Here is a 288358-nt window from a genome sequence, read left to right as displayed (position 1 = left end):
AGAACACACGAATTTGCGAGAACTGCTGTTAGTGCTACGAACATAACACTGTAGCCCCTTAGAACATCCCCGCTGCCAATTCTCACTTTGCTAAAGAGCTGTAACTGGACGCAGCTAAGAATGGTTCTGCAAGTGCACGTATAGTAGCAATCATTTAGGAGAATATTGCATAAAGTTATGAAAACTGTTTCACGTGTAAAGAACGTAGGCGACATACCAAATAAGCCCATTCAAATGAGTGCACCGTCCGGTTGTTAGACGCCTAAAAAGCTGTAACTAGGCTCACATAACAAAAGTAGCAGTTGCAAACATCGAGACACCATGTTAGGGGAAGAACACACGAATTTGCGAAAACTGCTGTTAGTGCTACGAACATAACACTGTAGCCCCTTAGAACATCCCCGCTGCCAATTCTCACTTTGCTAAAGAGCTGTAACTGCACGCAGCTAAGAATAGTTCTGCAAATGCACGTATAGTAGCAATCATTTAGGAGAATATTGCATAAAGTTATGAAAACTGTTTCACGCGTAAATAACGTAGGCCACATACCAAATAAGCCCATTCAAATGAGTGCACCGTCCGGTTGTTAGACGCCTAAAAAGCTGTAACTAGGCTCACATAACAAAAGTAGCAGTTGCAAACATCGAGACACCATGTTAGGGGAAGAACACACGAACTTGCGAGAACTGCTGTTAGTGCTACGAACATAACACTGTAGCCCCTTAGAACATCCCCGCTGCCAATTCTCACTTTGCTAAAGAGCTGTAACTGCACGCAGCTAAGAATAGTTCTGCAAATGCACGTATAGTAGCAATCATTTAGGAGAATATTGCATAAAGTTATGAAAACTGTTTCACGTGTAAAGAACGTAGGCGACATACCAAATAAGCCCATTCAAATGAGTGCACCGTCCGGTTGTTAGACGCCTAAAAAGCTGTAACTAGGCTCACATAACAAAAGTAGCAGTTGCAAACATCGAGACACCATGTTAGGGGAAGAACACACGAATTTGCGAGAACTGCTGTTAGTGCTACGAACATAACACTGTAGCCCCTTAGAACATCCCCGCTGCCAATTCTCACTTTGCTAAAGAGCTGTAACTGCACGCAGCTAAGAATAGTTCTGCAAATGCACGTATAGTAGCAATCATTTAGGAGAATATTGCATAAAGTTATGAAAACTGTTTCACGCGTAAATAACGTAGGCCACATACCAAATAAGCCCATTCAAATGAGTGCACCGTCCGGTTGTTAGACGCCTAAAAAGCTGTAACTAGGCTCACATAACAAAAGTAGCAGTTGCAAACATCGAGACACCATGTTAGGGGAAGAACACACGAACTTGCGAGAACTGCTGTTAGTGCTACGAACATAACACTGTAGCCCCTTAGAACATCCCCGCTGCCAATTCTCACTTTGCTAAAGAGCTGTAACTGCACGCAGCTAAGAATAGTTCTGCAAATGCACGTATAGTAGCAATCATTTAGGAGAATATTGCATAAAGTTATGAAATCTGTTTCACGCGTAAAGAACGTAGGCCACATACCAAATAAGCCCATTCAAATGAGTGCACCGCCCGGTTGTTAGACGCCTAAAAAGCTGTAACTAGGCTCACATACCAAATAGCAGCAGATGCAAACATCGAGACACCATGTTAGGGGAAGAACAGATGAATTTGCGATAACTGCTGTTAGTGCAAAAAACATAACCCTATAGCCCCTTAGAACATCCCCACTAACAATTCTAACTTCGATAAAGAGCTGTAACTTAAACCTAACAGCTTAAAACCTAACAAATAATTCTAGGCTAATTGAGCTTTTCCTAAAACAACATACGATTGTATTTCTTTTTGTACGAATGTAAATGTGCGGACCAAAGTAGTTGGAACACGGGAGCTGCGGCCGACCGCATTTGAATGTCCAATGCCCTCTCGCAGCCTAAAAAGCTGCTAGAGGGCATTGGGATTGAAACACATGAGCAGTCACCATTCTTTTATTCACTAATGTGGCGCTCCGAAATGGCCTGTGGCCTGCGAGCATAGAGTTTCTCACCATATTACCTAGAGTGGAATCTGGCCCTGCTGCGCTGTGGTATGCATGGGAATGCTGGTATATTGTGACTTAGGATTGGCATCGTTCTCGGAGAGACAGGCAAGCACCGCTCCGTCTGTCACAGGGATTCATTTTCTACTAAAACTGCACGTAAAAGCTGTTTTGGCTTTATCATCAGACAAAAACATGTTTTGTTTAATTATGAGAAATTGTTATTGCATGTACATTTATATAATACGTAAAATGTATCAGCGGTCCGCTAAAGTTGGAGGACAGACGACAAGATTCGCGCTCGCTTTGAAACAGTTTGTCGTCTGTTCTTGCTTTCCTTCGCTTGGTCATGCATTGTAGGTGAGTAAAGATGTAATATGCGTGAATGGAAACATTTTATGAAGATTTTACTTTAAGAACGCGTTATTTGTGTAGCCATATCCACGTTTTAGACGAAGCTTCTTACAACGCCAGCCAACACGAGCCTCGCAGACACATATACCGTCATTCCCATGACGGCACGGAGCCCCTTAAGAAACTTAAGATTTCCCTGTAGGTGTTATAGTGAGAAACTCTATGCCTGCGAGTATGCGTAATCCAATTTATTGTTTTTCCTTTAGGCTGCTAGAGGGCATCGTGATGCAGTTCAACCGCGGGTGCCAGCTCCCGTGTTCCAGTTACTTTTGTTCGCACCTGTACTCCATGGCCAGGAGTGAACGTAAACAATTTGTTTTATTTTCTTTGATGTGAAAGTATGTTCCGGAATTACATAGTTAAGTGGCGAGACTTTGCTTGTATATAATATGTTTTAGGAAGCAAATCTGGCCAGATGGGGAGAGGCGAGGTGCACGATATTTCTTACAGTTCCTGCGCAAGAGTTGAAATACATAAACAATGTGGTGAAACGACGACTCGCTAAGAGCGACATACCTTTAACTAACAAATTAACCAGCAAATTTGTACGACATCTAAGACAGTTTACGACAGTCGTACGACCATTATACAACATATCATACGACCAGTGAGCGAAGTACGTAGACAAGATTGATTTCACTGCGGGGCTTCTGGAGTGATAATTGCAGCCATCACTCGCCGTGGTTGCTTAATGGCTACGGTGTTGGGTCGCGGGATCGAATTCCTGCCACGGTGGCCGCATTTCGATGGGGGCGAAATGCGAAAACACCAGCGTACTTAGATTTAGCTGCACGTTAGAGAACCTCAGGTGGTCCAAATTTCGGCAGTCCCTGCTACGGCGTCCCTTATGATCAGACAGTGGTTTATGCACGTAAAACCCCATAATTTTTTTTTTAATTGTAGCCATTCAGCCGGCGCATCTGGCACAGCAAGACAAGACGATCGTGTGCTCGTAACTGAAAGTGAATCGGAGAGCAGCACCGCATACATGATGCGAACGAAGGATATTCACGCTATATTGCAATTAACTTTCACTTGTCAGGCAGCGCACATCTGCTATTTTCTTCGTACCGTGTTCTTCACGCGCTAATTAAGTTCTGGTTAAGTTCTAATTAACTGGTTAAGTTCCAGCTCACCCAGTTTGCCATTTCGCCAGTTTGCAATTTTTTCATAGTGATAGCATCAGTCATGTCAGATAACTGTGGCATCGCTAGTTATAAATTTTTATTTGATTATATTTTCATAAACATAACGAAAATGTTTTACAGCCTCTTGCTCGCACTTCATTGCTAAGAATAACGAGAAGCATTGGTGTATTCGAGTTAGGTGTAGGTGAAATCGTTTTATATGTCATTACTTTGGCAGAGAGAGAAACACAAACGGAAAGATTACGACACTACACGTCACGTCTTCGATGCGCTCACCTTGCTTGTTTGACTCGTGCAGTCGGCCCCCGTGCTGCTTCCCCCGCTTGACACGGTGATGACGCACGAAAGGCCTGCATCGTCTTCGTCCCACAGATGCGTGCAGGACACGAACACGTCGATCTCGCGCCGCTCGTTGCCGGCACCAATGAAACAGAAGACAGCGCACACGTATGTGAGAAGCACGGGGAAAGAGGTGAGGACAAGAAACCTTAAGCAAATATGTGCACCATAAGAAAGCGAGCTTAGCACAGAGCCAGAAACGCTTTCGGCCGTATACGCGCACAGATCAGATCAGGTGTGATCATCTCCGAAAGTGATCCCCCTAGAAGTGATCACCCCAGATGTTGCTTCCGAACCCCTGGCCGTCCGCGCCTCGATGATAGTGATTCACCTATGTAGTCCAATATACAGCAACGCCAACGGAAACGCAAAAGTACCGGCCGTGGTGTTTTGCGGCAAGACATTAATAGACTAATGGGGAGTAAATGAGGGACAGCTATAAAAAGAAACAGGCAAACGTAAGCGAAGCACACGGACACAGCGCTAACTCCCAAAAAAATGAATCATTATGGAAAAGGAGAGGTTAAATAGCATGTCTCATCAGAGGGGGAAAGGAAAACGAAAGCGTCACAACTGTAGGTTATGCAGAAGGGTCTAAACCATCGACTCCATGATACTGTGATTCCCTAAGTGACAGCACAGGCAGTGACATGCGCTACTAGCGCATGACAAACCCAACAGCCGTATGTTTCTTACTTCATCTCTCTCGTCTGAATTCATTCCTAGGAATACGCAACATTTGCCTTTCTTTTGTCTTTCGGCGATTGCTGTAAGTCTGATAACATTTTGCTCACACCCATTCTACCTTTACTTAACGCAGCGCGCAGTTTTCCCTACGTTATCTCTGACGATTCATTGTCAAATGTCATAGATTATACCTATGCCCATGCAACGTAAGCAGTGCGGTGCTTGAGATGAGCTTCTTCATAAGGATGAAATCTTCGTTGTAGCCTTACCATGGCTTTGGTACCCAAGTCACCACACGTATATCAATGCGCAGCGCAATCTTTTTTTTTCTCTTACGAGCTTTGGTGTTACAAGTAAGATATGGTCTCTATGGTAAGACCCAGTAGACAAAATAGAATAGTAAGCTTGAATATTAATAGTCAGAAGACTAAGGTAATGTTAAGTTGCAGAGCAATAGAATCCGAATTCGCGATTGGGAGTCAGCCTCAAGAATCGGTTAACGAAAACGTACGTCAAGGGCAATCTGTCAAAGGCAGTCGTGATCATGGGAAGAAAATTTACCGGAAAATAAAATCGGCTGGAAGGCATACGACACGCATTACGAAATCATGACCGGCAGCTTACCGGTATATTTGAAACGTGTACAATAATGGTTTTCTGTGGGTGCTAACATATTGAGCAGAAACTTTATGACCAACAAAGAACCTTGAGATGAAAATGTTCGACCTCTCGTTCAGAGACAGGAAGACAGCGAAGTGTATTGTTGTGGCTAGCCGTTATTCTAGTTGACATTAGGAGGAAAAGCTGGAGCTGGGCGGGCCATGCAATGCGTAGGGCTGATGACCGGTGGTTTGGAAGTGATATTTGTTATATAGTGATATTAGTTATATTTGTTATATCAACTGCCCCCATATGCACAGTTATTAAAAGCATATTTCCCCCTTACCACCAGAAGTATGCTTTAGCGTAAAGTCCACTTCATCTTTGTATGCATTCTGACAGGATGCTGTACATTCATGCAGGCATGTTCATGCAGACTTAGACAAAGAACATATTTTTCAAATGAGAACGATTTATTTACAAAACAAAAAAAGTGTGCAGCATAGTTTCACTGTAGGTGCTTTACACAGAATGAGGAGTTATTTACCAAGCTCTGACAGTAAATAGTAAAAGACAAGCTGCAGCAGAAAATACAAACGCAGATAGGCAGTGTTCGCGCTAACAGCTTTTAAAATGTAAAACAAGCATAACTCATGAACTTGCATGAACTTTATATGGTTGTGATCAACAAAAGTTGGGCCTCTCAGTTCGTCGCTTTATCGTTCAATAAAAATGTTTCCTTTATAAACCAAATTATATCAAATAATAGATAAGTATAATATCAGAAACAGAACACGCATACGTCACAAGCTTACTTTAACGTCCCATATTCTATATATAGGTTATCTAACGAAGAGCTTAGGCAGCAAAGTGCTTGCAGCTAATGAAAAGATAGCTATCCATGACTAGCGTCAAAAAAGAAAGAATGAAAGTGCTGCAAGAAAATGTACGTATTTGAACTGCGAGCCAAGCAACATAAAAAATCTTGTCCTGCGGAGTAGCATTTGGGTGAACGCAGAGGGATGCGAGGGAAGTTTATGTGTACGCACTGCCAATAAGAAAGAAGAAAAGAGCCTTTTCAAATATGGATTTCATTTTGACATAATTGCTTCGTCATCACCAGCACAGGAGATATCCTTCGCATATCTTCAGAGTTATTTGTCCTGATGACTCTTGAACCTCTAGGCCATCGTCGCACCTGGAAGGAAAAAGAAATTCCACTCAGTGTTAGACAATTTCCGAAACTCGTTCACTTAGGACTATGTTTTGTTGGATTAGCTTGTCTTTTACTATTTACCGTCAGAGCTTGGTATACAATTCCTTATTCCGTGTAAGGAGTAGGGATTTTGCACGAAACAGGTCTGAGTGTTAACCGTAAACTTCTGAGGCCGCGAGGTAATGATACGAGGTCTTTTATGCGACTGCACTCATTGTGGTGGGGCTAGAAAGCCAAACTTGACTGCACTTAATTGCAGCTTGCTGGGGGAGAGAATCATTGTCCAGGCTGTGCTAAACACCCTTGCGTTGCCCTGCTACTTGACATGCGGGCTTCTGCTAGAGTGTGCTGAATCGCATTGACGTGCTCACATTTATTCCTTTTATTTTAAATATCGTCTTCCCTGTTTACTTTCATTCCCTTTGCACCCTTTCGCCAGCATAGAGTAGGCCGTTTGTATTTACACTGGTTAACCTGCCTGTCTTACTATCTTTCTTCCTCCTTCCCCTAAGAGCATGCGTCAGCATTATAAAACTGATCAACCAACACGCCCAGCTATCCATCCTAACATAAAACTAGGTGTCAATGATTTACCGCATAAAGCATAGCATTCTATTCCAGACACTTCACATGTACATAACTCAGAAGAAGTTGTGAACAACATGCGAATGTGACCGAGCTTTGGAGTTACAGCACTTTACTTGAAGTTTACTGGCACTCTTAGCACCAAAGTCCATCCCAACCTAAAACCTTTATACAGTGAGCGCATACGTAGTGTAAACAAGGTGTTCAAGCCATGAGAATAGGTGAATACACGTAGTGCTCTGAGCAAGCAAATAAAGCAAGCAAACTAATTCATCCACATTGACAGCTGGCCCTCAGGGGTACTAATTTATATCTCTTACACTTACTGGCATTCAGCTGCACTTGTATACCTTTACACTCGCCTAAACTAAATCGGTGACTTCCTACTCTTGTGAAATCAGCAGAATTTCGTAAGAGGGCGTTTGAGTATGTGTCTACCTGTAGTGATAATACCGCGCGTGCAAGTGCTTCAATGTCACCCGCATGCGAGCAATATTGTAAACGCTTGTCTCTTTCTGTGCCCCACCCCACTTTTCTGCTAACAAAATATCGGCGTTTTTTTTGCGTGTGCTTCATCTTAAGCATATGATCTTTGCGCACTGCAATGAAGAGCCATTCTGGTCCCAATTTTCGCTTACCGGTGCTTTGGTCCGCTCTATAGTAGCATTGGAGAGCCGGGGGTTCTACTTTCTTCGGTGGCATTGTTATTTGTGTTGACCTCTCCCACTTTAATCCTGTAAAGAAAATAAATCAGGTGAGAACAAAAAGAAATTGCAGAAATTTGATAATTCAAGAAATAAAAGCACATAAGAAAGGTCTTATTAAGGCCTATATTGGAGGTAGTTCGTGCTCCATAGCCGGAAATCAGCACTACATAGCAATCACTAGAAAAAAAGCAAACTGTCCAACTTGTTAATCTTTTTTTCTTTCATGGTCTTTTAGAAATGCGGCGCTGTTTTCTGACTTTATGAAACGACGCAAGTACTGAAATCCACAGATTTCTCAGTCGGCAATAAAACTTTAAACTGCTAGCTCGAAGTGAGACAAGGCGTCTTTGAAATTTTGCCAGTGCCATAGAATTCCGCCAATTCTACAAGTAACGTGTGTACTGCTCCTCTCCTATACTGTGGCAAATGCTGCATCTAGCGCGAACGGATATTTCGGTGTTGCTGCATCGTCGGAGTTACAAGGTTATTTTCGCGCCAAGCAAGCATCGAGCTAAATTGGGCTTTGAATTCGAGTGAACAAGATGCGTTTAACAGGAAAGCCGGAAACCTAGCCAAATCCACACACTGAGCAGAGGAAAGTTCGTAACACCAAAATATTGTACAATACAAAACCGTCGCTCGACAAACTTAAACTACGCACTGCAATGAATTTATTTCTATTAGTAAATCAATGAAGGGGGCTAGTTGGTGAACGTTCATGGTTATATTGCGCTCAGTTTTGCACTGGCGATGTTAAGTGAAGGACGTGAACGCATTGCGCTGCGTACATTCACGTCCTGTCCTTCACTTAATATCGTCGTTGTAAAACTAAGCGCAATATAACCATGAATTTATTTCACAATGTTCACGAGGTGCATAAAGAACATTAGATTTTATGGTTAGAACGCTACGCGCGATTTCTAACGGCGCTACAAAACACGAGCTCTTATGAACATCCGCGCAAGGACACCTGGCTATGAAAGACAAAAAAAAAAAAAAACACCAGCAATAATGCAACTGTAGGAAACCAAAACGGAACTACGCCTGCACTTATAGCTAGTTCACACGCCAAAACGTCAACGCACGTTGCCGCATTAGTACTACACGTTCAGGTGTTTATATCACAGAAATTCGTTATCTGTTGGCTCATAATTATGCACTGGCAGAAATTAAGCATTTAGTAAGCTTAGCGTATGGGAAGTAAAAATCAACCTACCGACTCGACACTGGTTCGCAGCTGGTACAGCACGCACTGCTGGGGCCCGACAACACGGAGCACATGGCAGCCCGCCGCCGCTGCCGCACTGGCTTCTCGCAATTACGGGTAACATCGGGGAAGTTGAACATCACTGAGGTCATCGAGAGCGTTCATCGACGCGGCCAGATGACTTCACAGCGGGAACATAATCGCATAACGTCACCGGTACAAAGACGTGGCGATAATATCAGCCGACAAGAATCGCCTCGTCCGACGGCTTACGCGATGATTTAAAACGATAACGCCAAGGTCCCCGTGTCGCAGAAAATCCGGCGGTTCGACAAAAAGAATTTCGAACCACACATACCCAGGCCCTCCACGCGACGCAAGAAAGTTACTGAACTAATCGAAATTCTCAAGCTAAGATACGTAGAAAAATCGTAAAGTACGACTTGCACACAACCAATAGACGTGATAAGCGTCAGGTTGTAGTTTCAATATACGAGAAAACATAATTATGTTACGCGAAGACTGAAACAAACGCCCTTTTCAGCTTTCGGCCACGGCGTCGACCATTCGCACACGCCGGCGCGCACAAATCTTGGAGGCCACGAAGTGGCGCGCCCGGTTCCTCGCAATACCTCCAGATGGCGCTCGCCACCGCTGGTGGTGGACGGACGTGTTTTACCAGGTCTCCACGGCGGCGACAAAAACATAAGTATTTTCTGCATGCTTTGAGCTTGCTTCTGGTTTTGATTTGCTGATTTATTAGCCTATAAATAGTAATTGGCTAGTCTTGTCTTTTTCTGTTACATGTGCGTGGGCGGGTTTCATGTATATTTGGTTTCGCAGGATAGTGAGAAAGTCCTTTCGCGCCACGCGTTTCAGCATGTGTAGCCGTGTGGGACGTTTAGTCTTTATAGCCTCTAAATAGTAGTTTGGAAGTCGCGAGACTGTTAGCTGTTAGTGGTTGTAGACTGCGTGTATTGGTATCGGGAATATTCCTTTGGTAAGACAGTGAGAGCGTGGGCGCGTGTTTGAACACGCGTGAACATTATTGCTTCTAAAATATTTTTGACAATTACTTTCCAGCATGTGAGATTTAGATTCTGTGCGTATCTCCCTTTACAAGAAGGCACGTGCTCTGAAAGCTTCTGTGTTTGTATTAGAAAAAGCCAAGTGCAACACATGGCAAGAAAGACGGTAAAGCGTGCAGTGTGTGGGAGGTCCATCAAGGTAGACGAGGGGATGAATGAAAATGGAGAGCAAATCGAGTTAATCGGCAGACATTGTGATGTCGATGCTGGGCTGAAGAAAATCGAGGCTTTCCAGGAGGAGCTTGTCAAAAAAGGTCGAAGAGCTCAAAAATGAGCTAAATATGAAAAATATGAAGCGTGATGCACTGAAGGCGGCGGAAAAAAGACCTCAAGCAACCGAGGAAAAGCTGAACAGGGCGGCCATCGGGAATGAGAATGGTCGTGACAATGGAACGCTGTCTCCCGACGTGACAGGAGGAGGAGTGTTAACAAAGCATGTGGAATGTGCGCAACGTAGGGAGGGGGTGAAGGGAATCTACATTGATGCGGCCACTAAGGAAAAGCAAGGAACGCAGGGGTCCATGCCCCTTGTCAAGTCCAAATCCCACTGAAAAGGATGACAAAGGAAAGCAGGGAAATGCCTCGGCAGGAGAAGAGAGTGAAAGGGTGATTATCGCCGGCGATTCAAACCTGGCTGGGGGCTCAGAGGCAATTGTGGAGAGAATGAAAGGTGACAAAAGAATGGTGGTAGGGACATTTCCAGGAGGGACATTGGGCGCTGTTATCGAGCGATCAAAAGCAAAGCTCGCGAAAAATGCCCACGGATGCAACGATATCGTGTAGCAGGTGGGCTAAATGACCTTCTAAACAGAAAAGGGACCGTGCTAGCCCAACGATTCGCGAGGAGGGTATACGACTTGCGCGAGCTGTCCCCTCAGGTGCAGATCGTAGCCTGCACGGTACTGAGGTGCCAGTACGTGACAGTAACGTACAAAAAGCCGCAGAGGTTGGTAATGAGGCCATATCGACAATGAGCCGAGAGAGTGGTTTCGAGGTTGTAGTAACAAACAGGGAAGTAAGTAGGTGTGGTGGTTTCCAACGAGATGGGGGCCGCTTCAATCCCAGGATTGGACAAGTGGGATGCCGGCTTGCTGGTGGCGTGGTTCCATTGTAGGTAGTAATAAAGAAGACCCCCCAGGGGAATCTCGGAATAGCATTGCCGTCAATAACACAAAAAGGAGGAAAACAATAAAGAGAGCTCGGCATGCAGGGCGGTAGAAGAGAGGAAAAGTGGGTAGAGATTGAGGAGCAGTTAAACAGAGAACAAATAGGGGTGTAGGCGGTTACAGAAACGCACCTTAGAGACTCGGAAGAGCCGCCAGTGATTGAGAATTATGTTTGGGAAGGGTGCAACAGAACTAAATCGAAAGAAAGGGAGGGGGAGTCGGAATGCTCATCCATCAGGGAGCCAAATGGGAAAGAGCAAATTCAAAGTGTCAAGAGCATCTTTAGTTATCATGTACAATGAGGGGAAAGAAAACTTGCCTGGGTGTAACGTATTCGCGCACCAGAAATAATTCCAGAGAGAAAATCAAGAGTTAGTGGAATGTTTAAGTGCCCATGTTAAGAGTTTCAGGAGTGGTGTCAAAATTATCCCATTAGGTGACCGGAATGCCCATATACAGGATCTAGATGGCTATACCGACAACAATGGGAAGTCAATGCTAGATCTCTGCGAGCAACATAATCTAATTATCGTGAACAAATGGCCTAAGTGTGACGGGCAGACGATGTTGGAAGTGGGAAATCAGCAATCGACCATTGATTACACCCTGATGACAGAAGGAATTCATGATAAGTTGCGAGAAATCGTCATTGACGAGGAAGGGTATAGCAGCATAGGGAGAGACCATAAACGCATAATTTTGAAAGCGGGATATGCAGTTGGGAAAGAGAGCAAGCACGTAATTGTCAGTACAAATTTGAACGTTGAACAAATAAGAAATGTAGTCACAAGAGTAGAGAAAGAACTTGGCAAATGGCCAAGCAAAGAGTGGCAATATAGTGAACTTCGAAGTGTAATAACGACAGAAATACCTTTCCTTTGCAACGTGTTCGTTGCAAAGGGAAAACAAAAACAGAAAAGCTGGTGGAATAGGGAGATACGAGAAGCGATCGCCGAACGACATGAAGCATCCCGAGGACACAGGCAGGCAAAAAAAGCGTAGTTGCCACAGGAGAAAGTAGCAAAAAATGGAAAAAATAGCGGGAGCAAAGAATCTATGGTTGAAATGCGGGTTCAAGCAAACATAAAAGGTTGAAGTGAACGTTGGTTGTTACAAATACTTGAGAAAAAGACAGCCGCACCTAGAATATTTTGGAACCACATAAACTTATTAGACAGGAAGTCTACAACAATACAACATATCGTAGACGAAGATGGAAACAAACTGGAAGGGGACGCGACGTTAAATTACAGTCGAATCTTTCCAACGCAATGACGAGGTTGTACTTGGAAAGAAAAGAGCATGAAAGAGAATGAAATGAAAAAGGAGCTCATGCTGACAAATTTCACCTGGAAGAAAGCCGAAGAGGAAATTTCGAAGCGCACAGCCATAGGGCTAGAAGATTCCCGGTAGGCTTATTAACGAACTAGATCGAAAAAGTTAGGCAGCTCTGTTGAAAGCAGTAGAAAAAAAGTGAAAAATAGACGAATACCAGATAGTTGGCGGCAAAGTAGAATGAATAATTTATAAAGGTAAGCGTGGGAAAGATAATTCACTCATATAGACAGTTGACCATTACATCGGTAATATACAGGTTAGTAATGCAGGCGATTAAATTAAAGCTGCAGGCATGGGCAGAGAATAATGGCATGTAGGAAGAACTTCAGAATGGCTTCAGAATCGGTAGGATGATATCCTGGACGATAACGTATTTGTCCTTACTTAGTGTATTGAAATATCCAGAGTAGAAAGAAGACCGCTATATGTAGCCATTTTAGACATTACAGGAGCGTATGACAAAGTAGACCGCAACATTTTGTGGGATATTCTGGAAAAGGAAGGCTTAGGCGACGATTGTATACAGCTTTTGAGATAGATTTACCTAGAAAATTCCGTTTGTTTTGAATGGGGAAAGGAGCGAGGGGAAAGTTGATATCAACAATGGACTGAGGCAGAGGTGCTCTTTATCCCCACTGCTGTTTATTATGTACACGGTGAGCATAAAAAGGGCGCTAGAGGAAGGTAATATCGGGTTTAATTTCTCATACAAACAGGCAGCTACAATAGTAGAGCAGCAGCTTCCAGGTTTATCTTATGCAGTTGACATTGTGTTGCTAGCTAACAAGCAAATTGATATGCAACATCTGTGACAGGAAGGCGACAATTAAAGTCTGAAATTCAGCGTTAAAAATTAGGTGTTATGGCATTCAATGAAAACAGTGAATAGAAAGTGTCAATACAGGGCCAGGAAATACCTAGCGTGAAAGAATATAAATATTTTGGTATACGGATAAACTAAGGCAATAGATATACGGAAACACAAGAAAAGACACTAACAGTAAAGCGGAAGAGAAATGCGGTCATAATGAAACACAAAGCGCTACGGGGATGCAACAGTTACGAGTTGCTCCGTGGTATAGAGAAAGGTTTAATGGGTCCAGGCCTTAAATTTGGGATTGCGTTTGTCTGCTACAATCAGGACTCAATGGCAACCAAAGGTAAGTGGGACGCCTCGCATTGGGCGCTCACGGGAAGACTACAAATGAAGGTGTGCAGGGTGATATTGGCTGGACAAGCTTTGAAGTGAGAGAAGCACACAGTAAAATTCATTATGAAGAGCGACTGGGGAATATGGAAGAAAGTAAACTGGGAGAGTTTTCAGGTATTTGTAAAATAAAAACATTGATTCACAGTGGAGCAAAAGAACTAGGAAGCTTACCAGCAAGTATGCGACCTGTATGGTGAGTAACATTGCAACAAAGAACGTCAAGCGGAAAGTCACAGGGGCTGAGGTGATCTCATGAGTGACGGCTATGGAAAAGAAACCTCTATGAGTAACTACTTCAGAGGAAAAAAACAAAAACGAAATCACGAAAGAAACAATGTATGATAACTCAAAGGGAAGCTCTTTACTTTTCTAGGCGAGATGAGGATGCTTTAGAACACGCACTTATAAAGTGAGATATAAGAAAGAAGCAGAAGCATGCGCTTGCTGCGGTAAAGCTAGAGAAACGATGGAGCATGTTTCGTTAGAATGTGAAGATATCAGCCCAGCGGTCAATTTAAGCATTCTTGGCCTCCTAGAAACCCTTGGGTTAAGCGAGAGCAGGGGGAAAGTAAACATGTCCGCAATAGAGAGAAACTCAAGAGACGATTGGAATATTGGTGAAGTAGGCAAATGACAAAAACAGAGGGGTACAAACACAAAGTTCCCAATAGGGGTTCAGAAAGTTTGGGGATGAGAATTCTTCGTGCTTTTATTTCCTTTTCTTTTTTTTCTATTTTAGCATAGGTAGGACATTAGGCAATATGATAGCAAGAGCTTGGTGGCGCAACCCACCACCGCGTTCCAAAGGGGACGCTCATAGCTTCCATCCATCGATCCATCCATCGCGGCCCACGCAAGAGGTTTACCAGAAATCTCTCCATCGTGCATAGTGTTTGCCGCCAGCGTTTCCTTGTAAACATTACGGTTACATATGCTGCAGTTGCCGGAAAGCTTCAGAAGCAGTCAGGGATCCTTGAATGCTATTGCGTTCCACTTATAAAGGCGAAGCTTAAACGTCCTCCAAATTTCTTTGCTCTTTCCCGGCCGGTGCAGTCTTTCCTCCTCCTCCGCCATCAAAGCTACGCACAGAGGCGGCGACTTCTTTATTAGTCTATTTGTTCTTTCCCTTTACCTTTCGCTTTTCCTTCTCCCTCACAGCATCTCATTCACCGCTTCTTGCAGCTTTTGGTTTGTAACACCCTCTTAATGCTTCGGCGCGCTTTGTGGGCGCCAAATTTGAAGGGCTGCATATAAACGTTGGGTTTGCTCATTGGCCGCATACAGCCATGAACCGAGGGTCGGCAGCGTTTTGTCACGCATGTTCTGGCTCGGAAGTACGCCTATGTGCGGTGGTCTGGGGTGAACCGAGAACATACAGCTTATACGGGGGACGTCATGCAGGACTTCACTAAGAGTGATGGTTAGAGGACAAAAAATATTTGCTGCGTCACTCCACCAACAGTGGAGGATGTATCGTAAGGATGGCAAGTAGATGCTGAGCATACGACACGGCGTACATGAATACATGTTTATTTATTTATTTAAAGATACCTTACAGGCCCCTAGAGGCATTGTGTAAGGGGGCAGAGTACACTCAAAGATTATAATATACAATAATTAGAATACACATGTGAATACATATGCAAAAAATTGTGTAATAAATGCGGTAACATTCAGTAACGTGGTGCTAAAATTGTACACTGCTTAAACCGAATTCTATTGAACGCGAGAGTTCACTGAACAAAAAACTTTCACAAAGTAAAATATAATCAACAGTATTACAGAGCGAGCGGGACATATTTGGCCATAGCAAAACAGTATTTAAGGGACAGTAGCACATTAATAACAGGAAAGGTAACAAAAGATAACGCGTTAGGTTATGTAGATGTTGAAAAATACGTTGTTAGAAGATGCCAGAAATTTTCTTGGTCACTCTCATAAGCAATGGCGTTAGGAAGATCGTTCCAAAGGCGAATGGCGCTTGGAAGAGCGGAGCAGGTAAATGAATTAGTCTTTCCGTAGATGCGCATGAAATTGAAATTATTGTACAACCATTGTGACCTGTAATGAGGAGTTTCAAGAGGCAGAACTGATGGCGCGGTTTTGTGGACGTATTTATGAAATAATGATAGCAGGGCCATATCACGACGATCATGCAAGGACTGTAGTGAGAGGTCAAGTTTAATTTGTGTTATGCTTTTGTTATAGTCATAACAACCTGAAATAAAACGCGCTGCCCTTTACTGAATAGATTTGGGTTTTTCGATCAAGTATTTCTGATGGGGAGATCAGACGGATGCGGCGTATTCAAGCTGAGGTCGAACTAGCTGTTAGATAAGCTAGTTTACGAATGTCTTTAGTAGAATTATGTAACGTGCGTCTTATGTACCCTAATTATCTGGAAGGATTGGGGCATATGTATGGAATGTACCTTGACCACGAAAGAGTCGAACGCGAGAGTTCGCTGAACAAGAAACGTTCACAGTAAAATATCATCAATAGAATTACAGAGCGAGCGCGAAATATTTGGCCATACCAAAACAGTATTGAAGGGACAGTAGCACATTAATAACGGGAAAGGTAAGAAAAAAATAAGATGAATATATCGTATTTCCACATGCTGTTGCCTTCATTTCACACTTGGTCGGTGGAGGAGAATTGGATACTCTTCAGGAATAAGATATCTGCTTTGGTTAAACAGTACGTCCATCTCATTAACCAAGATATTTCTATTGAGTATCATGCAAAATAGTGATGAGAAACGCATAGTTAGTGTGCTTGCGGCTAAAAGCGATAATATTAAATTTAAACACGTTAAGCTTCAACAGCCAAGTGTTACACCAAAGAGCAATAAGTTCTAGATCTTTTTGGAGGATTGTATGATCATCAGCACAATTAATGGAATGATAAAGAATGCAGTCGTCTGTGAAAATGCGCACGTGTGAGGAAATGTTATTCGGTAAGTCATTAATGTAAATTAGAAATAGTAATGGCCCAAGAACGCTGCCTTGTGGTACACCTGAAGTGCGAAAGATGAGAGGAAAAATTATTAAATGCTGCGAGTTGTTGACGATAAGAAAGGAAATTGCGGATCCATGTTAGTGTAAGAGCATCTAATTTAAGAGAAGATAATTTCAAAATAAAACAGCAAGGTGCTACGAAGTCAAACGCTTTTGAAAAGTCTAGAAAAGCACAGTTAGTTTGCAGATTCTAGCTCTTCCATGTTAGTATGCAAATCAGTTGTTAATTCTAATATTTGCGTTTCACAAGAGAAGTTTCTCCAAAATCTGTGTTGGTGAAAAAAGAAAAATTTGTTGGCTTCCAGGTGACTATAGACATTTGATGCAATTACATGTTCTAGCATCTTGCAGCATATAGAGGTTAGTGATATTGGTTAAAACACGTTGGCGGGCTAGTTGGTTAGAATCCATGATAGAGTGTATAAGCGTGTGACAGGAAAAAGCAACAACAAAAAACAAAAAACAAGCGCTGACTCTGTGTATCTGTTTCTTTCTATGTCCTCGTTCAGTCGCGCTTATACACTCTATCATTAGTGATATTGGACGGTAGTTTACTGGTGCGTGTTAATTACGTGACTTAAATATGGGTATGACCTTTGCGATCTTCCAGTCTGAGGGCAGCACGCCAGTCTCTAAAGATTGCACGAAGATGCGAGACAGAATTTTACTAGATGCTATGGCGGTGTTTTTCAGAATTTTAGAATTAATGTCGTCAACGCCATATGATGCGGTTAGCTTGAGATTATTTATCAGGCATGTGACACCTTTAACTGTTCTTTCAATTGGTGACAAGTATTGGTAGTTTAGCTCCAATACATCCGGCAGATCAGGCTGTTCTTCTGTGGTGAATATAGGAGAAAAGTAAGCATTGAAGGTAGAAGCACAGTTAGTATCTGGAAGGGGGATGTTATTACTGTTGTGTAAAGAAATGTTAGTGTGGTTCTGATTTGGGCTTATAATGTGCCAGAACCTTCTGCGATTAGATTTTAGAAAAGATGGTAGATCATGAGTGAAGTATTTATCTTTAGCTGAAGATCGCGTAGGGATCTGGTGAACCATGGGTTAGATTTATCATTGGTTATCTTAATGAGAAGGACGTACTGGTTAACCAAGGCAGACATATTCCTGAAGAGTATCCAATTCTCCTCCATCGACCGTCTATGAAACGAAAGCAACATCATGTGGGAAAATAATATATATTATTCCGAATTCATAACGTTGTAATTGGCTTTATTATAATCGCGTATTTTTTAATAGCTAAACTTGTAAATGATGAGGGTGCGTTGATAGTTACTTGCAGTAAGGAATGATCTATGAAACCATTAATAGACACAATTTGATCAACTGTCTCAGGAGCTGTTGTGATGATTAAATCTAAGATATTATTATCCCGTGTAGGCTGTGTAACAACCTGGGACAGGTTAAAATCTAAGGGTAAATTGATAGACTCTGTCAAAGTATTACAGGATGAACATAACCCAGTCGATCAGAGAAAAATTGAAGTGTCGCAGATGGCCTCAGGCAGTTGAAGCTTCGTCACTGATTCTACGTTGCTGCGCAAGTCATTAATAAATGGATTAGTGGAATTTGGAGGTCGGTAACATGAACCTACAAGTATTCGCGAGGATGAAAACATGCATGCAGCACATGTAATTTATAGGTTAGAGCACGAGGTAATTACATAAGACGAAAATATTGTTCTTATTCGTAGAAGGACGCCGCCGCCTCTTTTGTCTTTTCGGTTATATCTGTGAATGTTGTAGTCGTGAACACATTGAAATATTTCTTTATCAGAGATATCTAGGTACAACGAAGTTTCAGTTAATGCTAGTGTATCAGATTTTCTGTCTTCAAGGAAGGAAGGAAGCGGGCCGCGTTTTCGCACACGGCTTTGAATGTCAGTGAACCATTATGATACCGCAGGAAAGGCATGATAGGACACACTGATTATGGCTTTTTGGACACGTGCTGCCCTTGAGCTATCTCCTGAAAGGAATAACAGAGTTAGTAGCGATATCAAATAAGTATGTCTTGTCTATGCACAGTCTGTCAACTGCTAGTTTGAATTGTTTTTTTTTGTGTCTTCGCGAATACAATGAGCTGTTTTCTCGCCTGCCGTGTAGCTGGTGAGAAATTTTCACTGATAGCGAACGGCGATTCTTTGAGTTTGTGAGCTGACATCAGAATGTATCCTTTGACTTTAAAAAGGGTTAACTTTGCTATTATTGGCCTGCGTTTATTGTCCCTGTACCTGCCTAGTGTATGAACGCGTTCAAATTGATTATTTGTCACAGTAATTTGAAGCTTATCTGAGCAGAACTTTATTATTCTTTGTTCGGATGCAACCAAACCTTTGTTAGGGGTGTCTTCAATTCCCAAAAATAGAAGGTTAAAACGTCGCATCCGATTTTCAGCGCTAGCACATCTAGATAAAATGTTAGACAACTGGGCACTAACACTGCGCAAGTTAGTTGTTGTGAAAGCATCAGATCTCTGCTGTTGGGATATGTTGCATGTTTCCAAAACCGCAATTCTGGCATTTAGGAGCATAATTTAATTCTTGGCGGCTGCACACCTCTCCTTGCTTTGTATCAATTCGGCAAGTAAATTAGCCTGCCCCTCCTCAAGTTTGGAAAATTTTTCCATGGCTGAGGAGAAGGCGTGTGCCTCCACCTTGCTCATTGGACTGTACACTGTGCAAGGACGTGATGTTGATGGGAATTCAGCCTTCCTATTGGCTAAGGTGGCCGGCACATTTTCCAGTGCAGCAAGGAACTACTGAGATGGAGTATAGCCCCACACCCTGTTACCAGATACATCATCCTTTTTATTAGGTAAACAAGTGTGTGTGTTTGTGCGCATGTTTGCGTGTGAGTAAAAGAGAAGGGCAATTATAAGGCAATGGTGCGATGAAAACTACACAACGTTGAACCACGACAAAAATGACGAGGACGTCATGGCGCCATCGACAACACAAACACTACCATGACGTCACGAAGATGACCGCGGCAAAACTTCGACGAAGCCTGAATATGGCGCCAACCTAACAGCTACGTAACCACTACAGAGGTATGGTAAAGACGGCATAATAACGAGGACGGTCATATAGGAAACAACAAAAATGGCGTCGTGGATACATCATCATCATCATCATCATCATCATCATCATCATCATCATCATCATCATCAGCCTAGTTACGCCCACTGCAGGGCAAAGGCCTCTCCCATACTTCTCCAGCTACCCCGGTCATGTACTAATTGCGGCCATGTTGTCCCTGCAAACGTCTTAATGTCATCCGCCCACCTAACTTTCTGCCGCCCCCTGCTACGCTTCCCTTCCCTTGGAATCCAGTCCGTAACCCTTAATGACCATCGGTTATCTTCCCTCCTCATTTCATGCCCGGCCCATGCCCATTTCTTTTTCTTCATTTCAACCAAGAAGTCATTTACCCGCGTTTGTTGCCTCACCCAATCTGCTCTTTTCTTATCCCTTAACGTTACACCCATCATTCTTTCCATAGCTCGTTGCGTCGTCCTCAATTTCAGCAGAACCCTTTTCGTAAGCCTCCAGGTTTCTGCCCCATATGTGAGTACTGGTAACACACAACTGTTATACACTTTCCTTTTGAGGGATAGTGGCAACCTGCTGTTCATGATTTGAGAATGCCTGCCAAACACACCCCAGCCCATTCTTATTCTTCTGGTTATTTCAGTCTCATGATCCGGATCCGTGGTCACTACCTGCCCTAAGTAGATGTACTCCCTTACCACTTCCAGTGCCTCGCTACCTATCGTAAACTGCTGTTCTCTTCCGAGACTGTTAAACATTACTTTAGTTTTCTGCAGATTAATTTTCAGACCCACCCTTCTGCTTTGCCTCTCCAGGTCAGTGAGCATGCATTGCAATTGGTTTCCTGAGTTACTAAGTAAGGCAATATCATCACCGAATCGCAAGTTGCTAAGGTATTCTCCATCAACTTTTATCCCCAATTCTTCCCACTCCAGGTCTCTGAATACCTCCTGTAAACATGCTGTGAATAGCATTGGAGAGATCGTATCTCCCTCTCTGACGCCTTTCTTTATTGGGATTTTGTTGCTTTCTTTGTGGAGGACTACCGAGGCTGTGGAGCCGCTATAAATATCTTCCAGTATTTGTAGATATGGCTCATCTACACCCTGATTCCGTAATGCCTCCATGACTGCTGAGGTTTCGACTGAATCAAACGCTTTCTCGTAATCAATGAAAGCTATATATAAGGGTTGGTTATATTCTGCACATTTCTCTATCACTTGATTGATAGTGTGAATATGGTCTATTGTTGAGTAGCCTTTACGGAATCCTGCCTGGTCTTTTGGTTGACAGAAGTCTAAGGTGTTCCTGATTCTATTTGCGATTACCTTAGTAAATACTTTGTAGGCAACGGACAGTAAGCTGATCGGTCTGTAGTTTTCCAAGTCTTTGGCGTCCCCTTTCTTATGGATTAGGATTATGTTAGCGTTCTTCCAAGATTCCGGTACGCTCGAGGTTATGAGGCATTGCGTATACAGGGTGGCCAGTTTCTCTAGAACAATCTGACCACCATCCTTCAACAAATCTGCTGTTACCTGATCCTCCCCAGCTGCCTTCCCCCTTTGCATAGCTCCTAAGGCTTTCTTTACTTCTTCTGGCGTTACCTGTGAGATTTCGAATTCCTCTAGGCTATTCTCTCTTCCACTATCGTCGTGGGTGCCACTGGTACTGTATAAATCTCTATAGAACTCCTCAGCCACTTGAACTATCTCATCCATATTAGTAACGATATACAGTAACATGTAAATAATGACAACAGCGACATGCTGAGCCCGACAACCACGAGATTACAAAACGACAGTGATATGATGACTACTTAAGTGACGTAGCAAAAAAAAGTATATGATTGCCTACGTGAGACAATAGTCCAATGAATGAACTAACGCACGCCTGAACGAGAGAACTAACCAACGAATGCACAATTTAACCAATAACTAAGTAATGAAGGAACGAACAAAGGAAGGATTCCTTGCAGAGTCCGGCCACCGAACAACCACGAAAACAGATGGAAGAAGCAAAAACAAATATTCGCCGAGAAGTTTGCGACCGTGAACATTGTAGATGGCACGCTGCTGCTTAAGCATCATCATCAACGACGACGCACGTGCTGTACATGCTCAGAGTTCCAACCTTATTTTTGCCACAGGAGTGAAGCAGGCATGCCAGCAATGACATAGTCATCATCACGTCGTCATATCAACGTCGTTGTGTCGTAATCTTGTCCTTAGATTGTCGCTATTATTATTATTATTATTATTATTATTATTATTATTACTATTATTACTATTATTATTATTTAATTCTAGGAGTTCCAGAAAGCTACAAACAGAACTAAACGAAATGCAGACGGTACGTATTGCACAAAAAAAAAAGAAACGAAAACAGGCACAGGTACTGACCAACTTAGATGATATACTGTTCTTACTACTAATGCAACGTGGGCAAGGCAAACGCGATTGTTTCTTATTTTAACCAGATTCCTTGACCAACACCAAAGAGATCCTACGTTCCTACATGATACGATCGCCTTTGGGATACTCAGGGACTTAATCACGTAACCGCCACAGCAGCAAGTACATGGCCCTCGGTGACATTCTACGCAAAGCTGCTGAACCACGCTTTCTGAAAATTGCAATTTACCTTAATATGTCCCGAATACACGTGATTACAAATATGTTCTACTTTTCTGTGCACACGCTTGTCGTCAACATCTTTCCCCCGACAAGCATCACACATCGCCTTCGTCCTCGTCACATTGCTACACAGACGTCCCACAATGTGCACCCGCCTGATTTTATGTTTGCATCTCATGATGACTCTGAACGGTGTAGTGCAAAATTCTTAAAATTGCACAGGGAGAAGGTTGTGCATAGACATTGCATGAGTTTAGCGTTGCATATCATAGCATAAAGGAATTGTGCGCATCGCCGTTAGTTGTACAGCATTTATTATATGCTTCACTTCAACTAGATTATAACATCTGCGTTAGATCAACTTTATGCTCCAATGAGGATGCCACGAGAAGAATTTAAAAACAATGCGAACCATCAGCAAATGTAAACCTGCCTGCACTATTCTTTTAATACTCATTCAACTTGTTCGGAGCTTGTTGCCCTCAGAGGTGCCGCTGATTATATTAGCAACCAACCGGCTAATGGATGGGCGATACTCTGCGACTCGAAATCGGCCCTACAATTACTTTAGTCAACTCTTCGTCGCGGGTCCTGTGAACGGCTCGTGTCGGAGATACGAGAGACGGACCATCATATGATCGTGAAAGCACGTGACGTCGTGTTTCAGTGGCTCATCGTTGGGGTATCTCCGGTAACGACCTCTTCAAAGAAGCTGCTAGGAAAGCACACGAAGAAGCAAAACCTTGCTTCTTCACCTTTATCGTGGACTGGCGCAGCCCAACATTTAAGCATCCTAGCGCACCGTATGACATTGGAGAAGACGCACACACCTGAATTCATCCAACATCGACGGCATTCCCTCGACCTATCCATGAAACTGCAGCTTGTTACCTAGGCTTCCGTGAAATAAGGAAAACGCTGTGGCGCTTACGCTTGGACGTCTCATTCAACAATGCATATACGTGTTTGATTGGAATGGCTGATAGCGCCGAATGCAATGCCTGCGGTGTCGAAGAGACTATAGAACATCTACTGTGCTTCTGCCCATCTTTTGAAAATAAAAGACATGACCTCTGTAAGGCTTTAAACCAGTTAGATAGAAAACTGGTCAACTTGAACAAGCTCTTGGGACCATGGCCTCGCATATCGCAGCTACAAAAGGCCACAAAAGCGCTGCTGCGATATTTGAAATCTGCCGGATTGAGTAACCGTCTGTCATCTGGACTGAGTGACCGTCAGTGGATATAGAGCAGAAAATTGTTACCACATTGGTGATAGCCACAGTGGACTTTCTCTTCTTCTTTTAATATTTCCCTCCCCTTCCCCCTTCCCCAGCGTAGGGTAGCCAACCGGGCTCAGACCTGGGTCCCTACCTTCCATTTATCATTTTCTCCCTCTATCAGTTTTAATTGCGTTTCGGAATAAGGACCGAACAGGTGATTTTTCAACTACACGACATCAAAATCAGGGACTTGCTGCACAGAATAAACAGATATAGTGTATTTGTCTAACCACAGATACGCCAACTGCACGAGCGCGAAGGAGAAAGCGCTTACAGCAACAAGTAGCGGATGGCACTTCGCGTGCATCTCACACCAAAAGTTGACTGAGCCTAAATAATTCAAAACAATCGTAAGGAGCGTGCTCACCTCATCTCTTACAGGAAGCGAAACTTGACTCGGCTGTACGTCCCCGCGTTCTTTGAACCAAGAGCCACGAGGATGTCCTACATTGTAGAGCAGCGAGCATTGATCGATCCAATAAGTGGTGTCTTCAAAAAAGTGGTGTAAGTCACGTTCACGCGTTAAAGACTAAAGCTTTTCACAAAAGCATGTGAGCACTCTTACACGCAATCACACCCACTGTCAATGGTAAAACGGCATCCAAAACGAAAGTAACCCTCGATAACGAGTCAGGCTACATCTCTCGTTATTGTAGTGAATATAATCTTGAAATACAAAATAATGGCAGAAATCAATCAGAACGAAAAGAACAAAGTTAACAAAGACGCTGAATTTGCGTCTGCTAAACCATTCGCCCAACTTGTTTTTTTCGATAAAGAAATTATAATAGAAGAAACGTTGGCACCTGGGATTCCTTAACGCACTCGTGATCTTCTGATCAGCAGCAGAGGAGGCCACAAGAACAGCTGGTACCAGGTCAGAAGGCTGGGAATCGCGATTCCAGATCGCTAGATCAACTGGTCACTAGATCTACATGATGGGCATCAAGACACCAGGCTGCTCAAGCAGCTGGGCACCAGGTCAGCAGGGCGGGCTGCCAGATGCCATCGTACTAGAAGGCCTGGCCACCAGGTCCACAGGGCAGGCAGCAAGGCACCTGGCCGCTGTAGAACAGCCCAACGATCCAAGATGCGGTGAAAGAGGTTCATTGAAATGCGACGAATACCCAGTGGCACACAACCAATTACGCAAGTTAAATTCAAGGATATCGACTGAAGGTCAGCCCGTACGCAACGGCACATAAAACAAATTAAGTCCTAGGCTTTTACGTGCCAAAACAACGATATGATTGTGAGGCACACAGTTGTGGGGGACTCCGGATTAATTCTCACCACCTGCGGTTCTTTACCGTGCAGCCAATCTACGGTACACGCGAGTTTTTGCATTTCGGCCCCATCGAAATGTGGCCGCCGCTGCCAGGATTTCTCGCCGCATCTTCGGGCTTAGCAGTGCAACGCCAAAACCACTACACCATCACGGCGGGTGATTTCGCATGTCCAGTGACCCAGGATGACGTGGAATAAGTTCATTGAACCCTCGCGTAGCCAGTGACCCAAGTTGGTCCCTCAGCATAACAGCCCGACGTCCTACCCATTAGATCATGGACCACACTGTCACCCTAGTTGGTTTAGAACAGACGACATACGGATAAACAAACCAACAGAAACTGGTTGAAGTTAAAGAATGGTAGCCGCAATGACTATAATGTACGATTATAACAAACAAGAGTGCGAATGTAATATTGTCGTGTTAAGGCTTCGCGTTGTGCCGTGATCTTTTAGAATACTATCAATAATGAGTCGGTGGGCTCAACGACTTCCAAGTCGTGAACTGAAAACGACTCTGGGCCACAATTTACCGCAGTAATATACTCTAAGCTCGTTTCTGGAATGAAAATATGCTGCTTCATTGAGTATAGCTCCCAATGGCAAGAATGGGTGGCCGATCTACGCGGTATGGGTCTGCGTTAGCGGCGACCAGGAACAAGCCTGGGAAACCGTAACGTGTTTCGTTTTGCGTAAAGCAACTGGGGGATTGCGATGGACACCATAGTGGATAGATACGGACTCATTTTTTGCCAGATATACGATACAAAAGCGAAATATATAGACGAGACTTATTTCACTGCTGGTATTCCGGAGTGATAAACATAGCCATTCAAACCGCACTCACACTAACGTGAGAAAGAAACAATAATGGGCGCATAACTGTTTATTATTATTGTTACTGTTACTGTCTAGTGTTTATTGTATAACTTTATCGAACAACTGCGCCACATGCTATGAACGACACAGATGATTTCACGCTATTTCAATTAAATTTCACTTGTCAGGAAGCCCACGTCGAGGAATTTCTTTCCTTCCCTGTTCTTGATGCGCTGCTGCACTAGAGAAGTGCCAGTTCACCAAGTTTGCAATTTTTCGTAGAGATAATTTTGTTCAGGTAGAATTGTGGACTGCACTAGATAATTTTTCTCATGTTACTTCACGCTGAAATAAACATTTATAGCACCCTGTTCACACTTCGTTGATGAGAATTACAGAAACATTGGCGTACTCGACTTTAGTTAGCGCGAAATTATGCTATAGGCAACTGGCTCAGCGGAAGGCAATGGAGGGATTTCGACACGGGACATCTTTTCGATGCGCTCACCTTTCTGACCAGATCGTATAGCGCTGCCTCCCACACTTGAGCTGGTGATGTCGCAGGAAAATCCAGCGCCGTATGCTCGTCAGATGCGTCCACGACACGACCACGTCGACTTCACGCTGTTCGTTCTCGGAACCGATGAAAAAGAAAAAAAAAAAAGAAAAGACATTGCACACGTATGTGAGGAGCACGGTGAAAGACGTGAGGGAACGAAACCTTAACTACGGCCATGTCAGCTGGTGTACCCCCCCGGTAAACGAGAATTGTATCATGAGCGCCATTTTGTCCCCTGGTGCTTAGCAGGCAAAACTCTGGGCGAAAAAAAAAAAAGAACTAAGGAGAAACAAGCGTGCTGCCTTGTCAACGGTATCGTTGATGTGCGAGGGAGAAACGCCATCCCGCTTGCCGTCTGCCATGTGCCGTCTGCGATGCCGTCTGCTCGACGAGAACACGACTTTCTCTGCAGGCGCCATCGCAAACCAACATAGCTTGCATTTGTTTTTTTCTGATTGTTTTCCTCTTTCAGATGTTATTCTCAACCTCTTTCTGCTTCTATAATTTCTTGTGCTTACAACATGTGTGCAACGCGTCTGTGTAAAAATGCATCTTTTTCTGTTCAACATTCGCGAGCCACCACGCCTTGACGCGCGGCTATTTAGTTTCGGCAAAACATAAGTAGGCAGGAAACAGATTTATTCACTGTTTTTATTAGCTACCTATCGTACAGCAAGGCACTCTATACACAACACAATAATATACAGTTGCGTGTCGCATAATTCAGTACAAATGGACGCGTTCTGTACTACAATCATACATAACAGAGCTTCCCACAATATCTCAGGCTGTAAATTACTACAGATGCCATGTTAGTTTGCTGTGCACAACACAACTCTACCAAAGCAGTATTTGTCAAAACAGTTATTTGTGAATAATGAAAAGATTACCAAGACCTGCAGGTCCACACCTTTCGCATACCAGTATAAAAAACTTTTTTTTTTATTCTAAAGAGTTGGTGTACTTACTAGTCCGAAAACATTCTATACCTAGTAAATTTTCTGCAGCTGTCCTTGCGCTGATGTGCGGATTGTTATTTAGCAAATTACATTGAAAAACTTTACAAATTTTTCATGTTTGATATTGTTTCACGATACAACATGTAAGACCACCAGAGCTTCATCGAAATCGAACATTGCGAACAAGGTATCAAGAAATTACTCACAAGCATATTACAGATGTTTCTTAAAATGTTTAATGCACTTCGTCTGTTCTATCATCGTTTAGGTATAAATAGTCATTTCCAAAGCAGTAACAACAAATAGCACCGAGCTTTCTTGCCGAGAAACAGTAAATGCAGGAGAAGCATCTGCCAATCGGCGTGTGATCGTCAGATCGTCAGGACGGTGCGATGCACAAAGGTATTATCGAACGCGTAGCTTCGGCACATGGGAAAACATCTTTAAATGCAACTCAAATCGGTTGCATTAAATGCATCAAGGCATCCTGCTCAGAACAATTTTTCTTTTCCTGGCTTTCCTGACCTGGCTGAACGCTGAACGTACACTGTGTACTTTCTTTCTCAGAGCCCACAAGCTCAGTTTCGTGCGACCTGCTTGAAGCTTGAGACAGGTTTCACAGCTACGTTACGAGTTTGATTATTGGCTGGAGGTCACCCGTCATGAGAATTTCAGTGCCCATACAATAAGGAGGTGAAAGCATTTCAACTTGGCTAAACACCCGTTTATGGCACAGCATGCTTTCTTTGCCTAATAAGATTATTCGTGGCTTTGCTGAAAGGAGCACCCCCCCCCCCCCCCCGTTTTTTTTACCATAATAATAAAGCCACTGAAGTCAAAAGCGTCCAGCAACATTAGTACTTGCTCAACTTTGTTGAAACAAGTTCAGGAAGATTATAGTATACTAAGATCCCTGTAAGGCAGCTATCTAATAAGTTCTAAAGAGGAGAGCGCAAGTGAAGGAGCAACAATTGTCTGCACAAAGAATGCGCTGCCCGATGTTTATGGAAATATTTAAATATGCCTAAATATTTTCTAAAGATAAGGTGATCAGGGGACCGCACTAAAATCTATCGGAATTACAAAAATAATTAGATATCCGCAAATGTTTCCTAATTTTCAAGCTTGTGGAGTTTTTTTTTTTTTTTTTGCAGTGGACTTTCTGTGACCATGTTTTTTTGGGATCTAGATTAACGTCGTTTATGTGGAGCAAAAGCCAGACATAGCAGAACTGCTGCAGCACTTCTTTGTGACCCTTATTAGAGCAAAATATTTCGTATAGTAGATAGTATAGTAAATGTATAGTATAGTATAGTAAATGCAGTACAGTGGTCACACCGCACAAGTGCGCGACCAAGCCAAATTGCTCCAGAAAGCATTTCTCCGTGTTCTTCTCTTCCTCTTGCGATAATGGAGGGCCACCTGGCTCCGGAAGCATTGGTAGAACTTTGGGCTCACATGATGCATCAACTTCTCTAGTGCTTCCCCCGTGGCTTTCAGAAGCTCTAACTTAGCGCATTTGCGATATTTTTGTCTATCATTCTTCAGTCGATTGATGACACCAGCGATCTCTGGTGAATATATTTTCCGCTTGTTGCCTTGCTGCGGTGATGCAGAACCTGCAAGGACAGATACCTCGCTAGAACATCTCGTTGGACCAGTTGGCAAATTTTCGCCAAAATTGCACGCTTTGTAAAAGAACATTGCCCACAGGCACACACAGGAGAAACGCAGCGTGCAGTGTATTCTTGAGTGCCATCTTGTATTGTAAAACAATTTTCTTTGGCGACAAATGCGTACCATGTGATATCACTTTGCAATTATTGAAACACATGAAAAGCACGTTCATTAACAAATTGCTGGTGCACGTGACAAAACACAGAACTGTTTTCGTAACATAGTATCCTCAATCCATGCTTGTCACTTGTGATTATACTTGGTTGCAGGGTTTCAAGTATGAATGCTACCAAAATTTAATGGGGAATGTTTTAGTGCAGCTATGTAGTCTTGTAGCATATTAAGCATTGCTGGTTTCTCAAGAGGTGGCTGGGAAGGCTATAGGCATCAGTTTTTTTTAGTTAGTTTTCTTGATCAATTAAAGCTTTTGATTCATCTTGTTAAATATTAGGTAACTGGACGTTTTATTTACTATGGCTTGATTCTCCTGGAAAATATCCATAAGAGAAAAAAATAACTCCGCCCATGCACCCCGTATAGATGGTAAACCAGTGAAGCTGAAATGTGCGGCCCCGGTGTTAATGTTGACGTCGACGTTGTCGCTGCTTTGCCTCGCGTGTCCGAACTACCGGATCCTCGGCTGCAGCATCAAGCAAGGCGCGACTTTTTGCGAGTGGGAATTCGCTCATTGTCTGTTAAAACTGTTCGGCTTTTTAGTTTAGCCTATAATCGGGAACATCGCGCCCCGCAGAGGAGCAAACGAGAAACAGACAAGCACGTGGTTTCTTGGCGCACGCGGAGTAAACTTTCCTGCGTGACGTCACATGGCACCAGACCCCGTAGTAAATGACGTCCACAAGACAGCGCTCGCCGTGCTAATGACACTTGCGCCGTACCCTGTCAAGTGGTTTCTGTACGAAAATAAGCAATTACAAAAGCAGAGATTCTCAACCACTAATAACTTGTTTTCCTTACCTTCATCGATCAGGGACTGTTCTTGCACTCCAACAGTCGGCACAGCCGACCACAAGTCTTGTCTTGGTAGGGCCGGCGTAGTTTCTGTGATGTCTTCCGAGCAGGGGTAGTAGCGGTTGTACATCTCCACGCATGTCAACACCGCCAGGACAGCCTGTTTAGGATAATGTCGCCAAATGTGACATGTGAAAAATGGATAAAATACCACGTGGTCATCATTAAAGAACACCTAAATATGAAAGAAAAGTTGTGAGCCCGAAGAAGTGATGAAAACATTGTCCTTCTAGGCACAGTTTCAAAACAGAAGCGCAACTCGGTCGTCGCGCACGTAAGTCGAACTTATTGTAATTCAAAACGCAAACGGTGACTGCTACGTAATTGACTTTTTTTCTTCTGCCTTGTTCATGAAAAGTAGTAATGTTACTACAAAAAGCTGGTCACCGGAATGATCTGCAGCGTAACCAGTTTTTGCAAAGAGCATTCAAATATTTCGGGCAAATATAAATCGCAGATTTTCTACTCGTGGCAAAAGAATGAAGGACCGCCGTTAACATATACCGAAGTGAGATTTCCGTATGCGTGTCAGCTAGCATCGATCGGTCCACGCGCAACTGTCAACAAGTAGCTTCACTTTCTTACAACACGACAGGAAAATGCGCCGTGCCAAACCAAAAAAGACACATTCAAAGCAACGCTTCAGATCTTTCGTTTCGTTCTATAGTTGTTTTGATAAGGATAGCGCTTTATCATTTATGACTTCAGAAAAAGTGTTGCTTACCTCTCGTCCGCAGGGAAACGGAAAAAATTTCATCCTGCTGTTCGTCCCCGGTCGTCCCCGAGTTGCAACACCACATAGCCGTACATCACGCCTTGTAGGTTTTCCTCAGTACTTCCGAATTTGTCGGTACGTTCAAGCGCATAGAAAGAAAAAAATTATCTACAGAGCCCGTATACGGCAATGCCAGCTAAAACGCAAAGACGCCGGACTTGGTGTTCTCTGGCAAAACAATACGTTGATGGACAGTAAATGAGAAACACTAAAAGGGAAAACATGCAAACCCAATCGAAGCACACGAACATAGCGCCAACTCTCACGAAGTGAATCACTCTGTGAAATGCGACGATAAGAACTATGTTGTTCACAGAGAAAAATCAAGACGGTGCACTAAAGCGCAGAATTATAGGTTGTGCAGAATGGCCTAAGCCACCAACTCCGTGATACCGCAATTCCTGGCGTAAGACAAAAATTGTTTTCATGCGACAATATATAACGTATCAAAAAGCCCGACCGCCATTTATTTTCTTGTACCTTGAGTATCTCTCTCGCCATTGTTAATTTTTAAGAATATGCAATATTATATTTTCTTTGAATTTTCGGCGCTAACCTTGTGCCTGGAAGTTAGGCGCCACCAAAATATCCCGACCATAGACATATGCTCATTCGACCTTTGCTTAACACAGCATGCAGCTTTCCCTACGTAATGTGTGCCGACTGATTGCCGAATTTCATAGATTTCATTTTTTCCCCCATGCCACGTAAAGACCATGTTGTATATGAATAGCTTTGCTACAAGGATCAATTCTTGGATATAACCTCTCAGCTTCTTGCTGCCGATATTTTCACGTGCATATAATCTTTTTTTCCCTATTATGGGAATTGGTGTTAAAGGTAAAGTATGACTGCCACGGTAAGACTGAGCCGAACGGAATGAAAGAGCAAGGGCGATGTGAATTATAAAAAATTCAGGGGTAGCCAATATTTTAGTTCACATTAAGAGGAAAAGATGGAGCTGGGTGGGTGGGCAGGAAACTAGGTGGTGTGATAATATTAGTAAATTGGGGCAAGCATTAGACGGAATCAGCTGGTGCAAGAGAAGGGTTTTAAATTCCCATTAATAGGCTCATATTGATTGTGATGCCTGCTTTACGTTTTTCGTTGTGGTTCTCTTCATTTTCATTGCCTAACTTTTTTACGGTCACCTTCGCTGCTAGATGCAATAAGGTGCAACGCTTAACCAGACGGACAAACGCGGTCAGTTTGGACAATAACTGACAAAATTAAGCGACAAATACTCGAGAAGAAAGGAAATATCTGTTTTCCCTTAAGGATCTCAATCGGGAATTATATCGCAGATCTGTGGGTTGGTTCTTGTATTGTGTGAGCATGGCATTCGTTGCGCTATCGCAAGACGTGGTGGTGCCCCGAAATGGATGACATAGAGCATTATGTTTCCCCTATTCTTGATTCATTTTGTTAGAACGCGCTATGCTTGCGGTATTCGCTTCAATTAGTCCATTTATGCACTGCGAAGATATCTGTGGTATATTACCAATGAGCCCAAGTCGTAAATGTTTTCATCAGGAGCTTTACGTTCTCGAGAAAGCAAGTGAAACTACAATGTAAGTACATGGAGTGAAGAATTCCGTAGGAAAATGTGGTTTCTGGAGTGGCAAGGCGAAGAGCTGAGTCTAAATATTAGCCCTGCCTATCGCCTGATGATGTTGTTCAAGCCTCTGAAGGAAATATATATCGTTGACTTATAAAGAGCTAACACGGCATGTGAAACGTAACGAAGTACAAAATGTCAATAGATCGTCTAGAGTAGAATTTTCTTTTCCGCATTGTCCCACTGTTGTATGTAGACCCTGCAATGTCCCACTTGGTCCAAATTATCCTTGGAGATGTCTGATGCATGCCACCCGGAAACAATATTGTACAGATCCTCGGAATAGGTTGCAAATTATGCGAAATGTAGCTCAAGTGAAGAGTGCAGTCAAAGACTGTACAACTAGAGACGATGCGCACAAATTTGTTTTGCTTCATCCTGTCGAGCGCGAAAACAAATACAATGCTTATTCAGCACAAAGGTCACAATTTTATTCTCATGAAATCGTCAATATTGGCTGACTGCACCGTTAACAATCTATGCCGAAATTCAAACACTAAACAAGGCGGGTACGCAGTTTCAGACATCAACGCGGCGATGTCATGAGGACAAAGACAACTTATGCTTGTCGATGCAAGAATCGCGATGACAGGTGTACGCACAGAGAAGGGTGAGAAATGTTTATATACATTTAGGAGTTCTGTACCTCTGGTGTCACCGTGACATACACCGAGTGGAACACATCGACAGGATTATTAAAATAAGGTCCGATACTATAAATAATCAAATTATCATAATGTGAATTCTTTAGGATGTTTGTATGCTTCAGATGTAGTTATGTGCAGACATGATGCGTTAATATTTTAGGTAGGAATGTACGTAACATTTATTACGCAGAACTTAGGTGCGCGCTGGCACTAGTTTGGCGGACGACATACAAGGGTCCCGTCAACTGGTACTTTAACTAGAAGCATGTGTAACATTACCGCGCGCGCGCGCACACACACACACACACGCACGCACGCACGCACACGCGCGCACGCACACACACACACACACACACACACACGCACACGCACACACAGATAGAGAGAGAGAGAGAGAGAACACGCTACCGATAAAAAGAACGTTATACAATACAACGGCCTTACTAATAATGTAGCATGGGTAAGGGCAACGCGATTTTTTTTTATTTTAGCAAGGTTCAGAAGTTGTCCAATAATGATAAGCTCAGTGTTCTAAGACACTCACGGACTTGAGCATGTATCCGTCACAGCAGAGGATACATGGCCCTCAATGACTGCCTACGCATAACTGCCAAACAGCGCATTGTAACGACTACAAATTCACCGGATATTGCCCGAAAAATGTGATTAGAAGTGCGTCCTACTTCTGTGTGCGCACGCCTGTCATGAGCATACTTCTTTAGACAAGTATCACACATTCCCTTCGTCCTTGTCACATTGCTACACAGACGTCTCAAATTGTGCATTCGTCTGATTTGGTGTTTGCTGTTCGGAATGATTCTGAACGGTCTAGCGCAAAATTCTGAAGAAAAAAGAAAGGTACAATGCGAAGACTGTGCATAGACATTGCACGTATTTATGGTTGCATAGGATGAAATCAACAACTGCGCGCATCGCTATTAGCTGTGTAGAATTTATTTTAAAAAAAGCCTCACTTCAAATATATTGTAGCGCGTATGTCGGACGAGCATTATTCTCCACTGATGCTGCCACGACAGAAACGACCAAATTTCAGCTGACACGTCAGTAAATGTAAACCATGCACTATGCATCCAACACGATATCAGCAATTTTTAATTGCATTTTGGAATAAGGAACTAAAAGGTTATTTCTTTCAGCTACACATCAAATTTATTTTAATTTAGTTCACCATAATTTAAAACAGTGAACAAGGATTGTGCTTACCTCGTCCCCTAGGAAGCGGAACTTGGCCTTGCTGTCCGTACCTGCGTTGTTTGAACCGAAAACCACGGAGGTGTCCTGCATAAATCAGTAGCGAGTATTGATCAATTCAAGGTGTTTTCCAAAAAAAAAAAACGGCATGAGCTACGTTCGCGCGTAGAAGGCAGAATTCACGAAAGCATGTGAGCACTCTTTCACACAACCACATGCACGGATAATGGTAAAATGGCAGTCGACCCGAAATCAACCCTCGATATTGATTCCTGCTATATCGCGCGTTATTTCAGCGAGGACAATCTTGAAATACATAGTAATGGGAGAAATCAAACCGCCCAAAATGAACGAAGACAGACGTTGAAGCTGCCTATGTTAAACAGCTCGCCCTATTTGTCTTTTTGATGGAGAAATTGTGATCGAAAAAAAATATTTTGTCACCTCTGATTCCTTAACTCGCGCGTGATCTTCTGCAGCCTAGGTGACAAGAAACAGCTGGCCACGAGATCTACAGAGTGTGCCGCAAGACATCACGCAGCTAGAATAGCTATCCAACAGGTCACCCGGGTGGGCAGCCAGATATCAGGTAGCTAGATGAGCTGGCCACTAGATCCACAGGGACACCAGACCTCTAGTACAGCTGGGCACCACATCCGCAATGTGGCCATAATAACACCACGATGCTAGAACACCTGGCCACCGGATGAGCAAAGAAAGCATAGAGATACCACGTCGGTAGATCAGCTCGCCACCAAATTCTCAGGGCAGGTATCAATACATCAGGCTGCTGGAACAGTTGACCACCAGGTCCGCTGTGCGGGCACCGAGTTACCTCGTCTTTAGAGCAGCTGGCCACCAGATAAGCAGGAAGGGCTTAGAAATATCACGTCGATAGATCAGATGGCCACCAGATCCACATAGATCCATCCACCAGGTCCACCAAGGCACCAGGCTGCTAGGACAGTTCACCATCAGGTCCGCAGGGCGGGTACCGAGTTTCCAGGTAGCTAGATCAGCTGGGGGGGGGGGGGGGCGTAGAAATACCACGTCGATAGATCAGATGGCCACCAGATTCACAGAACTGGTGTCATGACAACAGGGGCCAGATTAGGTGATAAATAAATGAACCGCTTACCTCCAGATCAGCATGGCGGGCATACTGATACCACGTCGGTAGATAAGTTGCCCACCTGATGCACAGGATATGTATTCATACACCAGGCTGTTAGAACAGTTGACCACCGGGTCAACGGGGCGGGCATTGAGTTACCAGGTTGCTGCATCAGCTGTCCTCCATCCAGTTCGACAGGGCGGGGATAAAGGCACCAGGATTTTAGATCAGCTGGCCACTAGGTTCGCATGACGGGCTGTAAGAAGCCATTGTGCTAGGAGGCCTGGCCATCATGTCCACAGGGCAGGCAGCAAGAAATTGTGCTACTGAAACAGCCCTGTCAAAGAGGTTCATATAAATGCGGGGCCTACCTAATGGCACATACCCCTGCAGTTACCCAAGTTGGTATCAAGAATATTTACTGAAGCTCTGTAACTACCTATAACATAACTAAATTCTGGCGTTTTTCATGCCAAAACCACGATAGGATTGTGAGGCAGGCCGTAGTGGAGGTCTCCGGAATTATTCTGACCACCTGCGATTCTTAAACGACGCCCAGTGCATGGTACACTGCTGTTTTCGCATTTTGATTCCATGGAAATGCGGCCACCGCGGCCGGGATTTGATCCAGCGCCTTCCGGCTTAGGACCACAACGCCAAAACCAATAATGCACCAGTGCGCTTAATGGCACCGAACCGGTGACCAAAGTTAGTGCAAAAGATGTTCTATAAAGAATGACATGTACGCAGTGACACAGAATGACATCAATGAAGTTCATTGAGGTGCGGCACATACCATCACATACCAGTTACTCAAGTTTGACCTAAGGTTGGTTTATAACTCTGTTCCCTCAGGACCGCAGACCGATGCTTGACTAATTAAGTCACGAACTACCCCAAAACCGAAGTTCGCATGCAACAGGTTTGATAAGGACAAGCAAACCCATGGAAAGACAAGAAACATCGCAAACTGGATGAATTTCCCAAGGAGTGCTAAAGGCAATGATTAGAAGAGACAATGGTGACACACTAGAGTGCACAGAACTGCAATATTGTCGTGTTAAGGCTTTGCGTCGTGCCGTTACTTTTTAACATACTCAGTACCGAGTCTGTTAGCTCAAGGAGTCGTTAATAGAAAATGAATCTGGGCCCCCATTAAACACAGTCATTTACTCTTAATTCTTTTCTCGTTTGCAAAAGTTCAGCTTCGTTTTATGATAAGGCCAATGACAGTCACGAGTGGCACCGTTACGCCGAATGAGCCTGCGTTACCGTCATTGAGGCGGAAACCAGGAAAACTTATGTCTTTCGTTTGCTGCAGCTTTAAATTACGGTACAATATTTCACTGAACTTGAGGATTAAGAGAGATGTCGTAGTGTGCAGCTCTGGACTGATTGTCACCAGTCATTTTTGACCCTTTTCCCGTCGATTTCATGGGCGCTGCTGTGGTAACGTGGTGACGCGCCTATTGCTGCCTCAGTTGCCTCCGTGTTTACAATGCATCCGAATGATGGCGGTGCGGCGCAGCAAACCTCCGTTTCCACGGATATCGTGGATGGTGACTGTGTGGGTAAAATGAAGCTTTGGGCGCGCATTTAGGGGTCATGCAAGTGCTTTCAGAACTCATTACGCCTCGTCCAAACGGTGCGATCAGCGTATCCGGTGCTTGTATTAAAAACGGGGCTGGAAATGCATTCAAATCTGTTCGAACTTTCTGCTTATGAATAACCTCAGTGCAGTCACTATGCGATTGTTTATTTTCAGCCTAAATGCTTTCGGGTGTGCTCAGTTGGAAAAGATTTGTTCTCGCTGCGCACAAGGCTTGGAACGGAAATGTTTTCTTCTTTTTGATAGCTTTTTGTAGAAAAGACGTATTATTGCTAGTAACTTGCTTACTCTGTCGACCGTCACAAAACGTTCAGCTTCGAACATTCGTGTGTTGTCGGTGTAGTCGCCGCCAATCATACTTCGGCCATTCCCTCATTCTTTATACCTTGTCGGTAGAATGGGCGTAAGTTTGCGTGCGAGCAGGGGTACAAGTGCGTAAATAACGTGTGAGAAACTTAGAATGCCACTAAGTGCTCTACCTTTATAACAAACGGCACTCATTTTTAAGTGCCGATGTCTTGGGGTTAAAGTCCTTTCTTTGGAGGTTAGCGATACAGCGCTGCCGGATGATTTTTTTCTTTCTTCTTTTAGGGGAAAGCCGTGCGTCGTTAAGGGCTGGTAGCATAGGCAGTTTTTATGATAATAATATTTGGGGTTTTACGTGCCAAAACCACTTTCTGATTATGAGGCACGCCGTAGTGGAGGACTCCGGAAATTTTGACCACCTGGGGTTCTTTAACGTGCACCTAAATCTAAGCACACGGGTGTTTTCGCATTTCGCCCCCATCGAAATGCGGCCGCCGTGGCCGGGATTCGATCCCGCGACCTCGTGCTCAGCAGCCCAACACCATAGCCACTGAGCAACCACGGCGGGTAGGCAGTTTTTATGTAGCAGCGGCCACACATACTGAGCCCATTCTGTAATAGGCGAGTAAATATTTTTGCAACCAACTTCCGCATACGTCTTCCCTCTATCGTTCCACATTTTGCATCATGCCATTTCTGGCAGCTGATCGCACAGTAGGAGGGCAGAATCAGTGACGGTTTTGAATTCGTGCGCTTTCGCTGAGGGAACGCGCTACGTGCGACCGAAAGCGCCATCTCGTTCGTCTAGAGCAAACTGCTTCGCGAAAAGGGTCGATACGTCACGGAAGCGAAGCACGTAGAGAATACAGATTTCGCTGCAGGGATTCTGGAGTGGGAAATGTAGCCATTTAAGCAGCGCGCACGAAACAGCAACACAAGGCGATCGTTTGTTTATTGACACTTTTGTGACAGCAGCGGCCACGTACTTGATGTGAACGACGCGGATGCTTTCACTCTATTTTCCGATTAACTTTCACTTGTCAGACGGCCAACATTTTCTACTTTCTTCGTACAGTGTTGTTCATGAGCTACGTCATTGGATAAGTTACAAATCACCCAGTTTGTAATTTTTGGTAGTGATATCATTAGTCATGCAAAATAATTGCGGCGTCGCTAGTTATAAACTTCTATGCGAATCATTTTTAAAATAAAAGAATAGGAAATCAACATTTATAGCGTCTCCTTAACACTTCATTGCTAAAAATTACAAGAAGCATTGGCGTACTGAATTTTAGTGCGCGTGAAATTGTTGTATAGGCAATTGGCAGTGCGAAAAGCAGTTGAAAGGTTACAACGAAATACGTCGCATCTTCGAGGCGCTCACCTTGTCGGCCTGACTCGTACAGTCGGTTATCGTGTTGACTTGATGCTTGGCCCGGTGATGACGCACGAAACGTCAGCATCGTCTTTGCCCGACAGATGCGTGCAGGACACGGCCACGTCGATCTCGTTCGGTTCGTTTTCGGCACCGACGAAAAGAAAAAGAAAAGGAAGGACATCGCATGCCTATGTGAGAATCACGGTAAAAGAGAGGAGGATACGGAAGCTTGACTTTCTTCTATACTCCATCAGATAGCGAGACAGATTCAGAAACGCTTTCAGCTGTACACTCGTACTGAAAATGATCGCCCAAAATGTGATCACGCAAGATGCTCCTCCCAAGCCTCTGGCTGTCCGCGCTTCGATGATAGCGATTCACCTACGTAGTCCCACATTAAGCAACGGCAGCTTAAATGCAAGGGTACTGGCCGGGCTGCTTTCTCGCAAGACATTGTTATTGTGATGGACAGTAAAAGAAACGCAGGAAAACGCGAGTGAGGCACACGAACATAGCGCTGATCCCGAAGAAATCAATCATTCTGGAACGGGCGAGGATAAGTACTACGTCTCATGAGAGGGAAAAATCAAAACGGAGAAACGAAGCGCGAAATTGTAGGTTCTGCTGAATGGCCAAGGCCATTCGCTCCATGATACCGCAGTTCCTGACGTGACAGCATAACCGAACCCATGCGACACTAACGCATGACAAGACCAACCACCATATGTCTGTTACGACAGGGTATTAGTGGTAAAAGGAGGTTCGCAAACTTCGTTAAAGCCGGAGAAACTTCTCGTTGACTACCGCCGAGTGCTTCTAATGTAAGTATTTTTATGTCAATGCAACAAGTATTGTTAACAAGCGCGTGCCTTTTTTTTATTGCTCTTGTTAGATCAAACTCTCCTCATGTAGTGGACATAACAGAGACCTGGCTGCATAATGGCGTGTTTGGCTATGAATTTCGCCCACACGACTATGTAGCAATACGGAATGACCGATCAAGTGGCAAAGATGGTGGTGTTACGCTGCTTATTCACTCCGAATTAAAATTTTTTGTGCTCCCTGACACACCTAATTTTGAAGTTGCTTGGTGTTAGCTCTATTTAAACAGACTGTCTATAACTCTTGGTGTATGCCATCGCGCGTAAGGCTCCTCATTATAAGTTTTACAGAGCCTAAGCGTGTTCATCAGGAACACGACTTTGGCACCTCAGACTTAAAATTATCTTAAAGCACCGGGTAATGAAGGGCGAACCAAGAGTTGCACAGGTCGTGACCCTTCTATTTGCAGGGAACGTCCTCGTTCATTATTCCTTGGTTTTACTCAAAACGTACAAGTTTCAACGCGCCATCAGTCTCTCCTAGACCTGGTTTTTCTCAGTTCTCAGCTCGTCCAAACTGGTTTTCAGTGAGATATAATCAAGAGTTTTTCTGACCATAAACCTCTGCATGTTTCACTTCCCTATTCATTGATTAAACTGCAGTCTACTATTACACAGGTTTTCGAGTTCATTCGAGCTGATGACAAATCTATAACAGACACTTTAGCCTCTCATTCTTTCCAAGCACTTAGTCTACATGATAACGTTAACATATTGGTCGATGCATTTGAGCGCATCGTAAAACTATGCACTGATAATTTTGTTCCCATTAAGACTAAAAAGTGAAAATCCTAAGATTCCATGAATGAATGCTAGCATACTGTAAACATCACGTCGTGTTCGTCGTCTGCACCGGCTGAAAAAGGCATGTAATCCTGACAGCATCGTTCGCCTTAACACTGCTAAGGAAGAACTGCAAACAAAATGCAAACAGCTAAAAAATTTTATTTTCATGTTGAGCTACCAGGATTATTACATGTGTATACTTTCAACAACACAATAGTTTCCCGGGCAGAGATGTACAAATACCTTGTAAATATGTTCAAACACAACATGCAGTGGTTACAGCATATTGATCACATTACATATGTAGCATCAAAAAATTAGGTTACCGCAGATGAACATTATCTAAATCGCCAAACACTAAATTACCAACGTATAAAGCACTCATTCACCCTGTATTAGACGCTTCATGTACGTTTCATGCACCTGGAACCCACATAAAGTGTGCGACGTTAACGAAATTGAATAAGTACAAAGGAGGGCTGGTTCGTTGCAGTTATTATCGCTAGGATAGCGATCTGTCGCCGTTGTCCGCAATGAATTTGTTCAATTCATCTATTCTATGCACAACGCAGCATATCGATTATTATTATTATTATTATTATTATTAATATTTTGTACGTTAGTTTGTGCATTAGCAAGTACGAGCTTGCAATCTTCTTCTGTTCTGGTTGTCATGGTTCTGATGACTAGAAAAAGAACAAGTTGGGACTCAAAGTGTTACTTCTCCGTTTGTCATAAACGGCCTCAAAAGCAAGTAAGCTTTATGCCACAGTTTAGCATTCCCACTCTGTACTAAACAAAACTGTAAACTGCTGCTTTCCTAACAGGGCTCACACGCCTTTGTGTGGCAAAACTGCAAACATTCCATGGTGAGGCGCAAAGTTCAAGAGCAGCTGTTGTTATTATGGTGACCCTTGAGCATCTTACGATTTGGCATGGGCAGCTTGCGCACCAATCATTTCTCTTTTGTCAGTATTCCTGAAAAGAGAAATGGTGAAACCATGACAAGCATACAAGCAAAAAATGGCGAAACAAAAGTTTGCTCAATAAGTAAAACAAATCACGTTTCTAGGCGAACTGTTCAGAAACATACCTTGCGAGTATTGTGGCCCTTATTGTTACTTCCAGTGGCGGCACATTCGCTGTTAACATGCGCGTCCATAGATAATTAAATCCAGAGAGGATTCAAAGCGTCTTGAAGGCTGAAGTCGGAAGAAAAAGCTTCAATTACTGTGGGGGAAGCACGGGTGAGTTTGTGATTTATGTCCGACAAAGAACAGTGCACAAAACGCGCCGTGTCCGAAAAGCACGTATGCACACACACAACACTATTTCGCGTGTGCGTTTCTCTTAAAGGTGTCCTTTTGGAGGCTGTGTTTAGTCAAGCCTCAATTAGACTACATTTGTTTCTGCCAGATACTAGTAATATATTATGTCTCAAATTCAATGAATTTAACACTCTCACCGGAAGTGCATTTGCTACTAATGTGCAGTGAATTTATCGTGGTGTTAGATTTATGCACAAACAGCAGAAACTATTGTTTATGCTGTACTCCATCCTAGTAATTTTAGCTATGCGGCAAAATAACAAAAGAATCGCTTGAATTGCCTTTGAAGAGCAATCATTATACAATTGTAGTATTTTCCGCTTTTAAGAAATGACTAAAGAATCGGTTTTATCCACCTCGCACGCAAATAAATTCAAAGTTAAGAACGTTGCACTGCGTTTTACTCACCGGTGCACACGGCCGAAGGCTGCAAGGTTAATCCGCTTTCGGGGGTAGTCTCCAAAGAGATTGTGCTTGGTTCCAGCGATGAATTTTCGTTCCAGCTAGCGCATTTTTTTTTCGAGCAACATGTCTTTATGTTGCCAGACGCGGCAGATCAATAACGATCAAAGCCGTGCATCTGTTTTCCCAGTGAAACGCCGCAGCTGATAAAATTCGCCGTCATTAAACACTATTGCGTAGTGGCGGCTATCGCATTTTGGACGCATGAACTGACTGATATATTATTCTAATCAAAATAAAACTGCTTTAAAACGAACCTACATAATGCTGCTAAAAGGAAACGACCACTCCATTCGCGAACATTACCACCGTACAATTTGAATCGATAAACGGCCTGGAATGCAATCGATACCAATGGGCTGCTGCTTATCGCACGTCAGTAATGTTTCAAAACCTTTATTCAAGTAATAAAGCACATACTTTAATAGCAGAACTCCAATAAAATCAATGGCCTACTTATTTTGTAAAAAGTGGCATGTTAACTATGGTTGTCGGTTTTTATATGGTGATTTATAGATCAAGTATTCGGGCACGTTGAGGGCCACCAGCAGAAAAAGTACGAATTAACGTATACGAGTAAATTACAGCAGCTCCACTTACGCGCTTCATGCTAGAACACGCCGCGGTTGATTTTTTTGCTTTCTGTGGCAATCGCTGGAACTTGAGAGTGTAAGGGGCGTGATATAATGACGATGTGATGACTATGACGTCAGTGCATGACTACTCAAGTGCAGGGCCGAAGCCACCGCAGAGTAATTTTAGTGTAAGGGAAAAGCACGAATGAGCGAGTGCACCAGTGGGCCAACTACTGAATAACTGAAAGAGAGAACTAAGGAACGAACTAGCAAACGAACGAACTAATGAACGACTTAACGAAGTAATGAACGACTGAACGAGTTAATGAACGACTGAACAAAGTAATGAGCGACTGAACGAACTAATGAACGACTTAACGAATCAATGAATGACTGGATGATAAAAAAAGCGAAAGAATAAACAAAAGAACGAGCTTTTTCATTGTCGAGTCCGCATTCCGACCACTGAGCATCCACGAAAACGGGTGCAAGAGAAAAAAAAAAAGCTACCTGCTTAAAGTTGCAACCACAAACATTCTACAGCGCGCGCTCTTGCACCGTTGCTTAAGCATCATCGTCAATGTCGACGCATGCGCGGTACTAATTTAGAGTTACAGTTAAGTAGTCATGCCATCAATGACAAAGTCATCATCGTGTCGTCATGTCAACATCGTTGTGTCGTAATCTTGTTGTGCAAAGCATGTCGCTATCGCTGATTATTATTATTATTATTATTATTATTATTATTATTATTATTATTATTATTTCAGGTTTATAAATAAATGTAGCACAAATAACAGCCGACAGTAAACGCCCACAGTAAAATAAAAAAAAGAAAACATGACGAGACATGTGCACGCAGGGTTTACAGAAGAAAAATTAACCCAAAGCACATATCGCACGGATGCTGCACGAAGAGTTCGTTTAGCGTAACTACTTGTCTTTGAATGCAGCAGCTAGAATTGTGCTCACCTTGTCTGCTGGGAAGCAGCAAATTGGCCCGGCTGTTCATCCCTCCATTGTTTGTATCATGAGCCACGGGAAAGGCAGACATGCACGCGTAACCGAAATTATTTCAGTCACGCAAGTAGGTGAGCACTCTTGCACGCGACAACATGCACCGACATATGGCAAAAAGGCAGCCAAGGCGAAAGCAAGCCACGACATTAATGCTGGCTACATCACCGTTCAAGTACCAGGAAACTGCCGAAATCAAATGGCGTGACAAGAACGAAGACAAGTACGCATGTGTGCATGATGTTAGCTTACCAATCCACTCAGTGAGCCGTTTCGATAAAGAAATTGCGCTGGAAGAAGAGAGAGAAACAATCTCTTGCCACCTGTGATTCTGCAGTGTGCACGTGACCTTGTGATAACAAGCAGAACTAAAGACAGGTCTTATTTCTACTTTGAAATACATACTCGCCGCATCTTGTTGAATATAGACCAACGTGCTTGTTTAAGGTAATCGAAGCAGAATGGAGTCAAGAAACTTCTGACGCAATTTTTGCACGCGTCTTGGCATTTCCAAGGGAGTAGTGTACTACAAGCCGGGAAAACGATTACGTTCGAGTCTTGAGACAATTGACGGTCTGGCGTAAAAGCTTTTAATATCGCACTACTTTTGTTGCAAGAACGAACTTAATTACGTGCTATTGCTAACGCCTTATATTGTCGTGGATGTTGCCATAAAGCACAAAGCGGAACACAGAATGGAAGCGAGACAACATGGCAGCGCTGATGTAGGCGTCGACATTACGCTTCTGCTCTATATTCTCACTTCCCCCGTGGGTCATCTGTAAGCGGCTTTGTCAAATACTGCACTCCGAGTAGATGTGGCTGGTTCGAGTTTACAAGGTCTGTCGACACAATCAGGCGAATGATGACGTGCGATGAAGACATACGTTAGTAACCGAAAATGCATCAAATCACTTATGGGGCTTTACGTGCCGAAACCACGGTCTGATTTTGATGCACGCCCAACCGAAAACTAAGAGCGCTGTCAGTAGTTTTCCTCCTGATCAAGATTGTGTTCAGTTCTGCGTCGTAATTATAACAAAGATCAACTCCATGCAGAGCGCATGAGCAGGCAGCTCTGTATGCAGGATGTTCGCAGATGATGTTTGCCGGTGCTTACTGGTTTTGATATTGTTACGTGGGAATACGTAGACAATAAGCTATGTACACTTATATCTACGAAATGAAGTGGATCAATGTTTTGATATTTGCTATGTGTACCCATGTTCATGTGTGGCCAGGCAGATGTGTAAATTTACCCAAATGCGAGCTGTTCGTGCTATCTACACATCGGTGAATGGGTCTGCATACTTATTCGCGACTAGTAACTAACCGAATACACGAACCTTACTAATCATTCGGTTGGCCAAAGGAAAGCATTTGTTTTTTACTTAAAATTAAGAACAGCCTGCAGTTAAGAGCAGCCCTTATACGAGTCAATTTCACTTATCGCTATCTCTCTTCCACGTTGTTAGAGGCATGCTCAAACAATAAAGATGCGCCTCGCAGATCTCGGGTATTTGACGACGTCACCGTCGACGCACTTGCCGGCTAGTTGCTCTTGAGGAAAATCGTTCTCTACAATGTTTCGGCGGTGCCGTTTCTTCCCCGACCTACTATTTACAACGGTACGCTAAGCGTTCGCGAGGAGAAAATTTCTCTGCCGACACAACAAGAAGTCGCTCAAGATTTTCACTGCCACCCACGTGCTTAGGGCGCGGTTATTGTATAGCTCTCGAACTTTCTCGAAGACAGCGAGGTTACGCGACACTTTCCGTCAGCGTCCTCTGACGAGCGTGCTTGAACCTACCGCGCTTTTTTTTATGGCTTAAATTTATAATCTATAATTTTATATAATTTAAAAAAAAACGAGCAAACATAAAACATCCTCTCGAGCACCGCTTGGGTGTCAGCTGGCCACAGTCAATTTTACACCCGCCTGACATGATTCGCGTGGTTACCCCGTCTTATCAACCGTTACAATGTGCCCAGACAAGTGTGTGCTCGTGCGCGTCGATTCTCGTGAGGCTAGCCTGTATTTCTTATCTGGAGAAGACGAGCCTATGCGCTGCAATATAAAACGCATCCTTCATACTTCGCCAAGTTTCAGAGCTCGAAATTTTAATTTAGGCAATGGAAACTTAAGTCATAGCTTATAGTGGCGTATTTAATACTTTGATAGGTTTTTACTACGCTGGAGCGAGATTGCCACTGCAAGAAGTTCAGAAACAAATTTATCACAAATAATTCTATACGACTTGGGATTATCCTAGAACAACATTTTTTTTTTGCAAATGTACATGTGCAAACAAACCTAATGATGATGATGATTAATGTAGTTTTATGGCGCGAAGGCCAGGGAAGGCTAAAGAGCGCCAGCAGACAAACCTAACTGAAACACGGTGGCTGCGGCCAACTGCATTGCAATGCCCAACGCCCTCCGGCAGCCTCAAAGCGGATAGAGAGCATTTTTTGTCCGCCCTTGTATTCTCCATAACCAGAAACAAATAACAACAATTGTTTGATTTTCCTTTATGTTAAAATACACTGGGGCGTTACATGATTTTAAAGGCATATAAGGTATATAATACGTTTTTATGAAGGAACTCTGTACAGGTAGAGAGAGGGGAAGGTACGCAAACTGCATTGTGTGAGAGCGATTTGCAATATCTTTTAGTTCCATCTCAAGAGTTGAAATATACGACGTGTGCTACGTTCTGGTTACGCAATCCTCCACTGTGCTGTAGCCGCCTGCCTGTCTATGTATGTCACACTTTAAGCCCTGACCAGGCTATAAAATTCTTCATCCTCTTCTCTGTGAAGGCGAACAGTTGTGTGAGTGCGTGCGAGTTTGTGGGAGATGAAGAAAATGAGAAGGTAATGGTACGACTAGCAGTACACAACGTGAAGGATGAAAACGGCGTTGAAGCACACAAAAAATTTTTAACTTATGGGTTATTACGTGCCAAAACCACGATCTGATTATGAGGCTCGTCGCAGTGGGGAACACCGGATATTTGTACCACGCCGGATTCTCAAACGTGCACCTAAGTCTAAGTACACGGGTGTTATCGTATTTCGCCACCATCGAAATGCGGACGCCGTGGCCGCGATTCGATCCCGTGACCTCCGTGCTCAGCAGCCCAACACCATAGGCCTGAAGCAACCGCGCCGGGTGAAACTATGTTAAGGTGATAGCGATAGCATGAACACTGCGATGATGTCACGAAAACGACTGTGGCGTAAGGACGACAAGGCCGCCAAGGCGGTGACCACTGCGACGAAGCTTGACATTGACGCCGATTTGACGGAGGTGCCATCATCGCTACAGGAGCGTGACGAACACAGCAAAATAACGATGACATTGAGATACGGAAACGACGATGGCATAGCGACAATGACACGTAGATGGCGACACCGACAAGCTGAGCTCCGACATTGACGAGATTACAAAACGACGGAGATTTGCTGATTGTGATGGTGGCTATGACGTCGGTGGCATCACTACTTGAGCGCTGGGGAAGCAGTTGTACAGAAACGATAATCGATTACCGCCAATATGAGCGAATAGGCTGAATGAACCAACGAACGGATGAGTGGACGAAGGTACTAATGAACTGAAGGAGCGAACTAACAAACTAATGGACGAACTAACGAGCTTTTTTCTTGGGGCCTGCAGAAGGCCGACCATCCACGAAAACAGGCGAAAAAGGCAAAAAAAAAAAAATTCACTTGAATGCTATAATCATAAACATTCTACACCCCACACGAACGTTTTTCTGCCACAGCAATTAAGTAGTCGTGCGACAGACATTAACATCTCGTCATGTCAACGTCGTTGTGTCGTAACCTTGTTGACGTGCTCAGTACATCTCTGATGAGAGACACGCTGACATATTTACAGGTTCCTAATAGAACGTAACATAAATCCCGAGTTTCCACAAATAACTTTTAAACAATGACGTGACAAGAGCAGTGAAAGCAAAGGTGCCGAAAGCTACTAACAGAAACCCCATACTTCACCCAAAGCAAAGTTTCAATGATTGTCCACAAGGAAAACAGGCACGGGCAAAAACAAATTGCTATGCTTAATTCAATCTTAATGTAGCATGGGCAACGTAAACTCGTTTGTTCCAATTATAACCTAACACGTTGACGAACACCGACGAACACCGAAGAAACTCTTTCCCATAATGATAAGATCGCTTTTCGAAGATGCTCAGGGACATAAGCACGTAGCCGCAACAGCAGAGAGTGAATGGCAGTCTGTGACCGCCTACGCAGAGCTGCCAAACCACGCTTTTTTCTAAGACTACAGTTTCCTCGAAAACGTGTGACTACAAGTGCGTTATAGTTCTCTGTGCACAGACCTGTCATCAGTATTCTTCCCTCGACAAACATCACGCATCGCCTCCGTCCTCGCGACATCTCGCACTGTGCATCTACTGATTAGGTGCTTGCATTTCGGGATAGGTTATGAACGACGTAGTGCGCAATTATAAAGATTGTCCGAGGTGAAGGTTGTGAATAAAGATTGCATACGTTTACTCGGTGCATAGGATGCATTTAAACAGTTGTACGCCTCATCGTTCGTTGCATGGCATTCACATATAAAGCACCGCTTCGATTAGATTCCAGCATGTTTCTTGGACCAGCATAACATGTTTTATTTCGACGTAATTTTATCGTTCTTTGAGTGCACCTGATTCTGCATGTTTTCTGCCGATGGTGCCACGGCAGAAACCAGCAAAGTCATCACAAAATGTCGGTGAACGTAAGGCTGCCTGCAATGCGCCTTTAGCAATTTTCGAATTACGTTTCGGAATATGGAACGCGTAGATCATGTTTTCAACTCGCCGGCATCACATTCGGCGACGAGCTGCACTAAACTGGCAGCTCTAGTGCACTTATCTAACGGTTGACACGCATATACATCGCGAGCAGAAAAAAGAACGTGTTTTACAGCAAAAAGGTACATATCGCATGACCGCTACAGAAAAAGTTAATTCAGCGTAATTGCTTCACTTCAAGTCAATGGAAAAAATTGCGCTCACCTTGTCACCGGGGAAGCGGAACTTGGCCCGGCTATTCGTCTCCCCGTTGTTCGGACCATGAGCCACGGGGAAGTCCTGCATGCACGAGCAGCCAGCATTCTTTCTAATTGTGGCGTCGTCGAAAAGGTTGCGACCTGTCGGAAAAAAGTTATTATTCACGAAAACAGGTAAACCCTCTTGCGCTGAACCACATGCACCGACGAATAGGAAAATGGCAGCCAACGAGAAAGGAAGCCGCGATATTAGTGCAGGCTACATCGTCTGTTACTGTGACAAAGGCAACGTTGAAGCAGAAGGAAATGGCCACGATCAGAAAATGCGGTAGAAACGAATTTGTATTTTGAACACGTCGACATCGAATTCATTTGAATGCTGCACTGGACTGGAAGCTGTATGGATTTCGTCTAATGGCTGATAAGCCTACTTCACGAGCAGGAAAAATAAAGCGTTTTACAGCAAAATGAGTCTAAGGCACTTCGCATAGCTGCTATCGAAAATGTTGACTGTGCGGAAGTGTTTCAAAACAGTTCCAAGAATTTGTCTCACCTCGTCCGCTGGGAAACGTAGCTTCAGCCGGCTGTACGTCCCCGCGTCCTTCGAACCACGAGCCATAGGAATGTCATACAAAAATGAGCAGCCAGCATTATTTCAGTCACTCTGTGGTGTGTTCGAAAAAGCGGCGTGAATGCCGGCTTGACGCCACAAGCTAAAGGCATTCACGAAATCAGGTGAGCACTCTTGCACGCAACCACATGCACCGAGATATAGCAAAATGACAGCCAAGGCCAAAGCAAGCCGCGATATCAGTGCTGGTTACATCGTACGCTACTGCGGCGAAGGCAACGTCTCAGTGCAAAAAAAGAAAATGCCGAAATCAAACAGCCATCGGGATTATGAGCCACTCAAGGCTCTCTCCTTAAAATAAAAAGACGCTCACGGGCCTCACTTCTGTGTCCACCGCAGTCAACTTTATATCTGTCTGTCGCAATTATCGCGGTCGACTCTTCTTATCAATCGCGTCGATGTGCCCAACAGATGTGCGTTCGTGCGTGTCGTAGCTAATGAGACTTGACTGTGCGATTATCTCGTAAAGATGACCCTTAATTAACCCTGGAATGCCCCAAGTATGCTTTTTGTGCTAGACGCTGAGTTTCAGAGCTCAAAATTTAAATTTAAGCAAATGAACTTAACTCATAGCCTATACTATCGCCTTTAATACGCTGCAGCGACCTTTCAGACGTGGATCGTGTAAAACATTAATTACTAAATAAACCTTTACTCTACTAATTCTTTTACTAAAACAACATTCTAATCAGTCTTTTTTTGTACAAGTGTACTTGCCATGGCCAGAAAAAAGAAAGGCAAACAAGTTGCTTTTATTTTCCTTGATATGTATCTCGGAATAATGGGGTTAATTAAAAGGCAAGACATTGCTTGTATATAATACGTTTTTAGGGAGTAACAACTAAGTTACAAAATTTAATTTATTCAAAATATAATTTCTGTTTAAATGACTGTAAGGGGAAGCTGTCATTTCACAATAAATGTAAGCCAGTGCTTAAAGTGTAACACTCTATTAGAAGCATTGTTACACTGGCAGCGGGAACGCATGCGCTAACAACAGCAAAGCATTTCCCTGCACATACCTAGTCTTGAAGCTGGTGCGAGCCACACAATTTGTGGCAGAGGATTGCGCTTTCAGTCGTAGCTGACATCAACTCTGAAATTACACCACAAATTTTCAAATAAATCTTTATTAGTGAAATTTAGTTTCTCTAGTTGTGTTCCCTGAGCGAAATGAACAAGTTATTCTGCACATGGAATATGTTTTCATTGTTTTGCATCAAACTAGTTTTCGTATCAACAATTATTGCGTAATTTAGAATTTCCACCACAATGTGGAGTGCGGCCAGTAATTATTATTTTCTCAGCAATACCCGTTATTTATTTATTTTTTTAATCATTATTACGACTCTGAGGTACATTTCGCCGAATAACACGTAAATAGGACAGCCAACACTTTTTTGTTGACAAATACACTAAGCAGTTTCTTTTTTTTTTTTACTAACGTACTCTCACTTCTGCCGAGCATTTAACTCCAAGCTCGTTTGAGTAGTCCTCGAAATTTAACTGAGTAGACATACCCGGTACATTCATCAAAGTTACGAATGTTTGCAACGACAGAACACCCCAAAACTGGGAGGCGCCGAATGCATCCGGTTCATTATCCTGCGTCGAGTACATTAACAACTGGAAAAGCTTAGCAACTTCATCATAAGAAGTGAGACACCGCAACAATAAAGAAAAAAAAAAGATTGGAATGGTACTCGCCGTCGACGTCTTGTTCCGCCCATGGCCGGTAGTGCTCAGGCCTTTACAGAAACACCGGCTCGAATCCGCAGCTTTGCTAAAGCTCGTTTCGTCTTGCGCTGATGTTGCCGATTTGTCTTCTTGTAAAACACTGTTAAAACACACAAATACCCGCAAAAAAAAAGAGAGTGCTTACGTCCCTAAAGGCAATGTTTGCGGACCAACGCCCTCCGCTGTTCGAGCGCCATTTGCAAACTGAGGGGACGGACGTTGTCAAGCAAACCCAACTTCCGGCAAGCTTACTGAAAAAAAAACAATAATTGCGTGTAATTCACGCTTCAAAAGCCCATCTCGTTACGACGTACCGTAGCGAAAGTCGCCAGATTAATTTTTACCACCATCGACATGCATGCAATGCTCGGAATACACGAACATTCTTACATTCCGCCCACATCGAAAGGCAGCCTCCGCAGTCAGGATCGAACCCGCGACCTTGTGCACAGCAGCGTAGCACCTTAACCACTGTGCTACCGCGGCTGGCGCGGCTGTTGTCTTGTTTGCTAGGCATAGCATTCCTGGAGACCTTTCATTTGGGGTGATCATGTTAACCGTACTAATTACTGTCATTATGGCGTAGAAGCAAACAAAGCTCACACGAAGGCTCACAAACGAGCCGTAATGCTAACGCCATATCCCGCACAAACAATTTGAGGTTTGTTGGTAAATTACCCTTCTGCAATAAAAAAAAAGAAGAGAAAGAAAAGCTATTTGTGCAAGAGGTAGCGTGCTAAGCCGGAGAAGACCCGAAGACGTTCACGCGCCAACTCGTCATGACGTCACGTCTTTTTAATGGCACGTGCCCCGGATTAGTTAACTTTCCATCGGTAATTATGGATTACAATGCATTCTAAAAGAACGAAAGGGTGAACTCAGCATGCTTTAACAGCCTTTAGTGAGCCGAGACGGCCCAAATAGCGAAACGATATATTGAAATTTGTGACGTCACTTTGAAGAGCGACCCTGGGGCACGAAATTTGAAAAAAAAATTAATAAATGAAATTTGAACTTCAATTTCTCTTCTAGAGATCGACCTAACACCGCGGAAGTAAATAAAATATCGTTTTTATGAATGCCTTCTTCGTTTAGACTTGTATGCGCTGGCCTTTAGCACCCTTTAAACATTTATGGTACGTCAGAGAGGCAGTATCAGTAAATCTTTGGGGGGCGTGTCTCTAATTACTGAAAATGAGCTTTCATTAAAAATAACATTTCTAATGATATGCACCCTGTGTAATTACACGAAAAAATTAGAAGGTCGTAGGTTTCGCTAGGGTTTGAACCACGTTCCTACGAGATACCAGCGATAAACGTTCCCACGGCGCCATGGAAGCGAGCGCCGATAAGGCCTTTAGCATCGCTGGTATATACGGGCGCTTTCTTCTTGTTTACAAACGGTATTGCCAGGCACAGCCGTAATCTGGCTTTCAGAGGCTTAATAGTGGATGGATTTTCGCAAGAAGTTCACCATTCTCGCAATGCCAAGTACACTTTTAAGTTTTCAAACCAGTGCAATGCTGTCCAATATTGAACCCGTGGCCTTCAGGTCCGCAAGAGTACGGTGTTACCACTGCACTACCAAAGCGGATGAAAGAAGCCGTGCTTACTTAGGCTTTTTGGTGAAGCTTAACGGTTCGCTAAGACGCTGCTACGCTGAAAGGAAAAATTAAGAGGGAGACTTTCAATTTTTTAAAAGTTTTTTTTTTATTGGCGTGATATAAGGAGAAGTTGGCGCCCAAGTACGGCGCAGGCGACTTCATCGCTCTAGAATACAACACACAGTTGCAACATAGCGCACATAAGAATTAACATGCACTTACAACGAGCTTTCGGGATCACATATAAGTCAAAATAGCACCACGACATTACAAAGACACCCTTAAAGCAATAATGCGAACAACGGTATCACATAAGCAAATCGCAAGCGATGATGTCAGTTAATTTAGACAACCTGAGGCCGAACGAAAACACAGATCCGTGTGCTTTCGCTTTGGCCCCAAACGAAAGGCGGCCCGCATAGTTGGCAATCGAATGTGCGACCTCGTGCTCAGCAGAAGCCGCATGATTGAAGAAAATCTTTACTAGTAAAGGCTATCCTGAGCTGGAGGGGTTATTTGTCGGCATGGAACCTCGCCAAGTGCCGTCTTCAATTAGCTGTCCGCAACGTCGTAACCGGGCCTTTTAATAAACACTCACTTTTATTTCCTGCTTTCATGTGTGCCGTGTACGACTTTGCTGCTATCCACTGACCGGCAACATTCGGGAGTTACTTCCGGGATAATAACGAAAGAAATTTTGTAAATACTTGGAAGGAAACGGCCTCTTGCGCTATTTCAACATTGCGCACATATATGCCCATGAACGGAGGGCAAGCGATTATATTTAAAAGGATGTGGTACACGTGCGCATTAATCTGAGCAGCCTATCGCACGTGGCGGAACACGTGTGTGTGCTTGAAAGCAATCCTTAATATATCTGGCAGACACCACTGACTTTTCGATTCCATTAACTCAAGTAATGCGCACAACAGTGGTGCGAAGGCAAACGCCTGCTGTTCTCCATCGCTGGAATATGGCTGTGATAGCGCGGGCTGGCTCGAATCTTCTCTCTTTTCACGCGTGAGCGTGTAAGACCCCACTTTGTAGGTTCTCTATGTGGGTGTATGAATCTCGACGATAAAAGTTGGCACAGCGTCAAGAATGAGGTCGGCGGTGCAGCTTTCTTGGTGGATGATGCATAACCTAGATAAGTACAGGCGAGTGGCACTGCGGATGACGTCATCGGCACAGTTGCCGCAGTGCCAACCCGCACAGATAGCGCAGCGCCGAGCGATATCTTCAGGGCCCGACATAACTCGGCGCTCGGAGAGGCACCCAATCAGGTCTGTATCGGTGCTTGGAAACAAATGAGAGAAAGTGCGGTCACGCGAGATACGGGTTCACTCTGTGGAACGAGGGTCGTTTTTTTTTTTTCATGCTCCTCTCCAGCCTCGCAGTCACCATGATTAGGTCATTTCTTTCGTACTGCGCATCGTTCAGCGCAGCCCCGTGAATCCACCCAACCGAGAATGACATCTTCAGTGTGTCTCGCCTCTAGCAACGGCCGATTGGTGGTCATGTAGTAGTGGTTATAGTGGATGGCTTCGTGTCCCGTAGGCGCTGGTTTGATTCGTCATGCCAACGCGCATTCTTCTATCTTCTTGTTTAATGAATATCATTTAAAATGTGGGCGAATGAACTAACCGCATTCAATAGCTGATAAGGAGGTTGCTCTCAGTAACAGTGGTAGGTTTTTACTGCGAACGACAGTAATGAGCTAGGAAATGGGTCGATCATGTTTACCCGTTTCCCATAGTCATGATCTGATCCTAGCGCGGCAAGCCGTTGCCTGAAGTAAAGAAATGCGCCTGAAAATATTGAATGTATACGTATAACAACGATAAATGCGCAACACGCTGGAATCGAACCAGTAACCTCGATGTCACCTTATCAGGCAGTATTGATCAATGGTAGCCGAAACCACTCGGCTACAGCTGGAACAATTATTTCGGATCCCCGCCAGGCAAAACGAGTTTGATATGGAGACCAGGTTACGAAAACGGCAATTTTTGAACAACAGTGCGACCAGTGCAAAGGCGAGAAATACGCATTCTAACTTTTTCTCGCCACGTTACGAACCAACTAAGCCCCTGATTTCCAAATTAAACTGTATCTTTAATTTCTTTGCGGAAGTTTAGGCGAGCCACTTCCTTTAATAGCGTTGTAACACACAGTGAGTAATATCGTGTTTCATTACTCTACATTCCGCAACGTATCACTAGGAAACAGATTTCTGATAAATTAAATTTCCCGCCAATAAAGTGTGTAAATAGCAAAAGGCTGCTCGTGTTTATTCGAACTAAAATATCGAATAGCATATCACATAAACTTAGGATCTCACAGAACTAATTAGGATGACTAAAAATATTATTTTTAACTAATATTTTCTGCTTCCTGAAGTGATGGGTTTTTCTATTTTGAAGCTTTCAATTCTTGTGTATTTTTTACCTTGTAGACTTGTCCATATTGTAAAGTGTTGCAAACTGCTATTCTATTTATCAGCTGAAGAGCCTCACCGCGACTTCTGTGCTGAGCCGTGCTCCTCCAAAGGACTGCAGAAGACAGTGCCAACCTTTCCCTTCTTCATAAAGAACTACTTCGACCTCCCTGCAACATATATTTTGCTGCTTCTTTCTTTTTTCATTTGCTCCTCTGTTGTGAAACATGTTTTTCTATCTCCTCTCCTCGTAATTACCTCCTATTTCTGTATTCGCTGTATTTTTGCACCGGTATTAGCCTTTGGCTTGGAGGCTACACATATGTTGTACACTTCCTCAAATAAAGTGATGCGCAATAAAGAAATCAGAACTTTATCGCTGTTTCTTGACTAGATGCTGCAGTGTGGTGAAAGCGGATTCACCGAAGTTCGCAAACTCCCTGCAGCATTCCTATCGACAAAGGGTTTGTTCAAAGGTATGCTTGCTTACATTCATTTATTGAATAATGCAGACAGGAATATGTGCGCGAAATGAATCTATATAGTGCCTCAACGACGTAAGATCACCTGGAGTCGACACTCACCCAGCCCGTGAACTGCTGGAATCAAAGGCGTTGTTGCCACGAATTATTACATGCGGTGATCGTGGGCAGCTTCTCTCCGCGCTTGATAGGCGGGTCTGGGTGTTGTAGTTAGAGTTGGCGTCGGATGGTGAGCAGCATCACTGTTCCCAAGAATGTCGGTGGGAAGCAGCTGGCGGGCGCTCGCCGCAAGCACGTCGTCTTTTTTGTTGCCGAGCTTGCTTAACACGCACACGGGTAAGTATATTGCCGTAAAGTTGAAATGCAAGCACCACACAAGAGTGCAATTAATGGATGTTAGCGTCGCGCGCGCGCGAAAATGGCTGCCTTCAAGAGATATTGTCGTGTCGGTGCCACGCGTAGTCAGCTGACAAAAAAGGCCTCGGAATTGTACGTATCATACTTGCGGAGGCTCTGCCCCGTGACAGCTGTCTTGGGCTCACAGATGAAGTGAGCAATGATGTAATGGAGGTTCAATAAACTGTGAGTGTGTGTGCGTGTGTGTGTGTGTCAGGAAATCCAGTTACGTTATGGAAAGCGATAGAAAAGCAGTGCTCAGAGAATTCTGCCAAATTTTCAATATTAGCCACTATCGTTACCTGCCTTGGTATCGATCTGCGTGTGTGGACAACTGCCGGGAAGAACAGGATAGCGTGCAGCTTAAGTGGACGCGATATGACGAGAATCGCCAACGGGATGCGCACGGTAGTGCTCCTGAGTGGGAGTACGCATCAGCTGCACTGCAAGACAAGACATTCTGCAAATAGTGGCCTTCACCACAGCACATACCATGGGAAAAAGAGTTACGGTCATTTGGTCAAATGCTGAGCCTCGTAATAAATAAGTATGCCCTTTCTGCTATCCCCTATATCGCAGTCCTTTTACTCTCCTTATCACCCCCTCTAGTGATAGTCTTTCTGGTGTCTAGATGATTACAGCGTGGTCTGCAGTGGTTTCCCGCTCTCCCTCTCTTTTATGATTATAGTTTAATAAACAATACAAGTACGGCAAATCAGTTCTGCGGAACCCCGCGAGGTGGAATAAATTACATAAGGGGTAGATAGTGACGTCCACCAAATTGCAGCACAAAGATATAGAAGAAATACCTACGGGTTTCTTAGAAAGGAAGCCTCGTACAATACGTACATATTATACTATTCATTGGCTTCACTGCAAGAAACCAGCCTGCAAGTGGTCGGCTTGGCTACAACACAGGCCGTTGGAAAAGAAATAGGTCAGTTTTGTCGAAAGGTAAGCCTTCTATTGAATACGTAGATCCCTTCTGCTAGCCTCTGTATCCCACTTATTTCACACCTCTATCACCCACTCTGGTGACAGTCATTCAGGTATTGGCAGCCCTACAGTCGATGATTACCATGGTCTGCGGTAATTTCGCGCTCTCCTTCCGGTTCATTTTATTTTTATATATAAAAAACAGTGCAAGTGCGTACATTTATTATTACGCATTGGCTTCACTGCAAGACAAGATACTGCAAGTAGTCGACTTCACTACAGCACAGACCTAGGGAAAAAAATTTTGGCTTGATTTTGCGAAAGATAAGGTTCGCACTGTGTAAGTAACGCCACCGTTCAAAGTTTCGCGCCCATGAACTTTTCCCCGTCTTTCTCCTTTCCTCGAGCTTCACCCTCCCCCTCGCCTTCTTCCTACTCGACTATACGTCACGCGAAGCCCTTCCTTTCTTTTTTTTTATCGCCTCTCCGGTAGAAGACTCTGCCTAACTTTGCTAAGCGTTGGCTTCACTGCAAGACAAGACACCGCAAGTAGTCGGCTTCACCACAGCACAGACCGTGGGAAAAAATTTTTGGCTTGATTTTGCAAAAAGATAAGCTTCGCACTGCGTAAGTGGCACCATCGTTTAAGGTTTCGCGCCACTAAGCTCTTTCGCCGTCTTTCTCATTTCCTCGAGTTTCACACTCGCGCTCGCCTTCTTCCCACTCGACTTTACGTCACGTGATGCCACTCCTTTCTTTTTTATCGCATCTCTGGTAGAGGGCGCTACTTAACCTTACTAAGTCATGGACATGATTAATCGTATTTCCGTGCAACAGGCTTTACCGATCACAAGCGCGTAAAAAGGGGGGAGGGGTGATACTTCACGTGATGGTTGTAGTCCAATAGGAAGAGGCCAAATAGGAACACGTGCGGCGGGAACATGAGAAAGAAAGACAGAAAGTACTTTGGCGCCAAATTTAAAAGAATAGAACTGCGTACGCACTGAGGGCCTTTAGATTGGCCAAAAACGGCGTAAAAATTTTCCCACGGTCTGTACTGTGGTGAAGCCCACTTCTTGCATGCTTTGTATTGCGGTGCAGCCGATGTACTGAAGCGTTTTTTTCTTTTTTTTTTGCTCAAATGACAAAAATTTTTTCCGCAGCCTTTATGATCCGTATTCCGGCGATACCGACACATTCTATAACGTGTCATTGGCATCTTTGTGACGTCAGTCGGAATAGTATGATCCCCAATGATATTGACGTGTGTACAGGTTTTTAAGCTTGAGGCCTTGATATTTTAAGCGATGACCCGAGCCACCACTTGCTTATGTATTAGTCAGCTAGGGGACATAATTAATGATAATTATTCCACGCTGCTACTGTTCGTTCAAGGGAAGGCCAATCGTGTGCGTTACTTTCGTTAGCAATCGAGTGGTTGTATGAAATGGCGAAGCGTTACATGGAGCTTCTTCAGCATGGAGTTGCATGGAGCTTCTTTACGCAATCGTTGACCCTGAAGGGATTGTACAGCTATTGTCTTATGTAGCCATTAAAAAAATGAGCAGAACTACATAAAAAGTAACAATAAATAACTAAAACGCCGGAATCGAACCATTGAACTCACCTTCATCCTACTTACCTCAGTGTATGATCGGCGTTCGTCCAAACCACTCGTCCACGACTTAGACTCAGCAGCTGGCTCATATCGAAAAGTTTTCGTTTGATTTAGTGACCAACTTGCCAAAACAACAATTTTAGCATATTTTTAGCTGTTGCAGCGAGCTGAAAGCGGACCCATTTGAAGTGCGTGACGACTATACAAATTTACGATCAGCGCAGTAGTTCGCTCGAAAGTATTTTTTTTTATTTGCTCAGCATGCTCCTAAATACCGACGCCACCTTTTCCTAGATCCTCCCTATTTCAAACTTCGCTAGCCATTTTGGAACAAATTGTTATTCGTAAAGAATAGTGCTGCTCATTCGGGATGCGGGGATAGACACGGGGGTATCAATAACCTCTGACGCTTCCGCTTTACGAAAAAATAAGAAAAAATAAACAAGAGAGGGGAGAAAGAAGGAATACGGCGTCAGACAGCAAATCTCCGCAAAACAACCTTCGATGACAATACACGAGCGACACTAGTTTTAGATTCCCCAAAAGTAAGTTTTGAAGGAAACTTTATGGCTCGTGGTAGCTCTTACAACGACGCCCGCGTCAAGCTCTACGCTCTTTATGGAACGCTCGAAGTGGCTAGAAGCTACCGCTAGCCTATCACGTGGCACTTTCTTTTTTTTTCCAAAGCCATTCCTTTACGTTTTTCACAACTGGCCTTCGAAATTGTTTGGTGACGCTGTATGGCAAAGTGACATACTGAGACTGTTGTGGTAAGGACACTGCTGCCCAACTTGCATGTATGCGCCAACCAATTATGTTCGCTCACTTAAGTGACGTCATGGCGGACGCGCCATTTCGTTGTCCATTATAAACAGTTAAAATCGACCCGAACATCCGTCCTAGCCTCCTTCAGTATGTTGTCCATGATATTCCGAGTACCAGGGCACAGCCATAAAATGTCATGAATGTTTGCCGTATACAGACACAGTAGTTTTTTTTTCTTACCTTTCTCCGTGATTCCGCAGTTTCTGGAAGATCATGGAGCCTCGCCTAATTTGTCTTACCGTTCTACGGAGGTTGCAGTCTGCGTCGCGCTTGCTCGGGTGTCCGTAGCTATTTTTGGGTGATCTTATACTTACCGTGTGTTTAGTTTTGCTTTCAAATGGCGGCTTTCGTTCCCGTGATACTTCTTTGTTGATAAAGACGTGTGTTCGTAAGTCCTTGTGGCTATTTTAATGTACAATCTGAACCACATTTGTCTAGAGTGGTCAACTCTAGAGTGGTCAACTCTATTTGGCTGTCGTTTACCACAGACAAAATGAAGGCACAGGCCATTGCCGCAGTGAGGCCACGCATGGTCAGTTCGCATGCTAGTTCCATACGCTAAAGGACGAACATAATCTTCCCTTTTTAGAGATAGTAGATGCGGACGCTGGCAGCTACTCGATCACTCTATACAAGTGCGAGTCAGACTGTAGTGCTATAGTGACTACCTATAGTCACTTCCCCTTTTCTTTTGAAATTATGTACGAGTGCTGGCAAGCGGCAAAGTGAATATTTTCTCACTATTGTTATTTTTAAAATGCCTTAAAGTTGAGTCTTAAAGTGAGGGGAGGTTCTTAAGCAAGGAAAGATGCAAGAATAAACACTCTTAGAAATGCTTCCTTGGAAATACCGCAGTAGCTCAAGGTTGCTTCATGGTTTTCAGAGTGCCTGCTGGCTGGCTGGAAGAAGACTCTACCAGTACAGTTTGACCCCATGTTTCTCTTTACTTGCCCTTTTAAGTGAAACCACAAAACTTGAAGAACACTCTATACCAGTACAATTTGAGTGAGTGTTTTCTCTTTATTTGTTTCTATAAATTCAAAATTGTGTCACTACGTGTCAGTGAGACGACTGGATTGTTGTACGTCGTCTGCCTTCTGCGTCTTCCCTGAGCGCTGTCCGCCGATTTCCCGACGTTCCTCGGTCGTGGTGTCTTGGTACAGGACCTCTGCTGTAGGCCTCGGCGCGGATCTGGCCCTCGGTGGGCAATGCTGCTTCGGGGTCTTCGTGAACTGGTCGCTGACCAACGTCTAGATGAGCTGCAAGCATACGTACGCAAACTAACGAAATCCAGCAATCTCTAGAGAGTCTCGATAATAAACTGAGGTATTTCGTTGCATTCATTCATTCATTCATTCATTCATTCATTCATTCATTCATTCATTCATTCATTCATTCATTCATTCATTCATTCATTCATTCATTCATTCATTCATTCGGCGTACTGCTAAAGGCCGTTCTCTATTTGAAAACTAAACAGGGGATGGATGGATGGATGGAAACAACTTTATTCTGAATCCGGCAAATCCGGGAAGGAGAGGGGGGGATGAGTCGCGATTAACTATCGTGCAATCCGATGTACAGGTGCTACGCGTTACGATAATAAATGATATGATATTAAAAAAGCAGTAGCGGTACATGTAGTATAAGCATGCATGCAGAAGCGACACTTAGATGTGGTCCGACGTCAGGAAGATCTCGAGCGCGTATGCGGCATGTGGCAATGCCGTTATTACTTTTGAGACATACTCGGCGATTTCTACTCCGGCTCACTTGCCAGCCCCATTCGTTTTCTTATACAGCAAGCTGCTGTTAAGACGATCCCGGTTGAGGCGAATTTTCGGGTATGAGGAACACTGTACGTTTAGTTGGTTTCAGATAGGCCCGATGCGAAAGAAATCAGCTTAAAACAAAACGCTCATTCCGTCGACTCGATTTTCCGCAGTTGTCCCTGACACCTGCTGCTCGGCTTAGCAAGACGCCCTTATCAGCAGACTTGGAGTAAGTGATGCTAGCTACCTAAGAAGCAAATGGTGATTCTGTGGACGCAAACAGCTACGCAAATGTCGACGAGGAGGTGGAAACCTACGGGGCTGACACCTAACAGGGTGATTAAAGAGGTCCTCGATGCGCCCCTGCGGTCAAACAATTATGGTGAGGACACCGCCCAGCAATACGCCCCCCCCCCCCCCCCATCATGTTGCTGATAATGGATTGGATCCCTTCTTGGTGTATTTTTTCAGCAACGTGAGGAGAATGAAGAAACTTTTTGCAAGCTAAGTAAAATTTCAGCTTTTGTGATAGCGCACAGATTTGTCAAATGCCGGCAAGCACTAGTTAGTGAATAGACTAAGAGTTGTTAAAGCAATGTCTTGCATCATAAAAAAATTAACAAATGACTTTTTTTTTTACATCTGCCTTGTGCTTTCGGCACAGTTTCATTTGTTGGTTTGCGCGGTTTGCCAGGAATAATGCGTTCTGTTATTCAGATCCCTTCTGTTAAGACGAACTTTTCATGCGGCGAGCAGATATTCACGGTTCCTTCGAGTTAGTTTTAACGGGAACCTGCTGTCTTTAGTAATTAGTATACCCAGGCGCGGCACTGACTTGATGAATCTGAGGGCGGAAGTGGCCTAATTAAAACAGACCTGCCATCAATTGTTTTCCCGCGAAGGATCTAGGAATTCGACAGCCTACTGCGTACTGGGGCGACTACGTGCCGCTGGAAGCAGACACCAATAATGTCTTCAGCGGCATTTCGAGGCAGGAAGAAGGCAATCCCGCGACAGGCAATTTTTTCTCGATGTGTTCGCGACATAATTAAGTACAGATGTACGAGGTTTTACTCACGTGACTGGTGAACGCTATGGACGTGTTGACATCACCACTTGTAGTGTTGCTTGAAAGAGGCGTGACTGAGATCGGCAGGTGGAACGCTGAGCCTCCTCGGACCTGTGTTGAGGGAGAGAGGCAGTGTCGAACGAAACCTCAAAAACACGCGCACACAACACCGGTATTCAGCAGCACTAGGCTCCATGCACATGTGTGAGCACTTGGACAAATCTTGAGAATATGTTTCCACTGCATGCGCTGTCGTGAGTAAGAAGCATACATTGTCGCGTGAACTCGTAAAGGCTGCACATATTTCTAGGTTAGGCTTAGATTGTGTGAGCAAGTCCCTTAGGTTTCCGAAAGTGACGGACGTATGCACGTCATGGGTTGTTGCTGAAGTGCAGAAATGGCTGTACTCGAGAATACGGTAGTGCCGTCTCGGCCGTGAGAGGCGCAGGCTAACACTCCCGGGGCCCAACCTTGTACACAAACACCCATGAAGGTGGACGAGAGATGACCGCCGCGGTGTCTCAATCGATAAAGTACCGCATGCGTAATGCGAAAAACGTGAGCTTTACTCCAACCTGCGGCGAGTGAGTGAGTGAAGAAACTGTATTGTGAATGCCTGCAGAACGGTTAGCCTTACCCTGTTAGGGAGGCGTTACCGTGACGCGGCCATGACGTCTTCACGGCGTGTGGCACCTCTACTTCGGCCGCGGCCGCACTATTCCCTTTGGTCGACCGCGCCTGCCCCAACTTTTTCGTCCACTTATACTTCCCTTTATCTTATTACTTCCACATTTCAATTAGACGAAGTAATTAGCTTCCCCTGTGCGTCTACGCTTTATCTGTCTTCATTGTCTATTACATCGTACGGTTATGACTAACAGAACACCGAGCCCCTCCGGTACTCTAATCATTCTCGCTCAAATGGACATTAGTTCTCTGTCTCGTATATTGCTTCTTTTCCTCTGTACTTGCGCTAAAATTGTCTTCAACATGGATTCCATCAGCGCGCCTTGGAAAGAGACCTCCTGGTAACTGGTGTCCCCTTTTACGGTTTGTGTACGCCTTCACTAATAGTTCAGGTTTACAAAAAAATTTTAAATTCCGGAGTTTTACGCGCCACAACACAATCTGATTATTGGGCTCGCCGTGGTGGAAGGACTCGGGAATAATTTTGGTCATCTGGGTTTATTTGACGGGCACCGAAATCTAAGTGCACGAGCATTCTTGCATTTCGCCCCCAGTGAAGTGCGGCAGCCGCTTCCGGGATCCAACCCCCGACCTCTGAAGAGCACTACCATAGCCGCTAAGCTACCGCAGTGGATAGTTAAGGTTTTGATAGAAGACGATTCAGTCCAGCCTTATCAATTTTTCTTGCAAACGTTTCGCTTACGAATGCCAAATATCTGCTAGAAACCACTAGACGTACGTAAGCATTGGCTAAGCATGCGTTCAGAGAAATATGAACGAGAAATAGGGTAGAATATAGTGAACATATCTTTCTTTACGTAGATGTACATGTAGCACCAATTGCAGTGACAATCGAGCTACGAGTGCTAGAAAGACCCCTCGAACACTTCCGAACTTTGATGGTGTCGTATTCACACCTTCCAAAAAATAGTTAAGAAATGCTTTCATAAAGAAACAAAATTCACGTTTTAGGAAGTGAACTGGGTCCGATTATATGTATGAACCAATAATTTGTTGTCTTCAGCATGCTCGAAGGCGTCCTCATGGAAAGATTTAGGCATGCGCGGCTGGTTAAGGAAGCCTTCGCAGTTTAGAAAGAAAGAACTGATGTACTCATCCTTCTGACGCGGTTGGTAAGAGGCTCGTGCTCATGTGGTAGTCCTTGAAGTCGACGGCTTGTCCGCACGTGAACAGGTGTCGGCTCGACCGCACTTCGTACTGTGCGGGTATACGGGGTTCGATCTGGGAGCGGTAGCACGTACCCCGCACTTCCACCAGAAAAATGTAACATAGGTTGAACACGGAGGATGCATTTTCTTGTTATTTGAAAACAGATGCCCCCTCTTTCATGGTGTACCAAAAGAAGAGCATGCAGCTAAGGCGCTTCATCGTCTTTCATGGCACCGACCTCTGAACGCGCATTGCCGCAATATCGAAGCCCCACAGCGTTGTCAATATGACAATATAGCAATCATGCATCAGTGCACCATCCAAAAAAGCAAAAAAAGAACGAGAGAATGAAGAACCAGTCACAAATTGTATCGAACAATGGCTTTAGCATGCTTCGGGAGGAGGGTATTTGTGGCACCATGCGTTACAGTGTGTGTGTGGAAGGGGTGGGGGGGGGGGGCATGAAAGTGTTCCGCTCCAGACCAACCGCACGCGGGAGCGAATTGGAACTTCGGGCTCCTATTTCCACACGAATAATTTCAAAACAACGTACAAGCTACAAGCTTCTGCGACCACCCTCTGATGGCACAACGTCTCAAACCGGTCGTGAACCTTGTCACGTTTTACTTTCTCTTACGGCGAAGCTTTCGCTCCATCTTCCTGCGAACATCTTTCCTGCGCGGAGTTGTTGAAACGGACTATAGCCAGGCTGGTAGGTATGTTTGCACGATGTTGCTAAAGCGTAGCATATCTCTCTCCCAGTGTCCCCTACGTCACTCTCTCACGAGTGAGGTACTTATCCCACTTATAAGAGGCGCCACGTGAGTAACTCCGTGGCGTGACTTCACGGAGTTATTCACGTCGCGCCACGGTCACGGTGCCACGGTAACTCCCGGTTGTAGCGCGCCACATATATTAACTCGGCCACCGGTATGTGGCGGACAAGGGGATGTATTGCGCGTTTGTACACATTGCTTCCCTTCGCTGTCCCCAGGGTGTCCGAAGAGGGTGGATGCCTGTCGCTCGCCTTTTGGTGTCCGCCGAGCAAGATCTGCATGGTGGTTGCGCCAACGGAGTACTGCCGTATACTAGGCGTCGCATTAGTTTTTGTAGGTAGTAGTCGCACCCCAGCTCTGCCTCCAGTGCACAGCTGGGGTCCCAAGACCAGGAATGAATCGGTCCCAGGAATGAATCCCAGGTCCCAGGAATGAATCATAACGTCGCTACAGATCCACAACCACCTAACGCTCCATTTGAAGTAGAAATCGTAAAACACCCTCTGTAGAGGTGTAAAAGGCACACCGACCACGTCGCCAGCGAAGCCCCCCTCCTCCTGTTAGGGTCGTGGTCAGTGTGATTTTGCACCTGCAGAGAGGGTGTTTTGTGATTTCTGCTTAAATGGGGCGTGGTGGTGATTAACGACGTTGTGGTGGTCTACACGTAAAAAGGAGGATATACTAACGACATGGTCGATGCGATTTTTACACCTCCAAAGAGAAGGTGAATAATAGCGGAGGTCAAATAGCGATGTGCTTTGTGTCGCTTCTACATAGAATTGTAGGTAGCGACGTGGTTTTGCATCGGAGGTACAGCTGTGGCACTACTACTGCCTACGAGGATCACTCTTCGTCGTCAAATAAACATTGCGGCTGCTGTAGTATATACACAAAAGGAATCGCGTTTCTTATGAAATGGAGTCGATTACTGCGTTGACCTGCGAAGAAACATGTTCGCGTAGTCTTATCAATCAATCAATCAATCAATCAATCAATCAATCAATCAATCAATCAATCAATCAATCAATCAATCAATCAATCAATCAATCAATCAATCAATCAATCAATCAATCAATCAATCAATCAATCAATCAATCAATCAATCAATCAATCAATCAATCAATCAATCAATCAATCAATGAAGCAATAAATAAATAAATAAATAAATAAATAAATAAATAAATAAATAAATAAATAAATGAAGCAATACATAAATAAATAAATAAATAAATAAATAAATAATTGAAGCAATATATCAACGTAAAATGACTGAACTATAAAAACAAAAGGGTATTTTCTTTCTCTGACGGCAGACATTTTCCTTGTATGTTGGGATGTACTGATGCCACGACAGGTATTTCTGTTGTAATGACGCAGTAATATGTTCGGTGAGATTGCTCCTCCTCTTACCAAAATAATATCGATGCTCTGGCCGCGGCAACTTATTCGTATGTTTGACGTCTTGTTATGACGAGACAAGTGCTGTACTGGCGACAGAAACATTTGTCTAAGCGACAAGGCGAGAGGCTTACGACATATTCATATCGCTCTTGCGGATGTTCTGTGTCGTTTCCCTTCTTTTTATATTCAGCTTGATACAGTTGAGTATTTCCCAAATGCGTTCTGAATGCCTGGCAAGCTACATGGAATTCTCCAAATGTGTTCAAAAGTTGATGACAAGTTTCGCACATACGTAAATAAAGAAAATAGTAAGGCGTGGATGGCATGAATATATAGTTTCCCACAGGAGTTACTAGACGAAGCTCTAGGGTAGCGATTCTTCAGATACCATGGGAATGAATGTGTACTACACAGATTCATCTAGTCTTTTGCTTGTGGCTTCAGAGGTTCTTGTGGCGTAAGTTTTTACGTTTTATCTTTATAGATTTCTGAAAAACCATACTTTTCCAAACACGGCAAAGCAATAAGCTCCTGCGCACACGCGTGTTCATCGTAAATGCTTTCGATTATGACGGAACATATTAGTGAATATGATCAACTTACGAAATCGAGAAGCCGTTCGAAGTCATGGAAGGAGTAATTTCAGGTAAGTCCATTCCATGTACTAATCATCATTCTTATGGTCGCTGAACCGCCACACTTGCAGCTAGGGCAACGCACGCTGTTTAACAGCGCGGGCATCCCAATCTCGGAGACCATGGTATATACACATATGAAAGCGGGCTTTTGCTGCGGGCAGTTGTAGAACATACCGCTGTTTCTTGCTAGGCTAGTTGATCCAAACATCTCGCGTAATGGGACGCGGTGTAATGGGACCTGTCCTGTTCCCACTTCACATTGCTTCTTGTCCTGACACACCGCTTTAATGTCACCAGTTTAATAGGACCTGTCCTGTTCTGATTTCCCATCGTTTCTCGTCATGTTACATTGCACAACTAGCGCAGCAGCAACTAACAGCACCTAGCACAGCAGCAACTAATGATAAGTTGAAATTCTTCCACAGTGGGTCCCATTTTCTCTGCTCGAAAAGACGCTCTCCCGTCTTGTTCTTACTCCATATTGCTTCTCGTCTTATCACGTACACCACTACGACACACTCGAGAACAGCCAACCCAGCCTGGGCACCGCAGGGGTTATTGATTTTGGTTAACCTTCCTCTCTTTACTATCACTGACTCTCTCTCTCCCATGCGACGCAGTAATCGTGGCCACAGCCTTGAACTAGGCTTCACGTTTTTTATTAGGCGCCTCATTTAATCGTTTTTAGCGAGCCCCACTCCCATAGGAATCGTGGTTAGCAGGGAGTCTTGCAACGCGTCGCTTGGTCGCTTTTCTGGGCGGAAATTTCGTTCCTTCGTCGGACCCTCTCCTTCAAGTCCCTCAGTCTCGACAGCAGCGTCTTGTAGCCGTACCGACCCCTTGCGATGCCGAACGGATCGTTCATTGGCCTACCGGTCATCTCCAGGCGCAACTTCACCGCGGCTTCGTACCTGCGACGCCATATATTGGTTCTGCGCTATTCAAAGTGTAACAACGCCACTTTTTAACGAAGACACAAACCGAAGAGCAGACAATGACAGGCATCGACTTTGCACTGGGAACCTTGTTCGTGAGCGAGAGGTATGAACATGTTGAGGGATGATTAAAAAAAAGTTACAAAGAAATAAGCGGTATAGGCGATAGAAAGTCATGTTTTTCTTTGGTATTTTATAACAGCGCCAGTAAAAGACAAGCACAACGAAATTCGGAAAAAGTTTGAAGTCAGCGCTCGTCCTGTCGGATTCCTTGTTCATGTCATTTACCACGCTGTTAATATGTTACCAAGAGGTAATGTGGCCCAAACCAGCACTGTGCTACTGTTCTTGCTTATTCCTTTTAAGCTGAGGTATTTTGATTCAGCAACGTATATATAAAGTATATATATCTCGTTTTCAATAAGCATTCCTAGTTGAAAGTCAATGTTTGTCTTTGCAGAGTCAGAAACGTTGCGTTCAATTGCGTTTTTTAATGAGACCCATTCGGTTCCGATAGGACACCGGTGGAGATACCTGCAAGTCCAGTCAGTATTACGACAGTTCCAAGTGGACCTCATTAGACGAGTAATCTCGCGAAGCAACGAAATAATAATAGCATAATTACAATGTTATTTTCCAGGTAAAATATATTTGCATTTGATCTCCGCGATATAAAGAAGCACTTAGCGTTTCTGAGATGTTAAAAACTTGTGGCGAAATTTCTTTTTAAATAATGCACCACTTCTTCAACCAAATGTTGTTTGCACATAGAAAAACCTAACAGCGATCTTTCATAGTGAAGTAATGATTGGTGAATTCTTGAACGCCTTTCTACCCTGAACAGAATTCTCAATGAAGATGTTACGAACCGAAGAGCCGTCGATATCTGCCGGAGCTGATCCACTGTTTCATGATTTTGATGGTGCTCAGGAAATTTTAATTAGTGTTAGCCACAGAAAGGCTAATGGCCCTTAAAGAGGTGCAATTGTTTTTCCAGTTAAAAAATTCAACGAAGAAAAAAAAAAGTAGTAAATGGTGGGCAAGTCATTGAAAAGAATTAGCCATAGTGTGTTCATGCATGTGTAAGCTGCTAGAATACAGTCGCAAGCATATCCGTGGCATATCAAGGTTACGACCCTTGAGGAGACTCCCCCTTCCCCCTTTCTTTTGTTCACTTTGGTCCTAGCGAGTTCAATTGGGTCCAATGGTGCTTAAGAAGAAATAAAAAGAACAATTCGTCCATTTAGAAACGCCCGCCCGTGTACCGGTAATAACGTTAAACATCATCATCATCATCATCATCATCATCCTGTTTTATGTCCACTGCAGGACGAAGGCCTCTCCCCGCGATCTCCAATTACCCCTGCCCTGCGCCAACCGATTCCAACTAGCGCTCCCGATTTTCCTAATTTCGTCGCTCTACTTAGTCTTCTGTCGTCCTCAACTGCGTTTTATTTCTCTTGGTACCCATTCTGTAACCCTAATGGCCCAACGATTACCTAACCGGCGCATTACATGACCTGCCCAGCTCTATTTTTTTCTCTTGATGTCAATTAGAATATCGTCTATACCCGTTTGCTTTCTTATCCAAGTCACTCTTTTTTGTTTCTTAACCTTGTGCCTAGCAATCTTCGTTCAATCGCTCTTTGTGCGGTGGTCTTTAACTTGTTCTCAAGCTTCTTTGTCAGTCTCCAAGTCTCTGCCCCACATGTCAGCACTGGTAAAATGCACTGATTATACACCTTCCTTTTCAATGATAATCGTAAGCTTCCAGTCAGGAGTTGACAATGTCTGCCGTATGCGATCCAACCCATTTTTATTCTTCTATGAATTTCCTTCTCGTGATCGGGGTTCCCTGTGATTAATTGACCTAGGTAAACGTACTCCTTCACAGACTCTAGAGGCCGACTGGCGATCCTGAGCTCTTGTTCCTTTGCCCGGCTATTTATCATTAACCTTGTCTTCTGCATATTAATCTGCAACCTCACTCTTACACTCTCTATGTTAAGGTCCTCAATCATTTGTTGTAACTCGTCTGCATTGTTGCCGAATAGAACAATGTCATTGGCAAACGGAAGGTTGCTGAGATATTCTCCGTCGTTCTTTACTCCTAAGCCTCCCGAGTTTAATAGTTTGAATACTTCTAAGCACGCAGTGAATCGCATTGGAGAGATTGCGTCTCCCTGTCTGGCCCTTTTCTTTATAGGTATCTTCCTGCTCTTGTGTAGAATTAAGGTAGCTGTAGAACCTCTGCAGATATTTTCCAAGGTATTTATGTAAGCGTTCTGTACTCCTTCATACCGTAATGCCTCTATCACTGTTGGTATCTCTATTGAATCAAGTGCCTTTCGTAATCTATGTAAGCCACATAGAGAGACTTATTGTACTCTTCGGATTTCTCGATAACCTGATTGATGACGTGGATGTGATCCATTGCAGAGTACCCCTTCCCGAAGCCAGCCTGTTCCGTTCGTTGACTAAAGTCCAGTGTTGCCCTTATTCTATTGGAGATTATTTTGGTAAATATTTTATATAATACTGGGAGTGAGCTAGTGGGTCTATAATTTTTCAGTTCTTTAACGTGTCCCTTATTGTGGATTAGTATAATGTTTGCATTCTTCCAGTTTTCTGGGACCCTTGCAGTCAATAGACGCTTCGTATAAAGAGCCGCCAGTTTTTCAAGCCTCATGTCTACTCCATCTTTGATTAAATAGACTGTTAGTTCATGTTCTCCTGTCGCTCTTCCTCGTTTCATGTCTTGCAAGGCCCTTCTGACCTCATCGCTAGTTATAGGAGGAGTTCCTGTATCCTGTTCATTACTGTTTCGAATTGAGGTATCCTGACTCTTCTGGGTACTGTACAGGTCAGTATAGAACTCTTCCGCTGCTTTCACTATATCTTCGAGATTGCTGATGATGTTACCCTGCTTATCTTTCAGTGCATACACCTTGGTTTGTCCTATGCCAAGTTTCTTTCTCACCGATTTTAGGCTGCGTCCATTTTTGCGGTTTTTTCAGTCTTTCTCACGTTATGGTTTCGAATAGCCCTTATTTTCGCCCTGTTGATCAGTTTTGACAGTTCCGCGAATTCTATCCTATCTCTTGAGTTGGACACTTTCATTTTTTGTCATTTCTTTATTAGGTCCTTTTTTACTTGGGAGAGCTTGCCTACTGGTTGCCTTGGTGCCTTGCCTTCTACTTCAATTGCTGCCTCTGAAGCCAAGCTAGTTACGGTTTCATTCATCAGCTTTATGTCATCATCATCTCTCTGTTCTAAGGCTGCATATTTGTTTGCAAGTACCAGCCTGAATTTGTCTGCTTTTACCCTTACTGCCTCTAGGTTGACCTGTTTCTTCTTGACCTATTTAGCTCTTTCTCTATTCAAATTGAGGTGACTCCTAGCCCTCACTAACCTATGATCACTGCACTTTACCCCACCTATCATTTCTACATCCTGCACTATGCTGGGATCAGCAGAAAGTATTATTAGGGCTTTTCCAGTTCCACTTTCTGTTGCTACGCTTCCTGAAAAAAGGTGTTCATTATTTGAAGCTTATTGCTTTCTGCGAATTCTACCAGCATCTGTCCTCTAGCGTTCCTAGAATCGACGCCGTGGTTGCCAATTGCTTGTTCAGCAGCCTGCTTTTACCCCACTTTTGCATTCAAGGCGCTCATTCCAATATATTGAGTTTGCACTTTTCTCATCGCTAATTCAATATCTTCACAAAACTGATCTACTTTCTCATCATCGTGACTGGATGTTGGAGCGCAGGCTTGTACTACCTTTAATCTATACCGCTTATTAAGTTTGATTACGACTACAGCTACCCTCTCATTAATGCTGTAGAATTCGTTAATGTTGCCCGCTATGTCCTTATGGATTAGGAATCCTACACCGTATTGCTTCTTATCTAGGAGACCTCTATAGCAGAGGTCATGTCCGTTATTCAGCAATGTATAAGCCTCACCAGTTTTAATCTCAGCAAGGCCGATGATATCCCAAACAATGTCTGATAGTTCCTCAAAGAGTCCTGCTAAGCTAGGCTCACTCGAGAGGGTTCGGGTGTTAAACGTCGCAAGGGTCAGTTTCCATTGGCGCCCTGTCCGGACTCAGAGATTCTTGGCACCCTCTGCTGCCTTACAGGTCTGACCGCCGCCTTGCTCAGGTGCTCCGCAGCTGCTGGGGACTGTGGGCCATTGGGTAATTGAGTGAGCCATCTGGGAGGGCGTGGCCGAATACTGCACCAGGGAGGGAAATTCCTTATCTGGTGAGGGAGTGTCTTGTTGAAGCTTTGTGGGCCTTCCTAATTTAGTTGTACCTGGATTAGTATAGCCCCACTCGCTCTCGGCATATTTTGCCGGTGACAGGCGTCACTCTAAGCCCGCAGAATAACCCCAGCTGGTCGAAATTATTCGTGAGTCCTCCCCTAAGGAGTGCCTCATAATAAGATCGTTCGTTTGGCACGTAGAACTCCAGAATTTTTATTTTTCATTGGAGGTTCTAATGTTTTTTGTTTTTTTTTTACGAGGCGTTTTATCTTCGGCTTATGTCCTCGTCACACAGTCGCGCTGTTACACTTCTATTCGTACCTGTCGTACGACTCAGCGAACGTCTTGAACACCACCTCCCTCAGAGCGGGAGGCGGTGGCGGGCACGGTGGACAGATGCCGTCGTCGTCGTCGAGGCACGCCTGCACGGCGTCGCACACCGCGACCCGGATGGTCTCGTGCTGAATGATGGCGCCGTAGCGGCTCACGTCGCCCGGCGTCCGCTCCACGCAGAACTGCGGGTGGTTGTAGTACGGGTTCTCGGACATGATCGACTGGATGGACACCAGGACGCTCTTGATGGAGAGCGCGGGCGTCCAGGCCGGTCCGGGCCAGGTTCCCAGGATGCTGAGGCAGACCTTGCCGTCTGGGTGAAAGTTGGGGTTCAGGCTGACCTGCAGGCGGCGCCGGAAATTGCGGATATCGTAAAGCTAACAAAAAAAAATTAAAGATACATTAAAAATGCCGTGGTGGTTTAACGGTAAATGCGAGAGAAAAACGCGGCCTTCTAACCACGGCCACTTATGTCCCGCCGGAATTGTAGAATTTAGGGCTCAGCATATCTGACTTCGAATGAACTACAGCGTGATTGCATAGGCGTCTATCTAAAGCGTAACACTTTTGTTCGTTGTCAGTTTGAAGAGCGGGCGTTCGCATTTTTATCAGTCGGACATGCACCTGAGGAGTGTGGTCGTAGCATTGAAGAGCTCCGTGAAAAAAGTCGAGAGCGAGGGATCATAGAGATAAAGAGGCGGTCTTTTCTGCAGCTTTTTAAGGAACCGTGTCAGCGCCAGGTTATGCACCGACAGACCGAAAGGCGGCTAAAATATACAAAGAATGCTAATCACTTTACAGAAGCATCTTTAAGCTCCGGTGCTGGCGTAGTCTTGAGAATGCCCATGTACTACCGAAGAAACCAATCTTTTCGTCTGAACTGTAATCAAACCCCACAGTTCCTTCGATGAAAAGATAACAAAAGTAAAGATTTGTTATTTTTGTCAAGACATACGGGATTCCGGTTTTATGAAACATCCTTTCATAACGTTACCCCTCTATGCAACATGTCCACCCCAAGGGAACGCAAATTAAATCTTGCTACGTGAGTCGTAGCAAACGTCAATTAATGTTCGTTAAAATTGAAAGCAATTGAAAACTGGGTCGCCGGTGTCCGAAATGGGCAAATGGCATTCTTAGGGCCACAGATAACCATCTCCGTAAGCTTAAAACTAGACTTAAGGAAATTTAATTGTCGCCCATATATGCATGGTGTCCGCAGGAGTCGAAAACGATTTGACGGTACGTAACAACAAATATCGAACAAAAATCACAACACTCATAGGATTAGAGGCAGCACATCTCCTATAACGTTGCACGTATATGCCCAGAGGCTCTAGACAACTTTTTTTTCATCTGGCACTGAAATTTTTGGTTACCTCACGTAATGTGCTTGTTCCAGCGCTCTCTGAACAGCTTCGATATAGGTTGTTTGCTGTCAAGACTGCCAAAATTTTGCAAAGGTCAAAAATAACTCAAGAGAGGCAGGCATTATTTGCATGAGAAACCAAAAGGAATAATTGATTAATGACTAAAATTCGCTAATTAAGTTTAAAATAATTACCTTGCGGCACATATTGCAATTTACAAATTGTAGCTGGTGAGATTGCATGGCATATACACTAAGAAAAAAATTCCCTTGATGACACCATTTTCGAGACATGCGTCATCAAATTTGCGGTAAAAATGCGCAGACCTTCAATCTTTTATGCATTTGAGGGCAAACACGTGAAAGGCGGGAGATGGAAATTCAAGACTATGAGCAAAACGAGAACAAGTTGAAAGCAGGAGCCAAAAATTGGCTCCTGCTTTCACCTTGTTCTCGTCTTGCTCGCAGTCGTTTTATGCAATGAAGCACAAAATAGACCGCCAATGCATTTCTTCGCACAAGCTGCGGAACAGGCACTTCGAAACTAATGCCATGGTCAGAATTCGTTCCAAGTGTATCCACTTTAAGAAGTCCCTGGCTACCAAACGTAAGTTGCAATATGTGCCGTAGTAATTAGCTGAAAGCTTGCTAATTTTGCATTTCGGTTTCTCGTGCTAATAACCTCCGCTTCACTGGGTACTCAAGCTTAGGGACTACAATGGTGTTATCTGCCGCAGATGATCTTTAAAATTTTTTGAGAGCCTTCGGCAGACACCCTCACAGTAATGACACCAATGCGGTCACCGTTTCAGTGCAGGCGGATGAGCTGAACCAACGAAAGCAGACGTGATCAACAGGGAAGTGCGCTCCTACTTGCAAGTCACGCCTTCCGTAAGAATTGCTTTGTTTCCCAGATCAATGAAGAGAGAATTCGAGAGACACCTAGTGCCTTCAGACCCAAGGCTAAGCATAAGTTACGTGAATAGCAGGCGAGAGTTCTACTTCGCAGCTACATTCGACGATTCTTCCACGAATGCGCCTCTATTTAAAATGCATTGCTCTGTTCCTTTAGGTAAATTACAGTGCTTTCCGTCAACACGTATAGTCGCTGCACTTGAATAACGCGTCTTGTCATCAGGGACTGACATCGGTAACTGCCCTGACAAAGTCCTCTTGTCGAAACGTTAGCTTCAGTGGCATTGCTTCTACCGTTGTTAATCACCTAAAGCCTCCATATTTTTGTGAACCTCTCTGTTAATCTGTGATCGTCAGTTGCGCTGCCCTTTCATTACATTGCTAGTAGTATAGAGATCTATGAGAAGCTGCGGGGGGCCAAGCGGCTTACGCTTCGCTCGGGTCCCAGCATGTCAATCAGAGCTTGGATTCTTGCCTACGCAAACCGCTGGCGTCCTCCAATCTGATAGACCGTTGCTCAGCCCTTTCATCAAGTCGCCAAGAGTGTCCTATGCTTGTCGAATGAGTACCGTCGTCTCCACTACCTTTCGCAGCGGCCACGAAAGCGTCACGGCCTCGGTCGAGCTCACCTGCGCGCCGCCAGCGGTCATGAGGCGTACTCTCGGTGGCTCGTTCGGGTACTCGGGCGGGCACTTGACGAGGAAGTGGAAGAAGCCGCCCTCGTACGGGGTCTCCGGGGGCCCCACGATCAGGGCCTCGATGCGGGTGATGTCGTTCTCCTCCGGCGCGATGAACACGCCGGCGGGGGGCGCGGCGAAGATGTCCATGATGTCGCGCCGGGCCCTCAGCAGGCACTGCGGCGTGGGCTCCTCGTGCGAGGAGCACAGGGGGTCCCACGTGCTCGACGACGACGGCAGGTGGCTCGTCGAGAGGCCGCCGCTGGCGGCGCCCCGTTGGGCGACGGCCATGCCCGGCCCTGGCGGCGGCTGCGTGGTCGCCGTTGTTGTTGTTGTTGTCCTGAGTGGCCATGGCACGTACCCACAGTGGGGGATTGGCCATGCATCGGGTGGGTAAATTAGGTGCACAAAGAAATAATAATAATAACAAGAGAGTTCACAATTTGAGCATTGAATTTTAAAAGTAAACGTTCTGTGTTTGGAGAAAAAAGACGTAATCGGAAGTCTCGGGCCTGCGCAGCACCGGGACCATGTCAGGAGGCTTTTCCTCGTCGTTGGCGCCATTGTTGTTTGGCTTGATGATGACGGTCTTGGGCTATGGCACGTACCCGCAATCGGGGGCCGGCTGCAGAAAAACGGGAGGCAAGGAAGTACTTCAGCGATGAAATGAAATATATAAAAGAGGATGCCATAATGCAGTAAGAGACCTCGCTCGAGCAGTTCCATGTTCTCAAATTGAATCAGTCATGAGGTTAAAAAAACGAGCAATAGATAACCGATTCAAAAACGAATTCGGAGAGTGAATTATTTTAAGTGAAATGAAGAGTGGACGGAGATGAAGAAAGAAAAATAACAGGAAAATAATTACGCGATAATTATCTTCTCTGACGTAAAAAAAATAAAAATCTATAGCGAAACAAAAATTTAAATAGCTATTTTACTATAGGAATTGCGCTACCCTCTGTGGGCCATTGACCAAGCATAGGAGGAAATAACAAAACAGTCTGTCTAGAAAACAAAGAAAACATTTGCCAAAAATGGAAAAATAAAACAATGCACAATGAATTCGGCAAAGAAATCACCTTGAAATAAATACCCTCGTGGTGATGTACAATAGACGGGGCTCCTACAGAAAGAGTACCAGAAACAAAAAGGAAAACAACAGTTCAATAGGGCGAAACGCTGCCTCTTTTCTTTCTTTCTTTTTCTTTTGTTTTGCTTAATGCTTAAAGACGAGAAAAGCAACAGAATACGAAATGGTCAGTTGCTTCAGCATTACCACAAGATGGTACCAGCAACAGAAACGACGCGCGATACGACTTGTGATAACATCTCAGCGGTACTAAAAAAACGACGAGGCTGAGATCACGCTAAACCAAATGGTATCGCAAAGTGTCACTGTTGTTGTCACCGAACTCTTTAAGCTTCTCGATTCACGTTTTAAGGCGTACGTTCCTGTTGCACCTGAATAGTGGTACATGTTGACGGTGGGTTTGTTATCGTTGTTCCTTCACAAATATGATGAGTACTTAGATTTGCTAGGCCGAGGACCATGTCAAGCGACGTTGCGACTGTCGAAAAAGAGGGAGAAGGGCACGAGGAGGTATGCCCAATGGTATATTTACCAATGATATCCGCGAAGGTCACTGTGACCGTAACAGATATTTTCTGCAAGCCACTCGTAAAAAAAAGTGTCAGACTATTGACCTAAACGCTGCTAAATACCCTGAAGAAAAAAAAAACAAGAAAGAATATTTGTTAAGAAATATATAGAAAAGCAAAAGGTTCTTAGTTCCATGGACAACCACCGAGCTTTACTGAAGCACATAGTAGGGGCGAGCGAATTTTGATTTTTGAGATCAACTCAAATCTACCTGCGAGTGCAATATTGCCACAATCGAATCGAATCGATTGTCGAATAGTTTTTGATTAATGAATAGCCGTTATCGCAATTAACATAGAACGACGTTCACATCCTAGTTACCCACCGCGTTGGCTTAGCGGCTATGGTGCTTCGCTGCTAAGCGCGAGGTCACGGGATCGAATCCCGGCTGAGGTGGCCGCATTGCGAAAGGGGCGAAATGGAAAAGAAAAAGAAAAAAAAAGCCCGTGTCCAGTGCATTGGGGGCACGTTGTCAAAATGAATTCGGAGTCTCCCACAACGGCGTGTCTCACAATCAAACCGTGGCTTTGGCATGTAAAACCTAAGAATTCAATTCACATCCTAGTATTCTTAAGGTTAGCAAATTTCTGTCTTTACGTAGCACGTTACGAAGCGTCCTTTAATAAAAGAATATATGGAGCATTAGGAGCAAACAATTAGTTTCTTCGCACGCGCAGGACTCTTGGCATAGCGCGAACGATCGCTGTAATGCCCGTAAAATATGGCTGCCGCACAATGTTCTCATGTATTATGTATATAGTTTGCCCGCGAGGGTGAAAATTTACCGTATATTTGCTCCATCTTCATGTTCAATTGGGTGCAGTAGCCGTTTCGAAATATGCGAAAGGTATTTCAAAAATATTTGAATTTACGATTAGCGACTATACTATTCGCAATTCGAAAGTCGAATTTTCGCACACCCCTAGTATGTAGCCGTAAATGGCCTGCGTTTGTATAAGTAATCTTTTAAGCCGTCACAAAAACTTTCAAATGAAATAGGAGAGAGAAGTAGTCATGTAAAATACAAGAAAGATAAAATATACCGTCGAAAAAAAAATTGGGCTAATTGTGGTCACATTTCTTTCCACTGCCATCTAGGATAGTTAAATGGATCGACACCACTCACAACGTATCATGAGAGTATGGTGCAAATGAATATATAATGATATATAACGATAAAATCAAACATGCTATTTGCGGTTTAAGTGGGAATTATAATTTTAAATTGATACAGAGAGTCGCAAAAAAAAGATAATAACGTGTTGTGTCGCGACGTTTCGCGGTGAAATTGTGGTACTAGGCGTGGAGTATTACCACGCGACCAAAGATATGTAAGTCAGATTTTATTAAGTGCACTATGCGTATTGCTCAAAATTGTATTCTTCATATTTTGTAGGCGTTTGCGCTTTATTCTACGCGTATTACCATCTATAAGGAACGTTCACGCTTATAAACGACCTTGTCTATACTCGGCAACGAGGGGAACGCCTAACTGCGCAGTCCCTCAAAGCATGGCGGCGCACATTAAGCTGTGTCGCAAGCGAGTTGATATGGATGTATGCTTCGAACGCGCGTTCAAGCTAAAATTCTTCGATCCAGTTCACTCAGGTTTTCAAGAGGCCACATGCGTCCGAACGGCAACCCGCTGAACAGAACATCACGTGTGAAATTATAGTTCACTGTAACGAAAGAAAAAGGGACTATATACTAATTAACTTGTTAGTTAATCACGTAAATGCCGTATCGCAATTCACGAACTGAAGCCAGTAATACCGAAGTTCTCAAGGCACATCCACTTGGAACGGATTTTGAAACAAGCAGTAGTATTAAGATTGGCGTAGTCAAGCTTGCTGTGAAAATGCAATCTTGTCCACTTACGTGAAAAATAATAAGCGGAATGGTTGTGTATTTTGTCAAACATTTTGGGGAACGCATACACCGAAATTGTTGTCGCCCTAAGAAGGATTTGTTCCAAGTGAATGCTCCTCGCGAACTTCCCGGCTACAATTGGTAAATTGCACTATTTAAGTTATTGCAAATACTTTAAAGTTAATCGGCGACATTTCAGCAATTAGGCGTTTACGTCTTTCGATTTCTCGTGCGAAGAATTTCGACCTCTTAGAGTAATCTAGAGGGAGTAGAATTCTGCTAGATACCACATACGGTATTCAAAGGCGATATCGGAATTTTTTATTAATACGTAAGAAAAGAAAACAGTATAATTGTCTTTGCGAAAGTAACGCCGATAATGAGCGCTGCACTGAAAGCATCAGCCACAAGCAAATCCGATTTGATGTTTTGGATGGCGCGAGCTGTTTTGCCCCAGTGTATTGCTTGCTGTTCCTCTCGAAACACACGCCAGACTCCGCCACAGTCCGTGCCTGCGTAGCGCAAGCTATAAAACCCAGAACAAGGTTCCAAGCACTAAACATGGACGACAGCTCAGTACGCGCTGAGTTTGGAACAACTTGGCAATTGCAGGAAATACTACAGCCTCGCTTAGCAAGAACGTCGCACGGGCAAATACTGAGAGGTCGCGCCCGCCTCCTTGTTTGAGCCCAAATTTTACAGATTTTTTTTCAGGACTCCACATTCGTAACAGCCGAGTTGTACACGAATAGAGCAGATCCCAGGTGTTGCGGCAAGAGCGCAATGAAATAGTGCTCTTTTATTTGAATTTAGGCTAAAATATTATTGAGATGAATGAATGACTCAATCAATCAATCAATCAATCAATCAATCAATCAATCAATCAATCAATCAATCAATCAATCAATCAATCAATCAATCAATCAATCAATCAATCAATCAATCAATCAATAGTTAAATGCGATCATTTGCTGTATAACAGCAAACGTTACGCTGACCTCATGCACTGTAACAATCAAAGTTATGCGAAGCCCTTCTGCAGGCAGCTGGCAATCCAGAAACGCAGGGCGTTCGCAGGTGAGCCAACCTGCTTGTATGAGGGAAGCGTGTAGTGACAGCAGCGAGATGACGGCGACGACGATGGTAAGACGGCGATAGAACGACTACTGATTTTACGTAGTCCTGCGAAGGAAACTTTACAACCATTTACGTGACAATCAGGGCCGATCGCGAAAACGGTACACTGTCACACGGTGTTTAGGGGTCGCTGGGGACTACAAGGACAGTACTGGCGAATGTGGGCAGATCGCGATGGTAGGTGTACGCACATGTACCAGGCGACGAGACGTGCACGTGTACAGTTAGAGAATCGAGCTGTTGTACAGAGAGACCGAGTTTAACACCCACCGTCGATCACGTATGTTTATTATTATTATTATTGAAGAGATATAAGACCGGTAACCTGCCTGCCTACCGCAATGTGCCTGAATGAATGAATAAAACTTTACTTGGCTACCGTACTCTCGCTCGCTGGCTTCAGTACACTTCACATTAAAAAAGCGAGCCAGCGTGTACAAAATTCCGTTATACAAACCAACGCAAGTATTCGAGTCCTGTATGTCGTCTTTACAAAACTCGTGCGTAACGTGCAGAATCCTTCGAATATTATTTCGGTCAGATGAGAAAACATCCGACACCAGCGTATGATAAGCGCGTTTGACGCGCCCTTTGATGCCCGTACACCTAAACGTAATGCTTTTTGAAGCACGGCCGAACCCTCGAAACAGACAAAAAATTTGTCGCAGTCTATGCGACAGAATTTCCGCCCTTGGACCGCAATGCACAGTGGGTACAGTCGCGTTAAATATAAGCTGCAACACGGCGCCCGTAGTCGAAGAGGTTCCAGACTATCCCGAGGCTACACGGTGGCGCCGACGTACGAGAAATCAGAGAACTAAACACAGTTATAACTGCCGACATTAATGAAGAAAAAAAAATTAGTTTGTCTCGGCCACCGTGCAGCCTTGGCTCCCTTTCGACCACGGGCACCACGTTGCAACTAATATTGAACGCGACTGTATCTCCACGAATGGCTACCGCATCTTTAATTTAAATTATATTCTGTTAGGCTTTTTTCTCCCGTGCTCTAAAACATTTTGCTGCCGGCTGAACGTCCGCACAATTCTCGTGTTTGTTAAAATCTATGTGCTTCGCGTTCTAAAGAAAAGAGAAGAACAGGAAACACGAACCTAGAAAGCATGAAAAAAGGAAAGCAACTAAGACAATGGACCAACGTCGCTCCTCCCTCAGGGATTTGTACGCGCAAGCGCAAACACAAACACACCTGACAACTTGTTACGCAACCGACTCGTGAGCGACCAACACAGAGAACCAAACACGTCGCCTGCCAAACTCGCTTCCCGAAGCGAGCTAACGACGCGTGTCAAAGCAACAGCTCTTCATCGGTGCCGCTCACGCGCGAATAACTAGCGCAGTGCCACTTCCGGCCTCGTTAAGCTGACGTCAATTGCTGAAGAATGCGAAGAGCGAGAGAAAGAAGCAACACCGCTGCTGGCTGGATAATCGTCTGTCTGGACGACGCCGTGACGAAGGATGCTGGGGAAAAAACGCAACCGTAGAGTGGACGTCTTGGAGAAGCAGTTCCAGCGTGTAGTGAAAGCCAGTATTGGCACTTGTGTCAAGGACGAGGACTCGAAGGGCGTTTCCCTGTTCCATTTAGTCGTTTCTTGCTTATGCGCCAGCTTAACCTCAAAAAGTTCCCAGCCCCTACTGAACCATTATAATTAAGCCTGTCATGCAAATAAAGAAATATTCAATAGCGATAGTGTGCCGCAAAGTTTTTACTAAGGCTAAAATTGAAGAACAAAAATCGCAAATGTATAAAAGCAAAGATTTATAAGATAGCCGATAATTTTTGTGTATTTTTGTATGCAGAAATATCGAAAGCTGCATTCATGTCATTCATGTAATTTGACGCAGTTCATTCCGTCTAAGACGCTTGCGCAAAGCCTTCTGGTACCGGTGCATTTGCTGCAGCGTAAATAACTACGCTGTGCGTAGACGATACCTACTCTCTCTTCGATTTCCGTAATGTTCGACGTCATAAAAGGCTTGATGAGCTGCGCAAAGAGGTTGTTTATATTTTTACTGGTGTTGTCGTTGTTGTGGCCTGAACACATGGCGCGTACCTACGAGGAGAAATGGCTCCAGTGAAATGGATAACACATGCACTTCAGAAAGACAGCGAGAGAGGGACAAAACAAACAAACAAAAATAAAACACAAGGTCACACAGTATATGAGTACAGTGCAATTTCATAGCACAAGAATATAAATGAACTGGGCGCCATGATTGCCATCCCCAACAGAGGAACCTTTCGAACGCAATAATGATCTAGTCTACAGCAAATAGAATGGTTGCCGTGAATGGTATATATCCAGACTGAAATTCCCTGAACAACAAGAGATTGGAAGTTGATGAAGTTAACACTGAGTCACTGAGAGGTAAATTCGATTAACATCCTCTACTGGAGGAAGTAGAAGCGGCAGCGAGAAATCACAAAATGATTAGTCGCCTCCCGCTTGTTACAAAAATGACAGGAATTAAGGAGATATTACAACTACGAAGGCAAAAATCTAAAAGTGCAACTTTGCAACCGGAAAGCTTGATACTGCGGAAAGTACCTGGCGGTGTCGTGAAGGACATTGGCTCATGCTATATCACAATTGCATGTGCCGAAAATTATCAGAGAAAAGCGGGAACGTACTCCGCAGCTTTCTTTTTCTAACTTAGGTGTACAAGCATGGAGTCTTTTGTAGTGTCAGCGATATCCCATATTCTGATTGTTCTCACCCGTACGTACATAATCATCATGTCGTTCTGAGTTGCGTTAATCTTTCTTTCTTTTCTGGCTTCGAAGCTTTCATAATACGGTCTAACTCAGTATTTCGTAGACACTCCCATAGAATAAATCCACAGTGTCTTTCGCTATTACTTTTAGGGTCAGGTAACTTGTACCGTGGTTTCCATCTAGTCGAACTTTCTGTAGCATCTCTCGGAATTCGAACTAATGATCAGGATCTTCTTTTACAACATACGAAAGAAAGAACAAGAGAACAGGAAGCAAAGGTATCGATAATTGGACAGTGCCAGCTAGCGTTGTATATTGGCCGTATTTGCTTAATGTATTCTGCCCTGTATCGCCACGTTTTCTTGGTAGGGCGTGATTTGCACACCGAGCGATGTTACAAGAGCAATGTTACAAACAACGCAAAGAGAAAACCGACGCTACCAAACAACACGCTACGCTAATTAAACGGAAATCCCACTTAGGCGGACTTTCATTTGCTACTATATTAGCCCGTACACGACTGCCCTCACTTCCATCGTCGTACTAGACAGGCTCCGACAGTAAACTACTCACTTTGTGCACTTCAGTATACAGACGTGAACGCCGCGCACCCAGGTGAAACAAGTCTACGCGTGACACAAGAAGTGTCCCTGGTGTGCCCAGTCTAATCAGACTTGCTTAGCCGTCCGGAAAATTAGCTCACAGAAGCTCACTAAGAGAGGAAACGGTCTAAACAGAACAGAGAACGGCGGGAAAAAATGGCGCAAGTCACACGTACATTGGGGAAAAACGAGAAAATGTGAGTGAAGCAGTGACAGCGATAGCTAGGCAATTCCATATCTTTCCCAGATAAACGTTCGTACATAAGTTACAACATAACCCTGAAGTACAAACTGATTTCATTTCTAGGCCCATGTACGTGCCTCATCGCATTCATGATCGTCACAAGGTAGGGCCCTTATTATACAACAAAAGAACGCACATGTCTTTCTTTTTTTCGAGCACAGAATACGGGATATTGTTGTAATAAACGATAGCAATGCCTTTAATCAAGTATTAGATAATATTGTATAAGTATCTGCTATTGTTACTCGGCACAGCGTATTGTTCTTGTCTTTTTTTTTGTCATTGCTTTATATTCATCTTCTCTGTTCGTTAGCCAACATTGCACGAACAGCTACGTTTTTCGTATAAGCTTTACCCTCCCGCACATTTCACTGCTTCTTGTTTATTGTTCATAACCACTCCCCTGCGCAATGACTTCAGCCATATGAGTAAAATGAATGAAAGAACGACTTCTACGGTACCGCCAGCTAGGTATACTTGGCCCTTTCTTTTCCTATCTATTAGTCTTTGACCTGCTACGGTGGAATGTGTAACCAGGCGCTCCACATCTGAGCAGGACGTCGTGGACTCGTTCTTCAGGCACGGTGACTGCATTCCGATGGTTGCGAACGCTCCTGCACTCGGGTTTACGGGCGTGTTTAAAATAAATAAGTAAATGAGCCAGTAAGCCAAGTCAAGCATAGAGCCCACGAATTAATGAAACAATTAGTGGGTTAGTTAGGAATTCAATCAATCAATCAATCAATCAATCAATCAATCAATCAATCAATCAATCAATCAATCAATCAATCAATCAATCAATCAATCAATCAATCAATCAATCAATCAATCAGTAGATCAGTAGATTAATCAATCGATCAATCAATCAGTTCAGTAAGGTCAAGCATACAGCTTCATACAATAATTGCTAGAGGGAACTATGGCGCTAGTGTATACGGGAGCGGCAAGCAGGGCCGATTGCGACGGCAGGATCTGAACAGAGGACCTCCATCAGAGAAGCCCCATATTGAAAACATTGCGCCACGGATGCAGGGAGACGCGGAAACGTCGCAATCAGTAGGGATTATGCGTTCTCGCAGAGTCTCGATCACTGCCTTCTGCACTTGGATGAGTATTGATTGCTTCCAAAGTTAGTCCAGTGAAGGCCGATAGAGCTTAGTAAGCAAGGTCACAAGAACGTCTGAAGGCGCAAGCACGAATATATCAGAAAAATCCGTGTACTAACCAGAATTTCGATGTTTACTGAACGATCCCAGGCGCCAGAGTTTTCTCGTAATTATTGTAGGAAATTCTAAGCAGTAAAGTGAACTCAGATTAGTTAATTATAGTGCACTATAAGTCAGTCAAGTAGTCAGCCAGCCGGCCGCCCGATCGATCGGTCGGTCGGTTAAACTTCGTGCTTACTTCTTCGCTCGTCCTTCGTCGTACTTCATCCTGCATTGTAGGTTTCCCATCGCAGCGGTTAGGCGTGGCATTGTTTCCCGTTGTTAGTATTTCAAAATATCTAGGGAAAACACAATCGCTTTTGCGTCTGGCGAACAGGTGCTTTCTACTCGACAATAATTACATTCGACGAGGTACTGCATTAGGTATCATTAAAGAAAAAAAGTTACAAGGACAAATTACTTGTATTTCCGTTCCCAGGCAACCTGGTGGCAGAATCAAATTGTTAACGCGGTGTCATTCCTGATCTCAGTGCTGAATTCTATGGTCGCACACCCACGGTGCTGACTCAGTACATGCCTATGACTTTCTGCTGCTGACCACGAGGTCACGTGTTCGATCCCCGCCAGTGGCCCCCAAAAGAAAGCCAGTGTACTAAGATTAGGGCGCACATAAAAAAAAATCAGAATGGTGAAAATTAATAAGGAGACCCTCACTACGGCGTACGTCAATGTCCACTGAGAAGGTTCTGGGCGCTAGACTCGTCAATTTATTGAGTGGTCACCATGAGAATAAATGTTTTTAACTAAATGTAGGCCTAGTGACGATGTGCGTTATATCTGGCCTACATCATGTCTACGTAAACAAGGAAATGGTACACGAGGGGAACAAATGCCGACATACCTGCGTAAAGCTATTAGAAGAAAGAAAAGCTGTTGAGGAGGCAAGGCGTTCGCAATGACGAAGAGATATTACGTGAAAAAAAAAAGAAAACAAAGAAGCCTTTAATGATGTATGAAAATTTGTGCGACTCCGGATAAACCAAAGACAACGAATCCGGTATAAGGGAGTTATCACACCCCTAGGAAATCCTAGGGGTCAGCCTTGCTGCTTTGGGATGATTTAGTTGAAATGAAACGCTTCAATATTTTCTGTGCAACCCATACACTATAACCGAGGTAATTTAAAACATTTCACTATATCCAGTGCACTTGTTCGTTATAACCGAGGTCTTGTCGACACCAAGAAACTACCCGAAATCTACTTCGGTCTTTGCAAACTCTTCATTACAGCTGATTCAAATAATTCGCCATTGCACGAGTCTTTTGAAACGCCTCGTTGTGTCCGAGCTTATCGCTATCGTACTTGACGTGAACAAAATTTTCGCAACTTATAACACACCTTGTTCAGTTTATTAGTAACACATGGTCTAAAACGACAGGTTTTCCTGCAACATCCTCCTATACGAAATTCCCGAGTAGAATTAGTATTGATCTGGGTTCGGCTAATTTGCTGCTTCGACGGAGTTCAGTACAAAACGCTTCAGGAACACATTAGGCGGGAATGTTATGAGCTAACGAGTGACACACTTTCTCAAGGACGCTCGCAATTACGAAAGCTGATAAATATAATGTTAATAAAGCACACGTGGAGCTTAGAACCCCTGCTTTAATTATCGTTTTTCTATCCTCGTCACTGCTATTAATCCTTCGACGTTCGGCTGGGGTGCCCTAGCTTATCCTGCATTAGCTCTTATCCCTAAAATCCACTTTTTCCAGGTTTTTCGATAATCCTTCCACGTGTGCCGGATTACAGCCTCCTGAAATATAGAATGAAATACAGGAAGAAGAGAAAGAAGAGTAAGATGGCTGCGGCAGCGCCTTTAGTTCCGGGTCTACTTGTTTAGGATATTATTTTTTTTTCATGATGAATCATAGCATTTCCGCGTTGATGCAGTTTACATTCGAGATTTTGGGCAGCTTGGACACGTGACTTATGCAACAAATAACGGGTGACATATTTCGCAGAACCACGGTGAATAATGGAGATTTAGAGCCTCTACACGTGCAGTCGGCGTCAAAGGTTCACGGACCGATAGGTCTGCGAAAAACTCAAATTTTCGAGCGATTTGTGCAATTTGTCCTCATCGTGTCTTAAGCTACCGTCCGCAATGAATCATTACCAACAAGTCTGGTTAACAGTTCTATGGTGTTAAATGGTACAACGCTACGTTGTCGCTCGTATTATAATCGACTCCCGTTAATTCTACCGTTGCTGGATCGCATGATTGGGTTGAAATATCCGAAAGATCGAATTAATTAATGGCCGCAAAAAGAATGAATTCAACACTTTTTCATTGCTTTAAGTAGTCTGTGGTCGTCGACAGATTACTTCAGTACAGCATTACAATAATAAGCGGTGTGCATTTGTGTTCAAAGTAATCGAGTTTTCTTTCCACAGAAATGTATGGCTTCTCGACGAAACTTTCCAGCGCGTCTGAATTAAGCGAAAGGTCGAATTAAACGGGATCAAATTAAAGGGGTTTAACTGCATCACAGACTAGAAATCACAATATCATATAGACTGCGTGCCAAAGCTGTGGAAATATTCAGCTTTCTGTCACACCGAGCAGTTCGTAAACTTTTCACGTTGATTGTGCTTAAACGTATTGCAGTGTACAGAGTACCGTAAAACCCAGAATGTAAACGAAAACTACAGAAGTGGCGCCGGTAGCGCCACCGTGCAGTGGTTTGTGCACTCCAAGGGTGTCTGAAACGTTTTTGTGTATGGTACTGTTCTGGGCAAAAGAAAATGAAAAGCTAGCCACAATAAAATGCCTCTTCAGCGAAGGGCTTGGAACTTTAAAAACTTTTCATTATACAGGCCACTTCGTTGTAAAGATCGCGCGCAACCTACCGCTCCCAGTTGTGCAGACTAAGCATGTGCAGCAATAAAAACCTTTTATTTAACATGAATTCGAGAGATACTCAGTGAAAAGTGTAGCTAATTTTCATGTACGGACTTCCCCCGACTGAATGTGTGACAGCGACTGCCTCATGGCGTCAAAGTACACGGCATGCTCTCCTTGCAAAACCCGTGAGTGCACAGCCAAATAATTTGTACCCTTAAAGTGAATAAGGTTGCAAATGGGTCTATAACTCACACCCTTACATCCGTTGGCTGTAAGGGTAAAAATTATAGACTGATTTACACCCTTACCCATTTTTAAGGGTGTCAATTATCCTACAGTGTAGCGCAAGGTGTACAGCCGCACGCCGTCAAATGCCGCTATTACGTCCGTTGTCAAAATTTGGGTTCGTATTCAGGCTCTTCATCACAACTGGCTTCGCCGACCGTCACCTAATTCACTCTAACAAAAAAAGTTACACTCTTTGGGAGGTGTCTTCTCTCGAAAATAAAATCATCTCTCTTGCTTGCTCTTCCTTTCCTGAAAACCCTGCGCTCGCTACTTTCCCGTCAAGAATGCTATACCTCACGACTATAAACGATCATGCCGCTCGTGACTTGGAAGTACCGGGCGCGCAGCGTTAAAGAAAGGATCGTCGCCCAAGACAGATGACAGATGGTCTCTGCCATGTCGCCGGTTCCGAGCAGATTCATCACGAAGCTGGGGAGGGGGTGTTACCATAGCGTTCTGCGGAGTCCTCACCCTCCAGTGCCTTCCTTGTTCCGAGGTCGACGGGCGTGCTTCCTATGTGCCGTTCAGCTCAATGACAACTAGAGTGCAGTGGCTGCGCCCCTACATGCGTTGGCTGTGAGGCAACAAATTGGCCCTCGGGGACGCCGAAGTTCATTCGTTGTACAGGAAAATTCGTTGTATAGTAGTCGTGACTGTTAATGAGAGGTGTACGCACAGAGAAGTACGAAACATGTATAAATACATTTAAGGAATCCGCATCTCTTGTGCCTCCGATACGCGAAGGCATTGTGGGAAATTGGCCGAGAATGGGCATGTAGACCTTGTGGCATGCACCCAATAGTCGAATTATAGAAAGTGAAGTAAACCAACGAAGCCGTTCAAGATCGTGCGCTCTTGCAATTCAAATGTTCGTGGGCTCTAGAGACACCTATCAGTCGACATTATATGTACAATTAGGTATTATTTCGCGATTAGTCCTTTCTTATTACACGAACAGCGGAGGCGATCACTGACACTACGTTGTCGGTAAAACTTACTCGGTACGTCACTCCTAAGAAGGAAATCTGGAAAACGAGGCAAAAGAAGAAAGAAACAAGAAGGGAAGAACAAGAAAAAGAAAGATTTTGTTTGAAAATGTGTACACATAGTTGCACTTCGCCTATGTGGGCCGCGTAAGACGAGAGGTAGAAAGTACATAAAAGCGAGTGAAAGTCCGTCACACAGAAAAAAAAAAAAAAGGAGATAATAGTAATTGCTTCAAGTATTAGAATTCCAGCTTTATGAATCAAAACCTTCGCTTCGGGCGCTCATCTCCCCCCTTCTAAACGGGTTGTCGGGCGTCAGCTTTCAACTACTGTCACGCACAGCAAGTTTAAAGGCTTCTATTTTCGTCGACATAACAAACAAACAGAAGAACGAGTCGAGACGGAACTTTGGGTGTTACGGAGCCCAAGACAGATGACGCGAAAAAAGGAAAATGATAAGAGAGGTCGACACTGTTCCATTCAACAGAAACAGTTTACGAAGAAACGGGACTCCATACAGGACAACGGAGGACGTGCGTATGGCACCTCCAATTCAATGGCACCTCCAATGTGAGTACACAAGTAAACAAGTTTTTTAGGCTCATATTTCTTTTTCGCGCAGCGTTAAAGCACAGGGCCCACTGCTTCGCCATTTTTTTTATAAGCACACCATTTTCATTGACGGCTTCTGCGATCGTGTAAGGCTTTATATAAAAAAAAAATTAGTACAGGAAAGCTGGAGGAATGCGCTCAGTAGCAGCTATGCGGGTATGTCTGCTACTATTTTAAACCCTTTGATGACAAGTGGCACATACGTCAATACCAATTTTCAAGGACACTACTTTGCCGTAGCAGTGAGAAATAACCAGTACATTACAACCTTTGCGTATGGCTATGTTTGTGGATCCATAAAGCATTTGTATTTCGTTTAATTTCGTATTTCACAGAGTCATCTAACCGGTTGTTTACACATTCTTCCTTTTCCACTATGTCTGTTTCTTTGTTTAGCATCTCATCAAGCCACCACGATCACGAGACATATTTCTGAAGAACATTTCTTTCTTGAACTACAGTAAAAACGCAACAAAAATTAAGCCAAATAGCCACTAAGCGATTGAACACATGCAATACATACATATGCAATTTATGTAGTGTTCTAGTGTCGCAGCTGGTGCTTATAATTTTACAGGCAATAAGTTTGTAGACAGCCATGAGGAGACAGAAGCGGTCAACGAGGCCATATAATGCACAGCTTGATGAACACACAACATCCTAGGTCGATAGCGGGACATATGTCTTCAGCTTCTTTCTCTCATACAAAGGCATGTCAGCTTTCACGTTTGACTTTTCGACAAAAGTTAGTTAGAAACAAACTCGTAACGTTTGAGATTCAAAGCCATTACCTTCTGCTGGTGTGTTAATCGAAAGGCCAAAAAGAAATTGTTTAGTCTTTGGAAGCTGTAAGGAAGCGCTGTAATAATAAGGAATGAGACGCCAAGTGATCATGAAGCACCTAGAAAAAGGTGAGCGATCAATGAAGTGCCTGTGAGTTAGGGAGGAGGAGGATGGATGTTTTGCGTTGCAAGTGATAGCGTGTTCTTGTATGGCACTTGCGACGGGTCTCAATTACATTTCCCCGCATGCGCGCGAGCGTGCGTATGTATAGTAAGGTCCACTGTCCCTAGCCCGGCTTGGGCGATGGAAGCGGCAAGCGCGGTGTGGAGGTTAGGCGCTGACGATCGTGTTCGAAGTACCAAACCCCTTTACGCGCGAAAAAACTTGATATTTCTACCTAAACCCCGCGCACCCTTCCCTTGACAGGGCCTCGCTTCTCACAACAGAATCAAGGTCAGTTGCAGAAACGCATGTACCTCAGATGTACTGCCTACAACGTCACCGATCATGGCACGTGACCTCGGTAAATTATCCAAAGCAGAACCGCCACCTGGAGGTGCGTTGGGCAGCGAAAAGGAAAGAGAGGAAAGAGAGGGAGAAAGAGGGGAGGAAAAGATAAGGGAGGCGGGGCTCTTCACGCGTACGTGACGTGGTCCTTCGGCTCCGGAATGGATGAATGCAAGAAATGAGTGTCAATTGTGGATACTAATCGAAGCAAGGTGCGAAAGTGTCTATTTGGCAACCAAGCTGGCACACAGGCACCATAACGACGAGACATATCAAATTCCCCTATTTCTTCTAATAACGAACCAAATTTTAAAATTCTCCCAGTAAGACGCTCCACAGACGACGCTTTACAACCTACACTGTGTGACCAAAATTTTCCATCGGGCTTGTTGAAAGGACCATTAAAGAGAACGTCAAATTACTATTTCGGGACTGATTACATCTCTGTTACATCTCTAGACAGTAATATTCGGACGTCGCAGTTCCACCAAATGCTCCACATCAAGTGATTGTTCCTTTGGATGTTAAGTTGGTTCGAATACAAATTAGGCATTCAGTTTAACAGCGGACTGCACTGTAGATAGTCCGCTAAAGGTGCTTTCGTTTGCAAAGTTGGCTTTCCCGCATTGAGAGGCTTTGTGAGAAAAAGCCCACCTAACTCGTTTCATTCGTCTTACAGGGCGATGAGTTTGTGCAGCCGGCGTCATCCTTGTGTAGAGCGCGGGAACGGCGGACCTCCGGGGCACTCAAGAGTGAGCCAGCGACGTCTAACGGTAGTCGCTGGGCCTAAACGAGCCCAGCAGCTACCGTTGGATGTCAGGCCCAGCAACTAGCGTTAGACATCGCTGGCTGCCTCGGGAGCGCCGCGGAGGCCGCCTTTCCCGCGCTCTACACAAGGGTGACGCCGACTGTACAATGAAAATGTACAACCTTTGATCTCTGAACATCTACGTGCTCTTCTACGCTCTTCCGCGCGCATTTCGCTGCCCAAATGCGCGTGAGAACCAGAGAGATGTCGAGAGAATAGCCTAGTACAAGTTTCACCACGCATTATAGTCAGTCCCGATATTTCACCCACGTACTTCCAGCTCCGAACAGGTACACATGAGGCCACAGAGCGGTGCGAGGTGAGAAGGCGCACAGATGAGGAGGAGTAAAGAGAAAAGCAGAAGGCAGGGAGGTTAAGAGGAAGCTTTAGCTCGGGCCCAACTCCGACGCGGCCTATTCAAATACATGTAAAACGCAAAAACGCTTTTCTGAGATAACCCCTGGGCCATTTTAATGAAATTTGTTGCATTTGAAAGAGCAAGTTAAATTCTAGTGAGTGTTGGAAGCGGAATTTCGATTTAGGGCTTGACTTTTCTTTAAAAAGTTTTCAAATATTTGACCGTTTGAAACAAATAGAAGCACGAAGTTTACAAATTCATAGCTCTGCATAAAGAACTGATATCACGGTTCTGTAAACAGCATCCATTAGACCATTCAAAGCGGACAAATTCCATATGTCATTTTACATCTTACGTGAATTTGTTACGTTGGTTACAAGGGTTCTGCAAAAGTTGTATTTCCATATTACTAAATTTTTTTTATATTACAGTGTAACACATCAATTTTATCCGCTTTATATGTACTATTAGATACAATTCACAGAATTGTATCATCGTTTTTCGTTGTTGAGTGACAGAGTTGTAAACTTGATAGTTTCGTTTCTTGAAAATTTTCGATTTTTGCCAATTTTAATAAAAAACTGACGACCTAACTCGAAAATTGGAAACAAACCGTCACTAGATTTTAAGTTTTTCTTTTAAATGCAACAAACCTCGTCAAATTTGGTGTAGTTGTTGCGGAGAAAAACGAATTCTTCCTTTACATGTATTTAGACAGGAGCGCCCGAGCTAAAGCTTCCTCTTAACCAGAATAACGTCCGGTTGGCTACCTTACACTGGTGGAATGTAAAAGGGGAAAACAAAGATGTCAGGGAGAGAGAGGAGGGGAGGAAAGAAGGAAATTAGCGGTGAGTTCGCCTGACGTGTGTGGTCTAATATAAGTTGCATTAATAGCCACAGACGTTCACGCAAGCCCGTCGACCTCAAGAAGCACAAAAGCGCTTTCACCACTTTATGGGCCGACGAGGGATGGGGGCGCTGTTCCAGCAGCACCTGCACGGAAAGCGGCCGATTGTCCAGTTTTTGGAGAGCTTTGGCAAGTTCTTGTCTTTCTGGGGCGTATCGTGGACTGTGGCACAGCAGGTGGCCAATATTTTCTTCGGTGCCGCAGACCTCGTACGCTGCACTTTCGATCACTCCAATTAATGTAGAGTATGCCTTTTTGAAGGCAACTCCTAACCAAAGCGACAGAGAAGCGTAGCTTCCCATCGAGGAAGTCCGAGTGGAGATCGGAGTTGCAGTGAGTGGCTTAATCGATGCAGTCGTGTAAGTCTTAAGTTTGGCGAGTTCCACTCGGTCAGTGAGAGACTGCGTGCCAGGTGTTGAAGCTGCCTTGCGGCGTCTGTCTTCGATGAGAATCACACACAACTGACACAATACGCGCGCAGAGACGCAACAGTCAAAAGGGGGCTTCATCGCACCAGACGCATATTAGACTGCAAGCGTTCATTGCTACAAGTGGTGGAAGCGGGTTGCCGCATGGCTAACTCTATACCCCTTCCGGCACCTATATGTTACACGCTTAGCATGCCTATGCCTTCAAATGAATGTTCGTGCGCGTTCCATATTATTTTCCGAAGAATTTTCTATGGACTGCTCGATCTTCTGTTTCGTTTAACGCTACAAAAAACAATGTTGCCCACATATGCGCGAACATCTAAATGCACCATCTTCCTCTCGTATTTCACGTTCGACAGCTACGTGCCACGATTTTGGGCTAGTGTCGGTAATAGCGACCGCCCTAAAAGCTATTTTAGTGCATTGCTATAGAGCGCACTGCCAATGAAGAAAACAGGCCAAGAAAAGTAAATTTGTAATACGATAAGGCAGAGCACGACGGAACGCTCAGGACTGTCACATGTAATTAAGCGAAAGAAGCCCTGTCTGTCATTCCGAGATAAAATGAAGAAAATGAAAGAAACCGAAGTCACACTTCCGGCTGAGTCCGCGCCCGTGTTAGCCTGCGCGCGCTACAGGGGATCACGGCTGGTTCCAATTTCAAGCGATTAAGCGGGAGCCCATCGACACAGCTTGTGTTCTTGTTTGTAGAGCATGCAGTTGCGCCCTATCCGCCACAGTTAGGGCTACCGGTGGCTTAAAAAAAACGAAAGTGGAAGTCTGCAGGTGTAGAAAGACAAGGAAAGAAAAAGGAAACGTGAAAGAGGAGCAGGGGAAAGCGTAGAACCTGGTTTTGGCGATTAACGAGAAAAAGCAGAAGTTTAGATCTCGATCCTAGTCCGGGCTTGCGCAGCAAAGTACAGTGGACTTCTGTACACCTGTTTCGAAGGGTGGATTTATGCGACTTGGGTTATCCTTCTACATTTCTTTATGTCTTTCTTCCTTTATTTGTCTTGTTCATTTAGTGAGTAGTGAGGCACACCGCAGTTCAAAACGAGAAGGGGGGAAGGGTGTGACTTTGTCGAGGAAAGACAGATGCTAGAGCCGACAAAGCTCCAATTAGAGACGAAAGTGTCGCAGCTAATGAGAGGGATTTAAAAGGAGGAGAAGGCGGACTTCGACGCGCAACAAGAGAAAGTAAGCGTACATCTCGTACTGCACGCATACTCGGACGAGCTTTAGGAAACATATAGGCGGCACGTAGAGCGTGAAATTGGCGAGCTGTCTCACTTTGAACCGTGCAGTATTGGCGAAGCCGCAGACGTCGCCTCAGCTGATCAGTTCGGTGCATTCCAACGTTGACTGACTGATGAGGTCGAAACGGATGCGAAAAAGCGATGCTAAACCAGTTTACTCCGATGAGATACGTGATAAGGTGTGATGAGATGTATAGCATTTATTAATACTGGGAAAGTTGAAGTTGAAAGCAAAGACGGACCTTAGTTTATAGTGGTCTCTGCCTGTCTTATCGATATTGAACGCCGCACACAATTATTTCTACTAGACTAGCTTTAAAAGCGTCTAACGCCGTATCTCACAAGAACGAACCTGTTCAAGCATTCTTTTTTTTCGCGTACAGTAACATATTGGAACAACTTAGCTATAACTATATATAGCATATATATTTGTTGCGCGTTTGCCGTATTCTTTCTCGATTTCAAAATTTTCCTTCCCTGGATTTGTCTTATTCCTTCTCCCTGAGTTGTTTCCCTGCTCAAACCTATCGTACGACAGGTGCTACAGTTATCCACCTTTTGTTTTCATTTTTGTATGCAACTTCTCCCCCTCAAACTTGGGTCCTTATTGGGCTTACAGAATGCACATAAATAAATAAATAAAGATCTCACGACTTCATGGCCGGGACAGTGAGACGAATCGATTCAAGTTTTCACCCCTCTTCTCGCGCTACGTTAACGGTCCGAGTGGCGCTCCACCTCTGCGCTATCACTAGGACGGGCCGGTTGTGAGCGGTGCACGATAAATAAATAAATAAATAAATAAATAAATAAATAAATAAATAAATAAATAAATAAATAAATCGAACCAATTACAGTGAAGCTATAAGTCAATCAATCATTCAGTCAACCAAATTAACTCAATAATTGTATTGACCACACATTTCTCACACCATACCGGCCCATAGGTCTGCATGCCCCTGACCTCTTTACATCGCTACGGGCCTCGTGCACTCGTATGGCGACGCTGCAGTGCTCCTGCATGCAGAGAGTAAGAGGCGATTGCAGGATTGGTGGAAGAAAAGCAGGGAAACGACAAAAAAACGGGGACGTAGAAAAGCAAAGTTCGCAACAGGGGATCAGAAAATCTGGTTATGGGAGTTCATATTGGTTTTTCTTCCTTCTTTAACCTAGGTAGGACATTTGGCAGTATAATAGCAAGAACTTGGTGGCGCAATCCATCGCCCCGTTCCAAAGGGGATGCTCATAACATCCATCCATCCATCCATCCATCCATCCATCCATCCATCCATCCATCCATCCATGCTGAAGCGCCACTGCGGCCGGGTCGAGCATATTCCATGTGCTCCCTCGCGTTGCCCGAAGCCGTGCGCTGCGGCTGTCGCCGTGTGATAAATGACATGGCGAAACGAAGCCCCGCTCGCTGTTTCGCGGCTTGGCGGAAGGATAAAGCAACGTTGAAGAGTACTTCAAACGAATCCGTTTGGTTCGCGATGCTGACTTGTATGCCGGCGATCATATGTATATCGTACAGAGAAGAAATCGGCAGTGTCGTCGGTCGGTCGGAAATCTTTGGAAGAAGGTGCGCGGCACGAATGAAGAACGCGGAATACGACGTGCGCTTAGAAGTGAAACCGCAGTTCACTTGTGCTACGCATTTATCCTGGCGCCTGTGTTGTACTGCTCGCATTTAAGAAAGCTAGGTTTTCTTTCTATATCGCCAGCTTGGCGCGTCCGCGTTCCCGTTAGTGAGCGGCATGCCCGCAACTCCGTATGGCGTCGTCTTGATATATCACGTCGTTTTGCTGGCGCACGCTCGATAGCTTCGACATGCCTGCTTCGCTAACTGACACTTGCATTTCTGCGTCGAAATTCCACCGACGCACATTGCGCGACACCGAATAATTGCAGGTCAAGTGGCAAAGAGCAGTTCGAAAGCGAGCCAGCGGTGTCAGGATCAGGCCGTAAGCAAAGGCAGGTGGAGCAAGCTGAGCTCTCCACCTTTTTGCTCGGTGCGCTTACATAGAGGGTCTCGAGCTTCGACAAGTTACACGTTCATTAACAATAACAAGAGAAAACCAGACACACGAGTATGTCCAAATAACATCTTGGAGAGCAAGTAGAAGAAAGCGCGCAAAAACGCGTTTGTTTACCTTGCTCGCTGGACGACTGCAATCTGCCTGGTACGAGTTCCAGAAAAATCGGTAAAGTTCCACCTTTGGCATTTTCCCGACCGTTTTCTTATACCTGTTAGATCCGTACACCCATCAGTAGAAAGAAAATATCTTTCGCCGTTCACGCAGGTTCGCGCCCGTGGTGGCCATTCTCACTCCTGAGTGGCTGCGAGCAGGGGGCATGCGCTTTACGCCGACACTCGCCGCAGTGAGCAACCCACGCCGGGTTCGAAACAGCAGTGCACGAGGCCTTGTGACGTCACGCACGTTGCTTCTCATTGCGGCAGTAGTACTCGAACACGGCGGACGCGATGACCTCAGTGCAGCATTGCTTCCGCACGTAACAGTGCTCGGTGATGGAAAAGCGATACGCGGAGCGCGCGGCGGCCTGCGTTTTTTGTGCCAGCAGTAAGGGCCGGGTGATCGCAGAGGAGCCGATGCAGTCACAATGAAGCACAAATGGCCGATTCGGCAAATCGCACTGGTACGCGTGTTGACGCAGGTTGGAAATGACGCGGGTTGGATTCTGCCCAGGACCGGAGAAATTTTAAAGGACATTTTTTTTTTTTTTATGAAGAGGAAGCTTTAGCTCGGGTGCTCGTATCTAAATACGTGTAAAAGGAGAATTCCCTTTTTTCGCGGCAACCACTGCACCAAAATTGACGAGGTTTGTTGCATATAGAAGAAAAAAGAAATCTTAAAATCTGGTGACTTTCTGGTTTCCAATTTTTGATTTAGGTCGTCAGTTTCTTTATCAGAAATTGGACAAAATCGCAAATTTTCGGAAAACGAAACTAGCAAGTTTACAAATCTATAACTCAGCAATGAAAAAAGAATAATATATATTCTGTGAATTGCATCTAATAGCACATCTAAAGCGGACAAAACTGATATGTTACACATGAATAAACAATTGTAAATAGAAAATACAGCTTTTGCAGAACCCTTACACACAACTTAACCAATTCACTTAAATAAATTGACATATCTAGTTCCTTCGCTTTGAATGGTCTAATGGATGCCGTTTACAGAACCGCAATATTTGTTCTTTATGCAGAGCTGTTAATCTCTGAGCTTCGTGGTTCTATTCTTTTTTCGAACTTTCAAATTTATGAAAGATCTTTTAACAAAATTCAGGCCCTAAATCGAAATTGCGTTTCAGGCAGGCGCTAGAATTTAACTTGCTCTCGCAGATGTTACCAATTTTATTAAAATCGGTCCAGGGGTTACCTCAGAAAATCGTTTCTGCGTTTTACCTATATTTGAATAGGCCGCGCCGGAGTTCTACCCGAGCTAAAGCTTCCTCTTAAAGAGTGGCACAAACCCCGTGACTCAAGTTGTCATCTCAGAGGTCTGTTGAAGAGCTGCAAATGCAGAGTGACACACACACAGTGACCCAAGTCGGCGTCAAAGAAGTTCCTTAGAATTACACATATCTAGTACCACTTACCCAGTAACCCACGTTGGTCCGACGCTTGGTTTTGAACCCAGTTCCCTCAGCAGAGCAGACCGATGCTCTGCCCATGAGACCGTGGACTATACCAGTGACCCAATCTAGAGGGAAAGAGATTAGGTGTGAACAAACGGCGAGTCATACGAAATACTGGGTGCAGTTCCCAAAGAACGCTAATAGCAATCTCATTACAGTACGTTTTAGCCGGAACGTATTCACTGTTGCACTTTAATGACTCTTTAATATCCATACTATTGCGTCTCCTGAACCTTTAAGTTCTAACCCAGCATGGTGACGTAGAGGGTAAAAAAAAATTCTGGATCTTTACGGGCCGAAACCACGATATGATTATGAGGCAACCCGTAGTGGGGGACTCAGGGTTAAGTTTGACCATCTGGGGTTACTTCACGTGCACCCAATGCGAGGCACACGGGCGTCCTTGCATTTGTCCCCCATCGAAATGCGGCTACCGCTACCAGCATTTGATCCCGCGCCCTCAGGTTGCGCCGCTGATTGCGGGAGGTCGCGGGTTCGATTCCTAGTACCGGCTGCCGCATTTCGATGGGCGCGATATGAACGAACGCCCCCGCTCCCTTGCTACTGGCAAACGCTAAAGAACCGTGGGTGGCCGAAATATATACAGGTGTCTACCCAACAGCGTCTCATATAACATACTGCGCAGTTTCAGTACGTTCTTTTTTCAACCGAAGTTTGAAAAGGATACCCAGCCGTCCGATCTCGAGTGCCGTCGCAGTAAGTTCTCTGATCAGATGATTAACGAAATCAATAATATAAGCCGGCGGTTTGTGTATATTATATATCGCTACTCGATCCACTTCCTTCAAGTTCTTGTTTCTTTTCTTTCTTTTCTTTTTGCTGCCTCAGCGAGAATCCTATTTTCAGGTTAGCATCGTCGCTTGCACAACGCAGAATCTACAAACGCCTAATTCGCGCGCGCGCTTCATGCGAACTGACGGCGGGATCCGCGACGCGGCGCCAGCGTCGCCTCGGTCAACGCGGTGCGCGTCGGCGCGCGCCCGCGCGCGCGGTCTAGGCGGCGCGTCTTCGCTGTCGCCGCACTCGCTCTCGGTCGGTGTTTCGAAGCGCTCGCGCCGGATTCCGAGAGGCCACGCGGCTGCACCGCAACTTCCTCTTCATCCTCCTTCTCATCCTCATCCTCGCGTTTTTTTTTCTCTCAATCAAAGGAGCGGCCTCTGCTGCGTGCTCGCTACGCTCAACTCCGGTGAGTCCCGACCAACAAAACTTTACTCGTTACAACGCTACGCGACAAAAACCCGGGCAAAGGAAAAAAAAAAAAACAACGACAGAAAACAGGAATGCCGTCACCGTAAGATTGATCAGGTGAGTTTATAACTACCTGCTGCGCCTGTATTCATCATTGTTCTTTGCAGCGCCTATGTTAATAACCAAAGTTGGTCATTCAAAGTTTAGTGAGAAATTAGGTCTTGCCTTGTTGCTTTTTTTGTGTGCATACTTATCTTTCATTGCGTAACTAAAAAAAAAGTTTTGCGAGGTTGTTTTGCGGCCGATCTATTAGTCTCACACGTTCTCTGTATTGAGTAAACTTAAATGTGAGAACGTGTTCGACTATACAGGAGCTCCCTTCGTTCCGGGGAAAAATACAGTTACATGTTGGCATCAAGATTGATCGAGCAGTTTATAAATACCTGCATCAACATTTGTTATCATTCTTTACGACGTCTCGCCTAATAACCAAAGTTCCCCATTAAAGCTTTAGGGCGAAGTTAAGTATTACGCTACTTTCTTTTTATGGTGTACTTATCTATATTTGCATGAAAAAAGGGGTTGTGACACTGTCCGCAAATAATCAATTTATTGCATAACTTCTACGAGTTAAGCGAATGTAAACGGATACACATTTTACAGAATGCAAAATTCAGTGGAGATGGATTACATTCACGTCGGGATGCGCGAAGTGAGGTATACAAATGCCTGTAGAGACATTATTGTTATTTTTGAAACTATGTATGCTAATAACAGGCTTACAATTGGCTTTCAATTTAAGTAAGTAGCGCAGCTATGTATAGCGTTTTTTTTTTTTGTGCATTCGCGTATACTACATCTATTGGACTCTAGAAGCGAAATGAAAACTTTGCCAAGGCAGCTGCTTTTTTATTCCAGCCTATTTCGCCAAAGATTCTTTCGGCGAAAACTGGTGCCCACAATATGCGCAGACGCATAGTCGGAGGCCAGTTCGAAATGTCAATAAAACATGCGTAAATGCATGCCCTAAATCAAGAGAAAAATCGACAACTACAAAATGCGGCGCATTAATAAGGATAATGTGCGACGAAAATGAATGTTTCAATTTTTTTTCTTTAGGCGCATACACATAGATCGTACGTGCTATACAAAACATCGGACAAAACACGATTGCCATCATCATTCAAACGAGCATATAAATATTGATCGATCGCAATGAAATGCAAACATAGTCTAACGCAAAAAAAAAAAAAAATAACAAGTTTCGTTCGCCTATTGCAAAGTCCGAACACTACTCTGAAAAGAGAAAGAAATAAGACATAACGATGAAAATATATAGAAAAACGACAAATACAGTAACACAAATTGCAAGCATATAGATGCAGCGTCGTTACGAGCGTCAGTACATCGATGGTACGGGGTAGTTTTTTCGTACAGTGACCATATCATATCGGAGGGGATGTTGTGTGATGGGACTCCCCGTATCTATTATTAAACAAATAAATAAATAAATAAATAAATAAATAAATAAATAAATAAATAAATAAATAAGCTAAGCCGAGAAGGTAAGGCCGCATAGAAAAAGATGTGAACACGGTAGAAAAATAAATAAATAAATAAAAAGCGGTACAACGAAAAAAAGAAAGATGGCAAGAAATGTTTGAAAGAGACAAAATGCTTATTAATGGTTACTTAACAAAGGCAACCTGCTTAAGTGTCGCCATATTTGAGCTTCGTGCACTCCTTCGAGGGCTTGGTAGCTATACTTTTTTTTCGCTTTTTGTTCATGTAGTAAGTCTAATGCCAGTGAAATCTGTCATGGCTGTAAGTTTCAATAACAACCAAAGACGGGTTGAAAAGTTGAAAAGAGATAAGGTGTGATACATTCATAAGTGAGAGTTCAAGGAGTTCGAATGACATTTGATGCAGTTAAGATAATAAACAAAATTGTGCAGACTGCTGGAAAGAAGAAGAAAAAAAGGATCCAGAGCTCAAAATGCATTTAAAGGGCCCCTGAACCACCCCTCGGTCTTGGCGAAATAACACAGCACGCAGATATCATACGCTGCTGTGAACATCTCAGCCAAAGCTTGCAGTCGTTCGCGGCGCGTGGAGGTCGAAAGCGGTGTATAGTAGCAAACCGAAAGTAAAACGGTGTATTGTAGCAAACCGGCCGCTCATATCATTGACGTTCCTACCTTTCCTCTTTGTTTGTTTTCCAGATCCTCTATTAATAAACACGGGAAGTAAACGAAATCGGGCGTTTCAAATTTCGATCGGAAATTAGTTACTTTCGGAAGTACAAATATCTTAATATCGCCTATATCACCTGCTAACGCTCGACCGCGCCAGCCGCCATAGGAATGAAAATTTGGCCGCGCTGCTTACGAGTGTCGTAGCCGTCCGGTCTCGCTAATTTTTGATTAGTTTCGAACACTGAACTACCCTCGAGCCACGCAAAATGTAAGGTCAGACCACAGGTACACTTGCCAGCGCGCGCTGACTCATGGGCCCTGGACCCCTCCCGGCTGATCACCTTGGCAGACATCGCTTTGCAGTGAGCTAATGATAACGCTTCGAAATTCTCAATTAAGATGCGACTGTTACCCGTCAGTCAAGCTGGTGTAAGACAAAGGCGGCCCGCACTACGTAGGACGGCCATACCGGAGAACATGAGCGCGATCGCGCACTCCAGCCCTGTGGTGCACATAGCCAACATTGCGGTATACTGGCTACTGCAGTTAAGCACTACAGCAGCATGTAGCTGCGAAGTGTAGACGACGCTCGATAGAGCTCGCCGCGGCTCGCCGAGGGCAACCGCGAACTTTGATTGGTTGCTGTGGATGACGTGGCTCCAAGCGTGTAGCGAGACGACCCGAGCGCCAACAACTTACGGGAACTGGTCGTCTGCTTCCCGAGATTCACACCTTCGAGGTCTGTCGCCAACAAGCCATCTTGGTCGAAACTCTTTAGCTTAGGAATCCTTTCAAACGCGAGTTCGGAGTGCGGCGTTCTTCGCTTACCCGGTCTGCGAGCTGCCGACGTACTCGCACGAGAGAACGTAAAGCAGGCGTTTCGTTCGACCTTCGGAGATTGTGTGACCGTCCTGGAGGTAAGTGCGAAAGGATATGTGCTACCAATGCCCCTCGGTGCGATAAAACACAGCCGAGCGTAGCTATCTAGTAGACAAAGGGATGAGACGCCGTGAATTCAACCGTAAGTTGAGGTGACAGCCTACGACTTTGGCGCGTCGTAGGCGCCGAAAACGGAAGTAGTGGCGTCTGCGTTAAGATCGAAAAACAAACTTGAACTGCGCACCTTCGTGAAGTTGAGTAGGCGGAGTCCTGTGGAAATCACCAGTTGCCACCGGAGTCTTCGAAGTGCAAGGCATTGAAGAAGCACCGGGAGGTCCGTGGAGGGGATCACAGGCGATCTTTGATTGCCAATAACTCCGCTTCTGCTGGACGCATTGTGGTACTTTTTTGCTGTCAAGTATTTCTGGAATAGTGAATTTAAACATCAAATTCGTTTCTCGACTTCGCTAAAAGTGTTGCAGGGGCCCTTTAAACAATTGTCGAAAAAGTGGAAAACTTCGATAGCATTCCTGCATGAACTTTACATGTAACTTTGAAAAACAAACAAAGCAAGACATACCGAAAAGCGCACGAATGCGATGCACAATGCTTCAGCATTTGCGAAATTGTTGAAAACCGGTGATAATAAGAGGTCTGCAAAAAGTTTATTTTGATTCTCTCTTTTTTTTTTGCAAATTAGCTGTGCACTTCAATTTATAATTTACGAGCGCGAGTCAATTTTGTCCGATTTGGACGTGCTAGTTTATATGGCTTTTTTGATTGCGAATTCGCATAGTAATACTTTGATAGTTGACATCTCTTCTTTAGTACTTCGTACTTCTAGATAAATATTTGAGTAGTTAGTACTTCTAACAACGATTCTTGTAAAAGAAATAGAAGACTTAAGTAAGAGAATCGGCTCCTCACAATCAGTGCTTATAAACTCTCCGTTTTAAATGTAAGAAACTTCATAAAAACAAGTTTCGTCAGTGACGAGCAAAATGATTTGTTCCTTCCGAGGTAATTAAATACGAACTCCTGAGGTAGAGTTACCTCTTCAAAGGAATGATTGGACCTAGAGAAGCCATACGTTCTGGATTCTGGATGCATTTATAGTCACGCTGGTAATATATTTGTATTTGGCTTTGCGTATTTGTAGAACGCTGTTCCTTACTCAATAAGAGATCGGATTTATGCGGCTATTCAATCGAGTACTTTTCAAGCGCGCTGGCCCGTAATTTGCTTTAGCCGCGGTGAACCTAATACCGCAAGCACTACCAGAAATAAATCCGTCATTGCTGCAACAGGCAGCAGGTTAACTGATACATAATTAACCTATTCATTAAATTTCACAGACGCCGTCGTCAGCCTAATGACACTGCTGCAGTAAAATAAATCATTACAAAAGTTAGTGTGTGTGTATATATAAATATATATATATACATTCAACTATAAAAAAAGAAAGACAAAGAAAGAAAAGAAACAAGCTATATCAATCCCGGCCCGATAAGCGAGCTCATGAAGTCCTCCTTGTGCGCTTAATGAGAAATATCGAGAATAATTACCTTATTGTCGATACAGTCTTATCGCTTTTCGTGCAACGAGTCACTGACGTCGTGTACCCCTTGTCATAAGGTTTATACAAAATCCCTAGACTGAGCACCGGAACTGCAATGGTTGAGCTATCAAGGGTGGATGTGCCATTTTGCACATTGTGAAACTCCACCACGTAGTCGAATTCGCCATCTTGTGATCTCTGATTGGCTCAGAGCGCTTTTACGGCGTCTCTGATTGGCTCGAAATGCCGCCATTACAGAATTTGACAATAAGGCGGAATTCGACGATGCTCAGAATAACATTTCTGCATGGGTAGTCCTTGGATTGGTATCGCCTTAGCGTCGTGGCTTCAGACATCCTTGGTGGGGCAATTTATTGCGCTTGTATCCTTCGGAATTACCAGGGAACTGCATTTTTTTTTCTAAATGTACGAAAGTAATCATTTTCCGAGCACGTGCGCGAGTGTTGCGAACTGTTGCATATATAGCGCAAAATTTTGTTGAAAATGACCAATTTGCATAGTCACGAAGCCGTTTGAAGCCAGAAAAGAAATTTAGGCAAATACACGCGCTAGCCATTATTTTCCATCTTGGCTGGACCACCACACACGTAACTCCATTTTATACCAGTGCACCGATTCCCGCTAGCAACTCTTGCAGGAAACTCTTACATTCCTTGCCTATGCAAATGGCCAGAGAGTCTGCCCACATATAGAAAGTAAACATACACAATTGTGAACGTGGAAAATGTAAACGTTCGGGACATTAGTGAACGCTTTCGACGTCGCTTCGGATATACTGCGTATTGCAGGGTTGCAGAATAGAGCAAATGAGTTTCTCACTGTTTCCGCTGCTGATTTCTTTTGGCGATGACGACACCGTGATCGTCAACGGCATCTTCACCCGTCTTGTGCCAGCTTACATCCTCATATTGCAACGAACTTCCTAATTTTGTCCCACCATATCATTCTCTGTCATCCAAAACCATACACTTCTTTTGGCATCCATTATGTAGTTCTAATATAAACTCGGTTATCTGCCCTACGCATTACAGGCTTTCCCAACAGCATTTCTATTTCTTCATCTCAACTATAATATATCGGCAATTTCCGTTTGCTCTCGAACCCCAATCGCTATCTTCCCGTCTCTTAACGATACACCTATGCTATCTCGTTCAATCGCTCTTTGCGCGCTCCCCCACTTATTGTCAAGCCTTTTATGTTAATCTATAAGTGTCCGCCCCCATGAGTTAGTACCGGTAGACTGCAATGATTGTACACTTTTCTTCTCAAAGATTGCGGCAAGCTGCTGGTCAGGACTTGGTAATGCCTACCGTATGCTGCCAGTACCGCAGTTTCGGTCTTGGGTAAATTTGCTTATGGAATGTTAAGTACATTGTTTCACAGATAGGCTAATGTTCGATATATTGAGCAACCACGCACTGCTGGATTGATACAACGCATATACACGAAGTACTTCATTACTTAATTTGAGCATAGAGGGAGCATGAGGCTAGCTACTTCGACGTAGACTTCATGTGATTGATTAAGTGCGACTTTTATTCCGGCAGAGGAAGCACAGAGTAAAGTATTAAAAAGCAAGTCCCGTAGGAAACCTCCAGCTTGAAGAGGCCGACGACATCGCCCACATATCATTAAGCGAAACAAAGATATAAAATAAATGAAATAGCGCCAAAATGTTCGCCCTGCGTTTGCTTCAAGTTGGGTATTGCTTCTGGAAACATCGCTGTGAAGCCGATATTTGTTCGCTTTGTGCGCACTTCAACAGACGCTGCTGCGACAGCATATAGTGGAGCTGTCTAGACCCCTGCTTGCTCCGAGGAAGGGAGGAGATTAATGCTTGAAGGTAACGGAGAACTACAAACCGGTGGATGACGGACGACAGGTTCGAAAGGCTACGCTGCGGCACTTCCGAGGCGTGAGACTGAATCGTTTCCTTCGGGGACTTGCCTTTTTGGTGGGCATGTCTCCCGTCTAGATGTTTTCGAGATAATAAAAGAGAGAACTTTGACAGTCCTCGAGCAAAAAAAGAAAAAGAAAAAAAGAAAGAAAACGAACCCATGGATATTGCGTAATAGAAACGCAACAAACTTCGGCTACAAGAGAAAGAAAGAAAGAAACGTAAGCGCAACAGTCAATGACGCCATGCGGCATATAGGGCCGTTTGGCTTATATAGAGATCCTATATATAGAAAACACCAAGTGATATATTGCTTCCAGGATATGAAAGTTTAGGGGCTAACCAGACTTTCTTATGCAAATGCGTTTGAAGAAGAAAAAGTTTGTCACGACACACTTCATGAGAACTCGTTCAAATAGTATAGATAAGTACAGAATGCAGAATAGAACAAATTGCGCGCGCGCACGCACGCACGCACGCACGCACACACGCGCACACGCGCACACACGCGCACACACACGCGCGCACGCACACACACGCACACGCGCACACGCACACACACGCACACACACACGCACGCACGCACATACGCACGCACACACACACACACGACTCTGTTTCTTTTTCTTCAGCGGCGTTGCCATGGTAACAAGCAGGGCACCTCTCTCTGCAGTCAGGACAGGGGCATCCAGGATCGGGGACCTGTCCTCGGCATGGCGACAGCTTATCTCTTACACTTAGCCGCTCTATAGTTTCCCGCAATAAATGCGTGCAGCGTCGTAGAAGCTTCAGAGCTGCGGTGTCACTCAATCAGAACGGAGAGACTACTGATGCACGGAATTTCTTTCGGCGAACGAACATTCCTCCACGTCGTCCGATTGTCGAGAAAAGAAAGGTGAAGGCACTGCGAAAAACGTGACGAGTGTCCAGAGCGATTCGTTCAAGTCTGGGAAGAAGTTCGGAGAACACTAGATGACTGAGATTAGAACCACTTGACATGGATTTATTAGGTCCCAGCGCGAAAAAAAAAATGTGAAGAAATAAACAATAAAGAAGCGCACACGCGAAGCCAAAGCGCTGTGCTGTTGTTTCTCTCCTCTCTCTTTTTCAGGCCTGGTCTATTTTCATGGCTTTTCGTAAGCATTTTCTATAAATTGCGGTATTATGACATGATAGTAAGATTTCCTTCCAGCCATCGTGGTTGCTATCCGTCCGTCCGTCCGTCCGTCCGTCCGTCCGTCCGTCCGTCCGTCCGTCCGTCCGTCCGTCCGTCCGTCCGTCCGTCCGTCCGTCCGTCCGTCCGTCCGTCCGTCCGTCCGTCCGTCCGTCCGTCCGTCCGTCCGTCCGTCCGTCCGTCCATCCATCCATCCATCCATCCATCCATCCATCCATCCATCCATCCATCCATCCATCCATCCATCCATCCATCCATCCATCCATCCATCCATCCATCCATCCATCCATCCATCCATCCATCCATCCATCCATCCATCCATCCATCCATCCATCCAGTTCCGAGCAGTGACAGCCGACAGACAGTTTGGATCGTTTTTGGTCTTCAGTGAAATGGTGTCACCCAGTCTTTAGGAACCGGCTAAATATCGGGAAGTAGGAAAGGTCACGTACATACAGAAAAAAAAATTTTTTTGAAGATGATGGACATGGAACGCGCCACACGCTGAAATATAATAAACACATTTTACAGCAGAGCGAAATGCGTACCTGCGCGGCAAGGCGCTCCCTTCCCGGTCTTTGCGGCGGCGCTGCGTGATCCGTGTCAGCGCGGATTACACAGACTCTGGGATGAGCCCGCGGAGCTTTGATCGCACCAAACTCGAAATCATCCTAGTATGAGGGAACAGACGAGAGTGCAAAGTTCAAATCAAGCTTACCAAAGCGATCTTTCAAAATAAGCTTTCTTGGAGGAAGAAAAGACGCGTTAAACGGACATCAAAAAAAAGAAACATTAGGACACGTTATTATAACTAACCTATGGTCTTGCTAATACATACGCGGTCTCTTTTACGGTTTGAATAACGAAAAAAAATACGGAAGCAAAAGGGAGAGGGTGACCTCGTTCTGAAGTTGCCGCACCAGCATGCCATGACGTCACGTGACCTCACACAGTTGCATGACGTGACGTCACGCAGCTGTCTTAGCGCCTAAGGGTAAAAGAAGAATCCCACTGCGCTCTAAAAGAACCGTAAGCTCAAGCTTCGCAGTTTCAAGGAGGAGTTCTGGTACGCAAAAACGCCCCACATTCGAAAACATAATTGCGGTGACATCCACGATGCATGACACTAAGGTTTTGAAGCCGAATCAAAGAGAGTCGAATCTTTATCACAGCGAAGCTGCTTATGGCTTGGGTTCCGTACATTTTTCATGTCATTCAACAAATCTGTGTGAAGAAAAACTGCCATCATCAGCCATGGCTTGTGCCACTGCTCACGCGTTCGTAGTCTTCCACAGCTGGTTCCGTTGCCGCTCATGATGCAAGCGTTCCCATCTGCGAAGGCGCTGACGGCATTGGCCCACTGCCAGTCGGGGGCGTGATTTCGGACTCAATTTTTTTTACCTCAAATATCGCGAAATGAAGACACGAAAGGTATATAACGCATCTATAATAAACGAATGAACGCGGATGTATAAAAATGAATGTGTGTGCGTACCTTTCGTCACGATGACCACCGATCAAGACAATAAATATGTTCGTCTTGGTCGGTGGTCATCTTGATGAAAGGTACGCAATAAACGTGTTCCTCGGTGTTGGGCTCCTAAGCATGAGGTCACGGGATCGAATCCCGGTACGCCGGGGGCGATGGGGGCGAAATGCGAAAACACCCGTGTACTTAGATTTAGGTACACGTTAAGGAACCCCAGGTGGTCCAAATTTCCGGAGTCTCCCTCTACGGCGTGCCTCATAATCAGATCGTGGTTTTGGCCCGTAAAACCCCATAATTTAATTTAATTCAATTTTATATGTGTTCGTACCTTTGTTCAAAATTCTGTGCCACCTCTTTGTCGTGCGCTACACAGCTTCGCTGTCACCCACCTTTACAGAGTGGAATGACTCATGATTTTCGCCATTTACCATTACCCTTCTTTTTTTCCCGGCCAAACATATTAGAAAAAAACTATTTTCTGAAAGCCTACTTTAGAACTTCACGCTTATTTAGTGCTCCTCAATTAGGAATCGATTATTGAACGAATAATCAATCAACTCTTTAGTGTTCATTTATGCGGACAGCCCGCGCAATTCTGCCGGCCACGAGTCTAATAGCTTGAATACTTCTTCAAACCATGCAGTGAATAGCATTGGAGAGATTGTGTTGCCTTGCCTGACCCCTGTCTTAATAGGTAACTTTATACTTTTCTAGTGGAGACGCAAATTAGCTGTGGAATCTTTATAGATATTTCCCAAGGTATTCACGTATGCCTCCCGTACTCCTAGATTACACAATGCCTCCGCGACTGTTGGAATCTCTACTGAATCAAATGCCTTTTCATAATCCATGAAAGCCATATGGGGAGATTGACTGTTTCCCGCAGATTCCACAGTTGCCTGATTGATGACATGAGCGCGATCCATTTTAGGACATTCCTTCCTGAAGCCGGCCTGTTCTCTCGATTGATTGAAGTCAAGTGTTGCCGGGATTCAATCCCGCGACCAGGTGCTTAGAAACGCATATTTATAGATAGATAGATAGATAGATAGATAGATAGATAGATAGATAGATAGATAGATAGATAGATAGATAGATAGATAGATAGATAGATAGATAGATAGATAGATAGATAGATAGATAGATAGATAGATAGATAGATAGATAGATAGATAGATAGATAGATAGATAGATAGATAGATAGATAGATAGATAGATAGATAGATAGATAGATAGATAGATAGATAGATAGATAGATAGATAGATAGATAGATAGATAGATAGATAGATAGATAGATAGATAGATAGATAGATAGATAGATAGATAGATAGATAGATAGATAGATAGATAGATAGATAGATAGATAGATAGATAGATAGATAGATAGATAGATAGATAGATAGATAGATAGATAGATAGATAGATAGATAGATAGATAGATAGATAGATAGATAGATAGATAGATAGATAGATAGATAGATAGATAGATAGATAGATAGATAGATAGATAGATAGATAGATAGATAGATAGATAGATAGATAGATAGATAGATAGATAGATAGATAGATAGATAGATAGATAGATAGATAGATAGATAGATAGATAGATAGATAGATAGATAGATAGATAGATAGATAGATAGATAGATAGACAGACAGACAGACAGACAGACAGACAGACAGACAGACAGACAGACAGACAGACAGACAGACAGACAGACAGACAGACAGACAGACAGACAGACAGACAGACAGACAGACAGACAGACAGACAGACAGACAGACAGACAGACAGACAGACAGACAGACAGACAGACAGACAGACAGACAGACAGACAGACAGACAGACAGACAGACAGACAGACAGACAGACAGACAGACAGACAGACAGACAGACAGACAGACAGACAGACAGACAGACAGACAGACAGACAGACAGACAGACAGACAGACAGACAGACAGACAGACAGACAGACAGACAGACAGACAGACAGACAGACAGACAGACAGACAGACAGACAGACAGACAGACAGACAGACAGACAGACAGACAGACAGACAGACAGACAGACAGACAGACAGACAGACAGACAGACAGACAGACAGACAGACAGACAGACAGACAGACAGACAGACAGACAGACAGACAGACAGACAGACAGACAGACAGACAGACAGACAGACAGACAGACAGACAGACAGACAGACAGACAGACAGACAGACAGACAGACAGACAGACAGACAGACAGACAGACAGACAGACAGACAGACAGACAGACAGACAGACAGACAGACAGACAGACAGACAGACAGACAGACAGACAGACAGACAGACAGACAGACAGACAGACAGACAGACAGACAGACAGACAGACAGACAGACAGACAGACAGACAGACAGACAGACAGACAGACAGACAGACAGACAGACAGACAGACAGACAGACAGACAGACAGACAGACAGACAGACAGACAGACAGACAGACAGACAGACAGACAGACAGACAGACAGACAGACAGACAGACAGACAGACAGACAGACAGACAGACAGACAGACAGACAGACAGACAGACAGACAGACAGACAGACAGACAGACAGACAGACAGACAGACAGACAGACAGACAGACAGACAGACAGACAGACAGACAGACAGACAGACAGACAGACAGACAGACAGACAGACAGACAGACAGACAGACAGACAGACAGACAGACAGACAGACAGACAGACAGACAGACAGACAGACAGACAGACAGACAGACAGACAGACAGACAGACAGACAGACAGACAGACAGACAGACAGACAGACAGACAGACAGACAGACAGACAGACAGACAGACAGACAGACAGACAGACAGACAGACAGACAGACAGACAGACAGACAGACAGACAGACAGACAGACAGACAGACAGACAGATAGATAGATAGATAGATAGATAGATAGATAGATAGATAGATAGATAGATAGATAGAGAGGAAATTTGGCGCCTTTAGGTGGAGCTTCGTATGTGTCATTCGGTATGTATCCCTGGGTATGCACCCCTGGGGCCCCTGGGTATATATGTACCACTCCGTAACGAACCTCTTTGATGCCAAAATAGGTAACTGGTTGTCACAACAAGAAACAATACCATGTACTGCACATTCCAAAGCAGTTCGCAACATGTCGCAAATGCATTAACCGTTCGCTGATGAATAGTTATATCATTCGTAAGAACCGTCCTCTAACAAACCGCGAAGGCTTCGTATTAGGTCGATGTCAAGTGGAGTTCACACCGCCTGCTTTTTTTTGGGGGGGCCTCTGTTTATTCAAAACTTTTTCGCCGATTGCGAAAATACGGCACGGGCGACTATGAAATGGGTGTGGTGGTCCAGATGTCTTCGAGACTCAGAAAATATTTTTGCGCGCCGAGCCATGACGTGATTGAGGGGACCTGAGCACGTGCTCAGTGCATCGCAAGAATACGTAAACATGCAAAAGCTTGGAAAGCTTGTACTTGCTGTTCAGCAGTGCTGTTTCATAAATGGCAAGGATCATGGTTACTTTTTGGCTGTGCTGTCACGTGCACGTACGCAATACATGCGCGCGCCTGTAGGCGTTTGTTTGTGCTTGCGTGCGCATGTTTGCCAGCACGGTATGCAAGACCTTTATTGGGACACCTTGACGCACTGCCCGTCTGAGCCAACAACTTTTCGTTTGCCTTCTTTGTGGTCGCACTCGTCTTTTTCGTTTCCTTTTTCTCAATCCAATTCTCCGTATCTGTTTCTTGCACTTTCTTTCTAATTACTACTGGTTATCCATCTACATTTTCAGTTACCCGGTACTTGGTTGCCAACTTTGTTGACTTCTTCCTCCTTTCTGCGCCCACGCTTTTTAGGTACACATACTTGTGCACTTTAGTCACTCATTTATTTTGATCCCTGTTCCTGAGTATCTTCAAAACTAATTTTGTTCTGCGCTTCTCTGACTTCAAACGAGGCCCAACCCATGTCATCTTACCCTGCCTCCTTTGTGGGTTTGCCGTGGGCTCCCAGAGCCAAGCGCTCGACCGATACTTTGTTAACTTCCAACCACCACAATATGTCGAACTTTACGCACAGAATGGAATTTGCGATCGACAGAGCTGGCACCATGGCTCCTTTCCAGATTCCACGCTCCATCTGATATTTGTCGTGGCCCTAAATTTTCCTATGTTTCGTCATTGCTGCATTCCGCTCCTTTTTTCATTTCACGTTATCTTGGTGGGGGCTTGAGTAAGTCTTTCTTTCGTTCATGTATTAGCAGAGGTATTTATAGTGCTTGAATATGTGTATGACTTGCTGTTGATTCGACACGCAACGTAGTTGCTCATCTTTTCATTAAAGTTCATAATCCCCGATTTTCCTGCTAAATTTAAGCCCTACATTTGTCGTTGCGTCGCCACACATATTGGGTAGTGTCTGTAAATCTCTACCATTGTCCACTAGTAGCCCTATGTCATCATACACCAGTGCGAGGACTTTCTGTTGCACTATTTGTCAATAACGCGTGCATAATAAATAACTATAGTTCGCTGTTTTCCTGTCATCTTTCTATATGCCCGTAACATAAAGCGTGAACAACAATTGAGACAGAGAACATTCTTGTTTAGAACCTGGCGAATTCCCAACACTTCATTCCGTTTCTGGCCTTGTCATACAATTTGTACTCAGTTGTGTCTACATATATCCCTCGGTAGCTCCACAATATTTTTACCTATGCATTCGGGATTGAAAATGTCCCATAACAACTCCCTGTGTACGTTGTCGTAGGCTCCCTTAATATCTAGAAATGCTATCCGTTAAGGTCTGTTCTGAGCTACTGAAATCTCTATGCACTGAGTTAGAACAAAAATATTATCTTCTAAGCGTCTGCCTGGTCTGAAATCATTCTGTAGTTCCCCACGTACTTTATTTGCTTCCGCCAATTTCGACAGTTCTAATTTCACAACTTGCAGTGCCATTCTATACATATCACCGACGTTACCGTAACTGGCCTGTACGAGCTCGTCCTATTCTTATCACGCTTGCCTTTGTAGATGAGGTTCTTCTTGCTTTCGCACCATCCAACTGAAATTTTCTTCGTTTTAGTGACTTGTTCAATGACATTAGTTAACAATGTCTTGCTCCTTGGACCGAGGTTTTTGATTAGCTCTGCTAGGATTTTATCGGGTCCTGCGGCGGTGTTATTCGGGACATTTTCGTCTGCTTTTTCCAGTAAAAGGCTTCTATGGTAAATTTTCATCTATGATGCTTCTCTGTTGATGTTAGATCTGTTTGGATCTGAACTATGCTTTATTTTGTGCCGAAGTTAGCCCTAACAGTGTCTGTGGTGTACCGCAGTGCATCCTCGCCTACGAAGTTGTTATCGTCTTCATCCCTTATAGCCGTACGCAAACTTTCAGTTGGAATTCCAGGAGTCTTTACATGGTTTCAGGATCTTCTTGATGCACCTTTCTCTCTTTTTCAAGTGTTGTACACCCAAGGTTCACTTGTGTATTTAATTTTCTTTTGTGGGAGCTCACTTGCCACCCCTTTCCTTTTCTCGGTATTTCTCCCATCTAAGGAGCACCTCTTCGTGTAATCCCAACTTTCTCGCTTCTCGATGATCCCTTGACGTCTGCTTACGCCCTTCTACAGTTTGCTTTATTTCCTTGTTCCACCACATAAGTGGTTTCTTTGTTGCAATCCAACCGTGTTTTTCTTTTTTTTCCCATGTCTGTTTTATTTCCTTCTACATAACGTCTACCAGTTTCTTATATTCCCAGACCGCTGTAGGAAACGTGTCCATTTTCTTCTCTATGTTTTTTACAATCTCTGTTTGCTTTTCATTCATTTTTATAAATAGTGATGCTATTGGTCCGTGTTTCGCGTTAGTATCTCTCCCAAATTTTAAGTTTATGATTGCTACCCAGGCTATCTTTGCCGTCTTCATCCATCATCATTTGGTCTACCCGTTCGTAGACCGTTTCTGAGACCGCTCTCCGGCGATCGTGGAACCCACCACCAGTGTCCAGCAGCGATTTCGAGTGTAGTTGGGATGATGGCATGCTACTCAAACATATCCTTGTGTGACGCAGGAATTGTAAGAGGCATCTTGGAGCACTGCTGTCACGCATACAGACGAGGATGCAAGAAAGCGCATGAAATACACAGACCTTGTCTGTTTCTTTCATGTACCTTCTTGAGTCATCGCAGTCAAAGATGCCATACCAACAAACCTGACTTGCAACACTGTCAAGAGGCATCAATGAAGCGTGCACACGTGATGTTTTAGGTTTCCAGTCCGCGCCAAGCTAAAGTTTATTTCAACACCGAACAATTTTTTTGTTACTTTGAGCGACAACATTTCAACAATGACTTGTGCCCTAAAATAAATATTTAATATTTCGGCTAAATAAACTAATTAATAAGCTAAGAAATCATGCTTCAAAAGTTAGTCTGAATAACTCAACACGGCTGTGAACAATACGACGCTGGTCACTTTTGTCTAAGGTGTGCTCCTATATTTTCGAGGTTTCACTCGCGATAGTAGAGCACATTTTGTTGATGTATATTACGCATACACGAGTATCAGAGTGGATAGCACCATATACATAAGCCAGTATATCTCCATTGGTCAAGCAGTATCCGCCGCCGCATTCATGAAACAATCTTTCCTCATTATCTCGTCACTTTAGGAAAGAAAGCTCGCGCCATTGTCAGCACAGTCCTTTATGCGGAGCAAATAAAAAAACATTTAATGTTTTCAAAGCGAGCTGCCGACAGAAGGGTCCTTTGACGGCCCCCTTTTTGTTCGGCCAAAGCGTCTAACAATAGCTGGGAGCAGGGCGCTCCGACGCACAAATCCAATTACCTCACCTGAGCGGAACAGAGCAGTGAGCGGAAGCAGCAGGGCTCATTAAAGAACGTCGGGGCATATCTGATGAGTCGAATAAACCTACTTACGTTGCCCTCCCGACGTCAGTAAGGAAGAGTTCGGCGGAGGCTTAGCAAACGGTTACAATAAGGTAAACTCAACACGTTCTCCACGTGCATTGGGCGAAGAACTGCGCCTTCGCTGCAACGACATCCGACGTGTCCTGCGAATAATGGTCTTCCATATAAACGCCCGACGACTTCCTATATTTTGAAAGAAACGCGAACGCCGTCATCCGGCGCTTAAGAACGAAAATCCTTCGAACCTGAGAACCCCGAACGACTAGCAAAGAGAGCAGCAGAACTTCACAAAAAAAAAAAGCAGACTTGAGGACTGACAGACGTTTGTGAGCCAGATAGAAGGCGCGAAAGAATCTTCGTAAGCTTCAGTGAAACTTCAGGGACGAAAAGAGTCCTTCAATGTAACAATGATTTGCTTCCAAGAAACATCCAATGAATCGATGGTCGTGCCTCACAAAATTTTGCCAAGGATGCGTAGAATGTTGATTCTTTCGAAGTTAAGAAACAACAGATAATTTAGTTTTTTTTGTAGATCTCCACCTTGTACAGTTGACTCAGGAGCGCCATCTCTGCTCACTGACGACAAACTGAAAAGCGGGGACATAATGTCATGGCTTTTGAAAAGGAACGAATCTATATATGCGCTTCACAGTTATCGTTTATAGGCAACAGTTTTATGACAATGTTGAACGTGACAAGCACCCAGTTACCTTTATAGTAGGGTGCGGCTGCATGTTTCATGGCTAGTCCGTCTGCTGCCAGAAATAAGCCGTAGACGCGAAAGTGCAGTAAATCAACAGCGCCACCCGACTGCTGATGTCTGCCATTCAACGGTTGCAACTGCACGAGCATAAAATACATGCACCACCATTTCATTCTTGCAAAAATGAATCAAATCGACGTCCGGGCATCTTTACCATTGTTTGTCATAGAAACAAGGATCGTCACCGAAGCCAACCTGTCGACAAATCGCCTTGTCAACAGGGTGGCTTCAGTGACGATCCTTGTTCTACTGCTGTTATGCACTTCAAGCCTCCATCTTTCTGCGACCTTATTATATACGAGGAATTTACATTTCCACTACGTTGTTTTTGATGTATTTTTTTGTTGGATTCTTATGTGATGAATATATATATAGCCACAAACATATTCGCAAAGATGGTGACCATCCCTGTTCTCTGGTACAACCCGGTCTCTTGTTCTCACTGTTCCAAAGAGGGGCTCTGGTTCATTTTATTATCGTCTTTGAGGTGCGCCAATATGTGTCCATGCTACCATCGCTTCGGAATAACCTTATTGCTTGCCGAGAAACAGCGGGCATGTAACACCTACAAAAAATTTATTTCAGTCAAAATTGGCGCTAGTGATTTAGATAATAGACTGAAAAGCACGGTACCTGCGAAACTCTGCCTCAGCGGCGCCGCTCAAAATGGAAGGCATCGTTGGCAAATTTGTTCTCGCGATATATACCTTTGGTGTTGTTTCATTCCTGTCTCGCGACAATGTTTCATCACTTCTCTGAAGAAACTGCTTGTCTCTGTAATTATTATCGTTTTATGACAATTTTTCATCGCTTATCTCGAGGAGTCTCACCGCTGTTTATTTAGAAACGCCGTTTTAAGTAAACGAGACAGCATTACGCAAGTTGCTTCGCTCGCCTGCCCACCAATCATGCGAGAAAATGCATATACCACACTTTCTCGAACGTAAGCAGCACCGGATCTAAGCACTAAATTGCACCGCGTTTCTCAGCTAGTCAGCACTCGCGTGGAGCCAGAAGGAAGTAAAACATGGAAGAGTGCGTTCATCTAAATACTGCATGGCGTCATATTCAGTGTCCCAGTACTTCGAATTTTCGATTAATTCGCTCTCGCTCTTCGATCCGCTAGCTAACTGCGAACCAGCACGATATTTTTCTTCAACTGCGATGTATTTATTCTGAAAAATATGTTTTCAGTTCCCTTTGTAGCACTGTGCTCCATTTATCTGGATGAAAATCTTCCCTTTAAGACAATGTTTATCTATGTGATCAAGCCCTTCAAGGCGAAGATCTGTTTAAAGAGACACTAAGGACCTTACCTAACCTGAAAGAAATTAACCTGCATTAATAAAATACGCCTCTGAAAGGCAAAAAAAAAAGAAACATCCACTCTTGCAGTGAGACAAAACTTGGCAAGCCAGAAAAAAACAAAGAAACAAAAACCAGACAAGTGGCGACGCTGCTTTGAAGTTCTGAAACTAGCTTGCCGTGACGACATAGATTTCCACGGTGCCTCCTCGGACCTAGTTAATTTTTTTTAATCGGTAAAGATGGTAAAAATTGGTAAAATAAAAGTACCCCTATAGAGTTTTTCTCACAACTCGGCGCGTTGTTCTGCAGTGTTCTACATCATAGTTTTCTATTCCACACTCTTAATCTCGTTCCACCTAGGTTCCAGTAAGCAAGTGGAACGTACTTACAATGATGTTCCACTTACCTAGTTGAACTTATACAGAACGAGATTACGAGTGTATTCTCGAGAACACGGAGGAGTATCCTAGGAGAGTCCACCTCACACCGAACGCTCGGCCATTTCCTAAATATACATTGCTGCTCTCTCTCTCTCTCTCTCTCTCTCTCTCTCTCTCTCTCTCAGCGCTGTGCTATCTCTTGAATGGTGGTGGTAGTGGTGATGGTGTTTATGAGTTGTAGCAACAGGAGGGTTGAGGCTGACGATCAAGGCTGGCAACTGCTCCATCCGAGCGTCTCTTATAAAATCACTCTGTTGTTTCACCATATGTCCATCACACCAGCCTCTCCTAAGAATCCGATAAGGGCACGTGAAGTTTCTTTGCGGGCTATCACTGGCCCTTCGGAGAACGCAAAGATGTGGCAGGCACGTATGTAGAAGGTCCGGTTGTTGCAGATTTTTCAGGACGGCGTCCCTTTCGTCTCGGAATTTCGGGCGCGACCACAGAAAGCGTTCTTGAATCAGCGATACAACGCCATGCACAAAAAAACGTCGCGCGGGATCTGTCGCTTCACACGTGTTCTGACGGGCATAGGTTCCCTTTGTACGGGGACAAAGCTGCGAGTAAGCTGAGGTATACCAACTCCTACTGCCCATTCGCGATTGACTCGGAGCTTTCACGCGGCCGAAAGTTTTTGCTGAACTGGGGTCACACCGCCACCTCGTCGCTTTGCCGTGGTCTACTCGTCTTGGGACAGTTGGCCCGCGTCCCGAAAGAAAACGAAGCTGCTCGCTTCAGCGTCAAAGCTCTGCCAACCCATCTCACCTCTCTCCCTTATTCCCTCAGCCAAGTAGACGACAGCCTTGGCGAAAGCGAGCCGACTGTTTTTCCAAGAGCGGTCTGTCGTCCTCTAAAATATAAAGTATCAGTGCAGGCCGGGCGGCCGGCTATACTTTCTACGTATTTGTTTTCCTGGTTGCGAAAGTAACAACCAGCGCAAGAAGTGAGAAAAAGAAAGAACTTGACAAAGGGGCAGAGAGTTTAGTATTGTTTGTTGTTCACACATTAAGCTACGTGGCCTTCCTCAGAGGGCGCTGCCGAATTGGAAGCGCAGCTTCGTCAAATGCAGCGTTTTCCAATTGCTACTCGCGCTTGATGCTAAGCTCAACGAGGTAACAACCTCGAAGGTCGTATTCTCAATCGATCTACTTCGAGGCCTTCACTTTCGAGATGCGTCTAGGTTGGCTGAGCCGGCGGAAGTCATGAAAGAAATAACCAATTCCGAATCGGCGTTCCCTCGACCTCGCGCAGCTAGCGAGTGGACCGGCAGCATAACTGTCCGCTCTATTGAGGCATCATGCCGGAATGTTGCGCCTCGCGAAAGCGGCACTGAAAACCATAGATTGACAGTGACACCTGACGGTGCCACACAAAGGCGCGGGGCTCCGGTTGTTTCGCTGATTGATAGTTAAAACTCACGGCGCGAGTTAGACAGTTAGCGTGAAAAAAAAAACGTGCGCATCAATGTAGGGAGAACCGTAACAGCGAACCGTACCGCTTACTCGTGCGCATACGTCATTAATAATGACGTCACACTTCGAAAAGTGCGATTGTTACCACTGTTGTTGATTTTCTGCTCCTTGTAGGAATAAACAAACCGATCATGTCTTCTACCTGCTAACGGCTTGTTTTAGCGAAGGTCCGGCACCAACTTCACTCTCGAAAGCAAGACCTCTACCAAGAATACTTAGTTTGCTTATATGGAGCTTGGTTACTTATAGTTGTATACAAATTTCTACACAGACAACAAAAATTGCGCTTCGCCGCCAGCGCGTACTTAAATAATGCGAACATGGCCGCTGTGAAACAGCAGTGCTAGATAAAGCCTCAGCGGAGTCGTGTTCAGTCATCCAAGCTGCTCCGCACAGCCGGCAGCAGCGTCATTACTTTCAGTGGTGCTGCTCGCCATTGCTAGAAGTAGTGACGTCATGGTAATGACATTACGAAACGCTATTGCTCTTCCTTTCCTCACGCCTCCATTCAATTCTTGGCCTCGTAAACTTCGTTTCACCCTATGTAGTATATGCGATGACACTCTCTAAAATCATGTACTTTATGTGTCCAAAAAGTTTCACAGTTGTACCACCGTATTTAAAAGGCAACCAACTGATTGGCAATGAATTTGGAGCTATAGATTATTCAAAACGTTATGAGTATACAAGGGGATGTTGGTGCCTCTTATTGGCGCGGGCTCCAACGTATTTCAAAAAATGAAGAATGCTTGTTAAAAGAATGAAGCAAGAAAAGCACTTGACAGAAAGCACTCGACAGAAACACAAGCACTTGACAGAAACAGTCATATGGTCCACACACAGCCAAGCCTAACGTTCACGAAACGAGTCTGCATACAGATATCGCGCCATAACACAAGTACAGCCAGTGTGTCAAAAAGAGAGAGCGAGGGAGAGAGAAACCGCATTGTTTTGTCACTTATAGCAGACAGAAGAAGCGACGGGCACAGCTGCTTTGCGAGGACGAATAACTCACGTCACTTCTTCGCCATAGAGGTTGCTTACGTTTGCCAACTTCTACGAAGGAAAAGATCGTCGAGAAATAAAATGATTAGATAAGAAAGCATAGTTTATGATGTGGCATGATTGCTGATTTGTAGGTTTCTCTGTTGCGGTGCTCGCAAACGCATTCGTGATTCGTTACTCACGAACGCGTCGCTTTAACCTGTCTGCTTGAAATAAAGAAAAGAAAGCGATTACTCAGGATCGAATTCGGCGGCTAAGCAAGCACAGTTTACCAGCTGGCACAATTAGCGATACGTGGGATGCGTTCCAATCCTGACCAGCATTGGAGACAGTCTGCGTTGACAGCTATGAAGGTAGATTGGAGCCCTAGTAATAGAAAGGAACGGACGCCACCTCGCAGCGTCAAGAAAGAGCTTATGAAAGCGCATATATTTTAGCACTTTCCTCGTGCGAGCCTATGATAACCACAGCGTAGCTTACATCAGGCGCACCAGAAGTGCGTCTTTTTTTTTTTTTTTTTAGTGCAAGTCGCATTCCTGTCGAGTTTCCAAGCAGCCTTCTTTTGACAGCAAAGTATCCGGTATCAATTTTGACTTCAATGCTGCCTTCGTGAAGCTGTCTCCTTTGCCGGCTTCGTATGAGCTGGAACGAAACTTAAGTTGGCCGCTCTCTGTTTAGCCGTCTATTTAGTCGTCTACTGCGAGTATGGGAACACAGCTTCGCTGTTCAAGTAATATGAAGCAGCCTCCTTTCGAAAGCGACGGTGTGTTCTGGTTCTAAGGCTACCCTATTTATCCTGAAAGCACAACTTTCATTGGGAACAAATAAAGGAAAAGGAAAGAACAGCGCAGTAATTACATTTCCAGCTAAAGGCATTAGCTAAGAGCCCTGCCTCTTAGATATAACTTTTTTTTCCGCGGCTGGGAGAATGAAGTCGAAGAGAAGTTCGAGGTCAGATTCACGAACATTTGTTTACTTCCTCAAGGTCATGTTTTCCAAAAGGTGCAGCAGAGAAGCCGAGAGCGTCAGCTTGGCTTTCGTCTGCACTTTGTCGTCGTAGGAGTTTTCCTAAATCTATGGTCTAGTCTACATTGACGAAAATGCACAAAGATGGCCCCGGCAGGACTGCAGATAATCATTTAATCCATCATTTTGTACAGCTGCCTCACGAAGGAGTTCTCAACGGACCTTTCTTTGGCTACCAGCCATGGCAATGATCTATCACTGCACTCTGAGACACATCTCATCTATTTATTTGCCGTCAGTAAAGTTCGAGCAGAACAGAGACAAACAAACAAACAAACAAACAAAAGAAAGACAGCTCGCGATTTGTTCCTTCTGACTCGCGAACCCTATAAGGCCCCGAATGTCTTGTAAGAAGGAGCGGCGATTAAAGCGGAGGTTCGTAATAATTTAATATGCAAAATGGAGCAGACGCACAGCTTTGCGAGGAGGGAGAAGGATATGCATGTACTTGATTTCTTACAGTAGGTGAGCGCTGTGCACTGTTAAGATAATGTAACAAAACTTTTCCGTCTTGAGACTGAAAGGAAAGTTTCCGAGTAATGCCAAAAAGGAAGGAAGGAAGGAAGGGAGAAAAACAAGGAAAAACAACATAAGGCAACAAATGCAAGAGAAGACAACAAAGAGAAGACAACACATACAGACAGATGGATGGACATACAGAAATATGCGCATGGAATCGACATCAAATGCTTGTGCATTGCTTTCACCGATATGACACTTCCTTTTTGTATGTTTATCCCACGTTCCTTCAATAAAGTTCGCTTTTTAGAGCAGAGATTGTCGCTTCCCATTCTCTTCCCACCTTTCTGTGCGTCTTCTTTTGTTTTGTCTTCTTTTTTGTTCCACTACCTTTACCACTCCAGCCCCGAATACGCAGCACCTTGCCCAACTTTCGTTGCTTTTGGACATCGAATGTTCCCCACAGGGCTCCCCGAGGAAAGCTCATGGGAAAGGCCGGGACAGCCTTGTCGTAGCACATTCAGCAACCAGAACGCACACCATGTGTTTAGACGGTGGTGTTGCTGCCGCAGGAGAGAAACAATCATCAGGACCCATTCGTACTCGAGTGCGCACGTCGCTGCATCAGGCTGGGATCCAGCGGCATGGCTATAGTATACAGCTGCCAGCGAAACTGTGCTTCAATATCCGGCTCTGAGCCGGATATTGGTGGCCTTGCCGTGACCGCTTTTTGAGGGATCACCGGCGTTGCGTATCGCAGGTTAATGCTGCGTGAGGGGATGCGGGGATGCGATTCCACGCAAGAGAAAGAGAGGGTGAAAGGGAGAGAAGGAGAACGAGAGGGAGATAGAAAGGAGCGCTGGGCGTGGGGGTGCCTCACAGTGAGCGAGCCGTACTTTTGCGCGTGCAACCCGCGTCCTCAAAAGACAGGTTACCCGTACATATTTTTCGCATTGACGGCATCGTAACCGCTGTGTTAGGGCAGCAGGACGTCGAGAATTGGCGTAAGCAAGGAACACGACAGCACGGCAGGCGTCACCCTGAATGATAGAATTTTGATCGCTGCCGCTCAGATTTTGGAAAACCAATTGCACGCTTTACACTTCCTACGTTGCTCAATGAACCTTGTCGACGAAACGGTAATAATTTTGCTCCTATTTTTGTAAAAAGAAAAACTGCGCGACCGATTTCTCGAAAACCAGTAGACTCGTCTCGGTCTCCGCAACTTTTGTACTGATTGCATCGATTAAATTAGTGCATTTTGAATGCTATTGTCTTTCTTTTTTTTTGCAATGCCAAGATTTGTGTTTCCAGTTTCGTGTGAATTATTTAGTGTTTTCTTTTCATCACAAGTGTTTTCCCCCCTTTTTTCTCAAGATGGTGTGATGTCCATGCATATTAATTGTTTAAATAATCACTGAATAGGATTTGTACCAAACGTTATTCTCCTGTCGTTGTTGTCAAACCAGCGGACAGCCGCCCCGACAAGCTGCTCAGTGCAGCAGTTTATTTTTCTTTTTACAAATAGAAAAATAAAGACTGACTGACCAAGTTCCAGAAACGTTCTGATATTTCGTTACATGGACAATCATCGTCGACGGTTCTCGCACAATACTTTTTTTTCATTACTCTTTCTTTTCCTAAATTAACAAGCAATTATAGTTTTCTAAACAGAGCAATGCGATAAGCGCGCAAACATGTGAACACTTCGAATTGTTGCGTCTATAATGCAATACCTTGTTGAAAATGATCAGTCTCAAAAGTAATTAAGTAGGCCGTTTGAAGCCAGAAGGACGAAGCCTAGACAGATACATGTACCCATGCTGGCAGAAGGCTTGCAGCTTTCGTAAACACAATCACCGGAGTTCCCTCTAATAGCTTTTGTAGGAACCTCTAACACACGGTTACGCTTTTCGTCTATTGGCTATTGCTAGGCGTAGTGAACGGACGCTCTACACAATTAACGAAAAGAATCAGTGCTACCAATGTGCTCGACCTTTTAACAAATATATGAATTCAACAGACCGTTAGGTTAAGAAAAGCCTGGAAATAGAACCGTTTCTTTAACTTAAGTTTCGAAATAATGAGAAAGAAAGAGAGGTTATAACAAAGAAAACTTTCTGTCGGTGTGAGGGAGTCGAACCCACAACTTGCACGAGCGACGATGTCACGTCGAAAATGGACTGTAAGATGCATTCCACGTACATGTGGCTGCCGCTTAGTGAGTAGCTCCACTGTGCTCTGCTAGCGGTCGCACCAGCTGGGTGCCCGATGAAATCTCACAGATACCGCAACTATGCAGATAATTAATGACCTTGAGTGGAGGTAATGCGTACGGGTTGATTCCCTTTGCCAATAAGGAAAAAAGTAGCACCCTGTGTAAACCCGTCTTGCCCGCATCCAGCGCGCTCTTCTTATGCACTGCGCGTAATTGCATGACAATAAATAAAAAGATAGAGTCAAAGCGAGCAACGTGTGCACGGGGCCTTGTACGTATACGGCTTCACTAAAACTGTGCAGCACTACGGAAGCTAAACCAGGGCGCAGCCAATCCAAAGATTGAGCAAGCCAGCATGCCTCCGATGCAGGGTGTTTCTTCTCGTCATTCTCACACATCCTGGCTAATAATGTGTGGTTTCGGTAAAGAAACTAAATATAAAGAAATAAAGGAACATCGGGTACTTCTGCTGAGTACGCTGCTGTGCTTCGAGTCGTAGATTAAAGTCGTCCTTACCATGGTCAATATGGCAGCCTCCAGTTCAGCATGAGCTACTTCAGCTGAGCGACTTTACCTGTACTCGAATTGTACTCCATCTCACAAGTCGTTTGCGGCACTGTGAAAGATAGGGGACTGCTTACCCCTCGAGATGTGTTCATCCGCGTCGCGTCGTCTCCGCAGCGGCTGCTGAATTGGCGGTATACGATGTGCACACGCAAAAGATCCTAAAGAGCCAGCGCTGCAAACGACTTGTGAGATGGATTAGAGGAGAACGAATAACTCCATATGCGCTGCGATGGTCCCGCTCAATGTATACCGTATAAACGGAGCGAAAGCTCGCATCCAATCCCGTACGAATAAGAAAAAAAACTAGAGCCTGGAAATTCGAGAATTTGCACAAGATTTGCCACCACGTGTTCTCGCCTGTCAGCTACATACATGTCACTCGCATAGTAACCGTTCTGCAATTCCATCTGTGGACGCTTTCATTGTTTCGCCGCCGAGCTGTACACTTGCGATGATGAGCAGCTTTCCCTACAGAAACGTGTGATGTATGCAGTCCACTGGTTCCATACGTGCCTCGACCGTTTCTGGGGCAGTTGCTACGCAAGTAGCACCGTTTTCACAAAACCATAACATTTCTCGGAAAAGTAAATACGCAGAACACGGAGTTATTCGACCGCGCACTGCATGCTTCGGAGGGGTCAATGCACTGTAGGCGCTGCCATGGTGCCATACAGTGCCCGTAGGGAGCAGGACAGCCCCTACAAACAAGAAAAAGAAGAAGAAGAAAAAGACTGCTGAACGCCATTTCGATGACTGGTAGCACCCTGTTTACAATATTAAGTGGCACTTGTAATGTTTAATATTGAAGGAACCGACGGATATATGCCCGTGTTACAATTCATATCGATCACCACAGTATACGTAGCACCTATGAAAATGATGCACCGATTTAGCGAGACACGCGGTTCGCTCAGTACACAAAAGATTGTGCTGGCGCACCCGACGTGCGTGATTGATACAGAAAAAAGAAAAAGAAAGTGGCACAGAAGAAAGCAGGACAGCGCGAAGGATATAAGATTGCACCGCTTTTCTCGCCCGTAACAAACGATGCTGACGCGAAGGCCCCCTGCCTGCTAGCATGCTTGAACGTAGCACCTATGTAGGGTCAGAGTAGAGGGAAGCAGATGAGGTGGGCCTGCTGCGCGATCACAATGTTTTCGTTACGACGTGTATAGGCGTTCGGGTATCGAGAACGATGTTTCACCTTTAGACCAGTGGGGCAAGCAGGAACCGATGCGGGGGGGATCGCCTATGCCGGTAAACACGAAGTGCTACACACATACACGTACGTACGCACGCACGCACGCACGCACAAAACCTGCCGTCTCATCCCCATCCTGGAAAGATCAAAAGCCTGCGTGAGGGCGCGCGTGGTCGACACACACGAGCACGCTCCCACGCAGACGCACGCGCACACACGGGATCGACAAAGTTTGTAGGGCAAATTCGTTTCCACTATTACGCAAACTCACACTAGCACTGATGCACGTTTTGTTGCATTTTAAACTGTCCAGTTTAGCCCATCAGAACATACGGGCGGAGGCTGAGCCATTTTGACCTATATCACTGAAGGGGTAATGGCGGATTTGGAATAAAAACAGACTGGAATGGTTTTAGGTTATCTTTGCCGTGCTCCCCCAGCTCTAAAGCAGATGATTATTAACGAGGAAAGTTTTATTATCTTTTGTACAAAGCGTAGCGAAACGCCACGAAGATAAAAGGGAAAATGCAGAACGGACGCTTTCGTGCAGTAAAGTGATGCGTTGGCAGGTCGGGCCCTACATACCACAAATTCCTCCATCCCATGTCTTACAACTTTCCAAGCTGCGAAACCTTTCTCGGTCGCTTCTGCGCGAATATTCTCCGTGTTCAGAGAGAAGCGCAGAGCGCGGCTTCAGCATTAAGAAGGATGTCGCCGTAGGCACGCGGCCTTTAACCTATCTCATCCTGCACAACGCACTTCAAGCTATAAAACATGTTTTTTTCTTCTTTTCTTCTTTTTTTTGCGCATGAAACTTGGTCTGAGGTTACTCTGCGACATAAATCCTCCGGTCAACTTATAAGTGAGGCAACTTCGAATATTCATGGCTAATTGTTATGAAAAGATGAGGACCTCAGCGACAGTACATATCGACGGGTGAAAAAAAAAGTCAAGAAAGCTTAAATCGATAAGTTTATCTCACGCATAAATCATTCGGAGAAAGCAGGAATTTAATTCAAGAATTCAATTGGGCGAAACCCCCAGTTTTTTTTGTTTTGTTTTGTTTTTTGTTCCCTCTGTACAGGACAACGGCACTGCCATTACGAGAAGAATCCAACAAAAACTTCAAACATTGGATCAATCCAAGTTGCCTGAACAAGGCGCAGGAATTGACGAGTCGACGGACAAGGTATACGACAGGGTGCGAAACGAGTGCAGCGAAAGGCAGCATCGTAAGGTGACACTGGATGTGGACCTATTCAGATCAAAGGAAGATTAGAATACCGCGAAGCCGAAGGGGCAAGCTCCCGCAGCCTACTTACACTTCGCTTCAATTAACTTACGCTTGGGTGCGCATTTTCTTGGGTGCCCTTGATGTTAGCTCAATGAAAGTTTTACTACGCACCAACGTAAGAGCCGAGGAGAGTAGCCAAGCTTCGAGATGACTCTGATGGAATCGCCACGGAGCGAGACGAGCTGCGCGTCGGAAGCAGGACCGACGGAAATTGGATCTCGTGGCGAGATTAAACGTGACCACCCCTTAGAATAGCCGGCGAGGCACTATCGAGAAAGATCTTATTGCCAAGAAGCGAAGGGGGGGGGGGGGGGGGGAGAGTCACGTGTGACTGACAATGGGCAAAGAGAGAAAAAACGGCAATCGAAGGTATATGATGTTTACTTTGACATAAAGTAAAACAGTACTAGCTGACGAAGGAAAAAACAACACCAACACGGAAATGCAGTATTTTCGAATAGCTTGATCGATTTAGGACTTGATTCAGTGTTTGATCGTCGGTGTTTTTGACGTTCACTGACCACCCTGGGTGTTAGTTTTATTACTGCTATGATAGTTGTCGTTGTTTTCGGTTGAGCGCTGCATGAGTAGAACGCACGAGGTTATTAACGCGAAGATGATGAAGCAGGTGTGGTTAGCCGATATGGACCCATCCAAACTCACGCAAAGTGCCGCAGGGGAACTGAAATAAACGCATTAATAACAAATCTGACAAATATAAGAAAAGAAAAGAAAACAATTTTGAAACGGAAGAAGTAATGATCACGTTTTTGTCGTGCAATGGGGAGCTTCAGCGTACGTTTCATTAATGATCTAGGATGGTTTTCGTTATGCCTCGTACGAATTGACCGAGCGCGATAAATTGAACCTTTCAAAGCAGATTATGAGTCAATAAAGAAGGAGAAAACTCACTCTCACCGAAATCGATCTCGGAATGATCGCGTTATCGATGAGCACTGAAGCGTCAGATTCCTTCCATTACCCTGTGCTGTAGCTTTTTGTAATATTTTCTTATAGACTGACCGTGTACAATGGGCTTATTGGATCAATAATGTCTCGCTAACCAAGAAGCTGATAGAGCGAAGCGGGATGAACTCATCAGACGCACCGGGTTAAACTAAAACGAACTCTGTTTTTAAAAGCAACGCTGACAGTGATAAAAAACCAAAGTTATTTTAAAATCGATCAAGGAATGACCACTTTATCGAGATGCGTCAAACAAGGATATCTTTTTTTCTTATCCGCTCGTGCGATATTTTTGTAGTGCTTTTGTTGCTGGCTGGTCGAATACGATGTTTCTATTTGAGAACAAAGATATTCGCACGATGAAGTTAAGCTGAAATGCGATGAAGTAATTGGCAGAGCGAAGCGGAGGAATATATTGAAAAGTGCTGAAGCCATCCAGATGATTTAAACAATAACAGACGAAAAGAACGACATATAAAGAATGCGGGGTCTTTTTCATTCATAAAAGCTATTCATTTACAAATTTAATACCATAAGACAGATCTAAAATCTGCCCGACTCCTGATCAGTAACCATGAGTGGGCATGTGCCATGACATTAAGATCGTCATCATCATCATCATAATAATCAACATCATTATCATCACCATCGTCATCTTTCAGATATCGGCCCTGCAGTAGTCGGTTTGTGACTGGCCGCTGAAAGCTCATAATTATTCCATTACTGTTCCGCGGCCGTTTTCATCAGGGTTTTCCCGGCAGTTCATCCAACACAGTGCACAACTCATTGTGTCGGGAAAATTGTTTAACGCCACGAGCTGCGTATGCGGGAAACCATCAAAAGGGGAACTACAGGAACGAACTGGAGTAATGTCATAAGCACCGAAGTTCTTGCAGGAAAGAAAAGGAGCCGACGAAGAAAGTGGAGCGCCTCTCGAAATTCGATCGAGCAATGATCGCGTCTGCCGCACGCGCCTCAACCATCGCCCGAAGAAAATCTCTTCTATTGCCCCACTTTGCGATGGCCTCCGCAGCAAACCGGCGGAATACAATGTGTCCATTGTATCGCCTTCGCGTACCGCGCCCCATGCGTGACCCCGCTGCAAGCTTTTAGCAACGAACAGGCTAAACCAGAAAGGGTCACTTACCTTCCTTTTGTCTAGCGTCGCGGGAAAGAAACGTTGCGAAATCTCAAAGCACTCTCGCGAAACCCCGCACTTCCTCGAGTGAAGTGGGAAGTTCGCTCATTATGAACGGCTCCGGAGGTCCTGACGTCGCCGCTTGCTTTTGGCCTCGAAGCACGAAACGCGAGGTTAAGGCACATTAGCGTGACGTAGGCACAAGATTTATATGCAACTGCCCCAGCATAAGCTGCTTCGTGCGGGAGGACCACAGGACGTGGCCTTTAGCCTTTAATATATCACCTTAATGAGCTAAAGACGAGAATGTAAAAGCACTGAGACGTCTGCGAGCAACTAGGTTTTTCTTATGAGAGAAGTCAAAAAGGTAAAACTTCTTTTTATTCCATGACGGGACAGACGATCGTAGTGGTGAGAAGAAGAAAAAAGGCCACAACCGACTTTGCTGTCACGCAATAAAATGTCCCACAGTAAAAAAAAAAAAAAAGAAGAAAAAAAGAGGTTCCATAAGAAACGCGAATCAATGTAGGGAAATTGTGAAGATGAAGCCAATGAAAAAAAAGCAGGTTGCACGCTCTCAGAAATTTCTCACCGCCATTCATGCACGACAGGTTGGCGGCTCCAGCTGATGAATAACGCTTGAATGATTATGCATGCAGGGTTCGTTATTAATTGCGCTCCTCAAAATCTTCCAAGAGCCTTGAACAGGAGACTAACAACCTCAAAAACAAAAAACTAAAACACGATATAAGGTACCAGCTATGCGACGCTACATGCTATGCAGTATACATGGATTGGGAAGCCTACGGCAAGCTTCAGCGAAAAATCAATTTCGCTCAGTGCTAACAATAAAAATAGCAGGAGAAAGAAAATTATCGCGAACTGCATGAAAAACCTTTACTTCATTGCAAAAGGCGGGATCGTGACAAGCGTTCGCGAGAATACTTATCCACATAAGCAGTGGACGAGCGTAAACAAGAGAAAAAGGAATTGTGACGTCATCAGCGACAACTTGTTGCGCACTCTTACGTATCTATGGCTATGTCACGTGTCGCACTTTAAAACGACAATGACATTTGTACTCCGGCAAAGAAACGTTAAAGCATGATTAAACCTGGGTGATTATGAAGTCGGTGCCAAGTCGCACGGTTTCTACGCAGCGTGAACTTCTACGAGGGAAGTGCTCTTCGAGAAGTGGGGGTCGGTCCCGGATATTGTGGTCTAACAAGCTGTCTCAAGGAACGAAGACGAGGACGTGGCACAGGGCTCACGCGCCCGGCGTTTCAAAGAGAGAGAGAGATAAAACTTTATTATGCCCTTGATTGGGTCCAGGGGTGGCGGGGTTGGGATACTAACCCTCAGTCGCCCCCTTCCTCAGACGGCGGCCAGTCCTTGCTTTCTGGCGGCGTCTTCGGCCATCCGGAAGGCCCAGAGCTGCTTAAAGCATTTTTAAAAGCTGGCACCCGATTTAAGGCCAGTCTCCCACTGTGGGTATGCGCGAGAGCCACGTAGGAGAACAACAGCTGGCTGACTGGCTTTGGAGCGAGAGAAGTATCCGTGCCATCGTTGGTTAGAGCGCCAGGCTACTGTGCTCGAGGGCGGAGGTTCGACTCCACCATCGGTCACATGTCATTTTCTTTCACAACAAAAGCTGTTTATGGCTGTGGTTCCTTGCATTTTGTGTTCTGCGGGTGCAAGGAGCGTGGGCCGATACTGGAGATAGTGCAATACCGGGCCGACCCGCGGCGGAGGTGGAGCAGGCTTCGAGCATTCCGCCAACTTGCAAGAACAAGTTTAATATCTTGGATCCAAATCGAACCCGTATCTGATATTAAACTGACAAGAACAGATACTGCACTACGACGCGCGTCGGCCATGTCTACGTTCGCACCGCCCTCTCTTTGCGTTCCAGGCGCTTGCCTATCTACTCTCCTTTTTTCCCCGCTCTCCCGCCATGGTGGTCGCTTCGAAAGGTCACGCGTGTCTGGTTTCCTCTGGCTTCTCGGGGCGGCGGTCCCGTCGTCCACGCGAATGTATATAAAAATCCCCGTGAGTTCCTACCTTCTTTTTAAAACGCTGCATCACCCCTGTGTCGGGTGTTAGACAGTTTCGCTGGTCATCCACTTTGGCAGAGTGGGATGGCTCATGGTTTTTATCTAAAGCGTGGCAAAACAGGGATCTACCTATTGCAAAGTGCGAAGAATTCTACTTCGCGCATCCCGGGTGGCCGCGCGCGCCCACCTGGGCCGCTGTAACTTGAAAGACATCTGCGACGAGGATGTAGTACGCCGCGCGCTGTTTTGGTGGCTTATTAGTTCGCATTGATGCGAGACGCGGCACGAAGGTGAATTCGCTCGCTGCTGCTGCCACGCTTCCTCACTCCAGTGTTCTGACCGCGAGTTTCCGCGCTCATCGAGTGAGATGTGTTCATGTTTGCTTGCGCGTGCGTGGCACCGTGCTTGTAAACTTGGTTAGTATGCCTATGTTTACAAGTTCATACAGGCGATAAGACCCTTACTGCGTATAGCTAGCTGTCCACTAATTTGCTATCGCTATCGATGCTTCGCCTTTTGGCCGAAACTGCGACTTTTTTAAAAATAAACTTTGTAGGAAGTCAGCGCTGTGTGTGTCTACTTATGTCGATTTTGTGTACTTCGCGTTGTACGCACATTTGTGTTAATTTCGCCGTTACACTGCGAATGCCATAGTTTTCGTTTGAACACAAATAAAATTATGGCATAATCTTTTTTAATGTCCATACGGTGCTATTTCGATTTGCTCATATGACTCTTTTGGTTTAGGCTCCCTAATTGCAAAATTCGTATGTGCAGTTTGATGGTATCTGAAATACCAAAATAATGTTGTGCTTGGAATTACGGGAACGTTAAAGAGAACATTAGCTTTCTGTAGCTCTAATTACTTCGTCGTATAAAACAAAACTCAACCAAGCTTTGCTTTCCTTTCCATGTTTCCAATAAACTGTCATTTCTTGCGTCCCTTGCATTTCGAATCTCGCATTAAATATTTTTTTCTCCTGCGCGCCAGTTGTAAGAAATACCGCCGTTTTGTGACTCAATAAGCAAGTGAGCTCATGGCACGCTTGTGAAGTTCACATATTGCATCATCATCATCATCACCATCATCATCATCAACAACAACAACAACAACAACAACAACAACCTATTTTAAGTCCACTGCAGGATGAAGGCCTCTCCCTCCGATCTCCAATTACCCCTATGCTGCGCCTACCGATTCCAGCTTGGCCTGCGAATTTCTTAATTTCATCCCCGCGCTACAGTATTTTGCCGTCCTCGACTGCGTTTCCCTTCTCTTGGCATCCATTACGTAACCCTAACAGTCCACCGGTTATCTAACCAACGCATTACATGAGCTTCCCAGCTCCATTTCTTTCTGTTAATGTGGGAATAACGCACAGTGCATAGTACCTTGTACATCATCCTCCTGCGTTCAAAAAAGGCATTTTGACTTCTCAAATTGATCGTTTGCAACGCAATCTCGCCCTACAAATGCAGGAGTTCGCAATGATTGTGCATGTGAAAAGACACTCGAGGCCTTTATGCGTTATTAAAAAGAAAATGCAATTGCTTGGAAAGTTGCAAAGATAAAACGTAACGATAAATAACGCTTCAAAAACTTATGAAGCCACAAGCTCGAACCATAGAAAAATCCATGTACTATTGATTTATTTTATTTATCTACAAGTACCGCCATTCCGATAATGACATTTTCGTAGGCTGTGGTTACAAAAGAGACAAAAAAGAAAGAAAGATGAAATTGCACGTTTCGTGCTAGCACTACAACACCAAAAGAGCGTGCGTGAAGTGTACATCGTCGAGTGAAATAAACAGTAGTCAAATACAAATAAAAAAGATAGTTACTGACTAAGGCGCGATGAAAACTTATTCACTGAGAGCTGTAATACTCTGTTCCAACAACCAATATTCGCATGGCATAGCTGAATGATCAGCCTCAAAGCATTCCTGGATCTGGAAGTCTCGTACTATACGCGCGATAAAAAGAAAACATCGTTGCATCAATGAGGCAGCGCGTGAACGAGCGGGATAATTAGCGGTGCTTTGAAGGCACAGTTTAGCGATTGTTAATATGGGGGCTGGGTTACTTCGCTGTGACGGAATAAATTGGTGGCGGGGCTTGCGCGAATTCGTCAAGCAAAACGAAGAGTAATTACGCACCGCCGTTGTATCTGGCGGATTTCGAGTGCGCTGGCGCGTGCTTTCCACTGGCCGCGCAGGATCGCTAGATGACCCTTGGGCGCCTGCGCAGATGATTCCATCACTCGTTTTTCTCGGGCGGTCATTAGCGCCGGGCTGGTCTCGTTGCTTCGCAAAGAAAGGTCACTGTGAAAATGAGCGCGAGCTTTCTTCTGCTGGGGTCGTGGTGTACGCTTCAGATATTACAACTTCTGCTTCCAGCTTATTGCGGTGCTTGATTATGAAAACCGTTGGTCGATAAGTGTCGAATGTACTAAGGGTTACCATACTCTCCATGACGCGGCACTCACTTCTTCATATTTTCTAGCACAGACGCCTGCTTGTATAACGAAGCCGAAAATACCGTAAAAGTATAGAAGAGACTAAGAATAAATGATGCATGCAAGAAATGAAAAAAAAAAATTCAAGAGGAGCTATGGAGACCTTGGATGTGAGCACATGTATTCATGTCGCTGTAAAATACGTATGCTTTGATGAACTTCAACTAAAAATTTCCCAAATGTATTTTATGTCCTCTGCAACGGACAGCAACATTGAGTTCTACAAGCTCATGTTGCTCTTGATGATGAATTGCATCATCGGAACCTTCGCATTCAAATACAAAAGCTATGTACTACAGCTTTCCTAGAGCTAGCAAAAACAGGAAACGAAATATATCGTGAAATCGGTTTGACCAAGTGTGTTGCTTATGTTACCTAATTAGCTGATTCAATCTTTGCGGAACTTATGTCATTGTTGAACTGGCGACAGCATCAATTATGTCGTATGTTCTTATAATTACCGTATCCGGGGCTTTGAACCTCGTGTTTCCTCCTTAGAATAATTCGTGTCATTGGACGCGCTGTATCTACCATGTGTTGTAACGCAGCAAGTGTTAATGAACAGCGTGCAATATATACTGAGCACATTGAAGTATGCTGCACACTGCATGTGCAAGATATGTTGGCGTCACTAAGCACGTCATTCAGCGTCCGCACTCTATGAAAAACGCTAAAATGTTTTGCGGATAGAACCAATAGGTGGCGCAGCGGACAGGGCGCGTCGGTCGTTGTACATTGTTGTACATATAGGTGGGACGCATGGGTGGATGGATCTGTATGCTGTATCTGTATCTGTACTGAAGCTTTCTTTGAAGAAATATTTCTTAGAGCTTTGAAAAGCCGTTCGGGCCATTGAGGTCCTCGATTACCAATTACGGGCGAGCTCTAGAGAAGCGCTTTTTAAAATTCACTTCCGATTTCGCTGTGGTACAACGACTAAACAAGCAGATATCAAGGCATCATCGCTCGCTTACCGCTGCTTCGGTACCTTCGCTGCAGCAAAGATCTACTAGGAATCGCAAGAACCGTTGTCATGGCGACACCTTCCGAAAAGAAAGAGCAGTATGCCGGAATGCTTCGCGAATGCCGGAAGATATTGCTCGTACGAATTCCTCGTGGCAAGGAAGAAACACGTTCGAATGCACGAAAGAACGTGCAAAAAAATAATAAAAAAGAAAAGGAAGTTTCAATAGAAGGGTCACAGAACGCCGTCTTTATCGCATTCCAGTTCGGTGTAGCCGAACTCGACGCCTCCTTTTCAGTCAACTCGCGAGGTTATCGAGGTCGGCCGGAAAGCAAACGTTCTGCCAGTCGTTTTTCGTCGGTAGTCTTCGCCGCATTTCCAAAGCCATCCGTTTCGTTCGTGCTGCTGCTGGTGTACATGCTGCTCGGCGTGTACCTATTGCAAGATTCCTTGGAGCTGCAACGGGAGCGCGAATGAGAAAGAAAGGTAGGGAAAAAATCTTCATGAACAAGAAGAGCGACAGCAAAGCTGAGGCGGACGACGATGCTTTTTCGGTCGCTTCGTTGCAGCAGACGACGCGGGAATCGGAAGATAGGTGACGCCTTGCGCGATATCCGTATTTGCTTCCGTATGTGTCGCGATGGATGAGTCCTGTAGTTTAGTGTAGCCTTGTGTTACACACACACACGCACTCTCAGGAGGAACGACGAGCAGGAACTTCGAGTTGTTCCTTATTTGCTTGACCCCTGCCGAGAGCGCGCGCCACGTACGGAGGGAAACCGGAACAGCAGAGCAGAAGACGGATATGAAGAGACGCGGGACCCTGCAGAAGCTACGGAAAACTTCCGCGCCAAATGTCCGGCAGTGCGCGCGCACTTAGGCATGTATGTATGTATGTATGTATGTATGTATGCATGTATGTATGTATGTATGTATGTATGTATGTATGTATGTATGTATGTATGTATGTATGTATGTATGTATGTATGTATGTATGTATGTATGTATGTATGTATGTATGTATGTATGTATGTATGCATGCATGCATGTATGTATGTATGTATGTATGTATGCATCTATGTATGTATGTGTGCATGTATGTATGTATGTATGTATGTATGTATGTATGCTGCATAACTGTACGCGCACTGGCGGACATGTGCGCCGAAGCGGAAGTTTTCCATGTACACATACATACATACATACATACATACATACATACATACATACATACATACATACATACATACATACATACATACGTGCTTTTCTAAGCTCGCCCACCCCATAACCTTAGCACGTGACCAACTTCCCACACTTGATGATGATTTCCACTTTGACACCCCTAACTCTAACGTATTAATAAATAAATAAACGAAGGTAAAAGACCAGACTTCGAACTATGTTTTATATAGCCCGCAAATAACTGGACACAGCAGCTTTTTCACAAACCGATTAAGGCTGAAATACCGCGAGCTATGCTGCTGGTGGAACGACGGCGATTTGGCTGCGGCACACGGCATTCGTCTTCACTGCAGTTTGAATGATTTTACAGTGACCTATTTCTTTATGCAAATTAGTAGCAAGTTCCGGATAGTTATGCACGAGAAACTGGCTGAGCATTTTTTATATTCATTCCGTCCGCAGATGAGTAAAAAAAAATTCTATGAGGTCAACCGGGTCGAACAGAATTTAGCGAGTAGCACAGGAAAGCTTGCCATGAACAGATTTATACGACAGGATACCAATATTTCAGCACAGTAGAGACATAGAATCATTAGTGCTCGGAACAAGTATTAAGGATTGCATGAATAACGACTTTTGACGGGGTGAAGCTTATAGATAGCAACATACGTGCAGACATGTGCATAGTCGAAAGAAGCCATTACAGCGGAGAAACTGCCTTCTAACAGTGGGCGAATTCGCTATGTATAATAGGTTTTACAGCTGTATCAGTTATGGACTCTCAGTTATTCATGTGCCTGTACATTATGCTAGTCGCAGTCCGCGTCCCTATAATAGCCACTTTACACATCCTTCACAGTTGATCATGGTACTTTTATGGACGTTGCAGCAGTGATGGTGACAGTTTTAGGAACTCTAAGTACCTGTAGATAATTGTGAATTGTGTTTTTACGGCGAAACTGTTAAGGGCTACTTTCCCCGCTACTGTGTCCACGTGTATAAAAAAATCCCCAAAATAATGCAAAGCTGGCCCGACCCGCGGCGGAGGTGAAGCAGGCGTTGAACACGCCCCATAGGTTTGCCGATGCCGAAGACCGTGCAATACCGGGCCTACCCGAGGCGGTGGTGCAGTCCGCCATTAAGAGGCCCACATACACATATTCGCTAGTCGTCCTTCTTCACGGAGTGAAAATGCCCCGAGTTTCTTTTTTAATTCGTTTGCATTACGAGTGAGAAAAGGGCTAAAATGTGTATGTTTGTAAGGTGTGGAAAGCCGGTGACGTCGCAGAGAGGAGATGGGAGAGATTAGAAAAGAGTATGTGTGTATGCGTATAAATATGCGGCGACTGTGTCGGCGTCCAGCGTCGGGTCTCGCTTCAGCAAAATAATTTTTGAACCACTCATACCCGGCCCTCCATGTGGCGCTACAAATTTACTGAACTAATGGTATTTCTCAAGCTAAACTACGTAGGAAAAATTGTAAAGTGCGGCAACCAACAGACATGATAGCTCTCGGATTGTAATTTGAATATACGAGAAAACATAATTCTCTTCTGATTATATTGCGCTTAGTGTTACCCTGACGAACATAAGGGACAAGACGCGGACGTACGTAGCGCAATCCCGACGATACGTACGTTGCGCTACGTACGTCCGCGTCTTGTCCCTTATGTTCGTCAGTGTAACACTAAGGGCAATATAATCATGAACGTCCACCAACTAGCCCCGTTTATTGCTTTACTAAATAATTCTGTTATGCGAAAACTTCTCCATCCATATACCGGCCAAGGCGTCCGCCATTTGTGCGCGCCGGCCCCCGAGGGTCTTGGGGACCACGGAGCGGCGTGCCCGGTTCCTTGCAATAGCTCCAGATGGCGCTCGCCACCGCCGTATCGCGGCCCACGCAAGAGGCCGCGCTTATACCAGAAAACCTGCCTTCGTGCATAGTTAGTAAAAACTTTATTGAGCTCTAGTAACTGTGATCTGCGGCTGGGGCGGATTCTTCAGGGGAGTCTTCCTCCTTGTGTCTTCCCCAGAGGTCTTCACCCACTGGTTCGTCGTCCGTTCTCTATCGCAGTGGTCGGCTGCCCTCAGTCCAGGGCTCCGCTGGTTCCTGCTGTCCGTCGTGCACAGCACACTAGACCTAGCTGGTCTTTACAGCGTTCGCGACCAGCCTTTCGCAGTAGCCCTTACGATTACACACGCTACAGTTGCCAGGAAGCGTGAGAAGCAGTCAGGGATCTTTGAATGCTGTCTAGTTCCACTCTTATGGCGAAGCTTAAGTGTCCACTTTTTTTTTGTGCAGCCGACGGTGGTCTGCTCCGGACCAACGTCAACTGTTGAATGAGGTCCTGGAAAACACTTTGCAATGTGGTGAACGTGGTTTAAATCCTGGATCCGTGACCTCAAAGAGGTGCGACGTCGTTATCTCACAGTTATTTTGCTATCCAACATCATTTGGAATTGTGGGTCTCGTAGAAACCCCGATGCAACAAGCCATGGTCATTATATCAAGCCTCACATTCTTTCCAACACTGTTGCCAACATTTCCTGCAAATTTTATTGCGGGAAATAATGTGTTACATGCGGCTAATAATGTAGTTTGAGCGAAACGACATGTCTTTCTTGTCTAGTTGTGAGCGGATCTTTCCAAAATTCACGCACACTTGGTAGAAAAGATACCCATGGAAACAAAACCTTAACTATAGCGCAATCGAGCAGAGCAGTTACACATACGTAGGTGGGGACAGACAAAGCCGATTATCGTTATTCGCGGTAACCGAGCCTTTCGGCTAGTTATTATCTTAACTTTAGTAGCGCTGGACGGGCCACAGGACATTCGTTTTTTTTAGCGCTTTATCGCAGCGAACCAATATTTTTTTCGGGAACGTAGTTTCCATCTGCGTCATGTACGGTGCGTCGCACTAAGTGTGCATGCCCGACTTCCGGCCATCGGCAGTGCCTCTTTCCTGCTGCTTCGCTTCACAAGCTCTCACACCTACTTAGACAAGACGCATTGATTGCTCACAGGCGCCGAAGGAATGTTGTGCAAGCTACCGCGGAGTATACCGTCAGCCCACGCTAGCTGATCACGGAAGCGCGAACAAAGATAGACGGACAAGCAACAGCAGAGCTCTTGTCGGTCTGTTGTATTGCCCTGCAACTTCTGCTCGTTCGACCGCATCGTCTGCAAAAGGCCAGTGAAGCTGTCCGATCGTCCTTGGCCACTATTGTCCTATCCTTGTCGTTTTTATTCACGGCCCCCATCTTCGCCAGTGCTTAAAGACCACGACGTCACGGCCACGTGCTGATCCTAGAAGAAAAGGGACGCCGGCCTTTTTCTATCAGCGCAAACTAGAGAATCGGATACTCAAGACGAACATCGCGCTTCTCCTTTGTCCGCTTGATGATGGCGGTGGCAAAAACAAAAGTACAAGAATCAGTGATAAAAAACAAAGAAATAAACAAACTTCCCCAATTCCTTCGGTTCTAAGCTCATTTACCGCGCAAGCACCATGCGTTCGCAGCGGACACCGCCACTTTCTGAAGGACAACTTCGATGCACACATCATCGTCGGCTACAGTAATACATGCTGCGCATGCACTCCGAAATGCATGCACGGGCGCTGCCGCTCCAGGTGCTGATAGTGAGTAAAGTTTCGTTTTTCTTTGCCATATGGCGAGGATGAGGATGAGGAGTTGTAAGTGCTCTCGCAGTAAAAGTTAACGAATACATAATCAAACAAGGAAGAGTATGTATGTATTATTATTATTTATGTGAACGCATATAAGTATCGCACTTGGGCACACACGAAGAGAAACAGGCTAGATGTTGTCTCCCGAAAGGGGCCCTTCGCTCACCTGCTTGAAGAAGTTTGGAACGAGGGAAGGGGAAAAGAAGGAAAAGAGGAAGGCACAACCACAACACATAACGTCACACACAAAGAGCATACGCACTGCAGTCTAGTCTCGCGGTTAAAGAGAATTCTCATACGGCTTTGCGAGACTCGTGCCGAGTTGATTCTCGACCTTTCGGGCATAACAAATCATTAAGGGCACTTAGAAAAAGCCCAAGCTGCTCAAGCTCAGCAGAACAGAGCGATATCTGCTGAAAGCCTTTGCTTTGATCAACAGAGCTTGAAAACAAGGATGAACTGTGTTCTTATCATTGCTTTGAGTTAGACTCGTTAGCTTATAAAGTTAGTCCGCTGTTGCGAAAAAGGCATGCTGTTTCATTAGAACACTTTGCTGGTATTACGGCGGTTATCATCTTTCTCATGACTTCGTTCTTGTGAATAATTTGTTCAGCGTGTCTCTTGTCTGTTGATGAGCTGGCTCATGGCGCAATGGTCTGTTGTTCGCAAACAATGGTTGACCCCGGCCTCAAATAACTTTAAGCACGGACGCTCAACATGGTTGCCGCCCATTTTCTATGCATGACCACTTGCTTTGATGTTATAGGACATGATCTCTGGAGTTAAGCAGTTCGGTGTAGTTTCTGTACACATCATGTGTTTGCTAGACGTTACAATTATAACAGAAAAGAAATAATTTCATTGGTTAGAGCGTACTGCGCTCACTACTGTGAGTACTGAGCAGGTTTACTTTAGAGGAGTGGCCTCAGGAGTCTGGCTCCTACTCCGAGTTATGCTGAAAGACCGAAGCATTTCGTTTTTTCACCCTGTGATGGCTAGTTGAATTAAGTTGGATTCAACACACACACACACACACACACACACACACACACACACACACACACACACACACACACACACACACACACACACACACACACACACACACACACACACACACACACACACACACACACACACACACACACACACACACACACACACACACACGCGCGCGCGCGCGCGCACACACACACACACGCACACGCACACGCACACACGCACGCACGCGCGCGCGCACACACACACACACACACACACGCACGCGCACACACACACACACACGCACGCACGCGCGCACACACACACACACACACACACACACACACACACACACACACACACACACACACACGCACGCACGCACGCACGCACGCACGCACGCACACACACACACACACACGCACGCACGCACGCACGCACGCACGCACGCACGCGCGCACGCACGCACGCACGCACGCACGCGCGCGCGCGCGCCCAAGCATCCGCACAGATTCTCATATAACAAATACGCACACGCACTGTTTACATCTGGGGGAATGCTACCAATTATTTTATTTTCCCCTCAGCCATTCTCTGGTTATACCTCTACATTGTTTTTAGCTTACGAAGGCAATGTGTAGCAGGCACTTCAACTAGGGTACAAAGCCAAGCGTTACCATCTCCTCTTTTTTTTGTTTTATAGGCAAACAGCTTGACCATTCGTTAGTTTTCAGTGTACTGGCTTACTTAATAAGCATACCGAAGCCTAGTGAATCAACCAGTGACAGTACAAGAAAGGAAACACCCAAACAATATCATTAACCTCACCATTTAGCAATGATGAGCTGGGAATCAATCAATTCTTTTGTCAATGAATCAATTTTATTATTTTAAGACATTATTACAGTTACAAAGGAAATGTAGTACAGAAGGAGCTACCAAAGTAAAAATTGCCAGAGGGACCTCCTGTTATAACATGTATAAAAATGTAGAATATACGATTAGCAATGAATGTAAGAACAGCGGGAAAATTCATATCAACAGATTAGAAGTTTTAAACTTCTGGTAGTTGAAGATTACACAGAAATGAGCAAGAATAATTCTATATTGAAATACACATGAAAGTACGAGCATTGCAGTAATTGAATACGGACATAATGATTATATAACATCAACGCTGCGCAATCCAACAAAATTAATTTATATACGGCTAATAATCTATGAACATAAACCGAGAATAAGACATGGCTACAGAGCAATGAATGTATACACACATACACAAACATATACAGGGTGTTTCAACGAACACTTTCCAAAATCTTTAAAGGTTGCCTGTGGCAGATATCACAATTCCAGTTTATGAGCTGGTCTACTCGAAGCGGCGGTCAATAATTGCACAATAAATTAAGACGCAAAATGGACTAATTAATAAAAAGTCACTAATTAAGTTTTTAACAAATGACATTATGGCCCATATTGCAATTTACAATTTAAAGTCATGGAGTTCGCAAGGCGTATCCACTTGGAAGGAATTTTCAAGATGACACGTACCACTTTCGAGATATAAATTCCCGAACTTTGCGGAGAAATGCATTGGCGTTCCAGTTAATTTGTTGACAGAACGTCGTTTCATGCACTGAAGCACACAAGCAACTGGAACGTCAATGCACTTCTACGCAAAGTTTGAGAATTTACGTCTCGAAACTGTTGTCGGCCAAAGAATTCGTTCCAAGTAGATCCGCCTTGCGAAGTCCACTGCTAGAATTTGTAAATTGCAATATGAGTAGAAAGATAATTAGCTAGAAGTTAATGAGTGGATTCTTGTTAATTAGACGATTTTGCATTTCAACTTTTTGTGCAAGTAGTGTCCGCCGCTTTGAATAGACCAGCTCATAAACTAGAATTGAGCTATCTGCGACAGGCAACCTATAAATTTTTTTTCAGTGTTCACTGAAACACCCTGCACGCACGCACGCACGCACGCACGCACGCACGCACGCACACACACACACACACACGCACGCGCACACACACACACACACACACACACACACACACACATACACACACACACGCGCGCGCGCGCATACAGACAGACAGACACATGTATATTAATAAAGTAAGGTATGTTGTTAGTAAAAACTGTTTTAGAAACCACCGGGAACAGTGTAGTGAAGGGCATGATTTAATATTTGATGGCAGTGAAGTACAAAGCGAAATTGCAGAAAAGAAGACTGTTATTTCACCGTAGTTAGTGTTGACTTTAGGAAGCAAGAGATTATTATTTTCAGAAACCCGCGCGTTATTTAGTTTGGAAAGTTGCGTTGGGGGAAGTGACTCAGTTGGAACGTCACTGTTTCTACTTCTATACAACATGAGACCTAGTTTAAAGTGAAATGTGCCGGTTAAGGGTAGAATTTCAAGAGTGCGAGAAATGGGTGCTGCTGATGCGGTGTATGAACTATGGGTAATCATTCGGACTGCCCGATTCCAAAGGGGAATGAGGGATGTCAAGTGTGCGGAGTATGTGTTGCCCCACGATGAAATGCAGTAAGCGAGGCGACTGTTAATGAAAGCGTAGTAAAGTTATTTTGGAATATGTTGCTGAAAACGGTGTCTTGTTCGAATGAGTACGCGATGCCAAAATCAGTCGTCTTAGTGGCAGAGTTTACGTCAATGTTGTACTTAAGTTGAGGATCTAATGCAACACCTAGAAAAGGAATAAAATTAGATGCGGTAATGACGTAGTTATCAATGTGGTAGTTCAGGGGTTATTGTAGGCGTTTTTTGGGACGAGCGAAATAACATAAAGTTTGTTTTAACAGGATTTACTTTTAGCAAGCTATTTTTACACCAAGAAACAAGATTCGTAGCATCGGCGTTTAACTTCCTTGGTAGAATGGTAATGTCTTTATCACTAGTGAATATCGTTGTATCATCAGCATAGATGATGCAGTCAGGATAATTAAGTGATGATGGTAAGTCATTAATGTAAATGAATAACAGAAAACCCAAAATTGATCCTTGTGGAACGCCCTGATTAGTCGTTATTGGAGAGCATAAAACGCTTCCACATCTAACAGCCTGAGTTCTGTTAGTAAGGAAGCTTTGCAAAAGGGCTAAAGCAGGTCCACAAATTCCAAATGATTCAAGTTTAGCATACAAAACGGAGTGGTTAATGGTGTCAAAAGCTTTAATTAAATCAACAAATACCACCCCTGCCCATAGCGCATTATTGATAAACTGCTCTATGCTGTCGGTTAGTTTTATCAGTGCTAATTCGATTGATAAGTTAGCACGCTAACCCAACTGCTTATGTGTCAAAAGGTTAAATTTGGTTAGGTAGTTATTTAGGCGATTAACAAGGAGCGTCTCAATTTACTAAAGATCAGAGTATCGTTATAGGACGATAATTAGAAAAAATATGTTGATCTCCTTCTTTAAATACTGGTGTTACTTTTCCTTGTTTGCGACTCGTTGGAGAAACGCCGGTACGAAATGCAGTGTTAATAATATCAGAGAGGACAAATGATAACTCACGAGCAAGAAGTTTGAATTCAGATGGATGAATTGAATCAAGGCCACAGCCTGTGGTCTTCAGACCTACTATAGCGCGATGAACTTCATTTGGCGAAGTAGGTTTTAAGCAAAAAGAGCGAGGCAAGCGAGGCAAGCGAGGCAAGTTAGTGACAACGGCTGCAAAGTTCTTGAAAAATGATTGTTTAAATGAATTGGCGACAGCTGCAGGAATAGTTAAAGTGCTGGTGCCATTCATAAACTCTGCCACAAGCGCGTCCTGTTGAATAAAATTAATTTTTTTTAATTCCGTTCCGATTCTTTCCACAGTCATTCCCATTTTCGAGCACTTTATTTTGACAGTAGGTTCTTTCAGCCTGTTTAAGTAAGGCAGTAAGAGTTTGTGAATACAACTCGAATCAAGCCCTTAGGGCGAGGTTAAATGACTGCAGTCTTACATTTTTGTAGAGATATTTTTTTTATTTACAAAGCGCAGTAATCTAGTAATCCACGGGTTTCCGGGGGACATATCCATATCCCCAACGTGATATGGATGATACAGACGTACAGGTGTTTATAATATCTATTAGTTCCTCAGTCAAAGTGTTGAATGTTTTGTCAACATAAGATTCCTCGGATAATAGGCCCCAGTCAGAGCCGGATACCATATCCACAAATTTTTCAGGATTGAAAGAACTCTTGAAAACCAGTTTATTTTTAAACGTGGTTTGAGTATTTAATAAGAGAAAAATTGGATAATGGTCTGTCAGATTAAAATTAACCACACCAGCTTTTTGATTAGACATAACGTTACTGAGTACATGGCCAATAAGTGTATTCCGACCGGGAGGAGCACATCGTGACGGAGAATCCAGTTGAGATTCCAAACCATGTCCAATGAAGCACTTGCAGTCATGGACACAAGAACTATCGTTAGTGTTTGTAATTTTAATGTCGCCTACAATGATTACATTATAATTTTTGGTAATGAAGGAGTTTAATATATTATCAAATTCACCCCGAAAATCATCGTAAGATGGTGATGGGATAAAAGTAACATAGAAGTAATAACTATTTAAGGATAAAAGTAATATTCCGTTAGGAAGTCACACCATGACAGGTTGGGCCATAATTTAGAGCAGCCACCCATGCATAATGAGACGGATGAAGCTGTCCATTTCTCTGCTCCTCATTACGTAGCTCATTGGCATGAATTAACAGCGAAGGTTTCGTGACAGAATCTTGGGGATTTTAGGACGCTACAGTGACCCGCTGCGTCGCACGTAGTGTCAATAGAATCGTTCGGGAGGAAAGTATTGATAGACTCTAGTGTCGTTAAAGGGAACGAGCGAGTTATATTGATAATAAAAAAAACTGACTTCATAGAAGGTTGACTATGCACTCTGAAGCCTTAAAATTGAATGACCATGTCTTCGACACGGCTCTGGAGGAACGTTAAGTATGCACTCAATCTCTGTGAATTCATTTGCACAGCATTATGCGCACAAGGCGTTGATTAAGTGAAATAGTAAGACATCTTTCCTGTGCAGATTTGGAAAAGAGGAACAGAGAAAGCCAGCCCGCTTCCACAAAAGCAGAGGTCTTGAAAGATTTACATGTGTGCTCGTTTGTTTAACGAGGTTAGATTTAGGAAGCTCGTGCAGCAGGTTCTTGGGAGACGAGTCGGTCTGCAAGGCAGCTTAACGGTCACGTTAACAAAGATACGTTCAGTTCAATCAGGTAACCGGAAGGGGCAGATTCTGCGGAATCGTTAATGAGCTCCTCGTGCCTCGACGGCGCTTGTTTACCCAAACTTCGCCAACTTTTCCGAGCAGCCCTTACAGTAGCGCTACAAAATTATTAAAATTTCAACCGTGACAGCAGGTCGCGCTTGGCTGCGCGGCGTCAATCTTTCTCACACGAGGACGCAAACTAGAAAGTACCTGCGCACGCACACACAAACAGGCCTAAAGCTTCGAGAGAACTGATTAGGTGCATGCTGAAATATCGGCCAATGTGCGCGAAACATGCTAGTAAAAGGAAACTACGAAAACGCGTTTACTTTCTTTTTTTTTTTTTTTTTTTTTTTTTTGCTGGAGGCACCAGTGCGTGCTACTGTAGCGCCTGTTACAAATTCCTTGTTTCCGACTGGTAAAAAAAAAAGTTATGTCAAGCCAATTTGTAAAGTAGTGCGGCGTCTTTTGATTTACTTCGACTGATGACCCGCCGTGGTTGCTCAGTGGCTATGGTGTTAGGCTGCTGAGCACGAGGTAGCGGGACCGAATCCCGGCCACGGCGACCGTATATCGATGGGGGCTAAATGCGAAAACACCCGCGTACTTAGATTTAGGTGCACGTTAAAGAACCCCAGGTGGTCGAACTTTCCGGAGTCCTCCACTACAGCGTGCCTCATAATCAGAAAGTGGTTTTGGCACGTAAAACCCAATAATCTAATTCTTTTTTTCGACAGATGAAACAATGTTTAGTGGTTCAGGCGTTAAAACAAAGTTTAACAGTATATTTTGAATACGTTTCAGCTGTTTTCTGTTTTACGATACTTTAGATGCAGGTATTGCACACAAACGAGATTGTCGGCGGGCGTAGTAACTTGGGGCCTGAATTGAATAACTCTTGAAAGCAGTGGACGAATCACGTAGTACAATATTCGCGGCCACGGACGTACGCTATCATGCGATAATCATAAATGAGCTCTTGATAGAACCACATCACTGAATTGCCTTTTCTTCAGTGGCGTTTGCCTAATGAAAACTTATCTGCGTTTAATCGCGTGGGCGCAGGCTAGGGCAGTGCCTATTTACCAGTAATTTGGAGATGAGCTGTACTTTTTTTTTTAATCTTGACACCCGCGGTTATCGTAGCCAAATAAATTTGAACTTAATGAAGCATATTGCTACAACGCTTTTCTTACACTGTTTAAGGAAGCACGCGGAGAATTAATCTATTTCACGGTCTGCTCGATGACGATAAAGATGCTCAAGTGGTAAATCACTGGGAGGCACTAGCTTCGGAGTTGCTAATGAGAGAGCGAGAAACAAGCAGTTGCCGCTTTCAATTATACTGCTAGAACGAGTACGCCGAAGGCGTTGGACAAAGCTGATCAGTGAGTGCGAGATAGGATGTTTCTGACGATTATCTCATAATTTGCGACAGTCTGTGCCTGACGTAATGCTTAAACAAGCAAGCAAGCAAGCAAGCAAGCAAGCAAGCAAGCAAGCAAGCAAGCAAGCAAGCAAGCAAGCAGGCAAGCAAGCAAAAAAAAATTCTATTTCTAATATTCCTCAGAACTACTTCGAACATTTGCTAAAGGATGCGGCGTGCTTCGACAACTTCACATCCTCTATTCACACCTAAAATCCTCAGCACTGCGGTAAATGTCCCGTGCAAGAATTTCCGAAAAGCTTGTACGTGAAGTTCAGGAGGCGGTCACGCTGGTTTAAAGTTTAAAGATGCAGTTCATATACGCAATGCGACATCCTGTTTGGCCGACTAGTGAGAGGTTATTAAGTTTTAGATTTAGTCGCTACTTTTTCTTGAAATACATGAAACAAGCTACACCGATAACCAATCAAGCGCGAGGTCTACAACAGTGCTCTGCGTATGACGTGCTGGAATTTCCGGGAAGCTTTTAAGTGGACTTCAGAAAGTGGGCAGATTAGTTTAGGATTTAATGATGCGGTTGCGATATGAAAAGCCCTATCCTGTTTGGTTGAGCGGTAAGTGCAGAGTTTGCGAGGAATTTGAAGGTCCCGTGTCGGAAAATTTAAGGCCACCCGAATGAGCTAAATCCACGTGGCGGTTTGGGACAGAAATAAATAAATAAAGAAAAAAACTAACTTACAAATGGAGTCGTGCCCATTTAAGAATTGGAATGAAAAAAAATACAGAAATAACCCCAACTGAGGTAACATTGGTGTATGCCTGGATATCTACGTAACGCATGGAAGACGACGGTACTATCGAAATTAAAAAAAAAGAAGAAAAGCTGCATGAAGTTGAGCGTTAGAGCATGGGATCAGGCCGTCAGGGAGATGCGTTGTTTGTTTACGTTAGCCACACTTGAAAAGGGGGTGGAATCCAGGTTAGGTTAGGTTAATCTTCACGCGAGCATGCATCGTGATGGCGGGCGACTGTTGGACGTTGGGTCTCCCTAGATTTAGGCTGCGCTGTCGTCGGTCTAACTTCAGACGAACGAAAATATTTGAACGCGGGTTAGTTTGCCCCATTTTTGCTTTCTTCGAATAACTTCTTGCTCGAATAAAAGCAGTTTTCATACTCCGGAGGAGCGGCGCCGCGATCTAGGCACTAGAAAGAAAAAAAAAGCAATGCAAATACAACGCACACGTTGGAATCTACGTGAAGCAACCTTTCCTGAAATGGGTAATTAAATGTTATACATTAACTTTGGGGTGGATGTTGTTTGATTCTCATGCAGCCTGTAATCGAATGCAATTTTTATGCGCATGCGCCAAAAAGATCCCAGCTTTATTCTCACGCAATGTTTACGTTTGTGCACTACGTCGTTCAGAAGGAATCAGGGGTGGATAAAGAAATATTCCATTAAAGCAAATAACACTTTCTATCGGACAGGACTTCGCTCAAAAATCGGATTGCGTAGCTGAGCCTTCACGGGTGTTTGTAGTTACATAGAGTTTTTGGGTACTTATAAGGCAATAGCATAGATGCCTTGTCGTGCTAGAAACATGACACGAAGGTACAAAAATAGTTATCTGCACCTTCTTGCTTTTTTTTGCAGAACAGAAAAGTAATATACTAATATTTTATTTTACTTTTCTGTTTTCGAAAAAGACAGTGGGGAGTTCAGGATTAATTTTGACCACTTGGGGTTCTTTAACGTGCACCTAAATCTAAGTGCACGAGCGTGCCGCCCCCCCCCCCCCCCTCCCAGTCGAAAAGTGGGCAAAAAAAAATAAAACATTGATACGTCAAGGCGCGCGAGCTCGCGAACCGCCCCGGCGATGGTCGTACACGGGACAGCACCAAAAACTGCTTGACGAGCTACAACGAAATTACCAAGGCCCTCTGCCTGGGCCGCCGAACCTTCCCTCGCCCAGCGACAAGATTGACAGGGCGCAGGCGGTGGCCCTCAGACAGCGCTCACGTACCCTAACCCGTCACAATACCGCAGGCTCTACCATGGCACATACCCGACAAATATATGCAGGGTATGCCACACTGACATAGCCACTTTAACTCACGTGCTCTGGGACTGTAACAAAAACCCGCACGGTTGCTAACTCCGGAGTCCTACCGCCGGGTTGGGCCGCTGCCTTGCTCAGCCCCAGCCTCGGCGACCAACCCTGGGCCGTCCAGCAGGCCCGCGAGGCGGCGACGAGGCAACACCTCGACGTCCCCACGTGGCAGACCTAAGGCCCCGTCGGCGAAAGCTCTGCAGGACTATAAATAAAGTTGTTACCAACCAAAACGCTACATCTCGAGCAAGGCTGTGTGCTGATTCGTTTTCCTCTGAGCTGTTGGGAACGGGCAGTAATTTAGCAAAATTGTTGCTAAATCTGCGAACGCTGTGTTATGCAAAATCTGTGTCACAGGTGCAGCGCGCTTCATCGTGCGGCTGAAAGACTCCGGCGATGAATAATCACCCGGAACCTCTCGGCACCAACGAAACCTATTCACACCAAGGAGTAACGTGAGAAACATTTGCTCCTCGGAAAGGGTTATTATTAAATTATGGGGTTTTACGTGCCAAAACCACTTTCTGATTATGAGGCACGCCATAGTGGAGGACTCCGTAAATTTCGACCACCTGGAGTTCTTTAACGTGCACCTAAATCTAAGCACGACAGGTGTTTTCGCCTCCATCGGAATGCGGCCGCCGTGGCTGGGATTCGATCCAGCGACCTCGTGCTCAGCAGCCGAACACCATAGCCACTGAGCAACCACGCGGGTCCTCGTAAAGGGTGCAATGCCATCAAGGCATGCCTAGTTATGATTAAGGGGAATTTGCTTTGATCCTGCACTGCTGGTTCCCCGGATAAGACGCAAAGCAGTTGAGGGTCATGACGTCATCAAGGGGGATGACTGTGCGTCGTCTTCGCAACATCTTCAGAGTGCAAGCAAACACTCATATGCACGCACACACTCACACACACATCACCTCCCCCTCCCCCCCCCAAAAAAAAAAAAAAAAAGATGAGACAGTCCTGCGCGACACACGCAGCACAGTCACAGCGTAAGCTGCAGGAGCGGCTCCATAGGATCCCCATTCTCATCAGCACGCACTAGAGTGTCTTCGCGGTGAAGTCTCTTCACGGCGAAGTCTCTTCACCGTTATCCGTATCACCATGAAGCGTACTAGAAAGAACTGACAGTAGCGTGGTCCGCTGGACTTCAGCTGCAGCTACCGGTAGGAACAGTTTAAACGTGCAGACGTTTACCGTGTACCTTTCGTAAATATCTCAGACCTGGAGATAACAGAGATTTTTAGCTTGTTTTAGGTACTTCGTGTTTTAGTTTTACTCTCCTTTGCAGAATACGGTGTCGCCCAGTCGCGGACGGCAGTAGCAAGTCTGCTAGCGACACGTTGTGGCACTTTGTCCAACGACAACGAGTTTGAAACATATTCGCCTTATCTGAGTGTTCTTGTCGAATAAAATTTCGAAAAAGAAACAAATTTGAATACGAACAATTATTTCATTTACGCGCTTTACGATAGCAACAAAACAGAATATGATAGGTTAGTGCAATAATAGTTATGCACCCCTTTTTGGTTATAGTCTGCCACACAGGACGGCGCAATCAACACGGCTGCTCAGATAAACATATCCAATAACCCCGGTTTACACAAGTGGTAATGTGTTTATGGAGAAGATCAAACTAATAAAGTTGTCATCATCATCCTATTTGGTGTCTACTGAAGGTTAAAGGCCACTCCCAGCGATCTTCACTTATTCTTGTCTTAGGGTAGCCTATGCCAAACTATGCCTACAAATCTACTACACACATAGGTATCTTCTAGGAGATCCTAATATCTTCACTTGATGCATATTACACTGATGGACTAAATGAATGACGCATCTTGTTCCAACGGGCACGCTTTGTCGTCGAAGAAGCACCTGACCTTCAATTCGCACCTGACGTTGCGCCATGGCAACAGCTTTCCGCGCCTTTAAGACCGGCGCGGTCAGGGCGGCGCGACGCAATTTGCTGACAAATGACTCTTACTGCTTTTTTTCTGGAGTTCGAGACGTCAATTCTAAGGCAATCAGGAGCTCACTATTCACGGCTAATGACACATCCGCCTGCCTATGGTACACTAAGGAGGGCAACAGGGCAGGGAAGGGGGGGGAGGGGGGCAGGCTGGAAGGTGGCGAAAAGCAGCGTCATCTGTCGGTCGGCATCAGAGGCGCCCGCTTCGAGAATCGCCGGCCACAAAACGGCCAGGCGCTGATTTCTCAGTAGACAAACGAGCGTTCTCGGACGTGGTAAATGGAGGCAGGGAGGACAGGGTGCAGAGAAAGAGGCGTCCACTCAGCGAGCTCCGTGAATCGGGGAAGCAACAAAAAACGCCGCCATCTATGGGCCGCCAACAAAAGCGGCTGCTGCATGAATGGCCCGGTCGTGAACAGACGACAGCTTCCATCTTCGACAGACGATCTCTCTCGGTCGCCGTCATACGCACAAAAACAAAAAAAGAAAGGGGTCGCTAAAGGCGCGGCGAAGAGATGCCAGCAAACTACGTGCAGTATGGAGCCGTAATTGCGGCCACTGGCGTAACAAAGCAATGAGAAGCGAGGAAGAGGGAGACATGGAACAGCAATCAGCACTTTGCAAAACAGGCGTAGGTGATTGCTTCCGCTTTTGTGCCGACGCCGGCCAATTAGAACGGCCGTGCGACGAAAGGCGACGACTCGCTCGCTCGCTCGCTTGTTTATGACGTCTTTGCAGTAGTCGATCGGGCAGCAAGCGTGTTCCGTGCCTGGATAAGAGTGCTACGGCGGAGCGTTAGCGCTCTAATTTATCTCGTAAGAGGCACCTTCCACGGTGTACTGGTAATGAACGCAATGTGGTGGAGAAATGAAACCACGAATGAGGTGGTTAAAAAGCAGGGAAAAAAATACGGCCTTCAGCAAGCAGCTATCCATGTAACGAAAAATCGGGTGGCGTCTGGTCTCAAAGGAATTCGCTTCCAGATATTGTCGCTCAGATTTGACGATAATATTGTTATGGGGAGAAAAGACGCTTGGAAATATATTTATACGATATATACAACGGGCCAATAGATTTGCACGAGACAGGAGTCGCCTAATACAATGTACATTAAATATAAGGATACCACATGCGTTTCTTCCGATCGTATTTCATTAATGGTTGCTCTAGGCACCAGACACCAGGCCAACAACAACGACGATGACAGCTCAAAACGTGTAGTTGATATAGATTTGTGGGTATTTCAAACTATATTTTCGGTATAAACTTGGTGAGGATATCTGGCAACATTTGTTAGGATGTTGTGGGAGGCTGCAAGGCTTGCAGGCACCCTCTCTCCCCCCCCCCCCCCCCCCCCCGCACACACACAGACACAGAGATAGAGAGGGAGAAAGAGAGACAGCCAGACAGAGCACGGAGACACTTTGATGTTAATGATATCATATTAATCTACTTGTGTTGACTTATCGCACGACAGAGTTCAAGCAACTGTTTATTTCTTCCAACGCAGAATCCTATTCGCTTATCTTCGTTTGAATAGAATAGCTACTGCGCAACTAAGTCTTTTTATACTTAATATAATGTACTTCATTGCATTCTACCATGGTATTCACCTTTTACAGCTTGCGCAAGTTGGATATAGCGAGGTCGACGGCGCCTGTCCAAAGGAAAGCCCCACTCTGATCAGGGGAATTGTGGTCACGCCAACACGGTTGCACTCTTCGAAAAAAAGAAAAATGAAAAGGGAGGCAGAAGGAAAGCGATACTCAAAGCACCAAGGTGATGTCAATTCTGAGCTCAGACGAACAGTGACATAGGCAAAGTGAAGAAAGCTACAAGTAAACAAGAAAACCGAAACATTAACAGCGTGGAGGACAGCTACGAAGAAAGTAAGCGAGAAAAAGAAATCGACAAGGAAGTAAGCGGAACGACGTACAAAACAGACGCGATACCATTCGCTCTTAAGTACAGTAACGTGAATAAGGCTATCGAAGCCGTCCTCCTCACTCCTACAGGAGCTGCTTCACGGCCCGGCTTCAAAGCACTTCTTTCGCTATTGTGAAAAAGAACCGCGCGTCGGTTCAGACGAAAAATCCTCCCGCAGGGACCCTGCACGCCTGTTTCCACATAACGAAACGCCGCGTCTGTCCGTGACGTTTTTCTTTTCTCCCCCGGTTTTCTTTCTCGCGTATCCTCGTGCACCGTTACCGCAATTCCTCGCGCGTCACTGTTGGTGCCTTTCGAGCGCGAAGCAATGTTATGCAGATTGCTCTCTGGACGACAGGAGAGCGCGAAAGTCGCCGGCGCGTTCTTCAGAGGCATTCCCGACGACCTCGGCATCGGAAAAGCGAAGTTAGCGAGCGTTGGCGCAAACACAAACGGGCGGTTTGCGTGTTATTGAGTGAGGGAGTCGCGAAATTCTTTGCCGCTAGCGCCGATGCTGCTGCTTCTCTGCAACGCTTGCTGCGCGGGAAAGCGTTCTTCACGGATACCGCGCGCTGCCGCTCACTGCCTTTCTGCGGCCGCCTGAGAGGAGATTCCGGACGTCGGATTGGCATGCTGGCAAGTCGGGAAAGTATAAGAAGGGTGAAGTAAGAAGGAGATGGTCGGGATAAAAAAAAAGCCATCCGGTATGTATGCGAGTAAGTAGGGACGGTGAGAGGATAAGTGACAAGAAGTAAATGTTTGGAAAATGTAAAGTCGTAACAATGTAAAGGAATAAGTGCTGACAGCAGGGAGATAGGTGACAGTAAAGTTAACAAAAGGAAATGCTTACAAAGGATAATAAAAGCAATAGTTGCAAGAAAAGGTGATAAGTAAGAAATGTTTGGGGGAAGAAGGCTATCGGTCACGTAAGAGAATGGAGAGAGAGAGAATGATAAATGAAAGGCAGGGAGGTTAGCCAGAACTGAGCCCGGTTGGCTACCCTACACTGGGGGAAAGGAAAAGGGGAAGGAAAGATAAAGAGAAGAAGAGAATGTTCGCTGCGGATATCGCCGACGGGGTAACAGTTTCCTGCTCCATTCCCTGACGGTCACTCAGCCCATATCACAGACGGTTACTCAATCCAGTGGTGGCAAACTTTATTGAAAGCGGGAAATGGAAAGGGGAAGGTGGCTGAGGGACCGGGCTCAAGTAAGGCCCTGGGCTTGCTTGGCCTTCTCCGCCCAGTCCACCAGTTCAAGCTGTCGGTCGACGTCCTCGGACCTGAGCCAGGCTGTCCAGTCAGTCTCGCTGCTGACGGGGGGATGAGAGAATGGGAGCGAGGTACATTCCCACATTGTGTGTGAGTGTCTCTATTTGCGAACAGAGCCTGCACAGGTCGTTTACCTTGCCCCCTGTGATTTTGTTAGTGTACTTTGGGTGTGGGTATGTGTTTGTCTGGAGTCGCCTTAACGAGACCGGTTACGTTTTATCGAGTTGCTTGGCCTGTGGTGGGAGCGCGCGACGTCTGAAGCGTTGCGTATGGACTATTTCGTGATAAGTCTTGCAGCGTTCATCGTGTCTCTCCTCCTCGTTCGCTCCGTCCACATCCGCGGACGAGGCTCGGCGCGCGAGATCTCGAGCCAGACTGTGAGCCGACGCCTTGCCGGACACAGCCGCGTGAGCGGGGATGAGGGGGCGCCGCGTGAGGTCACGGTAGGCCTGTTCGGAAATTCTACCGCGGACGAAATTGCCGTAGCTTTCAAAATCGCCGCAGCGCTTTTGTGGCATCTTGTAGCCATGGTCCCAAGATCTTGTTCAAGGTGAACGGTTTTCTGTAACTGATTTAGAGCTGTTCAAAATATGGGTTGTTCAAAAAACTATAGCTGTAGATTATAGGTTGCTCAAAATACTATACCAAAAGACTGTAGATGAGCTGTCAAAAGACTATAGAACACCCACACAGTGGGCGTTCTATAGTCTCCGCGACATCGCAGGCATTGCACTTGGCGCTATTAGCCATTCCAATCAAACACGTATATGTGTTGGTGAATGCAAAACCCAAGCGTAAGCGGTGCAGCATTGTTTTCTCACTCGTGGAAGCCCATTCAGAGTAGGTCGTGACTGCAACGGTATAGGTAAAAAAGAAATGTTTGCAAAAGGGAGAGGCCTTCGGACACGTACCATACTAAGTCGTGATAACACCAAGATATGTGACAACAAAGTTAAGAATGAAAAGCTCACGAAAGGCATAGCAACGCGAGTGAAACCACAATCAAAGCGAAACAGCCGGCCAACCACGTGAATCCGCGAGCCAAAGAGAATTAAAACTAAAATAAAAGGAAACGAAGGGAGAACTCCAATGAAGTGAAAATGAAAAAAAAAACAGTTATAAGTGCTCTGTGATCGATTTTGTATAGCAAGTGCTGTGTCTCGTCGTGACGATAAATGGGGAACGCTCCGCGAACAAACGACGCGCTGTCTTTGTTCACTCTCCGTAACACGGGCTCAGAGTGTCCGAGGAGTAGCAGAATTAGTACGTAGAATGTTTCCTCAATCATAATGTGGGGCGATGTTGTCCTGTCTGATAGCTGCTGGGTATGAATACATGGTGTCCCGCCGCTGAATTGCGAATGGTTCTGTGAAAAGGTATCGCATACGTTGCTACACATTACGTCTGTGTGCTAGCCATAGAACGTTTCATCCATTTAAACATGTTTTGTTTGGTCAATAATTTTGGTTGCATTATTCTAGACGAATAAAAACTAAGTTGCTTTTGAAACCTCTGTGGCGCTGTCATTTATTCCATCCTATTCGCTCACCTTCCTAAGGAACCTACTGGAGCAATTGGCGTCAATAACAGCCTGTGTTCACATTAACATATACACCACTCTAACTAGATGGCAACCCCAGGTTGTCGAAAGTTCTGGAGCCCTCCACTCCATAATCAGAAAGTGGTTTTGGCACGTAAGAACCCATAATTTTTTAACTAAATAGCGCGCTGGCGCTTCAGCTGAGGTGAGTCCAAAGCTCGCCTCAGCCTCAAAAGAAAAATAGTTGCTGGCGTAGCGGTCGCAATGCCGGACAATAAATTCAAAAATTCGTGCCAAGCAGCGTAAGATCTTTATGTCACTGCCCTTTCAGGCTGCGACGTTATATTTTTATTTATTTATTTCTTGCTTGTTGTTAGTTGTCCCCCTCGATGTGCAGATGGCGACGGTTGCAACGAGCCGCCATTTTTTTGACACGTGGGCTTCTATGGAAGCTTCACTACCAGTTTACGTATACCTAGTGGCATCTGTCGGTGGGTGGTTTCCGCAGCAAAGCCCCGCCTCCCCTCACACGACGCAAACATGGAGAACGACGGCCGAGAAGCTACCGCGAAACGCTTATCACAATGAAGCAAGGCGGGTACGCACATGCGCGCAACGACCGCTCCGTTATAGTTCAGATGTAGAAACAATGTTCTCTTGCGCGCGCGGCGCACGGTGCAGCTCAACCTCGGAGCCACCCACACGTGGCGCTGCGGCAACAGGTGGCCAACAGTAGGGAAACGTACAGTATTAGGGAACGGTAGTAGGGAACATACTACAGTAGGGAACAGTAGGGAAACGACGAAAACGGAGACGTACAAAAGCACAGTTCGCGATAGGGGATCAGAAAATTTGGTTGTGGGGGTTCATCGTGTTTTTTCTTCCATTATTGTTTAACCGAGGTAGGACATTAGGCAGTATAATAGCAAGAGCTTGGTGGCGCAACCTACCGCCCCGTTTTAAAGGGGACGCTCATAACATCCATCCATCCATCCATCCCATCCAGCCAAGGCTAAGCGACAACGTCGACAAAACCGTGCAGTTCGAAACTGCGGAGCGGACGCACTGATCGTGGCCGCCGTATAAGCGTGCCGCAGCATACGGGAATGCGAGGCCAACACAAGGCGGAAACGCCGACGAGACCCGATGCTGCTCGAGGTCATCGGATTGAATTGAAAAAAAAATGTTATTGTAAAAGGAAGGGGTTGGTAAAGCAGGCGAGTGGAGCCCTTATGGTTCAGGGCATCACTGGCTTCAGCAGCCAGCCACGCTTGTTCGAGCGAGTGCAGCCTGGGCCTCATTTTCCGCGCTGGTGAGCCAGGTCTCCCCCCCATGCTGCGCTCTGAATTTGTTGCTCCGGAATGTGAGGTCATCGAGCTTTCTCTGTATACGTGTCTGCCCACGCCATGCCACGCGTGCTTAATTTGTCAGCGTACGTTTACTGCAGTTCGCTCTGACACTACAGCTACGAGACTCCCATTTCGTGCAATGTTCTAACACGTTGCTCTCGCGTTCATTGCTTCGTCCTTATGGCAAAACTGTGACTTTCTTTCTTTCTTTCTTTCTTTCTTTCTTTCTTTCTTTCTTTCTTTCTTTCTTCCCGCATTTGCTGCGTCGCTGTACCAGAAGAAAACACGGCGTAGGGAGTTTGTCGAGGTAAATAAAATTATTGTTGTTGGCTCTTCCAAAACAATCGTGAAAGATTGAATTACCGTCAGTTCGGAGCATGTAGTTATAGCAAGACTCGGAACTAACGTATAACGTTTCGCTTTTACAACACATCGAGAAACCGGGAAAGAAGTATGAACAGTGTATAACATCGAACCAGAATAATATGTGATGGAAGGAGGTCAAGGTTTTTAATCATGGTAGGCAGCAGCGCTGAAGGAATGCTAACAGCTACATGCATAATGCATAGGTCCCTCGCTAGAAGCGAAGTGGATTGCCGAAAAGGAAGCGAGATGAATTTTGGAAACTGCACTAACACCTTATCCGATTAGCAGCACTTTTTGATAAGTATTCTCGCAAGAACTTTGTCATTGGTAACCGGCAGTCGAAATTCCCGAACAAGGGCTCTTTGAAGAAGGAATAAGCGCGAATCGAACGTGTTTATAGCGAGTACATTTACATATTTGTCTTCAAAGTGCGAATAAAAAGAAGTACATGCTTGAATTAAATTTTGCTTGTCGACTGAGCTGGAAAGCATTGAGCACGCATCCGCGTGAGAATTCTCTACAAAACGTGGACTCGAGGGCAGGGGAATGGCGCGATGACTTCGCAGTTACGGTTTCTTGCAAAGTGTGCGCAGGCATAGAAAGAGAGAGATAGAAGGGAAGAAGGAAAAGCAGGGAGGTTAACCAGACTGAGTCCAGTTTGCCACCCTACACGTGGGAAGGGGAATGGGGAGTGAAAGAGCGGGAGAGAGAGAGAGAACTTAGGTGTGGGATGTCTATAGTCGGGCACTCAAGTATGTTGCCTTCAGGCAGAGAGCGCTTTTTCACTACCTGAAGGCGCAGGCATAGAGTTTCGCAGACTTACTAGGTGAACCTATGGCGCTAGTGCCTACGGGAGGCGCAAGCACAGCGGTTCAACCAAGACGGGAATGGTGGTTAGTACATTGGATTTGCCTAAGCTTCGGCTTTCTGGCTTTGAAAGGTTTCGTGACTTTGCAAACTGACCATGTTGAACAAAAAAAAAAAAAGTACTGCATTTTAAATAATTAAATAAACAATGTTAACAGTGTCCGACAGTAAGATTCGAACGCAGGACCTCTAGCACAGAAGCCCGATATTGAAACCACTGCACCACTGACTATTATTTTTATTACCGGCTTGGCAAAAAGAAGTGCTTTTTTGCGTGAAGTGGTCGCGTCTTTCCAAATACTAAAAGCAAGATTTTCTAGTGAATATCTGGCCGCTGTTACTAGTAAGAAGTTGTATAAAGATCTTCTTGGTGTATTCTTGCCTGTACCGTTGTATCGTACAGTGTTTGTTTTAGGTTCAGAAGGAGATTTTCTTAAGAGAGTTAAACTAATGCCAGTAAGAGCTTCTGTTAAATCTTTCTTTTTTCAACTACATACAGGCACTCTTCCAGTGAAACCGTGGTTGCAAAGCAAAGACATTTTTGTACCTTGGTCTGTGAATTGCTATATATGTAAAAAACCGGAGACGATCGAGCATATCTTTCTGGACTGCCATGACGCAGTGTTTTTGTGGGATATTCTGAAACGCAGCTTTAAAAAGGAATTGCCGTTAAGTGCTTTCGGGATACGCTTCCTGCCATGCGCGGAACCAGAGGGAGTGCCTGTCGATCTGTTAATGCTTCTGTGCATGCATAGCGTGTGGCGAACGCGTGTGGATTTAGACATGAGCGCATTGTTCAGGTCCCAGCACATGAATACTTCAAGTGTGCTATATATTCGCGAATTTTTCTGTGCACAGAGTGATCCTCCTGATTGGCTAAGTGCTTCGGACAAAGTGATTAGCCTACATCGTTCTTATCATAACACACTGGTCCGGCATTGACTAGTTGTTTTTTATGACCATGTAATATTCACTGCACCACTGACACATGCAGAAGCGGAACCGGTGCAATTAGACGCGATTATGCGTGCTCACAGAGTACCATTGCGCTCTCTATTAAAATGAAGGTGTAGATTCCTTTAAAATTTAGACTAAAGAAGCCAGATAAAGTGCAACAAATGAAGGTACAAGAAAATCTAAAGCCACAGGCACGAAGATGAAACAAATCCATCTTCTAAGCATCCTTCCCACGGTGGCTGGACAATCGCAGTGCCAGAGTCCATTGTAAGAAATATTGTAAAAAATTAAATTATGGGGTTTTACGTGCTAAAACTACTTTCTGATTATGAGGCACGCCGTAGTGGAGGACTCTAAGGAGGAAATCTAAGTACACGGGTGTTTTCGCATTTCGGCCCCATCGAAATGCGGCCGCCGTGGCAGGGATTCGAACCCGAGACCTCGCGCTCAGCAGCCCAACACCATAGCCACTGAGCAACCACGGCGGGTAAGAAATATTGTAAGAAATTATTTGCGCATGTGGCGACCCTGAGATAGCTCGCGGAAGTACTTTTAAAGATTCCCCCATGAGATTCCGTCGTAAATTTCTGGAGACACGCTAGATATTAGTGTTTTAATTGAGCGCCGCTTACCCTCCTCCGGCCGGATTTCACGAGCCGAGGCACTGCTGTAAACTGCGCGGAGTCTCTTGCCGAGACTGCGAGTGGCGCGCTATCACCTCGGCTGCAAAGCGACCTAGATGCCAAGTAGCCGTGCAGTGATGCGCCGCGCAATCGGCGTTGTAAGTAAGCGGAGTGAGAAAAGCTGCCTTCATTGAGTGGCCAGCAAGAGCGTTGGGCACAGGCGCTTCCGCTAAGCGGTTGTGTGGGACATGCTAGCACAATATGCCGGTCTGGGAGGAGAGGACCGCGAGTGCTAAACTAAGACCCTCTGTGGTAAAACTTAGCCCGGGGAGCGCTCTATGGCAGGAATCTTTCGAGAAGGCTTGAGTGGCGGTAGAGGCGAATAAAATTTTACGAGGTATGTGCGGGAAGAGGCCAGCGGAGACTATCTCCTACACTGCCTCGACCAGCGCGCGCAAGCGACATTTTCTCCGTCATCTCTCATAAGGGAGCCGAGGGTCCACGTGACGTTTACGTCACGACCAGCCTTTCATTCTTTTTGCTCGTGTCTCTATCATCTTTAATGCCCTTTAACTGCTTACACCAGCACAGGGTAGCCAACCGGTCTACACTGGCTAACCTCCCTGCCTTTCCCTCTCTCTAGCAGCTTCCAGAAGCAGGTCGCGCCGGCTGTCTCGTTTGAATTTTCAGCACTTCTCGCGGCGCACCACGGAATCGACAAATCATTTATTGCATACATCCTTGCAACGTGGAAGTATGTCAGTGGACTGCGCTGATGGAACACGCAGACGTGTGACGCACCACTTCGTTTCCGGATGCCTTTCCAAGAAAATTATCATTTTTTTCGCTATAGCTGGTGGTGTGGAGACTTTTTCTCGCTGCTGTACATCGGTGTAATACTTTGCAGGCACAAACGTAACCACGTGAGCAAGCTACCGCGTTTGTCTGTTCGCTATAGGGCGCTATTTAATTTCAGTTTTGGTAGTTCGAGCAACGTACCAAGTCCTGCGCGAGCAGTTCCCCGTGAATTTCAGCAAAACGTTGCCACTCGCGAAGTTTTCTCAGGGAAAATTTTCAATCTAAAAATTAACCCACTTGTTCTCGCAGAATACAATTACAGTACACATTCGTAATGGCTCATATTCGTAAAAGAATATTAGAAAATTGTACTACAAACAGTGTCTCCGGCTGCTACTCTGCTACGGCGCAGAACCGTTGGGCACGATTGTGCGGCTTGGATTCGCGGTACCGGCGGCCGCGTTCCTATGGAGGCTCAACGCAAGAGGAAATTCGTGTAATTGTATTTATGCACCGGTTAAAAAAGAAAACGCCGTTATCGAAGTTACTGCACCTCACGAGGCTACGACATGCATTAAAGCTAACCGAATAGTGTTTGTGCGGAAAACGCCACGAATTGCTAAGCACAAAATGCAGCCACTTACGACTGCGGCCACGGCACTGGACGGTCGAGCGGGATTCGGCCTCTTTTTCAGAGGAACCATGGTCGGAGGTCGTTGAATCGAATCCCACTGTCTCGAGTCAGTTTGCTAGATAGCTTTAGCTTAGCAATTACAGTACGGACGGGCAGCGGCCGACGAAGTCGGATAGGTCTAGTAGGGTCGCTGCAGGGACGGCGAATATTTGCCCCCTGTATAGTTTGGCCCGTTGAACGTGGCCCATTGCAACGACGCAGCGATGAGTTGTTCCCGCAGTGCCTGCGTACAAGTACGCGGTGAACGATCTCCGTTTCGGTTGACGAAGGGGCCAAACGCAGCGCGCTCTCCACAGTGAACCCGAAACATAGGCCAGCGTGCTGCCCGTGCAGCCGGCCAGCCAAGTTGGCGCGCGATGCACTCTGGCCCTGCAGCTCTGGCGTGAGTTGGGACATGGTCGATTCCCGCGCTGGCTGCGTCAAAGCGCGCCAAACGTCGCTGGTCGCACTGACTACAAGATGACGCCAGACTGTAGAGCCACGTAGAGCGTGCACTTTTCGCCGGCGTAGCGTAAAACCCGGCAGTAGCGTAAAACGGCGCGGTCAACGTTACGCCGGATCATATCCGCGCCTTAACAATTTGTACACAGCCGCTGCGCGGGAACGCTAGTGCGCATGCGCGCAATAGCCATGCTGGCAATGGAAGTCAAAACGCAGCTCTCTCTCCGCTGACGAGCTGACAGAGCAGACAGTGGCCGTGTGCCCACTCAGTTTCACTGTTCTGGCATGAACGTATTTCCCTGAAGCGCCTAAGCCCGAGATATGCGAGCGAAGCAGGTCGTAATCGACGCTCAGGTAAAGCTGTCTGCTACATTGACGTGCGTAACCGTGTACATTTCAAGGAACTCGGTGGCGCGAACGTAAGATTCGAAAGCGAGCTGCGCTTTTCACGTCGTGATACGAAGCGATTAGACAAGCGTATCTGGTTGTGAAGGTGACTCCCAAAGTTTCTGATACAGCACTTGCACATCTTGCAGGAGAGCGATAACGATATTTCCGGCAAACTGACCAACGGAAAATAAAAAGAGTGAAATAAAATATTAAAAAGCGCACGTGGTCAGTGGTATTGCAGACGTAAAAGGAGATCAACAGAGAATATAGTGTTAAGCTGATTTAGTAAATTACTCTACTACAATAGAGAAAACAGGTCTCTCTTATTTGAAGTCGAAACTCACTAAGCTAAATGTTGCTTATATGAGACACTATTTAATTAACGTTCGCCTGCAACCTCAGGTGGCCATTCGCATCTCAGATGGCCATTCTGTGCCACCTGAGGTGTTCACCTAGATCTAGCCCACCTACACTCTAAGGATTTTTACACCCTTAGAGGCGTTTGCTTTGTCTCAAGGATAACAACCCCACCGTTAGGGCTTTAAAGAAGTATTATTGCGCACGATAACGAGCTCTAACTAGACGTTCTATGATAAAAAGCGTGATTGAAAACTGTGTAATAATTCTGAGAGCATGGGGCGCACACAAATATCCGACAGAAGAATTTGACAGCGATGGCTTTGAACATTCACTTAATGCACTCATCGTGCCGTCTGCCACAGCTATCACCTTTTTTACGTGCCAGAAAAAGCGGACAAAAAACGTGCACTCATTGGGCCACACCAACGACTCGATCTGACCCGTTAAACACAAGGGTGTTGGCCGTGGGACAACCCGACACCTTTTATACACCCATAAAGGTGTAAAAAATGTGCAGAGTTAGTATCCGTTCAAAAACCCGGAGGTATGCGTCGACGAACGCTTTGAACATGCGACCTAGCACGCGACATCAGCTGCTCGGCATGTTCTTGGACCGTGGCAATGCTCTGGGTCTGAACTGCGTCCCACTAAAGCGGTCATAGCATTCCTACAAGATACGGACCTGGATGAGACTGTGTAAGCAACTCTTGTGCAGTGCATTTCGCGCACTTGCATGTGTAGTTATACCGCACAAGCGGTCTTCCTTGAGCTCTCCCGCAGACCTCCGCAACACGAAAACTATACCGTCATCGTCTAAGATGGCTCAACGCAGGACACTCCCCATGCATCGAAGTCGGCTTACACGTGCAGCCGTCTGTGCTACGCCTGTATGTGTGCCGGCCGGCAGCCTCGTCCTATAAGGAATTATGCAAGGAAACAAACAACAGGACCTGAATATCCTCACTGTAACAGGTATGCGCATTCAAGAGCATCACTGCTTTAAAAAGAAGAATTCTTTTCTTCGGCACTTTCTGCCGTTTCGAAGCTGGTAGCTTTATTTCGTTCTTCCGCCCATTTTCGCGTTGAAATGAGCGCATTCATCGCTGAAAAAGAAACAGCTGTTTGAGACGCACGCGCTTTGGCGCTAGAGCATTGTTGCGCCAATATATATATATATATATATATATATATATATATATATATATATATATATATATATATATATATAGAGAGAGAGAGAGAGAGAGAGAGATTCTGTGGTCGGTGTTGGCGCTGTGTCACGTGTTTTTTGAATTCTTGAATAGACTTTTTTCTAGTTTGACGCCAACCTCAGTTCTAGTCTGATACAGTGCACAAGAGAAAAGGAGAGAAACAAAGAAATGCGAGGAGCTTAACCAAGTGCATGTCTGGGTTGCTAATCTACGCAGGGTAAATGTAGTGTGGGAGTGAATGAAAGAATGCAAATGCAAAGACAGAGAAAAAAGAGAGAGTTGTCCCGTATTTCCCGGACAGCAGTGCGGGAGATACGGTAATTATATGGTTTTATGTCTTCGTTTTTTTTTTTCTAAGTAACACGACACTATTCGCCTCGGGCCTCGTCGAAACACTACCAAAAGATCGGAGAATGCAAGCCCTGTTTCTGGACTTTGTCATCTTTGTACAACAACTGCAACAACAACAACGACAAACCATCTCAAGAACTGAGATGAGTTGTTTATTTGTGAAGAATAACTGCATACGCTGCGAGATGGGAAACCACGTGAACAGCCGTTTACATGCGCAATTTAGTGCCACAATACTCCATGGTTTAGGTTCATGGGTGCTCGCATATCTGTCTAACGGAAAAATTATCCTACACCTAAGTGCAGAGGAATGCTACAAAGAAAACTAGTTCAGTGCGTCCTTCGATGGGTATATAGCAACATTTCTCGCGCTGTACTTACCTGAACTAGCGCAGTTGCGCTGAACGTATTGAGCTAATTGAACGTACACGTCTCTATGTGCCAGTAATTGTGTCATGAAGCGCTAAGAGGTATATCGTGTTGCTCACTACGATCAAGTTGCTCGGGAGTGAGTTGCGCGAGACCATTTAAGCCAGCCGCCTTTCGCGTGAAGAACTCCCAGTTGGTAATGTATACGCCTGCTAATGTACCTGCGAAAACTGTCGTTCGGTATCAGTCCAGAGCCAAACGAACTCAGGTTATTTCTGAGTCTTCGGAGCATCCCGTGCTCTCTTCTGTACTTTCGCTTTCTTCTACGTCTCAGGAGATGCGAATACGCCTCTCAGAAGGTATTCGTGAGTAAGGTAAGTGCAGCTGGTAACCCATACCGGAAATAAATGAAAGCATGGTTACTGTCAGCCAGTTGAGGGACAGCTGCAAGCAGCAACCAAGAGGACCAAATGGCGCAATCATTCAGGATGTTAAATGATCGCGTCGCAACCAAGCGTCTGGTAGAACAGAGAGTTAATTACCACTACTAGCAAGCGGTTTACTGGAACATTCTTGGTTAGGTCGATCGGCTAAAGACTTCAGAAGGAGTTAAGCGGCGCTAGCAAAGAAGTCATTCGGAAAGAACCAAGAACAAAAGAGCAAGAACATAATCCCGCAGTCATCTGTCAGTTCCCATTACAGTCACGAAGACAGCTGTAACGCTTTCAAAAGCCCTTATACACACTTATGTACACCGTTTGCGTCTACGTCTAGGGATGACCACTCATTAGCACTCAAGGCAAGATAACTTCAACATTTATTTTAGGTTATGCGATAAATGCGCAAGTTCGACGCTTAATAGGAACAGTTAATAGGAGCGACCAGTCACCAGCTTTTAAAGCAGTGTAAATGCAGCATTTCTTCTACAATGCGTAAAAAAATGCTTCCTATACGACGCCGAATGTGGACAATAGATAGGGTATAGACACCTCATTCGTACTTGAGGCAGCATAACTTAAACATGTCTTCTACATTATACGGAAAATTCACCTTATATTGCGCCTAGTGCGGACACGTAATAAAAAGAAGTTGACTCGCCATCTCGGCTCTGCGAAAGTGGATGTCAAGCTAAGCTCTTGAAAACCACAACTACAACTGCTCAGGGGTGTATGTAATGCTCTTATTGCTTTAGAGTAGTGGTCGTAATGGCAATTTAGAGTAATGCTAGTAATGGCAGTAATGGTGATTTTGGCAGCCCGCCGCCGCTGTTCGTATTGTCATTTCGTTACCTTTCGCCGCTCCTCGTATTCACGCTGCACGTCGGGAGTTCTAACTATGCGTTGCCTACCCATAGCGGTGCTGCAACAACAATGAAATAAATTGCTAGGCTGGTTCATATATATATATATGAAAGGATAGTGACGTCACTCCCCACGTCGCAAGCTGCCATCGCCGCGGCAGCTTCCGCAACAAAAATCTTTATCGAAAAACGGATGCGGGGAGCGCCTTATCATCAATTGTGTGGTTTGTATGCTTGTTTTCTGCTTGTTCTTTATTGAAACGAATGCTGCGCTGTGTGCTGTGTGTATGGCAGTAAAGAATGTACGCACCTTTCACTACAATCTCAGGTTTCTTTTTTTCGTGATGACGACGCCACGAAAAATTCCGACCAACTAGAAGTTAACGGCTTCGCTGTGAGAATCGGCAGAAATAGTTAAGACTGCTTACGTGTGGGAATGCGAAAACGTTATACTCCCTTTGGTAAATGGTTTTTTTTCGCGCGTTCCTTGTCTGCGCAAGCTCTCGCCTGCGTTCTAAATGCAGCTCGGTAAGGCCAAATCAAACCCCGCCAAGCGTACCACGCGCTCGCTTGCCCCCGAGGAGTTCATAACTCGAATGACAGCTCAGCGCCATCCAATTGGATATTACTGCTTTTTTACTTTATACACTCATTTTATACCCTCACGATTGGCGCCATCTCTTCCCCATTGGCTGCACCGTCACGTGTGCAATGACGCATGCGCTAGGCACACCTTTAGTAAACGAGAACCATGGAGCCACCGTGGGGTCCGGGAAGTGTGCTCGTCTCACACCCCGGAGGACTTCGATTCGCACCTAGACCGCAATATAACAAATTTTTCTTTTCAAAAGAATTAATTTACTTCGTTCACAGGAACCTCGCTGAGAAATGTGACGTCAACTCGAGCACTTTATTACGTGTTTTTACTCTTTGCGCCGTCGACCATTTTTGGTACCATGTTTCAGTCACGCCGACTAAGCTGACGGATTTTCGCGTAATGGGTCATATAGTGCTTCCGAATTACAATTTCGATTTCTATGTTGACAATTACCCCGATTCTGTACGCAGTCATGCTCATGTTCGGCGGTCTGACTCTCTTCTAGTACACCTGGATCTAGCCGAGGTCGAGTCAGTATACTAGTTAGGCATAAAGATAGAACACTGTCCGAGGAGTTCAAACACAAGACACAGAGCTGTCGCTGTCAATGCCAATTCTTTTAATGACATAGCTTCAAGCCTATAACGACGCTATATGACGTTCGATTAAAAGATGATACGCGAGGCTGAAGTGTCTTAACCTTACTTCTATATTTTATTATTGTCCGTAGCAGTAAATAGACATTGAAATGAAATTAAGCATCGTATGTGGAGCAAGTGTGGAAGCTTTCTGTGATCACTTCAGTCTGTAGTGCTTTACTTTTTGGCTCCGTCAGCCATACTCCTCCGCGTTTGTGTTGGTATCGAAGCGCGATGTACTGTCCACACCTGCCGCTTTGAAATTCAGAATGTGACTGGCCAGAAGCACTGGCTGCTCTATATTGTAATCTCATCCCGAAAAGCGGATTAAAGCGGCCCAACCGTGACGTCAACTAAAGCCATCGCATAAATTTGAGCAAGTGTGAAGTACCCGGCCGTGTTTTGTTTTTCCATATTCTCTGGCCCAGGCATCAAGAACACGTCAGGAAATGACCCGAACACGGCCCGCAGCTGGAAAAAATATTACGGAAGGAACTCATTAGTGGTAATTGTGAGATCGTGCGTAAGCATTCTTTGCAGTCCTGTTATTTTTGCCTGCGTGCTTGTCCTTTTTGAACAAGCTCTCTGTCAGATCATGTGATTCTACCCTTCACTGATATATAAAGGTCTCGAAGGGCGATATACTGTCCACACCTGCCGCTTTGAAATTCAGAATGTGTCTGGCCAGAAGCACTGGCTGCTCTAAATTGTAATCTCATCCCACCAAGCGGATCAAAGCGGTACAACCGTGACGTCAACTAAAGCCATCGCATCACTGATATATATATATATATATATATATATATATATATATATATATATATATATATATATATATATATATATATATATATATATATATATATATATATCCCCATGGGATCCCATGTATACCCATTGAGCGCACCGTGTCACGCTTTACGGACAGATAGATTCGCGAGGGATGTGGCCCTATAACAACTCCGCACTAAAAAAAAAAAAAAATAGGCGCGCGTATTGATCCTACATTGGAATTTCTCGAAAGCGCCATCACTAGGCAGGGCTGGCCCTCTAGTGACTGCTATATCTGGGTCAACCATGGGCTGCTCTGCTGGCAGCACCATCTCGATCGAAACTGCAGATAATGTTTCATTGCGTTCACCGTTTCTTGTTAGCCATCGTTGGCGTACAGACAGGTGTACTGGAACTGTCACGTATTACTGCCACAACAATTATAGGGACACTCGAGGAGCGTCTGCACCGTCGGCGTTGCAGACGCTCCTTATCGACGGCACATGCACGGCCAGCGCGCGAGGAGTTAGAGGGTCTCCACCAATGTCTCCAGCGAACAGAGACGTGGAGTGCGTACGGCTGAGAAAAAAAAAACAACGAAACGAAGTGGACGCACCCTCAATGCTACGTTCAATCGCGTCTTGCACGCTCTGCTGGAGGGTGGCGGAGAACCTGTATAACCTAGATGCAAGCAGCTGGAGATGGAAGAGGTGACGTCAGAAAGCATAACTTCTTTGTAGCCTATGCGTCATTTTCACCGACATACCCCTGGCCTTCGCCACAGTGCCCTCTGGGCGACTCTAATTACGCTCGAGTTCCACGCAATAGCATTAGAGATGCGGCAGCGCTCGCACTAGTGCTCACGCGCAACAGTCCTGAGACGAAATAGAAAGAATAGAAAAGAGGAGGTAGGGTGAGGTGACAGAGAATCGGTAGAGACATCGAAGCCACGAAACGTTCCCACTTTTCGCTCGTAGCAGCTCGCGTATGCATGGGAGAAGAGAGATAGAAATAACTTTAGGCAAAACGAAAAAGTAAATGCAGGGAGCCGGGGGCTCCTGCGCCGGTGAGGGGCCCTCAGTCCAAGGCTCCTGCAGGCTTGGCCGTCTGCCGGACCCGCCATACCAACCGAGCTAGACAGCGCAGCTTTCCCCTTTAAGACGGAAGGGTTGGCAGAAATGTTGGCTGTGTTGGCGCAAGTCGTGCACAATAATGACGGCTGTTCCCTGCAATGATGGCGGGAGTAAAGCACATGAGGTGTATAGCTTACTGAGGTGCGGGCACGTCTGTAGCCATCGCCAGGCGTCTTCTCTCGTGAGCGCGTCATGCGGAGGGAGGGCACTTTAGTCTGCCGAGTATGTAGCGTTGTAGTATCGCACTGTATCGTATCGGGATCGGGTCCCGGTCGAGAACCTCGAGTTGCGGGGCCCGGATCGTGTGTGCTCGGGCTGCGGCGTGTGTGCGCCTGTGAGCGCCGAGGGACTCTTGTCCCGGAGTCCAGATCTCGTCTACCGTTAGTGGGAGTTCTCGCGTGAAGAGTATAGGCGATCCGCGTACGTGAATAATGAAAAAAAGAAGCATCGCCTCGCGAAGTTCCTGCACACCGTTCGGGAATCGGAGATTACGCTTAGTTGTCAATCTCGCGGTGCAGGGACTGTGGCAGGGGCGATGGCCGAGAGCGCGCCAGGGAGGAAAGAATCTGGGAGAAAGCATGCCTCATTTGGGTTCTCTTCAATAAAAAAAAAAAAGCTACTAGTGGGAAAATTTAAATTCAGCCTACGGTGGTGTACGTTTCTGCGATTTCTGAAAAATAAACACTGTGCAAGTTTGTCCAGGCAGACAATTGACGCCGGACGTGCAAGAGCCAAGCCGCCCATAAGGAACCGCAGCTAGGGCTCTAGTCATATACCGCAGCTTCAAGACGACACTACGCGAGCGGCCGTCCGGCACGTCAACACTTCAGCCACGATGCGATGCGCCGTGCGTGTGAAGCAATGACAGTACTCGCCTTCTTGGAGGCCACGAACAATGGCGTACAACATCGCCTCGAACAAACATGTCTCGCTGCGTGCCCTCTGGTACCCGTAGACAAACACATGTAGCGCACGCAAGGTAACCTTTAACATCACCTCACGACTATCGTATGCCGTATACATTACTGAAAATTATTGTCAAGCAGCGCGAACCGCTAAAAAACATAACTTCCCTTACACAGATTCCAACACTGCACGGTTTTGCATCATTTTTTATGTCTGCTTGTGTGAAGACGGGCCCCGAAGCGAAGATCACCGGCTGCCAAAGTGATATGAATCAGTCAATCGATCAAATTTCATTGCACTTTGTTATGAGGTTGCTTAAAGGGTCGTGTAATGAGAGTATTTCAGTGTTTAACGCAGGATTTAATGGAGCGCGCAAAAAAATAAAGAAAATGTCAGTGCTTGAAGCTCGATGCAGACGTCATCCAGGGAAGACGCTGTTGCTACGCGGCGGGTACAGAAAACAAAGCGCATCAGTGCAATCACGGTAATTGCCCGAAACCTGCGTTCGCTTCGCCGAAGTCTGGATTTTACGGCAAACACGGAGCATTCGTTCAAACGAAATTGAGACGGCCGAGCAGCGTATCCAATCGCCCGGCACTGCTGCTTCGACCAGGAACGTCAACAATCGCTGGACCTTTTCGCAAGCTTTCCTCGTTTACAGAATCCGCCACTTTCATTCGTCATACCGTATTTTCAGGACTATGTCCCGCGGGCCACTTAAGCTTAAAAAATATATATTTCACTGGGTGCGGACAATTTCTCGTAGTGGGCTATACACGATTTTACTTTTTAAAACAGGACTCGCGCTCGAAGAACATGAGGGCGTACTGCGCACGCGAAATCTTCTCGCGCTGCATCACGTCGCGACAAACGTGTCGGCGATGATTATTTCTGGGCCGGGTCAGGTATTGGCAGCTCGTGATAAGCAGGCGATAATGCTGCTAGCGATGGTTAAAGTGGCTGCTTTTCAGCGCTCGCATTTGGGAGCTGACGCGCGCAACCACTGGTTGCAAAATGCGCAACGAGTCTACACGCCCCTTCACGTGTGTGCAAAAGGGAATAAAATGTTTTGACGGCTTCAAATACTGTATAATGAATACTCTATTCTGATGCCAAATACTACATGCAGTGTACAATGTTGCAAGTGAGCTACAAAAAATGACCAACCCTTCCGCTACCGGAAAAGGGGGGTATGCGAAGCTTGTCCTGTGTGCACCTGACGTTCGTCACGGTTAAGTAACCCACATATAGCGGTGCCAGATTGCTTCGGCCGCCCGCTCCCTCATCTCGGGGTCTTCTCGCTGCTGTCGGATTGCCTGGGCAGGGGCGGCTCCAACGGCTGGACCAGCGCGCCGACGGCGAGCCCTTTCACGTGCGAGTTCTCGCCGCCGCTCGTCGAAGGCTGCCTGTTCCTCGGGGGAACACACAACGCGTGGCCGTCCCACCCGTTTTCCGAGACTGAAGTGAACGGAAACGAAGCCGATGGCAGCGCGCGCGAGACCCTTTCCTGCCCTGTCACTTCCCAGCGGAAGCGAAACGGCTCTGATTGGTTGCACGCGTGGCGTGAGCGCGCGCCTATGCAGCTGGAATCCTTGCTAATTACTCACGCTCCGGCGCCGGCGCAGCTGTCAAGTCATCAAACCACCCTTTCCCGCAGATGCTGTGCTCTAGAGGCAGCTGGATTTTGTTCTTTTTTTGCCTGACCACGACAGCGCCACTTGTTAGCCAATACAAACTTCGCTCGAAAAACACCCTAGTGGCGCCGAATAGCGCAAAGACAAGGGAGGAGAAAGAAACACGGCACATTAGGTGCACCGCCTAGGCTGGTGAGCTCTCGGTTTCGACTGGCCTTAGGCTGGAGGCTTTCTATCGTCCCTTGTTTAGCGTGGTATTCGTCGTCGCTATATATATATATATATATATATATATATATATATATATATATATTGTAAGCGCGAACTGGGTCCTGCGGACAGTACACGAAGCGCGGACTGTAGTGTGGGAAATACGGTAAATTTTATACGCTTTTATTTTGTCTTTGTTTTTTGTGAGGAACAAGAGACTGATTGCTTCGGGCGTTTCCAGCAAACTCGGATGCGCAAACAGTAGCTTGCCATGTAGTTTACTTTCTCCGTGGTGCTCGACGCTGAAGAAAGCCCGTTCTGTTTGAAAACCACATACAGAGACGGCGTGCTTACTGGCGAACCCTCTCAAGACGCTTCGTGGCGCATTTCGTGAATAAATACATCGCTCGAATCGATTCGATCAACATTTATTTCGGTGTGCGATTTGAACACGTAGCGCTCTCATGTCTGCGGGCCTTCAGAAATTGGAGCTAAGCTTGATGCAGGCTGTTTGACTACGCTGCGAGGATTAGCCGCGGTTCTGCCGCGGTTCTGGACAATTGTTGCGCGAAAAGTTGTCCATTTGGCAACCCGCAATATGTGTATTAAATGACATGCACTGCTCTAAATACTGTTTGGCTTAGTATTGCCTCGCACATGTGAGAAAGAGGGAGATAATTAGTAGCCTAAGGCGAAGCATCAGCTCGGGGCCAACTACGACTTCCTTTTAAAGAAGTACATGTAAATTCCAAAACTCACATCAGACAACGGCTCGGTCGATTTCAGTGAAAGTTATTGAATCTGAGAGATAAACTTAACTTCTGGCTACCGTAGGTACCGGAACTTCGATTTACGACTCCGTATATTTTAACAAATATTGCCACAAATTGCAAGTTTCAAAATAAGAAAGAAGAGAAAAGCTTGAAGCACGAAGTTTACAAATCCGTAACGCTGCACAAATTCTGCAAAGTGAATCTGTTAGAACACCTCAAGCATGCACACACTTGATATATGAATTTTCAGCTTGCATAGGACTGCCACAATGGTCAGGGTGGTTTGGCAAAAGTCCTAATACCAAGTTAGTGTATTTCAGAGTGGTGTATTTCACGTGAATTTTATCTTCATTAAGACGTAGTAACGAGGTGCAGTCTACACAAATCTCTCTTCATGAAGGCCGGACCCCGGTAGAAACGTCACTAAAGTCTGGTTAGTTTTTCCTATTAGCTTCTACGTGCTATATATATATGTATATATTGTTACCAAGCACTGTCAGAGACAAATCTGAGGACAGTACAGAAGGAGATGGAGAGCGACGAGGCAGAAGCAAGCGGGAAAGTCGTCAGCGTGGCGAAGGGGAACGGTTTGGTCGTGCGATGGGAGATGTTGTAGCGGTGTCCTCTTCGATATGTGTCGGCGGGCGAGGACTACCAGGCGGGCGCTTGGTGTTTCGATAGCTCGGCCAGGCCTGCGAGTTGCAAGAACTTCGGCAACGACGAGAAATACGTCCGACACGTCCACAGCAGAAGCAGATATGCCTCTGATCAGAAGTGCGCCATTCTTTCGGCTTTCTGTAACGAGGACGAGCGTACGAATTTCGTGGTCGATCGGGGATGCCGGGTGAGCGGTATAGTCGGGCCTGTTGACTGGGCAGAGTGACTGGAGCCAGACGTTGGCTCATTCTTGCCATGCAACGGTCTGGATGAGAGATGTTGCGTGGGAGTCGTCTGGGGCGCGAACCTGGGGCGTGAACCTGGGGAGGAACTGGAGAAGAACTGGGGAGGAACTGGGGAGGAACTGCGGAGGCAGCTTCAATCTCCCGGCGGACGGTGCGCACAATACTGTTGGATGCAGCCGGCACGGGTGGGAGACCGAGGCCCTCGCAGGTAGATGCAGCAGTGTCAGTAAGGCGAGAAAAGTACCGGGCAATGCGACGACTTTCGGCTTCTTCGAAGCGGAGACATTCAGCAGTGACGTCTTGCAGTGTCGAAGAATTCTTGAGGACGAGGAGGATGCAAACGCGTCGTCCGTGATTCCTTCGAGGATATGCGCGACCTTTTCTCCTTCCGGCATCTTCTCGCCAACCTTGCCACAAAGAGCAAGCACGTCCTGATTATATGTCCCATGGGACTCGGTGCAAGCCTCAACTCGGCACGCAAGGTCTTGTTGAGCGGCCCGTCGGCGGCCAAGAGGCTTTTGAAACAAATCAGTGAGCTTTTATTTGCACGAGTGCCAGATGCGTTCCGTTTCCACGAGGTAAAAGATCGGGTTAGCGAGCATGGCGGTCTGGCCCCAGTGATTGCTCGCACCCACCCGTTCGTGTAGCTGAAGCCACTCTGATTCAAAGTCGGTGTTATCTGTTCCGGAAAAGGTGCCAGCATAGATGTGGTGCCAGGGTCGCGCGGTTGTGCCCGGATGACGCTGGGCGAGGGTGGCGACGTGCCCGAAGCCGTCTCGCCTTAAGCTGGCATTGCCGATGCAGCCAAGGAGCGCTCGCTGCGTAAATCCATCGTGCGTCTGGGAGAGCCCGCAAGCTAGGCCAAAAAGTTAAGAGAGGTTTAAAATGTATTTACAGGGCAGTTACAATGCGTCCACTGGCATACATTTGCTTGCTTGCTTGCTTGCTTTCTATACCATGGCGCATACCCACAACGAGGGATTGGCCAAGAAGCCGACGGTTAAACGGGAAACGGTTATAGGAAGACGTGTGTTTTTGAAAGGAGAGCAAGCTAGAAGGTAATAAATGTTAATCAATTTAATTGGAATTTTGTAAATTAATAAATAATAAATCAGTAAATTAACTGAACTTGTAATATTGTAAAATGATAAATAATAAGTCAGTAAATTAACTAATTGTTCTTTTTGTGTCAACAAGTAACTTGCATACGGCTCTGTGTACGTTCCTGTGGCTAAAACCCAATGTAGTCGTTCCGAAGGAGAGAATGCCTAATTTTCGTAATGAAATTTCGAAGCATTTCTTTCTCTGGATTGTGAATCGGCGACAGGTTAATAAACATGATTAATGGTTTTAGGTTCTTTGCAGAAATGGCATAGAGGGGACAGCGCCAGACCAGACAGTGTAGATAAAAATTTAGGCGTGGAGTACGGCATCGTAATTTTGTGACGGAGATTTCTAATTTAAGTGTGAGACACCATTGATTGTCCCTAGGGTAAAGCAAACGGTCTAAGTCTGTTATTTGGAATGCTTGTTTTGCAGAGTAATTCAAAAGAGATAGTTTTTTATTTAATATCTGGCCGCGGTGATGTAAGCAGAAGTTGGCAGAACGTACATGACTGGTCCATGTAGGGATGTGCGTGCAAGTACGTCGGCCATTTAATTTAAAAACAAACCACGGTGACCTGGTACCGATACCAAGCACACCATACGTAAGGTCAAAGCGATTAATGTTTCTAATCCATTCAGAACTGTACTGTCTAAGGATGAGGTGAGGGCTGCGCATACTGATAACGAATCGGTCACTATTACAGCTGTCGAAGAACTTACAGGAAGTTTACGAAGAGCTAAAGCGATTGCTAATAATTCTGCTTGAAATATAGGTGTGCGATCAGGAAGTCACATTGAATACGACCAGGATAGCGCCTCAGGAAGAAGAAGTTTCTTCAACGCAGCCTTTCGGCATCTATAATGTCGTGCACAGCCAAAGTTCCACCAGGGACAGCCAGAATTACCTTTTGCTGACGATACCACGGACTCAGATTTCTTTAGGGTACTCTTCAAAACCGAGCAAAGGCTCATAGCTTTACTGTCTTTCTCCATAACTATCAAAAAACATAACGTGGACTGTAATGTTTTCTTGAATTTTGAATAGTCCACGAAATGCGTACTTCATTAGATAAAAAAATTAAGGGGCAGAAAGTATCCATCAATATAGGACGGTGATCACTACTTTTGGCGTCATCAACGACAGCCCAAGATGATATTGATGAACCTGAGCTAGCAAACGATAAGTCTAAGACAAAGCGCGACTGACATCGACCAAAAGTTGCAACTTTAGGATTTAAACAAGTCAAACTGTTCGAAGAAGCCTAATCCCATAAACGTTGTCCAGATACATCAGTGTGAAAACCCCATGCCGCATGACGTACAACGTGTTCTTTTTGCACGAGTCCAACGTGATCTCAAGTGCACGGATATGTTGTATCCCAGCAGGGCAATAGGTATTAACTATAGAGAGTGGTGCGCAGCCTGGAAGTGTTACTTCTAATACTAAAATTTCACATTCAGGAAATATATTCTGATATGAAATTTTTGCTTTATGAAAAATTTTAGATGAACTAAGCCAATCCTCCACCTTGGGAAGGTCTATCCAATCGAAAACAATGATAGCTTTTTAAATGAAAACCTGGGTCAGCTGTCAGCCAAGGCTCTTGTAACGGTATAATATCGCGAGTATCTTGGGATATGATATATAATAAATCTGTAGTAGCAAAAAGTATTGGCTGGCAATTCGATTGGAGTACCTTAAGGCACCCTATTTTGACGAAAGCCGAACAGCAGCAACTACTTGCTCCAAAATGCTTTTTTTCAAAAATTCTGTCCTATTAAGGGAGTCTTTCGCACATTTTTTTCTTTAATTTTAGAGGTAGTAGATGAACTAGGAAATTTGTTATTAGGAGACCTGATGCGATTGTGAGTCCGAAGGTCCATGTCTACATCTTGATTGCCTAGCGAATCTGATTCCGAGTGAGCTTCTTGATCAAATTGTTGCAAAGTTGAAGCTTTTCCTAAATATATACTCGGAGAGGGGAGCGATTTCGGGAATTGTGATTTAGGAGACTTAGCAAGAGTGGAGGTCTCATTTTGGACACTACGTTTTGTTATAACCCGAGATATCTCAGAGAATTGCGTAGACCGCACTTAAGCCAAAAAGTCTGTCAGATCTGCTAGAGGCTTTTCTATAGCTTTTTCAACAGCTTTCGCTATCACATTTGTGATCGTCCAGGAAAAAGATACGTCCACGCTGAGCGACTGGCGGGCTGTAACTCCAGTATATCCCTGTGTTCTGCTCTCAATTTCTGCAAGAGCTTCAGGACGAGAGGAACGTCTCCTTTCAATTATTTCGACCACTTGAAGCTCATATGATCTTGCAGGGCAGTTAGAATCATCAGCGGGTTGACTTCCGTAACACAAAAAGCATGATTCATCTTGAGATGTGCAATTGTTATCGCTATGTTCATCCCCGCATACACGGCATCGAGTGGTTGCCCGGCAACCGTTAGTGCTGTGTCGTAAAAGCCAACACTTTAGGCACAGTAGTGCCCGTGGGGCCAGGGGTTCAACTCTGTAAATGAATTGCTAGGTCTTAATCTCTGATTGGCCAGCCGTCCATGTCAACGTTGCGATAACTGTTTCAGTAGGGACTTTCTTCTTATCGGCGACCCTTACGCAGCGCTACACAGATACTACGCCTGCCAGGGAAAAATCTGTAAGATTTCTGCTGGACTAAAGCTTACATCTACACCGCGGACATCGCACTTTGCACTAGGCTAAGTGAGGTGGAATGAAACAGCCCACCGGACGCGTGGAAAAATTAGAATGTTTTAGCAGATATTGTACACAAGTCTGATCCCCGGAAGAACAGAGAACCCTCCATCGTCCAAACTGTCGAACCTTGGTGATTTGTTGGAAGCGAATGGAGACGGCCCGAAGTTCAGTTTGAATTGCTTTATGGTTCATCGTGCGGATCATCCCCCCCCTCCCCCCCCCCCCCGTTTGTGGCTACCAAAGCCGCAGGAACGCGGCTGGTTCCGCTTAGAAGAAACAGCTCCACTAGTATATCCTGAGGAGGAAGCAGACCATAGGGGCAGGGGCCTTCTGGCCTGGATATGAGACAGACATCAGTTCAAAAATAACCGCAGCTTTGAATAAAAAAAAAAGTGCAAAATTGCGAAATAAAACTATAAGTGTAAGGAAGTAACCGTCGGCTACTTGGCAGCAAACCCAGAAGTTGATTGGAGCAGGGCTAGGCGATCTCCAGTAAGCAAAATTTCTGGAATGGCAGGAGCGTCGAACAGGTGTGCGGCGCTTCTCACGACGAGCACTCGACGAGCCAAGGCATGCGAGATGGAAGATAGGTCCGCGCGACATCGGCGGACGTCGTCGTCTTCTGTACTGTCTTCGGCTTCATTTCTGGCAGTGCTTGGTAAAAAAATATAGGCACGTGTAGGTTGAGAACGCACATGTGAAAAAAAAAACATAAACGATGCTTCATTTCTTACGTTACGGCCGGGTCCGGCGTTCATCAGGGAATCCCAAAGAAGTCGGACCCGGCCATAGCGTAGGAAATAAAGCATCGCTTTTTTTTTTTTCCTCCGCGCGTCCTCAACCTACAAGTGACTGTTCAACTACCGGGTCCTGGCAGACTCTCACTTTATGTATATATTTATATATAAGGGTGACCCACATAACTTGAGCCAAGAATTTAAAAATGAAAGGCGCGTCGGAAGCGAACTGAACCGAACGCATACTATTCGCAATAGCCTATACAAAATTTTTTTTTTGTTTTCCCAATAACTCACTAATTATTTAGTTTAATTAACCAACTTTTTCATTATTGGCATAGGACCCCAAGGATGATACGCAGACTTGTAGAGCACCTTCAGAAACCACCGATCGAGTTGTTTCCTTTACGATACATCGCACGTATTCCTTTTTTCCGGGTTGCAAAGAAAGCCCGCGAAATATGAAAAAAATCCACGTGACCAAGCGCTTGCGCAGTGGTATCGTGCTGCTCTCAAGCGTGCGTTCACTGAACAAGGTCGGCTGCATCGTGACTGGCGACAAGGAAGCGACAGGGCGCTCTTTATCTCATCGGCAGCCCTCGGCCAGCAGCACGCGTTTTCGACGTCATCCGACGGGAGCCGACCATGTAGCCGACCTCCGTTACCGCCCCCCCCCCCCCTTTTTGAATTGGAACTGCGAGCGAACAGTGGCAAAATTGTTATTGACTCGTTTCGCGACTGCGTCGGTCCTATCCATTCTCTGCCTCATCTCTCCCCTCCTCCCTAATATTCTATCTAGCTTCTCTCTAGGCTTGCAGGTTAGTAGAAAGGTAAGCGCTGCAACTTCTGCAATGCTTTTGCAGGGGGTCACGGATAATTACAGCTGCCGAGAGGCTAATCAGGCGACGCCCAGGGAGCACCAAAAGAACTTGCTCACATTCGACGCGGTACGAAGGCCCAAACAAGTATACAGACGCTCTGAACCAGCACCCGACGCGGTGTGCCAGAGAGCCGCGGCATCAGTGGGAAAGTCGAAGAAGCAAAAGCTTCGATTTAAAAAGCGAGCAAACGTCGCCATCATTCTACCAGGCACGTCCGGATACGTGACAGACGTACTGTGCTCACGGAATGAAACGCGTCAATTTAGGGCTAAGTAATGCGCATACTTTCGTTTCAACCGGCTGCAGTTCGTGTCACATCGACGTAATTGTGGCGCGTACACTTACATCGGAGTCCTCTTCACCTTTGGTGACCAAATTACTAGCGACATGACATGGTGCTCTCGCGTACTTTGCACATATGTAGGGTTCTACTAAATGCATCGTGTCCTGTTTCATTCCGCGAGCACTGTACGCGTGCAAGTTGAGCGACTTGAAAGAATGCTTAGGCACTATCTCACAATTCCCAGTACGGAGTATCTGCCGTAATTTTTTTTTTTTGAGGCCATCTTGCTGAAGTGATACGGAGTATCTGCCGTATTGAGGCCATCTTGCTGAAGTGTGCTTGCTGCCTGGGCCAGAGATTATGGAAAAACGCGGCCGGGAATGCCACTCTGACGCAAATTTATGCAATTTGTTTTCTTGACGTAATGGATGTTGCGAGCGTCCGTTTGACGGGATGAGATTACAATTTTAGAGCAAGCAGTGTTTCCGGCCAGACACATCCTGGATTTTCAAGCTGCAGGAGCGGGCGGCAGTGGGCAGTATAGCCGGATGCGAATTCCTTACTGACAACGGAGCCAACGAAGTGAAGCAGTGCCTACATAAGGGATCCCAGAAAGCTTCCCCACTTGCTCTACCTACGATCTTTAATTCTATTTAAATATCTATGTATTGTTATAGACAAATCATAAAATACAGAAGTGAGGATAGGACATTACAAGCTTGCGTATTATCTTTTAATCTAACTTCACAAGATATCGCGTCGTTGTAGGCTTGAAGTTATATCATTCAAATGTGACAGCGATAGCGCTGAGGCTTGTGTTTGAACTCCTCGGACGGTCTTCTATTACTATATGCCTATCTAGTACTGACACGGCCTTGGCTAGTTCCAGGTATACTACAAGAGAGGCAGACCGCCGAACATCAGCGTCACTGTGTGCAGAATCGGGAAGGTGCCAATAAGGAAATCGAAATAGTAATTTTAATGCGAAAGCATTGTATGTCCAAATACGCGAAAATTCGCCGACGTAGTCGAAGGACGGCACCAAGAATGGCCAACGGCGCAAAGAGTGAAAACGCATCACGAAATGCGCGGACTGACGTCAAATTTCTCAGAAAAGTTCTTGCAAACAAAGTAAATTAACTGCTGTGAAAAGAACAGTTGTTGCCCTTCAGTCTGGGAGGAATCGAACACGAGACTCCCGGGTTATATATATATATATATATATATATATATATATATATATATATATATATATATATATATATATATATATATATATATACTTGCAACAAAGCTCATCACAAGTGGTGTAGCATACGCCGAGCAAGGCGATTTTTCCGTTACCGTGTATTTATATATGGAGGCTCCAGAGCTAAAGCTTCCTTTTGACGATTGTAAGAACTTATACCAAGAAAATCAACAACGCTGCACTTGTCCGCTGTGCTTCCGCACTCCGAAATACGGTTTTCGAGGGACGCCGATATTGAAAAAAAAAAAAAAACACTAAATCTCACTCCACATAAATTAATGCCACATAGTAAGGGAAGCTTTTTTGCAGATGCGTTCCCGCTTAGTGGAGCCCATGTTGAACGAAATTAAGAGCGATGCAAGGTAGAGAACAAAAAGCTCCGCTGAAGGAAGTTCCGACGCTCAAAGACATTCCTGCCCATAGGCGCTACATAGTAAGTGGAACAGTCTTTTTTATTATTATTATTATTATTTCAAATACGTTACACTATTATTATTATTTCAAATACGTTCCACTTACTTATTTGAGCAAATGCGCAAACGAGATTACAACTGTAGTTCGGCTCCGCTATGACGTCACGGAAATGGTGAAAACGTAATTCGCTAGCGCATTTATACATTTCTCGTAAGACAGCGTAAATTTGCTGCTGCATTCTTCGGTTGGCACCTACTATAGAGGGCATTTCTTTAGAGTATTTATTTTTTTAGTTGGCTGTGGCATGTAGTCCGATTATATTTCTTGAGCTGGATTACTCTAAGAGGGGCACATTATTAACGCGACAGCGTTAAGGGTCCCGTGTCGCACAAAATCATGCGTCGGCGTCCGGAGTCTAGCGTAGGACGTCACATAGGCAGAAATAATTTCGCACCATGCATACCCAACAACGCAGGCCCTCCATGTGACGCAAGGCAATTACTGAACTAATTGATTTCTCAAGGCAAATGCGTACAAAAATCGTAAAGTACGACTTACACACACAGCCTACAGGCATGATAGCGTCGGTCTGTAATTTAAATATACGAGAAAACGTAATTCTGTTACGCGAAAACTAAAAAAAGAAAATTCACGAGCCCCTCTTAAAGCGTTTCTACAATTCATAGAGCGGCCATGGCCTCCCAGGCTTGGCAAATCTCAAAGGCCACAAAGTGGCGCGCCCGGTTTTTTGCAACACCTCCAGATGGCGCTCGCCTCCGCCACATCGCGGCCCACGCAAGGGGACGCGTTTCTACCAGAGAGCTCCCCTTCGTGCAGAGCGTTCGCCGCCAGCGTTTTCTGGCAAACATTACAGTTACATAAGCTTCAGTTGCCGGGAAGCGTGAGAGACACTCAGATATACTTTAATGCTATCCCGTTCCACTCTTAAAAACGAAGCTTAAGCGTCCACAAATTTTTTTTCTTTATTGCACGGAATTACGAGTAGTGCCATGCGAAAATTAGTTACCTTTCCTTTAGACACACATGAAAAACAAGTGGGCGCATGCTACGCAGCCCAATGAAAGTTCAAGAAGTCCAGATGCCAAATCCATTCAGGAACGCCACGGCCGCTCCGCGGTTTCAGAGGTCTAAAAGTTTGGCCTGATGCGTGCGTTATTGGGCACGTGACGGCGCAGCCAATGGGGAGGAGGTGGCGCCACGTCATGAGAGTATGAAATGATTGTATGAGTGGAGCGTTTTGACTTGCCCTTACATTTCTTTATCAAGAAAAGGAAATGGGCATGGGCAGGACATGTAATGTGGAGGGAAGATAACGGATGGTCATTAAGGGTTACGGACTGGATTCCAAAGGAAGGGAAGCGTAGCAGGGGGCGGCAGAAAGTTAGGTGGGCGGATGAGATTAAGAAGTTTGCAGAGACGACATGGCCACAATTAGTACATGACCGGGGTTGTTGGAGAAGTATGGGAGAGGCCTTTGCCCTGCAGTGGGCGCAACCAGGCTGATAATGATGATGATGAAGTACAGCAAAAAAAAACGTAGCAAGAAACTCATGCTCTGTTCCCATCAAGAATTTGATCGTTGGTCATCGGCGTGTGAGCCTTCGCCGCGGTCGTCTTTATCGATGTCACCATCCGACGACACGCCGTCCGCGACACAGTCAACGACAAAAGTTGAGATTGATATCTAATATGTTTTCAAAAAACGTTTATTGAATGATAAGAAATCGCAATAAAATTTTTTGGTATATCACACAGATATATTTCATCTATTTATTTATTGTTTTATTTCATCATCATCGTCATTTGCCTGGTTACGCCCACTGCAGGGCAAAGGCCTCTCCCATACTTCTCCAACTACCCCGGTCATTTATTTGTCTTTTTTGTAAGAGGGTCGTCCTTGGTCTAACTAGCTCTCCATTGGGTGGGTGATTGAAGTGTTCCTCCCCCCACGGACCTCGATTAAGGTTCTGAACCCAGAAGTTGTTCCCTCTCTTTCCTTCAAGTGGACCTGCATAATTTTATTGGCAAGACTATTGATCTAATGTCGCCGTGAAGCTCGTTAGTGACATGTGGCAATCGTAGCATCGCTATAGTACTGCGGAATTTTACACCTGTATGTAAAATGGCAAGAGGGAGGTGGGCGTGAGCGTGTCTTTTCAATTAGAACTGGCGAAGTTTGGTTGTTTGTTTTCTTGCTTGTTTATTTTATGGTTCAAAAACGATTAAATGGCTACTCTGCACCCCAGATCAGGATAAAAATCGCTATAAATAACACAGGCGAACATAGACACATGCTACACTTGGTTTAAAAAGCCACTTTTCTCGAAGAAATTGAATATGTTCGCTTGTGAAACCAGTGCATCCTCAACCACGATTAAGATGTGGTGTAGATGTATTTGTTCTCTGTACAATGTGAAAGTACGTTTGACCTTGTGTTGCAACAGCACGTCACGTAGTTAAAACGTGTTATCGTAAGTGATTTTTTAGAAAACACTGCATATTTGTAGTTGTTACTTCTTCAATAAATCGTTATAGGGCGCGTCCTACACATAAGCGGCACAGAAGCGCTTCAACAAGACCGTCTTGGTTCTCGCACGTTTTTCATTCGCCAAGCAAAGGTGTCGTGAGGTGAAGTTTTCAGTAGTCTTTTAAGACCCAGTCATGCTGCATTCTGAAGAGACAGCTTGCCTAGCGAGGGCCTATAACGTGTTACTTCATATGAAAACGATGGTGAATAAAATGACACGCGCATGACATGCGTCCCCAGACACATGACACACACACGAATTACACAATATAGATAATTAATGAAGTATCTAGGCTGCTTGATTAAGGCTTATTCAATTGTTCAGCCCCGTTATGTTTCATCAAAGTGCACTAATTAAGGAACATGCTAGCCAAACTTTCAAAACACATCCGCCATGGCTCAGCTAATACTTCCCCAAAGGATTGACAGTAGACTACTAAGCAAAAAGAAAATAACTATTTCACCGTTACCATGGATCCCACATATGAATGCAATTCATCCAGAGACAGTAAGCTGCCGAGGCCATTAAGCGAGGGACGCATCCTATACATAGAACAAGATAATAAGTACCGCCTATAATGTTCATATTTTCACCGCCCGGTTTCCCCGGCCGTCCAAAACTACCAACCATTCGAGAAAAGAGGCAGTAATGTGGAAGTAAAGTTATATAGGCTGGTGGATATCTGTTGCGTCATATCGGCGTAACGAGGCAAAATAATGCTAAGAAATTAAGAAGAACAAGTAATACCGCCTTATATGAGCCGGGTTTTGCGTCAATGCCGCAATTTTCCAGCGTAGGCATGCATACCGGACTCCCATTTTTAATCATATCCCTGAGCGAGAACCCAGAGCTCGCCGAACCGAACAAAATTGAGAGCAGAACACGCGACCGAGCCCTTGGCTTCACTCCAATAACTTCATCGGGTCCCGCATTTCTCGGAGTTCGTTCGAGGGAAAAGAGAAATTACATTGCGCCCAATGGGGCGTCGAATATACCGCTCGTATAGCAGTACAGGGGAATCGAGATTTGTCCATAAGAATAAGCAGGAAGGAATATAATTTTTCAGCGTCATTTCTTTTCAGGAGTCTTTCAGTCAAGATCACAAAACTGAAAAGACAGGTTTTTTAACAAGCGCACGATTATACCGTGAGGCAAAAATAGGCGCTCAATACTGAACTGGGCAGAGAATCTACAGTCATCCAACCAATAAAAAAGAGTCTTCGTAGTAGGATATGCCTCCCACCTCCCACTTCTTCTTTTCGTGTTTGTACACCTAACTTCTCGAAAATGCCAAGCGCGGTATTGTGCTTCTTGACCGACCGCAGCTGAAGCTATTCTCGTTTTGCCCGCAAGAACTTTCTAGGCCGACGGAAGCATGCCTATCTAATCAAAGTGGTACCCGGCACACAGGGGGTTCGTGGTTTGAATCAAGCAGCAGATAACATATCTTTCGCCTTGTTATTGTTTTCGCACCGATTTGTTAAGAGAGAGAATATGACGAGCGAACTGAGAGGAGTTAATTGGAAGCAGGCCCGATTGCCTATACCCTTCACACAGAAATTTGGAGGCGAAAATCAAACAATGATATAAATTGGGATGTGAGGGGAGGGGGAGCCAAGGCTTATTGAACATAATGCATTTTACCACAACAAAGGAAACAACAGGACTTAGATAAAAGAAAAAGACAACAGACAGGGCGGGCGCTGCTTTATATCGGAAACAACAGATCACGAAGGCAAGCAAATGCGCACGCACGCAGTGGTTACGTCATCAGCACGTCATGTCTAAAAATGGGAATTCACTACCGAAGAGATAAACGGATGCGTTAGTCATACAATCCGTGCCTTTTTTCTTGCTAATGTTGTAACCCTCCAACAACTCTGTCCGCTGTTTTCTTCGCCTGCGTTTCAGTCTTTTTGCTTTCTTGATTGCGCTAAAGTGCCTGATGTCAAGTATATAACCAAGTTGGCCAACACCAAGTCTCAATGAAAATATACACATTCAAGGAAAACGTCTTGTGATCAAATGTGATAAAAAAATTAAGACGAAAAAGAAACGCACTTGCTCTTTCAGAGCATTCTGTGCCGTTGGGGAGGGGGTCGATGTTCCAGCATCTTGTAAATTAAGAAAGTCTAGTTCATTCAATCGTGATAATGCAATTGGAAGCATTTCGAATGGATTGCAGCGCAGTTGCAAGCATTGCAATGCGATTACGAGCCTCTGGGTATGAATCTGTGCATCATGCGTTAGCGATCGATGCAGGAGGAGGAGGACGCTTAGCGAGAGACGGACCAAACATTGCAAAAGGGCGTCATTTTTGGTTGAAAACAAAGCATTAGGAGCGAGAGAACGCAAATCATGATTATGACTCGTTCATCATCCTGCACAAGAAAGACGGTTTGGGCACACTGCCAGACGGCGCGGTAGAATGACTTCGACTGAACTGCAGCGGTCATCTGTGCACTTATTTCTCCACGAGCTGGAAAAACAAAAACAAATTCAAAGGCCGGAATCCTACAGCCGCCCTGACCCTTCGAGTCGAGGTCGTCTGCTCTTGAAAGCGGACAGCAGACGATGTCCATTTCCCTCGTAAGCGCGTGTTCGGAGAAAAGCATGTATGAAACCATGGCTCGAAAAGGAGAACGAAAGTGCGGCCTTACAACGAGAGAAAAATAGCAGAGTCGGTGGGAATTTATGATTTCAAAGACACAAATGGCAGCAACCTAAGCGCCCTTGGTTCAAGCAAGCGAGCAATGTGCCGCAAAGCAAATAAAGCGAAGTCCGAATACACTCCCTACAGAGGGTCAAGGACAGAACATTTCCATGAAAAATTCAGCCGGGCGGAAATACAAATTTCACATACACGTGCACCGTTCCTGGAAACCAGCAGCTACTGTTGTTGACTGTTTTTAACTGTTGTGCCTCTCGGAGTGTATTACGTCATCTATGTATTTCCCTCGTGGGTGCGCCTGTTTATATCGTGCCGCATATAGCGCCCTCGTGTTGTTCTTAAAACGTTCTTATTATAAATTATGTTCCTTTCTTGGCGTTTTCTATCAGGGATTGACTAGGCAGGAGCAATCCTGGCACTTCAGAGTTGTGTGCGTGTTCGGAACTTACGATGAGCATGTTATGTCGGGACTCAGTACAGTGTGTTGTGCAACTAGTCCTCCGCCTATTTTATGTGCACGTTCAAGTGTGTCAAGGCCTACATGCGAGCCTCGTTTACTCTCTTTAGAGAACTTCGCTCTAGCTTTGTCAAACCTGTAACGTTTCTTATTACTTTACAACATACTTAAAGTTAACAGTTCTATCACGAAGAGAAAGAAATTGATAAGTAAATGCCGGAAGGTTAACTAAGGACGCGCTTGGTTTGCTACCCTGCACTTCTGGGAGCGGGGTACGTATATAAGACAAAAGAAAGATAGGAAAGATAATCAAGCAATCATTGTGAACACACTCATCAGAAGCCAGTTACAAGCGTTCGTACACTACCATCGTCTTTCAAACCCTCTCTAACTCAATGCGAAACAAAGGGAACATATTGCAGCCTGCCCTCCAAAAATTGCGTGATAAGTCTTCCTAGCTAAACGGGCTCGGGTGCGCGAAGGACAATCCAGGAAGATTTAAGAGGTCGAAATCGAAGGCACATATGTTTCTGAAGTTGCTTTTCGGTATAAACACTGTGAAAGAGCCAGTGCTCACTGTACGCATTTTGCTCCGTAATGATGGATCTGCGCTGGTATCCAGTTACCTCCGACGTCACCCTGTCCCTGTTCACCGCAATGCGAACAGAGAAAGATAAAGAGTTTGGTTATTACCGTAGCAAATGGTTCCAAGGCAGCGCATAACTGACGATAGTTTGTCTGTCACGTGCGTAAGCTAGGAGTAACCGAGAATAAGTTTCTCTACTACTAGTGCTAAAGATTCCGGTGGACAGCAACGACACTCGTCGTATCGTTTATACGAATGTAAGGTAATGCCCAAATATGGTCAGTGCGCTCTTCCTTTACTTCTTCTTTCCTTCTGACTTTGTAGCCAGGGATTCTGCAAATTAATGCACTATAAACGAAGAATACATGTATCGCTAGCGCGCTGAAGAGCCTTGCTCTATGATTAGACGAAAGAGTTTATACAACGTTGAGGCAACGTTTGGAATTAGAGCTTCATTGTTTCCATCTCCGAGTTGCGGCCAGCACAGACCTTAGACAGCTAAACGTGGAAGCTGACGATAAGACTCCGGGTGCGCGACTCGCTTCTTTTTATTTTCAGCAAGATTAGAGGAAGGACAAAGCCGGCACATTAAGTTTAGGAAAACCCCGCTGGCTGAACAAAGTTGTTTGTCCTTGAAAAAATTTACATGCAGAAATTTAGACGCAGAGACTGAAATTGACGAGTGCACTGGGACGATTCGCAATGCCTAGTTTGGTATGCAGTGCTCAGTTTCGTGATACGTTCAGAGACGGAGAAGCAAACAGGCTTTATAGCGGAATTCCTGGTCCGTATACTTTCTTTGTTCTCGTGGGTGGGCATGCCGAGGGCGTCGTTTTACGAACAGGCGGTTTACACTTCTGATACTCCAACCACACGGCAGAAGAGAGGTCAAAATGTCAGGCCCTGGGGCCCTCAGTGCATTCCTTCGCTGCTTAAAGAAGCATTGAGAGCACAAAAGAGGTCGTTCTAGATATTGACGAGCGGACTTAGGACAGCTGTCACGTCCCGTTTCCTTATTCAGCGACGGTGCTTTACTTGTACCCGCCTGATTAACTCGATTAAAACGATGACCTCCACCGACTAATTCAATTTCGTTTCCATTCCTTCTGCCCCTGGAATGGCCTCAGTCTCTGGTGGTGGTACTTTGCAAAAATGCTCTCGGCATTTCGATCTTAACGGCCGCACTCGACATGACACGTAGTGGCCAGACGTTGTGTGTTAACAACGACCGGGTTCGGTTGGATTCTGCGGGTCACTTTTTTTTTTCCTTCGATAAGAGTTACAGCTGGGTGGTCTAGACTCCGACAGCCTTGGTGCATTAGGTTGTCTTCGATGACTCACTGGTCCATTGCCTGCTTCTAATCATGAACTTCTATGTGACGCCTGCGGCCTCATTGGCTCTTCCACATCGACCACTTCGACTGAGTGGCAGTCTTAGACTAGGCGATGAACACCTGTACAATGCAGTTCGCTGCTAAACTGATCATGGAATTAATATCTTTGAGCGGATTGCAGCTCAGTTGAGGCGCGATGGCATCAGCAGTAAGTAGTTGTAATTAGAGGTCTACCCAGCGCATCGCATCGAGCCCCGTTTCACTCCGAAATTGACGATGCCTTCAAATTGACGATACGTTCAAGCTGACGATACGTTCAAGTTATCTTGATTTCAGCAATAATTAGCTGCTATCTTTAACAGTGGACCATACTGTATAAAAACAGCGAAACGCCAAACATTTTTTTTTTTATGCCGTGGTTGTAACTTTTTGCGTTTACTCATGTATAACATCCCCCAGCAACAATGCCTCAAGGCGAATGTAGGTAAGTTAATAAATAAATAAATAAATAAATAAATAAATAAATAAATAAATAAAAAGATAGTTGATGGAGAGAAAACTGCCGCCGTAGCTTAGGTGGTAGAGGAGCACCCCACATGTCGCACGGCGGTTGTGGGCTCGGTTTCCACCGACGACATGCTTTTATATTCGGCACCCCGATTCCCATTTCGATTTATTAAGAGTATACTAATGTTACTGTAAACTTAACCTTCATATTAAAATATTATGCGGTTGAGTACCAAACATGCAGTTACATCCTCACGTGCTTTTCTTGGCGTAACTGTGTGCTGGCTTCTTAAAGATGTTACTAAGTATCGAGCCCCTCATTTCCTTTTTGGGGTACTCGAAAATCGCTAGACGCACTCTCTTTTTTATACACAGCAGTGTTTCAGGGTACACCTGGCTTCAACCACGAGCCCATATCGATCCGCAAAACAACAAATCTTCTGCTTTATATATAGAGTCTCTTATCCACTGTCTGGGTTACAGTGTTTTGAAAAATGAAAATAATTGGAGACATAATCAATCATAAGGAATTGCATTTCCGGGAAAATGCTATTATAAGCGACAGAAAGTAAACAAACGATCAACCGAGTACTTATAATCAGTTCTGCAAAGTATACAAAGCGCTGGCCCTCTCGCCTGCACAAGTATAACCTCACAAAGACCAAAAGAAATAGGTTATAGAAAGTGTAAATAACTTTTCTGTCAAATCTATCGACTGGAAACATAGTTTCACTTTTCCGTGACAACCATCTGCAGGCGTACTGCAAACAAACCATTCGGAAGATTTGCTCGCTACTTTTGTCTATAAACTGTATATGGACTGTATAAGGCAAACACAAAAGGACAAGTCCACAAGGCGGAAAAGCAGTCTGCAAGAAGTCCACAGACAGTCTACAGATTGTCTAAAGTTATTTTTAGAAAACTTTAGTGAAGGCGGTAGGGCAGGTATAAATAATTTATACGAAAAATGAAGATTGTGCTGATCTCGCGCACTGCGGGAATCATCACTAGGCGATGCATCTTGCAAGTAGCTGGCTATCTGGCATCGTTCAGGTTCTCTAAATCTCTTCACCGACTTAATAATGCGATTAGCCTTCTTATCCGACGTCTCCCCTTTGGCGGTCTGTATCGCATTTCTAGCCTATTTATATCGGCGCTCTTTCTAATAAAAAGAAAGAATTGAATAACTTCGGTAACGATCGGTATGAAACCGGCGTCCCCGAGCACAGCATCCCAATGCTGTATCCACTAGCCCATGATCACGTTTTTTTTTTCTTTAATACATGAAAAACCAAACATGCGAACAACAACAACACAAATTCAGAAAGTGTATCTGAACGCAAATATCTAAAAAATCGGGTGAACATACGCATGTACACAGCATCGCCATCAAATCTTGTGGCTGGTCCTGAGTAGTATACACAGTCCTTGCATGGGCTTCAGACTCCCGAAAAAAGGGATCTAGTAGATCTCGTTCTTTCAGCACGTCTATCACACATCATACCCCGGAGGAGGTTACGCAAACCAAGCAGCACAATCGTATCGTAAGGCAGGTCAGGATCAGGGGCAGGGGGCAACGAGGGATAAATTCTCCTCGTCTGCACGCACCAGCTCGCCATCGGTGCAATCACGGAGGCCACGCAAAAACAGGAAGACTTCGTGCACGCGCCGCTAGATGGCGCCGCGTGTACAGAAAGGGTGATAAAGGAGCCCGGCTACAGTTCACGGCTCATACATGACGCCTTTCGGCGGTGGCTTTTTTAGTTGTAATTATCTTTGAACAGGAACCACTTGATTGTTAATCGCACTAACGACTAGAAACATCCCCAAGTATGGGTTTCTGCCTAAATTTTTTGTACTCCTTGTTACTGCTTGTGGCATCGGCTGGACTCATTATCGGACACTGAGCTTTAGGGCTATAGCATCCTTTAGCTGTCAAATACATAGAAATACGGCACCGTATGCGCGAGTTTTCACATGTGATAGGCGTTTCTGTTAACTTTTATCGCTCCTATTTCTGACATGATGGCAATATATAAGCAACTCGTTCACGTATCGCTTCCCATTTCTTTCTCTGTACAGGTTTCTTGCCCACTACGGCGACGGAAATCATGTGAAGCGATCATTTGAAGACGTGGAATTCTGGAAATCAGGCTAACAAGGTCTCCAATGTCTTCCGGCAACACCTCGTCTTTTGATTTGACCAGTCAAGCATATGTAAATTGAAAAGAGCTATAATGTATCGCGGATACCAACGCAAGTCTTTGGTAATTCGTTTTAAACGAGCAGTTCTCACTAAGTCAGTTCGATTTTAAGTTATCTGAACGAAAGAATTTTTTTTTTCACTTGCATCTACAGACAAGCAAGCCTGACGTAGCACGCTCCGGTGGCCTAAGACTCCCACCAGTTTAACTTTAGTACCAAGTTCAACCAAAGGGCTTCTATTAACGAAGCCACATTCTAACGTCATACACGGCTACCACCACAACATTCTGTGACTTCATTTTCGCCTACCAAACATTCGAAAGGAGGCCCACCTATGATACCGATCATACCGATCAAGGGCTCAACCCTTCGTAACGTGCTCCGACCAGCCCGGTTGTGCAGTAAATGAGCCATATACTTGCAATGTCTTCCGACCGCCGGAGCGAATATCGCTCAATTCACGCGACCGACTAGTATCCCTGGAAATCAACCGCTGCGCACCCAGCTCTAATGCCTCCCAGTCACCAACCGAACTCTTCGTCGGGCGTTCCCTCGGCCATCGAAGACGAGGACATTCCCGAGGACTACGACTACGAGGAGTCGGCGTGGCGCTTCGACCTCGCCGACCTGGTCCCCACCGCGGCCGTGTACGGCGCCACCCTCCTGCTGGGCCTGGTGGGCAACCTGCTCATAGTGTACACGGTGGCCCGCTTCCCCCGCATGCGCTCCATCTCCAACCTGTTCCTGGCGTCGCTCGCCTCGGCCGACCTGCTCATCGTGCTGCTCTGCGTGCCGGTCAAGTTCGGCCAGCTCTTCTCGTACACCTGGACGCTGGGAGAGGTGGGGTGCAAGCTGCTCCTCTACGTGCAGCACGTCTCCATGATCTGCTCCGTGCTCAACCTCACCTTCCTCAGCATCGAGAGGTGGGTGAAGGTCCAAAGCCGCAATGTCTGCGACATTTAAGGAAGCTTGGACGGAACTTGCAGCTTACCAGCAAATGAAAACCACTTAATGCCAACACGATTAGTTCTGCATTTCTCCGTTGAATGAGCAGATGCACCAGCGCTTCCCTACGTTTGAGAGTGACTCATTCCTTTTGAACATTTCATTGCTTTTATAACCGCCTGTCCTTTCCGGTTGTAATTTTATCAGCACATTGTACCATTGATATTGCGCCATCTACAGTAGCTATCAATTCCAGCGATGTATGCCTATTCTGCGCTGTATTGCTGTATATTCTGCGGTGTGTACAGGTACTACGCGGTGATCCATCCGGTCCGCTCCCGCTACCTCTGTACCTTCAGCCAGGCGCGGCGGGTGATAATCTTCATCTGGCTGGCCGCATTCCTCACCGCACTGCCCATCATATTCGTTCAGGTGAGGCTGGTGCAACATGGACCGCACAAAAGTGTAGGTGCGCGGAAGAATCGCGATCCAGCTGCACATTATGTGTCATCTGCGCGTCTTCGGACTCTGTGAACGTACGAGTTTACGCCGTTCTCACATTTAGGTTGAATAAACGGACGGGTGACAAATCTACCGAGCGATTTGCGATAGCATTTAGGCAATTATGTCCATAATGACTTTCTAGAGTGAGCGAGTACATCGTACAATTTAGATATTTCAATAGGTGGAGAGAAAACAAATATTTAGTCCCCTATAATGGTGATGGTCACGTATGTTCACGTAATATAATAATGACAACGAAAATATTACAAGATACATACAATCATGGTACGTTCGGAACATCTAGAGAATGGATAGGTAAAAGAGTAAATGAAGTGACAAAGTTATAGACACACTAACATACAAATATAAGCTGAGGACTGATGGCACCATTGAGTCCCTACATATATGTGTATCATGAATATGTTATACAGGGTGTTATTTTTAGCAAACACGTTTTATAAATAAAGTCTATAAGCGCGTTCTTGTGGCATTTGCAGATCCAGTTTCTAGGCAAGGTGGACATATTTTGTCAATACTACTGCGAGCTTCAGAAGATTAATTAACAAACGTTCAATAATTAATTTTTTTATTAGTGCCTTAGGGTAAGTTGCTTAAACGGAGAATTTGAAGGCAGTCACATTTTAATGCGCACTCAGTTTACAGAAATCTCGAAAGTCGCACCTGATTCGAGACACTTATCATCAAATTTCAACGATAAGTCCAGGCAATGTTGAAACCGAGTGCACCGGGAGTGCAGCGAACGGGACCGCGCTATCATATCAGACGAAAACAGCCCTTGCCGACAAGCGCGAGGACGTTTGAAACTGAACATCTCGGCCAGTCCTGGTAGCTGCTGATACAGTGTGCTTTGCTTGGCAAGCATGTGCGGCTTTGTGTCGGGTCAGTATTTCCCGCGACGTGCCATCACCCAAACTTCGCCCAACACTTGTTTACGAGGCGCTGTCGTCTGACGCGCAGCGTGACGCGCTCGTTATCGATACAGCCTCGACTGAGCTTTGGAATTCTATTACGAATATCTCGAATTGTGCGCATGCGCAATTCAATGAGCATGCACGTCACCACGGAAGGCGACGGGCTCCCGAACCTAAACGAGACGGAAAACCGGACGGCGCGACACATGACCCGCCGCGCCAAACAGAGCAACGCCTCTCGCACGACAGCGAGCACTCCTGGCGCAGAACGGGACAGGCTCACTAGAAACAATGACATAACCAGTGCATATCTAACCACCAGAAGGATGTACCCCACCGCCGAGTCCCAAACTGAACAGGAGGCAGGCCGTCGCCTGGAGACAGCTCCAGTCGAACACCTTCCCTAACCCATTCCAACTGAAACGTATCTTCCCAGATAAGCACGTGCAAATTGCGCCAGGAAGGACCAGCAACACTCAAACACATGCTTTGAGAGTGCAATGTAGTTATAGGAAGCATGGCAGTTGCTCTAGAGACCCTACAGTCGTCGAGGCAGGCTGCCGCTCTGCGCAGCTCAGACTTCGGCATCCAGACGTGGGCAGTACAGCAAGCCCGTGACGCGGCGTTGAGCCACGGCCTTGACGTTCTCCCGTAAGGGACCTGAGCCCGGGTCGCGTTAGACCTTACCGGACGTACATACAATAAAGTTGCATCCGTCAATCCGTGCCTTAAGATGTGACTGCCTCAAAATTTGCCCTTTAGACAACTGCGTCCAAGGCACTAATAGAAAGTTAATTCTTGCTATATTAGTGTTGTGAAGCTCACGTTATTAGCGGAAAAGCAAGTCCACCTCACCTACGAACTCGTTTGCGAAAACGGCACGTTCACCGCACCCATTACTTCTTTTATAAGCAATATGTACGGTCTAAAAAAGAAAACTCGCTGTATAACCACATTATGCTAAAATAAATAGTGTTATTACATATATGTTCTAACGTATACTGAACAAGAAGGTTAAGTACGGCGTATCGAACTGTACATGACAATTTCTTTTTCCCTCACGCGTCCAGGTCCACGTGGAGATGGGCCTTCGTCGTCGCGCCTACTGGTGCATGCGGGACGAGGCCAGTCCTGGAGCGTGGCGCTCCTTCGAGATCTACATGCTCATCCTGGTACTGTGCATACCCACACTGGTCATGGGATACGCCTACGCCAAGATATGCGCCCAGCTGTGGATGGTCGTCCGAGAGCGGGCACATCTCACATCCGGCATGTAAGTTCCGCTGAAACCGGCGTCACCGGTCGAAGCAGAGTTCTACGCTTGCACGATGGCAAAACAGAAAAAAGAAACAGGCTTTGTTGGAGGCGGCGGCGCGATATGGTTGCTAGGAGCGGCAGACAGACGTGGCCGCATGGGCGGAGCGCGCTAGCGCGTTCTTGTTCCTTAGTGAATGGCACAAGCCATTATGGGCTTGACTTGAATGTACGGGTGCGGATGTTTCAGTACGTACCTCTCTTGCACAGGCGAAACATGTCATGGAAACGCGAGAAGCTTAGCAAACATGCAGCAAGTATCATTCCTGAAATCCAAAGTTTTACGGCAACCCGTCTGGCCAGGGAAATACGCAGTGAGGAAACGCGAAAAGATACCATGCGAAAACGCGATAAGACGGGACGCTTCCGATGGTGTATGCTCGCTGCTTGCGTCACGTACTGAAACGTACCTACATACGCTGTCCCTCTCTTTACGGATTTCATTGTGAACAAGGCTCCCGCATGAGGAGCCGAAACGTCATTAAATTTTCAGTTCTTTCGGTCGGTGTACCTTTTCGCGTTTTTTCAATGAGTATCATTCCTGTTGAAGATTTAGACCCATTGAATATACTTATGCGGAGAGCGTATGGTTAGCCACTACGCCTTCTAGAAAGAAAGTTCACATAACCTGAGAGGGGAGGGGGGGGGGGGGGGGGTGTACGCATGTGCTAAACATAATTAAAGTGCTTCTGCTTCCTGTTCGTAATAAACAGAGGATAAATCCTTATTTCTTTACACATAAATCCTTAAAGAGCAGTACTACTAATAAGAGCTATGAAAAATAATACTTTAAAGAAAATGCGCTCACTGTAATAGTGCGGTAGTTAACGGCTTTAATAGGGCCTAGGCGTCACCTTTCACATTGGATGACCTTGCGCATGCATGGACACAGAAGAAGGAACGAAACACGTTCTCAAAGCCCAACTCAAGTATGCAGATTTGAGAAAGGTGTACTGGGTAAATTAAGGCTTTTGACATGCAAAACAACAGGGCGCGATGCTGCGAGAAAGCATACACTGTAAACTGATTTACGCCTTTAAGGGTCATAGGGTGAACACTAGTACGCAGTATACCGATAAGGGCATATGCTTTGCGGACACCTGGGTCCTCGGACTCGGCCGTGGCCCTCAAGAAGGACGCCGAGACCACAAGACCGAAGGTTTATTCTTCCTCCCGCGAAGCCAGGCCAGCCATTCCATTGGTCGCATTCTTGTGCTCCAGAGCTACGCTGCCGGTGCGCGCCACATTCAGCAGGTGTAAATCGAAGGCTCGGAACACATTCGCCTGCTTCTCTCAGAGCGCCGAGCTCCAGCTACGAGTGCTCGGAGGCGCCCTCTTCTTTGACCTGGGGTCGGAACCGAGATCTGGCGGAGTTCTAATCGGGCGTCTCGTTTCTTTGCAGCAGAAGAAACACAGTTTCTTTGTTTTCTTTCTTCTTCTTTTCCTTTTCCGGCCTCAGATTGCTCTTGAAATAGACTAAATGGTCGACTAAGGCGCATTTCTTCTGGCTTCGATACAGAGCGGGATTGGCGTCGTAGAGCTTAACCACAGTGGGAGCGCGGTAGGATCCAGCCGAATGTACCATTAGTTACGACATTTACAAGCCCACTTCCAGTTCCTTCTTATCGCAATAAATGGGAGGCTGAAGACCTATCTCTGTTTTGCGAAGTGAATCCCGGCTGCGACGGCTGTACTTGCGAAAAAAAAATCATGTCCATAAACGCCCGTCTACCCTGCATTGCGCGTACGTCAAAGAACTTCACGTGGTCAAAACTAATCTTCAGTCACCCGCTGCGGCGTCGCGGTTTTGGCACGTAAAACTCCACAATCTAATTTTTGAATTTTGCTACGTATCTATACCATGTTCAGTACACTGTGTCAGTGCGTAATGTAACCTACTTGGGATGTTTCATCATGAAGCAATGTCAAATCCGTGATGACCTTTGTCTGCGTAGGACTTGCACGGAGATGTTGGAGAAGACGTCCGGCAGCAATCACTGCTTCGGCGCCAACGGTAACAAGAGGATCCTTGGAAAGCCGTCGCGAGCCGACGAAGACACGGTGAAGCAGGTGAATGACTTCGCGTGCGAGCTTGTTTCTGTGTGTTCCGGCTACTCCATAAGAACATTCACAGAGTAATGAAGCGCTGTAAGCGGATGAAATTTCGTCCATAACGCCGTCACTCGTGCTAAAAAAAAAATTAAACAGCGCTCCTTGTACTTTGCGGAAGGATCAACTGAGAACTATCGCATCTGGCTTTCATTTCATGATTTAAATGTTGTATGTCACCTTTGCAAACATAAGCACCAAGTGGGTGCAGGATGCAGCCCCTTGCCTAGTGTTCAATTTTCTGCGTAGGAAAAGAAATGAAAAAAAGTGCAAAATTTTTTGCGGTTGTTCAGCCACAATACTGATTACTTGAACTGAACGTGAACTAGTCAATGCTATTCTTGGCGAAGGTGCCCAGTAAATAAAGTAAATAAAGCAGTGAGTGAGTGAGTGAGTGAGTGAGTGAGTGAGTGAGTGAGTGAGTGAGTGAGTGAGTGAGTGAGTGAGTGAGTGAGTGAGTGAGTGAGTGAGTGAGTGAGTGAGTGAGTGAGTGAGTGAGTGAGTGAGTGAGTGAGTGAGTGAGTGAGTGAGTGAGTGAGTGAGTGAGTGAGTGAGTGAGTGAGTGAGTGAGTGAGTGAGTGAGTGAGTGAGTGAGTGAGTGAGTGAGTGAGTGAGCGAGCGAGCGAGCGTAAGCGAATAGCCGAAAGACGGAGAGACTGAGCCACTTACCGAAACTCCTTCGGCTTCTGCAAATTCTCGCAGGTGATCAAGATGCTCATCCTGGTCGTCTGCCTCTTCGTGCTCTGCTGGGCGCCGATCCTGATCCTGAACGTGCTCACGGCCTTCGGCAGCGTGTCGGCACTAAACTACTCCTACCTGAAACCGCTGCGCACCTGCTTCCACCTGCTGTCGTACCTCAACAGCTGCGTCAACCCGCTCGTGTACGGCTTCATGTCGCGCTCTTTTCGGGTCTCCTTCCGGGACGCCCTGTTCAGCTGTCTGCGCCAAAGCAGCGCGCCCCGGCGGGGGGCGACGTTCCGCATGAGCAGGACGCACACCACCAGCGTTAGCATGGGACGCTCCGGTGCCTACGTCACATGACGTCAACCGCCGCAGCCTTGCGTCCGCTGTATCCGCTGGTCGACGAGCTGCGGTCCCGCTCTCGACGCCACCACGACGTCAAGCGTCGACGGCTAAAAAAATGGCGAATGCCCCAGCTGAACCAAGAGTCACTAGTGAAAGCAAAGAGAAGTGGGCTGTACGTCACATGACCTCGATCACTGAAGCCCCATACGTGTCCTGCACCCATCCGCAACAGGTGTTGACGGTTAACAGGAGGGAATCTGGGTCAAACCAGATCTCCTCAGCCGAACGAGTGCGAAGTGTTCCAGCTGTGTTTGCTTCTGTAAAGAGCTTGAATGCAGGTGGACAGAAGTGAGATATAAAACAGAGGGCAAAGGACAGTCACCGACTCGTCTGATTGTTGGAAGAGAAGAAGTCGCCTAAGAGATGAACTACGGCGCTCGGAGTGCCCTGCTAGTGAGAGTCGCATGAGTATGTGTGATCCTTGGAACGTGAAGAAGGATCCTCGTTGCATCGAGTGGCCATTGGATAGTGCTACGAGGGCAACAGGTGTTGACGGCTAACAGGAGGGCATCTGGATCACACCAGATGTCCACAGTCGAACGAGTGCGTAGTGTTCCAGGTGTGTTTCCTTCTGCAAAGAGCTTGAATGCAGGTGGACGGAGCTAGGATATAAAATCGATAGCAAAGAACAGAGCCACCGACTCGCCTGATCGTTGAAAAAGAAGACATCGCCAAAGAGATGAACTTCGGCTCTCAGAGTGTCCTGCTAATGAGAGTCGTATGAGTAGGTGTGATCCCTGGAACGTGAACAAGGATCCTCGTTGCATCGAGTGGCCATTGGATAGTGCTACGAGGAGGTCTTGCAGTGGTAGAGCAAAGCCACGGATAGACGGAGAAAAGCGCTTGTGTTGTTAAGCCTGCGTTACGTTAAGTGACTAGTGAAATGCGCGCAAGTCGTTAGGATATGTCATTCAGATCTTTCCGGGATAAACACGTTGTTTTGAAGATTGTAGGTGTGCGGGTAACGGTGCAGGATAGTTGAAAAAACATGTATCGATGAAAGAAAGCGAAGTGGCGTTCGAACCAGCTCCAAGCTCCGGCCAGAATAAGCTCAAGTACGAAAGTTTCTGATACCATGTTGTCATCAAAAAGCTGCGAATCAAGATAATTATCAAGTGGAGACCGCGAAAGTTGCTTTGAAACAAAGTTTTTCCTCACTGCGTGGTGAGCACCCTGTGAAGGGTAACTTTTCGAGTTGTCTTGAGATCTCCGATAGCCGGCAAGTTTGGCACAGATGAAGAAATCAAATAATGAACCTGCGGGCCACATCAGATCGAACCGATTTCCGCCTCTTATTGTACAACTAAAAAAAAAAAGGCTTAGTGAGTGCGTGATCACTCTGGGTGGAAACTATCAAGCTGCAGTTTCGCCGTCCGAAGCAGTTTGCAGCGCCACGCTAGATTTGAGTGCCCTTATGCGGTGATTACCGCCGATCTTGCGCGATGACGAAAACTTCAAGAGAAAGTCAGTTAGTTGAATAGCGAACATTCAATATGGCGATGAGCGTGACGTAGACATCCCTCGTTGACTTCCCATGGTGTCTTCATGACAGTCACCCGACTTTGGTGTCTCGCCCCGTGACAAGGTGTGCATGCAACAACGTAGGCCCATACCGTCGCTCTCTGTTGCGGCCCCTTCAGCGGTGACTTCAGGCGTCCGAAGATGAGGATGCGTAGAGACCAAGAGTCGACGTATTAGAAGCGACGAATTAAGTCCCTAGTTCTGCAGAGACGTTGAAGAATTGTATGCACGACACTGCTTACTACTGCTTGAAGTCTCTCTTTGTTCGTCAGCAATTTGGAGACACTGTCACAAAGTCGCAGGACAAAAACTGTGCTGTACGTGTATGAGTGACGTACGTTCCGGCTGCAATGCCCACGCAGAATTCGCTGAAGGTGCATAAGCCACCGCGTTTATATACAGTGATAAACTGAATATAAATAGCGAATATTATACTGAACGGCTCGTTCACTATAAACGGGCCTTATGCAGGAGTAATAGGATTTCAGACTCTTACAAGAGTACTGACACGAAATTCTCTATTTTGGTCTCTTTGTGTTTTCTCTGTTTTTTGTTTTGGTTTCGTTTAAATGATGGTTCTCGACTTCGAAGTCCTACAAGTACTGACAAGCCTCATAATTCCCACCTTGTTATAAATGATGTTCTGCGTCCAGTATCTGTCTCGTTTCCCAGCAAGCCAGAGTGAGTGCCAAAGCGACATCATGTTCAGATTCCGCATTCCGCTATGTAATGACACCAGAACAGACACACCTACAGAAAAACAAAACCGAAATCGAACACAGGACATTTTTGTCGTTATATAATTTGGGTGCTCCGAGGCTTGCCAAAAATTTAGAGCGAAGCTGTTAGCGCGACTAGAAGCGTACAGGAGCTCTTTATACCTGTTTTCGCGGTTGTCTAAAAAAGAAAGGAAAACCGGATCACCCACAAAATTTATGCTTTCATTAAATATGTGATATTATGAGCGATTTCAAGGCGAATTCCGAAGTGTGTGTGTTTTAAGGGGTAAGCGAAAATTTGCTAAATCGACGTTATATGAAATGTTTACAGAGGTCGTCGCTCCCTTGGGTCGATTTAAAATGGCAGCGGTTTCATATTTCATGGAAATGGTGGCCATTCAATGGGTGACGTTTACCTAAAGTTGGAAGTGTATGGGACAATCATGCGTTTTAGAATTAATTACTGAATGTTTGTTTCTTGCCAATTTTGCGTGTAATGCAAAACGCGTAGTTAGGTTTCACGGTCTACACGTCTAATTATGCGAGGCACATTATTTATATTTTTTTGAAGTACGAAGCATGTTTATTCGAAAGTGTCATGCGGCCGTTATCAGCGATATCTCCCAATGTTCCGAGAGACTTCTACGTAACATCAAGTTCATATTTATTGGGAATAGTTATTATGTTTGGCGAAACTCTTGCGTTCCTCGCCTAATTAAAAGCTTTGCCAATAATTACCGAATTCTTTTTGTCTGTTTTTTTTATCGTTATACGATGCTCGCAGAACATTTCTACAGGGTCACTGTTGACGTAAAAAAGACACCTTGTTTATACTTATTTTAATTTAGGGGCAGGTTGTCTAGGAGAAGTTCCAAGCGTGTGACTAGATGTCCTTGCAATAAATTAAGTGTGGAAGCGATTCGTAGTTTTTGAACGCAGAATTTAGCCCACTTCCCTGGACCAACTTAAGAGCGCCACCCAGATATATAGCGAAAATTGGGGCAACACTACGTCTAAGGTTCTCGTGAAGCAAAATGTGTGTAGCGCTCTTGAAATTAAAAAAAAAATCCTCACGGAGTACTCGAAAATGTTACATGCGACCAAGCCTTCAAACGGGCTAGTCACATGGGGACAACGTTTTAAATTGTGTTGGCTAATTAAAGAGAAGATATTATTATTGCAACAATACTCGAGAGCAATCCGCTGCAAGTTGGTTTGTGACTCTACAAGGTCACGTAAGTAGGGTGTCTTTTATCTGGATTTCCGAGGCGTAGGGATTTTATATTATGCAGAAGAAGGTAAACGATATTTCGGAAATGTAACCTCGATACTCCTTTAATTGCTGCTACGTCTATTTATTTATTTACTTATTTAACCATACTGCAGGCCAATTCCTTGGCCCTAGCAGGACGGGCATTTTCGGAATGACAAACAATAAATAACAGCAATAAATTCGCAAACAGCAAAAGGGGCAAAAGCAACAGCGCTAACACAATGAAGAAGCAATTTTCAACAAAACAAAAAGAACCAAAACAGACAGAACAGAACTAAACCAGCAGCAAATACCTACATTTATACAATTGCAAGTATCTATTGCTCACAAAAGAAACGTTCCAGTTCTGCCGAAAAGTCTTCGGCCTTGATAACACTTTTCGGCAACTCATTCCACTCTAACTGTTCTAGGGAAAAAGCTGTACTTGTAGAAATTAGTTTTCGCAAAAATAGGTCTCAGTGAATGTTCTGCTGTGTGCCTTGTTTTCCTAGTAGCAGCAGGTTGAACGTAACTTAATTCAGATAGGGCGATTTTTCCGGACATAAAATTGTGAAGTAACAAAAGTCGGTTTATTTTTCTACGTATCTCCAATGTTGTAATGTTATTACGTTTCATAAGAGACGATGGTGAATCCGTCCTTCTATATTTTCCGAATATCGACCGTACAGCCTTTCTTTGAACACCCTCAAGTTTTATTATATCTTTCTTAACATATGGGTCCCACAGCGCAGACGCGTACTCTAACTTCGACCTAACACATGCGTTGTAAGCTAGAAGCCGAACACTTACAGGAGCATTTCTAAGTTTCCTCTTAAGAAAACATAGCTTTTGGAAAGCTGACGCACAGATGTCTGAAATGTGCACACCCCATGAAAGATTACTGGTAAGAGTTACCCCTAGGTACTTATATTTATCAACCTCCTTTATAGTGCTGTCGTTCATGTGGTTAGTGAAGGTACTCGGACATTTTTTCCTTGTTACACGTAGAAGAACAGTTTTTTCCCTATTCAGTTTCATGCCCCAGTTCTCGCACCAGTCGTGAATTGCCAGAACAGTTGCTTGTAAAGAGGCGTGGTCATTTGCATTCGAGATTGTTTTAAAAACGACACAATCATTAGCAAATAATCTGATTGAGACATCCTTTGGTATTACCTTCGTTAAATCATTTATATAAATTAAGAACAACAATGGCCCTAACACACTCCCCTGTGGAACGCCCGAGGTAACTGGCAGCACACTGGAAGAAAAATCCTGCACTTGTACAAACTGTTGCCTATGATTAAGGTACGCGGAAATCCACCTAACAACAAAGAGTGGAAGTCCAATGCTCTCCAACCTAAACAATAATTTATTATGCGGTACCTTGTCAAATGCCTTGCAAAAGTCCATAAACAATACATCTACTTGGCCAGTCATGTCAAGAACACTAAACAAATTATGCAATGTTGATACCAGCTGTGTAACTGCAGACATACCCTTTCTGAACCCGTGCTGATGAACCGATAAAACTTTATGTTCGGAGAGGAAGCCTTGCATGTGCTTAGCAATCAAATGCTCTAACATCTTACAGCATTGACTAGTCATTGAGACAGGGCGGTAGTTAGAAGGCAGAAGACGGCTGCCCTTTTTGTGTATGGGAACTACTCGCGCTAGACGCCAATCATTAGGTATTTCGCCCATTTCTAGTGAAAAGTTAAAGAGCTCTGTTAGGTACCAAGAAATTTGTTCGGCATATCGCCTCAAAAATAGGTTCGGGACACCGTCCGGCCCAGTAGCTTTACGCGTATCAACATTTAAAATCAAAGCCAAAACCCCTTCACGCGTTACCCGAATGCCCTGCGGGAGGTCCGATGCGGTGGTTCGTGGCTCATATTCTTCATACTCAGAAAATACACTTTGGAAGTACTCGTTAAAGGTCTCCGCTATGCTAGAAGGATCTGTCTGAATGACACCATCGACATTCAATTTGGACACTTCGACTTTTGTGTTCCCTAATCGCCAAACGCACCAGAACTTTGAATGAAAGCGCGTCAATGCTGCGAACGCCTTAGCTGTGGCATGAAGGTGCATGAACTGTTCTGGTGGCACAAATAGTCGAACTGGACCCTCGCTGTAAACTTGGAAAATCAGCCAGCAAGTTGTAGCGACTGTCATTCGTTATGCTAAAAGCAGTCGCAGATCTGCCCAAAACGCGAAGCATTGACTCCAATAGCAAATGATTGGACGGCTGCGCTATGTAATGTTCGCAGTTTTATCGGCCGTACGAATTGCCGCAAACGTTCGCTTACCAGCTAAATTAACAAGCACGGTGTCACGCGCACAGAGTAAAATATGAATGCATCTCATTCGATGACCGCGAGCGCTCGTCGTCAGAACGCTGACGTGACGAAGAGCGGCAGCAGCGGCGAGCGGATCACCCTTCGTGCTGCCTCGCGCTTCAACGCGAACTGGGTGCGCGAGGACACAGCGCACACGACGCCATCAGCTATCTAGGGTCAGCTAGCCTTCGAACCCAGCGCAGATTGCCTCTAAGATAGGACGCGCGTGGCCACCGCTTGTGCTGCCGCAGCCGGAGTACAAACGGAGACGCGCGCTGCCCTGTATATAGTATCCACATGACTGCTGTCGCAATAAGAACTTGCGCCGGGGACAACTCAGCGTGGGATAGCGAATTATACATGCCTTCAGATGGATAAGTGTGGCGATGGCACCGGAAAAGCAAGAGCATAGACATTCTTATTTGCGACTGACATTGAATAAATGAATGAAACACGAACTCACCCCCCCCCCCCCAGTTCAAGACTGCTTTCGTATATCACAGTGTAAAAAAAAAAAATGCCTCTTCTCGCTAAAAATAATGAAGAACAGTGCGCCTAGAGATTTGTCTCCGCTTTCGCCATGTACATCAGATTACAGCTGTAACTGGTGCTCTGTGTCTGTAAAAGCTGCTTTCTTCTCGCACTCCACTGTCATTTTAATTCTGCGGAAGGAGAATGATTTTTCATGTCGTTCGCATCGCAACATGACGTGAACACAGGCAGCGCAAGACGCTGGACAAGCGCTGACAAACGTATGGAATGTTATTTGTATGTAAAATTAAAGCATGGCGCATCATGATGAAGGCGGTGTTGGAGCTGATCACACGCTCTAGCACTAGAAGCGCATGCAAATTGAAGCATCTTGTTAACTCGTGCTGCGTCCAGCTGCGTGACCAAGTTCCTGCACTACTCCCGTTGCAGTGACGGCACTCCAGGCATTCCCCAGGTACTCAAGAAAAAGTTCCCGTGGAGTAGTGAGCACCTGGTTCACGACCAACCGCCTAGAGTTCGAGCGTCGACGGGGACAAGAATAGAACCAAGGGTGTTTCCTTTCCTTTGACAAAGTCACACGAGCACCCATATGTAGAAAGGCTGATGCCACTGAAGCGAGTTTTACCTCAGGCCGATTTCTCCACCTCTACTCCAGCTAATTATCTCTCCTTGAAGCATCGCTATTATTAAGAAGGTACCGGACTGTGACACATTGTGACTGTGCACTGTGTGGCCCAGAATGTATTAGTGGGACGTGGACGCTTTGCTATGCAACACCTACGCAGACTGCGACATTGCCCACAGAGACAGTTCTGCATTTTTTTCGCCATTTTCTCTCCACTTTCCCACCCCTTCCCTAGGTACAGTGTAGCCAACCGGAGATATCCTCTGCTTAACCTCCCTATTTTTTCTTTACCTGTCTCCTAAATCTTGTACGGGGTAGGGAGTGTGTACGGAAGCATTTCAATAGAGAAAAAAGTTGCAGCATGCTCCCACTATTTAGGTATGACAAGCCAAGAAAACACTCTTCAGATGCGGGCCGAACGAGAGCTAATGCATGTCGTGCAGTGGCCTTGGTCACGGAAAAAGCCAAACTGATGCACTCTTTTCTTTTAGAGCGCAGCTACTAGGCACCCGTTCCTGCGTTTAGCGTCGACGTCCCTCGGCGTAACCGAGCAAACGAGCACAGCGAAGGGTGAAAAAGCGAACGCAGAGCGCAGCGGGGGATGAAAGACGGCGACAGCGACGAGGAAAGCGAAGGACGACGGTAAAGCTGAACCATCAGGCGGAAAGTGGAGGCGGGTATAGCGAAAGGGGTGAGGAGGAGGGCGGAGTGCCGGCGGCGACTAGGCATGCGGCCAGCGCGGAAAAAAGGCGCCGACGTGGACGACGTAGCCACGGCGCATGCGCTACTTCGCCGACGCTGGATAATACGCTCCGCGCGAGCCACGTGTTGACGCTTTCTTTCTGAACAACTAGCGCCACAACCGGTGGAAACGATTCTTCTGCCGCTGCTGGACGAGCTGCCCGAGCAGAAGCTCAGCGCCGCCGCCGAGGGGACCCTGTCGTTCAGAATTCTTTGCCTCAATATATTCAAAACACCTAAACAGCTACGCTCAAAATTCGCGTTAGGGAGTATCGCAATCGTCGGTGAACCTTTTTTGTCACAGGAACAATAGGTGCAGCCCATTGCTGTCTTCACTGGAACAAGGGTTTTAATCTTTGAAGTTCTTGCGAGACTCTCGTCTGTCAAGGCATGGCTCGTCGTCCGTCAGTGGGCGTTTCTTAAGAACCGTGGTGGAGCAGCTGAAGGAACACATGGTGAACACATGGTGGATACCTTTGAACGTACCCACACCTTCTTCAGAGACTTCATCGTAGCATTATACTAGGTGTTTGATGTCAGAAAATCTACGGCCAGCGCTCCCAAAAAATGCAAAGCACACACTGGAACAAAGAAAGACAGTATTTTATTTTCATGATATCATGTAGGGTCATTCTCATGGAGTCCAGAACTTGATGATAGACGTAAGAATTTTCGCTGGCCAGTGTGTCGATCACCTGCCATGTGCATCCGAAAAAAACCAGTAGCAATTATTACAGAAAGCCCACGGCCAATCAGCGGACTTCGCACGACGGATCCACTTGGAATAAATTCTCAGGACGACACCAGTTTTGAGATTTAAATTCCCGAAGTTTGTGGAGAAATGCTTTGGCGTTCCAGTTACTTTTGTGCTTCATTGCATGAAACAACGTTTTTATATCTCGAAACTTGTGTCATCTTGAAAATTCGTTCCGAAGTGGATCCGCCTTGCGAACTCCGTGGCTAGAATTTGTAAATTGCAATATGGGCTATAATATAATTAGTTAAACACTTAATTAGTGATTTTTTATTAATTCGTCGATCTTGCATCTCAATCTTTTGTGCAAGTAATGTTCGCCGCTTTGAGTAGACCAGCTCATGAACTAGAATTGTAATATCTGCCAGAGGTTAAAGATTTTTGAAAGTGTTCACTGAACCGCCCTGTATATAGACGACTCCGTGTAGTGCGAATGTCACAGATAAGACACCTCGTGTATTAACTTAGCAATGAGTTGAATCGCGGAAAAAGCAGGGACATACGCACCACCACGGCCACCAATAGCAAAAAGCTTATCCACCAACACAGCCAGCGAAAGCGCTTCTTGCAGTGAGGAGGTCTCCACAGCGCTGCCATCGACTGTGTCCGGATTCGGTGCGGATCACTGGGAACAATAGGTCAGCGAGAGGGCATGCGAGTTAATGGGTCAGCGTAATATTGAGTGAATTCATCCCACACGTCGTTTGCAGCATTGCGGCTATAGGTACGAGGCGTACACAGGCAATATCCTTCTGCAGTGGAATAGAGTTGCGGGCGTAACTGTGCGACTATTGGCGGAAACAATGTTTTGTTTTGCTTGGCACATGATACGTAACAGCGATACATGACACGTTAGAACGGGTCAAACATCTCAAGGGGCATTCGGTTCTTCGAGCGCACATTTATCGTTTCATATATGCTTTTTAGGCAAGACGGACGCGTGCTACCACTGGTAATGTACTGCTAAAGTGTAAACCAGTTCAGAAGCCTTATAAAGTTGTGCAGAGATTTCACTTCTAGTGCTTTGTTCTTCTTCAAAAGTGCACTTGACTAACTGAAATCGTTGCCTCTAAGCCCCTGCCACCGTCAGTGACCGCCATTCTGGAATGGGTTAGGCAACATCAAGAAGTGCACGGGCGGTCATGGCCATGTCGTGCACTTGAAATATTCGGAAACCATGCTAGCTTGCTTGCTCCGCATTGGCATGCAAACGCGAAGGAGGAATGAAAGGGGGAAAGAACTAGGTGGGAGCATTTACGTACAAAACTGAAGCCAAGTCGGCCCAACAAGTATTTATTGCCAAGATAATTTTTACTGTTTTCTGGAAGTAGCACTGCTAACTTAGTACAAATTAGCTCTGACAACTCGCGAAGTATGCAATACCATACTCTGATTGTTAAGTCTCGACAGCTGCATGCGCAATGCATCACGGGCGACCTTGCAGATTCATATTCATGCAAGTGACGTTTCTATATCTCGTATCTTTTATAAACTTGCGATTTAGTGCATACTGTGAGGCGTCCCGTACGCCGAACCAACGCGAACTAGGTAGCACAATGCTTGTAACTCCGATTCATGACGTCATGCTACCAAGCCCGACTGCCACAGAATCTAATGGGCATGTTCCCGAGCAAGCAACGGTGATTTCGACGCCTGCCTTGGCAATGGAAATTTCGGGCACAGTAGCAAATTTTGGGCCCGGTTGCATGACGTCATGGATCGGAGTGACAGACCTTGTGCCATCTAGGTGGCCTTGTTGGTATGGCGCGTCGTAGGCTTTAAAACCATAAACAGTAAACAGCGGCCGCCGTGGCCGGGATTCGATCCCGCGACTTCGTGCTCAGCAGCCCAACACCATAGCCACTGAGCAACCACGGCGGTACTTTAACCTGAAATGCACTTCTCGACTTTGATAAGAAGTGGTTCAGGGCCCCTTTAGAGCCGTTTGCACCTTTCCACTGCGTGAACAAACGGCGAAGAATAACCTGGCAACAGTGAAAGCTGTTATCTTAATATCAAAGACATCAAATCAAGTAGCACGTTCGGGCGCAAACGTGCATGCCGATTGAGACCGAAGAACCATGCGAGCGAGACGCACGTCCTGTGCCAGCTGCTCCTGGTCCAAACTGGGCGCTCCGCTGAAGTTATCTCCCGATCGCGTATGTGAACGGAGGGATCAAAGCCTGCCGCCGCTTTTTCAAGACCCAGAGGCCTTACGTGGCGGTGCTGTGATAAGGCAAAAGGCGTTCCGGACTACTACCATCAGTACCCAGCATCCTTCCTGTTGTTGTCACAGCGGTCGCAACATTACGCTTCGAGAACGATGGTCAGCGACAGTGTCATGAAATTCTGCAGAGGCTACGTCGGTCGTCGAGCAGTTACCTGTTTCGAGGCGTCTTCTGCCATCAAATCCACCGACCACATAGATGTATCCACCTAGCGCGGCCATGCGTTGTCCGCATCGGAGATTGGCCAGATGTAGCCAACCGAGGCGAAAACCTTGCCTGCGCGTGGAGAGTATAAGGCTCAGCAAACGGCAGGGAAAGTTGAGCGAATACACTTAGGAAACAAAGCCTTTCTTGGCCCTCCCCCGCCTTTGCAGGTACCGTCTTGCAATGCCCAGTTGACAAAAATTGCGGCGAAACCCATCTCACGCAGGGAGTGTCGCCGTGAATGCGATTAGCATTGAAGCAATGTGTCAACACGAGTAGTATTCCCACTGGAGAGACACGTCACGTGTTTTATGCACCGTGTATACAGGCCGGTACTTGTGCGGCTTCTCTTTCACAATTCTTCGCGCAGAACATTCAGATATTCCCTCGGTTTTGGCTTTTTACGACTCATTTCCAGAGAACATTTACCGCACACTCTATATACGGAGAAAATTGATATATTAGACGAGGGTTGCGCTGTGCACGTAATAGTTATTTTTTCTTTTTCGTCATTGCAGAGCTGCATATACCCAGTATCACATGCTGAGTGACTCTAGTTGGTCAAGCAATTTGTTTCGAACCCAGTTCCCTCAGCACGACAGCACAATACTGTAGGCACTAGACCATGGACCACCCATGAATCCAAGTTGGCGGGAAAACGGTTAGTGACACAGACACACCAATAAACGTGAAGGACGATAACCGAGGACAATATAGGGGAAATTACCATGCCTAATAAATGAAATATATAAACGACAAATTAATGAAAATTAAAGAGGATGAAAAAAAAAACAACTGGGAAAGCACGTGGGAAACGATCCCGCAACCTTGGAATTTCGTGTGCGATGCTCTACCAATTTAGCTAAAGCGGCGCCGTTTCCCCGTTCACTTTCTTGAGTATTTATGTTTCCTAGTAGAACCCTGAGTGTTAGGCAGCGCCCCCAATCGCAGTCTTTGGCAGAGGATGTGGCACATCCTTTCTGCCGCAGGCGTCACGAGAACGTGAGCTTTTTAGGTGAAGGCAACCGGACACGTGCTACCTGAAGGCATCAATGTTGCTGGATTCGAGACGCTTGCTCCCACAACCTTCGCTTGTGGTATCGTTCCCCACCTGCGGCAGTGGCAAGTTTCTTAATCCACTTTATTTCCATTTAGTTATCGTTTCTTTACTTCACTTATTAAGCCCAAGTCATTTCCTATATGTTCTCTTTGGTGTCAGTGTTTGTTGGCTTCTTATGATATGACTAATAAAGATCGGGCCCCTCGGTTAACCCCCCTTTCTTCTCGTTTATTACATAACGAGGGTCTCGAATCCGCCAACACTGATGCCTTCAGGCAGCATGTGTGGGTTTATTGGCCGGTTGCCTTCACCCAAAAAGATCACGTTCTCGTGACGCCTGCGGCAGAAAGGATGTGCCACATCCGCTGCCAAGGTCTGTGAGTGGGGGCGCTTGCTAACACTCCCAGGGTTCTACTAATACCCAAGAAAGGGCATGGGCAAACAGCGCCGTGGTAGCTCAATTGGAAGAGCATCGCATGCAAAGCGCGAAGGTTGTGGGATTGTTCCCCACCTGCGGCTAGTTCTTTTTTGGTCCACTTTCATTTCCATTTATGTATAGTTTTTTTATCTCATTTATTAAGCACAAGCAACTTCCCTTATGTTGTCCGTCGTGTCAGTGTTTGTTGGCTTCTTATGATATGACTAATAAAAATCGGGCCGCTCGGTTAACCCCCTTTCTTCTCGTTTACTACAGTAATCGTGTGACTAGGATTCCATTGAGACATCTGAGCAAATCGGGGCTAGATTCTGATTAGAAAGCAGAGTACGTAACATCACCAGTCATTCTCTCCTCATTTACATCATCCATTACCATCATACCACTCATTACATGAAAAGAGACATGAGCAAATGTCACGAAGTCTGAGCTATCTCGTCGTATATTCATCGGTCTGTGTTTCGCCTTTAGTAGCGAAAAACACACCTGCCTATTAGTAAACAACTTCTTCGAAATGATATTTTGTCAATACAAGTATTGCAGATACGTTCAAGCAAATAATGGATGGATGGATGAAAAACTATTAATTCAAGCAAATAATGTCACAATGTATTCATCTACCTGTACTTTACATATGCTGGGTGTCTCAGCGAACACTTTCATAAATTTTTAAACGTTGCCTGTGACAGATAGCACAATTCTAGTTCCTGAGGGGACCTACTTGAAGCGGTGGACACTACTTGCAAAACAAAATTAAATACGTGATCGATTAACATAAATTCACTAACTAACCTTTAAACTAGTTGCGTTATGGTCCATATTGCAATTTACAAATTCTCGCCGTGGAGTTCCCAAGCCGAGTCCACTTGGAACGAATTCTCAAGATAACACTGGTTTTGAGACTAATTCCTGAACTTTGAGGAGAAATGCATTGGTTTTCGAGTTACTTTTGTGCTTGAATGCATAAAACGACATTTTGTTAAGTAAGTAAATGGAACAATGCCTTTCTTCGCAAAGTTCGGGAATTAATATCTAGAAACTGGGCTTTCTTGAAACAAGAATTTTTGAAAATTTTCGCTGAAACACCTTGAATATTTTATGACGCAATTAAAATTGTGCTATCTACCACAGGCAACCTTGAATTTTTCAAGGTTCAAGAATTTTTGAATATTTTCACTGAAACACCTTGTATATATTATGACGCAATTGCTGAATGCCCTGCCACCATGTTCAACTCAGAAACGCATTCCCGAAAAATATCTGCCCCCAATAACTTCCTTAGCGGCACATCGGAACATTGCTTATCCGCATGGTGGCAATGTAACGCCTCAGTGGGGGAATACAGATGTCTCAGTAACCCTAAAGAAAATAAAGAAAGAAAGCTCCACACGGCCCAAGGGCTGCAACAGCCACGTGTACTGTGCTAGTGTACCAGCGAGCTCTACGTCAAAGTTGGTGTTACCTTTGTGCAGTGCATCCGTGATTAAGTCTGCTGCATGGTGGCCTGATTCTGCTTGTGGATCTTGCAAGAAGCACATACACGGGCCACGATTCCATGCATCGCTCACCGCACTCTTGTAAGCCGTCGTTGAACAAGCGCTTTGGTTCCGTTCCTCAAATGCTTGCTTTTCCCTGCACGCCAACCACGAAAAATTTACCACCGACAGCCTCGCCCGCCAATGAACAAGAAAACTTCTCGAGACTTCATCAGTGTCAACCTGTCGCATTATTAACACGTCTAACCATAATAACACGTTTAACATTCCGTAGCTAAGGGGATTTGCAGACCTTATTCTTTTTTAACCTCAAGGATTTCGGAGCAACAGAAACTGCCCGCCTACCTCATTATTATTATTATTATTATTATTATTATTATTATTATTATTATTATTATTATTATTATTATTATTATTATTATTATTATTATTATTATTATTATTATTATTATTATTATTATTATTATTCAATCTTCTATAAAACGTGGTGGTCACAAATGGTCACCTGGCCTACTTCATTGATTCAGGTATGCTATACATGTTTATCATACCAGTTATCTTTGTATTCATCTCCTTAATGCTTTGTTTTCTTCAGAGCTTCTCTACGTGCCTTGTACCGATACCATCAGCCTCTTCCCTGCTTTCATTTCGAATAATACTCTAAAGTGTCTTGCTTATCTTCTGTCCACTTTAAATACAAGCGCTTCTGGACGGTGTAAGTTACCTACGGGCCTCACTAGGTCAATGGCTTAGCATTCCATAAAGATGTGCTGAGCGGTCTCCGGATTTTCGCTGCAGCATACACTTGCTTTTGTCCTTATGCAATCAGCTCGAGCTTTAAATAAGCCGTCAGTGCCCTTTGTGCTATACTACAGATTTTCCCTCCTAATTTCTTCCCATTCTTGTAATACTCTATGCTCATTTTTTGCTTGCAATTTTTGCATCCAGTTCCCTGTTTGTTTATCTAATTCTTTTTGATGACTCCTGGTCTATTTTCACTTTCAAATACCCTCGGCTTCAAATACTTGGCTGCCAACTTTATTCACCTCTATCTCCATTCTGAATCCATGCTTTCCAGGCACAGATACTTGTGCATTTTAGCCACCAATTTTCGTCCATGTCCTTGAGCCTTTCTTTTGCTCTGCACTTCTCAGACTACAAAAGAGGCCGAACCCATGCTGCACTACCTCATTTTTGTTTTACCATGGGCTCCCAAAGCTAACCGGCCTAAGGATATTTAGTTAACGTCAAATACCGACAGGATGTCCGATTTCAAGCACCGAATCGCATTTCCAAGCGTCAGCGCTGGCACCGTTACTCCTTTCCAGATTCCAAGCACCACCTCATACTCATTCTGGCCCCAAAGCGCTCTATGTTTCATTATTGCTACATTCCACTTTCCTTTTATTTTCAGGTTATCTCGGTGGGTGCTTGAGTAAGTCTCTCCTTCGTTTATGCATACGCCGAAGTATTTATATCGCTTGACTACGGGTACGACTTACAGTTGAATTGACTATTTAGATTACTCGTCTCTCCATTAAGGATTATATTTGCCTATTTCTCTGTGTTAAAATGAATGCCTAAATTTGTCGCTGCGTTGCCATAGGTTTTTGGAATTTTCGGTAAGTCTTTTCTATTGTGAGCCAGTAGCACGATGTCGTCCACATACAGTTCGGGGAACTTTTGTTGCACCATTTGACCATTGCGCATGTAGGATAAATTGAAACCTAATTCACTATTTCCCAATCATTATGTACCCTTAATATAAAGCGTGAGCAGTGCTACTACCATCGCCACCACAAGGCCTATTGGAGAAACGTTCATATGTTCCGTAGCAGAAGCTCCCAACGCTCTAACGTGTGAGAGAGAAAGACAGCATTCCAGTTCCTACGGCACTTCTGCAGCAAGAAAAACAACAAGCGCCATCCTTCAACTATGTGTGATAACCCCTCCCCTCTCTCAAAATGCTCTTAACGATCTCGCTGCCGCCTGGGACTCTCTCTCCCCCTATCTACGCTGTTGAATTTTTTCGATTGCCACAGAGAGCAGCGACCCAACCGCTGGCAATCTCTGCTTCGTGCCTGTCCTCGCTTGATTAACTCGGATACTCGGACGTTCTGGCAATTATTTTCTGCTTAAAGCTCACAGCAGGTAGTACCGTGACTCTTGCATCCTTAAATATCTTTTTATGATGGTGCCATTCATGAGGCAACAGCTGCCCGCATGACGTGAATCCTTTTTCATCGCGGCTCCCAACGCAAGTGAAAAGGGAAAAGAAGAATGTCTCCCATCAGACGGCAGCATTCTGTGATCGGTGTCTTCGACTCGGTGTTTGGCGGCGCAGCAGCTCAATTACGCGAGTGGAGTACATCGTGGGAGACATGGAAATGACCTCAACCCACACGGTTGTGGTACAAATAAAACTGTCTCCTCGACCTTTGCCAAGTGCATCAACTTGCCGCCAGCGTGCTGCGGCGCGTGTGATGTTACCGTTGTTTTGTAGACGTTAGACAAGGTGCCCGATGCACATGCGTGTCCGCCCTCGCACAAGTTACCAGAAAGTTTCTCTCTGGCCTAAAAGCAATGTACACGCTTACGTAGCGAGATTTGTGCGAAGAAGAAAGAATCAGGGCGCTATATTGTAGTGATGCCTTAAGCTCGATTCTTTGTCAAATCACGACAAGCTGATCTTGTTGCTAACACTGGCGCAGTGTAGCCATGACCACCGATGTAGCACCACTTGTATATATACTTCAATAGGTATCAATAGACGTCTACGTTCATGACAGTTGTTAGATTAAATAAGATGAGAGTAACGTAATTACGCCAAATGCTGGAGCTTCCAAAATTTGCTCCAACCTGTGTTTCATCCTTTTCAAGACACATCACTAGCATGATGGGCGCTGCGTGTATGCGGGCTTCACTTTCGGCATGGTGCACCACTAAGCTTTCAACGCAACTGTTCTTTCGACCAGAGCACTTAGAGATTTTGTGACCGCACCTTCACGAAAACATTCATATCGACACTTACGTTTTGGTGATGAGCCCAATTCGAACTTCTGACAACACTGTTGCAACGTCTAGCTGCGATGTTGTTTCAGAGTTGGGTCCTGCCCAGCGGGCAATGGCCTTTAGCACGATACACTCCTTTTTTACATTAAGCTCATCGCTGGCCAAAACCTCCATCAGTACTTCCGCCGGCAGTAGCCTAATATCATAGTTCGACTTGAACGCCTGCAATCAATGCACACTTGTGTAAAAGATCAAATTGTGAAGAAATGCGAGCAATTTGACAGTTTACAGATCACACCTGAAACATCAACATTACATGACATCTCAACAAATCTCTTATAAGTGGTATCCTGATTAAAGTATATGGGCATCAGAATACTTTCGCGTTGTGGCGGTAAAGAACCACACACATCCAGAACTGTGTGTTAAGGATATAAACTTTTTTGTGGGATAATTGGTTCTCCAGTAAACAAGTAATACTTAAACCACGTATTCACGCAGCACATATACCACGAAAACACGGAAAGATGTTCACCGGACATACAGCGACTTACAATTTATATATTTATTAGGAAAACCAGCGAGTAAATAGCAAAGCCAACCTGCATGGACATACACGTGGAACAGTACCTTCGAGCAATTCTAGCTTGCAATCCGACGAAGAAACAGAGGGTACTGATATATGCACTTACCAGGCATTTCTTTTTATGTGGAACGGCTCCGCGATTTTTCAGCTTCCGACTCTCGTGTCTAAATATGCCAGAAAGGTACTCGAAAAATCCCAACCACAACAGCAACCACACAGTAATTAGACATACTGGAATGGGGCATAAATTATCATTCTTTTAGTCAGCGTCTGCCCTCTGCACTCCGCCAAGGATCCGCGAGCGATGTAAAACCTCTGCATATCGTATAAAGTGACGAAAAATGCCAGAAGCACTTGATGCTTTGGGCCGAAGGCAAGATTTAAATTGCGCCTGCCTGATTCTCCGCGCTACGCTAAACGGCAATGCGACATTTGGTAGAAATCTGATAGTTCAGCCACTCTTTCCCAAAAGAGTTGCATCTTGGCTTTCTCTTTCTTTTTTTCTTGAACAAGCAGGGAAGAGCCTAGCAAAAGACAAAAGGCGGGTTGCCACGTACCGATCTACCACACGTGTCTATGTAACTCTCCCAATGTGGAAGCTATGTATGGACGCTTGCCGAGTGGTTACGGAAAAAAAACACTAGCGTGAGCGCGGTGCGCGTGGCCTGCTCGCAGCTTCTGGCCCACACCGATTACTGAACTCCCTGTCACCGCGTTCAACTCAGAAACGCATTCCCGAAAAAAGTCTGCTCCCGATACCTTACTTAGTGGCACATCGGGACATTGCTTATCGGTATGGTGATAATGTGACGGCTGAGTGGGAGATACAGGTGTCTCAATACCCATCAAAAATAAAAAAAATATCTGTGCTGCAAAAGGGCTGGAACAGCCAGGTGTACTGTGCTATCAGTACCAGCGAGCTCTACGGCAAAGTTGGCGTTACCTTTGTGCAGTGCGTCCGAGAGGCAGTCTGCTGCATGGTGGCCCGATTCTGCTTGTGGGTCTTGCAACAAGCATATACACGGGCCACGATTCCATGCATCGCTCACCGCACTCTTGTAAGCCGCCGTTGAAAAAAAGCGTTCGTGCTGTTCTTCAAATGCTCGCTTTTCCCTGCATGCCAACCGCGAAAACATTGCTGCCAACAGCCTTTCACCCTAATGAACAAGAAAACTCCAGACTTCACCAGTGTCTCTTAACCTGTCTAGTATAATTAAAACGCCTAAGAATAATAGCCCGCAAAACATCGATAACACGCTTAACATTAATAACAAGTTCAGGGAATTTGCAGGCCCTGTCCTTTTTAATCTCTAGGGTTTCAGAGTAACAGAAACTAACCACCTACGTGATGATGATGATAATGGTAATGGCTATTATTACTAAAATTGTTATTATGATGATGATTCTGATTGTGATTATGATTATGATGGTGGCATCCGCTATAAAAAGAGGTGGTCACAAATGGTCACCTAGCCTACTTGACTCAGGTATGCTATACATGCTTTTCATATTAGCATTCTTGTATTCATCATCTTAATGTTTTTTCTTCAGAACTCCTCTACGTGCCTTTTACCGCTACCTAAGCGTGTAACACCCGGTCGTAACAATCTCTAAATATACTCTAAATGTGTCTTCCTTATCTTCTGTCCACTTTAAATACAAGTGCTTCTGGATAGTGCAAGTTACTTACGGGTCTAAAAAGGTCAATCGCTTAGCATAACATAAAGATGTGCTGACCGGTCTCTGAATTTTCGCTGCAGCATACACATGCTTTATGCTATGTATATTTCCTCCCATATGTTTTTGTCCGTATGCAATCAGCTCGACTTTCAAATAGGCAATCGCTGCCCTTTGTGCTATCATACAGATTTTCCCTCCTAATTTCTTCCCATTGTTGTAATACTCTGTGCTCTTTTTTTTTTTTGCTTGTAATCTTTGCATCTAGTTCCCTGTTTATCTCATTCTTTTTGATGAGTCATGGTTGTCTATTTTCACTTTCAAATACCCTTGGCTTCAAATATTTGGCTACCAAATTTATTCACCTCTCTCTCCATTCTGAATCCACGCTTTTCAGGTACAGATACTTGTGCATTTTAGCCACCAATTTTCGTCCATGTCCTTGAGCCTTTTGCTCTGCATATCTCAGACTTCAAAAGAGGCCGAAGCCACGCTGCACTGCCTCATTTGTGGTTTTACCATGGGCTCTCAAAGCTAACCGGCCTAAGGACATTTAGTTAACGTCATATACCGACAGGATGTCCGATTTTAAGCACCGAATCGCATTTCCAAACGTCAGCGCTGGCACCGTTACTCCTTTTCAGATTCCGAGCACCACCTCATACTCATTCTGGCCCAAACGCGCTCTATGTTTCATTATTGCTACATTCCACTTTCTTTTTATTTTCAGGTTATCTCGGTGGGTGCTTGAGCAAGCCTCTCCATGTATGTATACGCCGAGGTATATATATTGCTTGACTAAGGGTATGATGTACTGTTGAATTCAGACTATTTAGATTACTCGTCTATCCATTAAGGATAATATTTTCCTATTTCTCTGTGTTAAACTGAATGCCTAGATTTGTCGCTGCGTTGCCATAGGTTTTTGGAATTTTCTGTAAGTCTCTTGTATTTTGAACCAGTAGCACTATGTCATCCGCATACATCAGTCCGGCGAATTTTTGTTGCATCATTTGACCATGGCGGATGTAGGATAAATTGAAACCTAATTCACTGTCTCGCAATCATTATATGCCCTTAATATAAAGGGTGAGCAGTGCTACTACCATCGCCACAACGAGGCCTAGCGGAGAAGCTTTCATGTGTTCCCTCGCAGACGCTCCCAACAATCTAACGTGTCAGAGAGAGAAAGACAGCATTCCAGTTCCTACGGCACTTCTGCAGCAAGAAAAACAACAAGCGCCATCCTTCAACTATGTGTGACAACCACTCCCCTCTCTCAAAATGCTCTTAACGATCTCGCTGCCGTCTGAGACTCTCTCTCTCTCTCTCTCTCTCTACGCTTATGATTTTTTTCCGACTGCCACAGAGAGCAGCGACCCAACCGGTGGCAATCTCTCTGCTTCGTGCCTGTCCTCGCTCGATTAACTCGGAGACTCGGACGTTCTGGCAATTATTTTCTGCTTAAAGCTCGCTGCAGGTAGTACCGTGACTCTCGCATCTTTTAATATCTTTTTATGATGGCGCCATTCACGAGGCAACAGCCGCCCGCATGACGTGAATCCTTTTTCATCGCGGCTCCCAATGCAAGTGAAAAGAAGGGAAAACAAGATGGTCCCCACCAGACCGCACCGTTCTGTGATCGGTGCCTTCGATTCTGTGTTTGTCGGCGCAGCAGCTCAATTACGCGAGTGGAGTACATCGTGGGAGACGTGGAAATGACCTCAACCCACACGGTTGCGGTATAAATAAAAATGGCGCCTCAACCTTTGCGACGAGCATCAACTTGCTGCCAATGCGCTGCAGCAAGTGTAATGTTACCGTTCTTTCGTAGACGTTAGACAAGGTGCCCGATGCACATGCGTGTCCGCCCTCGCACAAGTTACCAGAAAGTTTCTCTCTGGCCTAAAAGCAATGTACACGCTTACGTCGCGAGATTTGTGCGAAGAAGAAAGAATCAGGGCGCTATATTGTAGTGATTCCTTAAGCTCGATACTTTGTCAAATCATGACAAGCTGATCTTGTTGCTAACACTGGCGCAGTGTAGCCATGACCACCGATGTAGCACCACTTGTATATAGTTCAATAAGTATCAATAGACGTCTACGTTCATGACAGTTGTTAGATTAAATAAGATGAGAGTAACCTAATTACGCCAAACGCTGGAGCTTCCAAAATTTGCTCCAACCTGTGTTTCATTCTTTTCAAGACACATCACTAGCATGATGGGCGCTGCGTGTATGCGGGCTTCACTTTCGGCATGGTGCACCACTAAGCTGTCAATGCAACTGTTCTTTCGACCAGAGCACTTAAAGATTTTGTGACCGCATCTTCAAGAAAACATTCATATCGACACTTACGTTTTGGTGATGAGCCCAATTCGAACTTCTGACAACACTGTTGCAACGTCTAGCTGCGATGTTGTTTCAGAGTTGGGTCCTGCCCTGCGGGCAATGGCCTTCAGCACAAGACACTCCTTTTTTACATTAAGCTCATCGCTGGCCAAAACCTCCATCAGTACTTCCGCCGGCAGTAGCCTAATATCATAGTTCGACTTGAACGCCTGCAATCAATGCACACTTGTGTAAAAGATCAAATTGTCAAGAAATGCCAGCAATGACAGTTTACAGATCACACCTGAAACATCAACATTACATGCCCACCTCGACAAATCTCTCTTAATAAGTGGTATCCTTATTAAAGTATATGGGCATCAGAATATTTTCGCGTTGTGGCGGTAAAGAACCAGACACATCCAGAACTGTGTGTTAACGATATAAACCATTTTTTTATGGGAAAGCTGGTTCTCCAGTAAGCAAGTAATACATTAACCACATATTTCACACAATGCATATACATGGAAAAAAAGTTCAGTGTACAGACGGCCACTTACAATTCATATACTTATTGAGAAAAAGAGCGAGTAAATATCTGAGCCAACCTGCATGGTCATACACATGCAACAGTACCTCTGCAATCTGACGAAGAGAGAGAGGGTACTGATATGCAATTACCAGGCATCTTTTTTATGTGGAACGGATCCGCTATTTCTCAGCTGCCGACTGTCGTGCCTAAATATGCCAGAAAGGCGCTCGAAAGGTGCCAACCACAACAGCAACCACACAGTATGTAGACACACGAGAACAATGCGTACATTATAATAATAAAGTCAGCGTCTGCCCTCTGCACTCCGTCAAGGATACGCGAGCGATCTAAAACCCCTGTATCTCGAAGTGACGAGAAATGCCGGGAGCGCTTGATGCTTTGAGCCAAAGGAAAGATTTAAATTGCACCTGCCTGATGCCCCGCACTACATTAAACGGCAATGTCACATTAGGTGGAAATCTGCTAGCTCGGCGGCTGTTTCCCAAAAGCGTTCGCTCCTGGCTTTCGCTCTTTTTTTTTTCTTTTCTTGAACAATAGGAGAAAAGCTTAACAGTATACAAAAGGCGGGTTGCCACGTTCCGATCTATAACACGTGTCTATGTACCTCTCCCAATGTGGAAGCTATGTATGGATGTTTGCCGATTGGTTGCGGAAAAAGAACACTAGCGTGGGCGCGGTGCGCAAGGCCTGCTCGCTGCTCCTGGTCCCCGCCGATTACTGAACGCCGTGTCACTGCGTTCAACTCACAAACGCATTCCCGAAAAAAGTCTGCTCCCAATAACTTCCTTAGTGGCACGTCGAAACATTGCTTATCCGTATGGTGATAAGGTAACGCCTAAGTGGGGGAATACAGATGTATCAATACCCGTCAAAAATATTAATAAAGAAAGGTCTATGCGGCAAAAGGGCTGCAACAGCGAGGTGCTATCAGTACCAGCGAGGTGTACGGCAAAGCTCGCGTTACCTTTGTGCTGCGCGCCCGTGAGGAAGCCTGCTGCATGGTGACCCGATTTTACTTGTCCATCTTGCGACAAGCATATACACGGGCCACGATTTCATGCATCGCAGTCTTGTAAGCCGCCGTGAAACAAAAGCTTTGGTTCTGTTCCTCAAATGCTTGCTTTTCCCTGCATGCCAACCGCAACAAAATTGCCACCGACAGCCTGGCACACTAATGAAGAAAAGTTGGCGCGACTTCACCAGTGTCTCTTAACCTGTCTAGCATTACCACGCCTAATACTAATAACAAGCTTAACATCAATAACACGCGTAACACTAGTAACACATTTAACATTCTGTAGCTCAGGGGATTTGCAGGCCCTGTCCTTTTTTAATCTTTCCTTAAGCAATAGAAACTGTCTATTATTATTATTATTATTATTATTATTATTATTATTATTATTATTATTATTATTATTATTATTATTATTATTATTATTATTATTATTATTATTATATTCAATCCCCTTATAAAACGTGGTGGTCACAAACGGTCACCTAGCCTTCATTGATTCAGGTATGCTAAAGCATGTATAGCATCTCCTTAATGCTCCTTCAGAACTCCTCAAAGTGCCTTGTACCGCTACATATGCGTGTAACAGACCCGGTCATATCAATCTATTTCCCGCTTTCAGTTCGATTAATACTCTAAAGGTCTCTTATTCTGTCCACTTTAAATCCAAGCGCTTCTGGATGGTGTACCATAACTACGGGTCTCACTAGGTGAATCGCTTAGCCTTCCATAAAAATCTGCTGAGCAATCTCTGCATTTTCGCTGCCGCATACACATGCTTTGTGCTATGTGTATTTCCTCCCATATGATTTTGTCCTTATGCAATCAGCTCGAGCTTCAAATAGGCAATCACTGCACTGCACTGTTATAAAGATTTTCCCTCTTGATTTCTTCCCATTCTAGTAATACTCAATCGTCTTTTTTTCCTGTTTATTTCCTTCTTTTCGATGATTCCTGGTTGTCTATTTTCACTTTCGAATAACTTATACTTGGTTGCCACCTTTTTTTACCTCTTTCTCCATTCTGAATCCACGCTTATCAGGTACAGATACTTGTGCATCTTAGCCGCCAATTTATTTTCGTCCATGTCCTTGAGCCTTTCAAGAAAAATTTTGCTCTGCACTTCTCAAACTTCAAAAAAGGCCGAACCCATGCTGCACTGCCTAATTTGTGGTTTTACCATGGGCTCCCAAAGTTAACCGGCCTATGGATCTTTAGTTGACGTCATACACGCACAAGATATCCGATTTTAAGCATCGAATGTCATTCGCAAACGTCAGAGCTGGCTCCGTTACTCCTTTCCAGAATCCAAGCACCACCTTATACTCATTCTGGCCCCAAAGCGCTCCATTTCATTATTGCTATATTCTACTTCCCTTTTATTTACAGAATATCTCGGTGGGTGCTTGAGTAAGTCTCTCCATTTATGTATACGCCGAGGTATCTATATTGCTTGAATAAGGGTATGACTTACTTTTGAATTGACACTATGTAGATTACTCGTCTCTCAATTAAGGATAATATTTGCCTATTTCTCTGAGTTAAACTGAATGCCTAGATTTGTCGCTGCGTTGCCATATATATATATCGGAATTTTCTGTAAGTCTCTTGTATTGTGAACCAGTAGCACTATGTCATCCGCATACATCAGCCCGGGGAATTTTTGTTGCACCATTTGACCATTGCGCATGTAGGATAAATCGAAACCTAATTCACTGTTTCGCAATCATTATATGCCCTTAATATAAAGGGTGAGCAGTGCTACTACCATCGCCACCACAAGGCCTAGCGGAGAAGCTTTCATATGTTCCCTCGCAGACGCTCCCAATGCTCTAACGTGTGAGAGAGAAAGAGAGCATTCCAGTTCCTACGGCACTTCTGCAGCAAGAAAAACAACAAGCGCCATCCTTCAACTATGTGTGACAACCACTCCCCTCTCTCAAAATGCTCTTAACGATCTCGCTGCCGTCCGAGACTCTCTCTCTCTCTCTCTCTCTACGCTTTTGATTTTTTTCCGACTGCCACAGAGAGCAGCGACCCAACCGGTGGCAATTTCTATGCTTCGTGCCTGTCCTCGCTCGATTAACTCGGAGACTCGGACATTCTGGCAATTAGTTTCTGTTTAAAGCTCACCGCAGGTAGTACCGTGACTCTTGCATCTTTTAATGTCTCTATGATGGCGCCATTCATGAGGCAACAGCCACCCGCATGACGTGAATCCTTTTTCATCGCGGCTCCCAATGCAAGTGAAAAGAAGGGAAAACAAGATGGTCTCCCACCGGACCGCACCGTTCTGTGATCGGTGTCTTCGACTCGGTGTTTGTCGGCGCAGCAGCTCAATTACGCGAGTGGAGTACATCGTGGGAGACGTGTAAATGACAACCCACACGGTTGTGGTACAAATAAAAATGTCTCCCGAACCTTTGCCAAGTGCATAAACTTGCCGCCAGCGTGCTGCGGCGAGTGTGATGTTACCGTTGTTTCGTAGACGTTAGACAAGGTGTGCGCTGCATACGCATGTCCGCCCTCGCACAAGTTACCAGAAAGTTTCTCTCTGGCCTAAAAGCAATGTACACGCTTACGTCGCGAAATTTGTGTGAAGAAGGAGAAACAATCACGGCGCTATTTTGTCGCGATGCCTTAAGCTCGATTCTTTGTAAAATCACGACAAGCTGATCTTGTTGCTAACACTGGCGCAGTGTAGCCATGACCACGGATGTAGCACCATTTGTATATATACTTCAATAAGTATAATAGACGCCTACGTTCATGACAGTTGTTAGATTAAAGAAGATGAGAGTAACGTAATTACGCCAAATGCTGGAGCTTCCAAAATTTGCTCCAACCTGTGTTTCATTCTTTTCAAGACCCATCACTAGCATGATGGGCGCTGCGTGTATGCGGGCTTCACTTTCGGCATGGTGCACCACTAAGCTGTCGATGCAACTGTTCTTTCGACTAGAGCACTTTGTGACCGCATCTTCAAGAAAACATTCATATCGACACTTACGTTTTGGTGACGAGCCCAATTCGAACTTCTGACAACACTGTTGCAACGTCTAGCTGCGATGTTGTTTCAGAGTTGGGTCCTGCCCAGCGGGCAATGGCCTTTAGCACGAGACACTCCTTTTTTACATGAAGCTCATCGCTGGCCAAAACCTCCATCAGTACTTCCACCGGCACTAGCTTAATATCATAGTTCGACTTGAACCCCTGCAATCAATGCACAGTTGTGTAAAAGATCAAACTGTGCAGAAATGCGAGCAATTTGACAGTTTACAGATCACACCTGAAACATCAACTTTACATGCCCACCTCGACAAATCTCTCTTAATAAGTGGTATCCTGGTTAAAGTATATGAGCGTCAAAATACTTTCGCGTTGTGGCGGTAAAGAACCAGACACATCCAATACTGTGTGTTAACGATATAAACTTTTCTTTTTGTGGTAAACTGGCTCTCAAGTAAACAAGTAATACTTAAACCACATATTCACACAGCACATATACAATGAAAGCACGGAAAAAAGTTCACCGGACATACAGCGACTTACAATGAATATACTAAAAGCAGCGAGTAAATATCAAAGCCAACCTGCATGGACATACTCATGCAACAGTACCTTCGAGCAACTCTAGCTTGCAATCAGACGAAGAAAGAGAGGGTACTGATATGCAATTACCAGGCATTTCTTTTTATGCGGAACGGCTCCGCGATTTCTCAGCTTCCGACTGTCGTGTCTAAATATGCCAGAAAAGTGCTCGAAAGATCCCAACCACAACAGCAACCACACAGTAAGCAGACAAACAGGAACGGGGCATACATTGTAATTTTTAAGTCAGCGTCTGCCCTCTGCACTCCGTCAAGGATACGCGAGCGATCTAAAACCTTTGCATCTCGTATAAAGCGACGAGAAATGCCAGAAACACTTGATGCTTTGGGCCAAAGGCAAGATTTAAATTGCGCCTCCCTGATTCTCCGCGCCACGCTAAACGGCAATGCGACATTTGGTAGAAATATGATAGTTCACCCGCTCTTTCCAAAAAGAGTTGCATCCTGGCTTTCTCTCTCTTTTTTTCTTGAACAAGCACGCACCAGAGAAGAGCCTAGCAGTAGAAAAATGGCGGGTTGCCACGTACCGATCTACCACACGTGTCTATGTACCTCTCCCAATGTGGAAGCTATGTATGGACGTTTTCCGATTGGTTGCGGAAAATGAACACTAGCGTAGGCGCGGTGCGCATGGCCTGCTCGCTGCTCCTGGCCCACACCGATTACTGAACGCGTGCGCGGGGCCTGCTCGTTGCTCTTGGCCCACACCGATTACTGAACGCCCTGTCACCGCGTTCGACTCAAACACATTCCCGAAAAAAGTCTGCTCCCAATATCTTCCTTAGTGGCACATCGGAACATTGCTTATCGGTATGGTCATCATGTAACGCCTCAGTGGGGGAATACAGATGCATGAATACCCACCAAAAATATAAAGAAAAGCTCTGTGCTGCAAAAGGGCTGGAATAGCCAGTTGCTCTGTGCTATCAGCACCAGCGAGTTCTACGGCAAAGTTGGAGTTACCTTTGTGAGTACGTCCGTGAGGCCGTCTGCTGCATGGTGGCCCTATTCTGCTTGTGGGTCTTGCAACAAGCATATACACGGGTCATGATTCCGTGCATCGCTCACCGCTCTATTGAAATCGTCGCTGAACAAAAGCTTTGGTGCTGTTCCTGAAATGCTCGCTTTTCCCTGCATGCCAACCGCGAATTTACCACCGACAGCCTTGCACACTAAGAACAAGAAAACTTCTCCAAACTTCACCAGTGTCCTTTAACCTGTGTAGTATTATTAACACGCCTAAGAATAATAACACGCATAACACCGATAACAGGCTTAACATTAATAACAAATTCAAGGAATTTGCAGGCCCTGACCTTTTTTAATCTCTAGGGTTTCTGAGGAACAGAAACTGCCCGCCTACGTGATGATGATGACTATTACTATGATTATAATGGGGATGACGGTGATGATTATGGCATCCTCTATAAAACGAGGTACTCACAAATGGCCGCCTAGCCTACTTGATTGACTCAGGTATGCTATACATGTTTTTCATATTAGCATTTTTGTATTCATCCTAATGTTTTTGTTTTCTTCAGAACTCTTCTACGTGCCTTGTACCGCTACCTATGCGTGTAACAGACCCGGTCGTATCAATGTCTAAATATACTCTAAATGTGTCTTCCTTATCTTCTGTCCACCTTAAATACAAGCGCTTCTGGTTGGTGTACGTTACCTACGGGTCTCACTAGGTCAATCGCTTGGCATTGAATAAAGATGCCCTGAGCGGTGTCTGCATTTTCGTTGCAGCATACACATGCTTCATGCTGTGTATATTTTCTCGTATGTTTTTGTTATTACGCAATCAGCTCGAACTTCAAATAGGCAATCACTGCCTTTTGTGCTATCATACACATTTTCCCTCATAATTTCTTCCCATTCTTGTAATACTCTATGGTCTTTTTGTTTGCACTATTTGCATCCAGTTCCCCGTTTGTTTATCTAATTCTTTTTGATGACTCCTGGTCTATTTTCACTTTCAAATACCCTCGGCTTCAAATACTTGGCTGCCAACCTTATTCACCTCTATCTCCATTCTGAATTCACGCTTTTCAGGTACAAATACTTGTGCATTTTAGACACCAATTTTCGTCCATGTCCTTGAGCCTTTCTCTTGCTCTGCACTTCTAAGACTTCAAAAGAGGCCGAACCCATACTGCACTGCCTCATTTGTGGTTTTACCATGGGCTCCCAAAAGTTAACCGGCCTATAAATCTTTAGTTAACGTCATACACGCACAAGATATCCGATTTTAAGCATCGAATGCCATTCGCGAACGTCAGCGCTGGCTCCGTTACTCCTTTCCAGAATCCAAGCACCACCTCATACTCATCCTGGCCCCAAAGCGCTATATGTTTCATTATTGCTACATTCCACTTTCCTTTTATTTTCAGGTTATCTCGGTGGGTGCTTGAGTAAGTCTCTCCTTCGTTCATGCATACGCCGAAGTATTTATATCGCTTGACTATGGGTACGACTTACAGTTGAATTGACTATTTAGATTACTCGTCTCTCCATTAAAGATTATATTTGCCTATTTCTCTGTGTTAAAATGAATGCCTAAATTTGTCGCTGCATCGCCATATATTTTCGGAATTTTCTGTAAGTCTCTTGTTTTGTGAGCCAGTAGCATTATGTCATTCGCATACATCAGTTCGGGGAATTTTTGTGACACCATTTGTCCATTAAGCATGTAGGATAATTTGAAACGTAATTCATGTTTTCAAATCTTTATATACCCTTAACATAAAGCGTTAACAGCAGCACAACCATCGCCACCACAAGGCCTAGCGGAGAAGCATTCATATATTCCCTGGCAGACGCTCTCAACGCTCTAAGGTGTGAGAAAGAAAAAGAGAGCATTTTAGTTCCTCCAGCGCTTCCGCAGCAAGAAAAACAAGCGCCACCATTCAACTATGTGCGTCGACCACTCCCATCTCTGAGTGCTCTTAACGATCTCGCTGCATTCCGAGACACACAATCTATGCTTTTTAATTTTTTCCGTTGCCACAGAGCAGCGACCCAACCACTGGCCATCTCTCTGCTTCGTGCGTGTCCTCGCTCGATTAACTCGGATACTCGGACGTCCTGGGAATTAATTTCTGCTTTAAGCTCACCGCAGGTAGTACCGTGACTCTTGCATCTTTTAATATATCTCTATAATGGCGCCATTCATGAGGCAACAGCTGCCCGCATGACGTGAATCCTTTTTCATCGCGGTTCCCAATGCAAATGAAAAGAAGGGAAAATAAGATGGTCTCCCACCAGACGGCACCGTTATGTGATCGATGTCTGATTCGGTGTTTGGCGGCGCAGCAGCTCATTTACGCGAGTGGAGTACATCCTGGGAGACATGGAAATGGCCTCAACCCACACGGTAGTGGTACAAATAAAAATTTCTCCTCGACCTTCGCCAAGTGCATCAACTTGCCGCCAGCGTGCTGCGGAGAGTGTGACGTTGAAGTTTTTTCGAAGATGTTAGACAAGGCGCACGCTGCACATGCGTGTCCGCCCTCGCACAAGTTAACACAACTTTCTCTGGGCCCTAAAAGCAATGTACACGCTTACGTCGCGAGATTTGTGCGAAGAAGAAAGAATCAGGGCGCAATATTGTAGCGATGCCTTAAGCTCGATTCTTTGTCAAATCACGACAAGCTGATCTTGTTGCTAACACTGGCGCAGTGTAGCCATGACCACCGATGTAGCACCACTTGTATATATACTTCAATAAGTATCAATAGACGTCTACGTTCATGACAGTTGTTAGATTAAATAAGATGAGAGTAACGTAATTACGCCAAATGCTGGAGCTTCCAAAATTTGCTCCAACCTGTGTTTCATTCTTTTCAAGACACATCACTAGCATGATGGGCGCTGCGTGTATGCGGGCTTCACTTTCGGCATGGTGCACCACTAAGCTGTCAATGCAACTGTTCTTTCGACCAGAGCACTTAAAGATTTTGTGACCGCATCTTCAAGAAAACATTCATATCGACACTTACGTTTTGGTGATGAGCCCAATTCGAACTTCTGACAACACTGTTGCAACGTCTAGCAGCGATGTTGTTTCAGAGTTGGGTCCTGCCCAGCGGGCAATGGCCTTTAGCACAAGACACTCCTTTTTTACATTAAGCTCACCGCTGGCCAAAACCTCCATCAGTACTTCCGCCGGCAGTAGCCTAATATCATAGTTCGACTTGAACGCCTGCAATCAATGCACACTTGTGTAAAAGATCAAATTGTGAAGAAATGCCAGCACTGACAGTTTACAGATCACACCTGAAACATCAACATTACATGCCGCCTCGACAAACCTCTCTCATAAGTGGTATCCTTATTAAAATATATGGGCATCATAATATTTTCGCGTTGTGGCGGTAAAGAACCAGACACATCCAGAACTGTGTGTTAACGATATAAACCATTTTTTTATGGGAAAGCTGGTTCTCCAGTAAGCAAGTAATACATTAACCACATATTTCACACAATGCATATACATGGAAAAAAAAGTTCAGTGTACAGACGGCCACTTACAATTCATGTACTTATTGAGAAAAAGAGCGAGTAAATATCTGAGCCAACCTGCATGGTCATACACATGCAACAGTACCTCTGCAATCTGACGAAGAGAGAGAGGGTACTGATATGCAATTACCAGGCATCTTTTTTATGTGGAACGGATCCGCTATTTCTCAGCTGCCGACTGTCGTGCCTAAATATGCCAGAAAGGCGCTCGAAAGGTGCCAACCACAACAGCAACCACACAGTATGTAGACACACGAGAACAATGCGTACATTATAATAATAAAGTCAGCGTCTGCCCTCTGCACTCCGTCAAGGATACGCGAGCGATCTAAAACCCCTGTATCTCGAAGTGACGAGAAATGCCGGGAGCGCTTGATGCTTTCAGCCAAAGGAAAGATTTAAATTGCACCTGCCTGATGCCCCGCACTACATTAAACGGCAATGACACATTAGGTGGAAATCTGCTAGCTCGGCGGCTGTTTCCCAAAAGCGTTCGCTCCTGGCTTTCGCTCTTTTTTTTTTTTCTTTTCTTGAACAATAGGAGAAAAACTTAACAGTATACAAAAGGCGGGTTGCCACGTTCCGATCTATAACACGTGTCTATGTACCTCTCCCAATGTGGAAGCTATGTATGGATGTTTGCCGATTGGTTGCGGAAAAAGAACACTGGCGTGGGCGCGGTGCGCAAGGCCTGCTCGCTGCTCCTGGTCCCCGCCGATTACTGAACGCCGTGTCACTGCGTTCAACTCACAAACGCATTCCCGAAAAAAGTCTGCTCCCAATAACTTCCTTAGTGGCACGTCGAAACATTGCTTATCCGTATGGTGATAAGGTAACGCCTAAGTGGGGGAATACAGATGTATCAATACCCGTCAAAAATATTAATAAAGAAAGGTCTATGCGGCAAAAGGGCTGCAACAGCGAGGTGCACTGTGCTATCAGTACCAGCGAGGTGTACGGCAAAGCTCGCGTTACCTTTGTGCTGCGCGCCCGTGAGGAAGCCTGCTGCATGGTGACCCGATTTTACTTGTCCATCTTGCGACAAGCATATACACGGGCCACGATTTCATGCATCGCAGTCTTGTAAGCCGCCGTGAAACAAAAGCTTTGGTTCTGTTCCTCAAATACTTGCTTTTCCCTGCATGCCAACCGCAACAAAATTGCCACCGACAGCCTGGCACACTAATGAAGAAAAGTTGGCGCGACTTCACCAGTGTCTCTTAACCTGTCTAGCATTACCACGCCTAATACTAATAACAAGCTTAACATCAATAACATGCGTAACACTAGTAACACATTTAACATTCTGTAGCTCAGGGGATTTGCAGGCCCTGTCCTTTTTTAATCTTTCCTTAAGCAATAGAAACTGTCTATTATTATTATTATTATTATTATTATTATTATTATTATTATTATTATTATTATTATTATTATTATTATTATTATTATTATTATTATATTCAATCCCCTTATAAAACGTGGTGGTCACAAACGGTCACCTAGCCTTCATTGATTCAGGTATGCTAAAGCATGTATAGCATCTCCTTAATGCTCCTTCAGAACTCCTCAAAGTGCCTTGTACCGCTACATATGCGTGTAACACACCCGGTCATATCAATCTATTTCCCGCTTTCAGTTCGATTAATACTCTAAAGGTCTCTTATTCTGTACACTTTAAATCCAAGCGTTTCTGGATGGTGTACCGTAACTACGGGTCTCACTAGGTGAATCGCTTAGCCTTCCATAAAAATGTGCTGAGCAATCTCTGCATTTTCACTGCCGCATACACATGCTTTGTGCTATGTATATTTCCTCCCATATGATTTTGTCCTTATGCAATCAGCTCGAGCTTCAAATAGGCAATCACTGCACTGCACTGTTATAAAGATTTTCCCTCTTGATTTCTTCCCATTCTAGTAATACTCAATCGTCTTTTTTTCCTGTTTATTTCCTTCTTTTTGATGATTCCTGGTTGTCTATTTTCTCTTTCGAATACCTTATACTTGGTTGCCACCTTTTTTTACCTCTTTCTCCATTCTGAATCCAAGCTTATCAGGTACAGATACTTGTGCATCTTGCCACCAATTTATTTTCGTCCATGTTCTTGAGTCTTTATTCAAAAATAAGCTCTGCGCTTCTCCGACTTCAAAAGAAGCACAAACCCATGCTGCACTGCCTAATTTGTGGTTTTACCATGGGCTCCCAAAGTTAACCGGCCTATGGATCTTTAGTTAACATCATACACGCACAAGATATCCGATTTTAAGCATCGAATGTCATTCGCGAACGTCAGCGCTGGCTCCGTTACTCCTTTCCAGAATCCAAGCACCACCTCATACTCATTCTGGCCCCAAAGCGCTCTGTTTCATTATTGCTATATTCTACTTCCCTTTTATTTACAGAATATCTCGGTGGGTGCTTGAGTAAGTCTCTCCTTCATTTATGTATACGCCGAGGTATTTATATTGCTTGAATAAGGGCATGACTTACTTTTCAATTGACACTATGTAGATTACTCGTCTCGCAATTAAGGATAATATTTGCCTATTTCTCTGTGTTAAACTGAATGCCTAGATTTGTCGCTGCGTTGCCATATATATATCGGAATTTTCTGTAAGTCTCTTGTATTGTGAACCAGTAGCACTATGTCATCCGCATACATCAGCCCGGGGAATTTTTGTTCCACCATTTGACCATTGCGCATGTAGGATAAATTGAAACCTAATTCACTGTTTCGCAATCATTATATGCCCTTAATATAAAGGGTGAGCAGTGCTACTACCATCGCCACCACAAGGCCTAGCGGAGAAGCTTTCATATGTTCCCTCGCAGACGCTCCCAATGCTCTAACGCGTGAGAGAGAAAGAGAGCATTCCAGTTCCTACGGCACTTCTGCAGCAAGAAAAACAACAAGCGCCATCCTTCAACTATGTGTGACAACCACTCCCCTCTCTCAAAATGCTCTTAACGATCTCGCTGCCGTCCGAGACTCTCTCTCTCTCTCTCTACGCTTTTGATTTTTTTCCGACTGCCACAGAGAGCAGCGACCCAACCGGTGGCAATTTCTATGCTTCGTGCCTGTCCTCGCTCGATTAACTCGGAGACTCGGACATTCTGGCAATTAGTTTCTGTTTAAAGCTCACCGCAGGTAGTACCGTGACTCTTGCATCTTTTAATGTCTCTATGATGGCGCCATTCATGAGGCAACAGCCGCCCGCATGACGTGAATCCTTTTTCATCGCGGCTCCCAATGCAAGTGAAAAGAAGGGAAAACAAGATGGTCTCCCACCGGACCGCACCGTTCTGTGATCGGTGTCTTCGACTCGGTGTTTGTCGGCGCAGCAGCTCAATTACGCGAGTGGAGTACATCGTGGGAGACGTGGAAATGACCTCAACCCACACGGTTGTGGTACAAATAAAAATGTCTCCCGAACCTTTGCCAAGCGCATAAACTTGCCGCCAGCGTGCTGCGGCGAGTGTGATGTTACCGTTGTTTCGTAGACGTTAGACAAGGTGTGCGCTGCATACGCATGTCCGCCCTCGCACAAGTTACCAGAAAGTTTCTCTCTGGCCTAAAAGCAATGTACACGCTTACGTCGCGATATTTTTCTGAAGAAGAAAGAATCAGGGCGCTATTTTGTAGTGATGCCTTAAGCTCGATTCTTTGTCAAATCACGACAAGCTGATCTTGTTGCTAACACTGGCGCAGTGTAGCCATGACCACGGATGTAGCACCACTTGTATATATACTTCAATAAGTATAATAGACGCCTACGTTCATGACAGTTGTTAGATTAAGGAAGATGAGAGTAACGTAATTACGCCAAATGCTGGAGCTTCCAAAATTTGCTCCAACCTGTGTTTCATTCTTTTCAAGACACATCACTAGCATGATGGGCGCTGCGTGTATGCGGCCTTCACTTTCGGCATGGTGCACCACTAAGCTGTCAATGCAACTGTACTTTCGACCAGAGCACTTTGTGACCGCATCTTCAAGAAAACATTCATATCGACACTTACGTTTTGGTGATGAGCCCAATTCGTACTTCTGACAATACTGTTGCAACGTCTAGCTGCGATGTTGTTTCAGAGTTGGGTCCTGCCCAGCGGTCAATGGCCTTTAGCACGACACACTCCTTTTTTACATTTAGCTCATCGCTGGCCAAAACCTCCATCAGTACTTCCGCCGGCAGTAGCCTAATATCATAGTTCGACTTGAACGCCTGCAATCAATGCACACTTGTGTAAAAGATCAAATTGTGAAGAAATGCGAGCAATTTGACAGTTTACAGATCACACCTGAAACATCAACATTACATGACGTCTCAACAAATCTCTTATAAGTCGTATCCTGATTAAAGTATATGGGCATCAGAATACTTTCGCGTTGTGGCGGTAAAGAACCACACACATCCAGAACTGTGTGTTAAGGATATGAACTTTTTTGTGGGATAATTGGTTCTCCAGTAAACAAGTAATACTTAAACCACATATTCACGCAGCACATATACCACGAAAACACGGAAAGATGTTCACCGGACATACAGCGACTTACAATTTATATATTTATTAGGAAAACCAGCGAGTAAATAGCAAAGCCAACCTGCATGGACATACACGTGGAACAGTACCTTCGAGCAATTCTAGCTTGCAATCCGACGAAGAAACAGAGGGTACTGATATATGCACTTACCAGGCATTTCTTTTTATGTGGAACGGCTCCGCGATTTTTCAGCTTCCGACTCTCGTGTCTAAATATGCCAGAAAGGTGCTCGAAAAATCCCAACCACAACAGCAACCTCACAGTAATTAGACATACTGGAATGGGGCATAAATTATCATTATTTTAGTCAGCGTCTGCCCTCTGCACTCCGCCAAGGATCCGCGAGCGATGTAAAACCTCTGCATATCGTATAAACTGACGAGAAATGCCAGAAGCACTTGATGCTTTGGGCCAAAGGCAACATTTAAACTGCGCCTGCCTGATTCTCCGCGCTACACTAAACGGCAATGCGACATTTGGTAGAAATCTGATAGTTCAGCCGCTCTTTCCCAAAAGAGTTGCATCTTGGCTTTCTCTTTCTTTTTTTCTTTAACAAGCAGGGAAGAGCCTAGCAAAAGACAAAAGGCGGGTTGCAACGTACCGATCTACCACACGTGTCTATGTAACTCTCCCAATGTGGAAGCTATGTATGGACGTTTGCCGAGTGGTTACGGAAAAAGAACACTAGCGTGAGCGCGGTGAGCGTGGCCTGCTCGCAGCTTCTGGCCCACACCGATTACTGAACTCCCTGTCACCGCGTTCAACTCAGAAACGCATTCCCGAAAAAAGTCTGCTCCCGATACCTTACTTAGTGGCACATCGGAACATTGCTTATCGGTATGGTGATAATGTGACGGCTGAGTGGGGGATACAGATGTCTCAATACCCATCAAAAATATAAAAAAATATCTGTGCTGCAAAAGGGCTGGAACAGCCAGGTGTACTGTGCTATCAGTACCAGCGAGCTCTACGGCAAAGTTGGCGTTACCTTTGTGCAGTGCGTCCGAGAGGCATTCTGCTGCATGGTGGCCCGACTCTGCTTGTGGGTCTTGCAACAAGCATATACACGGGCCACGATTTCACGCATCGCTCACCGCACTCTTGTAAGCCGCCGTTGAAAAAAAGCATTCGTGCTGTTCTTCAAATGCTCGCTTTTCCCTGCATGCCAACCGCGAAAACATTGCTACCAACAGCCCTTCACCCTAATGAACAAGACAGCTCCAGACTTCACCAGTGTCTCTTAACCTGTCTAGTGTAATTAACACGCCTAAGAATAATAGCCCGCATAACATCGATAACACGCTTAACATTAATAACAAGTTCAGGGGATTTGCAGGCCCTGTCCTTTTTAATCTCTAGGGTTTCAGAGTAACAGAAACTACCCACTTACGTGATGATGATGATGGCTATTATTAAAATTGTTATGATGATGATTCTGATTCTGATTATGATGATTATGATGGTGGCATCTGCTATAAAACGAGGTGGTCACAAATGGTCACCTAGCCTACTTGATTGACTCAGGTATGCTATACATGCTTTTCATATTAGCATTCTTGTATTCATCATAACGTTTTTTTTTTCAGAACTCCTCTACGTGCCTTTTACCGCTACCTAAGCGTGTAACACCCGGTCGTAACAATCTCTAAATATACTCTAAATGTGTCTTCCTTTTCTTCTGTCCACTTTAAATACAAGTGCTTCTGGATGGTGCAAGTTACCTACGGGTCTAAAAAGGTCAATCGCTTAGCATAACATAAAGATGTGCTGAGCGGTCTCTGCATTTTCGCTGCAGCATACACATGCTCTATGCTATGTATATTTCCTCCCATATGTTTTTGTCCTCATGCAATCAGCTCGAACTTCAAATAGGCAATCGCTGCCCTTTGTGCTATCATACAGATTTTCCCTCCTAATTTCTTCCCATTGTTGTAATACTCTGTGCTCTTTTTTTTGCTTGTAATCTTTGCATCTAGTTCCCTATTTGTTTATCTCATTCTTTTTGATGAGTCCTGGTTGTCTATTTTCACTTTCAAATACCCTTGGCTTCAAATACTTGGCTGCCAAATTTATTCACCTCTTTCTCCCTTTTGAATCCACGCTTTTCAGGTACAGATACTTGTGCATTTTAGCCACCAATTTTCGTCCATGTCCTTGAGCCTTTTGCTCTGCACTTCTCAGACTTCAAAAGAGGCCGACGCCATGCTGCACTGCCTCATTTGTGGTTTTACCATGGGCTCCCAAAGCTAACCGGCCTAAGGATATTTAGTTAACGTCATATACCGACAGGATGTTCGATTTTAAGCACCGAATCGCCTTTCCAAACGTCAGCGCTGGCACAGTTACTCCTTTTCAGATTCCAAGCACCACCTCATACTCATTCTGGCCCCAACGCGCTCTATGTTTCATTATTGCTACATTCCACTTTCCTTTTATTTTCAGGTTATCTCGGTGGGTATTTGAGCAAGCCTCTCTTTCATGTATGTATACGCCGAGGTACTTATATTGCTTGACTAAGGGTATGATGTACTGTTAAATTCAGACTATTTAGATTAATCGTCTATCCATTAAGGATAATATTTGCCTATTTCTCTGTGTTAAACTGAATGCCTAGATTTGTCGCTGCGTTGCCATATATTTTTCGGAATTTTCTGTAGGTCTCTTGTATTGTGAACCAGTAGCACTGTGTCATCCGCATACATCAGTCCGGGGAATTTTTGTTGCACCATTTGACCATTGCGCATGTAGGATAAATTGAAACCTAATTCACTGTTTCGCAATCTTTATATGCCCTTAATATAAAGGGTGAGCAGTGCTACTACCATCGTCACCACAAGGCCTAGCGGAGAAGCTTTCATATGTTCCCTCGCAGACGCTCCCAATGCTCTAACGTGTGAGAGAGAGAAAGAGAGCATTCCAGTTCCTACGGCACTTCTGCAGCAAGAAAAACAACAAGCGCCATCCTTCAACTATGTGTGACAACCACTCCCCTCTCTCAAAATGCTCTTAGCGATCTCGCTGCCGCCTGGGACTCTCTCTCCCCCTATCTATGCTTTTGAATTTTTTCCATTGCCACAAAGAGCAGCGACCCAACCGGTGGCACTCTCTATGCTTCGTGCGTGTCCTCGCTCGATTAACTCGGATACTCCAACGTTCTGGCAATTATTTTCTGCTTAAAGCTCACCGCAGGTAGTACCGTGACTCTTGCATCTTTTAATATCTCTTTATAATGGCGCCATTCATGAGGCAACAGCCGCCCGCATGACGTAAATCCTTTTTCATCGCGGCTCCCAATGCAAGTGAAAAGAAGGGAAAACAAGATGGTCTCCCACCAGACCGCACCGTTCTGGAATCAGTGTTTTCGACTCTTTGTTTGGCGGCGCAGCAGCTCAATTACGCGAGTGGAGTACATCGTGGGAGACGTGGAAATAACCTCAACCCACACGGTTGTGGTATAAATAAAAATGGCGCCTCAACCTTTGCCACGAGCATCAACTTGCGGCCAATGCACTGCAGCAAGTGTAATGTTACCGTTCTTTCGTAGACGTTAGACAAGGTGTGCGCTGCATATGCATGTCCGCCCTCGCACAAGTTAACACAACTTTCTCTGGGCCCTAAAAGCAATGTACACGCTTACGTCGCGAGATTTGTGCGAAGAAGAAAGAATCAGGGCGCTATATTGTAGCGATGCCTTAAGCTCGATTCTTTGTCAAATCACGACAAGCTGATCTTGTTGCTAACACTGGCGCAGTGTAGCCATGACCACCGATGTAGCACCACTTGTATATATACTTCAATAAGTATCAATAGACGTCTACGTTCATGACAGTTGTTAGATTAAATAAGACGAGAGTAATGTCATTACGCCTAATGCTGGAGCTTCCAAAATTTGCTCCAACCTGTGTTTCACTCTTTTTAAGACACATCACTAGCATGATGGGCTCTGCGTGTATGCGGGCTTCACTTTCGGCATGGTGCACCACTAAGCTGTCAATGCAACTGTTCTTTCGACCAGAGCACTTAGAGATTTTGTGGCCGCATCTTCAAGAAAACATTCATATCGACACTTACGTTTTGCTGATGAGCCCAATTCGAACTTCTGACAACACTGTTGCAACGTCTAGCTGCGATGTTTCAGAGTTGGGTCCTGCCCAGCGGGCAATGGCCTTCAGCACAAGACACTCATTTTTTACATTGAGCTCATCGCTGGCCAAAACCTCCATCAGTACTTCCGCCGGCAGTAGCCTAATATCATAGTTCGACTTGAACGCCTGCAATCAATGCACACTTGTGTAAAAGATCAAATTGTGAAGAAATGCCAGCACTGACAGTTTACAGATCACACCTGAAACATCAACATTACATGCCACCTCGACAAATCTCTCTTATAAGTGGTATCCTGATTAAAGTATATCGGCATCAACATACTTTCGCGTTGTGGCAGTAAGAACCAGACACATCCAGAACTGTGTGCTAAGGATATAAACCTTTTTTTGTGTGAAAACTGGTTCTCCAGTAAACAAGTAATACTTAAACCACATGTTCACACAGCACATATACAACGAAAACACGGGAAAAAGTTCACCGGACATACGGCGACTTACAATTTATATATTTATTAAGAAAACCAGCGAGTAAATATCAAAGCCAGCCTGCATGGACATACAAGTGCAACAGTACCTTCGAGCAACTCTAGCTTGCAATCTGACGAAGAAAGGCAGGGTACGGATATGCAATAACCAGGCATTTCTTTTTATGCGGAACGGCTCCACGATTTTTCAGCTTCCGACTGTCGTGTCTAAATATGCCAGAAAGGTGCTCGAAAGATCCCAACCACAACAGCAACCAGTAGGCAGTAAGCAGACAAACAAGAACAAGGCATACATTATAATATTAAAGTCAGCGTCTGCCCTCTGCACTCCGTCAAGGATACGCGAGCGATCTAAAACCCCTGGATCTGGTAGAAGTGACGAGAAATTGCGGGAGCACTTTATGCATTGGGCCAAAGGCAAGATTTAAATTGCGCCTGCCTGATTCTCCGCGCTACATTGAACGGCAATGTGACATTAGGTAGAAATCTGATAGTTCAGCGGCTCTTTCCGAAAAGCGTTCGCTCTTGGCTTTCTCTCTCTATTTCTTGAATAAGTGGAGAGGAGCCTGGCAGTAGACAAAAGGCGGGTCTCCCCGTGCCGATCTATGAATCGTGTCTATGTACCTATTCCAATGTGGTAGCTATGAATGGACGTTTTCCGATTGGTTGCAAGAAAAGAACACTAGTGTGGGCACGGTGCAAGAGGCCTCCTCGCTGCTCCTGGCCCGCACATATTACTGAACACTCTGTTACCGTGTTCAACTCAGAAACGCATTCCCCCAAAAAAAATTTGCCCCGAATAACTTCCTTAGTTGCACATCAGAACATTGCTTATCGGTATGGTGATAATGCAACGCCTCAGTGGGGGAATACAGATGTCTCAATACCCGTCAAAAATATAAATAAGAAAAGCTCTATCCGGCAAAAGGGCTGCAACATCCGGCAAAAGGGCTGCACTGTACTATCAGTACCAGCGGGCTATACGGCAAAGTTGGCATTACCTTTGTGCAGTGCGTGCTTGAGGATGTCTGCTGAATGGTGGCCAGATTCTGCTTGTGGGTCTTGCAACAAGCATATTCACGGGCCACGATTCCATGCATCGCTCACCGCACTCTTGTAAGCCGCCGTCAAACAAAAGCTTTGGTTCAGTTCCACAAATTCTTGCTTTTCCCTGCACGCCAACCGCGAAAAAATTGCCAAAGACAGCCTTGTACACTAATGAACTTCTCGAGACTTCACCAGTGTCTTCACCTGTCTAGCATTATTACCACGCCTAATACTAATAACAAGCTTAACATCAATAACAGGCGTAACATTAATAACGCGTTTAACATTCTGTAGCTCAGGGGATTTGCAGGCCCTGTCCTTTTTTTATCTCTATGGTTTCGAAGCAGCAGAAATTGCCCGCCTACGTGATGATGATGATGACAATCACGGCATCCATACATACACACATACAACATACATAAAGAGCCCCCGACAAGTGCTTGAAGTACACTAAAATGCTAACGTATTAAAACCGTCACGTATAACGGCAAACGCACTCTTGGTACGGTCCTTACATCTCAGCTTTTCCTATCTCCTACACGACATTGATTTTTTTTTTCTTGCCGAAAGCTTGTATCGATCGGAACCGCCTGCCTCAAAACATTGTGCTACTAATTGGCCACCCCTACCGCTTTCGTGCTACACTGCTTCATCCTGTTTTAACTGCGAGCGACTTTCGTTCTTCTTTCGCATTGTAGTACCAATCTTATTCCTCTGCTCGCTTATTTATGTCCCGCTTTGTATATATGTCTATTCACTTGCATCTGTTCCTTTTTTTTTCCTTATTGTTCGTGACTGCCTCTTTCTGTAATGCTGTGAAGTCCGGAGAGTAAACATACGTAAAATAAGATTAAATGGCCAAGTATTCAAAGGAAGGCTACAGAGAAGCACTGTATCACTTAAAACTGTCACGGTATTCCACGTAACCCTCCATATTGGTGAATTTAGCAATAAGATGTCGATAACTGGAAGAGAAACCGAATTCAATTTTCTGTTCATTAAGCGTCGCAAACCCTGCGCCGGTACCTCGGTGTGACGCAGATTTTAATAATATTTCCTTGTGCTCTGCGCGGGGTCCGAACAAGTTTCTGAAACTTACTATCCGGCTCTTCTGTAATACAATGTAGTTAATCTTTACCAATTTAACAGTACCTAATAACTAGACCACAGCCGACGCAGTCAAAAATTTGTGACGTCACGGCGAGCCGACGCAAGAAATGTCAAGGCGGTGGTGACAGCCAAGCGACAATCGTCCCTGCGACTCGACGTGAGACCCAGGGGGGCCCCCCGTCACATATATGGAGAAAATCTATGTTTTAGAAGAGCACATGTTTCAGACATGCTTCGTTTCAGCGCTTCCATTACGCTATGTCGGTGCGCGTTGCTGCAATGCTACACTCCGTTTCAAACATCACGTGCAACGCTGTGGAAGCCACACAAGAAGTTCGGTGATGAAAATGTATCACTCCGCGCGTTCCGCCCATGCCTCGCTGCACGCCAAAGGCACGTGGTCGCGTGAGCGTGCACGTGAGGCTGCCGCGACGGGCTGCCAGTAACAAAACGTGAAAAGAAAGGCAATGAAAAACTGATCTAAAACAGCGCATTAGATAACCGTATACCACAGTTTGTTCGTTTCTAAGGATTAAAACGTTCTTCATTCAATACTGAACCTCTATAAAGGTCAGTTTAATACAATTACGATCAAGAACATCAAACTATTTCTAAGGGCGGAGGCAGCCACTGCAATAAGTCTTTCTAGGCTCCACAGCGTTGCACGTGATGTCTGAAACGGAGTATAGTCGAATTAACGTCGACGTTCGTCACGATCGAAGTGGGTTCTAACGGACTTTCAATATATAAATCATAACAATTACTCGCCAATCATAGCATCGATTGCTGATGCGTTAAGCTCGCCAATCGTGTCGAATTAATTAATGCGACGCCATTTTTTAAACATTTCACACTTTTCGCAATGCAGTTGTCGAGGACACGTACCGACCTAGGACTCAGCAAAACGCCACTGCCGCTGCGCCATTGCGAACGTTGATTCACTCTAAAGGTTCGTGAAGTTAAAGAAACGGGTAATTTAGGATCATCGTATATCGAACAAAGAAAACAAAACAAGGAACGATACGACACGTACAAGGCGCAGCGCGCGCAAGATGTTTGCTAGTGAATGGTGGGGGCGTGCGCAAATATTCGTAACTGCGAATATTTTTCGAATACTCGTCGAATATTTCAAAAACGTCGACTGCGCCCAATTAAACACAAAAGTGGAGCAAAAGTATGGTACAAATGTTATGCCGCGTGGGCACAGTGTAGACATAATATGGCCGCAATCGCACCCACCACTTCTATCGTGCCAACGCCAACTAGCTGGTTGAAATTATCGCCGCATGTGACACTGCGCAGCGTGGGTATGCGAGAACACAAGTGCACGTGCCAGTTTCCTTTACCAAACCTGTATGTGCAAGTTTATAGCGTTTTTCTAACGTTTTGACAAACGTCGCTCCACATAGTTTCCAATATCTGCGTCGGACTTGCATTTTTTTTAAAGGAAGCAAGTTTGGTTTTCTACAAAAATCTCTCGGAGATTTTCGTAGAATATCAGTCCACCATGTTTCTCAGAGAAATCTCCGAGAAGCATGGCGGACAGACACGTCAAGAATAGGCTTCGTGATCCTATCTAACCGTCCGTTATCTACGCGGTATGGTTCGCGCTGATCTCGTGGTGTCCGCTGTACAAAAATATCCGAGAGATCTTTAGAAAATCAGTCCGCCATGCTTCTCTGAGAGAAATCTCCGAGAAGCATGGCGGATAGACACGTCAAGAATAGGCTTCGTAGTCCTATCGAACCGTGCGTTATCTACGCGGTATGGTTCGCGCTGATCTCGTGGTGTCCGCTCTACAAGAATATCCGAGAGATCTTTAGAAAATCAGTCCGCCATGCTTCTCTGAGAGAAATCTCCGAGAAGCATGGCGGACAGACAGAGCAACACTGGGCTTCGTGGTCCTATCTAAACGTCCGTTATCTACGCGGTATGGTTCGCGCTGATCTCGTGGTGTCCGCTCTACAAAAATCTCCGAGAGATTTTTAGAAAATCAGTCCGCCATGCTTCTCTGAGAGAAATCTCCGAGAAGCATGGCGGACAGACACGGCAACACTAGGCTGCGTGGTCCTATCTAACCGTCCGTTATCTACGCGGTATGGTTCGCGCTGATCTCGTGGTGTCCGCTTTACAAAAATCTCCGAGAGATTTTTAGAAAATCAGTCCGCCATGCTTCTCTGAGAGAAATCTCCGAGAAGCATGGCGGACAGACAGAGCAACACTGGGCTTCGTGGTCCTATCTAACCGTCCGTTATCTACGCGGTATGGTTCGCGCTGATCTCATGGTGTCCGCTCTACAAAAATCTCCGAGAGATTTTTAGAAAATCAGTCCGCCATGCTTGTCTGATAGAAATCTCCGAGAAGCATGGCGGATAGGCACGTCAAGAATAGGCTTCGTGGTCCTATCTAACCGTCCGTTATCTACGCGGTATGGTTCGCGCTGATCCCGTGGTGTCCGCTCTACAAAAATCTCCGAGAGATTTTTTAGAAAATCAGTCCGCCATGCTTCTCTGAGAGAAATCTCCGAGAAGCATGGCGGACAGACACGGCAACACTAGGCTTCGTGGTCCTATCTAACCGTCCGTTATCTACGCGGTATGGTTCGCGCTGATCTCGTGGTGTCCGCTCTACAAAAATCTCCCAGATATTTTCAGAAACTCAGTCCTACATGCTTCTCTGAGAGAAATCTCCGAGAAGCATGGCGGATAGACACGGCAACACTAGGCTTCGTGGTCCTATCTAACCATCCGTTATCTACGCGGTATGGTTCGCGCAGATCTCGTGTGGTGTCCGCTCTACAAAAATCTCCGAGAGATTTTTCGGAAATCAGGCCGCCATGCTTCTCTGAGAGAAATCTCCGAGAAGCATGGCGGACAGACACGTCAAGAATAGGCTTCGTGGTCCTATCTAACCGACCGTTATCTACGCGGTACGGTTCGCGTAGATCTCGTGGTGTCCCCTCTCACCCGACAGTCGACTATTCCAAGCGCAGTACCGCGAGGATGTCGCACTCACCGTAAGCTGAATGTCCGCGGGCGTGTCGTCTTGTGGACCTGCCGCGCCTCCCTGGCACCGTGGTGGGCCGCTCTCCGCTCTGGGCTGGAAGAGCGTGACTGGCCCGCTGGCGACGAGCGCCGCCAGCAGCACTGCTGGCGGACCCACGAACTGCAGCGCTATACTCGGTCTCGGCGGCAGCTCTCGGGCGGGACCACAGGCGCGGCCAAGAGGGCGGACCGTCAAGCCACCGGATTCGTCCCCTGGTCCCGACGAGCCTCGGATGGTTGCCAGAGTGGAACGGTAGCCGCTCGTGTGTGGGCTGGCCCGGCTGTACCCCAATAACAGGCTCCTATGCGGACCGGTAGCCGTCACGATCGCCACTGGAACACGTCCCTCCGGGTCGTCGCCAGCCCGCGCTCGTTCTGCCGACCCGTCCAAATTCGAACCTCAGCCCGCGCTCTCCTCGCGTGCCACGCCGCCGCGCGCCATCGACCGCACTTCGTCCTCTTCAGACTCTGTCGTGTTGGGGTCACTCATTGTCAACCATGTTTTAATTCGCTTTAATTATGCTTATTCGCTTTAATTTATGCATCAAAATTATAGAATCTTAAATTTAGTACTTTAACACATATGTAAAATCTGCCCGACTCTTGGACAATGCGCCAAAGACAATAAAGTCATCATCATCATCACTCATGGTTACTTGCCCAGCACAGGCGTTTGTACTCTCGTCGCAACTGCACAACCTCCAGGACCGCCCCACTTTGCCCAGTAGTTTCCTCGTAGCAGCTTAAGCTACCTAGAAACTGTGAGACGTTATGCAGAGTTCACGACTGCCCCTCTTAATCACGTTTTAAGATTTCTTCATCAAAGTATAAATGTCATCGCCCCGTTTCAAGATACACCACGTAAGATAACCATGTGTACGTACGATTGTATACCACGTAGTCGCTGATGACGTCACAATGCGTGTTCCTCTCGCTTATGGTTGACCACTACCTATGCAGAACCCAATAATCACCACGGTGCAGGCTTTACCGTGCACCTAAATCTAAGTACACGGGTGTTTTCGCATTTCGTTCCCATCGAAATGGGGCGGCCGTTGTCGGGATCCGATCCCCCGACCTCGTGCTTAGCAGCTCCACGGCGGATGCAGTTAATATAAGGAGCTCCGAAACGTTTAGAATGAAGCAGAAGTAATGCTTTTGAGCGCCGACGTATTTCCGTCTGCTCCTTTGTGAAAAATTCTCTATACTTCTCTAACCACTTCTCGGTAAACCATGCCCGCGGATGTGACCTTTCGTGTGACCCAATCGGCTGTACCAGCGTAACCGGGTATGACGAAAACAATTTGTGGACTGCGCGTGGACCTTCGCCGTTTATTTTCAATCGCGTCTTTGTAGACTGCTTTGAAAGGGTGTGCAGCTTATATCATGCGACGATGCGTGATTTGCGGCGAATTTACAAAAAACTGAAATGGAGGCGCTTCGGTGCAGAAATCATTTGGGAGATGAAGATTATCGAAAGAGCAAGCGGTCATCTCGATGAACTTAAAGGCACACTAAAGATAAACGCTAGATCAGTGTAGGCTGATAAATATACTGCCAAAACTCTATCAGCGTCAATTTTGCAATAAGAGGTCGATTAATGCGAGAAAAACATGAAAATCAAAGTTGACCGTTTTTCTGTGCTGTATTTTCCGGCGGATAGGGGAGGGTCTACTTGAAAAATCTGCGAGAGTGCGTCGCTGTGACACGGATTTCAAAGAACATTAACTGATATCCTTTAGGATCTACTGATATCGTTTAGGATCTACTGAGATCCTTTAGGATCTCAGTCCCCAACACTACATTTTAGTTTAGAGCTTTAGTTTTGCTTAAATAAAGGGTGCGGAGCCATATCATCGCATAGTTTTGCTGATGCTAACGAAATATCGGAAACGATTACTACACTGTCTAAACAGTGCGGTACCATGTGTTTGTCACTACTAAACAGATTTCGCGTGCGAGGTTGGTCGCTAAGGTGCTAACGTTGCTAGCGGTGTCAGCCTTTCAGAGGGTTCCTGCAGGCATTCGCGCTGACCTACTGAAGCTGACGTCCTGTACACGACGCCCTCTTCGTATACGCACCATTACTGCCTGTAGTGGCTAAAAAACAGGACGCCGAATGTTTCTGAATTTTGTTAACTCTTCACCAAAAATAGCACCCCAGTTCTGCAAACTACATCTGTTAGAGCATCTAAAGCGGACAAATGTGATGTATGAGTTTTTCTTTATCGAAAATTTGACAACATTTACCAGAGATTTGGAAAAGTCCCTTTGACAAGTTAGTCGTATATCGCAGTGCATTGTGTTATACATCAATTTTGACGGCTTTATATGTCTCAATAAGTGCCTCTTACAAAATAGCGATACCACGGTTTGTTGCTGCTTTACGGAAATGCAAACTCCATGCTTCAGTTCTCGCGTCTTTATTCTTATTGTTATTGTTTTTCTTTTTGATAAATGTTGTTGATTCGGTTAATGACGTTAACAAACCATCTATTCTATACAGTAGTAAGATTCAATTTATTGTAGATGCAATAAAGGCCATTACACTCGGTGCTGTGGATGCTTAAAAAAACGATTTCGCCATCCCCCATGTTAACATATCGTTCCTTTATATGTATACATATATACCGGGTGCGCCTATTACCTTGACCAACTGCCATTTGTTGGGCTTGTTGGTACATTGAAAGCATATTTAGCGCCAGCAAACAAGACGCATTGTGTTGTCGTCTCCCTTCCGTCCTTGTTTGCTAGCGCTAAATACCTTGAGCAAATTTTTTTTTTTTTTTTGTTAAATCCAAGAGCTCTAGAAATGTTGTACCGACTGCATAGTAGCGGCAGTCGTGTGTAGTTACAGCCAGTATTTTTTTTTCGTCCCGCCGTATTATTTATTATTTGCTTTTAATTATTAAACTTTCTAATAACTGCTTGAATCGCAAACATGTCAATCGCAATTGCTACTTAATCATTCCCATACTGGCTGAAATGCCCCGCTTGCAGCTCTCGTGTGGACACTAGCGCCACAGTTCTCTACAGTAATTGTAGAACACTGTATTTTCGGAAGAGCACACCTGACATAGTTATAACTGGCCTCACATTAAAGGAAAACATGAAGTTTTGCAGCCACTTCAGACACACTGTTAGCACTACGTAGCTCCGGTAGGACAGCACGAATAGGGCAGCGAACTATACCGCAGAGGCCTCTTCATCGTTGGTAGTTCTGTCATCTTTCTATTATTTCTTTTTCTTCGTGTCGCTCTAGTCGTCGTGCTTTTCTTTTGTTTTGGGACAGAAAGCCACCTCTTTTTCAGCTTCCTCGCTATCGATCACCGAAGAATCGATAGCCAAAAAGAAAGAAGAAGAATGAAAGAAAGAAATAAACGCAGAGAAAACGAACCTAGCGAAAGAACGAAAGGAACGAAAGAATCGGTTGATTTGCAGATGTCATTTAAGAGCAGCGACACGTACCTACTTCTCCGGAAGCTACATATCGGCAAACGAAGCATTTTGTTGCCATAAAATATATTTGCTTTAATGCGAGAAAAACAAAACAGAAACACTGAAAACAAAAAGCCAGCACTAGCTGACGCGGTTTGAAAAAACCCTTAAATTACGAAAGAAAAACATGCGCCTCAAGTACCGACACACCCTTATCGAGAGATCCACGAGTTCAAAACTTGAATAGAACATTTAATAACAGTGAGTGGAAGTTACACAAATATGTATAAGTGCTGAAAGAGCCTTCTGAGCACAATCGGGCGAAACGCCTCGTTGCGAAGAGTAATCACTGTAATTACTGTAGACAATGTAATGCTTAAACAATGTCAGAAAGTAAAAGCGTTCCAAGTGTTGTTCCATACCATAAAAATGTTATTTCCAGTCGCTTTTAATCATTTAGAGAGTGTTTTAGTGATGACCAAACAGAATTATTGAAAGGGAAGGAACACGAAGAAATTTGTCATTCCCGCCGCACAAAATTCACAGCTGTTTCGTACATCGCAAGTTGTGCACACATCGCAAATGGGCATTTTTCTTTTCAGTTACCAAAGTTTCATTAACTTTCAGTTCGCTATTTTAGAGCGTATTGTTGCATTTTCGGCAATGAAGCACGTCACTGCTCAAGACACGCATTCTTAAGTTTAGATTCGAAAATTAGCACTAAATTAGATATATTGATGTGCATAATGAGCGACGAAATACACTGTGATGACAACTTCGCAGGTGACATTCCATTATATAAACACCAGAAGCTAACAAAGCTAGGTCTTCTGCTGATGCGAGTACAGGTACGACTCGAAAGCACTGCGATAACATTTAGCACGTGACCCTACTCTTTGAAGACACTCCTCCTCGTACCCTTTACCTCGCTCACTATCCACTATGCCTTCTGCACATGTGGCCTCAAACGCGCCATATAGTTTCTGTAGCTACAGTTGAAGACGTGTTCAACCACCTCAATTTGCTTCACGTTTCTCCTGTAAAGCGTGCTCTGCTTTTGACAGTTGTGCTTTAGGCAAAACGATCTGCAAGGGTGAATTTCACGCGTGGATCTTTTAACCCCTGCGGCAGAGAACTTTTTCCCAGATCGACTGGGAGCGGATTCCCATTTTATTTTGACCTTTTAGAATCGACTCGCACCTACAGCGGATCGCCGTTTCTCGCTTCGGCGTTGGTGCGTTGATTCAATGGGAAATTCAACAGGAACGAAACGAAACCGGAAGTAAAACGACATTAAAACGCTGGCTGTGTGTGACAACTTCCGCTCTGATCTGGCACGAAGCGGTTTTACCTTCTACTGGGTGTAGCGAATTTCTGAAACATGGGGGGCGATTTGAGCACAGACGCAATAATTCTGATGCCTGCTTTAGAACCTTCAGCACGAGTATTGTTAACAATATAGTTCAATTTATTTAAATATAGTTTTGCATTGGGGGGCAGCGATGGGCGCTTTTTTTAAGTGTAGAGACTATTTCGTTGCATTTCGTAGTTTTCGTGTCTACAGTAAGGCACGCAGGAGGGGGGTCTTTATGCTAGGTAAGAACGAAGTGCGGGAAATCTTGGAAGCATTGAAAATGACATTCATCTCAAATCTCGACGACCAAGATCGCGTTTACGATATTTAGGCAAACAGAAGGACCCAACAAAGCGTACATGCGCGAATTATAGGCGGATTCGCTTTATCCGCATTTTGTTTTATCTTCTCCAAATTTGAGTTAAGCGCTGCGATTTTAGTACGACAGCTTAAAGCTTCCAACTTGGGGTTTTTGTGCCTGCCCGTAAGGCTAGCCATCTGCATTTTTATTATGATAGCAATTATACGAAATTAGCAAAAAAAAAACTTCGCTATTGCCGAAAGCTCCAAGCCAGGAGAGATCGACAACACTGATAAATGCATTCATTTGGCGAAAAACGCGGTATGCTCCTCAGACACAAGGCGCCACCGCAGTATGTCGCGCGGCATTGGTCGCGGCAAGAGTCAAAGAAACAAGGAATCTACGTACTTTAGCCCCGCTGCCTGCCACTGAGAACGTGAAAAAAGCCAGCTCACTGAGTTATTGTCTTTTTATTTTTTTGCTTATTCTAAGAATTTCTATCTTCTACTTTTCTTATTCATATGATATTATCTGTCGATGTTTCTTATCGCCCTTTTTTTTTTGCGCTAGCAACTGGAAAGCCAATAAATGCCCGTAGAAGTCCGACCCGCTTCGTGTGCATTTGCGCAAATTATGCCGCATACAGGCCAACCACTTTCTTAAGAGATGCCGTCTATACAATCCTTTTAACAACAACATGAAGTATTTCTTTCTGAGGGTGACTTTCGTTTTCTTCTCGCGTTGCTCGCGAGTTCACGTGACAGGTTTGCCTGGACGGATCTGACCACTCGTTCGGTTTCTGGATCCTACTTCTCACTGCAAAAATGAATAGGGTGCACAGGTAACTCCTTACCTGTTCAGCAGCAATTCACGTCTCCCGCTTTATTCGAATTTTACTCCATTTCTTTCTTCTGAGAGGAGTAGCTGCACCTCTCAATGGGCGCGGTAGATAGGAGTGGGCACCACACACACACAAAAAAAACGTGCTCACTCATTGAGAACGAAAACTCGCGAATTTAGAGAAAATTTTCAGACGAGATGTCTTATTCCCGCATACAGATGTTTCTAGAGCTACACTGATGACGATGATGACCATATACTCGGTGGCGCCCACCGACTCAGGGGACAGGCCAAAAGTCCGTTGAATTTCATAAGTGTAAAATGATGAGCAAAATGATAACAAGGTGAAAGCGGGAGCCAACGTTTCGACAAGTGGAATTTCCATCTCCCACATTCCCCGTGTTTTCCCTGGACGAGAGGGATCAATTTAAAATATATAAAGATATGATAAATGAGCGAAAGGCTGATAGAGTAAGATATTTTTTCTTTTAAAGCGGTTGTTCTGAATGAACACTAGTACATATAAAAACAATAATGAGCTAAAAAACAAAATACAAATGCGATTAAAAATTGAACCAATGGAATTCGCAAATGAATTTCTCTATGGAAGTGCGTATATCCTTTTGGGAGTGCGCTTCCACACTGAAAGGAACACCTAATTCCTTTGTTTTTCATCCTGTTTAGTTTCTAGCCTTACCGTCTGCGCACAAATACTTTCGAAAATGAAGTAAAAATATCAGACAAGCAGTATATCTGTAGGAAGGATTTGCCATCTAGCATCGCATCGGTTTTACAGTACGCTCAATATCCGCGTTCTAGGCACCAAAATTTAGTTTGTAATAAAATTTAAAATTCGCTCCAGAACATTTAGCGCTGCCAAAAGTGCATGAAAGCTCTAGAAAATTGAGTAAAATGCGAAGCAATGAGTTCTTCCCCCATGATGTACCGTATGTACTCTATCCTAATACACCTTCGACTGTTTAACGCACACTGACTTTTCACGCCCGGAAATGAAATATGCGATGTCCTTGATTGTAAAACACACACACACACACACACACACACACACACACACACACACACACACACACACACACACACACACACACACACACACACACACACACACACACACACACACACACACACACACACACACACACACACACACACACACACACACGCACACACACACACACACACGCACGCACACACACACACACGCACACACACACACACACACACACACACACACACACACACACACACACGCACACACGCACACACACACACACACACGCACACACAGGAATAACACATGCACTAGTTTTCATATTTCAAGAGGAAATTATGAACGCAACGCCATTGATTGCTCACTCATTAACCTTCTGTAGTCAGAGAGAGAGAGAGAGAGAGAATGACTGACGATTTCATAACGCTTCGAAAAAGAAAATTCATTGTATATAAGCTATAGTAGAGCAAGCAAGACTTATCGTCACTGCCGGTCGCCTCCTTATCAGTGATCACTGTGGACTACCAGAGCATCTCGCCTTCGATGCCGCCTGCGGCATTGGAGATACCGCCTTTTTTAAACACCTTGCAGACCTTGGCAGCCTAACGATAGTGTCTTGGACTTTAAGTCTTAACGAACTTACGCAACAGGCACAAAGTTGTATGCCTTAGACTCGACAGCAGCAGCAGCGAGGCGTGGATCGGGTAGGATCAACTGCGACGACAGCTTGTCATCGTTGTGGTTTTTTTATTCGTGTTCAAATCTTACGCTCAGCAAAGTATGTTTTGTTTTCAGAAAGTACGCGTTATAATCGAACAAATGCGGCACTTGTCAGGGCTCCGTCAGGTTTTGGCAATGCGAGCAACAACCGCGGGTTCTCCGAGTACGTTGCTGCTTTCTTTCTACGCTGACCATTTGCGTTTCCAGCGCAGCCGTTGAACGACCATTTCCCGTAACACACCTGTAATGCAACATTTTCCAGTGCGCTGCATTGTTTAAACTGCCGTCTCTATTTTAATGCGCCGCTCTGGAACCGCCTCAAGGGCTCACAGAAACGCACTTTTAAGCAGAGCAACGGTTTTCCGCAACATTGATTTTAAAGCCATGCCGCCAGAACGCCTTTCCGCCTTACTGTTTTTCTTTATGAGTATTTGCGTTAGTTTCAGTTTTAATGCGCCATGGTAGAGATGCTGAACATTTAGTCACACGAACTGCACCAAAATGAAGCATAAGCTGAGGGCTCAACTGCAATTTTTTTCTTTTCAATACGTGTAAAAAGCACAACTACTCTCAGTACAAACAACCAGTGAACCAATATGAATGAAATTTATTGCATTCGACATTCGTTAGAGCAAGCTACATTCTAGAGAGTGCATCGAGCCAAATTTTGATTTAGTGCATCTAATACTTCACAACTGGTGCCGATTATCGGTAAGATTCAAAACAATTCAATCACGATGTTTGCAAATAAGTAACACTGAACCAAAGACAGATATCGTTCTTCGGTAAGCACCAGCTGTTAGAAGCGCAAAAATGTGATAGGCAGGCGTACAGTTTACGTGAAATTGTTACGATGGGGGGGGTGTGCGAGGGTTTTGCACAGATCCTATTCGCAAATTAGTGTTATATTGTTATGTTGTCCGCTTTAGATGCGTCAATAGGTGCAATTTACAGATTTGTGATATCGTTTTCCATTGCTGAGTTACAAAGTCGCAAACTTGATTCTTCCGTTGTTGACGTCTTTCTCTCATTTCTAACTTGGCGATTTTAAGAATTTTTGTAAAAACACTGGTGGTATTGTAAGAACGGCATATTAAAAATTAAAAATAAGCTTCCTGCAGTTCACATACTGTAACTTCTTTCTTTTTTTAACTAATGCATCAAAATGAATCAAAACCGCTCCAGCGGACGCCAAGCAACACCTTTCTTCTGTTTCCATGTATTTAGATAGGAGATCCCCTACTCCCTACTACTAAGACTCCCTACTAATCGAAACAGCCACAGAGGCACGCATGTTGATAGGCGGAAACACTCTTGAATGCGGTCTTCATTTATCCAAAGTCGATCCACAAAGTAACTCTCTGGTTAGTTCGAAGCTGACGTTTCGTATAGCCTGCGGTGTCCCTCGCGAACGGTCAGCCGGCATTCTTTCGCGAAGCGAAAACGCGGAAGGCAGGACGGCGTCATTGTTGCGATATTCAATTGTACCGGCTCCGCAGCTTTGAGTAATGAACGCATACCAGTAAGCAAAGCGTGACAGAGATCAGCAAACGAAAAAAAAAGAAAAAAAACGAGGAGGGCTGCGCGGGCCAAACCGAAAGATTCGAGCGGGTCGGAAAATTTTCACCGACCAACGAAGTTTGCGCCCGTTCGAAACACCGGCATGGGTTTGGAAAAAACGATCATTTGCGGACGGTTCGCGAGGACGGTTTCCGGAGCACGCAGGCGCGCTACTCGCAAATTGACCATGTCGTGGTCTCGACTGGCATTTGTATAAACAACGCCCGAGGGCAAAACTGTCGGGACAAAAACTAGCGTGCTGGACGTGTTTTCGTGTTGTGTGCACGTCCCCCCTCTCCCCCCCCCCCACTTAGCCTCCCTCCCCGGCATTCCTCAACTCCACTTCTTATTTATAGCTTCGAGTGAGTGATTGGCGTTATTCACAAGAACGCTAGTTTCAGTTATCTCTCTATGGCTACATGTAGAATGCAATGTGTCTCGTTGTATTCTTCTTCTTATCTTGACTCAACCGCAGAGTGACCACGCAATGAAGACACGCGCTGACAGTTCATGCAGCAAGGAAAATACGAAACGAACATGCGTATGTCGCCTGCGTTTTCTTTTTAAATGCGAGAACACGTATTTGCCTGCATTCGATCCACTTTGCCAAATTACGGATAGGGGCTAGTATGAGATGCTAGGGCCTCATACATCGCGCCACGCCGCGCTGTCTGATCAAGGCGATGACGTCCTGTAAGCAGCTCCGCGGTCCTGAGTGCCACAATGGTGACACGGCGACGGCAGCGGACGGCTACGGCAGTTGCTTCGCGGCAAGATTGTGACGCCGTATAACCGGTTGAAATCGCGTGACCACGTCAGAGTCTCTCTCAACGAAAAAGTGCGCGAAAAAGGCGTAAACGAGAAAAAAAATAACGACAAACGCGGGCGCTCTTTTCTCGTCTACGCCTCTTTCGCGCACTTTTTTCGTTAAGATGGAACCACACCAACTCGCCCAACTCTCAGTTTTGATGAAGGAGAGAGTCGGCTGCGCGTGTTAGTTCAAGCACGAGACAATGACAGGCTGTCGATTCTTCTAGCCTGTCGGATCGACGCGAAAGGGGCTCAGTGCAGACTGCTTGCGGAGAGACCCGGAGCGGAGAACGAAGCTTGAGGGCCAGGCGAAGCGACCCCGCTGGAAAGGGACCGACAAGTCTATACACTGCGTGGACAGTTAAGAGAACACGTTTTGATTCCGACCTGTTCGTGACGCCTGTTACGAATGTGTTTATATCTAAGAGAGATTTGTGTAAGCGTAACGTATACGGTCCACTCCAAGACTCCGCTCACTTTTCACGCGCTCAGACAATACAAATTAAAAAAAATGTAATTATGAGGTTTTACGTGTCAAAACCACTTTCTGATCATGAGGCACGCCGTAGTGGAGGACTCCGGGAAATTTAGACCACCTGGGGTTCTTTAACGTGCACCTAAATCTAAGTACACGGGTGTTTTCGCAATTCGCCCCCATCGAAATGCGGCCGCCGGGCCCGGGATTCGATCCCGCGACCTCGTGCTCAGCAGCCTAACACCATAGCCACTGAGCAACCACGGCAGGTAATCAGACAATACAGAGGATCGTGTCGAGTTTCGCGTTTTCAAGAGCGCGCCCCCGCAGGGGCGTTTGCGCCAGCAGGCGTTTGGTATGTTGCGACACCACGTACCCGAGCACATGGGGGGTTGGCCCCTCCCGCCTTTTCCTTTCCTCTCTCTTCATCTTTTTCTCCCCACACCCCTTTCCCCGCGCAGTGCTGCTGACGTGTCCTCCTGTGAGAGACAGTTACGGCACTGCACTTATCTCTTCCATTCTCTTTCAAAAATCACTTCACACACAGAGCACACCTGCCAGGGACGCGAGGGATGCGCGGTCAGCTTGGCTCTAAAACGACGAACGCGCCAAATGGACGCACCATCATGCTCCGTTCGGCGGCTGAACGAGGGCGGCGTTCCACGATTGCGCGTACTCGCCAAAAGATTGCTCCGTTTGAGCACGTCGTGAAGAAGAATTCCAGCCGCTTCCAATTTACCTGCAGCGGCCGGCGCGGCTATGCGCTGTGTGTACCACAAAGATAAACGCGTCACCACCCTAAACGGCGGGAAGCGGTATAACATCGAGGCACCCTTGTGCCTGACGCGCACATTTCACGTACGTTGAAACAACGAACACCGCATGATAACGCGCAGCGGGTGACGCCCGTGATAATGACGATGATAGAGATAATGCCCATGAGCACGGCAATGATGTAATGTTCTCATCATACTGAAGATAATAAAGTAATAATAAGTCCATGTGAGCCTTCTTTCAAATGATTTCGCACTGATATTGACAATCGTCAATATATTAATCCTACCGAAACGTTTTCTCTTACATTTTTCAGTTTTGGTGGTCGCAGGCAGTTTATAAATGACATAAATAGGATAAGGAAATTCACTCGTTCTCTAGGCCATGAATCTGTGCACGGGCTTCTGTGTAGGCCAAATGGAGAGATTGAGCTGGTCTGTGCAATGTGGGCAGTTTGTGTAGTTGAAAAACAACGAGAACGTCGATGGCAGCAGTCGCTGGTAACGCCATGCGCTGGCCTTTGTTCAGCCTCAAAGGATTTCAGACGGTGTTGAGCTGCACGACTATACTCGTTAAAAAAAAAAACTATTTCACGGAAGCGTTTGAGTACCGCCACCTTGGGCTGTTAACTAAACTGTTTTCTACTTGTAACTACCAAGTGCAAACTACTACAGTCAATTCTTGTGCACGAAAATAGCTGTACGGATGCCCTCGGTGTCTCACGACAGTGCCAATATGACGTCACTTAGCACAAAAATGAGGAACTGTTCGCATAGCAGCCAAGGAGGACAACGCTCGTGAATCGAAAATAAGCTGTCGACGCCGGCCACTTGTAGACGACACTTACGAACGAAAAGCAATGCGAATTCAACTTCGGATTCGCATCGACAGGATACTCTGATGCAACATACACGATGACGCTGTCTGCCGAGTTCATTAAGCAGTGTGCTTCAGCGACAATCAAATAATTCTGTCGGTGTTGTTCGAGTGAAAGTCACTAAATTCATCGGGTTTGTCTCACTTATAAATAACAGCTGCCTTCCGTATACTTCACTCGAATACATAACTAGCTTCCGTGGTTTATTTCAGTCAGTAATCTGTAATTTTTCTCTTCCTGAAGTAGGGCGTTTGACCGGCTCCACGCTGAAGGTCATAGGAGGGGCCCCAAACGACAAACATTGTGGGGCGTCGTGTCAGCGCCTTTTGATGACTAAAATTTTCTAATTTTACAGGAGAACAAAAATGACCGCCCTTCCACTACTGCGAAGAGGGGTGCAAGCTAAGCTCGGGATCCGCGGCTCTTTGTCGTCGTAACGCCCGGGCTTCGCGCACCCTCACGGCGAAGTCGGCTCGTTGACGACGAGCCCTTTCTCGAGCGAGTTTCCGACGGCGTTTATTCAAACGCCGCCTGTTCTTCGGTCGAACGCACGACGCGTGGCCCGCTTTCGTTCCTTCAACGCAGCCTGCTCTTCGGCAGAACGAACCAAACGCGGCTTCCCCATCTGACTGCGGGGCCGGAACTGGCGGGAAACCGCGGGCGCCCGAGGCGAGCGAACACACGATCACACCCTTTCGCTCCTCCGGAGGGAGTGAACGCCTCTGATTGGTTCGCGCCTTGCACTGCGTCTACTTCTTCATGCATATAAAAAAGCCCGCTTTAAAGCGCGCATATGATGAACTGAAAAAAACCGACAATGGCTGAATCGGTTGACGTGATGTTCTCGCAACCCGGAGGTTGGTGGCTCGAATCCGCCGCCTGACAAGCAATTTTTATTTTCGTGCGGCTTGAGTGTCTTCATACGGCAATACCGACGTCGACACGAGTGAGGCAATACAAGCTTCTCTTGAAGAAAACGCTGTCCAAGCTCGGATTTATCGAAGGAAATGCACCAGATATATTGGGTACATATTCTTTGTTAGATTATAGGCCGCAGCAAAACGGACGACGTCTGATAGGTGCGAGGATTTCCTTACAGAGCTTCCATTTCTTTTATGTATGACTTGCTCCGCATTTTCTAGAAAAAAAAAAAGAAGTTGTCGGATGTAAGGAATGTATCTCAATGTCGAGAGTGATTTTTTCCCGAGTGATCTTTTTCCCGACCTTCAAACTCGTTTGAAGGTCGGGAAGCTGACATGATAGACATAATTAAAGAGATATACGTAGGAACTGTACCGACCGGGCAATCCACCAAACCCGTTTACGAAGGTCAGGACCAACCGGAACTGGACGCCCCCATAACCTTTGAAGAGGTTTACGCAGCGGCACACTCCTTCAAGAAAAACACGACCCCAGGGGTAGATCAGGTCACGAACGCAATGATTCTCAACCTAAGTGACGACACGCTAAAGAGCTTGACCAAACTCTTTAACGACACGGTCTGGACAGAGGACGGCGTCCTTCCAAAAAAATGGAAGGAAGCAAAAATTATTCATATTCCAAAACCAGGTAAGCCTCGTAACATCAACAACCTTCGACCCATCTCCCTAACGTCGTGCGCAAGGAAACTCTTTGAAAAGGTGCAGGTCCGGCTCTCGAACCACATAGAGCTAAACAACATGTTCCCCTCCGACATGTTCGGTTTCCGACCCCACGTGTCAGCGCAGGACGTTTTTCTACTACTAAAGCACGAGGTCCTGCACCCCAACAGAGGGTCGGAAGATAAATTTGTACTGGCATCGGACATCAATAAGGCCTTCGACAGCATCTCCCACCACGCTATTCTGGAGGGACTGGAAGCGGAACTGCGGAACGCGAATTTATAACTACGTGCGCTCGTTCCTCAGCCACCGCACCCCCACAATCGGATTAGGCTCCACGAGGTCCGACACCTTCAACTGTCCCGACAGAGGTACCCTTCAGGGAGCTATACTCTCTCCACTGCTATTCAATGTAGGGATGAGAAAGCTAGCCCTGGAGCTAGATAAACACCCGAATCTCGGCTGTGCGATATATGCCGATGATACCACGCTCTGGGCTCACCAGGGGTCCTACGGGGACAAGCAAGAAACCCTTCAAAAGGCCATAGACGCAGTCGTGGAATACGCGAGGGCGGCGGACATGGCATGCGCACCTGAAAATCGGAATTCATTCGGGTGCGTGCGAAGTACGCAAGAAAGAAGGACTGGGCGCCGCTCACTCTGACTCTCGACGGGGTGCCAATTCGTGAAGTGGAGACACTCAGAATATTGGGGATGTGGATACAGCAGAATGCTGGAACATCTCACACCCTACAAAAACTAAAGGCGGTCACAGGAAACGTGGCCAGAATGATAAGGAGAGTGGCGAGAAGCAGAGACGGCCTAACTGAGGGAGAGACCATCAGCCTGGTTCACGCATTCGTAATTAGCCGACTCACATACGCCCTTCCGTATCAGGCCTTGACAAACCAAGAGATTAAACAGGCAAACGCAATAATAAGAAAGGCCTTCAAAGCCGCCCTTGGTCTTCCCGAATGCACTAGCACAGATAGATTCGAGGGACTGGGCCTGCACAATACTTTTGACGAGTACGCAGTCGCGACGTTATATGCCCAGAAAGAAAGACTTTGTTCTTCAACTCAGGGCAGGGAAGTATTGGCGAGGTTAGGCTTTCCCCTGAGACCCCAGTATTGCGGAGAGGAAACGGCACAGATAGACCGCAGTGTTCGATCGCACATCGCGGTGGCCCCAATTCCCAAAAACATGCACCCCAAGTACCATCCCGTACGACGCAGAGCAAGGGCAAAGACCCTTCACAGACGTTTCGGCATGGGACCGGGGGTGTATTATACGGATGCCAGTCGAGCCAGCTCAGACACTTCCAGCTTAGTCTCTACATGCAACAACAACATAACAACGGCATCCTTCAAAACCTCCTCGGCATGTGTGGCAGAGGCTGCAGCCATCGCCTTGGCCATTCAGGACGCCGAGCGCCAAACCAATTCGGCTGTCATGTTATCCGACTCACAAGCGGCTTGCCGCCTGTTTTTACAAGGAACGGCACCCAAATCAATAATCAAAATTTTAGGCACTCAACTAGAGGGGCACCACACTATCGTCTGGTGTCCGGCACACGAGCGACTGGCAGGAAACGCTAGGGCAGAACGTATTGCTCGAGATTTGAACGTCCGAGCAACGGCATGGCCTAGCGACGTCCTTCCACCGAATTCTCGTGACATCCTCCTACAGCAAAGGCAGGAGCGGAGACGTTTTGGACGTCCTCACTCCGATTTAAACAGCGAACAGGAGAGGGACTGGCGTCGTATTCAGACGAATACATACCCCAACCTGCACCACCTACACAGAATACACCCCACGAGGTTCACTGACGAGTGCCCGTGGTGCACAGACACACCCACACTAAAACACATCGCATAGGAGTGCCCCAGGAGGCCTCCGCACATAGACAGTCCCATATCACACCGACATCCACTAATGAGGAATAGGCAGTGGGAGGCATGCGGACGAGGGTCGGGAGAGCCAGTTGGCTCTTCTGGACCAAGCCCAGCGAGCCGCTCGTGCCAGTGGGGCCCTGGAATAGGGGCTCCAACCATCGTGCCTTATTTTATTTACATTGAATAAAGTTTTACTCTCTCTCTCTCTCTCTCACACACACATAACCGCTAGCTCGTAGTATATGCGGACATTCTACTGTCCTCTTATGCCCTGAAATTGAAAGTGTCAGTAATTGCGAAGAGGCGTAAAAAATTCCAAACCTTACGCACCCTTTTATAGGTCGCGCTGAGCCGTACTCCCTAGAGGGTTGCAGCAGACAGCGCCGCTTTCTCTTCGCAATCACTCTTTCTCTATCTTCGTAAATACCGTATTCCAAACGGCAGGCATTTACAACAAGACATGTATTCATATGAGAATTTAATATTTAGTTAATCAAATAAATTGAATAAAAGGCGTGCGCAATGAGCAAAAAACGAATAGGCAAAGACAATCGTTTTTCACGACCTTACCAAATATTAACACAACCGTTCGAAAAAGAAAAAAGAAAGTCAGAGCGTTAATGGGGGTTGTGCGAGGCTGTTAATTGGCGGTCAGGTATTGAGAACTTGCACGTTCTTAAACAAATTTGAGAAGCCACTTCACGGTACACTCGTGCAAATCTGGCCTGAGGAAGTGCGGCACCAATCATTTCTCCTTTCCTTTCTCTATGGTGACGCTGTTGACAAACCAAGAACGTTTTGACATCGAGTTGCCAAATTAATCTGTCCGGTATGCGTACCAGTTCAGCGGACATCGCAAACGTGATGATTTTGTGAACACTTTGCCCCACTCTGTTCGTGCGTGCGTGCAGATGGATGCGCCTTGAGCTCTGCTAAAACGAGCGGCTTCCTTTGGCTCTTCCACCACTTTTCTGACGGTCGGACTTTCACCGCCGCCAGATACAAATGTGTCCACGCAAAGGTCACGTGCACTTGCGGTGCACTGATCGCCGAACGCCGGCATTGTCGCTTGAGGATCTCCGAGGCATCTTCTGAAGATACATATATATATATATATATATATATATATATATATATATATATATATATATATATATATGTATGTATGTATATAGTAATCCAGAGGAAGAGAAACAGGTGCTGCATCCTGTTACACATACGAAAGCAGGGCTCAGCGCCTGGTCTAGAGGTTAAATGCTGGGGCAAAGCGCTCGGAAAGGACGGCTTTCCGCACTTCCGGTAGTCTTCTCCCCTTTCGGGGCTGCAGGAGAGGGCTACAGCATTGGGAGAGGAGAATTAGAGCCGCATTCCACGCCGGCGCTCGAGCCGCTATAAAGAGAACACGTGTATAAAGAATCGTCTTTGTATGACGAAAAGGCCAGAACTGGACGACTACACGACAAACCCGCTACACAGCGTTGCTGTAGTGTTGTTCAGTGAAATGAAAGACAGTAAATGGCAAAACCAACCACCACCGCCTTCAATATCAATTATTGTTATTATCCCCTACAGGTACACAGCGTATCACACAAAATAATAAAGGTGGCGCGTTTCAGGCTGAACTTGAGGTAAATTTCAGCGCCCGTGAGAAACCTGGTGAATTACGCGGGAGAGCTGACGAAGAAGAAGAAAATGGCTGTGCCTTAGCTAAGGTTAAGCCCAGGATGCGAAGCATACTAGCCTTTATTTTAGTTGTTGAACCACTGTTTAGCCTGGTGAACTGCTGTTGCTTGGCTATATTTGGTTCGGCTAGACGAAGAAACAACTCATGCGTTACTCTGCTTCGCCTTCAAGAGTAGAACGCGACAGCGTTCCCGTCGACCCGCCAAGGGGTGTAAGACAATGGGCTACGGCGCAGCGACTACGCGCCCCGCATTGGACGCGGTGAGCGTCGAGCAACGCAGCGTTCGGCGCGGCAACGAAATGTGCGCCTGAGCAAGCGGCGCACGCCTGAGCCTTAGAAACAGCTCGTTTCTAAGGCAACACCGCATTCACTAGAGGCGCTTTTGTACCGCTTTGAAGCATCGTACTAGTGGCTCAGTGGTAGCGTCTCCATCTCACACTCCGGAGACCCTGGTTCGATTCCCACCCAGCCCATCTTGCAAGAGTTGAGCCAAAGCCGCCTAGAAACAAGCGCAGCTGCTTATATACCGCCGCGACGGCGCGAGTTGGAGCCCCGTTTCCCCTCTGTCGTGACGTCACGGTGTCACGTGGTATGGCATGGGGTCACTAAAGGTCATTGAAGGCGACACCGCCGCGTTTGAGGAGCTGGGTTGAGCTCTAGTAATATGCTTCGCATAAAACGTAAAACAGTCTGTTTAAAGAAGCGTGCTTGTCATTTTGGTGAGTGTAGCACGGGGGTTGCATACGAGATCTCCCTCATGGGCAATCGCTTTTAAATTGGCCAAGCGGTAAGATATATCCGCGGCTGCTCACCTGAACTTGCGTCTTCGCCTAAACGCTTGCCAAACGGTCATATCGCGACCTATTGTCATAGGTACGGCTGCACACCTATGAAAACTGCAAAATAGATTCAAAATTCTGGAAACAACCGCGCCCGCGAGATTTCCAAAACTTTCAATATTTTGACACGCAAGGAGGCATACTTCAGCTCTTCGTCCACCTCCGTAACGCCAAAAGGCTTATTAAGACATATTCCGCTTCCGTAGATAAAGTAATTTGTTCTTAGTCAGCGCCGCTGCCCTTTGTCTTCTTTCCTTCATCCTGTCAAGCGTCGTTGCACATACTGCTATTTGCAAGATTTGTCCTTAGGAAAAATTTATTACTTCTTAGCCAATTAAAATACAATAGCAGCACAAAACAATGTATGCTATACAGGGTGTTTCACTTAACTTGGGTCAAACGTTAGAAATGTGAAAATGCTACGTAGCTAGACAGAACCAAGGTAATGTTGTTTGCCGTCGCCTGGAGATACTGAGATTTATTTTGTATTCGGCCTAATTACATAATTAGTCTTAGATAATCAATCAACTTCTCATATATTGTAATTACAATAAAGTGTCCGGGAGAAAATTGTAGAGCAACATGAAAAAAACTCCCTATACAGCTTTCTGTTGCTCAATACGTGCTCCAAAGAAGTGTTTTTCCGAGCGTGAAAGAAGGCCGCGAATACACGCAAAGTATACGCACACGAGCGGCTAGTCTGGTGGCAATGTATTCATTAAATGGTCATGTATTTATTAAAATAAGGTTCTATGGATAAAACCTAATTGATTTTATTCTAGCTATGAGCATATCAGCGATGCAAACAATGCCCAACATTGCCGCCTTCAATCAATCAATCAAAAAGTGAGCTTTATTTAAACACAAGTCCAGGAATGTGTACAAAAATAGTTGGACCAACAGCCTATGTGGCTATTAGCTGGTCCAATTCGCTGTGAGAGAGGCGTCGTCTTACATCCTGGCATGCTCAAAGTTTCTCATTTTCTCGCTTATTTCCAAGCATGGAGCTGAAAGCGTAAATCTTGATAACGATAATGCCGAAGATATTTTTGCAGCAATTTTAAAAAAGACGACTTTTCTGAGAAATACGAGCCTGATAAGTACACTCAACACGACGAAGAAACCGTCTATAAATTTCGCCTAGTGTTTCCAAATATAGGGTTAATAATGCGAATAGCATTCTCGGCATTTTCAGGGCATATTTTTTTTCTTCCTTTTGGCCATCTCTTTAACTATCTAACCAAATATATGGGCCGATATCGAATACAGTGCAGTCTAAAAATGTAGGCCGTTCCCGTGGGTATAAGTGCCATGGTTATGTGCCGCTCCTCAATGAACCTTTTTGACGCCATCTTCCGTCACGGGTATGTGTAAATGGGTCAGGCACGTACCCAGGTTTCTTTTTTTGGGTCAACCCAAGGTAACTTCTATGCAAATGAGAGGGGGGAGGGTACTTTACTAGTACAAATGTGAATAACGTCCACCATTCGCCATAAAAACGCGTAAAACCACAAAAGAGAAATGAAATAAGGTGTAGTTTACAGGCACGCATGTGCGATACACCCCTCCTTTACTTGGCAAACAAGGAACTACGTCAAATAGACTTGCACAGGAAAGAAGCGCAGGAAGAACACTGCCAAGAACAAGTAAAGTAGCCAAAGTGTAAAATAAAGATTACTTTAGTAGAATGCAATTTAAAAAAAGAACACCAGTTGGCAACCAAGGCACACAAACCGCGCGGAGTGGTGTTACTTCGCCAGCCAATCACAGACGCAAACAAAATCGTCGTTTTGCGACCTTTTCAAAATGGCGTCGTACTTGATATCTCCGGAGCGTCTGCTGTTCTTGAAGAGTATTTTCATCGGCGGAAGCAATGAGGTGTGCAAAAGACATGGACAAAGTGTACGGAGTCTGAGCATTTCACTCTTCAAAAGTCTGCGGTGCCGTTCATTTCACTGCTGAACCCGTTTTACTCATGAAACTGCACTGCCAACTGAAGTGAAACCTGACGATAAATAGTTGCAGCAAAGCAAGCATATTATTTCAATTCAATAGATAATTATGCTTTGGCTATTCCACTATAATAGGCGAGGCAAAAGGTATAAAATTACGCGCTAGTAATTTTATTTTGGGGGTTACCGCCTTATTTGGGTAACAGGAAAAGTTTGAAGTACGAATGATTTGAAGTCTGGCGAAGGAACAGTGGCTGGCGGTTATGAGGGCGTGGGCGGGGCTGCACTGCAGATTTAATTTGTATCCGGTTATAGTAGCGTTTTTTTTAATTAGCTCTGGAAGTATTATAGAGAAATATATATTTGCGCAACAATCACAGTTCTTTTGGATCCCTCTTTATGCTCCACCAAGTGCCACAACCCACTCGTATTCTTATTCGGGAAGTTACGTAACGATGCGTGGCTGCCAGTCCCCGTACAACTGCGTTGGGCGCAGGACGCTGCGATTCTAGACGTACTACGCCTACCGCGGAAGGTTAAGAAAACACCTACATAAGCACAGCAGAGAAGTGGCTACGTTAGGGGCTCGAATGATAACTGTAGAAGCGTCATTCAGAACACACGGAACTGTTTTCCACTTCCTTTTTCTGTTCTATTTCCTTTTTAAATAAAAATATGTTCATCCATAAATATTTTCATAAAGAACGGTTAAATTTGTTAATTTTTTATTTTTCTTCCTGTTTGGCTGTTGCCTTGGCTCTCTCCCTTAGTAGATCACCCCATTTCTCAACTCCTTGCGACTCTTGGCAATTGCATGAAAATTGGCAATTTTGCACGAAAAGAGTTCTACAATTAAGGAAATACCAGACGAGGTTACAGGTGGCATTCCTATTGCTTATGAGTTTAAGGGTTATTGCAGGGTTCGATATGGACGCTGTCTCGCATTATTATATTTTCCACCTTATCTAACCCATATCGTGGGTATATGGTTCCGAGAATCGGTCTGCGTCGCGGTGAGTCGTTACTCGAGGAAATAATGAAGCAAAAAGAAAACGTAAACGCAATTGGCGTTTTCTCTGGCCGCAACTCGTTCCACGTGCATACAGACCAGCTGACCACGAACCGAATTCCTTTCCTGGTCCCTGGATAAGTCTAAACAAAGAGGGTTGAACTAACGAAGCAATAGCGATGCGCGTGACCGTCGAAAAGACGGTGACAACTGAATGCATGTCGAGTTAATCGCGCGGGCACCGAATCAATGAGGAAACTGGCTTTCACACCCCAGTAGATGCCGATAACTACTGCCATCCAAAAGGAGTGAAAAAGGTAGCAAAATGTTGACCGCCGAATAGCTGTCAAGTTTCAACATTGACTTAGGAATTGCTTTAACATTGGAAGATTGGAACGTAGGAACATTGATTTAGGGCGGTGCTTTAGGAATGTGTGTGAGAAGTGGTGGCGTGGGCGGGGAGGGGGGGAGTATGCGTTTTAAATTTGGGGGGGGGGCGCCCCCCCCCCCCCCCTCGGGGACGTGCCTCCTCTGGTATGCCCCAACTTCGCGACGGCGTCACCAGATGGCGCAATGCATCCAGAGGGAAGCGCGAGAACACTGTCGGTTCAGCTGGCAGCCTTCATAGTGACCAATATAAAATTCACCGCGCCTTTCCATTCAGTTTATGCATCGACAATTGGTCGATGGGGGCGAAATGCGAAAACACCCGTGTACGTTAGGTGCACGTTAAAGAACCCTTGGTGGTCGAAATTTCCGGAGTCCCCCACTACGGCGTGCCTCATAATTAGAGAGTGGTTTTGCCACGTAAGGCCCCACAATTTAATTTAATCAACAATTGGTGCTGCCATAACGCTCAAACATCGTACATGCGCACGCGCACAGTCTAAGGAAACGTTCTGAAAGCAAAAAAAGTTGAAAAAAGTTTTAAATGTTTGTGGCAGTAGAACTGCAAAGCGCGGCGGAAAAGTGAAATCGTTACAGCAACTTTACGCTTTGTTGGCTAAGGTAAAGTGACATACTTTTCTGTTGAACTTGTGTTGACAGAGATATCTCAAGTTGCCTAAAATAAACGAATCTCAGGATTTAAGATATCCGCTTTCTTACTGCCTCGCAATTTTTTTTTTTTTTTGGTATTTCTCTCTCACAAGGCTTCTTGGAAATTTAATAGCAACGCAGTAGGACGTTTGGAAATATCCTACGTGCGCGCCGGTCTATGTCTACGGTTGTAAGACTTCAAATTACAAAAACTCCAGAAAGCAAGGTGCCAAAAATGAATAAGGCCTCTCAATGAAATTCGATATCGTGATGTCGCGTTTTATGAAGACGCAAGAAGCAGGACCGTCAAAACTTTTTAGAGAGGAAAAAAAATTTCCTTCTTTCAGCTTGCAAGGGAAGTAGAGATTACCAAGAGCATTATAGGAACACGTTTCACAACAGTGGCCATTCCTGGAAAGTAAAAGATGACGATGTAAGAGAGAAATTGGTGTATAAGAAGCTCCAAACGCTTTGAATCAAACAGACGTAATGCTTTTGAGAGCTGAGGGATTTACGCCTCTTCTTCAAGTAAACTTTATTTTGTTGGTTGAAGCGTATGAGACTTGTCCAGCAAATTTAGAAAAAATAAACACCGACAGGCAGGAACCACCTGAGGGAATGTGTGCGAGAGAAAATGGTCACCTCGAAGTATTTAAAGGAAGACTACAGCGAAGCACCATATCAGTGTAAACTGATAAAGTATTCCATCAAACCTCTATTTTCGTTAATTACGCAGCAAGATGTCCATTACTGTAAGAGAAAATGAGTTCAAATTTCTTTAATTTTGCTCCGAAATCACTATGCCGGCACGTCGGTGTGACACGGGTTGCAAAATATTTCTTTTGTATTTGCGCCATTGTGAGACCGAACAAGTTCTTGAAACTTACGAAGTTAAATACTTGGCTGCTCCGTAACACAAAGTAGTTCATCTTTACCAATATAACTAGGCCCGAGCCGACGTCATGACGTCACGTGGCGTCATGCAAAACACGTGACGTCATGCCGAGCTCGTGCAGGAATATCGAGGAGGTGGCGGCAGCCACGCGACATTATTTCCCCGCGACTCGATGCCAGAAGCAATGGCGATGAAATTTGACGCGTTTTAGACGTCCCTCATTTGTGCAAGAAAAACGCCTACGGTAGAGTGAGGTTTGATATCGTGTCTTTGTCGAACGCGTCGTCGAACGCACTGCGAGTACTGGCAGCCGAGACTTCCGTATTTCCCAAAAATATCCCGCTCGTCATCACGTGAGGCAATGGTGAGAATATCGAAAATGGTCATCAAACGAGAACACGCTGGTTAGCTCAATCAATAACAATGACGTCAAGCCATGGGACTGGTTGGTTCATGCTGCAGCCTGGCGACGATTATTCGTTTGGGTGTAGATGCTCGGTGTGTAGTTGCGTATGGTAACGTTACATTCACGTCAGCGAGGCTCTAAGACGTACGTTAAAGAGTCGGCCTCAGGACACAGAGGACGCACACGGACGACGCAGCAAATAACCCAGAAGCAAGGTACTTACTTAAAACACTCACTTTCTCATAACAAGGATGACATCATAACAGTGGCCAGTACAGTCGGCTCGTCGTCGGGCCAAATATCTCAGCTAACTTAAATATACATCCTATATGTAGGGTACCATCCACACTCCGTAATTCCCTATAAAACTGCGGCTATCGCCTGTATTGCTATAACTCATATTTACCATCAAGGTTAACGCGCAACTACGTGCGAAGGGCTTGCCTTACGCGTGCGCTTCTAGAAACTACCGCATAAATCGCAACACAAGAGCAATATGATAAAAAATCCGAGGACACCTTGGCACTTCATGCGAGTTGTGACTGCGAAAGCACTAATGTCCGATTGAACGCCGCTGAGCAGCCTTTTGAATTATGAACTCCTCGCGGGAAAGCGAGCGCGTTGAGACGCTCGGCCGACGCCTCGTAGATAGCGCAAGGCCGGCGCCCTTCGATCCGGGACGTCATGCTACCTTGCCCGACTTCCACAGAATCTAATGGGAACGCTCCCGAGTAAGCGCGGCGATTTTGACGTCACCGCTTCGAAACTAACAACCACCAACGTTTTCCTTTTCAAATTTGTTCTATTTTATTATGTAATAATTTCTTTGTAGCGATTACCAAGCCGAAATTAGCACGCAGGTGAGAGCTTGCGCTGACATGGATCGTGCGGATAACACAGGCTTGGAAGAGCAAGAGCGAGGGTGGCGTGGCGCCGCGCCGATGCCCTCTCCCTTCACGCAACACCTGGCGCTTCAGCGCGGCAGCAGGTTTTCCCTTTCGCCCGTCCAGCTCCGTCAAGGTGCGCAAGTGACGTGGCGTCCCAGCCAATGGGAATTTAGGTGCCATTTCACTGCTACAGACGCCGGCTCTTTCGCTCAATAGGCGATCTGATGCTTTCGTATGAAAATGAACGCCTTCTGTGCGAGGACAGGAACACAATAGCAATGGCAACACAGCGAAGGAAAAAACATCATTTGCAAAGTAACGTAAACAAGTTGCACATGGCTCTCTAGCCTGCCTTCATGGTATTAGTTATTGTACCGATGTAGTGTCGCCTCCTCTCTGACATGGAGTCTGCAGGCACTTTAGTTTCATCGCAGTGCTCTAGGGCAGAAAATATGTTGCAACGGTTGTGTTCAACCTTCAACACATCTCGAGAAAGCGGATTCGTTATGTTTCGCGTAATAGATACGGATCAGTGACGTATGATAGTTATGCTGGTGATTACCGACCATGGGGAACGATTACAGTCTGTCTGAGTGGTGTGCTACAAAGTTTTGTCACTGCTAATCATATTTCGCCGGTGGCGTTGGTAGTTGAGGTGTTAACATTGCAAGTGATGTTAGCGAGTCCCTGCCAGCATCCGCGCTCCTCAAATCAAGCTAACAACCTGCATACGACGCCGTCTTCGTAGGCTGCAGTGTTGCCTGCTGTGGCCTTCGAGACACGAGAATGTCCCCGCTCGTCTCTCGAACGTCAGAACATCGAAGGAACAAACTCGTCAGCGCAAGCACTTTGGTCACACTGTTCAGCATAAGCAATCCCGGTACAGCAGACCGCGAAACATGCCAAGCGTTCCCGTTCATTGCTGTTCGTTCTGTCCTCTTTTCTTTTCCTTATCTCGCTCTAGTCTCAGTGCTTCTGTGCTTTTCTGAAGCAAAAAAGAAAAAAAGCTACCCTTTTCTTTCGGGTTCCTCGCCGTCTGTCACCGAACGTTTGACAGGCAACAAAAATAAGAATAACTTATCTGACCGTGTGCGCAAGTTCTTAACTACCGCTTTATTTGCTTTGCAAGCGCGCCTAAAAGGGTGAAAAACGGTGACAGGGCGCCGCATTCGTACTTCCCCGCTGATAAAAAGTGGACATGGCTCCTGTCAGCTAAACAGAATATTCCACGCGTGCTCGCTAGCAGCGAATCACATTTTTGGTGACGGTCCGTAGCACGCTGTCCAGAGAGAGATGAAACTGACATCCGCCTGTGAATTATATACTCTCGCTTGCTGAGCCGCACACGGAAAATGGAGAAAAAGAGAAGTGTGAAAAGTGACGACGCTATCAAACAGTAAAGCTTGCCAAATCATATAAATCAAATAAATTGTAAAAAGTATTGCTTCGATCTCTCTCTTCCTGCAATTCCGAGCTGAGGCGAGTGGTATGCGTATAAAGAACGGACTTGCTTGCAGATGTCTACTGAAAGCAGCCCCACATAACCACACCGCAGATTGCACCGGCAAACGAAGTGTCCACTGACTTAAAATATAACTGTTTCAAGGCGATAAAGAAAAAAACAAGTCCAATAATTACAGAAAGTGTGCGCTAGCTCGCACAGCTTGCTAAAATAATTCCGAGTGCGAAGAAAAAAAGACATACGCTTCGAGTGTTGACTAACCTTGATTCAGAGCTGCACCAATTTAAACTTCAAAAGAACATCGAATAACCGTAAGAACAATAATACAGCAAGAGTCAGTAGGAGTTGAATGACTTAGGCATACGGTGGACATTTGTACGTGTTGGAAGAAACAGCTCAATACGGACTGGCAAAACATAATGTTACGAAGGTCAGTACGGTCACTGTAAACCTGAAACAGTATCAGAAAAATAAAGGTGTTTCAAGCTTTTGTTCCATAGCATACAAGAGGTGTTGATTCCAATCATTTATAGTAATTTACCGGGTGTTTTTAGTTAAACCTAATTAAATCACTTAAACGCAAAGAATTTGAGAGAAATTGATCATTTTTTCGCGAACAAGATTCACATCAGCGTTTCACATTTCAAGTTGTGCGAGGATCACAAGTTGGCCTTTACAGCGGAGCTGGTTAACGAAACATGCACCACCGTTTTCTAGCGGTGGTAGGTAACGTAATCGGTTGACTACTCGACGCTGTTCCTTCTCTCCATCGAGTTCAGCGCAGCGGCACTTCTATACTGACGAAGCCGCTACACTTCCCACGAATTGGCACAGATGATCATGAAGCGTAGTGAACACTTCTGTAGAAGGGTGGCGCTGCTATCTACTTTCTTGAGTGAGGTGGATTGTTGAGTAAAGGAACGTGGATCTTCAGTAAAGAATACGGTGGTGAGTTTGCGGCGGCGTGCTTGCTATCAAATGTCCCTCAAGGCAGAACCAGTGACGCAGACGGCATCAGACCGACGAATTTGCTCCGGAACGTAATATTTAGGAGTTATATAATAAGAATTACCTCGCATGCACACCACTCGAATTTACAGCACTACTTTGTGAGTTCATTTTCGCTAATAACTTGTAGTTTTATGTTTCTCAGGTCGCATTTTCCCGGCTCCTCTTTGAAGGTCAGCTAGGAGGGGCGCAAATCAACAAACATTGATTAATCGAGTATCCGGTCAGGGCCTGCAGTCAAAGCTCAGTTTAGTTTGGGGCGCCATACCGAGCAAATTAGGGTTCATGTTCCTACGCAACCTACGCAACCGAACAGAGAGACCTCTGTTCCCGACGCCCCTTGCAACGTGCCTGAAGACACCACCTACATAGAGGAAACAATCGACAGCATTGTAAAAACGATTGGCGACGAAGGACTTCTGCATTTTATGACTATCAAAGAAAAACGCGGGTCATTGTACAATATTCGGATATACGGTGGTATATGAAGAGGGTCTGGTATAGCGAAGGCATTCCACCGGATATAACGAAACGTTTGCAAAGTCTTCAGTAAACTTCCTATAGTGGCAAAACAGACCCCTAAGACTTGCGTAGGACGTCATGACTCCCTCATACAGCTTCGCTACTCTTAATTAAGGAGTTTAACTGATTGGCCTACATCTGCGAAGTCTTTTTTTCTTTCGTGCTTTTTAGTTGACGAACTTAAATAAGCTGTTCGGTGAGCGATATTAGCGCTCATGTTGCATTTGGTGAACTGTAGCCGGTGAGTAGTCAAAGCACGTAACCATAAGTTTGCATTCCGAGAATAAACTAAGATGAAGTTATTAGTTCACAGAATGAGCCACAAGATACACAGTGAAATCAACTTCACACGTAACGTTCCACTACACAGCAACCGGGAGAGAGCAGAGCAAGACCGTATATGCTGGTCAAACACAGGTTCCACGCAAGGCATTGCGACATATAACACGTGACCAGCCTTTTAATGACGCGCCTCCGCTGTCCCTTTACTTTACTCACTACCCCCTCTAACTCAAGCATATGTTGCGTCAATATAAATAAAATCAAGGAGAACAAACCATACCATTTCTACAGCTAGAATTAAATAGCCTCTATTAGTTTCACGTTTTTCCTGTAAAGCGTGCTCTGCCTTTAGCAGTCATGCATAGGGCAAAACCCTCTCTCGCCAATGTTTGCGCCTTCGGCAGCAGAGAACTTTTTCCCTGTGTGCGCGTGTGTGTGTGTGTGTGTGTGTGTGTATGTGTGTGTGTGTGTGTGTGTGTGTGTGTGTGTGTGTGTGTGTGTGTGTGTGTGTGTGTGTGTGTGTGTGTGTGTGTGCGTGTGTGTGTGTGTGTGTGTGTGTGTGTGTGTGTGTGTGTGTGTGTGTGTGTGTGTGTGTGTGTGTGTGTGTGTGTGTGTGTGTGTGTGTGTGTGTGTGTGTGTGTGTGTGTGTGTGTGTGTGTGTGTGTGTGTGTGTGTGTGTGTGTGTCAGTCGCGACATCTGCAGACGCAGCAGACGGCTACAAAGTGGAGCAAGTTTAAGCGCACAGTATTGCCACCGCCTTCCTGGCCGGCGATCTCCGTCAGCCTCGCCCAACAATATCGAAATACCCGGAATGTAGGGCCCTATAACGTAAAATTATCCACTCTTTTTAGTGCAATCCCATAACGTCAAATGTACGTAACCACCGACGCAAGCATCGGGCGGTAACACGCAGCGTTGTTTGAAAAGTCCAATCAAACGCGCTTCTCCTTTATAGGTCACTTTTGTTTACTTTCAAAGCAAATAGCATTGCCTACTTTGTGCAGTTTTCCTTATCCAATTGGCTGAGAAGAGGCGAGGAGCACGATCAAGTAAAGAGAGTTTCGATGGGGCCGAGCCAGCACAGGGAAGATATATAGCCGGATGAGGAGGGTGGTGCCGGCGTCTGCGATTGGTCCGCTTCCCCTTACTTAGATTGCGGTGGCTGGTAGAAAATCGCGGCGATGTGCAACGGAAGGTTAAAAATGCCATTAAACGGATTTTCAGCAACGTATAATTGGCAGAGCGGTGTCGTATATGTGCCTATATGTCTCAATAACGTTCTACGGCCACACAAATCTTATACGAAAATAAATCCGCGCTCCCCGGCAGCTCCGAATAGCCAGTGCCACAGCGATCGGCGGGAGTCATCTTCTATTCCTTGTGGGACGGGGCAGTCTCCAGCTATTGAAAAAAAAACTTTGTTTTTAACTGAAAATGCGTCTTCAACGCGTACACTTCATTTTGAAGCGTTAAGTTTTCATTGTTTCGTGACGTCGCATGACAGACAGGTAAAGTGGGCGTAGCCCGACATCGTTTGACCAGTAACAATCGGTCAAACGACGCCTCTTTCGCTAATGGCTAAAAAGGTGTCGAATCAGAAGTTATTTTTCTTTCGTTCCATTTAAACATGCATAATCAATGTGCACATATCATACGGGGCGTTTTCGCAGTTTTCGTGACGTCGCGTGACAGAGAGGCGCAGTGGGTGGTGACTCGAAAATTTTTTCACCAATAGTCGAGGGCTGATTGCAGAATTGAAATTGAAAAGTTTCGAATAGCTTTACATTATAGCGCCGTAGTCTGTAAAAAATGAACTAAACGAGAATAAGGGAGACTGGGGTCTATGCTTTGTGTCAACGTTTAATCCAACACAATTCAATGTTATTATGGTGCCGAGAAAATACAAATATATCGTTCAAACGCATTGTGATGTACCCTTTGGCGGTATAAATATTTATGTGTGCATATTTGCAAGCAATAAACAAGGTACGACCTTGTACAACGAGAAGGGGAAATCCGATTAACACACGGTTAAACAACAGTAATCCTAATTAAATATAAATGGCAAAAAGATCAACTACAACAAAACAATCAGAGATGGCATGAAGTTTTTTTTTAATATACTGAGGGAAAACAATTAAATAAAGTTGAAAGAAAGCAGACGCTCTTTCATACTGCTACTTCATGCGATATTTATCTCGCTTTCTGTAGAAGAACGTGGCACATAAATCCTCTGAATTTAACAGCAGGTTCATAGCCATAACTTCAGTCTAACTTACGCCAATGCCCGCACTCTCATTTTGAATTAACTAGCTTTCTAAAGAAAAGATCGGTCATTTCGAAGAGCCAGGAAAACTTGGCAGACGAGGGTAAACACGGGTAGCGTGTTCGTAAGCAACAAGACGTAAAAAAGCTCGCCAACGTTTTTTTTTTTTTTTTTTTGTACGTTTGTTTCCTTGTGTGTTTTCCTTTCTTGCTGAAGCCTGGGTTTCTAAATATTTCTTCCCCATTGTACAAGATTTCTGAATACCCACAACGGTTATCGGTGAGAATCGGCAACAGCAACGTCAACTGCGCATAATCACGATTAGTTGCATCAGCAACCATGCAGCTAAAGATGATGGTGCAAGCAGCCCACGACCACTTCCGTTTCTATCGGGTTTTGTAAAGGTTGTGTTGCAGTTGCCTCAGCTACTGCTACAACTGCAATTTCAGCAATCGATTAAGGTTCTCCTGCTGCCTAAAAAAATACATAAGTGCTTTTTTTTTAGATGGCGACAAGCCATTCTCCAAGCCAGAAGAGATCGTCCTCCACTGATCACTGAATTCATTTGGCGCAAAACCCCGCCTGCTTCTCAGAGACAAGGCGTCTCCCCAGTATTATGCGCGACATTGGTCACACAAAAGAGAGTCAGCGAAGGGCAAAATTCAATTTAGCCATGCTGCTTTGCAGCCATGTCATGAGGCTCGCTGGCTTTTCTTTCTTTCATTTTTTATTACACAAGTCGTATCCTCTACTTCTCTAATATATATTTATTTCTCTGTCTGCTTTTTTATCTCATTTTCACGCAGCCAAAACGCGCGTGCAAGTCCGACGGGCTTCGTGTGCTGTCGTCGGTCCCTGGCTGTGGTGCGAATCTTACCGCAAACAGTGTACCCTGCTTCTTAAGAGGCGCCGTCCGTAACATTTATTTTAGCAACAACACGCAGTAGTTCTTGCGGAGGCTGACGCGCGTTTTTCTTGTTAAGTCGCTCGCGAGTTGTCGCGACACGTCTGACCGGTGACATGTGACCGCACGCTCCTACTCGAACCTCTCGGGAAGGAGGAGGAAGACAAGAGTCCCGCTAAATAACCGAGCTTACACTGTGTGTCTTGTATGGTGGGTCTAAGCGAATTCTGTAGGCTTCCTGTGGGCCTAGCGGACTTTCCGTCCTCTGTTCCTCTTTCTATCCCATTTTCCTCCTTATCTTCACGAGTATACATTCTTAATCTCATTTTACTTAAGTTCCACAAAGTAACTGCAACGAATATGTTCCACTTACTAACTGTATTTATGTAGAACAGCATTAAGAGTGAGGTACCGTAAGAATGGCAAAAGGCTCAACCAAAGGAAGAACCTACACTCAAGAACATATGTTCCACATAGCACAACTAGGTCCTTTCAACATGTTTTTGGAAATATTGTTCTCTCACTTAGGGGGACGTATTTAGAATTAGATTACGAATGTACGGTAGAAAACCGGACGCTCATTGGACAAACTTTTATATATTTCTCTCTCTTTTCTCTCTCTCTCTCTCTCCGACTGCTAAGCGCTTGGCTCGTCTCGCAACCTTTTTCTGGCTTCCGATCCGTACTTCGCCTTCGCAGAAAGAGTCGGTTTCCCAGGTGACTAATTACTACCTGAGGCAGCTAGTCGCGTCTCTCAGTTTGCTTCGCTTTCAAGAGTTCTTGTATCTCCAAATGGGCATGTTCGCTACTTCCGGACAGAGCTCAAGGAAAGTACTCAATCGTTGAAATTGAGCACTCTCAAAAGAAGGCAAAATTGAGACACGCGTTTACTCCCGCATACAGAGGCTTCAAGCACTTCACTGGTGTTGGTGGCGGTGGTGGTGGTTATAGCGATGATGATGACAAAGACGAAGACAACGAAGACGACCCTAAAGAGACACTAAAGACAAATACTAGAGCAGTAAAGTATTCTTGAAGAACTCCATCTTCGTTCAATTCGCGGTTAATAGGTCCATCTTTAGATCAGAGTTTTCGAATTCTGCACCAGAAGCCCTGGGTCAGTATGTCAGTGTGACGTCACGAACTTCGAAGTATTTATTTGTATTGGGGCCCACTGTCGCTCAGTAAAAGTTCCTGAAACCTACAAAGTTCAGTTTTTTGCTCTTTTGCAACATAATGTGGTCCATTTTTGCCAGTGAAAATCCACAGCGGTATGACGAGATGGCGCGAGAACTTCAAGGCAGAGTCTCCACGTGTTGCTCGTTCTTGCGTCTTTTTTATTTATCACGTTTCTTCTTGCGGTAAGAGTTGACTTTTTTTAGTATTCTACAAGGGTAATTAGTCTGCCTGCACAACCAAAATATTTTTTTCTCGTTAGTTTTTTTAAAGACACTGTCTCCTACCCACTAAGGGGGATTGACTAAGAGTCGGCTGAATTCCATAAATGGATGAAATACGGATATATAAATATTATAGCGAATAAATGAAAGGTCATTAAAGTAGAGAGATCTTTCTTTCTAAGGGGGGGGAGGGGGGGCAGTAGTCGTTTTGAATGAACACTAATAAATATATACACAGGGTGCCCCACGTAACTTGAGCCATACTTTAAGAAGTGTGGAAATGCCACGTAGCTGGACAGGTTACCAAGGTATTGTCCTTTACCGCCGCTTGAAGATACTCACATTATTTTTGCGTTCCGCCTAATTTCATAATTAGTCCTAATTACCTTTTCAACTTCTCAAACGTTATAATTAGAATGTGCGGTAAGAAAATTGTGCAGCAACATGAAAAACTACCACCACAGCTTTCTGTTGCTGAACATGTGCTGCATAAAAGTGTTTTTCCGAGCGTGAAAGAAGCCCGCGAATCCACGCAAAGTGGCGCGAGCGGCCAGTTGCACGGTAATTTTTTGCGAGGCATATATAGAGAGTCAAGGTAATGCTGATTTTTTGTAACTTATAAAAATTGGCAGCTCCACCCGAAAGTGTGAAATCGAAGCACTGAATGCGATATTAAGGTTCATTCTAGAGTTGAAGGCGTCTCAAAAAGATGGTGTGACAAGGAGCACGGCCAACAGCGTTGTAGGCATCGCATCTCGATAGTGCACGAGATGAGACCGGAAAAGAAATCCTAGGACACCTAAGCAATTATGGGTTCTGAATGCCAAAGCAGTAATGTCCAATCGAACGCCGCTGAGCGATCATTCGAGTTCTTGCGCTGCGAGTAATGTACCATAGGTGTACGTGCTGCCCGAACCAGCAAGCAGCGGCCTGCGGTGCAAATGCCGCATGCCACGAAAGTCCTTCGCGACGAGAGACCGAGGAAGCAGCAGCGGCCACCAAGGCCGGCAGGTGCGCGCAGCAGCTAAGCCCAGTGGGGGTGGGATAGGGAGATACGGGCCGAACGCCAGTTTCCAATAGCGACAGCGAAGCTGACATGGCATACCTAAATTTAGCCGCCGTGTCACCTGTAACTATCAGTATCAGGTCCACTTGCACATTCCATATTTATTTTTATTCTACTTTTCTTCCACTCTCTTCTGAAATCTTTTAATCCCATTCCCCATCCCTATACAGAGTAGCATGCCAGCGGTTGTATACGCGCCGGCAAAATTCTCTGTTTTTCTAATAAAGAGTATCTCTCTGTCTCTCTCTCTCTCGTGGCGATGCCCTCTCTCTTCATCCAGCACCTGGCGCGCTAACGACCACATCGGGTGTTCCCTTTCACCCGCTCTGGTCTGTCTAGGCGCGCTCGTGGTGTGACGCCGCAGCCAATGGGAACTCCGTCAAAACGCGCTGGCGACGTCATGGTATCGCAGCCAATGAGAATATAGGTGCCGTTTCGCTGCTATAGACGGCAGAAGCCGGCCTTTTCGCTCAATGGACGATTTGACACTTTCGCATCGAAAGCCAACGGTGCTCGCCAGGGCTCAAAGGAAGAATTAGATTCACCTTGACGGTTAATTGTTCGTTCCGCTCCGATCAGCGTGGACATCTCGGTGAGGCCAAAGCACATCTGCTCAGCAGGCGTGCTACTGCGTGCGCTCACAGCGCTCGTGCCAGCAGCGGAAGCCAGAACGCTGCCCTGGCACCGGCAGAGTCGACTGAGCGTAGCGTGACGGTGCGTCCACTTAGCTTCGTCGCTTTGGCAGCCAAACGCACCACTCGCTAGCCGCGCACGCGCATCGTTACTGTTACAGCACGACAACGCCCACGGCGGTGCCTACGGCGACGGCCCAAACGCCCCTCGGGCGTCCGTAGAACTGCTATCACAATAAAAGAAAATTTACTGCACCTAAGCAACAGTAGGGGCCACCACTCATCCTCGCTGTCGGCGTCCCCTTTGTCGCTATCAACCGCCGAGGGCGTTCTCGGTGCAGCACGCGGCAATTTAGATACCGCGTCGCACACCTTACAGACCTCGGCAGCCTTAGCTACAGCGTCTAGAATAACGAACTTACGGAAAAGGCACAAAGCTACCTCAGCTTCTATAGTTGCAGCGACGCGTGGATGGTATAGAATCACAGAAACTTTCCATGACGATGAGGATATGGCCTGGCACTATTGTGGGCCGAAAGCAGCAGCAAAATGACTTTTTCACGGCGACTTTTTGCAGCAACATTCCTTGTGCCGATTTAACGTGCGTCAGCAACTTGTTCGTATACGCATAAACTTGCTCGAAGCAAGATACCCCTTTGCGCGTTCTTTCACAACCAGAACGCTTCCAATGGAAGGGTCGGAGACGGACGAGAGAAACGGTTTCTAGAACTGAACTTGTTTTTCGTAAAACCTGCCGCAAAAATCGTAAAGTCTCATGACGAAGCCAGATTAGTAAACTTTGGCAAATCAGTTCTGCGGGAGCCCGCAAGCTGGAGTATTAAAGTTCATGAAATAGAAAAATTGACATCCACCCGTCATGTAGCACGAAGCTACAAAGAAAATCCGTACGGGCGTCTCACACAGAACGATTTCCAGTTGAAGAAAAATTCGTCGTGGTCCGGGATTCACATTTTTCTCTTTCACGAACTTTCCTCCAATCTTGCGGGCTTCGGCAGAACCGATTGGCTATATTCAGTGTCCCCGTGCTTCGAGTAGTTAATTCACCCCCGCTCTGCGCCTTGCTAGCCTCCTGGTTAGCTCAGATGGCAGAGCGACCACCTCGTTCGAATCCCGGACCAGGAAGGATTGGTTTTCAACTGCAAAGCTTTCTTTCTGAGAAGCCCGTACGGGTTTCCTTTGTAGCTTCGCTACAAGACGGATGGATGTGCACTTCCTTTCATTAGTACACTTTGTGTGAAATTGGGGACGGTTGGCAGGAATGCAAGTATTTGTTTTTAAATTGCAGATCCCAGGCCCTGTGGCACCGGCGGAAGCGAAGCTTTCATTTGTGTTTGCGAAGAACGATGTTCCTATTTATCAATAATTTGCACGTGTAGAGCACACGACCAAGCTGGACAAATTTTAGCAGGGAAACGCCAAGCTCAACACAGTGTTCCGACGCTCGATGATGTAGGTCCCACGTGATTCAACGCATAGTGAAGGTGACAATATAACGAAGACGACACGGCGACGACCGAACGCGAAGACTATGCGATGACTACGGCACGACGACACCGGAATGACTACGAGAGCACGACGACGATGACCGCATGATGACGACTATATGACAGACACAATGAAGACGATGGAATGACAAAGAAGAAATAGCAACGACGGTACCACGACAATGGCACGACGACAACGGTATTACAATTCTGGAGTGATGAGGATGGTCGAATGACGACAGCATGACGACAATGGGAGGTCGACAACTGTTTGACGACGATGGCTTGACGATGACGGCATGACGACAATCAGATGACGAAGACGGAATGACGATGACGGCACGAAAACAACGGCATCACGACAATGATGTAACCACGAATGCATGACGACGACTATCCACCGTGGTTGCTTAGTGGCTTTGGCGTTGCGCTGCTAAGCACGAGGCCGAGGGATCAAATCCCGGCCATGGCGGCCGCATTTCGATGAGGGCGAGGTGCAAAAACGCCCGTGTGCTTAGATTTAGCTGCACGTTAAAGAACCCCCGGTTGTCAAACCCCCCGGTTGACTACGGCGTGCCTCATAATCAGATCGTGGTTTTCGCACGTAAAACCCCATATTCCAATTTATTTATTTTTTTCAGTGACGACGACTGATTGACGACGACAGAATAACGGCGATGACATGACGACACTGTCATGACTACGACAGAATGACGACTACTGAACAACCAGCGTGGCTACAATCGCAGACAAAGCTGGAATGACGACACTAGAACGACCACAACGGCATCATGGTGACATTAAGATCATGAATGCACAACTACGGCTGTATGAAGACGTCACAGTAACAACAATCGCATGATAAAGGCAGCACGATTACGTACAAATCACGACGGCATGATCAGGGTGGCTTGGTAATGATGGTATGAGTATAACACAATGATGACGACGAAATAACGGTGACGGAATGGTGACGGCGGCATGATGATGGCGGCGTGATAAAAACAAAATGACAACGCGACGAAAGAATTAAGACGGCGGAATGATTATGACGGCATGATAAAGGAGCGATCACAACGGAACGAAGGCGATGAAATGAGGACTACGGAAGCACAACGACGGCATGAAGACGGAGGCGCTTTTGTGCTGGAGCAGTGCCGCTTTGCACTATGCCCGATACCGGACAATCGTGCAAGACAGCGCCTTTCACAAATATATCCGCCGAAATACTAACTGTCCCAGCAGCCACGCCAAACCTCGCGAGGGCACGCAAATAAAGCTTCGCTTTACAAATGCCCATTATAGTCGAGTAAATATGCACTTTCCAGGGAGGGTGCAGTACCTGCAGATTCTTTTGTTTACTTTCTGACAAGGAAATTTATTGACCCGTAGGCACGCTTACAACTGTGGTATGATCGAAAAGTACAATATAAAGTACATCACATGTAATACATCGTACTTGATGTAAACAGAACAGATTAAGAAATGAAATAATAAATGGTGTCTACGCTCACCATTATAGTCACGCGTGGGGCACACAGTTTCGATTGCGCCACGAGCTACATATTTTAAACCGTGTTCCCTCTTTTAACTCGCCACTGTAGAACTGCCTCGAGGGCTCACAGAGACGCACTTTTAAGCACAGCTTCGCCGTTCCGCCGCTCCGAATTCGAAATGAAGTCGTCGAAACTTCGTTTTCATAGTTTTATTTAATCATTAATTGCGTAATGTTCAGCTTTGATGCGCCTCGGTGAAGAAGAGGTCAAAAATTTCTTTAAAAATTTGGAGGACGCTTAAGCTTCACCCTTTGAGAGTGGAACGCGATAGCATTGCAAGACCCCTTACTGCTTCTCATGCTTCCCGGCAACTGCAGCTTATGTAACCGTAACGTTTACCGGGAAACACTGGCTGCGAACGCTATGCGCGAAGGCAAGCTTTCTTGTAGAAACGCGGCCTCTTGCGTGGGTCGATCTCCTGTTATTGTTCCGCACTTTTAGTATTTTAGTCTGAGAAGAGAGAGAGAGATAGCAAGGACAGGAAAGGCAAGAAGGTCAACCACAGGAGCAACCGGTTTGCTACCCTACACTGGGAGTGTGGGAAAGGAGAATAGAAATAGCTAACATAAAAGATGTGCGCTGTCGCTGTTCTTTTTTTTGCATTTGTTTGTGGGCTGCCGTTCTCAGATTCTGCGGAATAACTTTGCAAAGAATGAAAGACAAAGCATGCGCAACTTTGTTGGTAGAAGAGTGGTTTGGTATGGATAGTTTGGAATTCGGCTCGAAATTCTTTCTGCCGACACCGGATTATCTGCTACAGGGGGTCCTTAACGCACTCGCGTTAATACAAACTGCAGCAGCCAGGTGAAGCGTTAAGAGCAAACACTGACATTTCCCTAATTTTACACCTGTAAAAAGCATAAATGCTCGCATCACTACTGAACCAATCTGAGTTAAATGTGTAGCATTTGAGAAAGAAAGCTGAATTATAGTGACTGTCGTAAGCAGAATCTAGTGCCTCAAATCTTTCGCTAATATTGCCGAAATTTGGTACGTTTCAAGAAAATCGAAGCACGAAGTTTACAAAACCTATAACTCCGCACCAAATACAGACAACTGCGGTTCTCTAAACTGCATCTGCTAGCACATCCAAAACGGACTAAGCTGACAGTACACGAGCTTACAGTTTACGGGGAAATCCTTACGACGTAAACTAAGGTTTTGCATAATTCATAGTTAAACATTACCGGCATACTTCAGAGCGTTGCACAGTACACATCAATTTTGTACGTTTAATATGTCTGAGTAGATGCTAAACCGTGATATCGTTTTTCGTTGCTGAATTATAGTCAAACTTTATTCTTGTTACTCCTTTCTAATTTTTGAAAAATTTTAAACAATTTTTGTAAAGAAACGTTGGCAGCCGAAATAGAAAATACACTTCGTACAGCCGGCAGATGTAAAGTTATTTTTCAAATGCAACAAACCTCATCAAAATAAGTGCTGCGGATGCTGAGAGAAACGGTTTCTTCGTTCCCATTTATTTAGGAGCTCCCCGAGAATAAAAAAAAAATCTTTCTATTAATCACTGCATCCACGGAGTACCCGCACACCGAGAGATGCGAACGCCCGGGAGCCAGCTGTTTATTTATTCAACATCAATCCGCAAAGAAACTCGCTGGTTACAGTTCGAAGCTGACGTTTCTCGCACAGCGGTCATCACTCTGCGCGGTGGCCCTAGCAAACGGCCAGCCGGCGTTATTTCGCGAATCGAAATCATTGAATGCCAAACGGTTGCCGTTGTTTGCGGTATTCAATTACGCCGCCCCCGATGCCTTGCGTAAACGGGCACGGACGCGCGTACCGGTAAACAAAGTGTGACAGAGATTAACAAACAGAAACTTATTTTTTTAAGTAAAACGAACCGGACTGCGCGGACCAAACGGACAGTTTCGTATGGCTCCCAAAATTTCCAACGGGGGCGACGAAGTTCCCGCCCATTCAAAGCACCCGGCGCAAGGTATGGATATACGATCAATCGCGGATGGTTTCTGCTGCGGAATGTTTCCGAAACATGCAGCCGCCGGCAGCAGTAAATTATCGCTGTGTGGGCCCGGGCGCCATTTGTGTAAACAACGCCTGAGAGATTGTGTGTGCGAGCGCGAGCTGTTAATGATGGAACTGTGCTTACGTGCGTGCTGACTTGTTGCGCGCTCACTTCCTCTCCCCCCCCCCCCCCCTGTTTCTTATTTATTGCGTCGAGCGTGTGATTCGCGTTAAGCAAAGCACGAACAAATATCTCGGAGTTCTCTCTTTATGACGAAATGCAAAAGAGCAATGTGTCCCACTGAGTTTTAGTTTTGACTTTACGCAACGACAGATGGGGCGAGTAACAACGCAAGGAGTAGAACCGCTCAGGACGAACGCGCACCTTCGCATGCGTTCACTTTTAACTTCGGAATGCCCAACGTATAAGACATGCTGCGCTTTTTCTGGTACCTCATAATTCCGATTTTAGCAGCGGTAGCTCGACACACCACCCGTAGCAGCCTTTTTGACACGATGGAGCGAGTGTTAAATTGTGAATAGTTAACAAACCAATCACTTAATAAATGAGTACTATACTAATTAGGTTACAACCGTTTTTCATTGCTGAGCTACAGAGTTATACACTTGATAGTTTCGTTTTTCTAAATTTTGCGATTTTCATAATGCTTCATAAAAATTGACGGCCTAAATCAAAAATTCGTTTAAACAGTACAGAATCCAACTTTTTCCTTTAAATGTAACAAACCTCATCAGTTTCGGTGCAGTGGTTGCCAACAAAAATATTTTCTCTTGATCCTCAGGGAAAGCTTTCGCTTTCTCTAAAGATCACGCTTTCCCTGGCTTCGTAGTGTGTTTGCATTATATATGAGTGTAGCCACGACCGATAAGGATACACCTTCCCCTTCAGTACAGGAAAGTGTGTAACGGTAGGCAATAAAATGCTACCTCCCTTGATATTGCATTACACTTATCTTACCATTCAATTGTATTCGGCTGACTACGGAGACGAACAAGTGACAAACTGCCCAATGCACAGGTTGCGTTGACGCAGCTTCTACGACAGATAGGCGCATTCGAGAAGTTGGACGGAGGCTATGAAACGCTATCGCATTAACGGACCTGAGTGTCACACACATCGGCCATGGGATAGGAAGTCTGGAGGATTTTCTAAAGAAGATACCACCCAAGGCAGAACGCGAGTAGCTCACGTCTTCTCCGGGGTGTGTGTCACGTTCTAACAAATCCAGCCAAACTTCGCGAAAGTCGGCCGGCGTTCGCGACAAACTATGCCGAACCACGGAGGCATAGCGACGACACTTAGGCACGTCGCGTGTCCGGGCGCATTTTGGATCGCCACGCCATTTCCCGCGTTCACCCCTGTTCGCCCACCCCCCACCTCCTCCATCTAGGACCTGCACTTCCCGATCCTTTGTTCGTGATTGCGCTTCATCTCTTTCATTTTGGTCACGACAATGCCCTAACGGTCCCACCACTTAGCAACAACAGAAGTTGGCGGTCGCTTTCAGGATCTGTGTGCGAGTTGTTTCTGACGGGGCATGGCATAATTTCTTTCATCATTTCGCTTTCCTTTTTTTTCCTTTTTGTTGCTCGACCAGCAACTATCCAACTATCCAACAACTATCCCAACTTCGCACTCTCTTTTTTTTTTTCGCCTTCCGCTCCTGGCTGACAAAGTTTCACCGTTACTGCTGTGACTCAACGTTTGTATTCTTTAGCCTTGTATTTCTCTCTTGGCCCCTTGTGACAAAATAGGTGCAGTCTTCCTTACACATATCAATCCTGATTTTGCTTTACACTGCGCGTTAGCTCGGTGAACTTCTGGCATTCTGTTGCTGGGCACGAGGTCGCGGGAACGACTCCCGTCTGCGACGACCGCACTCCGACGGGGGCGGAATGCATCACTGCTCGCATGCTTAGATTCATGTCCACGTCAAAAAATTGGTTGCGGCTTAGCTCAGCTAACCCTGGATATGCAAAGCAAAATCTTGGTTTAGCCTGGTTAAGTCTTGGTTGGCTTGGTTAACCTTCGATTTAGTCGTATTTATTATACTTAGATATACAATGATCGTTAAACCAGGTATGACGGCTGTGCCTAAGTCAGTGGCTAGACATGACCGTGATTAGGCTTGGGTAGACATGCATCGTTCGACGGTGCGGCGCCTGTCGTGCCACAGGGAAAGGGCAAGTGCTAGACATGCAAAGAGACGCCGCGAACATGCGCAGAGTCCAAGCACAAACGGACAAGACTCGAACGCGGTCGCTACATTGATCTCGACGGTGCGACGCCTGCTGCATTCCGAACCCTCTCCAGTGAAGCACTTCGCCGGGCGATACCCGCGCGGTGGTCAGACATGGCTTGGCTACGACGGGCTCAAAGCCATCCCGCTCCTGCGCAAAGCTCAGAGAAGACGGCCCGGCCTCGCTGTCATCCATGGCCAAGCTCGCACTGACTAGGCGAACGCGGCGCTCCTCTTAGCCAGGTATGCACGCGGCGAGTCACGTGGTCAGGCGACGACCCAGCTGCGGAGAGCGCTTGCGCCAAGCCGGCGGAGCTCGGCGCGGCGAGTCACGTGATGCGTTGCCAAGGCTATGGTGCAGCTGCGGTCAAATGAAAGTCAAATTCGCGGCGACGGCGAAATTCGGCTCGACGAAGTTAGTAAAGCTTTCGCTTTAAGAACACCCAGACGGTGGAAATCAATCCGGGGACCCATGCGACGACACATTTCATTGTCCATGACTTACTTCGGGACACTGCACCATATAACAATGCATTATTAAATACATATTTTCTCGCAATCGATAAACATTATTACAGACAGAGTTTTCTACAAACATCATTATAGGGAACAGTGACTCGGGAGCTTCAGGCGTCGCAGTTCAGCCGGTATGGGAACGATGTATTTGCCTATCCCTTATAAAAATGACTATTGAAATGTTGTTGGCATATGGTTGATGAATTGTTGACTCAATAGCCTTTCAACAATACCTCAACAATTATTGAAAGCACAGAGCAATAATTCAACAATAAAGTTGGTGGGTAGTTCACAACAAAAAGTAGTTGACTAAACGTTGTTGACATATAGTTGAATAGTATTGAGTATTATTAAGCCATTGTTGAGTAGTTCAAAACAATAAAGTTGTTGAGTAAATTCTGCTTATATATTGTTGAATTAAACTGAGTATTATTGAGCCTTTGTTGAGTGTTCACAGCAATAAAGTCGTTGACTAAATGCTGTTAACTTATTGTTGAATAACACTGAGTCTTATTGAGCAATATTCAGTTTCGAAGCATATCTGAAAAACCACGCACATGAGTAGTGTGCGACTTTTGCACATATATATTGTTTTATTGATCACTTAATCACCATAGCATATATACAGGGTGTTGTTTCACGTCACTTGAACCATAGACGTATCTACCGAGTGGGCAGGGGGACAGTGCCCCCTGCCCACCATGTAGATAAGCCTATAGTTCAAATTACGTGACTTGGCTCCTCCTCCACTTCAAAGAGTGGGGAAGGAGACGTTTCCCCTTCATGTTACTGGTTGGGCGCCCCCTTCCCACCCAGTAGACACATCTGTGGTTGAAGTTACGTGAAACGCCCGGCATATATATATATATATATATATATATATATATATATATGTGTGTGTGTGTGTGTGTGTGTGTGTGTGTGTGTGTGATTTGGATAATTCAGTTTAATTGATAATTCGACTTCGCAAACATTGCAATTAGATTAACAGTGGCAATGAGAAAATTGTTGAGCGACATGAAAAACTCCCGATAGAGCTTTCTGTTGCTCAACACGTACCAAATAAAAGTGTTTTTCAAAGCGTGAAAGTAGCCCGCAAATGCACGCAAAATTGCCACGCGACTGGCCGCTCGAGGTACTTTGCATGTATTCGGAGGCTTCATTCACGCTCGGAAAAATACTTTTATGTGGCACGTATTGAGCAAAACTGGTGTCATTCTAAAAATTCATTCGAAGTGCATACACCTTGTAAAATTACCGGCTACAATTCGTAAAAATTAATTAGCAAGTGAGCTTTTGTTAATTAGCTGAATATGCATCTTGATTTCTCATGCGAGTAATGTTTGGCACTCTGCATCTTGAACAATGTTAGCTGCAACAGCCAGTCTTTAATAAATTTCATGAAACTTAATGATAACCACCCTACATATCAGTGTCTCAGTGAGTGCTGTGGGTTCAAACGAATTGTTCCATGCTTATAGTACCACTGGCTACCTAATAAAAAAGCACGTACCTCCTTTGACTGTTCTTATTTACAATCACGTCAGTCTGCTTGTACATTTATTTATTTAGGTATCTATTTTTTAAGATTTATTTCTTTTGGCAAATGTGTTTTACTTGAGCGCCACACAGACTACATCTGTCAGCATTCAATTTTGTTATGATGTCATGCTGCAGGAAGTTTGTACTTTGCAATAGTTTTTAAGAAGTTTCTGATGTTCTGAAGCTACAAATGGTTGTACATTTACACAGATGTTCGGTTACAAATAAACACTTGACCTAAAAATGGTTTTTGTCTCCATCAGTTCAGCACTCTTGATTTCTTGAAGGACCATTCACTGTGACAATTGTAAAAGTGGCATAACAGTACTGCTAGCAGCTTTGCAATATGGTTTATTGCTGTTTTTGAGCCCAGTGTTACCGAGGCCTGCAATACAAAAGCACCTGCATTTAAATTTTGCCCCTATCCTCTCACAGCAAACACATCAACGTGACATGAAAGATATGTAGCACAACATAGCTCAGCAGTATTCTGAGAAAAGTGCAATTTTAAACACTACTAAATGCACACTGGGGCATAAATGGCTTTCAACATAATTTGAGTGTTGACGTTCAATACAGCTGCAACAATATTTCAAAGGGCGTTCAATGTTGAGACTCAGCAGATCTGCAACAATGCTAAAATTGGTTTTCGATATTGACGAACAACACATTTCAATAATACCTCAATGTGCTTTCAATTTTGAGACTCAACACATCTTCAACAATGGTTCAATGTGCTTTCAACATTGAAATACATCAGTTTCAACAATACAACAATGATATTTCAAATTGAAATGC

The 288358-nt window shown here is 45.2% G+C and overlaps 3 protein-coding genes, 1 long non-coding RNA gene and 1 pseudogene across 5 annotated transcripts in view; 1 reads left to right on the top strand and 4 right to left on the bottom strand.

Annotated features, from left to right (window-relative positions):
• LOC129381584 (uncharacterized) overlaps positions 1-6419 on the bottom strand; it is a 14354-nt gene extending 7935 nt beyond the window's left edge. Inside the window, exon 1 of the long non-coding RNA XR_008609767.2 lies at positions 3880-6419. This is a non-coding gene — a long non-coding RNA (uncharacterized lncRNA). The remainder of the gene's footprint in view (positions 1-3879) is intronic.
• Positions 6420-67652: 61233 nt separating this feature from the next.
• LOC126517888 (ubiquitin-conjugating enzyme E2 Z-like) lies at positions 67653-76608 on the bottom strand. Its single transcript, XM_050167707.3, has 3 exons — positions 75465-76608; positions 72540-72892; positions 67653-67926 (listed from the first exon to the last, which is right to left on the bottom strand). Exons 1-3 carry the CDS (start codon positions 76236-76238, stop codon positions 67731-67733), a joined length of 1323 nt encoding a protein of 440 aa, XP_050023664.2. The 5' UTR covers positions 76239-76608; the 3' UTR covers positions 67653-67730.
• Positions 76609-99494: 22886 nt separating this feature from the next.
• On the top strand, positions 99495-200533 carry LOC126517884 (QRFP-like peptide receptor). The gene is made up of 6 exons (XM_050167699.3): positions 99495-99642; positions 191759-192804; positions 193135-193258; positions 195333-195535; positions 197532-197646; positions 198388-200533. Exons 2-6 carry the CDS (start codon positions 192392-192394, stop codon positions 198724-198726), a joined length of 1194 nt encoding a protein of 397 aa, XP_050023656.1. The 5' UTR covers positions 99495-99642; positions 191759-192391; the 3' UTR covers positions 198727-200533.
• On the bottom strand, positions 131381-131560 carry LOC126518422 (U2 spliceosomal RNA; annotated as a pseudogene).
• A 6509-nt stretch (positions 200534-207042) lies between the features above and the next one.
• LOC126518323 (uncharacterized) lies at positions 207043-220470 on the bottom strand. 2 transcript variants are annotated; one of them, XR_008609865.2, is made up of 6 exons: positions 220274-220470; positions 215670-215872; positions 212605-212774; positions 209597-209718; positions 207722-207839; positions 207043-207155 (listed from the first exon to the last, which is right to left on the bottom strand). XR_008609865.2 is itself a non-coding variant. In XM_050168168.3 (6 exons), exons 1-4 carry the CDS (start codon positions 217276-217278, stop codon positions 209651-209653), a joined length of 540 nt encoding a protein of 179 aa, XP_050024125.2. In that variant the 5' UTR covers positions 217279-217344; the 3' UTR covers positions 207043-207155; positions 207722-207839; positions 209597-209650. The 2 variants fall into 2 exon arrangements, 1 of the variants encoding a protein (XP_050024125.2); XM_050168168.3 differs by lacking the exon at positions 220274-220470 and adding an exon at positions 217180-217344.
• Positions 220471-288358: the final 67888 nt, after the last annotated feature.

Source organism: Dermacentor andersoni, chromosome 11 (assembly GCF_023375885.2).
Source record: "Dermacentor andersoni chromosome 11, qqDerAnde1_hic_scaffold, whole genome shotgun sequence".
In the NCBI taxonomy this organism is placed as follows: domain Eukaryota; kingdom Metazoa; phylum Arthropoda; class Arachnida; order Ixodida; family Ixodidae; genus Dermacentor; species Dermacentor andersoni.
The sequence above is the reverse complement of the archived record's forward strand: the minus strand, read 5'-3'. Positions and strand labels throughout refer to the sequence as shown.

Excerpts from the sequence above, each read along its gene's own strand:
- LOC126517888 (XM_050167707.3), bottom strand. The coding sequence starts at position 76,238 with ATGGAACTGCTCGAGCGAGGTCTCTTACTGCATTATGGCATCCTCTTT. Across the intron at positions 72,893-75,464 it reads TGACCGCTGGCGGCGCGCAG|GTCAGCCTGAACCCCAACTT; the intron begins GTGAGCTCGACC and ends CGCCGCCTGCAG. Across the intron at positions 67,927-72,539 it reads TTCGCTGAGTCGTACGACAG|GTACGAAGCCGCGGTGAAGT; the intron begins GTACGAATAGAA and ends ATGGCGTCGCAG.
- LOC126517884 (XM_050167699.3), top strand. The coding sequence starts at position 192,392 with ATGCCTCCCAGTCACCAACCGAACTCTTCGTCGGGCGTTCCCTCGGCC. Across the intron at positions 192,805-193,134 it reads ACCTTCCTCAGCATCGAGAG|GTACTACGCGGTGATCCATC; the intron begins GTGGGTGAAGGT and ends CGGTGTGTACAG. Across the intron at positions 193,259-195,332 it reads TGCCCATCATATTCGTTCAG|GTCCACGTGGAGATGGGCCT; the intron begins GTGAGGCTGGTG and ends TCACGCGTCCAG.
- LOC126518323 (XM_050168168.3), bottom strand. The coding sequence starts at position 217,278 with ATGCATGGAATCGTGGCCCGTGTATATGCTTGTTGCAAGACCCACAAG. Across the intron at positions 212,775-215,669 it reads ATTGGGCTCATCACCAAAAC|GGAAAAGCAAGCATTTGAGG; the intron begins GTAAGTGTCGAT and ends GTTGGCGTGCAG. Across the intron at positions 209,719-212,604 it reads CACGGATGCACTGCACAAAG|GCAAGGTTTTCGCCTCGGTT; the intron begins GTAACACCAACT and ends CTCCACGCGCAG.